The 274,926-nt window shown below is 39.8% G+C and overlaps 11 protein-coding genes across 18 annotated transcripts; 3 read left to right on the top strand and 8 right to left on the bottom strand.

Moving 5' to 3' along the window:
- Positions 1–2,278: 2,278 nt before the first annotated feature.
- On the bottom strand, positions 2,279–28,213 carry dcaf11 (ddb1 and cul4 associated factor 11). Of its 2 annotated transcripts, none has more exons than XM_057824921.1 (15): positions 28,072–28,213; positions 25,765–25,963; positions 25,391–25,518; positions 25,196–25,314; positions 20,389–20,453; positions 20,108–20,208; positions 18,641–18,787; positions 14,431–14,485; positions 12,942–13,010; positions 12,743–12,800; positions 8,809–8,994; positions 8,325–8,478; positions 5,512–5,664; positions 2,932–3,038; positions 2,279–2,858 (listed from the first exon to the last, which is right to left on the bottom strand). In XM_057824921.1, the coding sequence occupies exons 2-15, from the start codon at positions 25,947–25,949 to the stop codon at positions 2,787–2,789; spliced, it is 1,599 nt and encodes a 532-aa protein (XP_057680904.1). In that variant the 5' UTR covers positions 25,950–25,963; positions 28,072–28,213; the 3' UTR covers positions 2,279–2,786. The 2 variants fall into 2 exon arrangements, with proteins under 2 accessions (XP_057680904.1, XP_057680903.1); XM_057824920.1 differs by having other exon boundaries at positions 27,992–28,196.
- A 1,189-nt stretch (positions 28,214–29,402) lies between these two features.
- Positions 29,403–39,305, bottom strand: thtpa (thiamine triphosphatase). Its single transcript, XM_057823836.1, has 4 exons — positions 39,155–39,305; positions 35,310–35,379; positions 33,335–33,850; positions 29,403–29,792 (listed from the first exon to the last, which is right to left on the bottom strand). The coding sequence occupies exons 2-4, from the start codon at positions 35,377–35,379 to the stop codon at positions 29,692–29,694; spliced, it is 687 nt and encodes a 228-aa protein (XP_057679819.1). The 5' UTR covers positions 39,155–39,305; the 3' UTR covers positions 29,403–29,691.
- A 4,533-nt stretch (positions 39,306–43,838) lies between these two features.
- Positions 43,839–72,012, top strand: zfhx2 (zinc finger homeobox 2). The gene is made up of 5 exons (XM_057824245.1): positions 43,839–43,976; positions 51,356–51,514; positions 54,141–54,198; positions 60,385–64,292; positions 67,800–72,012. The coding sequence occupies exons 1-5, from the start codon at positions 43,971–43,973 to the stop codon at positions 68,172–68,174; spliced, it is 4,506 nt and encodes a 1,501-aa protein (XP_057680228.1). The 5' UTR covers positions 43,839–43,970; the 3' UTR covers positions 68,175–72,012.
- Positions 72,013–79,976: 7,964 nt separating this feature from the next.
- LOC130908624 (cystatin-B-like) lies at positions 79,977–82,363 on the bottom strand. Its single transcript, XM_057824246.1, has 3 exons — positions 82,159–82,363; positions 81,993–82,094; positions 79,977–80,236 (listed from the first exon to the last, which is right to left on the bottom strand). Exons 1-3 carry the CDS (start codon positions 82,237–82,239, stop codon positions 80,108–80,110), a joined length of 312 nt encoding a protein of 103 aa, XP_057680229.1. The 5' UTR covers positions 82,240–82,363; the 3' UTR covers positions 79,977–80,107.
- A 2,374-nt stretch (positions 82,364–84,737) lies between these two features.
- Positions 84,738–88,419, bottom strand: LOC130908787 (cystatin-A1-like). Its single transcript, XM_057824586.1, has 3 exons — positions 88,312–88,419; positions 88,138–88,239; positions 84,738–86,312 (listed from the first exon to the last, which is right to left on the bottom strand). The coding sequence occupies exons 1-3, from the start codon at positions 88,378–88,380 to the stop codon at positions 86,184–86,186; spliced, it is 300 nt and encodes a 99-aa protein (XP_057680569.1). The 5' UTR covers positions 88,381–88,419; the 3' UTR covers positions 84,738–86,183.
- A 2,728-nt stretch (positions 88,420–91,147) lies between these two features.
- mix23 (mitochondrial matrix import factor 23) lies at positions 91,148–99,161 on the bottom strand. 3 transcript variants are annotated; one of them, XM_057824916.1, is made up of 6 exons: positions 99,137–99,161; positions 96,119–96,244; positions 92,112–92,258; positions 91,982–92,041; positions 91,696–91,737; positions 91,148–91,568 (listed from the first exon to the last, which is right to left on the bottom strand). In XM_057824916.1, exons 2-6 carry the CDS (start codon positions 96,227–96,229, stop codon positions 91,536–91,538), a joined length of 393 nt encoding a protein of 130 aa, XP_057680899.1. In that variant the 5' UTR covers positions 96,230–96,244; positions 99,137–99,161; the 3' UTR covers positions 91,148–91,535. The 3 variants fall into 3 exon arrangements, with proteins under 3 accessions (XP_057680899.1, XP_057680897.1, XP_057680898.1); XM_057824914.1 differs by lacking the exon at positions 99,137–99,161 and adding an exon at positions 97,555–97,649; XM_057824915.1 differs by lacking the exon at positions 99,137–99,161 and adding an exon at positions 97,555–97,649 and having other exon boundaries at positions 91,148–91,737.
- Positions 97,852–108,502, top strand: fam162a (family with sequence similarity 162 member A). The gene is made up of 5 exons (XM_057824913.1): positions 97,852–98,007; positions 99,905–100,000; positions 100,908–101,022; positions 103,534–103,642; positions 106,709–108,502. The coding sequence occupies exons 1-5, from the start codon at positions 97,965–97,967 to the stop codon at positions 106,823–106,825; spliced, it is 480 nt and encodes a 159-aa protein (XP_057680896.1). The 5' UTR covers positions 97,852–97,964; the 3' UTR covers positions 106,826–108,502.
- Positions 107,223–123,458, bottom strand: kpna1 (karyopherin alpha 1 (importin alpha 5)). Of its 2 annotated transcripts, none has more exons than XM_057824909.1 (14): positions 123,247–123,340; positions 122,493–122,629; positions 120,543–120,659; positions 119,769–119,868; positions 117,506–117,600; positions 117,293–117,424; positions 117,129–117,217; positions 116,951–117,050; positions 114,461–114,624; positions 114,306–114,384; positions 114,113–114,238; positions 113,922–114,049; positions 111,533–111,708; positions 107,223–110,033 (listed from the first exon to the last, which is right to left on the bottom strand). In XM_057824909.1, exons 2-14 carry the CDS (start codon positions 122,619–122,621, stop codon positions 109,846–109,848), a joined length of 1,623 nt encoding a protein of 540 aa, XP_057680892.1. In that variant the 5' UTR covers positions 122,622–122,629; positions 123,247–123,340; the 3' UTR covers positions 107,223–109,845. The 2 variants fall into 2 exon arrangements, with proteins under 2 accessions (XP_057680892.1, XP_057680891.1); XM_057824908.1 differs by lacking the exon at positions 123,247–123,340 and adding an exon at positions 123,357–123,458 and having other exon boundaries at positions 107,227–110,033.
- A 1,371-nt stretch (positions 123,459–124,829) lies between these two features.
- Positions 124,830–139,108, top strand: si:ch211-161h7.5 (uncharacterized). The gene is made up of 8 exons (XM_057824910.1): positions 124,830–124,966; positions 125,482–125,596; positions 125,668–125,812; positions 125,894–126,007; positions 132,494–132,638; positions 132,715–132,863; positions 132,935–133,074; positions 136,517–139,108. The coding sequence occupies exons 2-8, from the start codon at positions 125,497–125,499 to the stop codon at positions 136,666–136,668; spliced, it is 945 nt and encodes a 314-aa protein (XP_057680893.1). The 5' UTR covers positions 124,830–124,966; positions 125,482–125,496; the 3' UTR covers positions 136,669–139,108.
- Positions 139,109–140,682: 1,574 nt separating this feature from the next.
- LOC130908946 (apolipoprotein D-like) lies at positions 140,683–144,015 on the bottom strand. The gene is made up of 5 exons (XM_057824912.1): positions 143,886–144,015; positions 143,289–143,537; positions 143,107–143,228; positions 141,545–141,630; positions 140,683–141,257 (listed from the first exon to the last, which is right to left on the bottom strand). Exons 2-5 carry the CDS (start codon positions 143,400–143,402, stop codon positions 141,025–141,027), a joined length of 555 nt encoding a protein of 184 aa, XP_057680895.1. The 5' UTR covers positions 143,403–143,537; positions 143,886–144,015; the 3' UTR covers positions 140,683–141,024.
- Positions 144,016–145,341: 1,326 nt separating this feature from the next.
- Positions 145,342–267,411, bottom strand: LOC130908943 (rho GTPase-activating protein 21-like). 4 transcript variants are annotated; one of them, XM_057824907.1, is made up of 25 exons: positions 267,037–267,411; positions 266,195–266,391; positions 183,524–183,715; positions 183,003–183,024; positions 174,972–175,064; positions 174,828–174,906; positions 174,680–174,734; positions 174,379–174,402; positions 171,164–172,940; positions 168,643–168,789; positions 165,171–165,273; positions 165,056–165,092; positions 164,862–164,981; positions 161,795–162,094; positions 161,653–161,717; positions 161,270–161,537; positions 161,052–161,210; positions 160,895–160,973; positions 160,762–160,835; positions 160,598–160,687; positions 157,039–157,164; positions 156,920–156,961; positions 154,947–155,052; positions 151,823–151,854; positions 145,342–147,356 (listed from the first exon to the last, which is right to left on the bottom strand). In XM_057824907.1, the coding sequence occupies exons 2-25, from the start codon at positions 266,252–266,254 to the stop codon at positions 146,136–146,138; spliced, it is 5,271 nt and encodes a 1,756-aa protein (XP_057680890.1). In that variant the 5' UTR covers positions 266,255–266,391; positions 267,037–267,411; the 3' UTR covers positions 145,342–146,135. The 4 variants fall into 4 exon arrangements, with proteins under 4 accessions (XP_057680890.1, XP_057680889.1, XP_057680887.1 ...); XM_057824906.1 differs by lacking the exons at positions 266,195–266,391; positions 267,037–267,411 and adding an exon at positions 248,229–253,101; XM_057824904.1 differs by lacking the exons at positions 266,195–266,391; positions 267,037–267,411 and adding an exon at positions 187,309–188,130.
- Between the last annotated feature and the right edge of the window lie 7,515 nt (positions 267,412–274,926).

Raw genomic sequence — 274,926 nt, 5'->3', positions numbered from 1 at the left:
ATATATATTTTGGGGGTGTCTTAAATATATTCAGATTCTGCATTGGAAAGAGTTACATACAGTGTTGGCCAAAAGTATTGACACCCCTGGAGTTCTGTCAGATAATGCTCAATTTCTCCCAGAAAATGATTGCAATTACAAATGCTTTAGTAGTAATATCTTCATTTGTTTTGCTTGCAATGAAAAAACAAAAGAGAATGAAATTTTTCAAAAATCCTTATCATTTTACACAAAACTCAAAAAATGGGCCGGACAAAAGTATTGGCACCCTCAGCCTCATACTTGGTAGACCAACCTAACTGCAAACAACCACTTCCAGTATCCACTAATGAGATTCTTACAATGCTCTGCTGGAATTTTAAACCATTCTTCTTTGGCCAACTGCTCCGGGTCTCTTAGATTTGAAGGGTGGGGTGCCATTTTCAGATCTCTCTACAGGTGTTCTATGGGATTCAGGTCTGGAGTCATTGCTGGCCATTTTAGAAGTCTCCAGTGCTGTCTCTCAACCATTTTCTAGTGCTTTTTGAAGTGGGTTTTGGGTCATTGTCCTGCTGGAAGACCTCTTGAGGGAGACCCAGCTTTCTCACACTGGGCCCTACATTATGCTGCAAAATTTGTTGGTAGTCTTCAGACTTCATAATGCCATGCACACCGTCAAGCACTCCAGTTCCAGAGGTAACAAAGCAACCCCAAAACATCAGGGAACCCCCGCCATGTTTGACTGTGGGGACCGTGTTCTTTTCTTTGAAGGCCTTGTTTTTTCTCACTGTAAACTCTATGTTGATGCCTTTTCCCAAAAAGCTCTACTTTAGTCCCATCTGACCAGAGAACATTCTTCCAAAACGTTTTTGGCTTTCTCAGGTAAAATTCTGGCAAACTCCAGCCTGGTTTTTTTATGTCTCTGGTTGAGGAGTGGGTTCTTCCTGGGTATCCTACCATAAGAATCCCTTTTCATTCAGACGCCAACGGAGAGTATGGGTGACACTGTTGTACCCTCGGATTGCGGGACAACGTGAACTTGTCTGGATGTTAGTCAAGGTTCTTTACCAGTCATCCGCACAATCTTTCGTTAAAATCTCTCAATTTTTCTTTTCCGTCCACATCTAGGGAGGTTAGCCACAGTGCCGTGGGCTTTACACTTTTTGATGACACTGCACGGTAGCCACGGGAACATTCAGTTCTTTGGAGATGGACTCGTAGCCTTGAGATTGTCCATGCTTCCTCACAATTTTGCTGCTCAAGTCTTCAGACAATTGTTTGGGCTTCTTTTTTTTTTTTGTCCATGCTCATTGTGGTACACACTAGGACACAGGACAGAGGTTGAGTCAACTTTAATCCATTTTAACTGGCTGCAAGTGTGATTTAGTTACTGCCACCACTTGGTATGTGCCACAGGTAAGCAACAGGTGCTGTTAATTACACAAATTAGAGATGCAACGCATGATTTTTCAATGAGTGCCAATACTTAGGTCCAGCCCATTCTTGGAGTTTTGTCTAAAATAATGATAATGATATATTTTTTCCCGTTATCGTCACGTCATGAAAAAAGTGTTCACTGACGAATGACTTTCGTTATCGTCATCGTTGATGAAAACAACACCAGTAGTAGGTAAACATTTTAGCTACGTGTTGTAACTAGGGCTGTCAAACGATTAAAATTTTTAATCGAGTTAATCACAGCTTGAAAATTAATCGTAATTAATGGAGATTAATCGCAATTCAGACCATCTATAAAAATGCCGTATTTTTCTGTAAATTATTGTTGGAATGGAAAGATAAGACACAAGACTGATATTATTGATTATTTACGTTCTGTTAAAGCGATCCATGGATAGAAAGACTTGTAGTTCTTAAAAGATAAATGTTAGTACAAGTTATAGAATTTTTATATTAAAACCTCTCAATGTTTTTGCTTTAATAAAATTTGTAAAATTTTCAAACAAAAAATAAACTAGTAGCTCGCCATTGGTCAGCACCACCAATTCTCATGGTGCTGAAAACCATAAAATCAGTCGCACCCAAGCGCCAGCAGAGGGCGACAAAACTCCAAAAACACAAGTAACAAGTGCACATGACACTGTACTATCATTTTAATCTGTTTGAGCGGGGCATGTGCGTTAATTGCGTCAAATATTTTAACGTGATCAGAAAAAATTAATTACTGTCCATTTACGCGATAATTTTGACAGCCCTACTTTTAACATTTTAATTGATCAACCAAAGGTCTGTTTTGAAGAATTTACTTAAAACCAATATGCGCTCCAAGAACGTAACAATATAAAGCAAACAAACGCAAAGGCTTTAATGATAGCAACAATTGTCAAACTTGCGTGAAATCTTTGATACAAGTGCCAGGAAATTGCAAGATCAGTTCAAATCACACACACTTTACACACATATGAATTATGTTTAACAAAGTATTTTTTTCCTTTTAAAAATATGTCATGTTTCTATTGATGCTAAGACTCGATGCGTGATAGGATTCACTTTTTGAAAGCCCCTAAGAAAGAAATGAAGTGACATTAAGATTAAACTTCTGCATCAATATAATACTGTACATTTTATACAGAATTTCTGGTCACTTTTCCCCCCACCATTTTCAATTTCATTATTCAGTGCTTGATTCTGCACTGGTGTCATAGGGCAAAGGAAGGAATAACTGAGGCAAGTGTACAGTCCAGGTGTCCGTGTTTTGATAGCACCACTCCAAAATTGTAATCCCCTCAGCTCGCGCGCGCAATTTCAAAGCTTCTCCTACAGTGGCGATTTGTGGTCTTCTGGAGCTGTCATTCTCTTTCCCGTTCCTCCTCCAGAGGATGAGTTTGTCTGTGTTCCCACATTTGAACAGCGCAGTCCCACTGCGAGAAGGAGACACAACCAAACATTTGTTGTAAAGGCAAGGTACCACTTTACGGTGAAAATGGCACTCACAGAGCTACTGATGACGACGTCTTCGTACGGGTGCCAACTGACGTCCCTCACGCAGGCACCGTGACCCAACAGTTTCGAAACCACGGCGCCCGTCAGCACGTCATAGACTGCAAGGAAAAGCCCATTAAATAACCCAGCAGATTGACTATAGTCCAATTAGAAAAGAGCTTGGAATCAAATTTTGCTGCTTCAAGGATTCCTTTAATTAAGAGTGACATTGTAATGGCTTGTTTTGAAAGTGTCATGTTTAGTGTTATTAATTTGGGCTGATACACTGCCCTCTAGTGGTAGCAGTGAACATTCCAAAACTCGTCTACAATGGCTGAATCCTCTTGCTCTCTGTTAAGGCCAACATCAGATTGAAAGTTTTTGTTTGAGCTAGGGCTGTCAAAATTATTGCCTTAACGGGTGGTAATTAATTTTTAAAAAATTAATCACGTTAAAATATTTGACGCAATTAACGCACATGTCCCGCTCAAACAGATTAAAATGACAACACAGTGCAATGCCAACTTGTTACTTGTGTTTTTTTGGGGGAGTTTTGACGCCCTCTGCTGGCGCATTGTGTAATTATTGACATCAACAATGGCTGGCTACTAGTTTATTTTTTAAATTGAAATTTTTACAAATTTTATTAAAACGAAAACATTAAGAGGGGTTTTAATATAAACATTTCTATACCTTGTACTAACATTTATCTTTTAAGAACTACAAGTTTTTCTATCCATGGATCACTTTAACAGAATGTTAATAATGTTAATGCCATCTTGTTGATTTATTGTTATAGTAAACAAATACAGTATTTATGTACCGTATGTTGAATGTATATATCCATTTTGGGTCTTATCTTTCCATTCCAACAATAATTTACAGAAAAATATGGCATATTTTAGAGATGGTTTGAATTGCGATTAATTACGATGAATTAATTTTTAAGCTGTAATTAACTCGATTAAAAATTTCAATCGTTTGACAGTCCTAGTTTGACCTAATATGTTTGATTATGCATTTGTAATATAGTTTACAGACATGTTTAGATGTTTTTTGTGGGAATATGTGTTTGATTGAGGTGTAAAGAGAACTTTTTTTTTTAGCATTGAAGCTCCAGACCCCCTCAAGATATAAAATAGGTGACATTCAACTAGTTGTCAGGACATATCATCACAAATGGTATGAAAATATTTTATAAAGGTTGAAAAGTTACCCAGATTTGCTTTAACTAGAGTGACGCGGTAACGTTTTTGTTTTGAAAGTATTGCATTTAGTTTTATAGCTGTGGGTGGACACACTGACCTCTACTGGCAACAGGGAATATGCCATAACTCATCTAACATGGCTGAATCCAGCTGTTCACTGTTAAGACCAACAAAAGGTATGCTTTTGTTTGAGCTAATGTTTGTTTATGCATTTATTATTTAGTTTAGAAGTATATTTAGCAGTTTTTTGTGAGAATATGTGTTTGAACGATTTGTTAAGAGCACTGTAAAAAAAAAAAAAAAATGTTAGCCTTTTATAGCATTTAAGCTAGCGGACTTTTGCCATGCAAGTTTGCCAGTTGTTCTTTTGTTGTACTTGGATCCTCATTTATACTGAATTTTTATACTTTTTGAGGCTAAGCTGAGTTTTTTTAATTTAGTTTTAAATGCATTTATTTCTCTTGTGAAATGAAAGTTCAATTCTGCATCGTTTGAAGAAGGGCTGCAGCTATCGATTATTTTAGTAGCCGATTAATCGATGAACCACTTAGTTTGAATAATCGATAAAGCGGATAAGGATCAATAGAAAATTGAAATACATGAGCTGAGTCTCAAATGGTAAAAAAAGAAATAAATGAGGATCCAAGTACAACAAAAGAACAATTGGCATAGCAAAGCACATTGCATAAGCTAAAGTTCGCTAGCTTAAATGCTATAAAATGCTATATATATTTTTTACAATGCTCTTAACAAATGGTTCAAACACATATTCCCACAGTAAACAGCTAACTATACCTTTAAACTAAATTACAAATGCATGAAATAAACATTAGCTCTCACAAAAACTTAGCTTATGTTGGTCTTAACAGGGAGCAGCTGGATTTGTGCATGTGAAATGAGTTATGTCATATTCACTGTCGCCGCTAGAGGGCAGTGTATCCACCAAAATCAATCAAACTAAATGCAAACACTTTAAAAAAAAAACCATTACAACACCACTTTAATTAAACGAATACTCGAAGCAGCAAAATTTAATTCAAATCTTTTTTACTAATCGAATTACTTAAGTCAATTGATTCATCGTTGCAGCAATAGTTTGAAGAAACACTTAAGAACGTTAGGTTATATTTGCATTTGAGGAAAGTGTCATTTTAGCAAGCCAGATGAAATATTATTGCAAGCATAAACACTTGTTTCATTTACACGTCCTAAAATTCAATGCATTAAATGTTGGTAATCTGATGACTCAATGATTCGAATTGATAGATTAATCGATTACCTAAATAATCGAGTGCTGCAGCCCTACATATGTGTACTGTAGAGAATATCATTTTTAGTGCTCTGCAAATGATCAGCCACATTTTAAAAAGGAGGCCCCACTCACTGACAATCTTGCCCGTGGAGCACCCGGAGTAAATGAATCTCTGTCCCGTGCTGAACTCTGGTGAGAAACGGCAGCGGATGAGCGTGTGCAGAACGCCGTGGCCGCGGTACGTCATCACCGAGGTGTCGCCGGCCAGCTTGTGTCGCCTCAGTGCTGGGTAGGAGGAAAACAACAATTTAAGGAGGACTCGCAGACTACGATCGCTTTCGCACCCGGGTCGGTTTAAAGTTTTAAAATACCCAATGAGCGTATGTATATGCTCGTCTTAAAGACTGCAAATGTCTGTGACCAAATGCTAGCGGGCTAATGTGGAAAACAACAGAGTAAGATTGAATCGTCAACATCCAGTAGTGGATTAAGTACTCACTTTTTTTACTTAAGTAAAAGTGAAGATACAGGTGCAAAAAATGTACTTAAGTACAAGAACATGTAGTTCCCGGGTTATGAACGAGTTACGTTCCTATGCTAGCCATGTAAACTGAATTTCCTCGTTAGTCAGAATTAACCCATTATGTACCCCAAAATAACTTTCCAAAAAGTATTGTATTTTGTTTAATAATGGAGGATACACTGCCCTCTGGTGGCAGTTTTGGATCAGGCTGGACAGTCGCCTTGTATGACTGAGGAGCAGACTCAGACGTCTGACTGGATAAAGGATAGCTGCGCTCTGGTTTGGCCCACAACAGGCTGTAAGTTGTTTCGGCTAAAATATGATTGCGTATGCATTTGTAATATTACATAGGGTGACCAAACGTCCTCTTTTGCCCGGACGAGTCCTACTTTCACGTAGTATCCTCGTGGTCCGGGCGGGTTTTATAAATTCATAAAAATGTCCGATTTTTATGATTTTTCACGGGACCAATTTGAAGAGAATCCCTCCGGCCGCTGGGTGGCAGCACCTGCCTGCGATGACGTGGCTCCTAGTAGTAGGGAGGGAAGAAGTAGTTCTTCTTGTTTTTGTTGGCAGTTTACCCCTATCATGAGGCATTACCGCCATCTACTGGGTTGATGATTTGGCCACAACTCCTGCCCAGTTGTTAAGTTTTTTAAGATAAATACGTAATGGCAACTGTTGACTTCTGTCAGAGCTTTGACTGTAAAATCCCGTTTGGTGTCGCATCGTTGCGCTGTCGATGATTGTAAACTTTTATCGCAAAGTTTGATTTTTGCCTTAGCTAGCTATCAGTAAGCTAAACCACGCTAGGCATTATGGGAAACGTAGTTTTGAACTGCTACGTTTGGAAACATGCTGGTTGAATAGTTTGTCAGTTTATTTCGGTTATTGTTTGTGTGCAATCTAGAACATTGAATAAGAATATTAATTGAATGGGAATAACTATTCGTCAAAGACAATTGTTGTGATAGTAATTCATAAAAAATGTTTAGTTGGCACATAGCCTAGTGTGTGTATGTGTATTGACTGGACTACATTTCCATGGGTCTGCATTCTCTCTCTCTCTCTCTCTCTCTATATATATATATATATATATATATATTTTTTTTTTTTCAAACTGCATTTTTCCACCCAGAGTGAGGGGGCACACTTTAAATATATTAAAGTGATATAGGCATCTTTGAGTGAACTTCGAGTAAAATTCACGTATCTTGAGGCCGGGCTGAGCGTCCTCTTTTTTGGAAATCAAAATATGGTCACCCTATATTACATCAACAGTTTGTGGAGTTACGTGTGAGCGATTTGCTATGAGAATTGTAATTACGTTAGCATTTGTAGCATTTAAGCTAGTGGACTTTTGTTTGGCAAATCAGGCTAATTTAATCGACTAATTTTACATATTGATCAGACTCGATGGACGCTTGAACACCAATTGCTTTGTGTCAAGTGTTTTATTGTTAAAATGCATGTTTTGAACAGAAGTGTATATATGTGTTACAGCTTTACAAATTGTCAAAAGTGCGGGAAATAAAACGTTTCAAAAAGCACCATTGCCTTGTTTGCTGTCAAGCTGAATCACTTCACGTTTAAGAAGGACAGAACGTGTCATATTACCGTATTGGCCAAATATAAGACGGTGTTTTTTGCATTGAAATAAGACTGAAAAAGTGGGGGACGTCTTATATTCGTGGTCTAGACGTTATACCCATTCAGGACGCTAGATGGCGCCAGATATCATTGAAGCGATGTTCTGTCATGACAGATCTCAGCTACTCTCAAGTTTGCATTTTTTATTGCAATGTTTTTCCTTATTCAGATTTGTTTCAAGACTAGTTACAGTTAGACTTCACTTTGATGGTTAATGCAGTTATTGCAATTTTGTTGTTTTATCACAATAGATTGGTTTATTTACATTTCAAAAACCAGAAGCCATTCATTTACGAATGTGATTGCACTTTAGTTTACATATTTAAATGTTCAGATATTAACATTTAAATGAGGCAAAATAACATGATTTTTCTGTCAAATATATTGGTATAATCATGTTTCAGATGTACTGTAATTATTTTCTGTATAAAAATTAATTTGGTCTTCAAAAAGTCTTTTCAAATTTGAGTCTTGAAAAAGAGGGGGTCGTCTTATAATCAGGGGTGTCTTATATTCGGGCCAATACGGTAATAAAGTAAAGTAAAAAAATAAGATACTGTGAAGTAAAACAATATACTGTTTATGGGACTAAAAAAAAAAAAAAAACACTGGAGACAAAATGGCGGACGAGACTCTGGCGTCGTAAAGTCGAAATTGCATAAGTCAAGTACGTCGTAACCCAGGGACTATCTGTACTTTTACTTCGTGACATTCCACGACTGTCTACATTTACTTTGCTCTGCATCGACACCTTCCCGGTGGGACCGCGTACCTCTTTGGGGAACCCGCTGCCAGCGGTAATCCCAATTCTGCTGGGTGACGGCCTGACGTGAAGCCTCTAACCCTTCTTTAGGAGAGAACTTCCTCACGTCCCAGAGCTTGATGGACTGGTCCTTCGAGTTGCTGATCAAATAACGCGCGTCGCCCTGCCGTGGTATGAGAAGGGCACGAGTAATTCATCATCGTCTGCAAAGCAAGTCCGACGCTCATTCGCCATCTCCCAGTCAAAATCTAGCCCCGTCAATGGCAACCAATACATTAACAAGGAATTGACGTGAAAATAAAAATCTAAAGGGAGTGGTAAAGCATCTTTGACAAAGTGACTGTGTAAAAAAAATAAAAAAATAAAAAAATTTGACTTTAAAATCAACTGTAGTATGCTACACTGTACAGTCATTTGCCAAACTCTCCTGCACGGACAGATTGCCAAAACATCCATCTCGCCTACGCAGGCATCGCTCCACCCCCGTACGTACCTTGCTGTGGATGAAGGTGATACCGTCCCGGTGGCCCGCCAGCTGTCCGACAGGCTGCGGCCGATCCTCCCGCAGCGTTCTCCTGTCCCACACTTTGCACAGCGCGTCGTCGCTGCCGGAGAAGAGCAGCTGGGAAGAGTTGTCGGCGAACGCCACGGCATTCACGTCGTCCTCATGAGCATCAATCTGCCACAGGGGAGAGAGAGAAAACACCATTTCTAAAACCTTGGTCTCCTACCAAAATGGTATGAATTGGAATGCTATAAAATGCAGTGCTAGCCAAAAGTATTGGCACCCCTGCAATTCTGTTAGATAATGCGCAATTTCTCCCAGACAATGATTGCAATTACATATGCTTTGGTTGTAATATCGTCATTTATTCTGCCTGCAATGGGAAAAAAAAAAAAACATTATCTTTTTACACAGAACTCCAAAAGTCGGACAAAAGTATTGGCGCCCTGTGAAAAATCATGTGATGCTTCTCTAATTTGTGAAATTAACAGCCCGTTATTCACCTGTGGCACATAACAGTTGTGGCAATAACTAAATCAAACTTGCAGCCAGTTAAAATAGATTAAAGTTGACTCCACCTCTGTCCTGTGTCCTTGTGTGTACCAAATTGAGCATGGAGAAAAGAAAGAAGACCGAAGAAGTGTCTGAGGACTTGAGAAGCAAAATTGTGAGGAAGTATGGGCAATCTCAAGGCTATAAGTCCATCTCCAAAGACCTGAATGTTCCTGTGTCTACTGTGCGCAGTGTCATCAATAAGTGTAAAGCCCATGGCACTGTGGCTAACCTCCCGATATGTGGATGGAAAAGAAAATTGACGAAAGATTTCAACGAAAGATTGTGCGGATGGTGGATAAAGAACCTCGACTAATATCCAAACAAGTTCAAGCTGTCCCGCAGTCCGAGGGTACAACGGTGTCAACCCGTATTATCCGTCGGCGTCTGAAAAAAAAGGGACTCTATGGTAGGATACCCAGGAAGACCTCTGGACTCTGGAATAGTATCTTTTCTCGTATTTACTGACCGACTGTTTGTATTACTCCAACACACCCAATATAAAATAGACAGCAATGATATCGTATTTAAAAAAAAAACAAAAAAAAACGAGCAGAATATATTTGACTTAGGGCATAAGAGATACGTGACGCCTTCTTATCACGGAATCCCAACGCGTGCGTCATGCAAATGACTGAGCAAGATTGACGCTGACGAGGTAAGACATCTTCAAGCCCACATCTGCATCAACAAGTCCCGCAATTAGTTCTTCCTGACAGTCCAGAACAGATGTTGGGACATCTTGTTTTGACAAGGAGGAACCCGCGACCGAGAAGTGAACTCTCAGCAATCACGTTGCGCTGAGGTGGCAAAATCCACAACCCTCGTTGCCCTGACAACAGTAACTCCTGAATCCTCCTGTCCAATCCACAAGCAGACAATAATCCTAAGCAACGTCCAAACACAGTCTTCTTCTCCCCGCAGCCCGCCCCACGAGAGCCTTCAAAAAGACTGAATGTTCAACCAATCGTTGTGATTTTTCTTAGGAACCTTTTGTTGACTTGTGATATGGTGACCCTGCCTCCTCGCCTGAGTCTGTTTCTCTTTTACCTTACCGTTTCATCACTGTCGACCTGAATAAATTGTCAACTTGTGTTTCAAAGCCTTCTTCCAGCTTCCAAAATGGAGTCAGTCCAAAGGGTTAAGACTAAGGCAGTAGTTCTTAACCTGGGTTCGATCAAACCCCAGGGGTTCGGTGAGTAAGTCAAAGGGGTTCGGCGAAGGTAAAGATTGCAGAGCCCTATTTTTGTAAGCTTATTAAATCTAGGTTAAGTTGCTCGTTAGACCACGTTTTGGATTGGTTTGCTCCCAATTTGGAGGCTTAACCCATTTCTTTTAACTGCTAGTCCTCGATCTGATGGGAGGAGGAACTGGTTTTCTCAGTGGAAGGTTGACCCGCACTTGGTATGAGGGAGTACAAAAGACCAATGGGCAGCCTTGTCTCAAATTTTGACCTGTTTATGAAACATGCCGCAAAAAATTACAAGAATTTTGAATAGAAATTTGCTATAATTTGCTATTTAAGTTATGAACTTAGATTAGCTTAGATAAATTGGTTTTGAATCTGAAAAAAATTGCTTTATTATCTAATTCCGAAGGGTTTGGCGAATCCACATGTGAGACTTGAATGTTGAGGGTCGGTACCTTTAGAATGGTTAAGAACCACTGGACTAAGGTGAACGCGTTTGGCCTTTTGGCCAGCTTGTTGGGATCTCGCCGCGGGTCTAGCAGTTCGGCTGGCATGGTTCCGGCAATCTGATTAAAAGGTCAGATTCCTTCATGAACCAGAGACATAAAAAAGCCAGGCTGGAGTTTGCCAAAACTTACCTGAGAAAGCCAAAAACGTTTTGGAAGAATGTTCTCTGGTCAGATGAGACAAAAGTAGAGCTTTTTGGGAAAAGGCATCAACATAGAGTTTACAGGGAAAAAATGAGGCCTTCAAAGAAATGAACACTGTCCCCACATTCAAACATGGCGGAGGTTCCCTGATGTTTTGGGGTTGTTTTGCTGACTCTGGCATTGGACTGCTTGACCGTGTGCATGCCATTATGAAGTCTGAAGATGACCAACAAATTTTGCAGCATAAAGTACGGCCCAGTGTGAGAAAGCTGGGTCTCCCTCAAAGGTCGTGGGTCTTCTAGCAGGACAATGACCCAAAACACACTTCAAAAAGCACTAGAAAATGGTTTAAGAGAAAGCACTGGAGAGTGGCCAGCAATGAGTCCAGACTTGAATCTAATGGAACACCTGTGAACAGATCTGAAAATGGCACCCTTCAAATCTCAGAAATCTGGAGCAGTTGGCCAAAGAAGATTCCAGCAGAGCATTAAAAGAATCTCATTGATGGATACCGGAAGTGGTTGTTCGCAGTTATTTTGTCTAAATGTTGTGCTGCCAAGTATCAGGCTGAGGGTGCCAATACTTTTGTCCGGCCCATTTTTGGAGTTTTATGTAAAGTAGGGCTGTCAAACGACTAAAATTTTCAATCGAGTTAATTACAGCTTAAAAATTAATTAATCGTAATTAATCGCGATTCAAACCATCTATAAAATATGCCATATTTTTCTGTAAATTATTGTTGGAATGGAAAGATAAGACACAAGATGGATATATACATTCAACATACAGTACATAAGTACTGCATTTGTTTATTATAACAATAATTCAACAAGATGGCATTAACATTATTACCATTCTTTCTGTGAAAGGGATCCACGGATAGAAAGACTTGTAGTTCTTAAAAGATAAATGTTAGTACAAGTTATGAAATTTTATATTAAAACCCCTCTTAATGTTTTCGTTTTAATAACATTTGTAAAATTTTCAATCAAAAATAAACTAGTAGCTCGCCATTGTTGATATCAATAATTATATGGTACTAACCCATAAAATCAGTTGGACCCAAGCGCCAGCAGAGGGCGCCAAACACCAAAAAACAAGTAACAAGCGGACATTACATTGTACTGTCATTTTAATCTGTTTGAGCGAGGTATGTGCGTTAATTGCGTCAAAGATTTTAACGTGATTAATTTAAAAAATTAATTACCGCGAATACCGAGAATTTTGACAGCCCTAAAATGATAATGATTTTTATATTTTTTCCATTCTCTTTTGTGTTTTTTCATTGCAAGCAAAATAAATGAAAATATTACTACCAAAGCATTTGTAATTACAATAATTTTCTGGGAGAAATTGAGCATTATCTGACAGAATTGAAGGGGTGCCAAAACTTTTGGCCTGTGTCTTGACATTTTGAGACACCAACATTTGGCAGTTATTAATTCATCTTCGGTGTATTAAGTCCCCCATTGTATTTCCGTTTATGCGAACCCAATAGAAAACTGGGCGGGAGCAACCTACTAACACTCACCTTAAGTGTTCTTTTATTCTGCTCCAGGTCAAAGACATAAAGACAGCCATCATTTGCTCTGAACGGAGAGGAGGAGAAGAATAGACTGAACAAGTGTCGTGCTCAAATTGCAGGAATTCTATTTCGGAGAGCTTATCCGTGGAATAAACAGACATTATAGGATTTTATTTGAACTTTTGGAAATGCAAACGGCACTCACCCTCCCAAGATCTCTTTGCCATCTGTCGACGCAGCCAATGAGAACACGCAGAACCTCCTCTCATCCGGACTACGAAACAAGCACAGGTTTATTAACGCACGGCAACTGGATCAAAACCTAACTGGATGTGGCACATTTTTTGGATTCTATTTTGAAACGATACTTTAAACGACGAAAGTATCAATTAGTTTTAATAATAAAGTCATTGGATAACAAATATTTAATGCGTTGCATAATACATTTTGGTATTTGTAAGAGAACTAAACAAGTGTTTATGCTTGCAATAATATTTATTTTGGCTTGCTAAGATGACACTTTCAAAAGAGCATAAAATACAAAATAAAATTAATGCGTGTTCTTCAAATTACACAGAACTGCACTTTCATTTCACAAGAGCAATAAACGCATTTCAAAAATAACCTCAAAAACAAATAAGGATCTAAGAACAAAACAACAATTGGCTAACTTGCGTAGCAAGTCTGCTAGCTTAAATGATGTAAAATGCTAACGTTTTTTTTCACAGTGCTCTTAATAAATCGTTCAAAAACATGTTCCCCCCCCCAAAAAAATTGCTAAATATACTTCTAAACTAAATAACGAAAGCATAAACAAACATGTTAGCTCAAACATAAACATACCTTATGTTTGTCTTAACAGGGAACTGTTTGATTCAGCCATGTTAGGCGAGTTATGGCATATTCCCTATTGCCACTAGAGGGCAGTGTACCCAACCATATCTATAAAACTACCGTATTGGCCCGAATATAAGACGGCCCTGATTATAAGACAAACCCCTCTTTTTCAAGACTCAAGATCGAATAAAAGACGTTTTGAACACCAAATTAATTTTGATACAGAAAATAATTACAGTACATCAGAAACAAACGATTATAACAACATATTTGAGAGAAAAAGCATGTAATTTTGCCTCATTCAAATCTTAATATCTGAACATTTAAATATGTAAACTAAAGTGCAATCACATTCGTAAATGAATGGCTTCTGCGTTTTTTTCAAATGTAAATAAACCAATCTATTGTGATAAAACAACAAAATTGCAATAAGTGCATTAACCATCAATGTGAGGTCTAACTGTAACTAGTCTTGAAACAAATCTGAATAAGGAAAAACATTGCAATAAAATAATGCAAACTGGTTAAGCTTCAGAGTAGCTGAGATCTGTCATGACAGAACATCGGTTCAATAATATCTGGCGCCATCTAGCATCGTGAATGGGTATAATGTCTAGACCCCGAATATAAGACGACTCCCACTTTTTCCAGTTTTATTTCAATGCAAAAAACACCGTCATATAATCGGGCCAATACGGTAAATGCAACACTTTGAAAACAAACCATTACAATGTCACTCTAATGAAACGATTCCTCAAAACAGCATAATTTTAAGCTTTTTTCCAATCGAATTATTAATCAATTAATCTTTGCAGCTCTACCTACTTTGACAAGTTGCTAGGAAGGGAAACACTTACTTGAGGTCCAATGCAGTGTGGTTTTCACCGTCCCCGTCGATACTGCACAGGTGAACTGCGGGGGAGACGCACACAGATCAATGACATTTATCACGCAAATAACTAAATGTTATATTTAAGGCTTGACAAAAAAAGACGCACAGGCTCTTTGACCGTCACAAACGTTTCTTTGAATGTTGGCCAGTGGTATTCATTGATTAGCTCTTAGCGTCATATAAATAAATTGTCATACGAGCGCAGACCTCGACAAGCTACTGAGAATTGTAAGGGTTAGGCATAGACTTCATGATATTGACGGGTCAGATTCGACCTTCAGTGCGCCGCCACACCTTCAAATAAGGAGCCATCCCACAATCTGCTTCAATTATTTGCAGCGACACATGCAGCGATCCAACGCCGGACTTAGGTTGAAAAAGTACGAAAGCTGTACCGCATACAAACAGGAAGGATTGTCTCAGGAGTGATTTGTTCAAGGTAATTATTATATTTTTCCTACCATGCATGCAGTTTTAAACGTTGTGAAAAAAATCAATGGGAGAAATTAGCCGCCACAGCATTATACTTCGCAATATTTGCGTAAAATAAACGCTAACTGCACGTAAGCCTGTCGCGATAACAAATTTTAGTAGGCGATATATTGTTTCATAAATCTCGATATTGTTGCCTGTGTTTTTAACCTATTCAACCACGAATATAGTGACAATTAGGGGTGTAACGGTACACAAAAATCTCGGTTCGGTACGTACCTCGGTTTTGAGGTCACGGTTCGGTTCATTTTCGGTACAGTAAAAAAACTAAATGCAAAATATAAATGTGCTAGTTGTTTATTACACACTTTTGTGCTTTCAACAATAGGAACATTAGCCTATACAAAGCTAGAATTCTGCTCAAAAAGTAGCGGGTATTTAAAGAAAATACAAATACAAAATACAGTATTTTAAATTTTTCTTCTTTCTGAAAGAAAGAAGAAAAAAGAAGTCCTTTGCTAAAGAGAAAAGCAATCCCAATGACAAAGATTTTAACATGTATTCTACAAATGAAATGCCTCCATGAATCATTTTTTTTCTTATGAACGGTTTTCAAAAGCTTTATTGGTGGATTTTCTCAAGTTAAAGCGCCACGCAGAAATTAATACATTTAATTGTGTAAGCAGGATCTGTGTATTATTCTTATTATTTAATTACAGGTGGTTTAGCTCATTTCAATTTATTTTATTTAAATGGGCTATTATTTATTTGATTATGTGTTTATATTTTACAAATGTGATGTAGTATTCATTTATATTGTATATTTTATGTTGTATAACTTTAGTTCCTATGTGAATATTAGTTCCTACTTGTTTTGTTGTGGTAGGAGGGTTTTGTATTGAACACGGGGCCGTGTTGGTTATTATTATAGCAGAGAAGACGGCAATAAATCAACAAAGACAAGTCAATTGTGCCCCGATCTACCACTCAAGAGATCTGATGGACTCAAAAAGTGGGTTACGATTGCATATTAGTTTGAAAATCGACCGGATCCACCGTATTTTTACATGAGTGACTTCTGGTCTGCCCGATCCTAGCTAGTAGTATTGACGCAGGAAGGCCGCGTCTTGTGTCAAATAATAAACTCTGCCATTCTTTTCGCATGTGTTGCGTTGAGCCGCTTTCTGGGACGCATCTAACACGCGGCCGTACTGCGACTGGTGTGCATTGGCTGATGGACTTTAACGCCCACGTTTCACTGCGTTCTCGCGCCGGCCACGTTGTCGCGTCGTTGACGTTTCTGGGCTATATACTGTCCTACCGTGTTGGTCCTCATTATAGTAGAGAAGACAGAGTAAATATAATCTACACAAAGAAACTGTAACCCGATTGACTCACAGTCTCGAGAAGTCAGGGTTACATTACGTCAGAAACTCGTTCGGTACGCCTCCGTTCCGAACCGAGCACCCCGTACTGAAACGGTTCAATACAAATACATGTACCGTTACACCCTTAGTGATAACTGTTCCTAATAAATTACCTATTGAAATAAAATAAATTGTTATTCTTAAATACAACACAAACTATATTAAAATTTATAAATATTATAAAACACAATGCATAATAAGTCGTTTTAAAGCTACTTAGGCGCAGAATATGAAACAGGTGAGAAACCCACTGTCATTTTTTTGTCTGCCAATTAGAGCCCATTAAAAGTGTTCATTTGATCCAAAACGACTCATCTTGTGCGCATGCAACAAAATTGACGCCAAATTATTATCATTTACTACATCATAATATCATTGCCAATCAAATTTTTCATCATTTTAAATTTATTCTTAGTGTACAATCTGAAGTATATGCGATTGCCTCCAGAAATCTGAACACGACATGCTTTTATTTTGAAATGTTCACCGGAAGTATGTTTGCTAAGCCACTAACTGTACGCTTTACACTCAGTAAAAAGAAACAAAACCAAAATGCACTTCTCTTTCATCATGCATGTTGTATCCGTAATAGATTTTTTTTTCCTTTAGTTCGCATCGCTAGCAAATTCTTTAATCCAGCGAGTTTTCATGTTTGATGTGTCACCTTTTAACCGCAATTTTGCGTTGTGGAGAAGACTGTCAATTTTTTATAGAAGACTAAAGTGGTTAGTACATTGTCTTTTTTCCATTAGCCTCAAGTTAACAATGCTAACCTTTTAAAGTGTCTAATACAGATGTGTTTCCTTATTATTATTTTGGCGATGATACCACAATAATAATTGTAACCTTAACTTATAAAGACTGGCGAACGGAGGTCGGAGGAGGAGCGTCGAGATTCTAGACATTCTACTGCGGTATTGTCAAGTCAGTTCACGGACGCCCCCACCATGCTCATATTTTTATTTTATAACTTTGAAAAGCAGATTAGTTCTGTTGTAAGAGCAAGTTTTTTCCAGCTCCGTCTCTTAGCCAAAGTGAAGCCTTTTCTTAGTCGCCACGACCTTGAAAAAGCAATTCACGCTTTTATAAGTTCAAGGCTGGACTACTGCAATGCACTTTATGTTGGCCTACCCAAGTCCTCGATTTCTCGGCTGCAACTTGTTCAAAATGCTGCTGCTCGATTTTTAACAGGTACACCTAGACGTGAGCATATTACCCCCGTGCTATCATCACTCCACTGGCTTCCAGTCCATTTTAGAATTGATTTCAAACTTTTACTGTTTGTTTTTAATTCTATTTATGGCCAGGCTCCATCATATCTATCGGAAATTTTAACTTTTCGTAACTCTGGCAGAACTCTTCGCTCGACCGGCCAGCTTTTTTTAGATGTTCCGAGGTCAAAACTTGAACAGTGGGGAGACCGATCCTTTGCGGTTGCTGCCCCCAGGCTGTGGAACAGACTTCCCTCCGAAATCCGCACCACCACGGATGTAGGTCTTTTTAAGTCTCGGCTATAACCGCACCTTTTTAGACTCGCCTTTTACAAAGATTAGGATAGCCTGGTTTTATTAGCTTAAGGACTTTTTTTTTAATGTTTTTCGATTTTATCGGTTTTATTGTTTTACTTGCTGGACTTTTATTGTGATGCGCTCTTTGTTTTACTTTATTTTTTAAATGTCATTGTATAATATTTTCCTGCCTTTTATTTATCTTGAGCCATGTTTTGTTGTAAAGCACTTTGAGGGCCTTTCGGGTTTTTGTAAAGGGCTATATAAATAAATTTGATTGATTGATTGATTGATATTTTTGTATCATTTCAATGGTAAGCCTCATCTATTTCCTTTTTTTGCCACATGCACTAACATTCTTGGAACCCTTGTTGATTTCTCTCATAAGTAAATCCGGTTTGCGTCTGTCTTGCGGGAAAACAAAGTAACTGCGGAGCTGTCATTAAGCGTCGTATTTCGATTATGTCGTCAGATGTAGAAACAAACGGCGAGTCAAATTTTGCGTTGGATGTCAAAAAGATCGTGTGTAGAAGCGATCGTATGTCGAAGTACCACTGTACTCTGAGTCAAGAGAACATTATGAATAGATCGATAGCTAGATAGATAGAGTTTAGGGGTGTCAATTTAGCACATTCATTGTGATATTTAATGAATAATGGCTTTGAATTAGCTGCACGTCATACAATCTATTTTTTTCAATGGGTCAATGATGCTTGTCTCAATCATTCCCTGAAATCAACAATTGTGTTTTGTATGAAGTGATCGGCTCCTACTTCAGCTTGGAGGGCAATGTGGTCGGGTGCCTTACTGTAGTCCGACCAGCTGGAGTAAAGCACGTGCTGGGCATCCGGCGTGAAGCAGACGTCCAGGACGCTCCAGCCGACATCTCGAGCCTTCACCGTTTGCCTAAGTTGAAAGCGTCCTCTGCTTGTGTCATACAAGCGGATGTTCTGATCTGAGGTAGGAAATCATTTTAAAAAGGAATTAACTAAGACAGTTTGCTCACAAGCAATGGCTCACTTATGAATGTAAATGACGGCAAGGCCTGAATCACCTTTTTGGTTCTAGTGAAAGACCAGTTAAGGTAATATATGGCGGAAAACACAGAGAAGACTGAAAAAGCAAGTTTCTGCTCTTGCACCCCTTTTGAAAACAAACTGCTGTATTTTAAGCCAAAAGAACTGTTGTGTTTGATAGAACAATATGTCTATATGCTGCCATAGCAGATTTATGGCGCACTAAGCCACCGAACTATTTTTAATTTGTCTGTTTTACCCTGAAAACTCCCGTTTACAGACGTCGCGCAGCCGCTTTTGTTTCAACCTAGCCATAAAAAGAAGGTAAGTAATTATATTTATTATTCGAAATGTCCGTCATTTTTAGCATAGAATCATTAATTGATGTCTTATATTCAGTTTAAAAAAAGAAACTAAATTTCAAAACAAGAAACTAAAGAAAGCATATTTAAAACTTTTAAACGAATTACGTCACAATGAAAAATTAGGCGTCTGTAAAAAAGTCACGGATATCTACCTCATAACTATCGCTAAACTGTCTTTTTTTTTGTTACTGTTACCCGATATGTTAGATAAGTAATCGATCCAAACAAAAAAATTTGAAAAATAAAGTTTAAAAGGGTAACTATATGAAAAAGAAAATCTCAACCACTCCTTGTTGTCTGCGATTTCTGCATCGCGACCCTTGTTATATGACCATGTTTCACCCATAAAATAAAATAAAAAATCCGGCTGTGGCCATTCACAGCTGTGTCTTGACACTCGGTGTTACATGCTACATGGAGTTTTTGGATCGAAACCAAATAAGTACGCGATAATATCTCATTAAAATCGTGGCGTCTTTAATTCGGCTCTTGTGTGCTCTCGCCTCCAATTAGGGTTTTGCCGTTTAAATTTTGTTTTTTTTTTAAATGCATTCCTGTTCAAAATTTTTGTTGCCCCAGAAAATTGAGATTTTAAGCTTTCCAATGATGTATCACACATGCATATAGGACAATTTTGAAATTTGGCCAAATTGGGGGTCTTAGAGCAGAACTTCAAGTCACCTGAGTGTTTTCCACCATATACCAAGATTTCTTTCGTCCATATCTTTACCTGATTCAGGTCAACTAGGATCAATAAAATCGTAATAAACCCCGAAATAGTGGACACATTCTACTGTATGGTAAAATGGGAGGTACACAATAGAATGTATTGACGATCTGATTATCTCATGAGGGAAAAAAAACGATAATTCAGTTTTGTTTTGGATCATTTACCCTGGCAGGCAGAGAGAAACATGTTGCCATCCTCGCTGTAGACGCCACAGAAGGCTTTGTGATGGTATGTAGCCTTTTGGGAGACATAGTTAGGCAGGAAGCTAGGGTAAAAAAAAAAAAAAAAAAAGACCAGCAAAGTCAGTCTAAAAAATTATAACATTTGAAAATGACAAATGATATTTATAAGGAGTTTTGATTTGCAAAGCATCCCCACTCAAATGAATAAAATGCTCCCAATTTCAAGTTTCAAATGTCCACCTTCTGTTTTGATGAACACTTACTGCGAGCGGATGCGACTGCATTCTCCATGGGAAAAACTGGAGCTTCTACACCTTCCTTGCTCCCTCTAAACAAGATGGGGGGAAAAAACATGATTACCAACTCAAGGCAACCCAAACATCTTTTTTGAAAACAGTTCTCTATGGTTGAGCTGAGATTTTCTCCATTTCAAAAAGTCGATCGTCAGCCTGTAAAAGTTGTTTTGATTCTGTGTTTCCAACGGACGTCGCGCCCTCCATCAATCAGCCAGTTACCAAGTCAGTTCTCTGTCTTCGTCCAAGTTGCCAGAGCTCTGTATGCTTCGAAGCGTGCAGAAATAAGACAATGATATGCATATACTCTGTGCACTTGTATTACAAGTACATTTACTTCCACTTGCACTACAGCACATGTACTTGTGTACACTAGTACTACGAGCACGTGTAATAGCGTATGCCAAAGTATGTGTACTTGTACTACAAGTATACCGATCAGCACAGCAAAGCTACCGACCCAATTTCTCCAGTTAGTACTCACATGACAAGTACATGTACTAGCACTAAAGGTACACATACTCGAGTTTACTTTAGTATGTGTACTTGCGGTACTTGTTCTACAAGTACGTTTACTTGCGTTTCCTGAAGTATGTGTACTTGCGTATACTCAAGTATACTACAAGTATACCGATCAGCAAAGCAAAGCTACCCACTCAATCTCTCCAGTAAGTACTAGTATGACAAGTAAAATGTACTAGCACTACAAGTACGGGTCCTTGTGTTTACCTAAGTATGTGTACTTGCGTGTCCTTATACTACAAGTACATTTACTAGCACTACAAGTCTGTGTACTTGCATTTACTAAAGTACATGTACTTACGAATACTTAAGTATGAGTACTTGCATGTACTTGTACCTCAAATATACCAATCAGCACAGCAACGCTACCCACGCAATTTCTCCACTAAGTACTTGTACGACAAGTACATGTACTAGCAATACAAGTACGTGTACTTGCGTTTCCTTAAGTATGTGCACTTGCCTGTACTTTACACAAGTACATTTACTAGCGCTACAACAATGTGTTCTTGCGTATACTTAAGTATGTGTACTTGCATGTACTTAAGTATGTGTACTTGGGTGGACTTGTACTACAAGTATACCGATCAGCACAGAAAAGCTACTCACGCAATTTTTCCAGTTAGTACTCGTATGACAAGTAAGTGTACTACCACTACAAGTACGTGTCCTTGCATTTACTAAAGTATGTGTACTTAACTGTAATTGTACTACAAGTACGTGTACTTGCGTATACTTAAGTATGTGTACTTGACTGTACTTGTACTACAAGTATGTTTACTAGCACTACAAGTACGTGTACTTGCGTTTACTTAAGTATGTGTACTTGTCTGTACTTTACTACAAGTACATTTACGAGTGCTACAAGAGGGGGTTCTTGCATATACGTACTTAAGTACGTGTACTTGCGTATACTGAACTCATTTGCTCCCAGAAACGTATAAATACGTTCTATTTATAAATTCTTCATTGTCCCAAAAACTTATTTATACGTCTTTTGCGTGTTTTTTTTTTTTTTTTTTTTAAAATAAGAAGCATATTTACCTTCCGCTCTATCTGAGAAACAAAGAACAAAGCTCCAAACCCATTTTAAAGCAATAAAACTGGCCACTGGAGGGCAGTAGCGCATTTTGTAAGACCAGGCAACCCGATTCAACAGCAATGAACGGCCGGGCAGCACGGTCGGAGCGCCGCCTGGCATCATGCCGCCAGCGCTCCAACCGAACAAGACAACCGAGAGGACGCCTGGGAGGCCAGGCGCTGGACGACCGGGTAAAACGAGTGGGACCCCCCAGTGCAGCGGTTTGCTGAGCAGACCCCGCAGAAACGCAATAATAATCCATCTTTGTGAGACAGACAACGATGACGGAAAAGTTTACACGGCTGACGTGGCGACAACGCTGTCATCTCGGCGACAAACCGTCATCTCTCGGTAGTCATGAGAGAATAAATAGTTACTTTGCTATCAAAAGCTCTATTTGTCTGTTTGTTCATGGTATTTTGTAAAAGGAAAACATTATTCAGATGTGTGGGATGTAACTAATGCAAAAAATAGCTTTGTTAAAGTCAAAGTTATGTTTGAAATGTATGCGTTTACAAAAAGCTCATTTTCTCCGTTTTTTCATCAGAAATTGGAAAATTGCTCAAACTCAGAAATTTTTTAATGGTGATTTCTAAAGAATGGAAAAGGATATGAACTTACTTTTTTCTGCTGAAAGAAGAGAGTCTAATCTTTCTTTTGGTGGGTTCCGTGTTTATATAGCAATAGAACAGAATTTTCTGTGGGCCTTGCAAAATCAGTCGAAATCCAGAAAAACGGCTGGGAGCGAAGGGCCTTGGTCTGGTGAAAATGGCTGGGAGTGCATGAGTTAAGTACGTGTACTTGCATATACTTACAGTTGTGGTCAAAAGTTTACATACACTTGTGAAGAACATAATGCCATGGCTCTCTTGAGTTTCCAGTTATTTCTACAACTCTGATTTTTCTCCGATAGAGTGATTGGAACAGATACTTCTTTGTCACAAAAAACATTCATGAAGTTTGGTTCTTTTATGACTTTATTATAGGTTAACAGAAAAAGCGATCAAATCTGCTGGGTCAAAAATATACATACAGTGATACCTCAGCTCAACTTTTCGCCTCAAGAACATTAAATTCGCGAGCATATAGTCTCTGCTGACGAACTAGTTTTCGGCGGACGAACCAAACCACGCGGTCGAACAGCGCCACGAGAAGCTGACGCACGCTCACGGCGTCCCAGTTCGTCCCCTCCCTTTCGTTGAGTGCGGACGTGGTTTGTGTTTGATAGACATTTTGGACCATATTGAGTGTACTTTTGCTATTATGGGACCGAAAAAGACCCCACCACAGGCTAGTGTTAAGCCTAAGAAGACATTAAAGAAAATAAGGAATATTTTTGTGGAGTTTTAAGGCTTATTTAGTAGAAAATTATGTTTTATGGGGACCTGGGAACGGATTATTCTCATTTTAATGGTTTCTTATGGGAAATAAATGTTCGGAAGATGAACTTTTCGCCTTACACACACTTTCTGGGAACTAATTATGTTCGTGAGCTGGGGTATCACTGTACATGGATCTGAAAAAGCGAATCATTGACTTGAACAAGTCAGGAAAGTCACTTGGCGCCATTTCAAAGCAGCTGCAGGTCCCAAGAGCAACAGTGCAAACAATTGTTTGTAAGTATAAAGTGCATGGCACTGTTTTGTCACTGCCACGATCGGGAAGAAAATGCAAGCTATCACCCGCTGCTGAGAGAAAATTGGTCAGGAGGGTGAAGATTCAACCGAGAATCAACAAAAAGCAGATCTGCCAAGATTTAGAAGCTGTTGGGACACAGGTGTCAGTGTCCACAGTCAAGCGTGTTTTGCATCTCCATGGACTGAGAGGCTGCCGTGCAAGAAGGAAGCCCTTGCTCCAAAAGCGGCACCTTAAGGCTCGACTGAAGTTTGCTGCTGATCACATGGACAAAGATAAGACCTTCTGGAGGAAAGTTCTGTGGTCAGACGAAACAAAAATCCAGCTGTTTGGCCACAATGCTCAGCAATATGTTTGGAGGAGAAAAGGTGAGGCCTTTAACCCCAAGTACACCATGCCTACCGTCAAGCACGGTGGTGGTAGTATTATGCTGTGGGGCTGTTTTGCTTCCAATGGAACTGGTGCTTTACAGAGAGTAAATGGGATAATGAAGAAGGAGGATTACCTTCAAATTCTTCAAGATAACCTAACGTCATCAGCCCGAAGATTGGGTCTTGGGCGCAGTTGGGTGTTCCAACAGGACAATGAACCCAAACACACATCAAAAGTGGTAATGGAATGGCTAAATCGGGCTAGAATTAAGGTTTTCGAAAGGCTTTCCCAAAGTCCTGACTTAAACTTGTGGACAATGCTGAAGAAACAAGTCCATGTCAGAAAGCCATCAAATTTAACTGAACTGCACCAATTCTGTCAAGAGGAGTGGTCAAATATTCAACCAGAAGCTTGCCAGAAGCTTGTGGATGGCTACCAAAAGCGCCTAATTGAAGTGAAAATGGCCAAGGGACATGTTACCAAATATTAGCGCTGCTGTATGTATATTTTTGACCCAGCAGATTTGATCACTTTTTTCTGTTCACCCATAATAAAGTCATAAAAGAACCAAACTTCATGAATGTTTTTTGTGACAAAGAAGTATCTGTTCCAATCACTCTATCAGAGAAAAATCAGAGTTGTAGAAATACCTGGAAACTCAAGAGAGCCATGACATTATGTTCTTCAAAAGTGTATGTAAAATTTTGACCACAACTGTAAGTACGTGTACTTGCGTATACTTGGGTATGTGTAGTTGCATGTACTTAAGTATGTGTACTTGCGTGGTCTTGTAATAAAACTATACTGATCAGCACGGAATAGCTACCCACGCAATTTCTCCATTTAGTACTCGTATAACAAGTACATATACTAGCACCACAAGTACTAGACTGCAATTGTACTACAAGTATGTGTATTTGCGTGCACTTGTACTGCAAGTATACTGATGAGCACAGCAAAACTACCAACTCATTTTCTACAGATATGCTATTTTCTAGTTTCTGACTGAAATGCAACATTGGTATGATCAATTGGCTTGATTCTCTATTACTTATCTGGCAGCCCAAAGGGGAAGTAGTGCGCTTTAGTACTTTGCTGTGGAATTTTTGTCCACCAATCTTCCTTTAAAGCTAATATTTATGCTCTGATAGGAGCTTGTTGACTCACCTCTCTAAGCATGTGTGTAAAACTTGTTTTGCCTTTCAGGTCAGACGAAGCGGTGGCCAGCAGGATCTGAGTTCGGATCTCGCTGCGCTCTACTTCATGCGTGTCGGGCTGCGTGTCCACTATCAAATTAGCATATTACACAGATTTACTAACAGTCACTCAGAACATTTGAGTCACTGCTTGAGGTGAGGTTACCAGGCGGATTGTAGATTTTGCCCAGCCGACCTTCCCACGCGCCATCGCTGTCCTCGTCGGAGTCCGAGTAAGACTGGACCAGCTGCAGCCCTGTCGCTCCGCTGCCATGGACCAGTCTGACCTGGCCCCTGCAGAGAAATAATGTTTTCGCGCATGAGACGAGAAGAGCCATCGTCTAATCGGCAGCCCTATTTTTTTATCTTATTTTTTTTAAGATTCCTGCCATGAAACAGGTCTCTGGATCTTTCCCACATAGAGATGAGCAATATATTCGAACAATCGATCTAGCATGCCAGGTTACGTATATCTTAACTATTCATTTATTTAATTGGCCAATTTTTCACACAAAGTTTGCTCGTGTTGACAAAACTCACCTCCTCAGTAGGTAAGCCAGCACTTCAGCTAAGTCGACGTCCTCCTCCGATGCTGACACCGTGTCGCCTTGCTGCCTGCTGCTGCCACTACTCTGGTTTTCTTCTTCTAAGTCGCCTTGATCAACTGGGTTGTCACTGGAAGAGCCCCTTCCATCAGACATCCCAGAACTGGACTGGGAGCCCATACAATGAAGAGCGCCTGGCCAAAAGAATTTCCTTATTACAAACAAAATCAAATCTGATCTGAATTTGATGATTTTTATGTCATCTTTCTGGCCTAATATGTAATAGGTTTTAGTACAGTATAATAATAACAGTTCATGTAGATGACATTGTGCTGCGAAAAAAATATACCATTAATTAAAAAAATATACAAATCTGACATTGTAAGCAGTTACTCACAGTGTTAGTCATCATTTGGGTATTCTTTTCGACAAATACTTTTTTTTTTTTACTTTTACTTGAGTACATTTTTAAATGACTACTTTTACTTGAGTAATATTTCAAAGTAACGGTACTCTTATTCGTGTCAAATTTTTATCTCCTCTGCAAATAAGTTTGGTACACTTCTTTTGGTTGTGACTCTCAAACAATTGAATTATTCTACAGTATAAGAATTGCACAACAAATGATACAGCATAAAATAGCTAGCCAGATTAGGAAATGGGGAAAAAAATGAACTATTACATTGCTATGAAAATAAAATATGTGTCCTTGATATAGATCAACATTGACAATGTAAATCATTCCTTGTTTTAATTTGTATACAAACTGAACAATTTAATTTAATGGGATCCTTTTTAGCATTTTTTAAATTAAACTGAAATAACCGGACCAGATTAGAGTACACAATCTGAAGTGACACAAAGCAAACAATTTGGCTTACTTTTTAAAGAAGCTAAACCCAAATGAAGTAGCTTCGGTGTAATCAGTTATAACTTTTTATGGTTTCTTAGTTGCCCATTTCTTTCGTTCATTTATTGCAGAATTACGTACACATTATTTCTCTACATTTTCCATTCAGATGCATTAATTTCTAAATTCTGATGAAAAATACTTATACTTGGTAAAGACTAATGTGACTTTGTATAATTATCTCAAAAACTAAAAAAAACAAAAAAACAAAACATATTTATGGCGGAAAACACTCAGGTGACTTGAAGTTCCGCTCCGAGACCCCCAATTTAGCCAACTTTCAAAATTGTCCGATATGCATGTGTGATGCATCATTGAAATGTTAAAATTTCAATTTTCTGGGGGGAGAAAAATTTTAAACAGGAGGGCATTTAAAAAAAAAAAATTTAAACAGCAAAACCCTAACTGGAGGCGAGAGCACACGAGAGCAGAATTAAAGTAAAACGGACAAATTAAAAATAGTTCGGGGGCTTAATGCGCCATGAATCTGCTATGGCAGCATATAGACCAGGGTTGACTAAATCCGGACCTCGGTGCCACTTTTCCTGTCGTGTTTTCCACGTCTCTCTCCCTTAACACACCTGAATGAAATGATTATGTCATCAACAACCTCTCCAGAAGCCTGATAATGATCCCGATTATTTTGATTCAGGTGTGTTGGAGGAGGGAGACATGGAAAACACGACAGGGAAAGTGGCACTGAGGTCCGGATTTAGTGAACCCTGACATAGACACATTGTTCTATCCAACAAAACAGTTCGTTTGGCTTAAAAGTTTATTTTAAAGAGGGGTGCAAAAGCAGAAACTGCTCTTTCCAGTCTTGTCTGTGTTTTCCGCCATAGATCAACTGTGTTTACAATCTAAATCGGATCATTTAAAAACAATGCAGTCAAAAATACTGCGATGGACTAAACGAAGTACACAATTTAAAGGGGATGATTTCTAATTCATCTTGATATATGGGATACTTTTCTCCCCGTCTATTGACATTTTTGTATGTACAAAATGAATAGAAGGAAGCAGGCATACAAGGTCATTCTTCAGTTAGTCCTACTGCGTAAAACGATGCCTTTTACAGGAAATGTCATCTTAATTCAGCTCTAAATCAAAATGAAAACATCGTCAAAGCGCAAACAACTTGGTGAACAAATTTAGTAACTCGTCATGTCGTGTCAGGGTGACTAGTTGACGACCAGACTGTTCGCGCAGTCTTCATTTAACATTTTTTTAACAACACGAAAGCAGGAAACAACATTTGTACTGTGCTTATCGCGAGCTGAGTTAGCCTCAATGCTAACGACGTCCACATTACCGTTTAGTTGTCAAACGGTCCGCTTGACAGCGCTAGCCCACTTGTGGTACTTCGTTAAGTACAAAGACAAAACTCCTTACGGTTGGTAATTAGAATCCCGAGGTTGGTTGGCACTGGCAGCGCGGAGCTTTATCTGTCGGCCGCTGGGTAATTCGCCATGTTGTTTACAAAATGTGTCTCTGCACTTTCGACGTCACTTGCAACGCTGCCTGTGAGGCTCCCCTCAAAACGCTATGCAGCATTAATAAAATAAGACCAATTGCTTTCGATTGGACTGTTACTGAATTTATATAATATAATATTATCTTCTTTTCCTTTCGGCTTTTGCCTTCATATAATATATACAGTAATATAATAGTGATTCCTCGTTTTTCGCGTTTAATGGAACCGCCCACCACCGCGAAAAACGAAAATCCGCGAAATAGAGACGGAGCTTATTTACATCATTTTTTTTTTTTTTATGTGTTTACTACGATATACCAGCATTTAAATGAGATACATATATACGGAGCCCTTACATAGAAGAAGAAAAAAAACAGACAAGGGAAAAAAAAGTTAAACGTTAAGAAAAAAAAAAAAAAGATTTCTGTCAAAGCAAAAAAAAAAATAAAAAAAATACGGAGGTAAAAAAAAAAATCGAGGTCAAAGCTAAAAAAATGTATTCACATCGAAGCAAAAAAAAAAATTACATTGAAAAAAGTATGTAAAAATTTTTTACATTGATAAATCTTTTTTGCTTCAATGTAAAAAAAATTTTTTGCTTCTGTGTCTTTTTTTTTTTTTTTTTTTTTGCTTCAACAGAAAAAAATCTTCCGTGTCCCTTTCAGTGCACTTTTGGTGAAATTTGTAGAGCTACTCTTGGCATTGCTGGCAAAAAAAAAAAAAAAATGTAGAAATGTAACAACTCTTGTATAGCCCAAAGTAGCTGAGTAAGAGTAGCGTTTTTTCTTCACAAATCTACTTAAGTAAAAGTAAAAAGTATGGCTTAGTAAAATTACTCTTAAAAGTACATTTTTATCAAAAAGTTACTCAAGTAACTGTAACGGAGTACATGTAATGCATCACCTCTGAACATAGCATAGCATAACATCATAACATGAAAATCAATTTTCAACACTGCTTATCGTTGTCAGGGTCGCGGGGTGCCGGAGCCTGTCCCGGCTAACTGGGCAAAAGGCAGACTACTACATGATATGGTATGATATATGATACGGTACGATACAATATAATATGGGCGGCAGGGTGAAAGAGTGGTTAGCACGTCCGCCTCAGAGTTCTAAGCGGTTCTATGGGTTCAATCCTGGACTCTGGCCTTCTTGTGTAGATTTTGCATGTTCTCCCCGTGCCTGCGTGGGTTTTCTCTGGGCACTCAGGTTTTCCTACACATTCCAAAACCCTTTGCTGAGAAAAAATATTTTATTTATTTGCTTACCCAGTGAATTCACAAAGTATTTGGGTTTATTTTTCTTAATCAACACTTCACAAAAACAAAGTTATTCTACAGTACAGTTCGATGTGCACGATATCATTTTATTTGTGGATGGAAATGCAGTCAGTATTAGGTTGTTGTTTTTTTTACAGTGTTTGCGACAATACCAAAAACGTGAGAAAATCATCTACTGGCCTTATTCGCGTAAATGATACATTCCCTAAATAAATAACAGCACGGCTAAAGAGATTTGTCATCTTTGCAAGTTGTCTTACAAAATGTTTTGACTCAATAGCCTGGCATAGTGTGCTGGGTAGTTTCTTTGAAGGTAAACAGACATTTTCCCATCAACTCCCTGGTCTCCGGTCACACCTGTAAAGAAGAAGGGAATTAAATAGACTGTTATAAAAAACGTCACACAATTCAAATGCATATGAGCTAAAAAATGATCAATTTGTTGGAAAGTTGGCATTCCAATTGCCTATACCAGAGATGCCCAAACATCGGCTTTCTGAAAAATGGGAGGATGCAAAGGTCAATTTAAAATTCCTCTACTTTAATTCGATAAACACGACGACAATATATGGTATATCATCAGAACATGTACACTGGTATGAAAAAGTATCTGAAAATGTTGGAATTTCTAACATTTCTGCGTGACATCACCATCGAATGTAATCAGATTTTTGTCAAAATCACACAGATGAAAAAACAGTGTTCGTTTTAACTAAAACCACCCTAACATTTATAGGCTTTCGAATTTTAACGAGGTTAGTAGGCAAACAATGACAGAAGGGGAGAAAAAATAAGTCAACTATCACATTTAATATTTTCATATGGCTGAATCCAGCTGCTCCCTGTTGAGACCAACATAAGCTAAGTTTTTGTTGAGCGAATGTTTCTTTTGGTCCATTTGTAATTTAGTTTATAGGTATATTATGGGTAAGAGCATGGAAATGCTAAGAGCAACAAAAAAAAAGCATTTTATAGCATTTAAGCTAGCGGATTTTTGCTACATAAGTTGGCCAATTGTTCTTTTGTTGTACTTAGATCCTCATTTATTCATTTTTTATACCGTTTCAGACTCATCTTAGGTATTTTAATTTGTTATGTTCCTAATCCGATTACCCGATTATTCAAACTAACTAGTTAATAGACTAATCGATTACTAAAATAATTGATAGCTGCCTTCCTAATATTAACAATTCTTTCGTAGGTCAATCAGCCCCCCTTTTGATTTAAAACGGCTAAAAATGGAGTCAATCGTTTCTGCTACGCTTGAGCTGTAAATTTTTTTTGTTTGTGCTGCTATCGTTTTTGAGCTGTTGCAAAATAGACCCAGAATTGTGCCATTAAGCTACGTCTGTGCTGTAAACAATTTCATTTGTGCTGCTTTCGTTTTTGAGATATTGACATACTCATTTCGAGTGATGACGTCAATCGCAGCGCCTCCGTCGCCGCTGACGGAGCAGACCAACTCTCTCAATGACAGAAGGGTGTCCAACAAGGAGCACAAACAAATGGCACAACCTTCAGGTCCATTTTGCAATAAATGAGGGGCTTGAGATATTAATTTTGCGCGATGACGTGACTTGCGACCCACGGGTTGACCTCAGATTGACCTACAAAAGAATTGTTATTATCTCAAAAACAATACCAGCACAAATGATTTTTTTTTCAGCACAAACAAATGACATTTTCCAATAAATTTGCTTTAAAACTTTATGGAGGTGTATAGAGGTCGGACAACCGGCCAGCCGATATTAGATTTTCAAAGGCCGACTTCCTTTTATAACACTGGCCACCAGATGGTGCAAAGTCACAATTAGCAAAGATCATCGCCCGAACAGTGAACATGCAGTGCTTGTCAAAAGTATTGGCAACACTGCAATTCTGTCAAATAATGCTCAGTTTCTCCCAGAAAATGATTGCAATTACATATGCTTTGGTAGCAATACCTTCATTTATCTTGCTTGCAATGAAAAAAACACAAAAAAGAATGGAATTTTTTTTTTTTAAATCATCATCATTTTACACAAAATTCCAAAAATGGGCCAGACAAAAGTATTGGCACCCTTGGAAAAATCATGTGATGCCTCTCTAATTTGTGTAATTAACAGCACCTGTTACTTACCTGTAGAACATAACAGGTGGTGGCAATAACTAAATCACATTTGCAGCCAGTTAAAATGGATTAAGGTTGACTCAACCTCTGTCCTATGTCCTTGTGTGTTTCACATTGAGCATAGAGAAAAGAAAGAAGACCAAAGAACTGTCTGAGGACTTGAGCAGCAAAACTGTAAGGAAGCATGGGCAATCTCAAGGCTCCAAATCCATCTCCAAAGACCTGAATGTTCCTGTGTCTGCGCAGTGTAATCAATAAGTGTAATGCGATGTAATGTACAGTGTAATGGCATTGTGGCTAACCTCCCTAGATGTGGACGGAAAAGAATAATTGACAAGAGATTTCAACAATATATTTTGCGGCTGGTGGATAAAGAACCTTGACTAACATCCAAACAAGTTCACGCTGTCCCTTAGTCCGAGGGTACGACAGTGTCAACCCGTACTATCTGTCGGCGTCTGAATGAAAAGGGACTCTATGGTAGGATACCCAGGAAGACCCCACTTCTGACCCAGAGACATAAAAAAGCCAGGGTGGAGTTTGCCAAAACTTACCTGAGAAAGCCAAAAACGTTTTGGAAGAATGCTCTCTGGTCAGATGTGACAAAAGTAGAGATTTTTGGGAAAAGGCATCAACATAGAGTTTACAGGAAAAAAATGAGGCCTTCAAAGAAAAGAACAAGGTCCTGACAGTCAAACATGACGGAGGTTCTCTCATGTTTTAGGGTTGCTTTGCTGCCTCTGGCACTGGACTGCTTGAACGTGTGCATGACATTATGAAGTCTGAAGACTACCAACACATTTTGCAGCATAATGTAAGGCCCAGTGTGAGAAAGCTGGGTCTCCCTCAAAGGTCATGGGTGTTCCAGTAGGACAATGACCCAAAATACACTTCAAAAAGCGCCATAAATGGAGACTTCTGAAGTGGCCAGCAATGAGTCCAGACCTGAATCTATAGAGCACCCATGGAGAGATCTGAAAATGGCAATTTGGATAAGGCACCCTTCAAATCTCAGAGACCTGGAGCAGTTGGCTAAAGAAGAATGGTCTAAAATTCCAGCAAAGCATTGTAGGAATCTCATTGATGGATACCGGAAGCGGTTGTTCGCAGTTATTTTGTCTAAAAAATTGTGCTACCAATTATCCTTTAATGCCAGCAATATGAAGCAATTATCAGAGAATCCCAAAATTTGAAAAATAAGGTCCTAATGAAACCTTTTTTTTTCAAATTTGTAAAAAGAAAAGTAGAAATGAATATGTGTAATAAGCGCTCAGTATCTATAACCCTTGCTAAATCCTGTTTGTTTTTCTCATGGAACCTGCAGATGCATGTGCTGACTTGCATCCATCTTTTTTTTTTTTTTTTCCCAAAAAGAAATGTCAAAATTCTGAATTAGTCTCAAAATCTTGAAATCTTAGGTGCATCAAATGTGATACATTTGGCAATATGGGTTAAGCTGAGGATGCCAATACTTTTGTCCGGTCCATTTTTGGAGTTTTGTGTAAAATGATAATCATTTAATTATTTCTCATTCTTTTTTGTGTTTTTTCATTGCAAGCGAAATAAATGAAAATATGACTACCAAAGCATTTGTAATTGCAATCATTTTCTGGGAGAAATTGAGCATTATCCGACAGAATATTTTTGCCCAGCAGTGTAAGTTATCCAATTATTGGCACTCATTAATTTTGACACCAAAAAAATCCTTAAAATATCCCCAAATCAACAGGAATTGACCTGTTTTCAACAGGAAGCATTTTCAAGTATTATATATTAGCTTTGAGCTTACCAAGCTTCTTTGCGGTTCTTTCAATTTTGTCCAGAGCCGCCTGCATGTCTCCTCCCTCTGGTAGGAGGACCTCGATTTCTCCCACACTGTAGCCAAAATCCGCTTCGTCTAGATCTACGTGCACACCCTCGCCTTCGAAAGTGAAAGTTCGCCTCACTGTGGTAAATTCAGCAAAGCATACCAGATTCATAGCACTCGCCCAAAACTCATTTTGGTGGTCAATTAATGTCTGGCAGCTCTCAGTCATTAAGATTTCTTCATTTTTGAAAATGTCCTTAAGAACTTCCTTTAGCTTCAGATGAATATCGGCCACGTTAGTGATTTCTTTATAGCGAGTGCAAAGTGTGTCTGCTCTGGATGGTTCTCCGGGAGTCGCGCTTGCCCCTTTGACCGGTGCGAGTGGACACTTGAGCTCCCAGCATCCTTTGCGTTGACGCAGCCAGAAGTCTCTCAAAGTCAGGTCAAATTGTGGGGTGTCAAAGTACCGGTCCTGGAATTGGCACTGACCGGCACAAACTAAACAGAAGAGGGAATACAGTAGGAGGCAGACTGATTAAAACACAATTTTAATATATAATTTTAGGATAAACACCTCATTTAACTGCCGTGCGTACATTTTTAGGACACGGCCACAGTGCTTACGATGTCTGATTTTTTTTTTAATTGTTTTTTTTTTTCCCCAGCACAACTTCAGCTATATGAACTAGGCCTGTCTAATTTATCGCGTTAACGGGCAGTAATTGATTTTTTAAAATTAATTGCGTTAAAATATTTGACGCATGCACGGAATGACCCATTCATGCGTTGCCTCAAACAGTTTACAATGATGCTGTTTCAGCACACTGAGAGCGAAAAGGCAGAGAAATGCGAGTAACACGCTTAATTGAACTCAACGCAGAACATATTGTATATATTTGCAGCCACTCCTGACAGTCATGGTTGCCCTACTTCCCATCACATATTAGGGAGGAGACGACCTTTTTCTTAACACCCTGGATTGAACACAACGCAGAGAAGGTAACCCCTAAACCCTTTATTTTATGGGGTTGCACTTTGCACTTTACCAACTTAGCTGTATGAGCTGGATGGATGCTCCAAACAAAGTTTCGTTGTGATGTTTTGTAACAATGACAATAAATATTCTGAATCTGAATATACCATTTGCAGCCACCACTGACAGTCATGGTTGCCCAACTTCCCGTCATGCATTTGGGCGTAGCAGGAGACATTCTTTTTTTAACACGCCTAATTGAACACAACGCAGCACATACTGTATACCATTTGCAGCCACCACTGACAGTCATGGTTGCCCAACTTCCCATCATGCATTGGGGCATAACAGTTAAGTCCCTACAGTATCATTTAGTGAAAGCACAACAAAAAAAATATTCCTATCTCTCATAAAAATATAAAATTACTATAACTTGTACTCAAATTTATCTTTTAAGAACTACAAGTCTCTCTATCCGTGGATTCCTTTAACAGAAAGAATGTTAATACTGTTAATACCATCTTGTGGATTTATTGTTATAATAAAAATACAGTACTTATGTCCAGTATGTTGACTGTTTATGTCCGTCTTGTGTCTTATTTTTCCATTCCAACAATAATTTACAGAAAAATATGGCATATTTTAGAGACAGTTTGAATTGCGATTAATTACGATTAATTAATTTTTAAGCTGTGATTAACTCGATTAAAAAATTTAATCGTTTAACAGCCCTAATATGAACTGTTATTATTCCACTGTACTATAACCTATGACATGACCATATTAGTCATAGGTAATAAAAACATCAAATTCCGACTAGCAAAATCTACAGAAATTAAACATCACCTGTCCAAAAGGCCTTGAGTACCCTCTAGTGGAGAAAACATATTTTGTACCATGAAATTAAGACTCAATTGCAAGTACATTAACAGTAAAATAGTGCGTTTGTCCCCTGTAATTCAGGAAAACAACAAGGAAACATACCTCCAATTTCCTCCAGGACTTTGAGACTTTTGGCATCACACACAAACTTCCTCTCCACTTCTATACTCATCTGCAATTAAATGCATTCACATTCTCAATGTAGCATGAAAAGAAATGCATGCAATTTCATGTCAACGGCACGCTAAAGGAAAAAGTCATTGTTGACATTACTGTATGAATTGTTTTCCTTGTGAAATGCATCAGTTTCACATATACTGTACACCACGGTCACTAAAGTTTAAGGAGTCAGGACCCTAATCCCAGGCATTAAAATGGGTCAGGGGTTAAAAAGGTGAGAAGGGTGTGGAAGAAATATGTTCCAATACACTGTACAACTAGGGCTGTCCCAAACGATTCATTTTCTCCCAATTAGTCAGCCGACTATTTTTACGATTAGTCGACTAATCCACGGTAATTTTCGCACTATAAGCCGCACTTGACTATAAGCAGCCACCCACCAAATTTGACACCAAAACTACATTTGTTCATTGATAAGCCGCACTGGACTATAAGCCGCAGCGGTTCTCACTGTATTATGAGATATTTATACCCAAAGATATTAACCGGTAACACTTTATTTGACAGCGGCTTCATATGACTGTCATAAGACAAAATGAACCACCATGAAGCTTTGAACCAATTGGCTGCCAATCTTCATTGCTTCAAGAAGCTTTATTTCGCCATCACTGCTCCCTTCGGTGAGGCAGTCAACTTCTTCTGCCACCTGCTGTCAACACTGTTGTTGTCCAACATGCCTCCTAGCATTCATTGCAGCGCTATAGATATAAATGACAATCAAAATTCATATTTTGTGCTAATTTTTTCTTCAGTTGCTGTTCCAGTTGTTTCATTAATTGCTAGTTATGGTGTTTGGTAACGCTTTGACAGTGGCGCCTTAAGACTGTCATTAGACATTCATAGTTATGAAATGACACAGTCATGAGCATTAATGAATGCTTATAACAAATGTCATTTTGTGTTATCCGGCAAATTATCTCACTATTGAATGGATTTAAAAGATCCGAGGTGGACATAAATGGAGTAAGTGACATAATTTGCCAGTTTACACTTAATGACATCCGTCATAAGCATTCAGTAATGCCAATGATAGTGTCATGTCATATTTATGACGGTCTTATGACACCACAGTGAAAAATATTCTTACCTATTAACCCAAATAAATCAACAAATAAGCCGCACTGGACTATAAGGTGCAGGATGCAAAATGAGGGGAAAAAGTAGTGGCTTATAGTCCGAAAATTACGGTAATAAATTATTTCCCTTTTTTTTTTTTTACTAATTTAGCAATTAAATTTTTGATGACACTTATTAATTCAAAAAAACATTTTGGGACACTTAAAATCTTTATTAAAGTACAAATAAACACGTAAATAACAACAATAAATCACAAATAAACAATGAAGTCAATGCTTCACTTGACTTCACTTGAAGTCAGTGCTACACTCTAAATTGTCCGTAGGTATGAGTGTGTGCGTGATTGGTTGTATGTCTCCTTGTGCCCTGCGATTGGCTGGCAACCAGTTCAGGGTGTCCCCTGCCTACTGCCCATAGGTGGCTGGGATAGGCTCCAGCACCTCCGCGACCCTCGTGAGGAAAAAGCGGCATGGAAAATGAATGAATGAATGAAGTCAATGCTGATAGCATTAACTAGTGCAAAAGAAACATTCAGAACACTGACTTCGCCTTTCCAACATGATTCAAAACAATTCTTAAAAAAAATATCTAGCATTAACACTATAGTATACTACGATACATAATAGTTGTATAATCACTGCCAATCAGATTTTTCATAAAAGGTGTCATTTTAAAGGTATTCTTAGTGTAGAATCTGAATTCTGAAGAATGGGGATTAACTCCAGAAATAGTTATTTATATGACGTGCTTTTATTTTGAAATGTTCATCGGAACTACGTTCGCTAAACCGCTAACCGTAAGCTTTACACTTTGCATTTGGTGTCAGTAATCAACCAGCAATTTTTCATGTTTGAAGTGTCACCTTTTAACCGCAAGTTTGCGTTTTGGAGAAGACTCCCAATGTTTTATAGCAGCCTAAAGTAGGTTGTCTTTATTCCCCATTAGCTTCGATGCAGCAATGCTACCGTTTACAGTGTTTAATATAGATGTGTTTTCTTATTTTGTATGTCTGAACTTTGGATCTACGGCGTGTTGATGACCAATAAACATCTGTGAAAGGAATTGGAGCCTCATATGCCATCAACACGCACGGGTACACGCACGCACAAATGTATGCACGCGACGATAAAACGCAGCCGTGAAAATTACCGCCCTCATTTTTATTCACCGTGCGATAGACTCAGACTGTTGCATATCGCGACAGGCTGAGCAACTTCAATAAAAATATGTCGTTAGTTAGTTAGTTAGACTACGATCTGCCAGCTTGTAATTGTGTCTTGTCGTGTTCCAAAATTACAACTGGGTAACGGCGCTTTAGGTGTTCATTCATAGCCGGCGTGCAGCCAAGCTTTGCATCGAAGAGACAGGACACAAAAGTGTACCCTCCTTTGTTTCATTGAAATAAGTCAATGTTTTGGCCAATCTGGTGCGCTTTTTTGGCTTTGTGCTGCTTTACCCGCTTGCATATGCATACCAAGCGTCCGACATTTAAAAAATCTCCCGACCCACCCTGAAAAATGTTCTCCTCGGATCTACACAATTCGCTCAGGTCACCATTTTTTACAAAAGGTGAGAGATTTTCATGCCTGTAATCCTAACCTTTAGCAATCTTGATTAGTACTCAACATGACTTGGCTGAAACCAAACTAATGAATTAAAAGTTTGTTGAAATAAAAATCAAATTTATAGTAATATGGAACCCTTCCGTCTTAGCTTTGTGGTCTTGTGAAGATATATAAATAACCTCCCCTTTAATTATCATGCAGGATTTCTGTTAAATGTCCGTAAGGTACAATATCAGCTATTTAAATAACATTGAACGGGAATTAATAACAGCAAAGTCTGTAATTAAAATACTTGAATGTAGTTGCATGTGTAAGAAGAGCAGAGGAATTCTGAATAAAAAAAAAAAAAAACTGATTTCTGATTTTAGAGTTTGGATTATACGAATATCAGAGTTCTCAATAGAAGGAATTCTCAAAATTTATCCCGGAATCACCTTTGGTGGATTTTAAATGTTCTCTTCATCAAACCAATATGAGGTTTCGATCATCCGGAATGACCAATATTTACGGACTTAATCCCTGATCCTGGTTACGTGCTATACCCCTCAGGTGTGAATACTCAGTGACAAAGTATTGACACAGTATCAATACAGTCTTGCAATGTGTCGAAAACATAAGGTAATGCCGAAACGAAGTGGGGCTGCAGATCTTAACTTAAACTACAAACCTTGGCATAAAAATTCAATTTTCCTTGTAAAACTCTTGCTTGAAACCCCAATTTGTAACCACAATCCTGTCTTGACACCTTAATTTAAACTCAAACCTTTGCATAATTTGCCAAAAACTTCAAACGATTTCCTTTTGGCAAGCTAAGAGGTCAAACTGTGCTTACTGAACGTAAATGTGATAAAGCACACGTCTATAAAATGTGATTTTAAAAAATTACTGTTCACAATTTAGCCAATATGCCGTCTGTAACAATTCACATTTTTTGTTCAATTCAAAATTCATCGACTTTAGTAATAAAGGTTCTAATTCTCCTCGTGTTATATTCGTTTAGAGCCGTATTGCTGCTGCACCTGTCAGCTGCACTACATACGCGAGTTACAGATAGCTCAACAAAACACCACTTTTATCAAAGTTTTATAATAAAAGTGTTATTACATTACCAATACTCCCACTCACCTTTTAAAGTCGTCAAGTCCTTCTTTGCATATGGAAGCAAATCGACATCAAAACACTTGAGTGACGCTCGATTTCCGGAAATCCCGCCCCCTACACGTTAGCAAGTCAATTTTTGGACAGGCGCAATTAAGGACACCTATTAGGCTCTTTGAGGACTATCATTATAGAAATCATATAAATAAGCCTAGATGTACAAAGCCGGAGTAAGTAAATAGCGACCGTTTTGCGTCGGGAAACATATTTTAAAGCGGAACTAAAGTGAGTTATTTTCTCTATTAAAACAACTTTAACCCGCTGAATTATTTACGGATATACGAAGAGCGTATTTTTAAAACAAACCATGTTAAACTGATTAATATTCAGGCTGGATGTTGAAAAAAAAAAAAAGATGCCATTCTACATCTCTGACGCCCAAGTAATAAACAGGAAAATTGAGTAATTTGGAGCTATTTCAATGGACAGACACGCATCACTGACTGTAAATGTTATATCTATGCTGTCTTCACAGAGTTTTATAAATGTGTACACAACGTTATTTTGCAGTCGTAAAAAAAAACGTGCAAACTGACGATAAATCTAATTTAAAAAAAACTTATAGTTCTTTACCAACGTATTGTTGGCGCTCGGCCATTTTGAAAGTAAGGGTCGTCCCAGCCTGGAAAGTAATAAAAATACCAGTTCCCCTACAGAAAATACTGTACAGACACCACATGAAGGCAGCGTTGATGGCCCCGACTCAAAATGGCCGACAATTGACGACTCTCGTACCCGTTGGCTCACAGCACGTTTCAAATATCTGGTTTTATAAATGTATGATATGTATTTATTATGTCACACACAAACTACACTACACTACCCTACACTACCCTACACTACACTACACTACACTACACTACACTACACTACACATGCATGTATGTATGTATGTATGTATGACTAGTATACATACACACATATATGTATCTGTATGTATTAGTGCTGCAACGATTATTCGATTAACTCGAGTAATTTGATTAGAAAAAAAATCTTCAAATCAAATTTTACTGCTTCAAGGATTCGTTTAATTACAGTAGAGTGGCGTTGTAATGGTGTGTTCTGGAAGCATATGCCTTTACAGTAGTTTTATTGATTTGGGAGGATACACTGCCCTCTAGTGGCAACAGTGAATATGACACAACTCATTTAACATAGCTGAATCCAGCTGCTCCCTGTTAGGACCAACTTAACTTCAGTTTTTGTTTGCGCTAGTATGTTTTTATGCATTCGTAATTTAGTTGATAGGTATATTTAGCAGTTTTTTTGGGGAATATGTGTTTGAACAATCTGTTAAGAGGATTGTAAAAAAAAAAAAAAAAAAAAAAAGTTTGCATCGTATTGCATTTAAGCTAGCGGACTTTGCTATGCAAGTTAGCCAATTGTTCTTTTGTTGTACTTCATTAATTTTTTTATACTGTTTGAGGCTAAGCTCAGGTATTTTCATTTATTTTTAAATGAAAGCGGAATTTTGCATAGCTTGAAGAAATACTTGGGAATTTTATTTTGTATTTTCATTTAATGCTTGTTTTTTCACATCTTCTAAAATTTTGTATGCAACGCATTAAATGTTCCTAATCCGATTAGTCAATTATTGGAACTGCAGCCCTAATATGTATGCATGTATAGTATAGTATAGTATAGTATAGTATAGTATAGTATAGTGTTGTATAGGAATATGTATGTTTGTATGTATAGTATAGTATGGTATAGTATAGTATAGTATAGTATAGTATAGTATAGTATAGTATCGTCTCTTGTAGTATAGTGTTGTGTAGTATAGTAATATATATATATGCATGTATGTATAGTGTTGTGTAGTATAGTAATATATATGCATGTATGTATATTATATTATATTATATTATAGTATAGTATAGTATAGGTTAGTATAGTATCGTATCATCTCGTATAGACCCTACTCACGTGACGTCACAGCCACGCCCCCGCGCCATGTTGTCCGGATACTAGTCATGTTAATGCATTAGCGCTTCGTAAATTCCTCCTATTATGGCGTGTTTTTCTGCTCGTTAACATTAATAATCAAAATGGTGAAGTCGTGTGTGGCGGTCGGTTGCAAAAACAGAAGATAGACGGAGAGACTTTAATTTTTACCGTATTCCGAGAGACCCAAAGAGGAGACCGAGATTGACTGCTGCAATTCGACGAGAAAACTGGGCTCCAAACGACTACCACAGATTATGTAGTAGTCATTTTATATCTGGTAAGATGCATTTAATATATATTTAGAGGGTTTTGGGCTGACAACCACAATTAAGATCATTGCTAGGCTAATTGCCGACAACATACACTCAGACGTTGTGAATGAACTACCTGAAAATATATAATTATAAGGGGATAATCAGACAGTTGTCATACAATTAATTTACAATTTCACTATTGAGGTCAAAAGCCAAAAAATAAATTCAACTAGGGACAATCTGGAGTAGTGCTATCGCACTTCATATTTATTACGTATTATATATGTATATAGTGAGAGTGCTATCGCTAAACCATTTAAACATTAAAAGCCCTAGCTCCATTGACAAATGATATGAAATACATTAGACTTGACAGTGGATGTTAGCAAGAACAAAAGATTTTGAATTGAAAATTTCGTAACCACCTTCCGAACACAAGATTCCTGCCGAATTTTCGTGTACGAGGACATGTTTCACCCAACCAGCAACGTAGCATTTATAAGCCTCCAAGCTCTTAAAGTTTTTCAAACTTTCGTGAGAATAGGCTGATTTTGTGTGGACGAGATAGTTGTAAATATCAGGATATCAGATGTCAGGCGAAGCCAGCTTGTCGAAAAACATCGATTTAGGCATCAAATACGGATCTGGCGAATGGATAAACTGAAGCTTTTCCACGTAACGCCTTATATGCAACGGATCCAATGAGTTTACAGCGTCAGATAACACCGGGGCTTCCATGAATTGCTCTATAACTTGCTCGACTAATTGAAAACAATGAGAATAGGTCTGAAAAAGAGGTACAATATGGCGGCCGGAAACAGCGACACGCCCATTTTGTGACGTAGGTGAGTAGGGTCTATCGTATAGTGTTGTATAGTATAGTACTGTAATATATATACATGTATGTTTAGTATAGTATAGTATAGTATCGTATAGTGTTGTGTAGTACAGTAATATAAATGCATGTATAGTATAGTATAGTGTAGTATAGTATAGTATAGTATCGCATAGTACAGTATAGTATCGCATAGTACAGTATAGTATAGGTTAGGTTAATATAGTATAGTATAGGTTAGTATAGTATCGTATCATCTCGTAGTGTTGTGTAGTATAGTAATATACACTGTGCGCATGTATAGTATAGTATTGGTTAGTATAGTATCGTATCGTATATTGCTATGTAGTGTAGTAATATACAGTATATATGCATGTATGTATAGTATAGTAAAGTACAGTATAGTGTCGCATCGTATAGTACAGTATGGTATAGTATAGTATCGTATCATCTAGTATAGTATAGTGTTTTGTAGTATAGTAATGTATACTGTATGCATGTATAGTATAGTATAGTATTGTATAGTATCGTCTCTTGTAGTATAGTGTTGTGTAGTATAGCAATATATATATATGCATGTATGTATCATGTATATATAGTATATTATAGTATAGTATAGTATAGTGTAGTATAGTACAGTATAGTCTAGTATACTGTAGGTTAGTATAGTATAGTACAGTATAGTATAGTATGTATAGGATAGTATAGTATAGTATGGTATAGGATAGTGTAGTATAGGTTAGTATAGTATCGTATCATCTCGTATAGTATAATGTTGTATAGTATAGTAATATATATACATGTATGTTTAGTATAGTATAGTATAGTATCGTATAGTGTTGTGTAGTATAGTAATATAAATGCATGTATAGTATAGTATAGTATAGTATAGTATAGTATAGTATAGTATAGTATAGTATAGTATAGTATAGCATAGTATAGTATAGTATCGCATAGTACAGTATAGTATAGGTTAGGTTAATATAGTATAGTATAGGTTAGTATAGTATCGTATCATCTGGTATAGTATAGTGTTGTGTAGTATAGTAATATACACTGTGCACATGTATAGTATAGTATTGGTTAGTATAGTATCGTATATTGTTGTGTAGTGTAGTAATATACAGTATATATGCATGTATGTATAGTATAGTAATGTATACTGTATGCATGTATAGTATAGTATAGTATAGTATAGTATAGTATAGTATAGTATAGTATAGTATAGTATAGTATAGTATCGTAGTTAGTTTGTGTAATGTATCATTGATAGTAACTCGCTATACAACCATTTAAAATGGCAGAATGGAAGCACATTTTAACTTCATCTTTATATTAAAATAATATATGGGTGGCTAATTCTTAATTTTCAAATCAAAAGACTGGTGTAATTTATAGACAAATTAAATGAGCCCCCCCGCCATAGCGCTAATTCAAATATTTGGCTTTTTGATACATCTGTCATGTATCTGTCGGTTTACATAAGGGATTTGATGGTTGTGTGTCCCTTCTGAATGTCAGCAATCAGCCTTGGGGGGAGCTGTGGTGTGTTTACCAGGGGAAGGGGGGGAGAGAGTCAGAGAGAGAGGGCGAATGGAGGGAGGGGAGAGTGACACCAAAAGAGAAAAGCAGAGAGAGAGAGAGAGGGGCAGGCAGCAAAACTTTTCACTTGTGAGGAGCCCACGAAGGAAGTGTTGTGTGTGTTTATGTGTGTGTCCGTGCGTGTGTCCGTGCTGGAGCGGCGACCATGCAGGTAAAAACAAGAAGCATTAGCTAATTGCTCTGAACTTAATTAAAACGCACATCGGATCGGGGGGTAGCTGGGGGGGGGGCTGCGACCGATCGAGCCGACGGATTGCGACGTGACTTATCCTTAGAAAGCCAACATTAAATTCCAAACTTTTTTTTGTCCTGTGTTTCGCCTGCTCTCGTTAAGAACGTCCCCCCCACCCCCGATCGTCGAGGGCGGCGATCGAGACTCTCGGACTAACCCAGCTTCAAGTCGTCGCTTTCTCATTTGACGCCCTCCCCAATCGTTTAATTCTTCTTACCAATTACGCTTTTAAAAATGTCACCGTAGGACGAGCATGTGTTGCACCGCGAGGGCTTAAAAGGTACGATTCCGAAGGAGGGGGGCATCAAAAGGAGCTCGGAGAGGAGGAGGAAAAGGGGGAGGCGAGTGTTTTCGAAACACATCTGTAAGCTGAGAACGTTTGTTAATTAAATGGCTCTAGTCGGGCTAGGCCTCAATTTGCGCTGTTAAGCAAGCAAGCAGGCAAGCAAGCGGGAGGCGGGCGGACCACTAGTAGATGCCCGGCGGGTAAGGAGACAAATCGAGGGCCGTGTTTTTGATAAGAAGCCAAGCCAAAGGGAGTGCGGGGTAATGTTTTAGGGGGGGGAGTGAAGTGGCTGCGGTCGAGGGCCACCTGGATCATGCGGAGTTTGAAAGGGGAGGGGTGAATTGAGAGAGCGAGAAAGACTCGCCCCGTTCGGAGCTTAATTATCTCTGCTTGCTAACAGCCTGGCTAGGCTAGCAAAGTGATACGACTCGAACTCCCCCGATTTTTGTTTACCAAGAAGCTCGGACTCGACTACAGCCACGTTGCGGTGCGTTTCTATTACAATTTGACTGTATGTATCGTGTCCACTGCTTAATTACGCTCGGGAAAGTAACATCAGTTATGCGACGTTCACAAGGTTGGGTGGGTTTGGGCAGCTGCTCAACTTAGCTCGCTAGCTAATTGATTCACGACTCCGGCTAATTAGACTGCTGACTAATTAGCCGACTATTGTCGACATAACACCAATTAAGATGTGCCTTAGCTATTTAATGACTACGCACGCTATGTGTAGCTTTTAAATATGTGGCTATTTGACGTCAGGAGTGTTATCTGGTCATATACCCCTGCTAGCTTGCTAATTGGCATGACGAGGAAGTGAGGAATTGTAGCTGTGTCGATAGTTCGTTCGCTGCATGAGGCAACTTTGCTTGGCTTTTTATTTTAGTACAGCATTGATTATTGAACGTACCATTGTCAACTGTTGTATTTAGGCTTCGAAGAGGCTACATGGAAGATGTTTGGTCACGACATGATGGTTTTAAAATGAATGAACATTCTTCACAGCACTAGACATGTCTGGCAGTAAAGTTTGGAGTATTGCATTGTTTTGAATTTTTCAAACCTCACTGATGGGGAAATGCGTTCTAACATCAAGCAAAAATGTAACGAGAAGTATACGGAGTTAATTAATGCATGGTGTTGAAAGAGCATTCTTTGATGGGTCTGTCACTGTTATGTTGCTGACATAGATGAATCCATAATGCGTTATTTCTGTTTTAAATATGTGAAATTGGATTATACCACACGCTTAGTAATCTTTAACTGTAATTGTGACTGTTGAGGTAATGGACTTGTATTTTGTAATGGCATCCTGTCATTGGGGAAAGAATATTGCTAAAGTTGGGTGCTTTCTTTGAACTGATTTGGGAAGGTTTGCATTATGGATGTCACAATGCTGATATTTTTCAATAATTAAAAATAATGTAACCAGTCAAGGACAAATCTTTTTTTTGTATTCAACCAAGCTCTGCTGGTACCTCCTCAAGAAATGCTCCGTTTACAAATATTGCTCTGTTACTATCATGAGTTTCTAAAGAGCAGTAGTCTCACACAGCGGACATAATTTGTCAAGTGGTTTGATTTATAGCAGTCGAAAAGTACAGTGGCCGTGAGGTGTCAGGCGAAATGCAAAGTCCAAACACTTTGCAAAAAGAAAAAAACACAAACCAATGGAATGGAATCAGATCCGATCTTTTAACCAAATCCGATACCCCAAAAATAGCCGTATCAGGCGCTGATACCAATGCTGAGTATTTGACCGGGACATCACTAGTTTTCATGCTCAAAGATGGGTGCAAAGTTGGTTGCTCAGACACAACGATGTGGAATCTGATCACCCAAGCCCACTCGTAATTGCTACGCAAAATGCTGAAAATTGTTGCAAATGTAATGTCTGAATTTCCATGTCATCCTCTTCAACAATTTCCTGAAGTCCTGTTTTTTAGGTTGAGCAAGTCCTGGACAGAGCAGCTTTTGAACACAAACTGCAACTGATAGTTAGAATGTGAAAACCTTTGCCCAAATTTATACTACATACTGTTTATACCCGCGGGAAGTTAAAAAGGAAGCACAGAGTGAGGGAGAACCAAAGCAATAAAAGAGGAGGCGAATATTAGCTGTGTCTCAATTTACCCAATTTCGATCGTCTAAAAATGATTGGACATCTGAGTTAATACTTAAAAATGGCATGACATGGCTTCCTGGATCCACACACCAATCTTCATCATTCACACAGATAAACCCCGTTAGGCTGGATTAAACTGTATAATATGAATACTAATTGCATACTTTTGCACCCGAGTCAGTCACCTCATTTTGAGAATCTGCCAATACAGTCCGATCCAATACCGAAATTTTTTTTTTTTTTTTTTGCTTTGATGCTCATGCTGCAAAGAACAACCTCTCACTTACAGTGCTGGCCAAAAGTACTGACACTGCTGCAATTCTGTCAGGTAATGCCCAATTTCTCCCAGAAAATGATTGCAATTACAAATGCTTTGATAGTAATATCTTCATTTATTTTGCTTGCAATGAAAAAACACAAAAGAGAATGGGGGGAAATTTTTTTTATCATTATTATTTTACACAAAACTTCAAAAATAGGCTGGACAAAAGTATTGGCATCCTTTCAAAAATCCTCTGATGCTTCTCTAATTTGCGTAATTAACAATTACCTGTGGCACATAACAGGTGGTGGCAATCACTAAATAATACTTGCAGCCAGTTAAAATGGATTAAAGTTGACTCAACCTTAAGGGTGTAACGGTCCATGTAATAGTATTGAACCGTTTCGGTACGTGGTAGTCTGTTCGGAACGGACGCGTACCGAACGAGTTTCTGACGTAATATAACCCTTACTTTTCGAGGCTGTGAGTCGATCGGGTTACAGTTTCTTTGTGTAGATTATATTTACTCAATTTTCTCTATTATAATGAGGACCGACACGGTAGGACAGTATAACCCAGAAACGTCAACGGCGCGATAACGTGGCCGCCGCGAGAACGCAGAGAAACGCGGGCGTTAGTCATTTAGCCAATGCACACCAGTCGCAGTGCGGCCGCGTGTTAGATGCGTCCCAGAAGCGGCTCAACGCGACGCATGCGAAAAGAACAGCAGAGTTAATTATTTGACGCGAGACGCGGCCCTCCTGCGTCAGTACTACGAGCTAGGATTGGGCCGGAAGTCAGTCGTGTAATAATACGGTGGATCCGGTCGATTTTCAAACTAATATGCAATCGTAACCTACTTTTTGAGTCCATCAGATCTCTTGAGTGGTAGATCGGGACACAGTTGACTTGTCTTTGTTTATTTACTGGTGTCTTCTCTGCTATAATAAGAACCAACACGGCCCCGTGTTCAATACAAAACCCACCTACCACAACAGAACAAGTAGGAACTAGTATTCACATAGGAACTAAAGTTATACAACATAAAATATACAATATAAATGAATACTGCATCACATTTGTAAAATATAAATGCATAATAAAATAAATAATAGCCCATTTAAATAAAATGAAATGAGCTAAAACAACTGTAGTCATATAATAAGAATAATACACAGATCCTGCTTACACAATTAAATTTATTAATTTCTGTGTGGCGGTTTAACTTGAGAAAATCCACCAATAAAGCTTTTGAAAACGTTCATAAGAAAAAAAGTTTCATTGAGGCATTTCATTTGCAAAATACATGTTAAAATCTTTGTCATCGGGATTGCTTTTCTCTTTAGCACAGGACTACTTTTCTTTCTTTCAGAAAGAAAGCTGACCAATACGCGGGGTCTAAGTCAAATTGTTATTGGATTATCTTTAAATACCCGCTATTTTTTGAGCAGAATTCTAGCTTTGTATAGGCTAATGTTCCTATTGTTGAAAGCACAAAAGTTTTTACTAAACAACTAGCACATTTATATTTTGCATTTTGGTTTTTTTACTGTCCCAAAAATGAACCGAACCGTGACCTCAAAACCGAGGTACGTACCGAACCGAGATTTTTGTGTACCGTTACACCCCAACTCAACCTCTGTCCTGTGTCCTTGTGTGTACCGCATTGAGCATGGAGAAAAGACCAAAGAACTGTCTGAGGACTGGAGAAGCAAAATTGTTAGGAAGCACAGGCAATCTCAAGGCTACAAGTCCATCTCCAAAAACCTGATTTTTCCTGTGTCTACCCAAATGAAAAGGGACTCTATGGTTGGATACCCAGGAAAACCCCACTTCTGACCCAGAGACATAAAAAAGCCAGGCTGGAGTTTGCCAAAACTTTCCTGAGAAAGCCAAAAACGTTTTTGAAGAATGTTCTCTGGTCAGATGAGACAAAAGTAGAGCTTTTTGGGAAAAGGCATCAATATAGAAGTCACAAAAAAAAAAAAAAACGAGGCCTTGAAAGAAAAGAACACAGTCCCTCCAGTCAAACATGGCGGAGGTTCCCTGATTTTTTGGGTTTGCTTTGCTTCCTCCTGCACTGGATTGCTTGACTGTGCGCATGGTCTTATGAAGTCTGAAGACTACCAACAAATTTTGCAGCATAATGTAGGGCCCAGTGTGAGAAAGCTAGGTTTCCCTCAGAGGTCATGGGTCTTCCAGCTAGACAATGGCCCAAAACACACTTGAAAAAGCACTAGAAAATGCTTTGAGAGAAAGCACTGGAGACTTCTAAAGTGGCCAGCAATGAGTCCAGACCTGAATCTCCTAGGACACCTGTGGCGAGATCTGAAAATGGCCCCCTTCAAATGTAAGAGACCTGGAGCAGTGGGCCAAAGAAGAATAGTCTAAAATTCCAGCAGAGTGTTGTAAGAAACTCATTGATGGATAGTGGTTGTTCATTTATTTTATCTAAAAATTGTGCTATCAAGTATTAGGCTAAGGGTACCAATATTCTTGTCCGGCCCATTTACCCAGACTGCGGGACAGCTTGAACTTGTTTGGATGTTCGTCAAGGTTCTTTGTCCACCATCCGCACAATATTTTGTTGAAATCTCTCGTCAATTTTTCTTTTTCGTCCACATGTAGGGAGGTTAGCCACAGTCTAATGGGCTTTACACTTTTTGATGACACTGCGCACGGTAGACACGGGAACATTCAGGTCTTTGGAGATGGACTTGTAGCCTTGAGATTGCCCATGCTTCCTCCCAATTTTGCTTCTCAAGTGCTTAGACAGTTCTTCGGTCTTCTTTTTCCTCCATGCTCAATGTGGTACACACAAGGACGGAGGTTGAGTCAACTTTAATCCATTTTAACTGGCTGCAAGTGTTATTTCATTATGTGCCACAGGTAAGTAACGGGCTGTTAATTACATAAATTAGAGAAGCATCACATGATTTTTCAAAGGGTGCCAATACTTTTGTCTGGCCCATTTTTGGAGTTTTGTGTAAAATGCAGGGCTGTCAAAATTATCGCGTTAACGGACGGTAATTAATTTTTTTGATTAATCACGTTAAAATATTTGACGCAATTAACGCACATGCCCCGCTCAAACAGATTAAAATGACAGCACAGTGTCATGTCCACTTGTTACTTGTTTTTTGATGTTTTGTCGCCCTCTGCTGGCGCTTGGGTGTGACTGATTTTATGGGTTTCAGCACCATGAGCATTGTGTAATTATTGACATCAACAATGGCGAGGTACTAGTTTATTTTTTGATTGAAGATTTTACAAATTTTATCAAAACGAAAACATTAAGAGGGGTTTTAATATAAAATTTCTGTAACTTGTTCTAACATTTCTTTTAAGAACTACGTCTTTCTATCCATGGATCGCTTTAACAGAATGTTAATGCCATCTTGTTGATTTATTGTTATAATAAATACAGTACTTATGTACCGTATGTTGAATGTATATATCCATCTTGTGTCTTATCTTTCCATTCCAACAATAGTTTACAGAAAAATATGGCATATTTTATAGATGGTTTGAATTGTGTTTAATTACGATTAATTCATTTTTAAGCTGTGATTAACTCGATTAAAAATTTTAATCGTTTGACAGCCCTAGTAAAATGATAATACTGTAATTTTATCTCCCCCCCCCCCCAATTCTCTTTTGTGTTTTTCATTTCAAGTAAAATAAATGAAGATATTACTGCCAAAGCATTTGTAATTGCAATCATTTTCTGAGAGAAATTGAGCATTATCTGACAGAATTACAGGGGTGCCAATACTTTTGGCCAGCAGTGTAAGTGATAATTGTTGTTTGACCAGTCCAGCGTGTAACCATATTAATTTTCGCTTCCGAAACTGCATGAGAAACGTCAGAAAGCAGACACATCTCGCTAACTTAGTCTGACCCTTTAAAATTTCTATGAAAAACCTACCTAGTCAATTATGGAGCAATGAAAAGAGCTCGTCTCACAAGTTATAATTCTTCTTGTGCTGTGCCTGTGTCGAGATGTTCTTACAACGCTGTGCAAACTGTCCAGTTATTACCTTGAAGTGCCACGAAATGATATCACTGTCACCTGAGCGCCCTTATGCATCGTTTCCTGTCATTGTAACATGATTGATCGTCTAGGACAGCTTGCATTGTTCTGTTTGCACTTTAATCATCCCTATTTATCTTGTTTCATTTTACATTGGAACACCTTATTTGGAATTTACCATTTAGATGACGAATGTATCCCTCTAATGAATGGTGTACTTTTTGTGTGAATCATTTCAAACACTGCGAGTGCATGACTAAGCAGGAATGTTGTCTAGATTATGCTGTTGGTTTTTTCACAGGCGGTGATCATATGAAATGATACGAAATCAAATCAAATTCCAAAAGTTGGTAACTTTGTGTTACATATTAAATGGACAAGAGCGGTTAGCGCGTGAAAACAGACGCTTGCATTTCAAGGTTTCTCTCTAACTAAATGCCATTTAGCTTTTTAGTGTTAATGAAGCGCTTTAATCAAATTAGGTAACTGCTCATTTTTAAATATGATTATATTCATGCAAATTAGCAGTTGAGAACTTGGCTCTGCTTGAAAAACTTGACTACTTCCTAACTACTTGTCTTTTTTTCGTCAGGAGGAGTCTGGGGAGAAGGCAAGCGTTTACAGCAATGGCATCGCACCATGGCTGTGCCCTTTGTGCCAAAAAGGGCAAGAAGACCAAGCCTCCCTGTCTCAACACCTCACTGAACAACACAGCGTGCTTCCAACGTGTGTTGACAAACTGTTAGACATTGTAAGTGTGACCCGGAAATAACAAGCGAACCCGGTTGACGTTCCTCAAACATATAAAAATAAATACTTGAGCTAGTTCAGGGGTCGGCAACCTTTAAAAACTTTGAGCCATTTTGTCCCCTTTTGCACAGAAAATACAAGTTTTCGACTGTATGTATGTATATGGTGGAAAACACAGACAAGGCTGAAAAAACAGTGTCTGTTCTTGTACCCCTCTTTAAAATAAACTACTGTATTTTAAGCCAAAACAACTGTTGTGTTTGATAGAACAATATGTCTATATGCTGCATTAGCAGATTCATGGTGCATCAAGCCCCCGAACTATTTAATTTCTCCATTTTACCCTGGAGACCCCAGTTTACAGGCGCCGCTCAACTGCTTTTGTTTCAACCCAGCTATAAAAAGAAGGTAAGTATTTTTGTTATTCAAAATGTGTCATTTTTAGCTTAGAATCATTCATTGATGTCTAATATTCTGTTAAAAACAAAAAAAAAAATTCACTCGCATATTCTAAACTTTTAAACAGATTACGTCATAATGGAAAAAAATGGTGTCTGTAAATAAGTCACGGATATCTACCTCATAACTATCACTTGATTGTATATTTTTTGTCGCATTTCCCAAATATGTTTTAGATGATGATCGATCCAAACAAAGAAAAATTTGAAAAAAAAAGTTTAAAAGGGTAAATATATGATAAAAACGATCTTAAACGCTCCTTGATGTCTGCGATTTCTGCATCTTGACCCTTGTTGTACTACCATGTTTCACCCATAAAATCCCCCCAAAATCCGGCTGTGGCCATTCACATCTGTGTCTTGACACTAAGTGATACATGCTATACGGAGTTTTTGGATCGAAACAATGTAAGTACGTGATAATATCTCGTTAAAATCGTGCCGTCTTTAACTATGCTCTCGCGTCCAGTTAGGGTTTTGCTGTTTAAAAAAAAAAAAAAAAAATGCCCTCCTGTTCAAAAATTTTCTTTGAGATTTTAAGCTTCCCAATGATGTATCACACATGCATATAGGACAATTTTGAAATTTGGCCAAATTTATATATGGCGGAAAATTTTCCTATACGTATGTGTGATACATCAGTGTAAAGCTTAAAATCTCAATTTTCTGGGGGAAGAAAATTTTTGAACAGGAGGGCATTAAAAAAAAAAAAAAAAAGCCCTAACTTGAGGTGAGAGCATGAGAGAGCATAATTAAAGACACCCTGATTTTAACAAGAAATTATGGCGTACTTGCCTTATTTCGATCCAAAAACTCTGTGTAGCATGTCTCATCTTTTTGGGGATTTTTTGGGTGAGACACGGTAATATAATAACGTCGCAATACAGAAATCGCAGACATCAAGGCGTGATCGAGATTTTCATTTTCATATATTTACCCTTTTAAACGTTTTTTTTTCCTTTCAATTTTTCCTTTGTTTGGATCAATTATCATTTAAAATATTTGGGGGGGAAATGCGACAGTAACGAAAAAATACCATTATGCGATAGCTATGAGGTAGATATCCGTGACTTTTTTACAGATGCTAATTTTTTTCATTGTGACGTGATTTGTTTAAACGTTTATGCGAGTGAATAATTTTTTAAAGTTAGTTATTAGTCACCAATTAATGATTCCAAGCTAAAAATGACAGACATTTCGATTAATAAATACGATTACTTACCTTTTTTTTATGGCCAGGTTGAAACAAAAGTGGTTTCGCGACGTCTGTAAACGGGGGTTTCCAGGGTAAAATTGATTAAAAATAGTTTGGCGGCTTAATGCGCCATGAATCTGATATGGCAGCATATACTGTAGACATATTGTTCTATCAAACACAAGTTCTTTTGGCTTAAAATACAACAGTTTATTTTAAAGAGTGCAAGAGCTGAAGCTGCCTTTTCAGCCTTGCCTTTGTTTTCCGCCATATACCTACACACTTACACACACGGAATTTAATTTCCATTTAGCTAGCAGAATGAATGCTAACAAAATGGTGAGCCGTACCTTACTCAGAGGAAGTTAAACTTCTTTGTCAAATCAGTAAACGCCAGAGTAAATATGAATCAAATATTAATTTGAGGGTTCGGCATCAGAGGGTTCAAAGAGCTGCATGTGGCTTCGGAGCCGCAAGTTGCTGACCCCTGAGCTACTTCTATTGATGCACATGGGTAGTACATTACAGAAAGCTATGAAGGTTTTTTTGTTTACTCCCCTTAGCTCATGTCTTGAAGCATATCTCAGAATAATGTCATTCATTGGTTGTACTGTATTATTGACATCTGTTTTAGCGGTTGCTGTAGCTGTTGGCTAGCAGTTGCTAAAATCTTTGCGGATTGTCGAAGGACTCTTAATTATTGCTCCAAAACAGATTTGTTTGTTTCTTTTACCTGATATGGTGTCATTATTTGTAACTGTTTTGTGTTCGTTGACACTGGTAGATAAATGGAGTTGGCTATATGTGTGCCTTAAGGCTAATTTCAAAAATTAAAGGCATACCATAACTGCTGTGTGTAATCAAAGCACGCAGCAGTGGGTCACGCCAAAGTGTTGTGGATTTGAAAATTCATCTGAGGCAGCCGTTGCTTTAGCATTATTTGCTGATTCTTTTTTCATTTTCCTTTTAAACAGTCTGTTCTGAAAGAGGGGGTGAGGAAAGAAGAGAAAGGAGGTGCGCTAATATCGAAAGGTATTTGTCAAAACTCTTTTATTAAATTTAAAAAAAAAAAAAATTTACTAACCCATGGACTTCATAACACATTGACATGACACGGGGCGCAGGGCCGATCCGTAGGGGGCCTACTCTCAAAAACTTCAAATATTTTCAAAACCAAAGCTGCTACCGACCTAAAACCAAAACAGGCACCTACCTTAGTCATATGAGTCTCCATGAGCACCGGCATCAAAAAATTCAGTCATTCCCTTATATAATCCTGATTATTTTTTTGTATAACAAAACTTAAAATGGCTATAAAAGTTAAAATAATAACTTATTTTTTCTTTTATTTACTGCATGTTTTCAACAGCTAATGAATCAATTTTCACATCAGAAACTTAATACCTGAGGAAAACATGCAGAATCATAAATAATATATAGATTATTAATAAATTCTATATACAATCACAATTTATTCAAACCTGTCAAGTTGTACGGTTTCGGTGTAATTTGTACAAGTTAGCACTGATTTTTCAAATGTGTGCGCCATACGTTCAAAATCTGTACGTTTTTTGTGCATTACGTTTTTTCTCCGGATGTTGTCACCGTTTCGGCAACAAGACAATGTGCGTTACTACTTTGGTTGAATGACGCGAGAAAGGTCAGAGACACATAGAGAGAAGACTTTTGTGACGCTGTAGCAAACGCGATGGTAGGCTAGGCGGCTCCAATATTTCCTGACTGTAGCCGACAGCCTACAATCTACGCCTAGATATCAAATGCTTATAGAACTACATGCGAAATGACAGACGGCGGCGTTAATAAACGGCTGCCATTTTGAAGCAGTAGACTTCTCCAGAAAGGCTCTGTTGTAGTGAACATTCCTAGCGAACTTAAGTAACTTTTTATCTAAAATACTCCTAAATCGGCAAAATTTTGACTTGAATCTATCTTAAAATTGATAAAACCGTTTCAAAACTTTCACGTCGAAAGTAGACAGAAGGGAACTAATGCAAAAACGGTAGCAATTTTAACAACTTTAACAGTTGATTCACAACATTAAACGATTTCCAAACATAGCAAAGGTTACCTTTTTTTTTTTTTTTTTTAATGAAAAAAAAAACATGAAAGGTAACACCAGTTACTTTGCCAAGTAACTAATTACTCTTACCTTCAGGTAACTGAGTTACTAACTCAATTACTTTTTGGGAGAAGTAATTTGTAAATAATTACTTTTTAAAAGTAAGATTAACAACACTGGTCATAGAGTCTGCAGAATGAAAATGACGAAAGCGGCGATTTCATTCTGCCAATTTGATGCCGAACACAATTTGCCTGCAACTCTTGCTGATCACACCTCACAATTAAAAAAAGAAATCTTCCCTGACTCAAAGATTGCATCGGTAAGTTAATTTTATCAAGTGACCTTTTTAATTTATAATTGGACACACTAACGAACTACCTTCAAGTCAAACTGAATTGCGAGCTGAAGTGCAGCCATTAAGACATGATAGAAATTGCCAAAAGTGCTACATACAATTATAACAAAAGTCACTGTTAAATTTTAGTAATCATGATGTAGCTGAAGATATTGATTGTTCTTTGATTGCACCAGGTTATGTTAAAATATTACCAATAAATTAATATTATTTAAATTTTTTGTTTTTCATATTGCACGCTATATGGAATGTTGTAAGATTAGTCACCAATTTGTAAGGGCATACGTCACTATTTGTAAGATCGCCAACGGCTCGGGTTGACAGGTATGCTTATTATAGAATAGAATACCCTTTTATTGTCATTATACAGTTGTACAATGAAAATGTGGTGCATCTCCCTTTACAGTGCAGGATAAGATAAGTTAGAATCTCAAAAGTGACTTGCAAGTATAAAGTATGAAACCTAAATAAACATAAATATAAAATGCGTATTTCAGGCATTACAAATAATTAATGTTGTATTACCAGGATATGAGCCTCATCTTTCAACAATCACATAGCCTTCTTCTATGTAGTGCTGCAACGATTAATCGATTAACTCGAGTATTCGATTAGGAAAAAAATATTCGAATTAAATTTTGCTGCTTCAAGTATTCGTTTAATTAAAGTTGCGTTGTAATGGTTTATTTTGAAAGTGTTTGCATTTAGTTTTATTGATTAGGGTGGATACAGTGCCATCTGGTCTGGTCTTTTCATATGGCTGAATCCAACTGTTAAGATCCTTGTTAAGACCAACATAAGCTAAATTTTTGTTTGAGCTAATGTTTTTTAATGCATTCGTAGTTTAGTTTATAGGTATATTCAGCGTTTTTTTTTTTTTTTTTTTTTTTTTGTGGGAAAATGTGTCTGAACCATTTAAGAGCATTGTAAAAAAAAAAAAAAAGAAAAAAACTTTATTATTATTATTAACTTTATTAAAATTTTATAGCACTTAAGCTAGTAGACTTTTTCTTTGTAAGTTAGCCAATTGTTCTTTTGTTGTACATAGATCCTCATTTTTTAATTAATTTATACCGTTTAATTTATACCGTTTGAGGCTCAGCTCAGGTATTTTAATTTTTCATGTTCCGTATCCGATTACTCGATTAATCAACTACTAAAATATTCGATAGCTGCAGCCCTACTTCTATGCCTTGCGTTTTCTGGTCAGCTTCCTCGACTTGTACAAATCCCTGCTCCTCGACTTCTTTCTGCCCTCCTCAACTCTGCTCCGTTTCCTGCCGGTCGGCCACTCCGAGGCCTAGTTCTTCCTCGCTTTTGAAGTCACAACTTTGGAGAAGTTCGCACCAAAACAGTTGAAGAGGGACCGCCAGGAACTCCAGCAGGTGCTCTTGTGCTTCCTGCACATCAGGGAGTCCCACAGCAACATTCCGAAGGATGCCATGGGGAAAGCTGGCCGCTTGAGGACCGTCCGGCCAGTCTCCAGCTCGCCCTTGTCCTCTTGAACATCTCCAGGCCATGTCCCTGTGTTCCTGCTTGCCTGTGGTCTTCTCGATCGAAGAGCGCCAGCACCTTCTGGATCAACTTGTAGCCAGCCTCTCAGTCTCCTAAAAAAACATTGGATATCTGCAATCAGCTAAAAAATTTTTTTAAAATATCTGTATTGGCATTGGCATTTGAAAAACCCATGGCGGTCGACCTCTAGTTTTTACAATTTCATTGGTGGAAAAAAAGTAAGCTATGGTTTTAAATATTGTACATTTATTTTAATTTTTAAGGACATCAACACAACAAAAGCATCCCAAGGTACAAAGATATTGGCAAAAGAAACACAAATGCATACGTTTCCCAATACGCAAACATACCTGAAGCGGAAATAAACACGCCGCAGCTAGGAGTCGAGTGTGCCAAGTAAAAGCTTAGCTAAAGGCCTGCCAAGGCCACTGACTCTGTTCAGTTCAACTGGGGCTCAAACTGAGCGGCACTTCCGCCAGACCCTCTCGAGGGGAGCGGCAGGTGCTCCCAACACAGTGCAAGCACCCGTAACCGTGCCCGTGAAGTCTACGCTTGACTGGGCAGCGCTAAAGCGTCATATATATTACATTTTAAATGAATAAATCTTCATTTCAAAGCATTGGAGTCCCACACAGATGTAACCTTTCTCCCACATTAGCAGAGTTGGGATCTGGTCACCCTACTTTTGTCCTCTGTGGCAGGTGGAGCTAATGTGAGCTGTTGACTGTATTACATTGCTTTTCAAGATGGGAGATGATGCCTAGATTCATTGAGTGAAATGAAAATTGTAAGGCTTTGCTGCCCTCTGCTGGCGATTTTGGCTCATACAGTGGTATGAAAAAGTATCTGAACTTTTTGGAATTTCTCACATTTCTGCATAAAATCACCATCAAATGTGATCTGGTCTTTGTCAAAATCACACTGATGAAAAAAGTTTTAACTAAAACCACCCAAACGTTTATAGGTTTTCATATTTTAATGAGGATAGCATGAAAACAGTGACAGAAGGGGGAAAAATAAGTAAGTGAACCCTATGCCTAAGGAACCAATTTTTACCAAACAATTTAAGTCAGGTGTGTGCCCAATCACTGATGAGTGGTTTAAAGCTGCCCTGCTCATTATAAAACACATACTGGGTAAGAATTGTCTTAATGAGAAGCATTGTCTGATGTGCACCATGGCTTGTTCGAAAGAGCTGCGATCAAGGATTGTTGATTTGTATAAAGCCGGGAAAGGATACAAAACCATCTCTAAAAGTCTGGATGTTCATCAATCGACAGTCAGAGAAGTTGTCTACAAATGGAGTGGCCGTCCACCAAAAATGCCGTCAAGAGTTCAGCGCAGAATACTTAAGAGAGTTAAAAAAGAACCCTATAGTGTCTGCTACAGACTTACAGAAATCACTCGCACAGTCCAATATCTCTGTTTACACATCAACAAAACTATGGCCAATAATGGTGTTCATGGGAGGACTTCATGGAGGAAGCCGCTGCCGTCTAAAAAAACAAAACAAAACAAAAAAAAACATTGTTGCTCGTCAAAAACTCACTTGGAAACTCCATATAAGTTTTTGAAAAATATTTTGTGGACTAACGAAACCAAAGTTGAATTGTTTGGGAGTAACACACATCGTCATGTGTGGAGGAAAAATGGAACAACTCACCAACATCAACACCTCATCCTCACCGTGAAGCATGGTGGAGGGAACATCATGATTTGGGGCTGTTTTGCTGCCTCAGGCCCTGGACAACTCAATCATTAATGGAAGAAGGAATTCCAAAGTATGTCAGGATGTTTTGCAGGAAAAAAACCTGAAGCTGTCTGTCAGACAATTGAAGCTAAAAAGAGGATGGGTGTTGCAACAAGACAATGATCCAAAACTTAAAAGTAAATCAACTTCAGAATGGTTTCAGAAGAACAAAATACATGTTCTGGAGTGGCCAAGTCAAAGTCCAGACTTGAACCCCAATGAGATGCTGTGGCATGACCTAAAGACAGCGATTCATGGCAGACATCCCAGGAATCTGACTGAACAACAGCGGTTTTGTAGAGAAAATAGGCCAAGATTAGTCCTGATTGATGTGCCAGACTGATCTGCAGCTACTGGAAGCGTCAGGTTGAAATTATTGCTGGAAAAGGGGAGGCCACAAAGTATTAAATCTGATGGTTCACTTATTTATTCCCCCCCCCCCCCTCCTTTAATTATTTGCATGCTATCCTCACTAAAATCTGAAAACGCATAAATGTTTAGGTGGTTTTAGTTAAAGCAGACATTTTTTTCATGGGTGTAATTTTGACAAAGATCCGATCACATTTGATGGTGATTTTAAGAGCTAAGTACAACAAAATAAAAATTGGCTGACTTGCATAGCAAAAGGTCCGCTAGCTTAAATGCTATAAAATGCTAACGTTTTTATCACAATGCTCTTAACATGTCTTTCAAACACATATTCTCACAAGAAACTGCTAAATAGACTTCTAAATATCAAATTCATAAACCTATTGGCTCAAATAAAAACATACCTTCTGTTGGTCTTAACAGGGAGCAGCTGGATTCAGCCACATTAGAGGAATTGTCATATTCACTGTTGCCACTAGAAGGCAGTGTATCCACCCAAATCAATAAAACTAAATGCAACACTTTCAAAACAAAAAAGTACGTCACTAATTAAACGAATCCTCCAAGCAGCACAATTTGATTCGAAGCTTAGGGTTTCCCCTAGGATTTTTTTGAAGCTGTGGTGGTGGGCTGCATCGGAGTCGAAAAACCTCACTATGTCCTGCCACGGCAAAAAAAAAAAAAAAATCATGCGTCACAGCTCCCCAGTCCAATCGTCTCTTAAGGGGGCTGCGCTTAGTTACGGACATTACAATTCACAATGAATAGGTTGCCGCTGAACCCTTCACACGCTGCTGCCGCTAGTTTTAAACGGCCTTAAAAAAAAAAAAAAAAAAAAAATCTTATTTGCAAGGCGTGGCGGCTTTTATTTTGGTGTGGCGGTGTGCCACAATCTTCTTTTGGTAGGGGAAACCCTGAAGCTTTTTTTCTCATGGTAGCTCTAGTAATTACTTTCCTGGAATGGAATGTTTGGGTTTTAATCAACGTAAAAATTCTTCAGAATGTTTGTGTCATTAAGTGTAGATATTTTTGCTCCATTTTTGTCTCTGTCAAATTACCTACAGTTTTCAGTTTCAATCACATTTTCCTAATCTGAACAGCAATATACTAAATGTGAAATGTATTTAATTGTATCTGTTTTAACAGCCGCAGTTTGTTCACGAGTGGAGCTGCCTGAAGAAATCGTCCCAGAACTCCAGCAGCCTTCTTCGGACACTCCTCACCAGCCTCGTGACGGGGAAATGGAGGAAGAAAGAACGTTGGACCGAGAGGGTGGCGAAGACGAACCGGAGCGAGGAGACGAGGCAGTCGAAATCACCGCAGATAAGCAAATTGCCGTCGAAGACGAAGACGCGGCAGACGGCAAAGAAAAGTCTGCTGATAAAAACGGCGTGCCTGCTCAATTCAAATGCAATGCCTGCCAGGAGACATTTCCCAGCAAAACTGCCCTTAATGTTCATTACTACTCCGCTTCCCACATTCAAAGAATGACCACGATACAAGGTAGGGAAATTGATCCTCCAGCTCCTTCTGCCCCTGTTCTTACTCGGCCATATTTAACAAACAAACCCTACCAGTGTGCTACGTGCAGAGTGTCCTACAATCATTCCATCACCCTCGAGAGCCATATGAAATCTGTCTTGCACCAGACGCGCAGTAGAAGTGCCGTTAATAACGCAGGCACCAATGCCAATACTCCTAACACCACGTTGAGCACTTCTGCCAGTGGAACCGGCGAATTGGCGACAGCCACCAGCAGGGCGACTCCCGGAACCGTGACGGTGACTACAGCGAGCGATGCGGAGCACATCCAAACTTCGCAAGTGGCCCCCTCCCTCGTCGCCCGCCCCATGGCCTCGGCTCAGGCGGTCTCGGCCTTTCTCACCCTCCTCACATCCAGCCCTAATCCTCTCTCGCACACCCTCCTCCCCTCCGTGTTTGCACCTAGCCACCCGACTGGCACCGATGCAGCTCAGATTGTGCCTCAGCCTCAAATGGTCATGCCCTTGATCTTGAACGGGCTCCAAGCCCCGCAAACCCAGCATTCTAAAGAGAACCAGCAAGGACAACTCCTTACCCAGTGTGTGCCATTTATAGGTCTCAACACAGCACAGCAAGCCCTCCTGACCCAAAGACTTAGCTTGTTACAGAATCAGTGGCCGGCTGTCGCGCTTCCAACGAGTACACCGACAGCTGTGGAGAGCGTGAAGCAGGAGATTATTGAAAAGCAGCCCGTTGATAGGGAAAGCAAAGAGCCTGAAGAGCGTTGTCCTGAGACAGAAAGCAAAGCGGAAGATGAGAGCAATGAAGAAATTTGGAAGGCGTCAAGAGATGGTAGAACCTTGGGCCAGCAGATAGATGTGAAAAAGGGTGAATCAGTAAGTCCAAATTTCTCCCCGGATGCCGTGGAGAAAAGCCTCCATAATAACCTCTCGCACAGCCCTGTGAATTTGAATCTCTCGCTTACCCCCGATTCCACTCCGCAAAAATCTCAAACGGCAACTAGTCCTTTCGGAAGCGGCGGTACCCCCAAATCAAATGCCTTAACCAAACAATATCGGCTAAGTCGCAATACCTCGGAGTCTGTTTATCCTGAATTTCCGGTGTTGTCAGAGTTTCAGTCCGAGGTTCTTTGGGCGTTCCTCGAGTCGCGTAGCGCGGCCGATGCCGCCAGTCCTCCCCACGAGGACTGCGAGGCGCTGGGAAGAGAGGTAGGGCTCTCGGAGGAGGAGGTACGCAAGTGGCTTTGCCAAGCCAGACATGCCAAACAGAGACAGAGGGCCACAGAGCTCGCGCAGCCCGATAGCTCGGCGGGATCCGCGAGCGCTACACGGAGCAACGAGATTGACTTTGACGACGAAGAAAGCTCCTTGATTATAGCGGAAGAAGAGGAGGAGGATGCCGACGCGTCGGATAGTCAGGCTATCGATTTATCTCGCACAAGAGGGCAGCGTAGAAAGAGAGACGGTCAGGGAGATTCATGTCTGACATCCGACTCTGAAAACGAGGTGTACACCTCCGTGATTGTGACAGATGAGGAAAGTCAGAACGGTGCTGTTCAGGAGACCTCGGCGAGCCCTGCCAAAGATGAAGCGCAACAGGCGGTCCAATGTGAAAAAGGTTCCATCGGAGGAAAGGTTTTGCGCTCCACGACTGTGTTCCTCTCTGACGCGGAAGATGAATATGAGGATGAAGATGCTGGAGAGGCTCATTTAAAGTCTGGGAAGAAAAAAAGGAAGGGAGAATTTGAACATGAGCTAGAGGTGAAAAGGGAAAGACTGGATCCTGATGTTGACCTCGAATTGGAAGCTCAAGGAGATCCCCCAAGCTCGCTGCCCTACTCCTCTCAAGACCAGAATTCAAGCGGTTCTCTTCACTCCCTCCCTCTGTCCGTCGCACCCTTCTCGGCGCAATTTCTTAGCCCTTACGTTGTCTCGCTAACACCGTCTTTAGTTGGGGGTAAAGTCCCGGTCTTTTCAAACCCGCCTTCAGTCACGCGTTTCTCCAGTTCTCTACTGTCTCCCATGAGCCAAACCTCTCAATACCTGTCCAACGGTGACGACTGCGAGACTGCGCTCGATCTAAGCATGGGTAAAAACAATTCATCCTCATCCGCGGCCGAGAAAATATCAGCACAGAAAGGTCAGCTGTTGGACGGGCTCGGCCTGAGGCCCACGTCTCAGAATCTGGTCGTTGTTCAGGTCAAGCCTGAATGTCTTGCGACCATGCCTTCTTTGTATAGTCACGGACATCAAGTCAACAGCAATAACCAGACAAATACTAATATCTACATCAGGCCGGATGAGAAAATGAATGCCACGCAGCGTGACAACGATAAGGAGAGGGATACTGAGCAAGACCAGCAGAGGAAGGTGAAGGGGAAAAGGTATCGCGACATGCGACGTTCCAGGACCATCATTCAAGCTGAGCAGCTCGACATTCTGTACGGATGCTACTTCAAAGATCCCAACCCTGGGAAACACGAGTTTGAACAAATCTCCGAGTGGGTTCACCTTCCCAAAAAGGTGGTTCAGATATGGTTCCAGAATATGCGGGCGAGGGAACGCAAAGGTGAAGTCCGATTTATCAGTGATGGCACCCTGGCGGCGGTGGGAAAACCCCTCATCAAGTTTACCTGGCCGCTGTCCAAACCCATTTTTTCAAACAAGCCCGTTGTAAACAATACAAACAATACCAGCTGCATTACCACCGCCCCGATCGTGCGCACCCTCATCAAGACTGAAAACAAACCCATCGTGGTGAAAAAAAACACTCCTGTTCCAATCAAGCCCAAGGAAGTGGTATCTGCTGCCTCCGTGGTGAGCGGCAGTGCCTCTGTGATGCCAAAGACCAAGCTTGAAACCACCAGCAACGTAACCATGGTCAAAGTCGCATCTAGCGCCGTATCCAACCTCTCAACACCTCCTAAGGATCCCGTCCCCATTGCTCCCCGAGTGAATCAGCAGACAAAAGTAGAGGAGGAAAGCGAGGAAGAGAAAACCGATGAAGAGGTGGACGATGATAATGAGACGGCGCCTCAGCTAACCAACCGCATGGTGCCCAAGTTGCCCACAACGCCCATCAATAACAGGCCTCCTTCCACGACCGTGTTGCCCCAGAAACCAAACGGCCTCAACTACTGGACCCCAAAAGGCCCGATCAGGATCAACACTCTGTCCCGGGAGCAACTTGCTCTTCCTTCTCACACGGCTCCTCGAACCATAGCCCCGCCTCCGACCCCCAGCATCGCACCGGTCAGCCCGAATACCCCCAACTCTGTGAAGGCTGCCCGCTCGTCAACCCCCCTCCTGGGTAAAGCCAGTCCCACAGAGAACAACTTTTTGGGCCACTCTTCCAGCCGTAGGCCACGTACACACTTGTCCTGCCTGCAGCTCTCCATTTTGCAGTCCTGCTACGAGACGTGCGCCCACCCAAACGCCATGGAGTGCGAGGCTATCGGCACAGAGCTTAACCTGCCCCTCAAGGTGGTGCAAATCTGGTTCCAAAACACCAGAGCTAAGGAGAAGCGCTGGAAGCTACAGCAAGAGAAATTGGTAAGTTCACTGACATATTTTCGAAACTAAGGGCACTTTCACATGAGACCAGTGGTTCTCAACTTGGGTTGGATCAAACCCTAGGGGTTCGGTGAAGGTTAAGAAACGCAGAGCCATAGACTTCATAATGTATTGACAGGTCAGATGGGTCATGCACTGCGTCGCATTCAAGTAGGGGTGCGCCCATATCAATAGGAGCTATTCACAAACACGCACGCAGTGATCTAACGCCGGATTTCTGTTGGGAAAAAGTACGGAAGCTGTACCGCATACAAACAGGAAGGATTTTCTCAGGAGTCATTTGTTCGAAGATTCAAGGACATTATTATATTTTTTGTACCATGCACGCATTTTGAAAATGTGAAAAAAAATCAATGGGAGAAATTAGCCGCTACTGCTTTAGCATCATAGTTCCCAATGTTTACGTACAATAAATGCTAATGGCACGTTTTTTTTTTTTTTTTTTTTTTTTTTTTTTTTTTTAACCAAGAATCGAGACACTTTTACGTCCATATCTATAAAGAATTCGGGGATTTAAGCATTTATTCACAAAAATTTTCACCCAAAAAGCTCTGTTTACATCAGGCAGCCGCTAGCTACATTCACTAACAGACTAACATTGTACTTCGACATATTTAGTAAAATAAATGCTAACTGCACTTTTTTTTTTTTTTTTTTTTTTGCTTTTAACCAAGAATCGAGACTGTTTTACGTCCATATCTATAAAGAATTCAAGGATTTAAGCATTTATTCACAAGAATTTCAACAAAAAAAGCTCTTTGTCTGGGATACCACTCGGTCAGCTTTGATGGCCTCGCCATTAATGCAGGCCCCATATTTATTGGCCCCGTGTCCCGTCAATACATTATGAAGTCTATGGCAGAGCCCTATTTTGTACGCTCACTAAATCTAGGCAAAGTGACCTTTTAGACCAGGTTTTGGACTGGTTTGCCCTCAATTTACAAGCTTTTTTACATTTTTTTCCACTGCTACTCCACTCCACTACTCTAATGGGAGGAGGGATCGGTTTGCTCAGTGGAAGGTTGACTGGCACCTGGTATGAGGAAGTATAACAGACAGCGTGAACTGTGTAGATAATTAGGGGGAAAAAATCGTCATTTCACGCAATGAAAATAGTAGGGGTGTGCCATCTTAGGCACCCCATGATTCAATTAGATCACGATTCAGGGCGCTACGATTCGATTATTGAACAATGATCACAGTATTGACGGTGATCACGATTATCGATGCATCATTTATTACTAATTTATAAAGTAGCCAAACAAATTTATGTCCTGTCTACTGTTCTGTCTACTTTTGACATGTCAACGTTTTAAAACTGTTTCATCATTTAAAGATTCAATTAAAGATTTTGCCGATTTAGAAGTATTTTAGATAAAAAGTTAATTAGGTTCGCTACAACAGAGCCTTCTAGAGAAGTCTACTGCTTTAAGATGGCTGCTGTTTACTAACGGCGGCCGAGTTTGTCATTTTGCATCTAGTTCTCGAATATATGTTCTAACACCACCGTCTTCTGTCATTTTGCATCTAGTTCCACATATATGTGATATCTACTGCAGCCGTACAGTGGAGCAAATAAATATTTAGTCAACCACTAATTGTGCAAGTTCTCCCACTTGAAAATATTAGAGAGGCCTGTAATTGTCAACATGGGTAAATCTCAACCATGAGAGACAGAATGTGGAAAAAAAAAACGTAAATCACATTGTTTGATTTTTAAAGAATTTATTTGCAATTCATGGTGGAAAATAAGTATTTGGTCAATACCAAAAGTTCATCTCAATATTTTGTTATGTACCCTTTGTTAGCAATAACGGAGGCCAAACGTTTTATTTAACTCTTCACAATCTTTTCACACACTGTTGCTGGTATTTTGGCCCATTCCTCCATGCAGATCTCCTCTAGAGCAGTGATGTTTTGGGGCTGTTGTTGGGCAACACGGACTTTCAACTCCCTCAGTAGATTTTTTATGGGGTTGAGATCTGGAGACTGGCTAGGCCACTCCAGGACCTTGAAATGCTTCTTACGAAGCCTCTCCTTTGTTGCCCTGGCTGTGTGTTTGGGATCATTGTCATGCTGAAAGACCCAGCCACGTCTCATCTTCAATGCCCTTGCCGATGGAAGGAGATTTTCACTCAAAATCTCTCGATACATGGCACCATTCGTTCTTTCCTTTACACAGATCAGTCGTCCTGGTCCCTTTGCAGAAAAACAGCCCCAAAGCATGATGTTTTCACCCCCATGCTTCACAGTGGGTATGGTGTGCTTCGGATGCAATTGAGTATTCTTTCTCCTCCAAACACGAGAACCTGTGTTTCTACCAAAAAGTTCTATTTTGGTTTCATCTGACCATAACACATTCTCCCAGTCCTCTCCTGGATCATCCAAATGCTTTCTAGCGAACCGCAGACGGGCCTGGACGTGCACTGGCTTCAGCAGGGGGACACGTCTGGCAGTGCAGGATTTGAGTCCCTGGCGGCGCATTGTGTTACTGATAGTAGCCTTTGTTACTGTGGTCCCAGCTCTCTGTAGGCCATTCACTAGGTCCGCCCGTGTGGTTCTGGGATTTTTGCTCACTGTTCTTGTTATCATTTTAACGCCACGGGTGAGATCTTGCACGGAGCCCCAGATCGAGGGAGATTATCAGTGGTCTTGTATGTCTTCCGTTTTCTAATAATTGCTCCCACAGTTGATTTCTTTACACCAAGCGTTTTACCTATTGCAGATTCAGTCTTCCCAGCCTGGTGCAGCTCTACAATTTTTGTCTCTGGTGTCCTTCGACAGCTCGTTGGTCTTGGCCATAGTGGAGTTTGGAGTATGACTGACTGAGGTTGTGGACAGGTGTCTTTTATTCCGATAATGAGTTAAAACAGGTGCCACTAATACGGGTATCGAGTGGAGCCTCGTTAGACCTCGTTAGAAGAAGTTAAACCTCTTTGACACCCAGAAATCTAGTTTGTAGGTGACCAAATACTTATTTCCCACTCTTATTTGGAAGTAAATTCTTTAAAAATCAAACAATGTGATTTTCTGTTTTTTTCCCCCCACATCTGTCTCTCATACTTGAGGTATACCCACTTGACAATTACAGGCCTCTCTAATCTTTTCAAGTAGGAGAACTTGCACAATAAGTGGTTTACTAAATAATTATTTGCCCCACTGTATGTGGCCGTATGTTTGTAGCAACTAGCAACTGGGCGTTGTTTGTAGCGGCTGTCGGCCGCAGTCAGGTATGATGAACATTTACTCTTGGTCCGTTCCTCATTGCGCCCCGAAGACCGTGCCGAATGTGTTTTAGTTCCGCTTTACCTGGTATAATTCAATAATTGGAATTTGGATGTTTGTGAATCGTTCTCGAATCTTCCACGCCGAATCGGGAATAATCTAAGAATCAAAAAATTTGGCACGCCTCTATCGCCCACTAAAATTTGTTCGACCTACTAACATCAGCTGTTGACTTTTTTTCTATCTCCACCATATTGTCAGACTCCTCAAACGGGCGGGAAGCTGTTCATGAGTACGGGAAGCTACCTGCAGTACAACGCTCTCAAAGCCAACCGGCCCATCTTGCCCAAACCTGTCCAGTTCACCGTCAGCGAGTCTCCCGCTTCCCCGGCGGCCGGCCAGTCGACACCCGGCGAGACCGTGACGGGCCGTTGCGAGGTCTGCAAGGTCTCTTTCGAATCGCGGGCGGCCGCCAGGGCCCACGTCTTCTCGTCGCTCCACCTGGCCAAGCTGCGCACCACTAACTTTGGCCAGCCCACCGCGCTGGTCAACAAGAACGGAACCGGTAACGGCGCTTCGGGGGTCCCCAAACTGGTCATCGAGTTGCCTGCGTCGACGGCCTCCGGCAACAGTTAAAAGAACGCGTTCGGATCAGGATTGGTCTGCATACATACTATTTGGACCCGTTTGGGATCCTCCGGTTTTAGTATACACCTTTTGAGCACTATTCCTAAATTGTTTGGCTTTGGCGCACAATATCCCATTTTCAACTTTTCCCAGGACGTGCTCATCAGCCGAATGAACGACTTTAATCATCTCGCCTGTCGGTTTTAACGTCCTTCCTAAAAACTAAAGGGACTGAACTTCCTGAGCTTCAACTGAAGAGACTGAAACAAAGGTATTTCACCGCCACGTCGGTATTTAGGATAATGTGAAATACTTACCATAACTACAACCACTTTGCTCCTGTGGAATATTTTGGGCGAGGCATCACTTCCGTCGCTTGTGACGGAACAGTATATCGTTTGGGATACAATAGAGGTACTTTTGAGAGAATAGGGCTTTTTTAAAACCTCGCCCAACCTTTGCCCCCCCCATTCCCATGTTTATAGTTTTCATGACAATCCAGACAAAAAAAAAAAAAAAAGTTTGCGTGGAGTCTTGGCATACCGCACTTTGACAAATAATACATGGTTTGAAATGTTTTTAAGCATTCTAATGCGAGTGTCTTTTATGGAAAGATGCATTCATGCATGTGGGATGCCTTAATATAAATTGTGTTTTTTTTCATTATTATTTTTTTTCGCTTGTCTCTTGAAACACGCTTTCGGTGTAAGCATATATTGAGCGGGAAGCAAAACTTTTTGGGATATGGAAAAGTCAAATCTATTTGAATGTCGTTATTTTGATGAATCCTGCCTGTGAAATCATCGCCAGCTTTTTCCTCGGTCAGGGACGATAAAATGGTCAACTTATTTTTTGTGTGTGGGGGGTGGGAAATGAATTAAAAACCACCCAAATGTATGAAAACCCTTCTCACGAAAAATTGGGGACGTTAGGGTGCTATTTTAGGAGCAAACTGAATTACATTTTAAGCAATGATTTTGGCTTTGTATGTCCACCAGCTCTGTTTTGGTACTTTTTTTTTTTTTTTTAGCACAAATTACCGATTCTTAACAAGGAGCTGAAAGGCGTAGTGTTAAAAAAGAGGAATCAAATAGTACAGTTGGATTATAAATTGGTCATGTTCTTAATCATACTATTAACGTTTTATGACCAAGATGAAGTTCTGCAGCAGGGCCGAGAACCAAAAGTTATTTGCCATGTGGCTTTTTTTTTTTTTGCCATGTGGCAATATGGATTTTGCCATGTGCCATTTTTTTTTTTTTTGTATATGGCAAAATGGATTTTGGTTTGTCGCATTTATTTTTGGGTATGTGGCATTTTTTGGGGTATATGGAAGTTTTGCAGGCCATGCACATCCATGCCACGGACGGCTATGCACGTCCAAATTTTTTATTCATTTTAAATGGCAGCAAAACGCGTGGCTGTGATTTTTGACCATACACTTTACATTACAGTGCATTGACATTCAAGGGACACCCATGTAATGTAAAGTGTACGGTGAAAAATCACAGCCACACGTTTTTCTGCCATTTAATATGAATGGAAAATTTGGACATGCATAGCCATCGATAGCCTAGCCGGACTTGGGTGTCAGTTGAATGTTAATGCACTGTAATGGTAAGTGGATGGCCACAAATCGCAGCCATACATATTTTTCTGCCATTTAAAATAAATGGAAAATTTTGACGTGCATAGCGGTCAACAACATGGATGTGCGTGGCCTGCAAAACTGCCATATACCCCAAAAAATACCCCCCTCAAAAATGCCACAAACCAAAGTCCATTTTGCCACATAGCAAAAAAATGCCACATGGCAAAAAAATGCCACATGGCAAAATCCATTTTTTCCACATGGCAAAAAAAAAAAACATGGCAAAATCACTTTTACCACATGGTAAAATCCATTTTGCTAAATGGCAAAAAATGCCACATGTCAAAATCCATTTTGCCACATGGCAAAAAAAAATACCACATAGCAAAATCTATTTTTTCTTGCCATGTGGCAAAATTGATTTTGTCCTATGGCAAAATCTTTTGCGCACGTGGCAAAAAAAAAAAAAAATGCCACATAGCAAAATCCATTTTGCTACATGTCAAAATCCATTTTGCCACATGTGAAGAAAAAATGCCACATGTCAAAATCCATTTTGCCACATGGCAAAAATGCCATTTGTCAAAATCCATTTTGCCACATGGCAAAAATGCCATTTGTCAAAATGCATTTTGCCACATGGCAAAAATGCCATGTCAAAATCCATTTTGCTAGATGGCAAGAAAAAATGACATGTCAAAATCCATTTTGCCACATGGCAAGAAAAAATGACAAATGTCAAAATCCATTTTGCCACATGGCAAAAAAAAAAAACATCATGGCAAAATCAATTTTACCACATGGTAAAATCCATTTTGCCACATGGCAAGAAAAAATGCCACATGGCAAAATCCATTTTGCCACATGGCAAAAAATGCCATTTGTCAAAATCCATTTTGCCACATGGCAAAAAATGCCATTTGTCAAAATCCATTTTGCCACATGGCAAGAAATGCCACATGGCAAAAAAAATGCCACATGGAAAAATCCATTTTGCCACATGGCAAACACCACTTTTGCTTCTCGCTGTCTTTCCAGTTTTGAGGCTTGAACAGGAAATTGTTGGAGGAGGAGTCCTTTAAAATTTCATGAATTGAATTCTATTCAATTCACCTTTAAACTCTTCCTGAAATTTCACCTGAAACTTTTTACCCTAACCTTTTTTGTAAACGGCGTGCGTCTAAAGAAAAACGGAAGCATAAATGTTTTTTTAAAATCATTATTCTAGAATGTTTCGGCTAACCTAGCAAGACGGTTGTGCTAATTCATCTCCATTTCTTGTTCGCTTACTAATCCCCGGTAATGACATTCTGTGAAATTGGATCCGATACGTGCGAACCAAACGAGCGGCTAATATCCCGAAGGCCGCCGACTTCTCCATTCTAGCGATGTATTGTTTTGACTGAGAGCTAATAAGACGGTGCTGCGTTGAAGGACACGCGACTCACTAAGAGCTTTTTTTTTTTCCCCTTCCATTTGAATTTGTATATTGTTACTATTGATAGTTTTAACTCAAATGCAAAACTAAACAGATCTTTTTTGTAAAGGATATATATAAAAAGTGATATTCCAAAGTAATTTTTTTTTTTTTTTTTTTTTTGCTTTGTCATTTTTAAAAAGGAAAACAACCAAAAAAGCAATCAAGAGGTGTTCACAAATGCAAAACTGTAAAGGACATCCCAACAGCTTGACTCTTGCACTAGTCCACTATATTTGCACAAAAAAATGAACACAGCCATGGATGCAACACGACATGTGACTCGGTGCATTGTGTGAAGCGGGGAAAAAAAAAAAAAGTGGCGGTGTTCTTTCATGAGAAAAAAAAAATGGAAGCGTTTCTCTGTTGGGAGTCATCTTGTTTCTACTTCAAGGATGCAAGTGCTCTGATGTCAAGACTGGGATGAAACGGACAAATATGGTGTTGCACTGTCCAAATGAAATAGGTTTTTACAGAGATCTGGTTTTTATCTTACATTTCATTGTCACTTTGATTGTCACTATTGTTATAATTGTGCTACTACTTATTCAATTTACCATTACTACTCATGCTGTTTTGATGAATTTGTTTTCATGCCACCTCTCTGCTCAGATTGAGTGAATATTGAACAATAATGGTGGCAAGTGTTATGTATTGTTAGACCTTTTGATTAGTTTTTTTCCCCCCCTTTCCCTCCTCACTGTACCTTGCCTTTTTGTTTGGTCTCCACTATGCTTTCTTTAATATACAGACAAATAAAATCAGTTGAACAAGGCAAAATGTGCTTCCGTTTGGATGATAACGCCATGATTATCACCAGTGTTGTCTGTAACGCGTTACTGTAATCTGATTACTCTTTTCAGTAACGAGTAATGCGTTCATTTTTCTACACCATTAATCTGATTTAAATTAGTTTCCTTAGTGTCACTGCGTTACCATTTTTTTAATTGCCTCATAACGTATGTAGAATGAAGAATATTGTAGTCATGTACGAAGAGCATTTTGAATAGAAAATGCTAAAATAAAAGGTTCCAGGTACGTGTTTCCATCTCAACTTCTTAGCTATTTCCTGTTTTGGTCTCGCGTCACGTGTTGTGGGACTGAGGCGGGTGGACATTCGCGCCGAGTGTTGAGACGTTGCGAGGGAATGTTGATCTGTGGATATCCATGAATGAAGGTGAGTATTTATCCTTCATTCTGGAGGGTATCGGCAAAAGGTTGGACCCCCTACATGCGTGGCCGTTTCGTAGCTTTGCCGTAGCAACGACGGGCAGTCATCACTCCAAGTTGGCAAGCTTTGTTTACATGATATACGTGTTGCACATTTATGCCGTGAGGTGATGTGTTCGTTTAGCATCTGTGGGATGTGTTGTAAGTCCGATTGAGTGTAAAGTGCTTAGTTGCCGCCACGTTTTGTGGCCAAATTGACAGCTTGTGTGTTGAGAGGAGTACTTCCAGGTTGTTAATGTGCACGCGCATCCGCGCCCGCCACCACCTTTGTGTTTATTGCACTGTACAATCCACTTGTGTGTTTTTTATTGTGCCGTCAGTTTGCATTGTTTTACATTGGCACTGATATGCTGTACCATAACCCGAAATTCAGAAGTTTTGACATTAGGCTTAATCTTAGAGTTAGCGGGGTTTAATTGGTCGGTGGAGTTGATTTCAACAAATTCCAAGCACTTTGTCAGATGTTTGTTAGTGTCAGGCCTCCGGAGTGGCTAAGCTAGCGCGAAATTCTGATATTGCCCTTTAAATTCAATCATCGGAAAGTCAGTTACATGTGATGACATTTTTCTGTTGTCATTCTTATGTTGAGGCGGCATTGGGAGAAAAATGGGTAAAAAGTAACTGATGGATTACTTTTAAAGTAACTTAGTTACTTTGATAATGAAGTAATCAGTAAAGTAACTAGATTACTTTTTTGAGGCGTAATCAATAATTACATTTTCAAGTAATCTGGGACAACACTGATTATCACTGTCATGAAGTACACCGGTACCTCTACTTTAGGAGTGGGAACTTCTTGGTACCTCACGATACGATACGATTTGCGATACAAAGCTCACGATAACGATAGTCTGACGATATGGCGATACAACGATTATCGATACATTGGTCAGGAAATCATTCTAGGATATTCAGCAAACAACTAATAAACAGAAAAACAAGCTTCTGCTGTGTATTGGAATGAGTTTGTCACTTGTAGACGTCCAATCCATTTGAACTGGGAGGGTGGCAGCGAATGAACGAATGTTCATTCGCTGCCATCCCTCCCAGTTCAAATGGATTGAACGTCTATGGCCAGTAGTGGCAGCCAATTCCAGGCAATGATGTCATTTTGGGTAATTTAAGGTCGTTTTCCTGTTGCTTTTCAGTTATTTCCTGTTGATTTTGGGGTATTTTATGGGTCATTTCCCTGTTTATTTTGAGTTACAGAACAGGAAGTGACCTGGGAATCACCCAAATGAATAGGCAGTGACTCAAACTCAACAGAAAATGACCTGTATATGTCCTAAAATAAACAGCAAGTGACCTGTAAATGCCCTGAAAATCAGACAGAATGACTGAATGCTCTGGTTTCGAATGTACGAACGTTCCCAGTCTAAATGGATTGGGCGTCGAGCACTGTCAATGTTAACTGAGGCACTGTTATGATGGAAGATTTTGGTAGCAACTTGTTCGTTCATTTTATATTTTGGACATTGACACCTTTTTAAAATATCATCTCGATTCTTGGCAGGAGCATATCGATAACCTTTTGGGATACAAAGTATCACCATTTCGATATTTTGTCACACCCCTACTCACAAATGTCTCGACATTCATGTTAAGAGATGACTCAATGGGAAAATATTGCCTCTTGTTATTCAAGAAATTTTAAGATACGAAAGACCAAAATGGCTGGTACTCGCAGCTCCGAGAGTTTACTGAACGTCACGTACTTGCGGTATAGCTGCTCTGCCATTGGGTATTACTAGCATTCCTGGCATTTAATTGGCTAAGAGGGGCCTCTGCAGTATGTGTATGAGTGTAACCCAGCGTCCTCTTCATTCGCCCCTCGACAGCTTTACATGAGTGTATTTTATTTTTTATAGTTATTGTGCTGTAATGTAATTGTAACATGTATTTGTTACATGTTTTATTGCATTTTCACGTATTGTAACGTATGACATTTTGAGCGTGTCTTGGAACGGGTTAGGGGATTTACATGAAAAAAAAAAAAAAAACACGTCTCTACTTACATAATTTTCAGGTTACGAAACTACTTCCAGAATTTCGTAAATAGAGGTGCTGCTGCATTGTACAGGCAGTGTAGGTTCTGTGTTTGTTTTTTTTTTTTGTTTTTTTGTAAAAGACAAGTGGCGCAACTATTAGTGGTGTGTTTAATCATTCCATGTTGTTTTTGCCCCTAAGAATTAAGTGATCCTCTATTTTCTGTCCTACTTGCTCTGACAAGGTAGCCGTTAAGATAGTAGGTAAGTTTGTTGCTGTTTTTGGTGAGGAAACTAAAATGGCTATTCCTCTAGTACAGTCCCCAACCTTTTGTGCACCACGGACCAGTGTGATTTGGGTCTTTTTTTCACGGACCGGTGTAAAATTTTGCACCCTTACAAAATTTTGCTCCCAAAGCTTTTGTGGCGGTGAAAAAAGCCCTCTTTTATATTCAGGTGGACTCTCAATGTTATACAACGGTGCTAAAAAACTATTTACATCATAAACATACATGTGCAACACGAAAATGGCGTAAATGAATGCTTAACGACACAGCGAAGTCGTTAAGCGAGAGAGCTGCATGCAGTTGTGTGCAGCTAACATGGCAAATGTACCGTTAAGTTAATATTCCTTTTAGGGCTGTCAAACGATAAAAATTTTTAATCGAGTTAATTACAGCTTAAAAATTAATCGTAATTAATCGCAATTCAAACAATCTATAAAATACGCCATATTTTTCTGTAAATTATTGTTGGAATGAAAAGATAAGACATATATACATTCAACATACGGTACATAAGTACTGTGTTTATTATAACATTAAATCAACAAGATGGCATTAACATTATTAACATTCTCTTAAAATGATCCATGGATAGAAAGACTTGTAGTTCTTAAAAGATAAATGTTAGTACAAGTTATAGAAATTTTACATTAAAACCCCTCTTAATGTTTTCGTTTTATTAAAATTTGTAAAATTTTCAATCAAAAAATAAACTAGTAGCTCGCCATTGTTGATGTCAATTACACCATGCTCACTCATGATACTAACCCATAAAATCAGTTGGACCCAGGCGCCAGCAGAGGGCGCCAAACACCAAAAAACAAGTAACAAGCAGACATTACACTGTACTGTACATATTAATCTGTTTGAGTGGGGCATGTGCGTTAATTGCGTCAAATATTTTAACGTGATTAATTAAATTAATTACCGCCCGTTAACGCGATAATTTTGACAGCCCTAATTCCTTTCTTTAAAGTTTGTAGTGTGTACTTTGGAATCGCTGCATTCGCGTTCATTTTTAATGCTACGCGCATGCCAAATTTGTCAGAACACCGGCAATGTGCGGCAGAAAAATACAGCAAATATGAAATAACATTTGTTTTAGCCCCGTCGTGTTAAGTGCAGGGAAAATACAACTCACCCGCTGAATCACTGGCTGAATCTCCCGAGATGGGAGAGTGAGAGAAGCCCGCTTCACAAAGATGCAATGTTGGCAATTGTAGCACAGTTTTCAGTGTTCTCCTAGCGATGTCAGGATATTCCGAAATGACTTAAATCCAGAACTTCGGTAAAATTGTTGTCTCAAATGTACGTTTAGGGTCGCTATGATTTGCAATCTCTAAGCTGATATTCCTGTTGCACAGAAATGCTCGAATCACTCGGTTTATTCACATATGGGTCACGAATCCACTCCTTTGCAGTTCGTGGGTCTTTAGTGATTGGGAAGTAGCATAGATAGTTTTTCCAATGTTGTAGGCTCATCTTCTGGCTCGTCAGGTTCCCTTTTCCCCATAAAAAATTTTGTCCAAAGACGTCAGTTTTTCAGCCATTCTAGTGTGGGGCTAATTATTTCTGGGAACAAATGCAACGGTCGAGGACCTACGTCATACGTTATTATCTAGGCCAAGCGCACATAGATATACAAAACAAGATGTACTGCCAACAGTCCAATCAATGCATTTCTATGACGACTTCCTATCCTTTAGTTGTATATCTACAGTATACGGGGATATTGGTGTGTTAAGCGGCACAGGCCAAAGTCAATCGGCCAGAATGCAGTCGTTAATCAATTATTATTTCTGCACGGCCCGGTACCAAATGCGCCACAGACCGGTACCAGTCCGCAGCCCGGTCGTTGGGGACCCCTGGGTTAGGGGATTTACATGGAAAAAAAAAAAAAAAAAAAACGCATCTCTACTTAATTTTCAGGTTACGAAAATACTTCCAGAATTTTGTAAGTAGAGGTACCATTGTATCATACAAGCAATGTAAGTTGTTTCTTTCTTTTTTTTTTTTTTTTTTTTGTAAAAGACAAGTGGTGCAACAATTAGTTGTGCGCTTAATCATTCCATGTTGTTTTTGCCCCATATGAATTGAGTATCCTCTATTTTCTGTCCTACTTGCTCTGAAAAGGTAACCGTTAAGATGGTAAGTTTGTTGCTGTTTTTGGTGAGGAAACTAAAATGGCTTTTCCTCTGTTATTCGTGGACGGATCACAATGAAATTTGACAGTCATCACGCCTTTTATTCTCAACTGGTTGATAACGGATTGATGTAGTAACCCAATTATCCACAAGATGGGAGCATTGTGCCGCACTTTGTTTGAAATTGACCAACAGGAAAATACAAACGGAATCACCGATCCCCCCCGAACAAGATTTGTCTCCTGTGCTGGGAATTTTTCATAATTATATACATGGACTGTTTCATAGACTGTACTCATTTGGTAGACTACATTAAAGTTTTCAGCCGCCTTAAGGTGCCCCGCTGGACAAAATGGTCAAGTAGTTTACTAGCTCAAATTGAGACAGTGAACCAAAAGTGGTATTTGCCATTTGGCATTTTTTGCCATGTGGCATTTTTTATTGGTATGACGGCTATGCACGTCCAAATTTTCCATTCTTTTTAAACGGCAGAAAAACGTGTGGCTGTGATATTTGACTATACGCTTACCATTAAAGCGCGTTGACACTCATCTGGCACCCAATAAGCTATGCCATTGACAGCTGTGCATGTCCAAATTTTCCATTCATGTTAAATGGCAGAAAAACCTGTGGTTGTGATTTTTGACCATACACTTTACAGCGCATCCATTTTGCCACATACCAAAACAATTTTGCCACATGGCAAAAAAAATGCCATATGGCAAAATCAATTTTGATACAGCAAAAAAAAAAGCCACTTGGCAAAATCCATTTTGCCACATGGCAAATACCACTTTTCATTATTAGCCCTGCTGCAAATTGACACAGTATAGTGATCCCTCGTTTTTCGCGGTTAATGGGGGAACCCCCCCGCCCCCCGTGAAAATCTGCAAAGTAGAGGTGGTGCTTATTTACACTGAACACACCCAAATAATGTAATGTATTTGTTTGATTTAACAGCATTGGAAAGATGCACATAAGACATGTTTTTTCCCTCCAAAGTATATTAATCATAAAAAAAGCCTTATATGTGTATTTTAATATTTTTAAGCACTGAAAATGTAATTATGATATAAAGGAGATAAATAAATAGACCATATAGACCCTACTCACCAACATCACAAAATGACGTGTCGCTGTATCCGGCCGCCATATTGTCCGTCATTGTTTAGCCCTATTCTCAATGGTTTCAATTAGTCGTGTAATTTATAGAGCAATTCATGGAAGCCCCGGTGTTATCTGACGCTGTAAACTCATTGGATGCGTTGCATAAAAGGCGTTATGTGGAAAAGCTTCAGTTTATCCATTCGCCAGATCCATATTTGATGCCTAAATCGATGTTTTTCGACCCGCTGTCTTCGCCGTCTCTGCCTGACATCTGCTACCCTGATATCTACAACTATCTTGTCCACAGAAACTCAGCCTATTCTCAAGAAACGTTGAAAAACTTTAAGAGCAGCACTCTAAGCAACATTACCCCGTGTGACCCTTTACTTCCAATTTTCTAAAATGGCAACAATCAATTAAAAAAAAAAAAGTTGACTGCGACGCGTCAAGGATAGGTGCATATTGGACTATTTCTTCAATAAAATACACAACTGTGTCTGCCTCATTTGCAAAGAGACAGTCGCAGAAGATACGCAACGAGAAATTAAAGCAACTTGAAGCTAATTTAATTTCACAGCAGCAGAATTTCGCAAGAGCCCGAGGGTCGAAAGAACGCTTCAAAGGCGAGATTGTTGAAATTATGAATTAAAAAAAAAAAAATAAAGCAAATGTGACACACAGAAGGGCTTGGTAAAAATTCTTTAAATGTATTGTTCTACGTAAATCAGCCCAGGTAGCCCCCCACATTTTTACCACACCAAATCTGGCCCCCTTTGCAAAAAGTTTGGACACCCCTGTTTAACTGATGATCCGTAGATGAGGCCAGCTTCTTTCACTTGTTACCAGCTAAATATTATTCAAAAAATAAAGATGGTGGAAGAAATAAGAATCTTGAATTTGAAACGGTATATTGTCGGCCATTAGCCTAGCAATGATCTTAATTGCGGTTGTCAGCCCAAAACCCTCTAAATATGTATTAAATGCATCTTACCAGATATAAAATGACTACTACATAATCTGTGGTAATCGTTTGGAGCCCAGTTTTCTCGTCGAATTGCAGCAGTCCATCTCGCGCTCCTCTCCGGGTCTCTCGGAATACGGTAGAACTTCAAGTCTCTCCGTCTATCTTCTCTGTTATTCCAACCGACCGCCACACACGCCTTCACCATTTTGATTATTAATGTTAACGAGCAGAAAAACACGCCATAATAGGAGGAATTTACGTAGCGGTAATGCATCAACACGACGAGTTGACGGACAATATGGCGCGGGGGCGTGGTTGTGACGTCATGTCAGTAGGGTCTATATCTTGACATTTTTAAATAAAATACTGTTTTTGTTTTCAACTGAAAAAAAAAAATCCGCAATGAACTGAGGGTGCGAAATTTGAAGCACAATATAGCAAGGGATCACTGTAATCACCTGAAACTTACTTGCGGTATTTGTCCCAATCACATGGCGTCTTTAAAGCGTTGTAAAAAAAATAATTACTTGACAGTGCTGCCGTCAACAGTATTTGAAAGCACGAATTTCAAGCTCTCCCTGTTTTTATTGGCCACTGATCGACCACAGAATAGTTTTGCGGGTTAGGAAATGTTTTTTTTCCTCCACAAGATTCATGCTCTTTGGACGGGTGACGTTTCTCTTTCTAGTCACAATTCAATGATTTCTGTGTATTTTTTGGCCTAATATGATCATGTCATACAGTATAATTCTTTTAGATGACATACTGAGGAAAAAGACAAAGTCAATTCAGTGTGACCCATGTGTATCTTCCACAGGGTTTTTTGTTTTGTAGCTAACATGGCTTAACTCTTTGGTTGACAAACAGCAATACATGTCCAATCCATTTTTAAAGTGAGAATATATAGCAATATGAAATTCCCCCTTTCATGAACAAGAGCAACAATTACTCAGCGACCTGAGCTTGAATAGCGTGTTTTTTTTTTTTTTTTTTTTTAAATCACAAACTAGAATATCATTTTTTATAAATGAATTTTATTACAGCAACCCATGCTAAAATGGTCAGGATCAACAGTACATTTCTCATGATCATGACATGACATTTTTTAATGCACTTGTTGTATAGATGGACAAGCTGAGGCTTCTCTCAATGTTTGTCCTTCAAAAGTGCTCAATTTGGTCGCTGTGTGTCATGCGCTCCTTGATGGCGACCAGCTCCGGTTCTTTATTATGACACGGAAGACTTTTAAAGACGCGAAGGTGGACGTGCTCGTCTCCTCCCACGTGCACCTGCAATACAAGTATGGTAACACCAACTGTTAGCCAACTAGAGGTGGAACAAATTAACCATCTGAGTTTTTATCACAAATCGAAATTGATGTCAATGAAAATCAATTAGGCTACTTGTACTAATAGTACCGCAACAAGTACCATAAGTGGATTTTAAGGGGGGGGGGGGGGGGACAAGCCCCCCTGGAGGCCAAAAAGTGACGTTGCATGTAATTGAGTTTCCTTGTACAATATTGTCTATGAAAGTTGCAAAGCAATAACAAAAATGATTGAAATGAACCAAAAAAAAAAAAAAAAAAAATTATAATGGGTCAAAATTTGAGCCACATTCCTGATTTGTGTTATTGTAATTTTACTCCTTGCCGCTAGGGGCTGTCAAACGTTTCTTTCCACAGACCTGGAGTCAGCCCCGGTACACTTAAAGTGACAACTAATCATGACCCAGGGGTTGCTAGTTGGGAGGGCAGAACAGTTTTTGACTGTAGCTTAGTGCATTGTGCTCGAAAGGAATGTACTCATTTTGTTTGTTTCGTTGTGAATACAATAGAGTTTTTTGGCTTGTTATTTTCATTTGGATAAAGAGCATTTGAGTTTAGTTACAACACGCCACCAAGATAAACTACTGGATAAGAGAAATGGACTCGTTGTGTTTGCATCGCTTCAACTGCACTGGGCGCACATCATCTTAAAATTATTTTTCGAACTGATCATGTGACTGGCACCTCAGACGGTCATTTGCTTTGCTTAGCCAAAACCACCCAAGGACCGAAGACGCAAGACGATTATACGTCATTTTTTCAAACTTAAGCTTTCAAAAGCGACAACAACTACTTAGCAAGAAAATGCAAATCAGTGCAGTGGAATGACTCCACCCAGGGGGTACAATTTTTGACAAGGGTAACTACATTGGCAAGCGACCAGTGGGCGTACCATATGCAATGGATGACGACAGTAGCTGTCCTTAGCATAGTATAAATAATCTTGTAAGCTAGCCAGCCAGCTAACCCAAAAACAAATATTCCAAACATAAGGTGTACTGTTCTTCAATTTATTGAGCTCTCAAATCGTGGTAAGTGTAATACACAAAATGAATACATTTAAAATGTTGTACAATTAGATTTTCATCAACATGTTGTGCGCCCCCCCCCCCCCCCAAAAAAAAAAAAAACTCAAAATCCTTCTATGACAAGTACGCGTGCTTGCACGTACTTGGTTTTCTTGTACACCAACTAAAGTTACCCACGCAATTTCTCAAGGAATGGCAGTTTTTAGTTTCTTATTGAAATGCAACGTGGGCAGGTCGATTTTCCATTGCTAAGCACTTGTCTGGCTGCACAAGTACACAAACGGGATGTTGTGAGCGTCAATATTTTCATCCTGGTTGTAGTACCAACTTTGGCCACCAATCTTACATATCGCTCCTCAAACACTAACATCTGGTGTCATGAAAAACAATCTTTTTAAATACCGAATACAATACGCTCATGCACAAACATGGTGAGTCAACCAAAGTCTTCCCAAACAGAGCTATTCAAGTCATCTGGTGAAAATTCTTCTAGTTAAAACTTTGCAATATTTTTTCAAATATCGTTCAGCCCTAATTTACAGTTTATGTTATGTAGGTATTATAGGTACTGATTCCTCAGTCAATCCAGCATCCATTTCCGTCTTAGCCAAAACATATCAAAGTACTTCTCCTTAAGTGAACTGTCATGAGACAAAAAGCAACAGAATGACAGATATGCTTCCACCGCACCTTTATGAAGAAGTTGGTACCAGCCACGACCTGTTTTTTGAACCTCTTGGCGATGAAGACGTCGTATTTCTTGCCAGATTTTTCCTCTGCTTGACTTTTCACCTGAAAGTCAACCCAGTTGTAACAAAAAGAAACATGATTTCGATGAGTGCATCTCATTACTCACGCCGTCGCAGATCATCTGGATTTCTTCGCTGGCATTTTGAGCGTCTCCAAGCCCTCCACACATCATCTTCTTGTCGTCCATTTTGTCGCTAATCAAGTAGAATTATACTCTAAACAGGAATGAATCGTTTCTCGACTCGCATACGTTTCAACTACACTCGCTTACTACCGCTTTTATCATGTGACTATGACTGCTCTCTGGGCCGTACCATTCCCGTCTGGAAGCGGAGGGGCGTGTCGTTCATCAAATCGAGACGGGGAAGTGTGACGCAATTCATTCCACAGATTGAAGTACTATTGGATTAAATCAGATTAAAGAGCAAATTGTCATGTTTTGTGGATACTTGAATGATTTAAATTTCCCATTGAACCCCAATGCTATAAGGACCAAGAAAATTTGAAAAAAAAATTGCAGGTTGTGTTTAACATGACCCCGACCTTTTGTAAATCATTCCACAGCAAGGGCGTAGGTTTGGTCTTAATATTGGTCAGGACGATATAACAGGATTACGGAGCCCCCCGGGTGCCAGGACAGAAAAAATTAAAAATCATAGCTAATCTGTACCCACAGTTTACTAACCTGTGGGTACAGATTAGTAAACTGTGGGTACAGTTTAGTAATCTGTGGGCACAGTGTAGTAAACTGTGGGTACAGTTTAGTAAACTGTGAGTACAGATTGCTAAACTGTGGGTAGAGTTTAGTAAACTGTGGGTACAGATTGCTAAACTGGGTAGAGTTTAGTAATCTGTGGGTACAGTTTATTAAACTGTGGGTACAGTTTAGTAAACTGTGGGTACAGATAGCTAAACTGTGGGTAGAGTTTAGTAATCTGTGGGTACAGTTTATTAAACTGTGGGTACAGTTTAGTAAACTGTGGGTACAGATTGCTAAACTGTGGGTACAGATTGCTAAACTGTGGGTACAGATCTGTGGGTACAGATTAGTAATTTGTGGGTACAGATTAGCTATGATTTAAAAAAAAAAAAAAAAAGTCTACCCTGGCACCCGGGGGACTCCGTACAGTATAACCTGCGTGTAGACTTTTTGCTGGGGACGGGACGTTAATGAGACCAAACAGATTGGGTGAACGGGGGTCAGGGCTACATTACCTAGTTTATTGACAGGCTAAATGATTCATGCAAAATAAATCTGTATTGATTTATACTAACTTCCACACTGCAAATTTATAACGTCTTAATCTGATAATTTTTCTTAACTCTAGTGGAATAATTTTCCCCATCTTTTTTTGAGTGTTAAAGTCTAGTTAACAGATTAATGCGTCAGATTATTTCACTTTAAGTAAATATTACTATATGTTCTTAATGAGCCCATACATCTAAAAGTTGGTCATTTACACCTAAATCTAGAAACGCTTGCTTTCAAATAATGTTTTGAACTAGGGTTGTTCCGATCATGTTTTTTGCTCCCGATCCCGATCGTTTTAGTTTGCATATCTGCCGATCCCGATATTTCCCGATCCGATTGCTTTTTTTTTTTTTGTGCTCCCGATTCAATTCCAATCATTCCCGATAATTTTTCCCGATCATATACATTTTGGCAATGCATTAAGAAAAAAATGAATAAAACTCGGATGAATATATACATTCAACATACTGTACATAAGTACTGTATTTGTTTATAATGACAATAAATCCTCAAGATGGCATTTACATTATTAACATTCTTTCTTTGAGATTATCCATTGATAGAAAGACTTGTAATTCTTAAAGGATAAATGTGACTTTGTATATTGTGACTAAATATTGCTATCTAGTGTATTTGTTGAGCTTTCAGTAAATGATACTGTAGCCATTTTAACTGTTCATGCCAAATGCATGATGGGAAGTGCAACCATGACTGTGCGTACTGGTACCAATTCATATATCTTCTCTGCGTCGGGAAATAACAGAGGGTGTTAAGAAAAAGATCAATTACTACCTTTCTTCCCTACATTGCTTCTCACGATATTTCTAAATATTGGGAGAGGGATTGAAAGGTTTTAACCAATTAAAAAAAGGCTCCAAAGGCTGCCAAAATTCACTCTACGCATTTTACGCTGCCTTTTAGCTCTATATATAGGGAAAACAGTGCCATTACAGATTGAACGTGACAATGCGTGAATGGGTCGTGCAGGGCATGCGTTAATTGTGTTAAATATTTTAACGTGAGAATTTTTTTAAAAATGAATTACCGCCCTTAATGGGATAAATTTGATAACCCTACCTTAAGCCTAAATTAAAGACTCTGGATGAGTGTAACATATTATGTCTGTAACGTAAATACAATTAGAAAACGATTTAATCATAAAATATACATATATTTAAAAAAGGCATGTCTGACATTTTTTTGCCGATTCCGATACTTTGAAAATGACGTGATCGGACCCGATCGATTGGGACATCTCTCTTTTGAACAATATCTTTCTTGAATTAAGAGCATTTATGACCAAGAAGTTTATTTTTTTTAATTAAATATACAAACCTTTTGCCTAAAATAAGTCTGTTATGATTATTTTCAGCTAACTATTTGTCTTATTTCAAGAAATCTGAGTAAAATTTGCTTAAAGCACTGGCAGATAATTTCACTTTTTTTGGTAGTAGATTTACACTAAAAACAAGGGAATTTAGGGTTTTTTTTTCTTCCAATTTTAAGGAGGTGGGTTTTTGCAGTGCATATGCATTGGTTCAGGTGATACACCGTTCAATTTAAACCTTTGTTTTCAAAAACTACTAAAGACACATTTTGAAAACATCTAGAATAAATGTCTGGATTTTATTAGCAAATTTAAATTGGAATATTTCAACACAAATTATATACACAAGAAATACAAAATTATGAATCATCTCTTAACTATCCAGGAATGCAAAAAAAAAAAAAAAAAACATTTGCCATAGGACCACTCAAAATGGTCTGTCTAAATAACTTAAATATGAAAAAAAAAACTTCTTAGTCAGGGAATTAATAATGGTATATTCTATCCTTACAACATATGGGAAGACAATCTAAATTACCTTCTAACTGAAGTCATATAATGCAAATATGGTTGCTTAAAAGTTGGTGGGGACAATTTCAGCATCCTGAAAAGTTGCTAGTGTTATGTCCCTACCGTCCCTATACAAACCTACGCCCTTGTTCCACATATTTAAATACTGTTGAATTAAGACAGATTATATCATGTACATGTATAACATAGCTAGGGTGTAGGTTTGGTCTCAACATTGGTAGGGACAATATTACCGTAACGCAAACAATGATCCAAATAAGGGACGGCTCGCTTGACTTCGTTGTTCCTTGTGGATGCTGGCCTGACAGCAGTAGTTTTGTAGGTTAGCAAGTTTAATGTTAAGCTAACTCTGATGCAGGTCAGACTTTCAGTAGCAAAATTAGTGGTGTTTCCCCTACTTCCACAACATTGACGTCTTTTTACATGATTTACAGTGGCTGCTGCTGGCCGGAAAAAAAAACAAAAAACAAACTAATATCCCTCCTCTCCAAAGTGGGCAGAGGAGACGGCATGTTGTCGACATGAATCTGTTGGGCCTGTGTGAGTATGCTTGTCTTTGTGATGGGCTGGGGGGCTTTGAGTCATCAACAAACCAAATGTTCGCAGCCAACCAAACGTTCATTTGCGGGGGGGGCGGGATGGATCGGCACATTCAGCAAGTGAAAAGGGATAAATGTAAGTCCGAACATAATGAAAATAATTCACTTAATAATAGGAGGGTCTATTATATTACAACATATGGAGAGACCATCCAAATTATCAATGTAACTGAACTCTTTATTTAATGTAAATAAGGTTGCTTAAAAGTTGGCGGGGACAATTTGAGAATCCTGAAAAGTTATAGTGTTATGTGCCTACCGTCCCTATGCAAACCTACGCCCTTGCATATATTTAACGCTTATGTAACATGCAGTACACATCATTAGATGATCAGTTTTTATTAGTGCAGCTCATGTTAAAATGGTCATTTTTGTAAAACTGTTGTTGATGGACGGGTGAGGTTTCTCTAAGCTAGTGTCGTTCAGAAGGGCAAGATTTCGTCGTCTTTTTTCATGTGCTCCTTGATGCTGACAAACTCCGGCCCTTGCCCTTGACGTGGCAGAGTTTGTAGGACGCAAATGTGGACGTAGTCGTCTCCTCCCACGTGCACCTGTAACCGACGCCAGTGGTAAGGAAAGCTTTACACAAACTAGTTTAATATTATGACGTCAACAAAGACCAAAAGTGAAGACAACCAGGCAAGACAAGTCCTGAGCTAAAAGTGGATTTGTGTGTGTGTGTGCAGATTTGTTTTTGATTTGTGTCGTTGCCTCTCACTACTTCAAATGATATCTCAGGATTTGGAAATCTGTTCATAGAGTCCATGCAAGCGAGTTTGTTATTCAACAGGACAACAAACTACCGGTACAATAAACGTATCACTCATGGCTCGCCAGAAGCATTAAAAAAAAAAAAAAAAAAAAAAGTTGAAATGAAACATCTTGATAGTGGGGAAAGAGAGTCAAACCATGAATGCATCTATATTTTGTAGATCTATATGTGACCCTTATTAATAATGGTGATAATAGTAGTAAAATCTACATTTATCCTGTATTCAAGTGTTTTCATTGACTGCTGTGTTTAATTGAGTAGCTAAATTAATAATAATGAAAATAACTACACCTCTTTGGTGGCTTGTTGGCTGTTATTGATAGTACAAGACGTCCAATCCATTTAAATCAGGGTCGGCAACCTTTAACACTCAAAAAGCCATTTCGACCCAGTTTCCACATTAAAGACAACACTGGGAGCGCACCGCGCACATGTTTTGCCATTTGAAATGAAGATATTATATTGTTGTACTTATGAGATTTAACAAATTATTTTAGCTTACTTTTAGTAAGCGGATCGAGTCAGGCTCACTTGTTATACACTTACTGTATATTCACAGAACACTCACACAGATCATGAATTCACCAACTATGTAAAGTCACGGTGTCACTCAGAAGGTACATAGTGACTTGTTTTGCTTACTTTAGGGAAGCTCAGTCCCTTTCTTAAATCTCCTAAGTACCATGATATGTTTTAATTAGGGCTGTCAAACGATTAAAAATTTTAATCGAGTTAATCACAGCTTAAAAATTAATTAATCGTAACTAATCGCAATTCAAACCATCTATAAAGTATGCCATATTTTTCTGTAAATTATTGTTGGAATGGAAAGATAAGACACAAGACGGATATATACATTCAACATACGGTACATAAGTACTGTATTTGTTCATTATAACAATAAATCAACAAGATGGCATTAACATTATTAACATTCTCTTAAAGCAATCCCTGGATAGAAAGACTTGTAGTTCTTAAAAGATAAATGTTAGTACAAGTTATAGAAATGTTATATTAAAACACCTCTTAATGTTTTTGTTTTAATAAAATTTGTAAAATTTTCAATCAAAAAATAAACGAGTAACCCGCCACTGTTGATGTCAATAATTACACAATGCTCATGGGAGCTTAAACACATAAAATCAGTCGCACCCAAGCGCCAGCAGAGGGCGACAAAACTCCCAAAAACACAAGTAACAAGTGGACATTGTGACACTGCTGTCATTTTAATCTGTTTGAGCGGGGCATGTGCGTTAATTGCGTCACATATTTTAACCTGATTAATTAAAAAAATTAATTACCGCCCGTTAACGCGATAATTCTGACAGCCCTAGTTTTAATGAAATATTTTTGTTTTATTTTTTTCAAAACTGAGCCAAATCAGAGGGATCAAAGAGCCAACATGCGGCTCCGTAGCCGCGGGTTGCTGACCCCTGATTTCAACGAATTAACTTTTTTATTTATCGTAATATTTCAGATTTTGATACAAAATTGAGATTTAAATGAAGAATTTAGTTCTGGATGAAACATTTAAGCACCCTAACCCAAAAATACAATAAGGCAGACAAGTAATATAATTAATGAGTGAGGGATCCTGCGCTCACCTTAATGAAGTAGTTGGTCCCAGCAACTACCTGTACTTTGTAAAGCTTGGCAACAAAGACGCCGTATTTCTTGCAGGTTCTTTGCTCGGCCTTGGATTTCATCTGAAAGTCATTTTTTGGGGTTTTACAGCAACGTTGACCTAAACCAAGTAGAAACGTAAGTACGGTACTCACAGTGTCGCAGATTTTCTGAATGTCGACTGTGACATGTTGAGCATCTCCGAGTCCTCCGGGCTGCATCATCTTGGCGCTTATCGAGTCGATGGATAAGATAACCGAGCCAGAGAATTAAATGAGCGCTTTTATAATGCGACATTGACTGCGGAGCTGTATTAGTCTCTTGTGGGGGCGTGTCGTTAATTAAACCTAAGTATTTCCACATTCCGACCCCAATGGTTTTGTAATGAAACATTCTTTTGGTTGGTCAGTCGTTGACTTATCTTTTCCATGAGTAAGTCTTATTTTGAAATAACGCCACTCTTACTTGAGTCAAATCTTTGGCTACGCTACCCACCTCAATATAACCCCTCCACCCCCTGTCATCATGATATAAGATTTTTACAAAACACCTATTTTCACATTATTAAATAATGTGTAATATGTTTAATTTACACCCACATGACCTACCAGTAAACCCCCACTCACACACCTACACACACACACCCTTGCTGTCACCAACTCATCTATCAGTCATTCTCTTACTCAAATACCAGCAACACCCTCTCAACTATGTTCATTTCACCTTATGTATTATACAAAAGGCAAATACTGGCATGCACACATGCTCTACAATCAAAACAACCTTTCACCTCAATAGTAGCTATAGATAGTGGACCCTCAAGATACAAGCAAACTCATAACATGAATGTGCTCATATCATGAATCGATTTTCTCCATGAGAAATAATTGGATTCCAGTTCATGTGTGCAATATTTGCATCGACATCCTTTAAAAATAATACAAGGCATCATTTTTAAGGCTAAATGATCTGTAAAATAAATGGCAAGTATGAAAACAATGTTGTATGGAAGCACTTACCATGAAGTCTGACTTTTACTTTTGTAATATTGTTTTCAAATAACACTTTTACTTGAGTAAAATTAGTAGCTACTTTACCCCCCCTCTGTTTTGGGGCGAGTGGAACACCGATATTTGTCATTTAGGGAGGAATTGCAAAGAGGAGGGTCAGTACTATGTCGGAGGGTGAGGCTGTCCATGTATCCTGACTCCCACATAGGGTGTGCCTAAAGTTGCTAAACACTTCTTTTTTTTCTTGACAGTTGAGGCCTTCTTTACGGTTTAGGCTTTGCAGGTTTTGTAACTGGCTGATGACGGATTTGTAGTGCAAGTATGCGTGCGCGTAGTAGTTGTTGTTATATCTCGTCTTGACTATATGAAAGGCTTGGAGTGCCGTGTTCAACATTTTTATTTATAGTATTTGGCGAACTTCAAGCTAACGGTCCGGCTATAGCGCTGAGCTGTTTTTGGTAGCAGCGGCCATCTGAATCCCAAACAATTGCAACATAGATCCAACAACAGTGCCGCAACATAGAATAAGATTGTCACAGTAGTAGTGCAAGTACGCGTAGTAGTACTAGCACAAGTACGTGTAGTAGTACTAGTGCAAGTACGCTTAAAACTAGTGCAAGTACGCGTACGTGCAGTACTAGTGCAAGTATGGGTAGTACTAGTGCAAGAACGGGTACGCGTGGTACTACTGCAAGTACGCGTAGTACTAGTGCAAGTACGGGTACGCGTAGTAATAGTGAAACTACACTTATGACTAGTGCAAGTATGGGTACGCGTAGTACTATTGTGCGTACGCGTAGGACTGTTGCGCGTAGTACTAGTGCGCGTGTAGTACTAATGTGAGTACGTGTGCGTATTACTAGTACGCATACGCATAGTAATAGTGAAAGTACGCGTAGTACTAGTGCAAGTACGGATACGTGTAGTACTAGTGCGCGCAGTACTAGCGCGCGTACGCGCAGTACTAGCGCGCGTACGCGTAGTACTAGTGCGCGTGCGCCTAGTGCGCGTGCGCCTAGTGCGCGTGCGCGTAGTACTAGTGCGCCTAGTACTGTGCGCCTAGTGCGCGTAGTACTAGTGCGCGTAGTACTAGTGCGCCTAGTGCGCGTAGTACTAGTGTGCGTAGTACTAGTGCGCCTAGTACTAGTGCGCGTGCGCCTAGTGCGCGTGCGCCTAGTGCGCCTAGTACTAGTGCGCCGCGTGCGCCTAGTACTAGTGCGCCGCGTGCGCCTAGTACTAGTGCGCCGCGTGCGCCTAGTGCGCCTAGTACTAGTGCGCCTAGTACTAGTGCGCCTAGTACTAGTGCGCCTAGTACTAGTGCGCCGCGTGCGCCTAGTACTAGTGCGCCGCGTGCGCCTAGTACTAGTGCGCCGCGTGCGCCTAGTACTAGTGCGCCGCGTGCGCCTAGTACTAGTGCGCCTAGTACTAGTGCGCCGCGTGCGCCTAGTACTAGTGCGCCTAGTACTAGTGTGAGTACGTACGCGTATTACTAGTACACATATGCGTAGTAATAGTGAAAGTACGGATACATGTAGTCCTAGTCCGCGTAGTACTAGTGCGGGTAGTACTAGTGCGCGTACGCGTAGTACTAGTGCGGGTAGTACGCGCTGTACTAGTGAGAGTACGCGCTGTACTAGTACGTGTAGTACTAGTGTGAGTACGTACGCGTATTACTAGTACGCATACGCGTAGTAATAGTGAAAATGCGCGTAGTACTAGTGAAAGTATGGATACATGTAGTACTAGTGCGCGTTCGCATAGTACTAGTGCGAGTACGCGCAGTACTAGTGCGAGTACGCATACACGAGGTACCAGTGCGAGTATGCGCAGTAGTAGTAGTAGGGCACTTCTTTAATGTCGATCGAAATGTTAGGGCATTTAATCATTAATATGACCATCTTACATTTTGCTTAATGTTTATTCCTTTACATTACTGCGTGTAGCTGTTCAAGAGGTGCTTATGATTAATTAGTGACATGGCTTTGTGGTGCAGGATAGTTTCCCAACCTTTATTGAGTCACGGTTTCCAGTTTACATTAGAAAAATATCACCACCAGATGGACTTATTCTGTATGAATTGCAACGATCTTCTTCCATTGTTCTGTCTGTCACCGTTTTCAACTAACAGAGCTAGAAAAACAAAAATATATTGATGACAGATTGAAGAAAAACCTCGAGACAACTGCAGTACACTTGTGTTCCATGGCATCCTCGTTGGAAAAAAAGCATGCCAGACCTTTTGTCAGCAGACTGCCCTCTGGTGGTACTTTGAATGAAATACATCATGCATACTAGGATTTGCCTTCAAAACATTTCAATATACTGTATTGTTTTTTGATTTTTTTTTTTGTTCAGTGTTTGTTATCAACTCATGGCACACGCTTGGATGGAAGGATGACAGTCTAAAACACACAATAACAGGAATGAGTGAACTGAAGGGGAAACCAGGAGACTTTATAGCAGTCCCAAAGATGGTCACAGTTTTTGGATCGGCCTCAGTCATTTGGATGGAAAAAGGGATCACTTCACCTTGGGAGGCGTGTAGTGAATTCTGCACCGTTCATTAAAAACCTGGAACAAAGTGAGGCAAAAAAGTGTTTGGTCAGCCACTAATTGTGCAAATTCTCCTACTTAAAAATACTCTTATCATAGATATACCTTAAGTATGAGAAATGAAAAAACTGAAAATGGTATTGTTTGATCTTTAAAGAATTTATTTTCCTCAGTCAGTTGGTCAATTATCAGAGTCTGTTTTTCACATGGTCATGGTGTCCAATTTGCTGTTAACGCAAGATTGGTTGATATCATTTGATACCTTTAGACTCCTATCGTTGACAACTTCCTCCACGTTCAGCTCGGACTGCATGAGTTTTAGCTGGAGAAAACAAGAACGAATGTATTAACCGGGCCGTGAGAGGAAAGACTTTAAGGGGGGAAAAACCTACTTTGGTCTGCTCTTTCCGGAGCTGCTTGATAAGAGCCACGTCGGCGCCATCCTTGGCTCTCGCCTCCCGCAGTTGCCCCACCACTTCGGACGTGTGCGTGATGCACGACTTGATAGCTTTGTCCCGGCTGAGATGTGCCTCCATCATCTGCATTCGCAAGGAATTCAAATATGAGCCTCCTGTGAACCAGAACCACTCTTTCCCTGCCCGTAAATTAGCAAATCGATGGGGTAAAGATCCACAACATAACAAGTGTAAATTAAAATATAAAGTAATTGAAGCAATAATGGTGAGTTACAGTGCTAAGACAAAGATAAAACTTCATGTAGACTAGCTTACCATTTCAATATGACCCAGACTTATCGTAAAGCTCATATTAAACAAACCTGCAGAACGGCCTTTTTTCACCTGTGCAACATAGCCAAAATTAGAAATATTTTATCTAAAAACGATGCAGAAAAATTCATTCACGCGTTCGTTACACCTAGATTGGATTACTGTAACTCCCTACTTGCAGCTTGTCCCAAAAGTTCTCTAAAAGGTCTTCAGCTAGTCCAAAACGCAGCAGCAAGACTTAACAGGAACTAACAGAAGAGAGCACATCACCCCCTGTGCTCCAGGCCCTTCACTGGCTTCCAGTCGAGTTTAGAATTAATTTTAAAATCCTTCGTCTTACATTTAAGACCATTAATGGGTTGGGGCCATCTTATCTCACCGATGCTCTGGTTCCATACCACCCCAACAGAACACTACGCTCCCAGAATGCAGGTCTACTGGTAGTTCCCAGGGTTTCTAAAAGTACTGTCGGAGCTAGAGCCTTTAGCCACCAAGCCCCTCTTTTATGGAATCAGCTTCCAGCTAATATTAAAAAAGCCGAGACACTCTGCACATTTAAGATTAGATTAAAAACATTCCTATTTGACAAAACTTATGTTCAGGCTAGTTGAAGTCGGATTAGACTCACAGTTCAGTCTAAGCTGCACTAGAAGCTATCATGCTGGGGGAAGTACAGCCACTGAGTTCTATCTCCTTTTTCTCACTCTACCTACCACTTGTCTTACTTTATTTCTACTTTCCAATTTTAATATCTAGGTAACTAGTCTCTTCATCAGTAGTCACCCAGAGTTTTTGGAGTTTTTCCTTGCCGACATGGAGGGTCCAAGGATGGGGGATGCACAGGACTTGAACTTTATTTATTCATCTTTGTTTACTTCATTTGCTGTTTCTGACTGTGTATTATGTTGCCTCTGCAAAGCCCTTTGAGACAACCTTGTTGTGATTTAGGGCTATACAAATAAAATTGAATTGAATATTGTAAAGACCTAAAAACGGTGACCTGAAAACATTCTACTGACCGGGTGATTGTAAATGGTTTGGGCCCAATACACAAGATAAGTAGACAGGGAAAGAAGGGAGGGAAGACAAAAGCCTGACAGGAAAAGAAACAAAATGTAAAGCAAAGTCAAACTACGAATCAATTATAAAGTAAAATATTCATTTCCAATGCAGCCAGTGAGAAGGAACCCTGACGTACAGTATATTGTGTGAGTCCGTTGCAGACATGCAAACCCAAAAGGTAAGCAATTTGGTATTTGATACACTGCCAATGGGTTTTCCCATTGGCAGTGTATCAAATACTTGTTCTCCCCACTGTACATATATCACAAAAGTGAGTACACCCCTCGCATTTCTGCGGATATTTAAGTATATCTTTTCATGGGACAACACTGACAAAATGACACTTTAACACAATGAAAAGTAGTCTGTGTGCAGCTTATATACCGTATTGGCCCGTATTTAAGACGGCCCTGATTATAAGACGACCCCCTCTTTTTCAAAACTCAAGTTTGAAAAAAAGACTTTTTGAACAACAAATGAATTTTTATACAGAAAATAATTACAGTACACCTGAAAAAAAAATGGTTATAACAATATATTTGAGAGAGAAAAAGCATGTTATTTTGCCTCATTCAAATCTTAATATCTGAACATTTAAATATGTAAAGTGCCTTCACATTCATAAATGAATGGCTTCTAGTTTTTAAAATGTAAATAAACCAATCAACTGTGATAAAACAACAAAATTGCAATAACTGCATTAACCCTCAAAGTGAAGTCTAACGCTTATCTTGAAACAAATCTGAATAAGGAAAAACATTGCAATAAAATAATGCAAACTGGTTAAACTTGAGAGTAGCTGAGATCTGTCATGACAGAACATCACTTCAATGATATCTGGCGTCATCTAGCGTCGAGAATGGGTATAATGTTGGGACCGCGAATATATGACGACCCCCACTTTTTCAGTCTTATTTCAATGCAAAAAACACCGTCTTATATTCGGGCCAATACGGTAATAGAGTTCATTTATTTTCCCCTCAAAATAACTCAAAATATAACCATTAATATCTAAACCCCTGGCAACAAAAGTGAGTACACCCAATTGATAAAACGTACCTCCGGACCCTAAATGTCCAAATTTAATACTGTTTGTCATTTTCCCTCCAAAATGTCATGTGACTCGCTACAGGAGTGCTGTCAGCATTGCTGCAGAGATTGAAGAGGTGGGGGGTCAGCCTGTTAGTGCTCAGACCATACGCCGCACTCTACATCAAATTGGGGTGCATGGCTGTCACCCAAGGAGGAAGCCTCTTCTGAAGACGTGATGGGGGAAAATATTAGGTGACCCGAAGTGAATTAGCACATTATGCCTTAAGTGAAGCACATTATGCATTTGTGATGTATGATTGCCTCTGTGACAACTTCTCCTTGTTTACTTCTACGCCCGTTTTTCACACTACTTTGGCACTTGGGTTCCACAGTTAGGAGGGAGTCTCACGAGATAACTTCTTTTGCACGCTACTTTGGCGTCTGTGAACCTCAACTGGGAGGGAATCTCATACCATAACGGGGAGGGAATCTCACGAGATAACTTGTTTCTCACACTACTTTTCGCCTGGGTTGTACAACAAACCACCACTGGGAGGGAATCCCTGGGCAACTGGTGCGTTTTCCTGGGAGCAGGGGCTGGCCATCCGTGCTCCCACGTCAGCGCGCCTAGAAGAGTCGGGAAATTTCCTAACCTCCCCAGAGTCCGCCAACGGATGACGTACGTATCGCTTGGTTTTATTCCTTTTCTGACTCTGATCGGGGCGTCTGGCTCTCCGCCCTTTGTCACGGTAAGAGTTCTTTTTATTCTTAGAGGAATATTTGTGCTTAGACGGTAGCGCAGGGATATTAGAAGTGACAATCTAGATCTAGCGTTATCGTTACCACTAGTTATGCTTGTTTTGATGTCTGTATTGCTTGCTTTTTTGTGGGATTGTACTCAATAAGCATTTTGAACTCTGCAATAATCATAAATAAACATTGTCTATTTTGCAAAAGTGTGCCTGTTACTGACTCACCGCGAACCCGTAAATTTCGTAAAACAAGACGGTACACAAGACAGCCCGCCCGTAGGACATGGTTCCAGTAATCCATGTGCTTTTTTGACATGCCTTCAGCAAACTGTTTGCGGGCTTTCTTGTGTACCGTCTTCAGAAAAGGCTTCCTCCTGGGGTGACAGCCATGCACACCAATTTGATATAGAGTGTGGCATATGGTCTGAGCAGGCTGACACCCCACCTCTTCAATCCCCGCAGCGATGCTGACAGCACTCCTGTAACGAATCACATGACATTTTGGAGGGAAAATGACAAGCAGTACTCAATTTGGACATTTAGGGATGTGCATTTTTCCATAGAGGTGTACTCACTGTTGTTGCCAGGGGTTTAGATATTAATGGCTATATTTTGAGAGGAAAATAAATGAACTGTATTATATAAGCTGCACACTGACTACTTTTCATTGTGTCAAAGTGTCATTTTGTCACTGTTGTCCCGTGAAAAGATATACAGCACTTAAATATCTGCAGAAAAGAGAGGGGTGTACTCACTTTTGTGATACACTGTATTAATTGCAGGGCCATTAAACTGAAGGTTCACTGTACATCCTTTGGCACTTACCGATTCATACAGTTGCTTGCAAGTTTGCGTAGCGTCTACTTTATCCGAAAAGGAGACTGTGGGCACAGTGGTGTTCAGGGCGTGGACGATCCGATCATCCATGGTGCGCATTAGCTTTAGCACCTCCTGAAAGACACACAAAGAGTCATCAAAACAACATATTTAAAAAAAAAAAAAAAAAAAAAAAAAAAAAAAAAAAAAAAAAAAAAAAAAAAACCTACAGACACAAAACAGAACTAAAAACTCTAGTACTACAGTGGCCCCTGAGTCAAATAGTACATACCGTAATTTTTAGACTATAATCCGCTACTTTTTTTTTTTTTTTTTTAAATCCTGCGGCTTATAGTCCAGTGCAAAAATTGATTTATTTGGGTAAATAGCTAACACATTATTTGACAGCGGCGTCATAAGACACTATCATGGGCATTACTGAACGCTTATGACAGATGTGATTAAGGGTCATCCAGCAAATTATGTCACTAACTAAATTTATGCCCAGCTTGGATCTTTTATATCTATTAAAAAGTGAGATCATTTGCCAAATAACACTAAATTACATCTGTTATAGGCATTTATTAATGCTCATGACAGTGTCATGTCATAATTATGATTGTCTAATGTAGTGCTGCAACGATCAATCGATTAACTCGAGTATTCGTTTGATGACCAAATGAAGCTTCTTGTAGCATTGAAGTGGCATCATACGACTGCCATAGGACCAAATGAACCACCACGAAGCTTTGAACCAATTGGCTGCAAAGCTTCATGGTGGTTCATTTGGTCTCATGACAGTCATATGATGCCACTGTCAAATAAAGTGTTCTCAGTTAGAATAGAATAATATGGGTTAATATCTTTTGGTGTAAATATCATAGAGTGAGGGCTACTGCAGCTTATAGTCCAACGCGGCTTATCTATGAACAAATGCCGTGTTCGTGCACTTCGTGCCAAATTTGGTGGGTGGCGCCTTATAGTCAGGTGCGCAATTACGGTATACTCCAGTATGAAATGTAACTATCACTCCCAAACCGATGCATTCAAAGCATTTTGTACAAAAGACTAAGAAAGTTAAAAAAGTTTGGGATTGAACTCAAGACAAAGCGTAAAAAGGCCAAAGTCATACCGAAAACCAAAGGTTTTGAATCAAGATGTTGACGAGATACTGCTACACTGCAGTCATCTCAAAATATGCCACAGTAATATTATGACAAAATACTAGAATTGCAAGGATCCGTCTGTTAAAACTCGTCTCAAGTACGTCAATTAGATTGAAATTCAACTCAAACTGTAACTAGAAAGTGTCGGTGACATGCGTGTAAGAGGGGAAAAGACAAACAATGAAGAAAACCTTCAACTATTTCGACCTGCTGTATCCTTTAAATGCGTCTAGAGCGATAAAACCTACGAGAGCAAAAGAATAAAATTGTCCGAACTACCTGAAACATCGAAAAGTCCTCACAGTTCAATGTTCCACCGGGCGCCGCCATTGTGGACCGCGCGGTCCTCTCGCATAAGGGTGTTCAACGCCGAGCCAGTTTTTTTTGTTGTTGTTGTTGTCTTTCTCGCCATTATCATCCAACTTTGAATCAATAGAATAAAATATTTGGACTAAACTATATTTTATATGTAGTATGGTTATGGAAACAAGCGAGCCTTATCAACAAATTTGATCGAAACGCTGGCTTTTTTTCCATCAGGCGAAGAACACGGACAAAAGGTGTCAAAATAGGGTCCTCTGCGGCGCTAGGCTAAAGGCTACTAGTTTGACTTTCAGTAGCGGCGGACTCGGACGGCAGCTCTGTTTACATGCAAGTCTCAACAGCAACAGAGGCGCAAAAATAACAAAATGAATTTCATCAGAAGCCGACTTTCGTTTGGAAACATTTTGGGTTCGTATGAATTTTAATACGTTCTTCGCTATGGTTGGCTAGTGAGTGATTACTTGTTGTTTTCGGTAACTACTCAACTTAACAGAGGTGGACTAATGTAACTAACACACCTTGTACAGTATTTGAGTATTTGCTTTACGCCAACTAAAAATCACTAAGTTCTATTTGTTGACAACTTTGTAAAGAAAGTGACACACGCCCTCGGCTGGGAATTCATTTGTCAGTATTTTATCCTGTAAATGTTTACAATTTTTGTGTAGCTATGTGTTCTTTTATAAATCCATGTGGCGGAAAACACTCAGGTGACTTGAAGTTCCGCTCTGAGCCCCCCAATTTGGCCAAATTTCAAAATTGTCCTATATGCATGTGTGATACATCATTGGAAAGCGTAAAATCTCAATTTTCTGGGGGAAGAAATTTTTTGAACATGAGGGCATTTTAAGAAAAAAAATAAACAGCAAAACCCTAACTCAGTGCTTCTCAATTATTTTTATGTTATGCCCCCCACAGGAAGACGTAAATGTTCCGCGCCCCCCCAACTCTGCCGCTACTATAAATATACTGTATTATCATTTGTATATAAAATTATTATTATTACTATTTTTTAATATTATTATTGTAAGTACACATCTGCATAGCATTGCTCTTTTTAATATTAAAAGAAAAAAGTAATATAGATCAACTTACAATAAAGCGTAAAAAAAACAACAACAAAAAAACAGCAAATCAATGGTGTAAAATAACACTCGACACATTTTTTGACCGTTTGATACTGAAAATTAAAATTTGATAAAAATCAATAAATAATAATGAATTCAAATTGATTAGCAACATTAACTAGGGCTGTCAATGAATGAATGAATGAACCGTGAATTACCGCGACGCTGACCGCTGATATGCACATCCACACCCCTTACCCGACTGACAGTGGATAAACCCTTTCGGACAAGATCGTAGATGACGTACAATTTAAACACGCTTAACCTAGCGAACGCAACAACAACTATGATCGGGGATTGCCACGAGTTAACTTTCGGCTAACGTCGCTTGCTTATACGGTTCATTCCACAACAGTTGACAGCTCTGCTTTGACAAAGTCATCAGTCATCTATCCAAAAATCACACTTACTTTTTGGCAAATCCTTGATCATAAGCAGACCGGTTAAGGAAGCAGGCATCTTCAAAGTGTTTGCAGCAGAGAACATTACTCGATGATGGCGGGAAATTCATTCGCTTCGTGCGAACGAAAGATGTCCATTTACGTGCCCTGCCATCCTTTGGCCACTCATACAACTTTTCGTTTGAGTGAGAAACAAAACATCGCCACACACTGCCGTGGCATCAGTGCAACAAACAATACTGTTCTATGGCGGACTTCCCTCGCACTTCCCGGTGTGACGTAATTTCCGAAGATTGTCGAAGAAAAGCATTTTCGTTGTCAAGGGTGTTGCTATGGGTTAAACAAAGAATCTGGAAGGGTTGCGTTAAAAAAAAAAAAAAATGCTTATAATTGTTTAGCCATTGATATTATTCAAAAACGTGGTTGGCCAACCTTAGTTCACATTACCGCTTTAAGCCCGACTCCATCACGTTCGCTTGTAGCGCTAGCCTACTGGGCTTTTGTTTGTTTGGCTTCCTGAAAACCACGTGACTCTATACGTAAGCACACTGACTGCTTTCTTAAAGGGGAATGAACATAGCTGAACAACAGAATCAAAGCGGGATGAAAAGACTTTATTTTCTTGTTTTATTAAATTACGGAATTTACCGACATGGTCAAAATGACGTCGGTCATTGTGAAGAATTTCGGAAACGGTAAATTTTCGGTTTACCGCCCTGCTCTACTACGAGGATACTCATGAATTAATTTAATGAATTAATTTAAATTTCTGCACAGGTTCAAGGTACTTCTTACAAGAGCGGAGCCTAAGGGGGATGTGCAACAAACTACAGGAGGTCAAAGCAGAGCCTCCAGCGGCTCCTCCAGCACAAAGTAACACACCACACCAACAACGATACGCGTGTTGTTTAACGATACATCAGTTTGGAATGAAACATGAATTGATTCAGCAACCATCCAATGAAAATGGATAAAAATTAGGGCTGTCAAACGATTAAAATTTTTAATCGAGTTAATCACAGCTTAAAAATTAATTAATCGTAATTAATCGCAATTCAAACCATCTATAAAATATGCCATTCTTTCTGTAAATTATTGTTGGAATGGAAAGATAAGACACAAGACGGATATATACATTCAACATACTGCACATAAGTACTGTATTTGTTTATTATAATAATAAATCCACAAGATGGCATTAACATTAACATTCTGTTAAAGCGATCCATGGATAGAAAGACTTGTAGTTCTTAAACGATAAATGTTAGTACAAGTTATAGAAATTTTATATTCAAACCCCTATTAATGTTTTCGTTTTAATAAAATTTGTAAAATTTTCAAACAAAAAAATAAACTATTAGCTCGCCATTGTTGATGTCAATAATTACACAATGCTCATGGTGCATATACCCATAAATTCAGTCGCACCAAAGCGCCAGCAGAGGGAGACAAAAAACACAAGTAACAAGTGGACATGTCTTTGTGCTGTCATTTTAATCTGTTTGAGCGGGGCATGTGTGTTAATTGCGTCAAATATCTTAACGTGATTAATTGAAAAAATTAATTACCGCCCGTTAACGCGATCATTTTGACGGCCCTAATAAAAATGCAAAACATTGATCCACTACATCATGTTTTAGCTATGCGCTTCAGTTCAAAAGAATGTTTTTTTTTCTCTTTTTTTTTTCATTCAATTGCGTCAAATGTTTCAGCAACAAAAACTGTATCGTATTATCATGAAATTGGTGATGTACACCGCCGGCATTGTTTTTTTTTGCAGCCTCCCCCAATCTGGGCTTCAAAATCCCAGGCTACAGACCCTCGAATTTCGACAGAAAAATGCTGCTGTGGACGGGACGCTACAAGACTGCCGAGCAGATCCCTGAGCTGGTATCGTAAGTGGGCTCATTCAATTTGTCTGTATTTCGTCCACGGGTAGTAGCATCAAAGGTTAGCTCTTTTAACTGGAGAGCACAGATGCGTTTGATTGGATGCTCTGACGTATGTCAAAGTAGTGGTGTGGTTTATTTTTTTTAATTGGCACAAGGGGAGACCAGCCATTTTTTAAGGAATAGTGAAGGACATTGTACCTTTTCTCGTAGGAACTATCTAAGTGTTTTCATTATTCTAACACACTTAATACAATCAATCAGGGAATAGTATCGTTTCTTGTATTTACTGTTTGTATTACTCTAACACACCCAATATTAAATAAATAGCACTTATACCTAGGCATGTGCCGGTATGAGATTTTGACGTTATGATAACCGTCAGCAAAAATACCGCGGTTTCAAGGTATCACGATATTGCAATTATAGCTGTAAAATGTGTTATTTTGAGATTTAAAAAAAAAAAAAAAAACTTTTTTCCATTGAACGGAATTATTTTATTTTTCTGAATATATTCGCAAATTAGACCATCAACATGACTATAATGTTAAAATAAGTAAATAAAATAACAAAAAATAAATAACAAATATTTTAAATAAAATTAATATAACTAGAACTTAAACCTGCAGTCGCAGCTCAAGTAGCTCAACATTATTTAGAAGAACAAGAACAAAAATGAATATTTTCTATAAAAAAGTCAACACTTCTGAATGAAATTAAAAAATATATATATAATATTAGGGCTGACAAAATTATCGCGGTATTTATTTATATTATTATTATTATTTATAATTATCGGGCGGTAATTAATTTTTTAAAATGAATCACATTAAAATATTTGACGCAATTAACACACATGCCCCGCTCAAACAGATTAAAATGACAGCACAGTGCATCGCCAACTTGTTACTTGTGTTTTTTTTGGGTTTTGTCGCCCTCTGCTGACGCTTGGGTGCGACTGATTTTATGGGCTTAAGCACCCATGAGCATTGTGTAATTATTGACATCAACAATGGCGGGCTACTAGTTTATTTTTTGATTGAAAATTTACAAATTTTATTAAAACGAAAACATTAAGAGGGGTTTTAATATAACATTTCTATAACTTGTACTAACATTTATCTTTTAAGAACTACAAGTCTTTCTATCCAGGGATTGCTTTAAGAGAATGTTAATAATGTTAATGCCATCTTCTTGATTTGTTGTTATAATAAACAAATACAGTACTTGTGTACAGTATGTTGAATGTATATATCCGTCTTGTGTCTTATCTTTTCATTCCAACAATAGTTTACAGAAAAATATGGCATATTTTACCGATGGTTTGAATTGCAATTAATTACGATTGATTAATTTTTAAGCTGTGTTTAACTCGATTAAAAATTTTAATCGTTTGACAGCCCTAGTTTTTTTCATTGTTTTTTTTTTAATTGGCACAAGGGGAGACATTTTTTAGGAATAATGAATGTACATTGTACCTTTTCTTGTAGGCACTATCTAAGTGTTTTCATTATTCTAACACACCTAATACAATCAATCAATCGTTTCTTGTATTTACTGTTTGTATTACTCTAACATATCCAATATTAAATAAATAGCACTTATACCATAGTTTAAGGATAACCAGCAGAATATAGGGCATAAAAGCAACGCCTTCTTATCACGGAAGCCCAACGTATGCGTCATGAGCAAGATTGACGCCGACAAGCCCACGTCTGCACCACCAACTCTCGCAATCAATTCTCCCGGACAGGCCAGAACAAATAGCGGGACGCCCTGTCCAATTCTCGAGGAACACCGGAGAAATCCCGATATCCAATGGATAACACGACTGATAGGACTCCAAGAGCTCCTTTGACGCTGAGGTGGCAAAATCCACAACCCTCGTTGCCCTGACAACAGTAACTCCCGAATCCTCCTGTCCAATCCACAAACAGACAATAATCCCAAACACACCCTTCTTCCTGCCCACGGCCCGCCCCGCGAGAGCCTTCAAAAGATTGAATGTTTAACTAAGCGTTGTCATTTTTTCTCGGGAACCTTTTGTTGACATGCGATATGGTGACCTTGGAACGAGTTTGCCTCCTCGCCTGAGTCTGCGTCTTTTTCAGCTTTCTGTTTGATCGCTGTCAACCCGAATACATTTATTTATTTAAAAATTTAAATTTATAATCAACCTGTTCTCGGTGAGCCTTCGTTAAACCTTTCAAAATGGGAGTCAGAACAAAGGGCTAAGACTAAGGTGAACGTGCGGAATTTGGCCTTCTGGCCGGATTTTCAGGATCTCGCCGGCCCGGGTCGTTGAAGCGATTCCGGCGGTCTGGCTAGAAGGTCGGATTTCTTCTATAACGAGGAACTCGTCTTATTTTCAACGCTACGGACTGATACAGTCAAGACGAGGGGTTAAAGTCCTCCGTCGCAATGATGGAAATCTGTCAGCGTGGGGAGGCTAGAGGTCACTCACGAGAATACTTCTCAAATGACTTGCATTCTGTGTGTCTGTACTCTGTACCACAGGTTTGAAACGCTCGACGCCGCCAGAAACAAAATGCGTGTAAAAGTGTGTTACATCATGATGGCAGCCACAATAGGCGGCTGCTTGTTGATGGTCATCCTAGGCAAACGGGTGAGTGTTTCATAACAAAATGGTTGTTTTTGTTACAAATTGGGTGTTGTCTCCAAATATGAAGTCCTTACAACTTGTGAAAGTTTAATTTTTTTTCCCCCATTCCCATGTGCTTAACCCTTTCATGGACAGTGGACCTCAATTGAAAAGTTATCATTAGCTTAAGGCATGGGTCGACAACCCAAAATATTGAAAGAGCCATATTGGACCAAAAAAAAAACCCCAAACAAATATGTCTGTAGCCACAAAAAAATTAAAAGCCTTATATAAGATTTAAAATGAAGGAAACACATGCTGTATGTTTCTATTAGGGCTGTCAAAAGTATCGCGTTAACGGGCGGTAATTAGGTTTTTAAATTAATCACGTTAAAATATTTGACGCAATTAACGCACATGTCCCGCTCAAACAGATTAAAATGACAGTGTCATGTCCATTTGTTACTTGTGTTTTTTCGCCCTCTGCTGGCGCTTGGGTGCGACTGATTTTATGGGGTTAAGCACCATTCATGAGCATTGTGTAATTATTGACATCAACAATGGCGATCTACTAGTTTATTTTTTGTTTGAAAGTTTTACAAATTTTTAGGGCTGTCAAAATTATCGCGTTAACGGGCGGTAATTAATTTTTTAAATTAATCACGTTAAAATATTTGACGCAATTATCATGCCCTGCTCAGACAGATTTAAATGACAGTACAGTGAAATGCCCACTTGTTAATTGTGTTTTATGGCGTTTTGCCGCCTTCTGCTGGCGCTTGAGTGCGACTGCTATTATAGGCTTCAGCACCCATGAGCATTGTGTAAGTAATTATTGACATCAACAATGGCGAGCTACTAGTTTATTTTTTGTTTGAAAGTTTTACAAATTTTATTAAAACGAAAACATTAAGAGGGGTTTTAATATAAAAATTTCTATAACTTGTACTAACATTTATCTTTTAAGAACTACATATCTTTCTATCCGTGGATCGCTTTAACAGAATGTTAATGCCATCTTGTTGATTTATTGTTATAATAAACAAGTACAGTGTGTTGAATGAATATATCCGTCTTATCTTTCCATTCCAACAATAATTTACAAATATTTTATAGATGGTTTGAATTGCGATTAATTACGATTAATTAATTTTTAAGCTGTGATTAACTCGATTAAAAATTTTAATCGTTTGGCAGCCCTAGTATCTATATTAGCCTACTATAACTACCTTACTAGCCTACTATACAGTAAGCCTACTATGATAATGGCTTTAAACGTTCAATTTATTATACTATACAGCACGTCGGCCACACTAGTGTACCTCTTGTCCAGATATTTTATTACACAGAGGAGAGGGACGTCTAATTTCTTAAACTCTACTCTCTAACGGTCTGTCCGTGTAAAAATCGGAGCCAATGGAAGTGATGTCATAGAGTGCGCCATTGCTGTTTTTTTGTGTGGCATTTAAGCATTTTAAACAATGGAGGCGAATGGTACAGATGTGGCTTTCCTGCCCCTCTTGTTATAACTTTATAATTTTAAGCTTGAATAAAAGACATTGAACAACGCTCACAAATTGAGAGACAGCGTGAACCAAAAGTGTTATTTGCCATGTGAAATGGATTTTGCCCTGTGGTTGTTTTTTTTTTTTTTGCAATGTAGCAAAATGGATTTTGCTATTAGGAAAAATGGATTTTGTCGCGTGACCAAAAAAAATATGCCACAAACCAAAATCCATTTTGCCACATACCAAAAAAATGCTACATGGCATTTTCCATGTGACACAATGGATTTTGCCATGTGGCATTTTTCCGTGTGACAAAATGGATTTTGGTTTGTGGCATATGTTTTATTTATTTTTTTGCCATGTGGAAGAATGGATTTTGCCATGTGGCATTTTTTGCCATGAGGAAAAATGGATTTTGTCATGTTGCATTTTTCCATGTGACAAAATGGATTTTGGTTTGTGGCATATTTTTGGGGGGGCCATGTGGAAAAATGGATTTTTCCATGTGACAAAATGTTTTTTGGTTTGTGGCATGTTTTTTTTTTTTTTTTCACCATGTGGAAAAATTGATTTTGTCATGTGGCATTTTTTTTGCCACATGGCCCAAAAAAATGCCACAAACCAAAATCCATTTTGCCACGTACCAAAAAAAATAAAATAAATGCAACATAGCAAAATCCATGTGACAAAACGGGTTTTCCCATGTGGCATTTTTTTGCCATGAGGAAAAATGGATTTTGTCATGTTGCATTTTTTTGCAATTAGGAAAAACTGATTTTGTCATGTGGCTTTTTTTTTTTTTTGCCACATGGCCAAAAAAAAATGCCACAAACCAAAATCCACTTTGCCACATGGCAAATACCACTTTTGGTTCTCTCTAAGAGAATGCATTGACATTCAACATCACCCAAGTAAGGCTATGCTATGCCATTGAAGGCTATGCACGTCCAAATTTTCCATTCATTTAAACCACAATCCCTTTTGCCACATACAAAAAAAATGCCACATGGCAAAAAAAAAGAATACCAAATGGCAAAATCCATTTTGACACATGGCAAAAAAAATACCAGTTCTCGATATCGGCTCTGCTGAATTATAAGCTTCCGGTTAAGAGGTGACTTGCGTGGATGATGACGTCACACATGAGGCTGCTCATTTTTCTGCAAGTGTCCCTTGCAGGAGTGTGGCATTTATAAACACACCTTAAATGTAATGCGAACACGTATAAAGTATTGTCCGAATTACAAGGCAAAAAAAAATTCTTTCAAGTGAAGACATAGCCTAAGTTGGCTATAATAAGCCTTCATGATTAAATGTTTATTTTCACTGCACTGCATCCTGTGGAGAATGACACACCACGTGACTACTGTTGTATGATGCTGCCTCAAGTTTAACTTCATTACAATAAGTTCTAGGGAGCCACTAGGGCGGCGCTAAAGAGCCCTGGGTTGCGGACCCCGGTTTAACGAGCCTAAGTTATTGATTATGTATGGTGGTGGTTAGTAAACACTGATTGAAAGGAGCCAGCGCTCATCATTCATTCTACGACTGTACCTTCAGCAAATCCTTTCGTCCATTGCAGGCCGCTGGCAGAAATGAGTCTCTGACGGGTCAGAATATGGAGCGGAAGGCCAGATGGAGGGAGGAGCTACAGAGAGAGCAGGCGGCCGCCGTCTCCTTGCCCGATAAGGCGCAGTGACGTCCCTGTCTGAGAGTCCCTAGAGATTACGGCGGAAGGAAGCACTGGATTGAAATGGAATGTTTTTGGTTGGAAACGTAATGCGGCTCTTTTAAACCCAAATAGTGGCCACGAATGCCATGTGCTTAACTGCAGATGAAAAGATGTGGTTTTTTTTGTGGTATGCATAAAAAAACTATATACTGTATGTATTCGTCACGTGTAATGTGGCATTTGAACACAAACAGGCAAAACAAATTGAGGAAGTGAATTGGAGTTCTTCCCTAACAGCAACCGGTCACCAAATTTTGTCTAGCTGGCAACACGATTTCAGCATTTAAGTGGAATTCACCAAAATGGATTGTCATATTTTCCTCATGGGGTTGGTGGAGGTCATTGTCTAAAATTCGTCTAAAAACGCTAATGGTACAAATGTCACGTAAAATTGCCTTTTGCTTTGTATACAAGTGCCAAAAAACTAGTTTCAAAAACTGAATCTATGTTGTACGAGTCCACCGCACACAGCAACCGATATTTCAGGCCTTAGTTTCAAGTTCGATTATAGCAGATAAATGTTAAAGCGGCACTTTTGCACTTCAATGATTCACGATATAGCCCTAATATATTCGGGAAATACTTCGAACATGCTTCTCAATGGTTCAGCTGACATTTTCCCCATTATAAAAGACTATTGTCAGCAGTAAAAGGGTTTTTGATTCTGTCTTTACAACGAATGTCCCGCCTTCCATCAATTACGAGATATGTTCTTCATCCAGCTCGCCACACCTCTGTAAACGAAGATTAGGACCTTTATGCTTTTCAATGACACGGCACAGTTTTCAACCATGTTAATGTCTGTACATAGTAAAAACATGGCAAATACAGGTCTGGTCAAAGTTTGTCATGATTTGAGTAGATTGTAATGACTGGTGCTACAATTGATAGGTCACTGGATTCCTTTTTATACAAAAGTCAGGAGAGGGTCGCACAAACTCAATACAATAGTGTTTATCCATCGTTGTTCTTTAAAGCCCGTTTCCTATTAAAATACTTTTCCCACGACACGCTTCTGGAAACACCTGCATGCAATACACCATGTTGGAGGTCCAGACATGACTGGTTGTTACGGTGCTAATAGAGACATTTGACCGTATGACCAAGCTGCAGCCAACCTACAAAAATCGCTGCACTTTTCAAAAGGAGCAATTACTAAGTTCCAACACTTTCAGCTTGAGGACTTTTCGTGGTCTACAAGTACATTTATACTACAAGAACGTGTATTTAATTGTACTCAACTATGGTTATTTGCACTACAACTATGTGTGCTTGCGGGTACATTAGTTTCATCTTGGTTGCAGTACCATTTTTGCCCACCAATCTGACATATTGCTCCTCTAACCTTTAGCGATGACAAAAATGATGAGATTGCCGTTATTATGGTAAGAGAGGAAATGACCCACAATTGGGTCTTAGACCAGTGAGCCTTTAATCAGCAGGGCCGAGAACGAAAAGTGGTATTTGCATGCAACTTGGCATTTTTGCCATGTGACTTATTTTGCCATGTGGTAAAATTGATTTTGACATGTGGCAAAATTGATTCTACCATGTAGCATATTTTTGCCATGTGGCCAAATTTTGTCATGTGGCAAAATGTATTTTGCCACGTGGCATTATTTTTGCCATGTGGCTTTTTTTTTTTATTACTATGTGGCAAAATTTTGCCATGTGGCATATTTTTGTCAGGTGGCAAAATGTATTTTGACATGTGGCAAAATGGATTTTGGTGTGCAGCATTTTGGGGGGGGGGGGGGGGGAGGGGGGGTGAATGCCATGCCATTGACGGCTATGCACGTTCAAATTTTCTACACAGCAAAAAAAATGCCACATGGCAAAATTCATTCTGTCACATGTCAAAAAAAAAAAGCCACATGGCAAAATTTGCCACAGGGCAAAAAAAATGCCTCATAGCAAAATCCATTTTGCCACATGGCAAAAAAAAGAAGTGTCACATGGCAAAATCCATTTCGCCAAATACAAAAGAAAAAAAAAATGGCACATGGCAAAATCCATTTCGCCAAATACCCCCCAAAAAATGCCACATGGCAAAATCAAACATGGCAAAAAAAAATCCTCATAGCAAAATCCATTTTGCCACATGGCAAAAAACATTTCACCTAATGCAATGCAAAAAAAAAAAAAAGCCACATAGCAAAATCCATTTTGCCACATGGGAAAAAAAGTGCCATATGGCAAAATCCATTTCGCCAAATACCCCCCAAAAAATGCCACATGGCAAAAAACACTTTTAGTTCTCGCTGTCTCTCCCTTTAATAGGTGCCAGCTCTTGAGCTCCAACATGGCGGACAAACAAATACGGCCATCAAAATATATAAAGTAAGCAAACGTCTATAGAGGTAAACATTCTTTTCATTTTTCAAGTTTCTGAAAAGATCTAGATTTCAGGAGATTTATGGCACCACACCGAGCGGATTCAGACCTGCCAAAAGAGCATTTTTGACTGAAATATTTGGCGTGATCATTAAAAAAAAAGAAAACACTGTGTTTCAACTCCAAATTCTCAGTCTGATTTTAGTCCACGACATGCCAGCGTCTCTCTTTGCCGGGTGGCGAGGAAGTCACGGGGACGCACCGGTTGAATGTTCAAATGTGTTTACACGAACAGGCGTCGGTCCTCAAAAGATAAAGTGCTGTGAAAACGAAATGATTGTGAAGGAGGGAAAATCCACTGGACAGTTTCCAGACTTCTGATTGAGGGAAGACTGCATTGAGAATATTTCCATTCGAGACCGTCCGAAAGAGGGTGATGTGGAAGCTCAGCGACACAGTCAAATTCCTAGTTTGTCCACGAATTGGCTGAGAACCCGTCTGAAGTGCCTTTTCTCAGTGAAGTACAGGTCAAAGTATGGTCTCTTTGTCAGTCCAGTGTCGAAGTGAGTTGACACATTCGTTCGTTTGCTCAAGTAGCAAGTTAACGTCTCTGGGAGGATGAAAAGGTGAGCTTCACAAAGGCCGGAGAAGGATTATAGCTGGAAGCCTTCCATCGGCGCCTCGCACTGCTGGAAGAGGAACTGCTGCTGCTGCAGGTCCACGGCGGGCACCAGCGACGTGTCTTCGTCTTCCGTGTTGAAGTAGCGCTCGATCAGGTCGTACGCTTTCTGGTAGATGTCCTGGTTCTCGTGGCCCTGCAGGAACTCCAGCTTGTCCAGACCTGACGCACGACAAACATATTCCAGGCATGAAAATGGGTCAGGGGTAAAAAAGGTGAGAAGAGTGTGGAAGAAATATGTGCCGGTACACTGCAACTAGGGCTGTCCCAAATGACTAATTTTCTCCCAAATAGTCGACTAATCTAAAAAAAAAAAAAAAATTTTTTTTTTTTTTCTAATTTCGCCGTTAAATTTTTGATAATATTTATTAATTCACAAAAAGATTTTGGAACACTTAAGTTCTTTATTAAAGTACAAATAAACGCGTAATTAACAACAATAAATCACAAATAAACAATGAGGTCAAATGCTCATAGCATTAACTAGTGCAAAAGAATGGAATGTAAACAGATTCAGAACACTGACTTCGCCTTTCCAACATGAGTCAAAAAAATTCTTAAAAAAATATCTATCATGAGTATTATGGTATACTACCATATATAATAGTATTATAATCATTGCCAATCAGATGTTTCATAAAGGGTGTCATTTTAAAGCTATTCTTAGTGTAAAATCTGATTGAAGTAAGTGGGATTAACTCCAGAAATCATTATTTATACGATGAACATGATATGCTTTTATTCTGAAATGTTCACCGGAAGTTCGTTCGCTAAACGTAAACTTTACACTCAGCAAAAAAAAAAAAAAAAAAAAAAAAAAAAATTGTTTGTGCATGTGGTGTCAGTAATCATTCCCCCCCCCCATTTTTTTAACCAGCGATTTTTCATGTTTGAGGTGTCACCTTTTAACTGCAAGTTTGCGTTTTGGAGAAGACTGCCAATGTTTTATAGCAGGCTAAAGTAGGTTGTCTTTTTTTCCCCCCATTAGCCTCAATGTAGAAATGCCAACGTTTACGCTGTTTAATATAGATGTGTTTCCTTATTTTGTATGTCTGAACTTTAATTCGACGGCGTGTTGATGACCAATAAACATCTGTTCAAGGAACTGGAGTCTCATGTGCCATCAGCACGCAGACACAAATGTATGCACGCGCGCACGCACGCCAATAAGATGCAGCCGTGAAAATGACCGCCCTCATTTTTATTTTCCGTGCGATAAATTGACTCATTGCAAATCACGACAGGCTTAGCAACTTCAATAAAACATGTTGTTAAATGTCTCCTGTCGTCATCCAAAATTACAACTGGGTAACGTCGCTTTTGGTGTTTATTCACGGCCAGAAGAGACAGGACACAACGGCGTACCCTCCTTTGTTTCGTTGAAATAAGTCAATTTCGCCACTCTGGTGAGCTTTTTTGGCTTTGTACTGCTTTACCCGCTTCCATACCAAGCGTCTGACATAAAAAAAAAATCTCCTGACCCCACCCCGCCACATTAAAAATGTTCTCCTCGGATCTACACAATTCACGTAGGTCACCCTTTTTGACTTCAAAACGGCGAATTTCGCCGAAAGACATTTTCATGCCTGATATTCTTGAGATCTTGGCAAGATGAGGTATTTCAACCACGTTCCCGGATGAGCTTCAACCTTTGTACTTACCATAGGCCTCCTCGATGAGTGCGCAATAGGGGTTGATGTTGCCCCCCCGCTTGGCCTCCAACTCGCCTAGCCGCAGAATGTTCTCGATGCCGTTGAGGGCCACTTGCACGATTTTAGAATCCATCAGAGTCAGCAAATCACACAGGGGTTTTATGCAGCCCAGGTCCACCAGGTGCCTGCAGTAGTATCAGACGAGCAAATAATGTGTGTGAATAATAGCCTCCAAAAACAGAGATAATTGCAGTTATCAAGTCGACGACGGCTGATGCTGCACAATATGTACTCTTTGAGATTTAGTTTCCCACAACCAATGACAAAACCCGCCACTGAAGAAGAAATTGCTATAAAACTACCTGCAAAACCGTCCATAGATTAAAAAATACCGTCATTTCCGGACTACAAGCCGCTACTTTCTTTCCCTCATTTTGGGTCCTGCGGCGTGTGCAATGATGCGGCCAATTTGTGCATTTTTCTGATGGCCGCCAGGGACGCTTGAGCATGGAGTGTGGGAGTGAGACACGTGAAATATACATGTCAAGGAAGACGCTAGTTTGCACTATTATCGGTGGTTTAACTTTGTGCGCTGTGCAAGAATAGAGGTGGCGGACCCGCATCATGGAAAATGCTAGAAGAAATAAAATTAGCCATCCGAGTTGTATGGGAAGCTTGGATGACTAGCGGCTAGAGATCGTTAGCCAAGACTCGCTGCATGCGAAGAGCAGCTTTTGCACAGGTATGACGGGGGGAGCCTGATAGCGTGAAGCGGTGACAAAGAAGTCCGCCATCACCATCGGGTTTCAAGGGGCCAGTCTGCTGCATGACGAAGAGGACGGCACGGGCTCGGGAGTGAATTTGCCTCATTATGGGAGACGCTGAAGGCGACCACGAAGGAGATACTGAGTAGGTGCGCGGTGAAGTGTATCTGAGAGTCTTCATATCAGACACCGATGGTGAAGACTTCCATGGTTTTGAGTGCAAAGGAGGAAGATGAATATTGCTAACAAAGACTTTTATGTTTTTAACTTATTCACTCCCAGCCATTTTCACCGGCGCACCCCCCTTCGCTCCCGGCCGTTTGACTGGATTTTGACTGATTTTGCAAGGCCCACAGAAAATTCTGTTCTATTGCTATATTAACATGGAACCCACCAAAAGAAAGATTAGCCACTCTTCTTTTAGCAGGAAAAAAGTTAGTTCATATCTTTTTCCATTCTTTAGAAATCAGCATTAGAAAATAGCTTAGTTTGAGCAATTTTCCAATTTCTGATGAAAAAAAAAACAGAGAAATTGAGCTTTTTGTAAACACATTAGTGCTCCAACGGATAATCAATTAACTCGAGTATTCGATTAGAAAAAATATTCAAATTAAATTTTTTTTGCTTAGAGTATTCGTTTAATTAAAGTGGCGTATTGGTTTATTATGAAAGTGTTTGCATTTAGTTTTATTGATTAGGGTGGATATACTGCCCTCTGGTCTGGCTCTTTACACATGGCCGAGTCAAACTGCTACCTGTTAAGACCAACGTAAGCCAAGTTTTTGTTTGAGATAATGTTTTTTAACGCATTCATAATTTAGTATTTAGGTATTTTTCAGCCGTTTTTTGTGGGAATATGTGTCTAAACCATTTGTTAAGAGCATTGTAAAAAAAGCTTTAGCATTTTATAGCATTTAAGCTAGCTGACTGTTTCTATGTAAGTTAGCCAATTGTTCTTTTGTTGTCCATAGATCCTTCATTTTTTAAAGGAATTTATACAGTTTGAGGCTCAGCTCAGGTATTTTAATTTTTCATGTTCCTAATCCGATTACTCGATTATTTGAACTAAGTAGTCCATCGATTAATCGACTACTAAACTATTTGATAGCTGCAGCCCTAAAACACATTTGAAACACAACTTTGACTTTAACACAGCTATTTTTTTGCTTTAGTTACATCCCAAACATCTGAATGTTTTCCTTTTTGCAAAATAACATAAACAACAAGACAAATAGAGCTTAAGATGGCAAAGTAACAATTTATTTACACATAACTAACTGAGAGATGACACTGTTGTGGCCGCGACAGCCGTGGTAAACTTTTCCCTCATCGCCGCCCGTCTCATAAAGATGGATTTTTTTTAAGTCTTTCCAGCATGGACTCAACGGCATCATATGTACAAAACGGTTTTTCCTTTAAAAATGTACTGGGTGAGGCTTGCAATCGGGGGCGCCCTGTAGTCCAGAAATTACGGTTCATAGCCAGAGTCACAAATGTGTCACTCAAGTCGCAACTTGCCTGACGAATGCTCTACTACAGTCACAAATGTGTACTTTTTGTGTGAGCTGTTTATAAACCCTGAAACAAGGCAATTGGGAAAAAACAACAACATGCAATAAACTAACGTGTCCGACCTGATCTGCTCTGCAGAACCCCCCGAGGTGGCGTTGGTTATTGCCCATGCCGCCTCCTTTCTTGTGCGGAACTCTGCCACTTGCAGGATGTTGATGAGAGGCGGCAGCAGGTTCGCATCAATCACCATCTAAAATAGGACAGAATTTATTAGATGGACTCTTTCAGCGGTATTCAGCAGTACGTCGTGCACCTGTATTTGCGCTCTGTTCCCTGCGGTGATGTTAGAAATGGTCCAGCAAGCTTCTTTCTTGATGGACTCTTTGGGGCTGTTCAATAAGTGGAGCAGGGACTGCAGTGCCGAACAGTTTAGGATGACCTAGAACACGAGCGCCACAACAACAGTCAAACCATTGCGCATTTGTCTGCGTGAACGTCACCATTACCTGCGTCTGAAAATCATCACCGGTGACAATGTTACCGACAGCCCGAAGAGCCGGAGATACCACCTTGTAATCAGTGTGCCTGCAACATACAGTGCTAGAGTCTTAATAGACCTCTGGGGTTACACACATTCACATTCAGTCCTAAATAGGCTTACACCAGTAACTCCACCAGCCTGCGACAAACCCCCGAATCGATGACAGCCTGGATTTTGTCGTTGGGGCCGTCCGAGAGGTAGGAGAGAGCCCAGCACGCGTCGGCCATGATGTCCGTGTCGTTGACGAACAGCAGCCAAGAAAGCACGCTGAGACACGGGGAAACCTGCGACGCCATCGTTGTGTCACTTACACTTCATCAAGAGACACTTTATTATCGTTTGTCAGTCAGTATATATTCCTGGAATTTTTGGACCGTGTACAGGTAGTCCCCAGGTTACGACATATTAGACTAGTATCTTATTTTTTAACTTTATTAATATGACGTGTTATGTCCTCACTAAATGTGAAGTTATTCAGCTTTATAGGCAGCAAACACAGCAAATGTGCTTTTGACCTTCACTTTTGACAATTTGTAAAGCTGTAATGCACATATGCACACTTACAGAGGTATGAAAAAGTATCGGAATCTTCTGGAATTTCTCACATTTCTGCATAAAATGACAATCAAATCTGATCTGATCTTTGTCAAAATCACACAGTGTCTGCTTTAATTAAAACCATCCAAACATTCATAGGTTTTCATATTTTCATGAGGATAGCATGCAAACAATGACAGAAAGGGGGGGAATAAGTAAGTGAACTCTCTGCCTAAGGAGATTTAAAGAGCAATTGAAACCAAGTTTTACCAAACATTTTAAGTCAGGTGAGTGCCCGATCGCTGATGAGTGGTTTAAAGCTGCCCTGCCCACTATAAAACACACACCAGGTAATGATGAGAAGAATTGTCTGCTGTGCATCATGGCTCGGTCAAAAGAGCATTCTAAACACCTGCGATTGTTGATTTGTATAAAGATGGGAAAGGATACAAAACCATCTCTAAAAGTCTGGATGTTCATCAGTCAACAGTTAGAGAAGTTGTCTACAAATGGAAAGAGTTTGGCACGGTTGCTTCTCTCCCAAGGAGTGCCCATCCACCAAAGATGATGCCAAGAGTTCAGTGCAGAATACTCAGAGAGGTAAAAAAGAACCCTAGAGTGTCTGCTAAAGACTTACAGAAATCACTAAAACAGTCCAATATCTCTGTGTACACATCAACTACAGGGCCAAGAATGGTGTTCATGGGAGGACTCCACGGAGGAAGCCACCTCTGTCTTAAAAAAAAAAAAAAAAAAATTGTTGCAAAGGCACTTGGACACTCCGCACAGAGGTTTTGGCAAAATATTTTGTGGACTGATGAAACCAAAGTTGAATTGTTTGGGAGTAACACACAACGTCAAACAGCTCAACAACATCAACACCTCATCCCCACGGTGGAGCGTGGTGATGGGAGCATCGTGATTTGGGGCTGTTTCGCTGCCTCAGGGCCTAGACAGTTTTGTTGGAAAACCTGAGGCCGTCTGTTGGACAGTTGAAGCCAAAAAGAGGATGGGTGCTGCAATAAGACCATGATCCAAAATACAGAAGTAAATCAACTTCAGAAAGACTTCAGAAGAACAAACTACATGTTCTGGAGTGGCCAAGTCAAAGTTCAGACAGGAATCCCATTGAGATGCTGTGGCATGAGCGATTCATGCCAGACATCCGAGGAATCTGACTCAACTACAGCAGTTTTGTAGTGAAGAATGGGCCAAGATTAGTCCTGATCGATGTTGTTGGTGAGCTACAGGAAGTGTCGAAGTTATTGCTGTCGAGACGGGGTGTGTGTGTGGGGGGGGGCACCAAATATTAAATGTGATGGTTCACTTATTTTTCTACCTTCTGTCATTCTTTGCATACTATCCTCATTAAAATATGAAAACCTATAAATGTTAGGGTGGTTTTAGTTAAATCAGGCACAGTTTTTCCATCTGTTTGATTTTGACAAAGATCAGATCACATTTGATGGCGATTTTATGCAGAAATGTGAGAAATTCCAAAAGGTTCAGATACTTTTTCATACCACTGTACGTTCAAAACAACACCTATTTTAACACTGAAACACTCAACAGAAAACAATTGGTGTTCAAGCATCCATCTATTCTGATCAATATGTAACTTTAGCAGATTAAATAAGCCCAATTTTTCTAACAAAAATCAGATAGTTTAAATGCTAAGAATGCTAACATATTTACAATTGTAATAGCAAATCGCTCACATGCAACTCCACAAACTTTAGCTGTAACCTTAATTGCAAATGCATACACAAACATATATTAGCTGAAACAACTTACAGCCTTATCTGGGCCAAACCAGACCACAGTTTTCCTTTATCCATGTCTGATGTCTGAGTCTGGTTCTGAGTCATACAAGATGACAGCCCAACCAGACCCAATGCAGTCACCAGGAGGCAGTGTATCCTCCATCATTAAACAGAATATTTTTGGGATATTTTGACGTAGTTATTTTGAATTTTTAAAGGGTGAATTCTGACTTAGGGAGAAACTCGGGTTACATTGCCAGCGTAGGAACGGAACTCGTTCGTAACCCGGGGCTACCTGTATTTGTTTTACCTTTGCAAAGTCAGGAGGAGGATTCTTCCCTCTGCACAGGTTCGAGAGCGCCCACACCGCGTTCCTCATCATTGTTAGACGAGTCTGTTTGGCCAGTAACCTTTGAAAAGGATTTCAAATGGCGTTCAAACTAACATACGTTCTGCCCGCAAGAGCAAATCAGACATTTTGGACTCACTGCAGCAACGGAGGCAGAATGTTGCAGTCGACGACAAAGTCTCTGCATTCCGTGCTGTCTCCCGCTATATTGCCCAGAGCCCAAACAGCCTGACAAATGCAAGGAAAGGTCGCATCAAAATTCAATCCATAAATGACAGAAAATAATGTCAGAATTTCTCTGACCTGCTCTTGTACGTCTTCAAAATCGGAGCCGAGCATCTCTATAAAAATGGGTACGGCGCCGGCTTGGATGACAACCCTGGTCTGGTGTGAGGTGCCCGACGCGATGTTGGTCAGTACCCATGCGGCCTCGAACTACAATTAGACGGATGAGAAATACGTTTTTGACAGCTAAAGATGGAAAATGAGCTCGGCGTTCAACGGATTATACTGTACTTGCAACGTGCAGTTTTCTCGCCTCTTCAGAAACTCTACAAAGCGCTCCACAACGCCCGGAGTGGCGATGACTTCGTCAATGGGCGGGTTGGGCTCTGTAGATGACAGGGCGGCAGCTTGCTCATTCATTGCCACGTGGAAAACTTCATCAAATTTCCCATGTATTCATTCATTAAGTTATTTTTTTAATGCATTTTCAACATGAAATACCGAATATAAACACAGTGTTTTTTAAATTGAAATAACACTGAAAAAGAGGGGGTCGTCCAGGGTCCCCCCAGGATTGATAAATCTAAATTCAAGACTTTTAAGACCTTTTTTAATGCCATTTCAACTGAAAATTAATACTTTTCTCGCACCCATTATTTAGATAAAATTGAATCATATTAAAAAAATAAAGCACTGAACATTAAATTTAACCTCAATTACTAAGTGTGTTTGACAAAAGAATGCACGTTAACTGAAGATACAATTAAAACACATTTAAATATAAGGTCTTTCAGATTTTTTTCCCCCAGGATAAAATGGATTTTACACTATTTTTGTAAAGCAACTTCAGAAATTACATTTGCAATACAACAGGTTTCCCTTTTAAGAGGACCTAGTCAAGGTGGTAGGTTGGTGATTGTCAAGTTGGTCACCAACTTCCCAAACTTCCAACTTCCAAGCAAAGTGCTTGGGAAAATCTTGCAATTGGCAGTGAAAGTTTAAAAAAACAGCCACTAAATGGCAGTAGTTTACCATTAATTACCACAAAATAAAAAAGCTACACATGACCATTTCCCTTGGTAATTGTTTTTTTCTAATCACATTACAAGAAGTATACAAAACACATGTTAATCCTTTGTTAGCTATTGAAGACATGTCTTTTAATCAGGTAGAGAAAATACATACTCTTATTCAATGAAGAAAAACCTTTAAATATACCAGGAGGTGTTTTACTATCACCAACATTATAATTTGCCTATCACCGTGCCATGTTATTCAGATCAACGTTAACCTGCACTCGTTCCAAAAATAGTGTCAACCGTGTTGTGTATCTGAGGGTGATGGTGGATCTGCGACTCCGGTTTATCCATGCTAAGGCTAGTGCACCTGCCAATACCCCATTGAACATGGCTAACTCTTGAGTTAAAACTACGAATTTCACATTAATTCGAAAGGCAAACCGTGCAGAAATACATTATTGCATCTAACACGTTTTAACTGGAGAAATTGGCAACTTACTTTGAAATGTTAAGCAGGTCTACTGCCTTTGCATGACCCATAAACTGTGACCTAAAGTATCTGGATGCGACTTGGTCGCTGATCCAATACCTCACATGCTGTTCCAACTGTTTGGACTTGGTTGTCTTGTTGAGGCTTTCGTCGAACATAACAACTAAGGCATCTGAGCAGTTCCTTACGTCAGCACACAGTACTGTGCGATTGCCTGCTGTTGTAATGTTGATGCTAATGATGCTAACAGCGCACACGCACGAGGTGCATTATGATTTGTAGTGCAGTGCATCGTAAAAATTCTACGCGTCATCTTCGTTATGGATTAAAAAAAAACAAAAAACTTTGTCACGGATATAATTTAGGTTGCACTGAGATGTTCTTCAAAATTAAAACCACGGTGAAAAAATTCCAGACTTACGACAGCTAATTTAATACTTTTAATACCTTTAATAATGGAAAACTAAATTCAATGCTTTTTTAATACTTTTAATAACCCGCGGGTACCCTGTCGTCTTATGTTCGCGGTCTAGACATTATACCCATTCACAACGCTAGATGGCGCCAGATATCATTGAAACGATGTTCTGTCATGACAGAGCTCAGCTACTCTCAAGTTTAACCAGTTTGTATTTTTTTATTGCAATGTTTTTCCTTATTCAGATTTGTTTCAAGACTACAGTTACAGTTAGACTTCCCTTTGATGGTTAATGCAGTTATTGCAATTTTGTTGCTTTATCACAATAGATTGGTTTACATATCAAAAAACAGAAGCCATTCATTTACAAATGTGATTGCACTTTAAATGTTCAGATATTAAAATTTGAATGAAGCAAAATAACATGCTTTTTCTCTCAAATATGTTCTTCTAATCATTTGTTTCAGATGTACTTCAATTATTTTCTGTATAAAAATTAAATTGGCGTTCAAAAAGTCTTTTTTTCAAACTTGAGTCTTGAAAAAGAGGGGGTCGTCTTATATTCGGGCCAATACGGTAGGTGATCTCGCCTATATTTGACACGCAAGCGACAATAGAATCCTTTACCTTTAGAAAGAAGTTTACGAAATCGCTGGGTGCCAATGAGTTGCTGCTCAGGACTAACGGAGAAGATCATCTGAGTCATATCCTCAGAGATATTGCCACCCTGCAAATAGAATGGATTGTGTTAATCATTTGTGAAAAAATAACTCATTTGGCACCAGACACATGTGTTTTTACATCTTTTAAATTTGTTCACGGGTCAGTTGGCGCGGTCAAAAATTAGTTCAATAAGGCAAAATTGCCAGCAGAGGGCAGCAGAGCACATATACATTGCAGCCCGAAGATCGCCGTCAGGCTGCAAATGACGTGAAAGGTGTTATGAAATAGTGAGCATTTCAAAAAATTGAAAATGATTGCACCTATTTGATGTAAGTTTATATGTAGAAAATGAATTTGGCTGTTTTTTTTCCCTACCATTTGACAGGCATTCCACTTGAAACAATGCATCAGGGAACGGCCACGTTTTTCAGGACTTCAAGTCGTGCCAACACAACCAAAACTGACAATCACTTCTATCTTATAGTGCTGCGCTAGCTTAGCAGAATGACAGAAGTCATGCGGCAACAAGATAATAGTGTGCCTCTGCTAGCATGCTAGCAGACTGCAGATCATTCTGAGTGTGACATCTTCTGTCTAAAGAATGTTTTAGTAGCAGCTTATAGTCCAAAACCCATGGCACATTTATAGGAGTCGATGGTTTAAATGAAAAAAAAAAACCCAACAACAACAATGACATAAAAAAATGTTCTTGGGATTGAATGAATGAATATCCCTTACTGTGAGCGGGTCCACATTGTTCACCTGGGACTCCAGGTAGCCGCTATCAGCCATTCCGTCATCGTCCACCGAACCACCATCGTCTTCCACCGTGGCAACATTTCTCCTTTTGAACAGCTGGAATATAAAAGTCAGTGTAAAGCAGGGATGGCCAAACTTTTTGACCTAAAATCCAGGCTGGCTTTCACCCGATCTTCTCCCTGGTTATCACGATTTCAGGACAGGGTGCTTTCAGTGCTTTCTACTGGTAGCCAGGCCACGAGCAGCTAACGCTACCAATGAACGTGATGGAGTCAGATAGAGGCTCTAACCTTGTCAAAACGGCTGAACTTATTGAGTGGATTGGGCACCGACTGCATCTAGCAATCAGTATGTTGCATTATTTTGTATCTGTGTGTGTGTGTGTGTGTGTGTGAGATTTCTCAGATAGCTTTTATGATGGTAAAGCATTCAGCATAAAGTATAATCCAACAGTGAAGCCTATAATATGACCGTTTAATGGCCACAGCTATTTTTCTGTATGTGCTTGCTTTATTCTGTGTCATTACTTCAGTCATAAAATCGTAAAGGTTTCATTGGCATAAGAGCAGTATAGCTTTAATGGGTGTGTCAGTGTGGGGGTGCTTTTGGAAAAAAAAAAAAACCTGAAACCTTGAAGTAAACACTTTTCGTCAAAAGTTTTCTTTTATCCCAGACTGGGATAAAAACTGGGATAAACGAAAAGTTTTGACGAATCGATAAGTGTAGGAAAAATGAACTCAATACAACTAGTAAACACGTTTGTTGAGTAATTATGTCACAGCAGCCATATACAATAAATTAACTGTTTGAAGTGTACTGTTCAAGCTGTGTGTGGAAGTGCTGTAACAATGGCATGTTTGCACAGTCGTCGTATTGTTTTTTTTTAAATAATGTTGTACATTGTTCAAGTCATACAAGCTGTTATAAATGTTCATACTTGAATTCTTATTGTTTACAATTTTTTTTATATACTTAATGTTTAGGATGCATGTACAACTGTTAAGCTGGTAAATAAATCAACGAGAAACGGTTAATATGTATATGTATGCAAACACCCAGCTACTTATAAACACTAATTTGAATTGCTGTTATTGGAGATGAAATTGATTTAATTTAATTTTTATTTTAGTTTCATTCCGAAAGTATTGTCGTCATGAGCAGCTGAATAATGTCAGCAAACCACACGGACGTCTGACATCGTCTAGCTAGGGCCTAGCTCAGACATCTTGGCAAGGACAGAACAAAGACATATAACACATGTATTTTGGATAGTTATTTTGAGATTTAAGGGGTATTTAGTAGTACTTAAAGGGTTCATTCAGACATACGTGGAAATTCGGGTTACGTCTCCAGCGTAGGAAGCACTTTGTAGCAAAATTTTTTTTGTATAATGAATGGCCTTTCACAATTAAAATCACTCAATTGGAGCATTACTAAACACACAACACTAATTAAATTTGCAGTCTTGTCCTCCGGTTGCCTTTCTTTAATTGTCATCTTTTGTCACGCTTCAGTGGAACAAGTTTGTTAGGTTCCAGCTTCTACAGACATAGTCACATGACTACTCGAGCACATTGTAAACACGGAGTGCTGTTTGCCAATTTCATCTCGCCGGTTGTTCCTTGTAAGTTATACTCTTTTCTTGTTTCATATACATGAGCATTGCGTCGCACACTGTGGTGCGTATATTTCGTTTACATTTATAGTCAAACGTAGTTTCGGTGTTAGGAGTTGGAACTCCATTATCCAGTGTGCAATGGGATGATCAGCACACTTTTTTTTTTTGCACAATAAGTGACGATAGGTAAGAATTACGCCGATTTTCATTTCGGCAATGTCAAACTGCGCAGAACTAGTCAGCAGACTACCAGTAATTGTGATCGAATCGTTGGGTCTTCCTGGTGTAAAAAGTGGAAGTTTTCTCTTCACCTGTTCATCCTTCTTTTGCTTACGAAGCTGCAGGCCCTCCTCTTCCCGCCGTCTTCTCATTTCATCAGTGTTGAGCGACTTGTTCTTGTAGCTCTTGAGTCGGACATTGTTGTCTTTACTCTGACTCATTGTGGCACCTGAGAACACATAAGTGTAATCAATTAACATAGACACGGCTTTTGACAGATATCAATCACCTGTCAACAGAATTGACAATGGCGTGATCAAGAGTAAAAACCCAGTCCATTTTGACTGGGAGGGTTGGCAGCAATCGTCCGACCTGAATTGAACTGAACTCCAAAATACATTGTTTCTGGGGGCGCAAATTTCAGCCCGGAGTTTTGCTGCTTAGTTCAACACATCTGATATCTCATTAGTTTTTACTCGTCAGATAGTAATCCGGTTTTAAACCATTGATTTCTACTCCAAGGCGCTCCACTGACATATAAAGGGATTAAATGTACTGTAGGAATGCTTGGCCAAGCCTGTCAATTGAATAAACGTGAAGCCATTACTGTACTGTATTTTGCCAGCTAGCATTAAACTGCGCTGGTCACTGCGGTGCGGCTCGACATGTAACAGCGTCACATGATTACTCGACTACGAAGCGAGCCGGTTAGGTACGAGGTTTCCAGAACCTCCAAGACCATTTTAAATCGCCTCAAGAAGACCGAGTGTCGAAAAAAACAAGCGGCTAACTCAGACTACCGATGTTAGCTCAAGCTAGGTTGCCAATGCAACGTTTCGTGCTCACTCGACAGCTGAACGCTCAACCTCTGGTAACGTTGACAACTCCCTACACTTGGGAAGAAGACACGAACGCCGTTGAAAGCAAAATGAAATGGAAATGTACATAAAACCGACCTGTCAAATTGGGCTCTGTTAATCCCTTTATTCGTTAGGCCTTCTCGAGCCGAGCCGTCGCCGGTAATGAACTGCGCATGCGTCAATCCCTCCTCCTTGACAGTCTCTCTCTCTCTCTCTCTCTCTCTCTCTCTCTCTCTCTCTCTCTCTCTCTCTCTCTCTCTCTCTCTCTCTCTCTCTCTCTCTCTCTCTCTCTCTCTCCACCAAGAGTGGAGAGTAATAGGGGGCAACAATTTCAAAATAAGTGAAATAAACTTTTTTTTCACCTCTTCAGGAGCTGTGCTGGTTGGTTGGTATACTCGTAGTACAAGTGTACACACAAGAGTATACATGCTTGTATTATAAGTACACATACTTGTATTACAAGTAGGGTTAGGGTTAGCAGAAGTACACGCACATGAAGCACAAGTACACGCAAGTACACGTACTTGTAGTACAAGCACACTCAAGTACATGTACTTGCAGTACAAGCACTTGGAAGTAAACGTACTTATAGAACAAGCACACTCAAGTACATGTGCTTGCAGTCCAAGCACACTTAAGTACAAGTACTAGTTGTACAAGTACACTAAAGTACACGTACTTGCAGCACAAGTACTTGCAAGTACATGTACTTGGAAGTACACATACTTGTAGTACAACTACTTGCAAGTACACGTACTAGTTGTACAAGTACACTAAGGTACACGTACTTGCAGCACGAGTACTTGCAAGTACACGTACTTGCAAGTACACATACTTGTAGTACAACTACTTGGAAATACACATAAGTACACATTCTTGTAGTACAACTACTTGCAAGTACACATACTAGTTGTACAAGTACACTAAAGTAAGCATGAGTACTTGCAAGTACACGTACTTGGAAGGACACATACATGTAGTACAACTACTTGCAAGTAAACATACTTATAATACAAGCACACTCAAGTACATGCACTTGCAGTACAAGCACACTCAAGTACATGCACTTGCAGTACAAGCACTTGCAAGTACACATACTTGTAGTACAAGCACTTGGAAGTAAACATACTTATAGTACAAACACACTCAAATAGTAGTCAAAAATCATGTTTCTTTAATGTCTAATGAAACATTTCATGAATTATTGAAGTGCAAATATTACATATTGATACTTTAAACTGTTGTTTAGATGTACCATAGCAGAAGTTTAGGGTGAAACACAATGCCACTGGAGATGCAATTATTACACTTTCTTTAACTTCTATATATTTTTTTTCAGTTCTCAATATCACTGTGCTTGTCTGCTATATGATATCATTTACTGGAATTGCTGATCCATACACCCGCCGATTTGTAAAAAGGAAAATCTTGGAAAAATGAACAAGAGGTGCCACCGTATATAATGACGGCAGATAAATAGGGAGGTGTGCTGTGTTTGTCAACTCTTTTTATGAGTGCGTTGCTGGAATGTGTACGAGATAACACATGCACATGCACATGACTACTTTGAGGTGCACGTGACTCTTGCCGCGGTCGTAAATGTGGTCGTTGCATAACAAATAAAAATCCATAAAAATGGACCTGTTATTGACGCCGCCACTTTGTCATCATCCCTGCACCCGACCTCAAGGTGTGGACAGCGAAAGGTATGCTTTGTTTGAACGGATACATTTTGTGTCTCATTTTTAAAAATAATTTTCAATATGAGCTTAGTGCGGCGTTTTTGTCTTGCGCAATTTCTTCACCACTTGAAACCAAGAGCGGCCATTCCATACCAATGGCTGCGTCTTATTTGTTTATATAAGAGATGACATTTAGTTGCTAATGTGACATATTTAAATGACTATCTTTGCTAATTTCTCCCATTGATTTTTTTCACAATGTTTCAAAATGCATGCATGGTACGAAAAATATAATAATTACCTTGAATCCTCGAAAAAATCACTCCTGAGACAATCCTTCCTGTTTGTGTGCGGTACAGCTTTCGTATTTTTTCAACAGTAATCCGGCATTAGATCGCTGCGTGCGTGAATAGCTCCTCTTGATGTGGCCGGACCCCTACTTGAATTTGATGCATAGTGCATGACCGATCTGACCCGTCAATACATTATGAAGTCCATGAATCGATTATAAAAACTATACTATTTGAATTCATTTTCAGAAGAAGTCACCCAAGATGGCGAAACACAATGCCGGACGCCTTGTTGCCATATTGCTGTCTGTTGTGCTTTATGGCATCAGTTTGGTGTTCAATGGTCTTGCTGCTTTGGGAATAGGTAAGCAAAGGTGCTACTCTACTGTTTGTGGGCGACATTTGCGTGGAATGAACGCTTTACAATCCATACAGGCCCCTTCAGTACCTCTACAGGTAACGTGTCCGACGTATTTGTGACGGAGATTACCCCATCGGGATGGACCTTCAGCATCTGGAGCGTCATTTACGTGTGGTTGACACTCATGATGATCTACATTCTGGCTAACATTTGCAGAAGGTATCCAGCTTTTAGTTATCTTTTTTATTTGTTTATAGTACATCATGAAGCTGATTCTTTGTCATTTTATCTTCCTTTCAGAAATGTTTATGGCTACGTCTACTGTAGTCCAGCAGTTTTGCCCTATGGATTCTTCATTTGTTGGTGTCTCAATATGTGCTTCAATATTGGCTGGTTGCTAGTCTGGGACAAAACGTAAGATATATAAAATATACTGTACAATTCAAGTAAGTTGTTGAAACCACAATTAGTAATATTACGCAATACAAATTGTTCGTCGTTATGTAGCAGTTATGCAAGTTGCAGTGCTCATCTATTGTTAGAGCTTCACATTTTGATCTTGCTTAGAAGCTACACCTCCCTTAGTTACGGTTGCCAAGTGTTGCGTTTCCGACGGCACAATCCATTGCAGGCAGACTTATGCCGGAGTGTTTGAAGTGATTTTATTTGGAGTAATGCCCTCCAGAATGACGCAAAATGCTTTACGACATGTAGCGAAACAGTGTTGTTTTTGGCAGCCCTTTTAATTTTCGTCTTAGTCTTTTGGACAATAATACCCAGTGGCGGACTTGGCAATTTTGGGGCCTGAAGCGAACATATCCAGGGGCCCTCTTCATGGGTCAGGGGTTAAAAAGGTGAGAAGGGCGTGGAGGAAATATGTTCCGGTACACTAGGACTGTCCGAAACGACAAATTTTCTCCTGATTAGTCAGCCGACTAGTTTTAGGATTAGTCGACTAATAATTTTCTTTTTTTTTTTTTTTTTTACTAATTTAGCAATTAAATTTTTGTTGACGCTTATTAATTCACACAACCATTTTGGAACACTTAAATTCTTTATTAAAGTACAAATAATCATGTAAATAACAATAATTAATCACAAATAAACAATGAGGTTAAATGCTGATAGCATTTACTCGTGCAAAAGAATGGAAAGTAAACAGATTCAGAACGCTGACTTTGCCTTTCCAACATTATTCAAAACAATTTTTAAAAATAAATTCTAGCATCATTATTATAGTATACTACTATATACAGTATATAATGGTAAAGATGTCCCGATCGAACGGGATGCCGATCGATCAGGTCCGATCACATCATTTTCAAAGTATCGGAATCGGGAAAAATTATCGGACATGCCTTTTTTTAATATATATATTTTTTAGTTAAATCGTTTTCTAATTGTATTTAACGTTACAGACAAAATGTCTTACACTCATCCAGAGTCTTTCGTTTTGGCCTAAAGTAGGGCTATCAAATTTATCGCGTTAACGGCAGTAATTATTTTTTTTTTTTATTAATCACGTTAAAATATTTAACGCAATTAACGCATGCGCTGCACGACCCACTCACGCATTGTCGCGTTCAATATGTAATGGCGCCGATTTACCTCTATATAGAGCTTAAAGGCAGCATAAAATGAGTAGAGTGAATTTTGGCAGTCTTTGGAGCAATTTTTTAATTGATTAAAGCCTTAAATTCCCTCTCTCAACAATTAGAAATGTCGTGGGAAAGCAATGTGGGGAAGAAAAGTAGTAGTTGATCTTTTTCTTTACACCCTATGTTATTTCCCAACGCAGAGAAGATATATCAATTGGTGCCACAACGCACAGTCATGGATGCACTTCCCATCATGCATTTGGGCAGAACAGTTAAATGGCTACATTATCATTTACTGAAAGCTCAACAAATACACTAGATGGCAATATTTAGTCACAATATACAAAGTCACATTTATCCTTTAAGAATTACAAGTCTTCCTATCCGTGGATCCCTCTCACAGAAAGAATGTTAATAATGTAAATGCCCTCTTGAGGATTTATTGTCATAATAAATAAATACAGTACTTATGTACTGTATGTTGAATGTATATATATTCGTCCGAGTTTTATTCGTTTTTTTCTTAATGCATTGCCAAAATGTATATGATCGGGAAAAATTATCGGGACTGATTGGAATTGAATCGGGAGCAAAAAAAAAGCAATCGGATCGGGAAATATCGGGATCGGCAGATACTCAAACTAAAACGATCGGGATCAGATCGGGAGCAAAAAAACATGATCGGAACAACCCTATATAATAGTAGTATAATAATTATAATAATAAGTCATTGCCAATCATATTTGTCATAAAGAGTGTCATTTGAAACCTATTCTTGGTGTAGAATCTGTATTCTGTAGTATTTACTCAACATATTATGATATTAATTCGGAGGTATGTGGGATTAACTCCAGAAATCGTTATTTATATGACGAACATGACGTGCTTTTATTTTGAAATGTTCACCGGAGGTACGTTCGCTAAACCGCTAACCAAAAGCCTAATACACTCCGTGAAAAAAAATTCTTCGTCATTGCTTGTGGTGTCACTAATAGGTTAAATTTTTTTTCCGTTAGCAAATGCTGTTAACCAGCTGTTGAGTGTTTTTGTATGATTGATTGGAACTGTACCGCATTGTTTCGCCACAGGGTGTGCTGTCGTGTATTTTATATTCGGTGTGAAGAAGAAGAAGAAAGTTAAAAGAGGCATTAGCGGCCTGTTCTCAACTTCTCCTTCACTGCACTTGGGCTCTCATGGAGAGCACGTTCGCTCATGTGTTCGAAATAAACGATAGCCGACTTGCAAAGTAGCAAGTGAGCTGTAAAAATAGGGAGCTTAGTGGCGTGAAAAACGCGGGAGAGCTAAGTGAAGCTAACGAACAGTTAAGCGGAGCTAAGCGATGTTAAACGGAGCTAAGCGATGCTAAACGGCGCTAAATGAAGCTAAGCGAATGATACTCAGTCCGTCGTCGTGGAACAGTCCATTGTAGTGCATGTGTGTGGGGGAGAGATAATATAAATGCAGCATTCTAATGGCTTTCTTTTTTGTTTTGTTATTTGTTTGTTTGGTATGCTGACATAATTATACATGACGAATAGTCGGGGGTGCTGCTGACTCCGGTGGCCCAAGCCCTTGCTCGTTGGGGCAACGGCAGCTGGTTGGGGGCCCCCTACAAGTTGGGGGCCTAAGGCGATCGCCTACTTTGCCTGAATAGTAGATCCGCCTATGATAATACCTATAAGTCTTAGTCGTAATTTGGTCAGATCAAAATGTGTTTGTCTTCATCTGTTTTTTGTTGATTAAAAATCGTGACTAACTTCTTGTAGTTTTAGTCGACGTTTACGAAATGTGTTTTTGTCTGTAAAAAAATTTCACTCTGAAAATAAATGTTCCAACCATTTTGTCAGACGAGCCCATATTGTAGCAAGAAAACACTACATTACAGAGTAGACGAACTGTATGTAAAAAAAAAAAAGTTGTCTAAGAGGATGCTTGCCATTAGCATGATCCTCGTGGTAACCCAAGGGCGTAGGTTTGCATAGGGACGGTGGGGACATAACACTACCAACTTTTTAGAATGCTGAAATTATCCCCACCAACTTTTAAGCAACCTTATTTGCATTATGACTTCAGTTACATAGGTCATTTAGATTGTCTTCCTATATGTTGTGAGGATAGAATTGATCCGACCATTATTAAGTGAATTACAGTATTTTCATTATGTTCAGACTTACATTGACCCCTTTTCACTTGCTGAATGTGCCAGTCCATTTTTTTCCCCTCACACGCACGTTTGATTGGTTCATGACTTGAACCACCCCCAGACACGCATTCACAGCCCGACAGAAATACAACATGCCGCCTCCCCCGCCCGTTCGAAGACGAGGGATATTAGAATGTAGAATATAGAAGTAATGTAAAAAGACGTCAATATTGTGGAGGTGGGGAACACACCACTAATTTTGCATCTGCTACAGTGCTTAAAGTCAATTTTACTCAGATTTCTTGACATATGAAAAACAGCTAGCTGAAAATAAGACTAACAGACTTATTTTAAGCAAAAAGTTTGTATATTTAATCTTAAAAGAAAAACTTGTTTGTCAGAAATGTTCTTAATCCATGGATATTGTTCAAAACATTATTTGAAAGCATTTTTTTCTTGATTTAGGTGAAAAATGACCAACGTTTGGATGTATGGGCTTAATAAAGACAAATACCGTAGTAATATTTACTTAAAGTAAGTGGAACAATCTGACGCATTAATCCCTTAACTAGCCTTTAACACTGAAAACAAGATGGGAGAAAATTATTTGACTAAATTTAACAAAAAATATCAGATTAAGACGTTATAAATTTGCAGTGTGAAAGTTAGTAGAGGTCAATACAGATTTATTTTGCATTAATCATTTAGCCTATTAATTAATTCGGTTCATATTGGTGAGAAGTGTAGCCCTGACCCCCGCTCACCAAATATATTTGGTCTTATTATTGTCCCGTCCCCAGCAAAAAGTATACATGCAGGTTATGCTGTTATATCGTCCCTAACAATATTGAGACCAAACCTAACGCGACTGCTATGCTAACACTGTGTGTGATGATCACTCAGCACAGACCTTTAAAAGCTAAAGCAACATTTTCAACAACAATTTTCTCCGGCCAAGATAAAAAAAAAACAAATCTTACCGTGTGTCCAAGCCTGCATGGAGACTGGGAACAGGGCGCAGCACGTCACATGAGTGACATGACCAAACACTGCTACAATGCATGCTAACTACATACACTGTAAGAAAACATCACACATTGTGAGCACATGACGGAAACTATTGCACATTTTCGTCTCACTGACACTCGCCTCGTTATGTTTTAGTCACCCAAAACACGTTTTTGGCTCGTTATCGTCTTGTCATGGAAAAAAAGCATTGTTTTTTGTTATCGTCATCATTGACGAAAACAACACTGCAGCAGAGGGTTACAATGGTATAAAAAAGTATCTGAACCTTCCGGAATTTCTCACATTTCTGCATAAAACCACCATCAAATGTGATCTGATCTTTGTCAAAATCACATACTGTAAATGAAAATACAGTGTCTGCTTTAACTAAAACCACCAAAAACTTTATAGGTTTTCATATTTTAATGAGGATAGTATACAAACAATGACAGAAGGGGGAAATATAAGTAATTGAACCCTCTGCCTAAGAAGACTTAAAGAGCAATTGAAATGTTTGGTAAAAATTTTAAGTCAGGTGTGGACCCAATCACTGATGAGTGGTTTAAAGCTGCCCTGCCCACTATAAAACACACACCTGGTAAGATATGTCTTGATGAGAAGCATTGTCCGATGTGCATCATGGCTCGGTCAGCTGTCTGAAGACCTGCGATCAAGGATTGTTGATTTGTATAAAGCTGGGAAAGGATACAAAACCATCTCTAAAAGTCTGGATGTTCATCAATGGACAGGCAGAGAAGTTGTCTACAAATGGAGAGAGTTTGGTACTGTTGCTTTGCTCCCAAAGAGTGACAGTCCACTAAAGATGACACCAGGAGTTCAGCGTAGGATACTCAGAGAGGTAAAAAAAAAAAAAGAACCCTAGAGTGTCTGCTAAAGACTTACAGAAATCACTACCACACCAAGAATGGTGTTCATGGGAGGACTCCAGGGAGAAAGCCACGACTGTCTAAAAAAACATTGTTGCTCGTTTAATGTTCGCAAAAAGGCACTAGGACACTCCACAGAAGTTTTGGCAAAATATTTTGTGGACTGATGAAACCCAAGTTGAATTGTTTGGGACTAACACACAACGTCATGTGTGGAGGAAAAATGGAACAGCTCGCCAGTAACTACACCTCATCCCCACTTAACCATGGTGGAGGGAGCATCGTGATTTGGGGCTGTTTTGCTGCCTCACGGCCTGGACAACTTGCAGTCATAAATGGAAGAATGAATTCAAACGTTTTGTGGAAAACCTGTGGTCGTCTGTCAGACAGTTGAAGCTAAAAAGAGGATGGATGCTGCAATAAGACAATGATCCAAAACACAGAAGTAAATCAACTTCAGAATGGTTTCAGAAGAACAAAATACACATTCTGGAGTGGCCAAGTCAAAGTCCAGACTTGAACCCCATTGAGATGCTGTGGCATGACCTAAAGACAGCGATTCATGCCAGACATCTGACTGAACTAGTTTCGTAGAGAAGAATGGGCCAAGATTAGTCCTGATCGATGCGCCAGACTGATCTCCAGCTACATAAAGTGTGTGGTTGGTTATTGCTGCCAAAGATGGGGCCACAAAATATTAAATGTGATGCTTCACTTACTTTTTTTTCCCTCTTCTGTCATTGTTTGCATACTTTCCTCATTCAAATATGAAAAAATATAATTGTTTGGGTGGTTTTAGTTAAAGCAGACAATTTTTTTTCATCTGTGTGATTTTGACAAAGATCAGATCACATTTGATGGTGAGTTTATGTAGAAATGTGAGAAATTTCAAAAGGTTCAGATGCTTTTTCATACCATTGTATACTGAAAATTGTAGCTTGCAGTTGCAAGCTATTGAGGCAAATGCCCACAAGTTCGATCATTTTATTTTATGGTGTACTTGTACTTTTAGTCCATTTTTTGGATGACTTTCACTTGTATTGACTCACATTATTTTGAAGTAACGCACCGCCACATCGAGTACAAATTTTGCCTACTCTACTCACCTTCTGCTTAAGAGTCAAAAGTTATACCAGTACCTCCAAAGATATTTGAACCCTATTGATAAGACAGGTTCAACTCATATGCGACTCAAGGCAGATGAGCAAATAAACATTTGTTTTGCTTCAATGTGTGTGTTGTTTTTCTCTACATATTCCCAAAGGTGGATGATTTCTGCGCTCGTTTTCCTAATTCTGGTTGCCAGCACAAACTATGGTATGGTATTTTTCATCTGCCATGGTCTTCACGTTTACGGCGCCTGGCTCAATAAATACCACAAGGTGGACCTATGGCTCATTCGCATTGTGGTTAGTAGAGCTTACATTACTTCCATTCTAGAAATGAACGAGTGACAACACAAGCAAATTTTGGTGACGACTGCAGGTTCAGAACGGTGTGATGATCTACACAACATGGACAACCATTGCCACGCTCATCAACTTGACCATTGTGCTGACTTACGAAGCCAACCTTTCCGCAACAGATGCGGCCACCGTGTCCTATTGTATGTTAGCAGTCGTGCTTCTTCTTTGGTAAGCCTGATATATATAAGGTTGTTTAGAGGATTCTCCCCGTTCTTAAAAAATACACTTCTTTCTGAAAGGTTTTTCCTGCAAAACGTAGTACTGGACAAGCACGTGCGCTACATCCTCATTGACTACCCGGTTGTGATCTGGGCGCTGTCAGGAAACTTTGATAAAAACTACAATGCTGAATCGCCCAGCCGTAGCGGCATCTTCATTGGTAAGACAATGCACGTACAGGTAGTCCCCGGGTTTTGAACGAGTTCCGTACCTGCACGATGTAACCCGAATTTCAGCGTGAATCGGAATGACACTTTTAAGTGCCCCTAAAGACCTCCTAAATCTCATAATAACTGTTCAAAAAAAAATGAACAACTCCTAGAAAAAAAGTATGGAATCACCAGTCTCGGACGAGTGCTAACAAACTCAGATAAAAAGCTTGGAAAAAAATAATGAATTAGTTCAAAAGTGCAACTCTTTACCATTAATAAACACTAAAAGAAATGAATAAAAAACATTGTGGTGGTCAGTAAATGTTACTTTTATAGAGCAAGTGCAGGGAAATCAATATAGAATTTTTTTTTTCCTGAAGAACAAAAATATGGAATCACTCCATTTTGAGTAGAAAATACTGACACACCCAGTCAATTTCCTTTCATTAATTGGGCACCTTCCTCAGATTAGATCTGCTTGTTAGTCAGCAGTTAAAAACAGTGCTGTTATCACGCCTTGGAGGGCTGCTGGACCATATGGATTCACAAGAATCATGGCTCCAACAAGAGAGATGTCTCTTGAGACCAAGGAGAGGATGATCAACTTCTTGAAGAAGGTAACGCTACACGTATGGTTGCCAAAGATGTAGGCTGTTCACAGTCAGCTATATCAAAAATCTGGACCAAGTACAAACAGCGTGACAAGGTTGTTAAAGTTAAGCGTACTAGTAGACAGAGGAAGACATTCAAACCACATGACAAACAATTCAAGGCCATATGTCTTGAAAACAGAAGATGTACAACAAGACAAATGAAGAAGAAATAGGAGGAAGCTGGAGTCAGGGTATGTGACAGAACTGTGTAAAATCGCCTAAAGGAAATGGGATTTTCATACAGGAAAGCTAAAAGGAAACCATTATTGACACTTAAACAGAAAAGAACAAGATTGCAATGGGCTAAGAAGAGGCTATCATGGACTGTGAATGACTGAATGAAGGTTATTTTCAATGGTGAGTCAAGAATCTGCATTGGACAAGGTGATGATGCGGGAACTTTGGTTTGGTGCCGTTCCAGTGAGATTTACAAAGATGACCGCCCGAAAAAAAAAACATCCAAATTCCCTCAGTCCTTGATGATATGGGGCTGCAAGTCAGGCAAAGGAACTGGGGAGATGGTTTTGGTTAAATCTTCAATAAATGCACAAGTTTACATTGAAATTTTAGACAGCTTTCTTATCCCTTCAACTGAAAATATGTTTGTCATTTTCCAAGATGATAATGCATCATGCCACATAGCTAAAACTGTTAAAGCATTCCTTGGAGAAAGACTCATCCAGTCAATGTCATGGCCTGCAAATAGCCCAGATTTCAATCCTATTGAATACCTGTGGTGGAAATTGAAAAAAAAAAGGTCCACAGCAAGGCTCCGACCTGCAAGGATGATCTGGCATCTGCAATCAAAGACAGTTGGCACCAAATTGATAAAGACCGATGTCAAAGACTGGTAGATGGCTACAAAAAGTGCCTCACTGTGGGTAACACGAGCTCAGTGGTTCTTAACCTGGGTTCGATCAAACCCCAGGGGTTCAATGAATAAGTCTAAGGCAGGGGTGTCCAAACTTTTTGCAAAGGGGGCCAGATCTGGTGTGGTAAAAATGTGGGGGGACGACCTTGGCTGACGTCCTTTACGTAGAACAATATATTTAAGCAAATTTTAGCAAGCCATTCAGTGTGTCACTTTAGCTTTATTATAGGGCTGCAGCTATCGAATATTTTAGTAGTCGATTAATCGGTGGACTGGTTTGTTCGAATAATCGAGTAATCGGATAAGGAACATGAAAAAACACCTGAGCTGAGCCTCAAACGATATCATTTTTTAAAAATGAGGATCTGTGTACAACAACGGAACAATTGACTAACTTGGATAGAAAAAGTCTGCTAGCTTAAATGCTATTAAATGTTAAAGTTTTTTTTTTTTTTTACAAGTGGTGCAGACACATATTCCCATAAAAAATTGCTAAATATACCTACAAACTAAATTAAGAATGCATTAAAAAAACATTCGCTCAAACAAAAACTTAGCTTAGGTTGGTCTTAAAAAGGAGCAGTTGGATTCAGACAGGTGAAAAGAGGCAGACCAGGGGGCATTGTATCCACCCTCATCAGTAAAATTAAATTCAAACACTTTTAAAATCAACCATTACAATGTCACTTCAATTAAACGTATACTCGAAGCAACAAAATTTAGTTAATTTTTTTCCTAATCGAATACCGAGTTAATCGATTAGTCGTTGCAGCTTCAATTTCTCGCTACGTATCTACCCTGTAATCTTGTCGTACATGTCAGCGTGTCTTGTTCGGTAATATCGCCTCATATTGAACTCTTTAAAAACAGCGACTGTCTCTTTGCAAATGAGGCAGACACAGTCGTTGCGTATTTTAGTGACGAAATAGTCCAGTTTCCACCTATCCTTGAAGCTCCAGCCGTTGCAGTCAACTTTTTTTGTTGTTGTTGATTGTCGCCATTTTAGAAAATCGGGAGTAAAGGGTCACATGTGGTAATGTTGCTTAGAGTGCTGCTCCCTTTTAGTGGGTAAATGAGGAGCAGTATTTAGTGTGTAAGCTACTTCATATGCTTGTAGCAGTACTGCTGACCAATTTATTAAGTCTGCGTGCGGGCCAGACGTTATTGATTTTATGACAGAGGCTGGGGGCCACATTTGGCCCCCGGGCCGGACTTTGGACATGTCTGGTCTAAGGGGTTCGGTAAAGGTAAAGAAACGCAGAGCCCTATTTTCGTACGCTGATTACATCCAGGCAAAGTGGCTTTTTAAACCAGGTTTTAGACTGGTTAGCTACCAATTTACAGGCTTAATCCATTTCTTTTAACTGCTGGTTCTCGCTGTGATGGGAGGAGGAACTGGTTTGCTCAGTGGAAGGTTGACTCGTACTTGCTATGAGGGAATACAACAGACCAAGAGGCAGTGTGGTCTCAAATTTTGATCCGTTTCCGAAGGATGCTGTCAAAATGAGAAGAATTTTGAATGAGAATTGACTAAATTATTAGCTTGCTAGCTTAGATATATCGGTTTTTGAATTTGGAAAATTATCTAATGACGAAGGGTTCGGTGAATCTACATCTAAAACTTGTGGGGTTCGGTACCTTTAGCAAGGTTAAGAACCATTGCACTAGCTATTGGGTGGTAGGGTGTCCTAACTTTTTCCTCAGTTAGAATATGCACTTTTGTTGATAAATTTCATTTAATAAGTAAAAAAATGTCAATTTTTGTTGTTGACCTGCAATTAAATCACTCTACTTTCCAGGAACAACAAAAACAAGATCAGACATTGATATGTGAACATTCCTTAATAAAAAACTGAATATTTAATGGGGTGTCCTAATGTTTTCACATGACTGTAGATGAACAATTCTTTTTTTCCCTGTACTTAGTGGTTCTGCTCGCTGCGTCGTCGTTGCTGTACGTCGTCCGCCTTGTCCTGGTCTTTTGGCGCCACTACAAGCAGCCGCTATACAGAGGGATCAGCCCGGACACTATGGAGCCATTGGAGATGGCCAAGAAGCAGAAAATGGTACTCAGATGAAGACTGATGTCTCATGTTTGTATCACTTCATTTATCCTCTTGGTGTGTTTTGCTTTTATATATACACACTAATAGTCTCATATGTACTTTGACATGCAGTAAAGTGTTAATAATTTATACAAGGTGCCATATTACTATCTCAACTTTATCTGTGAGTGTCCCTGAATGATCTCTGAACCTAAAAACAACACACAAAACGGACCTCACCCGCAGCTACAGTTGATCACGTGTGTCAAATGAGTTTTTTTTGTGCTTGTATATTTATTAGGAAGTAAAGTATGTCCAAATGATGCACTTACTGCTGTGACCATAGAAAGTCATTTCTAATCGCTCATGGTCATCAAATGTTTAAAATATGATTCTACGACAAACTAAATTGTTAAATGAATTGAGAGGATTATATAGCTAATTTACTCTCAAATATTAGGAGAGACAGCGAGAACCAAAAGTGGTATTTGGTATGTGGCAAAATTGATTTTGCCATGTGGAATTTTTTTTGCCATGTGACGAAACTGATTTTGCCATGGGGCATCTTTTTTTTGGTATGTGGCAAAATGGATTTCGGTATGTGGCTTTGGGGTCTTTTTTTTTGGGTGTACGGCATTTTTGCATGCCATTCACGGCTGTGCACGTCCAAATTTTCCATTCATTTTAAATGGCAGAAAACGTGTGGCTGTGATTTTGACTGTACACTCACCATTACAGCGGATTGACATTCAACTGGCAACTAAGTAAGGCTATACCATTGACAGCTATGAAAGTCCAAATTTTCCATTCATATTAAATGGCAGTAAAAAATTGGGCTAGTGATTTTTAGACCATACGCTTACCATTATAGCGAACTGACATTCAACTGGACCGCACAGCCAATGGCATAGCCTGACTTGAAGTTGAATGTCAATGCGCTGTGATGTAAAGTAATGTATATGGTCAAAAATCACAGCCGCACATGTTTTTCTTCCATTTAAAAAGCAATGGAAAAGTTGGACGTGCATGGCCGTCAATGGCATAGATGTGCATGGCCAGCAAAAATGCCATATACCCAAAGAAAATGCCACATACAAAAAAAAAAAATGCCACAAAGCAAAATCTATTTGCCACACGGCAAACCCCATTTTGCCACATACAATTTTTTTTTTTTTTAAATGCCACATGTCAAAATCCATCTTGCCACATGGCAAAAATAAAAGCCACATGGCAAAAATTGATTTTCCCACGTGGCAACAAATGCCACATGGCAAAGAACAATTTTCCCACATGGCAAAAAAATGCCACATGGCAAAAATCCATTTTGTCACATGGCAAAAAAATTACCTGTGACGTAAAGTGTATGGTCAAAAATCACAGCCGCACATGTTTTTCTGCCATTCAAAAAGAATGGGAAAATTTGGATGTGCATAGCCGTCAATGGCATGGACGTGAATGGCCTGCAAAAATGCATATACCCAAAGAAAATACCACATACCAAAAAAAAAATGCCACATGACAAAAAAATGCCACTTGGCAAAATCACTTTTGCCACATGGCAAAAAAATGACACATTGCAAAATCCATTTTCCCACATGGCAAAAAAAATGCCACATGGCAAAAATCAACTTTGCCACATGGGAAAAAATGCCACATGGCAAAATCAATTTTGCCACATCGGAAAAAGGCTAAATCAATTTTGCCACATGGCAAAAATTGATTTTCCCACATGGCAAAAATCCATTTTGCCACATGGCATACACAGCCGCACATGTTTTTTCTGCCATTTAAAATGAATGGAAAATTTGGACATGCATGGCCGTCAATGGCATGGATGCGCATGGCCTGCAAAAATGCATTTAGCCAAAGATAATGCCACATACCAAAAAAAAAAAAAAAAAAAAAAAAAAGCCACATGGCAAAAAAATGCCACATGGCAAAATCAATTTTGCCACATGGCAAAAAATGGCACATTGCATAATCCATTTTCCAACATAGCAAAAAAAATGCCACATGGCAAAAATCCATTTTCCCAAATGGCATAAAAAATGCCACATGGCAAAATCCATTTTCCCACATGGGAAAAAAATGCCACATGTTAAAATTCATTTTGCCACATGGCAAAAAATGCCACATTGCAGAATCCATTTTCCCACATGGCAAAAAAATGCCACATGGCAACATCAGTTTTGCCACATACCAAATACCGCCTATCGTTCTCGGCCCTGCTGAATATTAGACAGCACATCATTTAGGAAGAAGTCAATTTTCAAGCGATAGCTAATTTCCTTGAGTGGGGGGCTCATCTCAATGTTCCCTTTTATCAAGCCTTTGGTACGTACAGTTGCAAGAACAACGAGTATGTGAATCATTTAGATTTCTGCATGAATTCCATTCGATTCTTGAGCTAATAAAAGCAACTGTCTTTTGCAGCAAAATGTGTTTTCCATGATCACAAAATGCAAACATGAACACGAAGAAAGAAAAATAAATTGTGAAAAGGGATTTCCTAACTGCTTGAGTCTCTGTCTTAAAGCATTCATCTGAACCAGGGGTCTGCAACGTGTGCGCATGCGGTTCAGTTTGAAAAAAAAAAATATATATAAATACAGTACTTGTACTTGATTGAAATATATTGTGATTAGGACTGTCAAACGATTAAAATTTTTAATCGAGTTAATCACAGCTTAAAAATTAATTAATAGTAACTAATCGCAATTCAAACCATCTATAAAATATGCCATATTTTCCTGTAAATTATTGTTGGAATGGAAAGATAAAACACAAGATGGATATATACATTCAACATACGGTACATAGGTACTGTATTTATTATAACAATAAATCAGCAAGATGACATTAACATTAACATTCTGTTAAAGGGATCCATGGATAGAAAGACTTGTAGTTCTTAAAAGATAAATGTGAGTACAAGTTATAGATATTTTATTTTAAAACCCCTTTTAATGTTTTCGTTTTCATAAAATCTGTAAAATTTTCAATCAAAAAATAAACTAGTAGCTCGCCATTTTTTATGTCAATAATTACGCAATTCTCATGGTGCTTAAACCCATAAAATCAGTCGCACCAAAGCGCCAGCAGAGGGAGACAAAAAACACAAGTAACAAGTGGCCATGACACTGTTGTCATTTTAATGCTCGAACGGGGCATGTGCGTTAATTGCGTCAAAATTTTTAACGTGATTAATTGAAAAAATTAATTACCGCCCGTTAACTCGATAATTTTGACAGCCCTAATTGCGATGCTTACAAGATTTAACAACAGGATTCAGCATCCCTCTAGTAAGAAGACTAAGTCAGGCAAACTGTTTTGATATCTATCGGTCATGAATTCACCTACTACACTGATAGCCAAAAGTATTGGCATCCCAGCAAATCTGTCAGATAATGCTCAATTTCTCCCGGAAAATGATTGCAATTACAAATGCTTTGGTAGTGATATCTTCATCGATTTTGCTTGCAATGAAAAAACACAAAAGAGAATGGAAAAAAAAAAAACATCATCATTTTACACAAAATTCAAAAAATGGGCCTGACAAAAGTATTGGCACTCTAAAAAAATCATGTGATGATTATCTAATTTGTGTAATTAACAGCACCTGTTGTGGCACATAACAGGTGGTGCCAATAACTAAATCACACTAGTAGCCAGTTAAAATGGATTAAAGTTGAGTCAACCTCAGTCCTGTGTCCTTGTGTGTACCACATTGAGCACGGAGAAAAGAAAGAAGACCAAATAACTGTCTGAAGACTTGACAAGGAAATGGAGGAAGCATGGGCAATCTCAAGGCTACAAGTCCATCTCCAAAGACCTGAATGTTCCTGTGTCTACCTTACACTGTGTCATCAATAAGTGTAAAGCCCACGGCACTGTGGCTAACCTCCCTAGATGGGGACGGAAAAGAAAAATTGACGAGAGATTTCAACGAAAGATTGTGCGGATGGTGGATAAAGAACCTCGACTAACATCCAAACAACTTCAAGCTGTCCCGCAGTCCACAATATACAATACAATACACAATATGAGTCTCACAAATATTTATTGTAATCATAAGTGCTGTCCAACACAAAACATAGCATAAATACTAATGATGACATCATATAATCAATTAGGATTCCAATATTAGTCCATTTATTCCCCTTTTGTTAAACTGACATGAAATAGAACCAAATCACAAAAGAGGCTAACTGTATATTCATAAAAGCAAATTTGATATCATGATAAAAATCCTGTAACATCTCCCTCTCTACAAGTTCAAGTTGACCTTCAATGACCGTAATATATTAAATATGTGGACGGCTTGCCGATATTCAGTAGACGAAATCTGGTTTTGTCCGATGGACGGGCACGAGTTAACGGAGTACCGCATCAGTCGTCCTTGCATCCCGTCTGGTCGGTAAAGGTCATGGGAGAAAGGTCGATGCCTTCCCCCAGAAGCAATTCTTCCGCGTAGCGAAACGTTTCGGGCGGCAGGAAGCGCGCGCGGCTCAAGACCCACGCGAACTCTATGTGGAAGATGCGCAGGACGTCTGTGCACGAGTAGACCACGGCCACTTCTTCGTAGTCCGTACTCAGGACCAAGTACGGGCTGTACGGTGTGACTGAGGTTAAAAAACAAAAAAAACTAGCGTTAGGTTTTAGCTAGGATGATTTTTTTTTTGCCTCTATACAAAGTTTGATTATCAAGAAACCATTGTTGTGTGTACGAGTCACGAGAATGTTAGCGTGGACTTAACCGGGACACGGGCGACGCTAGCAAACAAGCCTCTATTGTGACAGAAAAGTTCCGCTTGCGTCTTTTGTCATCACTCACGAGGTATAACTTTATTGAATTTAGTGACGACTACAATGCAAACTATTTACAAAAAAAAAAAAAAAAAAGACTCACAGTAGGAGAAGCTAACTCCAATTCGGGATGGTTCTCTCGGGTCAGGGATCACCGCTGTCCCCTCTGCTGATCTCGTCTTTTCTTTACTGTCCAAACACAGACAGAATGTTGAATGAACTCATTGGCTGCCATTGACAGCAATAGACGTACAATCCATTCGGTGAATTATCCGATTCAATTAACTGGTTCTGTGGTAGAAAAATGTCTGACAAAAAACAACAACAACAACAACACACACACACACACACACAAATTTGGCCCAAAAATACCCCCCCCTCAAAAAAATCCAACATTTTTTACCCTTTCCCCCTAACAAAAAGCAAAACATTTAATAATAATAATTTAAAAAAATCAACATTTTGGATCAAAAAGCTAACCTAACCTAAACCCTAACCCTTTTTTTTGTTTTTAACAAAAATCCAACATTTTTTAACCGAAAAAAAAAAAATCTTTTTTGATCCCCCCTAACAAAAATCAACACATTCAAAAAAAACAAAACAAAACAAAAACATTTTTGACCAAAAAGCCAGCATTTGAAAAAAAAATCCAACATTTTGGACAATTTTTTTTATCCACTCCTACTTAACAAACCCCAAAAACATGTTTTTGACCAAAAAGCCAGCATTTTTTTACCCGAAAAAAACCCAAAAACTTTTGATTCCCCACTAACAAAAATCAACACATTTAAAAAACACAACAACAAAAAACCCATTTTTGACAAAAAGGCCAACATTTAAAAAACAATCCAACATTTTTGACAAAAAATATTTTTTGATCCACCTTCTAAAAAAAATCAGCACATTCGACAAACAAAAAACAAAACATTTTTGACCAAAAAGCCATGTCTTTGTTTTTAACAAAAATCCAACATTTTTTACAATAAATTTTGACCCTTCTCACGCATTTAATGAACAAATAAAAAAACAACAACATTTGGACCAAAAAGCCAACATTTTACAAAAAAAAAAAAAAAAAAAAAAAAAAAAAAAAAAAAAAAAAAAAAAAAAAAACACTTTTGATTCCCCACTAACAAAAATCAACATATTTAAAAAACACAACAAAAAAAACCAAAAACATTTTTGACCAAAAGGCTAGCATTTAAAAATACAATCCAACATTTTTGACAAAAAATATTTTTTGATCCCCCCTTACAAAATCAACACATTTAACAAAAAAAAAAAAAAAAAAAAAATTTAAATCATTTTTGTCCCCCCTAACAAAAAAATCACATTTAACAAGCCCCCACAAAATATTTTTGACCAAAAAGCCAGCATTTTTAAAAACACAAAATCCAACATTTTTGAGAAAAATATACATTTTTGATTTCTTCCCCCTAACAAAACATCAACACAAAAAAACATTTCGACCATAGAGCCATCATTTTAACAAAAATTCAACATTTTTGACCCAAAAAAAAAGTTCACCCCTCTCCCCCAAACAAACAAACAAAAAAAAAATCAACACATTTAACAACAACAACGAATTTTTTTTTCCAGCAAACAGGGCTACCTATCCAAATGGATCAGACGTCTAGAACCAAAAAATAGAAAATCAAGACTCACTAAAACTGCTTGTTCAAAACCCGAATGGTTCCGTCTCGTCGGAGAGAGTAGTTAGCCTCGATGCACTTTCCTCTCGCGAATCGTGTAGGAAGCTTGGCAATTTCGTACCAACGACCCAAATACTACAGAATAAAAAAAGTCAGGTTAGCATCGGTTTTTATGCAGTGACGTACATTCCTTACCTTTTCAAGGCTGAAGTTTGGCTGCACCTTAGGTGTGGGACAGGGCCCCCAGCGGGACGTTTGCGCCCACGTTAGCGACATTAACGACGCCATGAAGACGGACAATACCAACATATTTCTTGCCAACGAGAACAAGAAGTTTCACGCAGAAATGCTGCCAAACAAGAAGTCACCAACTGCGTTTCAGGTTAAATAATTGTGGTTCCACGTAGACTCCTCCTCTCTTTTTCCTCGATATTATCAGCAGTCCTTGAAATAAGAGATTGTCGCAGAGATTTTATTTCACAAATAACAACACATGTACCACTGACAACTTGTTGTGCCGGTTTGACAAGTTGTGTAACATAAGAACACGTTCCTTTACATAACTTAGTAATAAAATAATGTGACTTAAAAATGTGTACACTGATAAAACATTTTCAATTAGCATTTGAAAAACAGTTAGCCGACTATACTAAAAATGAGTTATTCACTTAAAAAATACTGTATTTAACACATAAAGGAACAAAAGCTCACGTTTGAACACAAAGTTTTTCAAAATAACAATAATTACCACTAAAATTATTTAGCTATCATGCATCAAGTGGGACTCCTTACCTCTTCCACGTAAACCTTAATCCTATGGTGGTCTCGCTCCTCTCCGACTAAATGTGTAGAAATGTAAAGGGGGCGTGTCCTCGAACTGACGTCACAGTAGAGTCGACGCCCACTGGATGCGAGCACGTGTTGGCAACCAAGTTGTTTTTTGTTTCATGCGCAGTGAGAGACAGCAAGAACCAAAAGTGGTATTTGCCATGTGGCAAAATGGATTTTGCCATGTGGCATTTTTTTGCCATGTGAGAAAATGGATTTTGCCATGTGGCATTTTTTTGCCACGTGGGAAAATGGATTTTGCCATGTGGCTTTTTTTTTTTTGCCATGTGGCAAAATGGATATTGCCATGTGGCATTTTTTTGGCCATGTGGCAAAATGGATTTTGGCATGTGACATTTTTTTTAACATGTGGCATTTTTTGCCATGTGGCAAAATGGATTTTGCCATGTGGCAAAATTGATTTTGCCATGTTGCATTTTTTTGGCCATGTGGCAAAATGGACTTTGCCATGTGGCATTCTTTTTTGCCATGTGAGAAAATGGATTTTGCCATGTGACATTTTTTTTAACATGTGGCATTCTTTGCCATGTGGCAAAATGGATTTTGCAATGTGGCATTTTTTTTTTTGGTATATGGCATTTTTTGCTGGACTTGCACGTCCATGCCATTGACGGCTATGCACGTCCAAATTTTCCATTAATTTTAAATGGCAGAAAAACATGTGGCTGTGATTTTTGAACATACACTTTACATTACAGCGCATTGACGTTCAACCGGCACCCAAGTAAGGCTAAGCCATTGACAGCTATGAATGGAAAATTTGAACGTGCATAGCCGTCAATGGCATGGACGTGCATGGCCTGCAAAAATGTCATAAATGCCAAATACAAAAAAAAAAAAAAAAAAAAGCCACAAACCAAAATCCATTTTTCCACATGTCAAAATCCATTTTGCCACATGGCAAAAAAATATCACATGGCGCAATCAATTTTGCCACATGGCAAAAAAATTCCACATGGCAAAATCCATTTTGCCACATGGCAAAAAAAAATGCCACATGGGAAAATCCATTTCGCCACATGGCAAAAAAAATATCCCATGGCACAATCAATTTTGCTACATGGCAAAAAAAAATAACATGGCAAAATCCATTTTGCCCCATGGCAAAAAAAATGCCACATGGCAAATTTTCGTTCTCGGCCCTGCTGTATGCATTCTTGACAATGGCAGCCCATTAGTTTGAGTGTAATTCCGGTTTTAGCCGGTGGATGTCAGTAAGTCAAAAACTTGAATCCAGATGGAAAATATCTTTCATAAGATTGGAAAGGAGTTTTATCTTTTAATTAGTGCTTCTGGCAGTGAATGATCATGCTTCAGAGCCAATGACGGCGCTAGACGTCCAATCCATTTGGACTGGGAGGACTGACAGCGATGGAATGACAAGAGACCACTCATGAAGTAATGATAAAGATGATTTATTTCCAGTGTTCTTCGAGGAGAGGACAAAGTTGCACTCGCATGTGTGCGTGAGAAACATGGAGAGAAACGTGTCGGAATGAGTTGGAGCTTTCCTCATCTTAAAATTCATACAAACAGTAAGAAAAGGGGCAAAAAGAGGCACTTTTTCTTTTTAGATGACAAACACATACATTGACATCAAATAGGGCAATACTTGGACAGATTGGGATTTTTTTGTTTTGTTTTGTTTCAAGGATCTTACACCAAGTATTACATACTTTTTTGTAAGGCTTCCATTACATTTCATTTTATTTGATAAAATTGTAATATATTTGTTAAGATACTCTCTGGCTGTTGTCTCTGTGAAGAGTAACCAAACAGTGGGCAAAAGTACCGGGACGGAAAAACAGATGGCTTTTTTGCACAATATTGTGCGATTATTCCTTCATGGACCTAAATGACCCAACAATGAACTCATTGCCTGGACGTCTATTGCCGTCAGTGGCAGACATTGAGTTAATGTGTACGTCCATTCTTAAATTCTTACTTTTCAAAGAACGCCGTACACTGTAAGAACACACAACGTGTCTGTTAACGTAGGAAAGTCGTACATTCTTCATAGATTTTTTATCTTATTTTTTTTAAACGGGCGTGCAAGAGGAGCTTGAGTTTGAGTCCGCACACGTTATGTACATATAAACTTTGTAATATATAAAAAAAAAAAACAACTACTGTGCAGCTGAGAGAGCACATTCGTACGATATCAACACATTCATCCTGGTTAAGGGGGCGGGGTCAGAGGTACTGGTAGAAGCGCGAGCGCACCACCTGCGCCCCCGACAGTTTGTGCGGGTGCGCGTCGTCCCCCGGCGCCGATTTGCTTTTGCCGTTAGCGGCTGGCGCGTCCTTGACGTCGGAGTCCTCGGGGACGGCTTTGGGAGGCGCGGCGGAGGGGCCGCCCCCTCGGAGGCCGAGCCAGTCGCGGATGTCCGAGTCCTGCGAGGCGCGGCGGGGTCGGAGGCGGCCCGACGGCAACGGCTCGGCCGTCCGGTCGGCGCCGCCCTGCTCCCGCCAGTCGTGGATGGCGGCCAACTCGGCGAAATCGCGCTGTCCGCCCACGGTGTGGCGCCGTCGCACGTTGTTCCTGCGCCGGCCCTCGGCCGAGCGGCTCTTCGGGGGGAAGGCGTCGTCGGAGGAGGAGCGGAGCCGGAACTTGAGGCGCTCGGTGATTTTCAGGTGCCAGGCGGCGGGCTCGGAGCGCTCCGATTCGCTGCGGGACGACGAGCTGAGGCTGCTGGTGGACCGCCCCTTTTTCATCACTTCCAGAACCCGGGCTAAGCGCGCCGTCGCCTCGGCCCGACACTCTCCGCTCGCCGCCGAGGACTCGCTGTCCGTCTTGTTTCGTGGCGACCGGCGACGAGAGAGCGCGTCGCGCTCCGTCGTCTTCTGGGCGGGGAAAAGACGCCGGCCTTCCGTCTCGGCCGCGCCGCCGAACACGGGGAAGTCGCCCTCGCTGTCGGTCTCGGCGGGCCGGCCTTCGCTGACCAGTTCGCTGCGCTCGTCGTCCGCCTCCTCGCCGCCCTGCGGCTCGGGGCCGAGCGCCAGGGACTCGCCGGCCGTCGGGAAGGTGACGGACGAGGCGGTGGAATAGTCCGAGGCGACGGAGCTCACGTCCGCCTCGCCCGCTCTCGGTTTGGCCGACGCGCCGGGCTCCGACGACGGCTCGGCTTTCCCCCCGACGTCGTCCGGGGAGCGGCGTCTCGCGTCCCGCTCGGTTCCGGGTTTTGACTCGCCGCCGTTATCCCCCCGTTCGCCGTTTCCTCGGGCGTCCCCCTGAGCGTCGTCGCCCTTCCGCCCGGGGATTTCCTTCTTGGAGAAAAGGCCGTCTAGGTCGTCGTCAGAGCTGCTGGGCTGCGCTTTCTCTTTGGACTTCTTTCTTTTGCGGCCGGCAGCGGCAAAAATGGAGGAAACCAGGAGCTCTCGGCCGCAGGGGTCCTTGCCCGAACCCCAGGAACCCTGCCATCACAGAGACATTCGTCAGGACAAAGGCACACGCTTGCAATCTTGCATCCTTTGCCCTCAATTGGACGCTTTGCACTAGTCTTGCACCGATACCATTTTTTGGCTCCCGATATCGATACCCAGCTGTGTGGTAGCGGCCGATACCGTACCAATACCAAGTTCATTGGTTTTTGTTTTAAAATATACTGTACGAATCAAATCCTGCTGCTTCGAGGATTCGTTTAATTTAGGGCTGTCAAACGAATACAATTTTTAATCGAGTTAATCACAGCTTAAAAAACCATCTCTAAAATATGCCATATTTTTCTGTAAATAACTGTTGGAATGGAACGATAAGACACAAGACGGACATAAACATTCAACATACTGTACATAAGTACTGTATTTGTTTATTATAACAATAAATCCACAAGATGGCATTATTAACATTTATGTGTATTTTACAAAGCCATTTGATTGGGAATGCCAGTTGTCTTTGCATTGAGGGCGTTTCTTTTTGTGAACATTATCTTATTTTTAAGAGATAGGAATATCATTTTTGTGCTTTTACTAAATGATACTGTAGCGACTTAACTGTTCCGCACAAATGCATGATGGGAAGTTGGGCAAACATGACTGTCAGCGGTGGCTGCAAATGGTATACCGTATGTTCTGCGTTGTGTTCAATTAGGCGTGTTAAGAAAAAGATTGTCTTTTGCTCCGCCCAAATGCATGATGGGAAGCTGGGCAACCACTCGCATTTCTCTGCCTTTTTGCTCTCAATGTGCTAAAACTGTGTCATTGTAAACTGTTTGAGTCAACGCATGAACGGGTCATTCCGTTTATGCGTTAATTGCGTCAAATATTTTAACAGGATTAATTACAAAAAATTAATTACCGCCCGTTAACGCGATAAATTTGACAGCACTAGTTTAATTCAAGTGACGTAATGGTTTTTTGAAAGTGTTTGTATTTAGTTTTATTGATTTGCGTGGATACATTGCTCTCTAGTGGCAACAGTGAATATGACATAACTAGTGCTGCAACGACTAATCGAAAAACTGGAGTAATCGATTTGAAAAAAAGATTTGAATTAAATTTTGCGGCTTTGGGTATTCGTTTATTTAAAGTGTCGTTGTAATGGTTTACTTAGAAGTGTTTGCATTAGGTTGTATTGATTTGGGTGGATACACTGCCATCTTGTCTGCCTCATTTCACATGGGGGAATCCAGCATCTCCCTGTTAAGACCAACATTTTGTTTGAGCTAATGTTTTCTTTTAATGCATTCGTAATTTAGTTTATAGGTATATTTAGCTGATTTTTGTAGGAATGTGTGTCTGAACCATTGGTAAAGAGCATCATATAAAAAAATATTTGCATTTTGTAGCATTTAAGCTAGCTGACTTTTGCTATGTAAGTAGCCAATTGTTCTTTTATTGTACATACATCATTATTTACTTTTTTATACTGTTTGAAGCTGAGCTCAAGTATTTTAATTTTTCATGTTCCTTATCCGATTACTCGATTATTTGAACTAACTAGTTCATCGATTAATCGACTACTAAAATAATCGATAGCTGCAGGCCTAGACATAACTCATTCAACATGGCTGAATTCAGCTGCTCCCTATTAAGACCAACATAAGGTAAGTTTTTGTTTGAGCAAAAGTTTTTTTTATACATTCACAATTTAGTTTTTAGGTATATTTAGCCATTTTTTGTTGGGCTATGTGTCATTTTATAGCATTTAGGCTAGCAGGTTTTTGCTATGCAAGTTTGGCAATTGTTCTTTTGTTGTACTTTGATCCTCATTCATTTATTTTTTCATACCATTTGAGGCTAAGCTCAGGTATTTTAATTTTTTTATGTTCCTAATCCGATTACTTGATTATTTCAACAAGTTCATCAATTAATCGACTACTAAAATAATCGATATTTGCAGCGCTAATTTGTACTCAGTACAGATACAGCACATATCTGTATCTACTTTTTAACATGGCTGGGTCCAGCTGCTCCCTGTTAAGACCAACATAAGGTTGTAAGCTTTTGTTTGAGCTAATGATTTATATGCATTTTAAATTTAGTTTAGAGGTACACTCAGCAGTTTTTTGTGGGAATAAGTGTTTGAATGATTTGTTTAGAGCATTTAATAAAAAAAAAAGCGTGAGCATTTTATAGCATTTAAGCTAGCGGACTTTTGCTATACATTTTAGCCAATTGTTCTTTTGTACTTTGATCCTTATTTCTTAATTTTTTTAATACCGTTTGAGGCTAAACTCAGGTATTTTAATTCATTTTCAAATGCATTTATTGCTCTTGTGAAATGAAAATGCAATTTTGCATCGTTTAAAAAAACATGCATGAATTTTATTTTGTATTCACATTGAATGCTCTTATGAAAGTGCAATCCTAGCAAGACTGCTTCGCTCATTGGCTGCCATTAGGCGTGGAATCTGTCTGTCACCCTCCCAGTTCAAACTGATTGGACGTCTACAAGTGATAAACTCAATGGTGGGAGGGTGCAACACATTTTATTTTTTTTTTACCTCACTGGCTGCCATTGACAGCGCTTGATGCTAGAAAATTGGATTGGTATCGGTGCAACACTACTTTGCGCCTTTGACATTTCTACAGTCCTCCCTTTGCACCCTTCCCTTTTGGTACCCCCCCTTCCCTACCTTCTCCTTGGAAGCATCACAAAAACAAAGAGAGAACCATTAACATTATTAAGTCACATGTCGCCCCTAAATCGGCAACCGATGACATCACAGGGACGAAGCGAGGCCCTGCAGGTAGCGAAAAGCCATGCAGATGCAAAGTATCTATTTTCACCCCCCAAAAAACCCTGGCTGAACGTAGAGTTTAGCTAGCTTATGACGGCTGTTTTACTGTTTGACAAATGCTAACAGTTGGCCATAGATTTATAATGTATTGACGCCTCAGATCGGTCATGCACTGCGCCTCGCATTCAAGTAGGGGGCCGCCCACATCAAGAGGAGCTATTCACAAACGCACGCACACAGTGATCTAACACCAGATTTCTATTAAAAAAGTACCAACACATACAAACATGAAGGATTGTCTCAGGAGTGATTTGTTCGAGGATTCAAGCTAATTATTATATATTTCGTACCATGCATGTATTTTGAAACGTGAAAAAAATCAATGGGAGAAATTAGCTGCTACTGCATTGGCATCATACTTCGTAATATTTACGTAAAATAAATGCTAACTGCATGTTTTTTTTTTTTTTTTTTTGCTTTTAACCAAGGATGAAGCTGTTTTATGTCCAAATCTTTAAAGAATTTGGGGGTTTGAGCATTTATTCACAAGAATTTTCACCGGAAAGCCTCTGTTTCCATCAGGTGGCCACTAGCTACATTTACTAACAGACTAGCATTGTACTTCGACGTATTTACGTAAAACAAATGCTAACTGCACGTTTTTTTTGCTTTTAACCAACAATCGAGACTGTTTTATGTCCATATCTATAAAGACTTCGGGGATTTGAGCATTTATTCACAAGAATTTTCACCGGAAAAGCTCTGTGTACATCAGGCGGCCGCTAGCTACATTCATTAGCAGACTAGCAATGTACTTCGACATATTTAGGTAAAATAAACACTAACTGCATGTTTTGTTTTGCTTTTAACCAAGAGTCAAGACTATTTTACATCCATATCTATAAAAAAATCGTGTACTTAAGCATTTATTCACAAGAATTTTCACCGGAAAAGCTCTGTTTACATCAGGCGGCCGCTAGCTACATTCAGTAACAGACTAGCATTGTACTTCGACATATTTATGTAAAATAAATGCTAACTGCACTTTTTTTTGGTGCTTTTAACCAAGAATCGAGACTGTTTTACATCCATATCTAGAAAGACTCCGGGGATTTGAGCATTTATTCACAAGAATTTTCACCGGAAAAGCTTTGTGTACATCAGGCGGCCGCTAGCAACATTCATTAGCAGACTAGGAATGCACTTCAACATATTTAGGTAAAACAAACGCTAACTGCATGTTTTGCTTTGCTTTTAACCAAGAGTCAAGACTATTTTACATCCATATCTATAAAAAAATTGTGTATTTAAGCATTTATTCACAAGAATTTTCACCGGAAAAGCTCTGTTTACATCAGGCGGCCGCTAGCTACATTCAGTAACAGACTAGCATTGTACTTCGACATATTTATGTAAAATAAATGCTAAGTGCACTTTTTTTTTTTTTGCTTCTAACCAAGAGTCGAGACTGTTTTACGTCCACATCTATAACGAATTTGGGGATTTAAGCATTTATTCACAAGAATTTTCAATGAAAAAAGCTCTTTGTCTGTGATTCCACTCGGTCAGCTTTGACGGCCTCGCCAACAATGCAGGCCCCCTATTTATCGGCCCCACGCCCCGTCAATACATTATGAAGTCTATGGGTTGGGAGAGGAAATGACATACTAACGCTAAGGGCGATGAGTCTCAACTCACCTTTGACCTGGCTGAGTCGCTGGTGGGAGAATCTGCGGGGAAAAAGAAGAACATCACATCAGGTGCGACGCAAAGACAAAAACTGCGGTGAAGAAGGAGAAGAAGCTTGTGGATGGAGCGATGAAAGCACAAAATGTGGTGAGCACACACAGGCCATGCTGTCACAAACGGCGCCCCCTGCTGGGTCAAAGCGTGAAAAGTGAGAACGCGTGTGCGCCGTGCAGGATGGACACCAACCAACTTTCATCACTTGTTTGCTCAACCAAAAATAAGGGCAAAAGTAAGTCCAAATCCCTCTCCTGTTTGTGATGACGCTCACACAAGACAATGGTCACCAGAAGTGCTGTGCGATATGGAAATAAATCTATCACGAAATAAACCATATTCAATCATAGATATCATCACTATTGACGTCTCAATTCGTCATTCTTTGCACGACGCCTTATCAGAGGGGGCCGAGCTTCATTTAGTAATAGCCGAAGATGGCACGCGCCCATGTCGGATTTCAGCTTGGATTTACTTACGATTGGATTTAACTACAAAAGTTGTACCGCATACAAACAGTAAGGATTGTCTTAGGAGTGATTTGTTCGAGGATTCAAGGTAAATATTGTATTTTTCGTACCATGCATGGATGAGTGAAGCATTTATTCGCAGGAATTTTCTTCTTTGTTCACACAAGGAGGTAGCTAATTTTCGTAACTGACTAGCCTCATAGTTTACTTTTAACCAAGAATCGACAATCATTCATTAACAGACAACGCATTGTACTTCGACATATTTACGTAAAATAAACGCTAACTGCACTTTTTTTGTTGTTGTTGTTTTTTTTAACCAAGAATCGAGACTGTTTTACATCCATATCGATAAAGAATTCGGGGATTTAAGCATTTATTAACAAGAATTTTTGCCACAAAAGCTCTGTTTACGCCAGGCGGCCACTAGCCTCATTCGCTAACATAGTAGCATTGTACTTTGTCAATATAAGTAAAATTAATGCTAACTGTACGGTTTCTTTGCTTTTAAACAAGAATCGAGACTGTTTTACCTCCACATCTATGAAGAATTCGGGGATTTAAGCATTTATTCACAAGAAATTTCGCCAGAAAATCTCCTGTTACGCCAGGCGGCCGCTAGCCTCATTCGCTAACAGTATATAGTGTAAAATGATAATAAAGGGCTATTTTATTCTATAATAAGCCGTGATTGTATATAAAATTTATTAATAATCTCTTTACATATTATTTATAATTGATTCTGCATGTTTTCCTCAAGCATTAAGTTTCTGATGTTAAATTGAGTGATTTATTGGCTGTTGAAAACTTGCAGTAAATAAAAAATAAGTTGCTCTTTTGCTCAAAATCATATCGGTATGTTGAATATTGCTATTGATCCTGAAAATATAGATGATTATCTCTGCATTTGGTGATTTTTGTGCATCTAGTGTAAAATCTGAGACTTTTATAGCCATTTTAAATTGTGTTATACTTATATAAAAAAATCTGGATTTTATTTGGGAACGACTTTGAATTTTTTGATGCTGCTGTTCATGGAGACTCATATATAGCTAAGATAGGTGCCTGTTTTGGTTTTAGGTTAGGAGCAGCTTTGGTTTTGAAAATATTTGAATTAAAAAAAAAAAAAAAAGGCCCCCTACGAATCAGCCCAGTTTCCCGTGTCATGTCAATAGGTTATGAGGTCTAAGATTCAATCATGAATATATCCATTTTTTGTCAGAAATGACAATTTTTGTGGTTAATAATGTTAGATTGAAAAAGCTTGGCTTCCCACGCCTTTTCGAGCTACGTATGTATGTATGTATTTGTGATTAATTTTTTGTTGTAATCAACACTACTGGTATTGTTGTTATGTTTTACCTATTCTTGCTGTTTTGTTATTACTACTCGAATTTAAAATCAATCAATCAATCAAAGATTTTTGTGGTGAAAAAAAAACAAACAAACAAAAAATGTTTAAATGTTGGATTTTGTTGAATCTTTGCCCAAAATATAAATTTTTGGGGGTATTTTTGGTTGTCTGTGTAAATTATGTAATGCTATTTTCCATTGTCTTGCATGCATTACTCATGTACTGTTGGGAGTGGAGATTGGGACATCTTGAGGCCGATGAGCGGTACTACTACGGCATATGGAATACCATCAAATTGGAGCCATCTGCCGGCCAAAATGCGCATTACGGGAACAGGTCTTTTTATGGCGATGATGACGACAGATGTAAAACTTTGGCGACATATATGTTCATATCGTACAGCACTTGTCACGAGTGATGTGATGTCAGAGGGGGTCACAGAGGGGCTCGCTCTACGACTAGAGAGGACGCCACACGAGACGGGAAGTGTCAGGGATGAGGAAAGTTCAGGGAGGAGCCTGGAACGTCTCCCGGCGTCCACCTAACGTTGAAATTTGCGGCCAACGTGCCCCTCTGCGCCCCGCGGTGCGGATGACGTCTCGACGGGCGGGTGCACGTACCGTGCCGCCTCCCCCGGGGGCCAGCTACGAAACAGTGAGGAAAGACAGCGGAGAGCTCTTTTCAGACACTCGCGTCGGCCAGATGCTGACAGAAAAGCCGCCACAGGGGGGCGCTGTACTGTACCGTGTAGCTGCTCGCTCTGTTTTTTGTTTTGTTTTGTTTTTTGTTTTGGCGTTACCCTTTTCTTAAAAGAACTGCGGGTTCCGGCAGACTAGGCAGCTACACCGTGGGCAACAATCCTCCTTCTTCCTACAGTTCCAGCTGTCCATCACGGACATTATAGAGTCCATCAGTGACATCACGGCGTGATAGACTCCGCCCACTTGGCCTGTGTCAAGATCAGTATGTGTGAATGCCGTGGAAAAGCCTTTAGGACACCCGACAGAGCCTCGCTAGTAGAGACAGAGGGATCGAGAGGTGGCCTGACTTGACTGAGAACACTGCAAACAACATTAGTCACGCAAAAAAAAAACAAAAAAACGCAAGCCGGCACGCCAAACGGGTCAAAAAGCCGCAATTTATCGCGTGGCGATAAATCGAAAGCCCCGCGAGCCAGCGCCTTTCACGTTAAACGCGGTGCGGAATTCGCCGTAAGCCAAACGCCAGGATCGCACGACGACGACAGCGGCGTTACCTGATACTTCGCCCTGCGACGTGCCCGTGCGACCGATGTTGGTGAGCAGGTGGTCGATGTTGGGAACCGGCTGCGACTCCACGGCGCTTTCCTCGTGGGAAACCGTCTGTCGAACAAAAAGTCAAAAGACAAAAATTTTAAACATCTATACTCAAAATATACTGGACAACATCAGTGTTGTTTTTGGCAAGCCATTCAATTTTTTTCTTTTTTACGAAAATACTTTTTAGTCTTAGTTGTATTTCAGTCATTTCAAAATGTTTTCGCCTTCGTCTAGTTCAGTGGTTCTTAACTGGGTTCCATCGTGGCTTTTGGACTGGTTTGCTCCCACTTTACAGACTTAATCCATTTCTTTTAACAGTCTTCAATCTGATAGGAGGAGGAACTGGTTTGCCCAGTGGAAGGTTCACTCACACTTGGTATGAGGGAATAGAACAGACCAATGGGCAGCGTGTTCTCAAATTTTGACCTATTTATAAAACATGCTGTCAAAATGAGTAGATTTTTTAATGGAAATTTGCCAAATTATTAGCTTGCTAGCTTATATTTATTTGGGGGGGGAAAAAAAAAAAAAAAAAAAAAGCTTTATTTTCTAATTCTGAAGGGTTCTGTAACTCCACATTTGAAACTAGGGGGTTCAGTACCTTTAGCAAGGTTAAGAACCACTGGTTTAGTTTTAGTTGACAGTTATTCAAAAGATTCAGTTTTATTCTTTTTACTCCAAAAATAAAGGTTTCCAACAATGTCCAATGAACATAGACGAGCACATATTGTAACGTCTACAAGGACAACTTTGCGATGATAATACACACTCAGCAGGAAAAGCAGGACATTATTTTCAATTTAACCTACCTAGCCACGAACTGCGTGTAAAAAAAGTTTTCTGAGCGTTTACTTACTGACCAGAAAAGCCAGGTGGCTCTTCTTTAGACTGGCCAGTGTTTTAAGAGGACACTCGCCATTCTGAAGCTAATGCTAACGTGATGGCTAATGCGACGCTGAGGTGTGTAGTAACGCGTTACATGTACTCTGCTACATTTACTTGAGTAAGTTTTTGAGAAAAATGTACTTCTAAGAGTAGTTTTAATAAGCTATACTTTTTACTTTTACTTGAGTAGATTTGTGAAAACGCTACTCTTACTCCTCTACTTTGGGCTACACAAGAGTCGTTACCTTTTTCCTCTTTATTCTACATATTAGATTTATTATTTTTTGCCAGTGGAGCCAAGTAGCTGTAGTGTAACAGCTGTAGTAGTAGCAAGTAGCTCTACCGATTTCACCAATGAGACGTCGCAAAAACAATCACATGACTCCATTATACCAATCGGACGCAAGTTTGCCGTTTTAGCTTCACGCCAGCTAAGCTGTCTGATTATATTGCCTGTTCAAGCTTTAACGCACCGCAATAAACGAAGTATCAGATATAGAGCGCTGCCTTCAACATGGCTCGAAATATCAGATTTTAACCTCTCTCCCAGTTTTTATTTGACACCGATTGACCACGGAAAACATGAGATATGATGCTTTTAATTACATAATAGTAATTATGAAGGAACTCTTCACTATTCAAACTAGGAACTATTTTCTCCACCAGAGGGCACTCAAGCTCTTTGGATGAATAAAGCCTCAATTACGTAATTTTTTTCTCATTGGAATTCAATGATTTTTTGGGTATTTCTTTGGCTTAATGTGGTTATGTAATGTGTTATTTGTACAGTAGCATTATAACAACAGTTCATATCGATAACTTTGTGCCCAGAAAAAAAAAAAATGCAATTGATTTATAAAAAAAAAAAAAAAAAGACTCGAGTGACAAAATATGCGATTAGGACATCCCTACTTTTGACTTAACGGTAACATGATCATTCACTCACAGCCCTTCCAGTCCAAACGGATTGTACGTCTATAACCATCAATGGCAGCCAATGCGTTAAATAGGAAAATGCAAAAAATTCTGTTTTCATTTGACTCACCACAGGATCTCCGTTGCCTTCATCGGTGAAGAACCAGTCGTACTGTACGATGAAATTAAAGGACAAATGTGTTTCCAATGTACAAAAAAAAAACATTTCATGAGGACGAAGGTACTGACATTCTGAATGAGGGTCTCCACGATCTTGTACTGGTCGGGCATGTGCGTCACCATGTGGGTCATGTTGTCCTCAGTGGTGCGCACCAAGGTGGGACCAAATACGATGGCCAGGTTCCTCGGTTCCATCTGGGAAAAAATCATTGTGTAAATTAAATCGGCGTTGTCAAAATAAAATAATTAATTGAAAATATACTGTATGGTTCACTCCAGGGCTGCAGCTATCGATTATTTAGGTAACTGGTTAATATATCAAGTAGTTAGTTCGAATATTCAAGTTACCGGTTACCGTTAGTAACATTTAATGCGTTGCAGAATACAGAGGTATGAAAAAGTATCAGAACCTTTTGAAATGTCTCACATTTCTGCATAAAATCACCATCTAATGTGATCTGATCTTTGTCTAAATCACACAGATGAAAAAACAGGGTGCACTTTAACTAGAACCACCCAAAATTTATGGGTTTTCATATTTTAATGAGGATAGAATGCAAACAATGACAGAAAGGGGAAAATAAGTAAGTGAACCATCAGATTTAATATTTTGCCAAAACTTCTGGGGAGTGTCCAAGTGCCTTTTGGCGAACATTAAACAAGCAACAATGTTTTTTTTAGACAGCAGTGGCTTCCTCCGCGGAGTCCTCCCATCAACACTATTCTTGGCCATAGTTTTACATATAGTTGATGTGAGCACTGAGATGTTGGACTGTGCCAGTGATTCTGTAAGTATTTAGCAGACACTCTAGGGTTCTTTTCGACCTCTCTGCGTATTCTGCGCTGAACTGTTGGCATCATCTTTGGTGGACAGACACTACTTGGGAGAGAAGCAACAGACTCCATTTGTTGACAATTTCTCTGACTGTTAATTGATGAACATCCAGACTTTTAGTGATGGTTTTGTATCCTTTCCCAGCTTTGTACAAATCAACAATCGGAGGTCTTCAGAGAGCTCTTTTGACCAAGCTATGATGCACATCAGACAATGCTTCTCATCAATACATTTCTTCCCAGGTGTGTGTTTTATGGTGGGCAGGGCAGCTTTAAACCACTCATCAATGATTGGGCACACACCTGACTTAAATTTTTTGGTAAAAAGTAGTTTCAATTGCTCTTTAAATCTCCTTAGGCAGAAGGTTCATTTGTTTATTTTTCCCTTTTCTGTCATTCATTGCATTCTATCCTCATTCAAATATGAAAACTTATAAATATGTGGGTGGTTTTAGTTAAAGCAGACACTGTATTTTCATCTGTGTGATTTTGACAAAGATCAGATCACATTTGATGGTGATTTTATGCAGAAATGTGAGAAATTCCTAAAGGTTCAGATACTTTTTCATACCACTGCAAATTTTAGAAGATGTAAAACGAAGGCTTGCTAAGATTGCACTTTCAAAACAGAATTAATTGCAAATACAAAATCAAATTCCTGAGTGTTTTTTCAAACTATGTAGATTGCACTTTCATTTCACAAGAGCAATAAATGCATTTAAAAATAAATTAGAATACCTGAGCTTAGCCTCAAACGCTTAAAAAAAAGTAAAAGTAATGAATGAGAATTGAAGTAAAACAAAAGAAAAAAAATGGCTAACTTGCATAGCAAAGGAACACTAGCATAAATGCTATAAAATGCTAATAAAAAAAAATGCTCTTAACAAATCGTTCAAACACATATTCCCACAAAAAAAACTGCTTAACCCTTTAACACCGAACGTGTCGGCAGCGACGCGTTTACGCATATCGTCTTTGAAGCTTCGTCACACTGTAATTACGTCACCCACGTGCCGCTGGTTGGTCTCATTTGAAAGGGCGGTAGTTGATGTCCACACCAATTTTTATTTGAAGTCAATCGACCAAGAAAAACGGGAGATAATGTCATTTGAGTTTTATTGCACTCATAAATATGCATTCAAACGCTGCATGGACCATGTATCTATCTCCATATTTCCATCATTTCTTGTCCTTTTTCAAAACAAAAAGCAGCACAAAAGACTACATATCCCAAGAGCCGTTGTGATGTCAAGAAGGACGAACCGAATGTGATCATTTTTAATACATTTCAGAACGAGGCGCCAACTAATGAAAGGGAGGCATGCGACGCAAGCAACGGCCGGTTGGTTTGAGCGAGCGACTTTGAAAGATGCAGAATGATTATAAAACTACATTTAGCACAAGCTAATGCATTATTTCATTAACTCAAGGAAGATGATGAGCCGTATTTGTTGTTGTTTTCGTTGCATGAGTCGGCGTCTCGGCGAATAGAAGTGACAGCAGCGCGCAAACGGCGAAAGAGTAGGCTGAGTGACATTGTGTGTGACGCACCTCCGTGACCTGTTCAAGAATGGAGCTTTATTGAGTGCGCAAAAAAAACAACAACTATTGAGTGGCATGCCTGAAAATTTTGAATTGAACTGAACTACTTGTCAATATTTTTTAAAATACTTTTTTTCAATGTTACATATATTTTTTCTTTACTATAATCTTTTCAATTTTTATGTAGATGAGTGTTCGAGAAGCTTGATTGCATGTACGTATATACTTTTGATAAGGTGATGGGTACAACACCTAACTTCACAAAGAGATACCCTCCAAACCCTTTTTGTGTTAGATGATATACTGTATATATATATATTTTTTTCTCACTATTTTGCACTGTATATAACCTGTTTTGACCATAGTATGTGTAAAGGCCAAAAACGCCTATGACCATACCTGCTGTTTGTGTTGAATTGTCAAACATAAAACTATTCAATCTTATTTTTTTCTATTGAATGTTTATCCTAACAAGATGAATAAATATGATCAAGCTTCAAAACGGTTGGTCGAGCATGTTTGGTTGTCAGTGGGACGTCAACATTACAAATTTTGAAAAAAGTTTTTGGGATTTTTTTTTTTGTCTTTTTGGGTCCAAAATGTGGATTATAATTGGTCAGTGAAGAAAACAACAGTTTGGACATGATGTTCAAGGTGTCCTAAAAAAAGGGACCCAACTTGGCCATTGTAAACAATGTTTTCTTTGAAATATAGAGGCAACATCAAATGCATGCAAATTCGGCCAAAATAGGCTTAGGTGTTAAAGGGTTAATATCCCTCTAAACTAAATTACAAATGCATAAAAAATGATTAGCTCCCCCCAAAAATTAAATTACAACCTTGTTGGTCTTAACAGGGTGCAGCTGGATCCAGCCATTTTAGATGAGTATTCATCATATTAAATTATATTCACTATTGCTACTACAGGGCAGTGTACCCACCCAAATGAATAAAACTAAATGCAAACACTTTCAAAATAACCCATTACAACGAATCCTCAAAGTAGCAAAATTTGATTTCAAAGCTTTATTCTAATCGAATTACTCAAGTTAATCGATTACTCGTTGCAGCACTAGTTAACTCTTTAAGCTGGTATTGACAAAAACAAAGTGACAAAGACGATGGAAAATGTCCAGTTCCGGACTAAAAATAAAGAATTCTGATGTGGACCAGTTAACTAAAAAGTTTTTTATTTCGTTCATTTCCGTGAACGATAACCATATCAAGATATTGTTAGATTCCGAAAGCTTGCCTTGTTCTTCTCCGAGTTGCCCGCGACGGTCTTCAGGTGAGCCGAGAGGAACTTGAGTGTTTCGTAATGATGATCGGGCAGCTCGCGAAGCTGCAATCCGACAAAACGGCCGGTGAAAACGACGCCTCGGACCACGCGGGGGTCCAGTTTAGCCGACGACCCACCAGCCTCTTGAGCACTTTCAGCCTTTCCACGGGGTCTTCTATTCTGTTGGCCTCGATGAAGTCTGCGTAGCGATCTGCGGTGCACCAAAAATGAGCAAATTTGTCGAAAATAGGTCGAAAAACAAATCCGCACCGTTGGTGAAGAGCGGCTCGGGGAGCTTTCGGAAGAAGGATTTCAGCAAACTGCTGATCACGTTGAGATCCCGCCATTTCTGTCAGAGAAAGAATGCCAAATTAAAAGCTAAAAATGAGAAATTATTAGGTAAGAGGCCGGGACAAAGATGACGCACATCGTCCTGGACGTCGATGTCGCTCATGCCCTTGTTGTTGAGCTCTTCCTGCATGTTGGAGATGGCGGCGTTGTTTCCCGGCACTCGGTAGATGCCCGTGTACTCCAAGCCGCGCTCCTCCACCAGCTGGCAGCACACCTCCACGATCAACGGCACAAACTACGAGAGACGCGTCCGGTTAACCGGGGAAAAAAGTTGACCAAGAAGATTTCTGAAACCTTGTTGCCGATGGCGGGAGGACAGTCGTCCAGCCGCACTCCGAAGGTGACCCCGGCAGCGGCTTTCCTCTCGAAGGGTTTCCTCATCAGGTTGGGGATGCCTTTTCTCCACGTGCCCTTGTCCTTAGGCGGGCTGGTGTCTTCCGCCGGCTTGGGCGAGTTCGGGCTGGGAGTTTTGGAGTCTCCTTTGCCCCCTAACAGCGTTTGGCGAATGCTGAGCGACTGGCGAGACGAACGCGGCGAGGGCTCCGTCTTGCTGCCCGTCGGGCTGTGAAAGAAGAGACAAAACGTCCTCTGCAGGACCTGAGTCGGACCCATCTCAGGACCGTGTGAGGAGCGCTCGACCTGGCTTTCCTACTTCTTCCCTCCCTCCCTCCTCTTACCTCATCAAGGTGTTGTACTCCCTGATCTTCCGGCTGATGAGGTCATGGCTGGTAAAGGCCGCGTTCTAAAAAACAGAACAAAGGCTGAGCTAACTTCCCCGCCCGGGGGAAACCTCGATTCATTGACGGCGCTCCCGCCCACCTCCTCGTCCAGGCGCGCGCTTTCCTGGATGACGCGGATCCAGGCCAGCATGTCCTCGCGGTCCTCGGCCTGGAAGAGGAACTCGGAGTCGGAGGTGGTGAGGCGCAGCACGTTCTTGCGCTTGGTGTCGCTGTAAGAGATGTCTACCAGGCAGGCCCGCACGCTGATGGGCAGCGGCTCGTCCGACGTCTGGCAGTTGGCGTGCGCCTGCCCGTCCTTCCTGTCCTTGTACAGGCACAGGTAGTGACCTCGCAGGACGGCGTAAATTTGCTTCCACGCGCGCATGCCTCCGCCCACTCGCTGCAGGAGAAGAGATGTCAGGGTGAGTGCTCCTACCTGATGCTGCACCTATACTGACAAGGGCAGAGGTTAATTTGTGCCGGAACAGGATCCGGCACCTCCTGATTTTGGCCTCCCTGTGATCCGAGACTTATTTGGGCAAATCCGGCACCTCTCGTGTATAGAAAATAATAATAATATACAAACGTTATATAAAAATGTATAAAATAAAAATATGCATAAGTTCATTTACAGGACAAATCCCAATAATTGATTAATAATCGAATCGTAGCCTCTGAATCGTAATCGAATCGTTAGGTGCCCCAAAATTCCCAACTCTATTAGCCACTGAAAGTAATGTAAAAACACATAAATGTTGTGGAAGTGGGGAACACACCACTAAATTCTAAATTTTGGATAACAGTAAACTGTGTGAATTTTCTAACCTACAAAAACTTTCAAAATGTTTCATTTTCATTTTATTTATGTGGTCTTGAAGCAGCCCAAAGGAGCTTTCATTTCTTTTTTTGTTCAGTTTGGCTATGCTTGTGGACAAAAGCAGTAGTGTTTTACCTGAAGGAAGGCTCCATTTTTAATTTAAATTTTTTTGTTAGTCCCTGAATTTTAATTGTTTATTCAGACAGACAATGTTAAGTGGTCTTTAGAAAATATTTATTTTTTGCATTCCTGGATAGTTCTGAGATTATGAACAAGTTTGTATTTATTGTGTATGGTAATGTAATGTAAGTTATGTTCAAATATTGCAATTTGAATTTGCTAATAAGATCCAGACATACAGTATATTCTGGAACTTTTCAAAAATGTTTCTTTAGTGTTAATGAATCGAACGGTGTATCACATGAACAGTGGTATGAAAAAGTATCTGAACCTTTTGGAAGTTCTCACATTTCTGCATAAAATCACCATCAAATGTGATCTGATCTTTGTCAAAATCACACAGATGAAAAAACAGTGTCTGCTTTAACTAAAACCACCCAAACATTTATAGGTTTTCATATTTTAATGAGGATAGCATGCAAACAATGACATAGGGTGGAAAAATAAGTAAGTGAACCCTCTGCCTAAGGAGCAGTTGAACCCAATTTTCACCCCCAAATTTTTAAGTCAGGTGTGTGCCCAATCACTAATGAGTGGTTTAAAGCTGCCCTGCCCACTGTAAAACACACACCTGGTAAGAAATGCCTTGATGTGAAGCATTGTTCAAAAGAGCTGTCTGACGACTTGCGATCAAGGATTGTTGATTTGTATGAAGCTGGGAAAGGATACAAAACCATCTCTAAAAGTCTGCATGTTCATCAATTGACAGTCAGAGAGGTTGTCTACGAATGGAGAGAGTTTGGCACTGTTGCTTCTCTCCCAAGGAGTGGGTGTCCACCAAAGATGACGCCAAGATTCTCTCTTTTGACTGAGGGAATCAATATTGAGGGTTCGGCCCTCCCGTTATATGTGTCGGGGAAGGATGTATTCTATGTAACTAAACAGAAACAGGTTGCAGGAAAATAGTTATTTCTTTTGATGATACTTGAGAAATCGGGGTGGGATTTAATAAGTTTTCTTCGTCCCACTCCCTTTCAGGCATTTTGTTTTGTTTTGTATCTTTCTTTTGTCTCTGTTGTTTCTTGAACGCAAAGATCTGCATTTGTGAAGATGAATGTAACTGCCTGAAATGAAATGAAATTTAAAAAAAAAAAAAAATAAAAAAAAATAAAGAGTTCAGCGCAAAATACTCAGAAAGGTAAAAAAGAACCCTAGAGTGTCTGCTAAAGACTTACAGAAATCACTGGCATAGTCCAATACCTCTCTGCACACATCAACTACGTATATGTAACTATGGCCAAGAATGGTGTTCATGAGAGGACTCCACAGAGGAAGCCACTGCTGTTCAAAAAAAAACCACTGTTGCTTGTTTAATGTTCGTCAAAAGACACTTGGACCCTCCACAGAAGTTTTGGCAAAATATTTTTTGGACTGATGAAACCAAAGTTGAGTTATTTGGGAGTAACACACAACGTCATGTGTGGAGGTAAAATGCAACAGCTCACCATCATCAACACTTCATCCCTACCGTGAAGCATGGTGGAGGGAGCATCATGATTTGGGGCTGTTTTGGTACCTCAGGGCCTGAACAACTTGCAATCATTAACGGAAGAATGAATTCAAAAGTTTTGCAGGAAAACCTGAGGCCGTCCGTCAGACAGTCGAAGCTAAAAAGTGAATGGATGCTGCAACAAGACAATGATCCAAAACACAGAAGTCATTCAACTTCAGAATGGTTTCAGAAGAACAAAATACACATTCTGGAGTGGTCAAGTCAAAGTCCAGACTTGAACCCCATTGAGATGCTGTGGCATGACCTAAAGACACCAGAAATCTGACTGAATTTGTAGAGAAGAATGGGCCAAGATTAGTCCTGATCGATGTGCCAGACTGATCTGCAGCTCCAGGGGTGGGGGCGGGGGGCACAAAATATTAAATGTGATGGTTGACTTACTTATTTTTCCTCCTTCTGTCATTGTTTCCATACCATCCTCATTAAAATATGAAAAACTACAAATGTTTGGGTGGTTTTCATTAAAGTAGACACTGTTTTTTCATCTGTGTGAGTTTAACAAAGATCAGATCACATTTGATGGTGATTTTATGCACAAATGTGAGACATTCAGAAGGTTCAGATACTTTTTCATACCACTGTAGATACCACACAGCCATGTATCGGGAACCCAAAAAACAAAATCGATGCAACTCTAGTTCTACTTTCACGACGCACCTTTCCCTTATCAGTATTAAGCTGTTTAAAATGTAGAAGACCCTCCCGAGCGGCGTCGCAAAAGATGTCGGAGGACGAGTCCCTCCTGGATCCGGAATCTTCCGATGACCTATCTGTCACCTGTGGACAAAAATCACTCTTTATAAGTCAGCGTGTGTTCATTTGATCCATTTTTTTTAGGGTTTTGGCCTCACCTTTCTGAGGCCTTTCAGCCCACCTATCAAGGATCTCCTAGATGAACAGAAAATGCAAAAAAACAGTCGGAAATATTTCTTTGTTTTGGCTGTTTCGGTCAGTGGCGACGCTCACCCTCCGCCGTCGTCCCGGTAGTTATCCAAACCTTCGTCGTACGACATTGAGCGCTCCGTTTTACCCCCGGAATCCGACTCGATGATGGTGAGCCGGAGGGAATCTGTTCAAATGGTCACATCGTTTCAGTGACTCCAACAGTCGAAATGAATTTATGAATGAACCCTTTCAGGGACAGTGGAGGTCTATTCAAAAGTTAGCTTAACTCATTGTACTGTATGCTTTAAAAGAATTGGTACATACTGTACCTTGATAAGTAAAAACCCCTCTGTGCTTATGTGTTTTCTAGATGCTTCCAAGGCTTTTGACCACGTGAACCATGGGAAGTTGTTGAAGAAATTAAGCCATGCGGGTTTTTCCAATGACATAAGAATTCTTTCATACTGGCATACACACCAAACTATACCGGTGAAGTGGGATGATTGAGTATCTACCCCCTTCCAAGACACTAATCGGGTTAGACAGGGTAGCATCCAATCTCCAATTTTATTCAATTTTTATATGGATGATGTGTCAATACTGTTTAGTAGGTGTAAAACTTGCTGAATGGTTGGTGGTGAACCATCTAATGTACACTGCTGGCCAAAAGTATTGGCACCTCTGCAATTCTGTCAGATAATGCTTGATTTCTCCCAGAAAAAGATTGCAATTACAAATGCTTTGGTAGTAATATCTTCATTTATTTTGCTGGCAATGAAAAAAAAGAAAAATCATGTGATGCTACTCTAATTTGTGTAATTCACGGCACCTGTTGCTTACTGGCAATAACTAAATCACACGTACAGCCAGTTAAAATGGATTGAAGTTGACTCAACCTCTGTCTGTGTCCTTGTGTGTACTACATTGAGCATGGAGAAAAGAAAGAAGAAAAAACAGTCTAAGGACTTGAGAAGCCAAATTGTGAGGAAGCCTGGGCTATTTCAAGGCTACAAGTCCATCTTCAAAGACCTGAATGTTCCTGTGTCTACAGTGCACAGTGTCATCCATAAGTGTAAAGCCCACGGCACTGTGGCTAACCTTCCCTAGATGAGGACGGAAAAGAAAAATTGACGAGAGATTTCAACCAAAGATTGTGCGGATGGTGGATAAAGAACCTTGACTAACATCCAAACAAGTTCAAGCTGTCCCACAGTCCGAAGGTACGACTGTGTCAACCCATAATATCCGTCGGCATCTGAATGAAAAGGGACTCTATGGTAGGATACCCAGGAAGACCCCACTTCTGACCCACAGACATAAAAAGCCGGGCTAGAGTTTACCAAAACTTACCCGAGAAAGCCAAAAACGTTTTAGAAATATGTTCTCTGGTCAGATGAGACAAAATTAGAGCTTTTTGAGAAAAGGCATCAACACAGAGTTTGCAGGAAAAACAACGAAGCCTTCAAAGAAACGAACACGGTCCCCACAGTCTAACATGGCGGAGGTTCCCTGTTGTTTTGGGGTTGCTTTGCTGCTTGTGGTACTGGACTGCTTGACTGAGTGCATGGCATTATGAAGTCTGAAGACTACCAACAAAAATTTTGCAGCATAATGTAGGACCCAGTGTGAGAAAGCTGGGTCTTCATTAGAGGTCATGGGTCTTTTAGCAAGACAATGACCCAAAACATACTTCAAAAAGCACTAGAAAATGGTTTGAGAGAAAGCACTGGAGACTTCTAAAGTGGCCAGACCTGAATCCCATAGAACACCTGTGGAAATGGCACCCTTCAAATCTCAGAGACCTGAAGCAGTTGGCCAAAAAAGAATGGTCTAAAATTCCAGCAGGGCATTGTAAGAAACTCATTGATGGATACCCGAAGCGGTTGTTCGCAGTTGTTTTGTACAAAGGTTGTGCTACCAAGTGTTAGGCTGAGGGTGCCCATACTTTTGTCCGGCCCATTTTTGGAGTTCTGTGTAAAATGATAATGGTTGAATATTTTTCCCATTTTCTTTTGTGTTTTCTCATTGCAAGCAAAATAAATGAAGATTTTTTTACCTAAACATTTGTAATTGCAATCATTTTCTGGGAGAAATTGACATTGTTGTACCCTTGGACTGCGGAACAGCTCGAACTTGTTTGGATGTTAGTCAAGGTTCTTTATCCACCATCCGCACAATCTTTGGTTGAAATTAGGGTTGATCATGTTTTTTTACTCCCAATCCGATCCCGATCGTTTTAGTTTGAGTATCTGCCGATCCCGATATTTCCCGATCCGATTGCTTTTTTTTGCTCCCGATTCAATTCCAATCATTCCCGATAACTTTTCCCGATCATATACATTTTGGCAATGCATGAAGAAAAAAATGAATAAAACTCGGACGAATATATACATTCAACATACAGTACTTAAGGACTGTATTTGTTTATTATGACAATAAATCCTCAAGATGGCATTTACATTATTAAGATTCTTTCTGTGAGAGGGATCCACGGATAGAGATACTTGTGAGTTTGTATATTGTGACTAAATATTGCCATCTAGTGTATTTGTTGAGCTTTCAGTAAATGATACTGTAGCCATGCCCAAATGCATGATGGGAAGTGGAACCATGACTGTGCGTAGTGCTACCAATTGATATATCTTCTCTGCGTTGGGAAATAACATAAGGTGTTAAGAAAAAGATCAATTGCTACCTTGCTTCCCCACATTGCTTCCCATGTTTCTAATCATAGGGAGAGGGATTGCAAGGCTTTAGCCAATTAAAAAAAGGCTCCTAAGGCTGCCAAAATTCACTCTACTCATTTTACGCTACCTTTTAGCTCTCTATATAGGTAAAACGGCGCCATTACAGATTGAGTGCGACAATGCGTGAGTGGGTCGTGCAGCGCATGCATTCAATGCACTAAATATTTTAACGTGATAAATAAAAAAAAAAAATTAATGGGATAAATTTGATAACCCTACCTTAAGCCTAAACTAAAGACTCTGGATGAGTGTAACATATTATGTCTGTAACGTTAAATACAATTAGAAAACGATTTAATTAAAAAAAATATATATACAGTATATTAAAAAAGGCATGTCCGATATTTTTTTGCCAATTCCAATACTTTGAAAATGACGTGATCGGAACCGATCGATTGGGACGCCGATCGATCGGGACATCTCTATTATATAGTCTTCTTTTTTTCTCCATGCTCAATGTGGTACACACAAGGACACAGGTTGAGTCAACTTTAATCCATTTTAACTGGCTGCAAGTGTGATTTAGTTATTGCCACCACCTGTTATGTGCCACAGCAGGTGCTGTTAACTACACAACTTAGAGAAGCATCACATGATTTTTCAAAGGGTGCCAATACTTTTGTCCGGCCCATTTTTGGAGTTTTGTGTAAAATGATAAAGATTTTTTTTTTTTTCATCGTCTTTTGTGTTTTTTCATTGCAAGCAAAATAAATGAAGATATTACTACCAAAGCATTCGTAATTGCAATCATTTTCTGGGAGAAATTGAGCTGCTATAAACATTTGTGGGGATGAAAGGGTTAATACCATGGTCGTGCGACATGTGTCGGCGCATAAGTGGCGACGTGGCCGTCGGGCTGGGTGGTACGGTGGCGATGACGGGCGTCGCGGAGATGACGGCCGAGGCCGGAATGTTGATGGCGTCCATATCCGCGCTGGGGCTGGAGGGTTCATCTGAGGGCACGGGTACATTTCAATCTCGAGCAGTTGTCATATATTAAAACTTCTTGACAAGTGTGAGTATGCTCACTCAGTCAATTTATCTGAGTCATGAGGGGAAACACCTTGAACCGCATGGATCGGTGGTTCACGGACCACCAGAGGAGGCCAGCTTGAGTTCAAGTACGTGGTGTAGTTTCAGATTTATGAGTATCTCATAGGCTGCGATTGACAGTGATTTATGTCTGGCACATTTGAGCTGGGAGGGAATGATAATATATATTTTTTTAATGTTGACGTTAAGGCCAAAAAAGATGAGTGGTTTACAGATTTTTGGTCAAAATGTTGTTTTTTTTCTTGTTTGTTACCACAACCCCTAGCAAAAAGTATGGAATCACCAGTCTCGGACGAGCCCTCACTCAGACATTTTATCATGTAGAACAAACTTGGATAAAAAGCTTGAAAAAAATAATGAATTAGTTCAAAAGTGCAACTCTTTAGCATTCAGAAACACAAAAAGAAATGAACAAAAAACATTGTGGTGGTCATTAAATGTTACTTTTATAGAGCAAGTGCAGGGAAATATATATGGAATCACTCCATTCAAAAAAATATGGAATCATGAGAAACAAACAAAGAAATAACAATCAAAACCCATCTCTAGTATTTAGTAGCACCACCTCTGGTTTTTATGACAGCTTGCAGTCTCTGAGGCATGGACTTGATGAGTATTCTTCATCAATTTGGTGCCAACTCTCTTTGGTTGCAGTTGCCAGATCCTCCTTGCAGGTCGGAGACTTGCTGTGGACCATTTTTTTCAATTTCCACCACAGGTTTTCAGATCTGGGCTATTTGCAGGCCATGGCATTGACTGGATGAGTCTTTATCCAAGGAATGCTTTAATAGTTTTAGCTCTGTGTCATCTTGGAAAATGACAAACATATTTTCAATTGAAGGGATAAGAAAGCCATCTAAAATTTCAATGTAAACTTCTGCATTTATTGAAGATTTAACCTCAGTACCTTTGCCTGACATGCAGCCCCATATCATCAAGGACTGAAGGAATTTTGATGTTCTCTTCAGGCAGTTATCTTTGTAAATCTCACTGGAACAGCACCAAACAAAAGTTCCAGCATCATCATCTTGTCCAAAGCAGATTCTTGACTCTTGACACCATGTCCAATGCAGATTCTTGACTCTTGACAAGGTGATGATGCTGGAACTTTTGTTTGCTGCTGTTCCAGTGAGAGTTACAAAGATGACTGCCTGAAGAAAACATAAAAATTCCCTCAGTCCTTGATGATATGGGGCTGCATGTCAGGCAAAAGCACTGGGGTTCACTTTTCAATAAATGCACAAGTTTACATTAAAATTTTAGACAGCTTTCTTATCCCTTCATTTGAAATTGTTTGTCATTTTCCAAGTTGACAATGCATCATGCTACAGAGCTAAAACTGTTAAAGCATTCCTTGGAGAAAGACTCATCCAGTCAATGTCATGGCCTGCAAATAGCCCAGATCTGAAAACCTTTGGTGGAAATAGAAAAAAATGGTCCACAGCAAGTCTCCGACCTGCAACGAGGATCTGGCAACTGCAATCAAAGAGAGTTGGCACCAAATTGATGAAGAATACTCATCAGGTCCATGCCTCAGAGACTGCAAGCAGTCATAAAAACCAGAGGTGGTGCTACTGAATACTAGAGATGTGTTTTGATTGTTATTTCGTTGTTTGTTTCTCATGATTCCATATATTTTTCCTCAGAATGGAGTATTTCTATATTTATTTCCCTGCTCTTGCTCTGTAGAAGTAACATTTACTGACCACCACAATGTTTTTTGTTCATTTCTTTTAGTGTTTCTGAATGCTAGAGAGCTGCCCTTTTGAACTAATTCATTATTTTTTCAAGCTTTTTATCTGAGTTTGTTCTACATGATACAATGTCTGAGTGAGGGCTCGTCTGAGACTGGTGATTCCATACTTTTTGCCTGTTTTAAACTACAGCAGAAGTTTGAAGAGAGCCACACGATTGGATGTCTATCATCGTCAATGGCAGTCAATGAGTGAAGATGATATTTAAACTACGGGTGATAAATCATCAAGTCGAAAGTGCTTCAGATAACACCGGATACAAGGCAGAGTAAGGTAGAGTAAGATTATTGGTACACACAGTATTTACTCTGATCCACTGCAAAAAACGGGAGCAGGAAATTGCATCACCGCCGCCCTCATTTAGGCCGTTATGTCACAAAGCCGTGAGGGTGAGGCGCCTTCTTAGGTTTCTTTCCTCGAACACAGAGGGAAACACGAGACCGCAAACCTTGCGTAATATCGCCAAATCTAACCTCGAATTGAAGTCGCTACCAAGTGAAAAATCAGTGGAGGATCTTACCTATGAAGGGGATGGAGTCCAAGGAGTCATCCAGATGTTCAGAAGCGCTCTTCTGCCGAGTGCCTCCCAACCGCCGGAGGTGCATCTCCCTGCAGCTGTCGGTCCAATACGCCACCGCGTCGGCAGAACCCGCCTTCACCAACGGCTGCGACTTGCCTTGGTTGTCGCAAACGGAGAAGATGCAGGACGGGGGACGGGCGCGAGCGGTTCCTGAGGTTTTGTCTTTTCTCAGGACCACCACCGTGGCGTCCGGTCCTTCCACGCCCCCCGCCGGACCACCGTTACTTCGTACCGAGGACTTTGGCTTTTGGCTAACGGCTCTGTTGGCGTCAACGGCGCCGCTTTGTATTAAACTCTTACAAGAGGGACCTGAACAAGAGGAAGACCTGGCCGCCAAACCGGCTTCGGACCGGCTCTCCATTTTTAGACTGTCGGCTCGAGTCCTGAGCTCTAAGTGCGGAGGCGACGGGTACCCCACGTGGTTTCCGGTGACGTGGGTTCTTTGGTCTGCGGTTTTAGCGGCGGCCGTGAGGTCTGAGGCCGAACTCTTAACGGGTAGCCGCGAGGGCCTGATGATGTTGACGTCCGCCCTTAATGGGGGTTTGCTACACGTCCGATCGGCTAAAGAAGAGTTCCCTAATCCTTGTCGTTCGGCGTCCTGTCTGAGATGAGGTAAAGCTCTTTGACCGGATCCCTGCCTGCTCGCTCTGGCTTCCTCGCCTTGGCAAAGCAAAAGCCGGTCCTCCAAACCCGTGCGGTCGGCGGTGCCGAGCGCCGGTTGCTGGCCCAAGTGGTCGGAAGAGCGCGCTCGAGTTTTAGCCGCCGCGTCCGGACCGGAGAAGGGCAGCGCATCTTGGGAAGCGCTGCGAGGCCAGTGCCTGCCCCGCTCCGACCCGCCGAGCCTCTCTTGAGAGGCGCTTCGTAACGGACTGGCGTGCGTCCCGCCGTTGACCCCTCGATCTGTGGATATGCTTCTCCATCTGACCTGAGAGGCCGTCAGCCCTCTCTGGCTATTGCACGGCGAGGACGTGCGCTGCTGGGCGTAGGCGGAACTAGAGTTGGTGGCGGCGCGCAAACTGTCCAAGCGTTCCTGGATGGTGCGGCAGCCGTACGTGTGGAGCCTCTTGGCGTCGATGTAGTCCTTGTAGGTGGTGTAGTTCCTCCAGTCGATGTTCTGGTGAGGCGATGTCCAAGAGGGGGCGGTCGGAGAGGGAGTGTGGCGCTCCGTTTTGGGGGAAAACACATCCGGGGTGAGAGACGCTCGTACCGGGGAGTTATCAGGGTGGTTCGGGCTCGGTCGAGTACCCGGGGAGGGGCAGTGCACGGGCGTCTCGACAGGATGGGAAGGGTGCGCCGACTGCGCGCCTCCTGGAAGCGAAGAAACAAGAGGTTTGGCTAGTGGAGAACCCGCTTCTGCGGAAGGACAGTATCGGTTCTCTTCAGTCCTGTGGCTGGGGCCCGCCCGAGCCACCCCTCGCTCAGGGGTCGAATCCGCTGTCCTCGAGTTGTCGTTGCAGACGTAAAGCGCCGTCTGTGGCGCCGGGGGCGAAGGGGGAACAGGGATTTCCACACGGTAAACTTTCTCCGTCGCCCCGCCTCGTCTTCCGGAACCCTGAGCTGCCTCTCGGGGGGCGTTGCCGACGGCCGGGACCACCGTCGCCTTGCCCGCAGCCTTGATTTCTATCCGAGGGTAGCATATAGGCGGGGGTTCGGGGATGTTCTGGGCATTACCGCTGTATGCCGCATTTCCTTTGAGGTATGCGTCCTGAGAATACGCCTGCAAGACAGGAGTAGATGCAAAGGTTACAACTCAACACCTGAGACAAACACCAAAGAGGAAAGAAGGATGTTACACACCTTGGATGGAGAATATGCCCAGAGGCAAAATGATAATATGAATGGAGGACGTTTCTTTTTACCGCTAGCTACGTCTGTCAACATAACTGTCCACGCAACTGAGTACTTACACTCTTCCCTCTAGGACTATCCAGTTATAACAGGCAGCTACATGAGGCTGCTCTTGAAGAAAAATAAAAGGGAAAGCTTGGCGGGCTTGAACTTTAATCAATGACTCTTACTGAGAGCTCTCAAGTTACCCTGGGAGGTCTACACTAGCTGCTTTCCCTTTGGACTTCAATGTCATTAAAGGTTCGTGGGAAGGAAATCCATCAACTGTAATCAACAGGTCTTTTTAGCGCCTACATTTGGTCCGACACAGGCCTTGCATAGCAGCATTTAAAGTGATCCTCTACCTTAAATACATGTACTGTAGGCTCTAATAAACCACAATTGTTCTCTTGTATGTTAAAATGAAGATCAGTGAGTTACAGTAATCGAGCCAGGAAGTGACTAGACGACAGACAAGAGTAGAAGCAGTACGGCAGGTGAGAGAAGGGAGGAGGCGAGAAATATTGCGAATTTGGAAGTTGGCCGATCTGGTGATGTCGTGGATCACATCCAGACTCGGTACATTGCGACTTTTGCTATGCAAGTTAGCCAGTTGTTTGTAAATAAATAATAAAATTGTAATTAGCCAATTGTTGTAAACATTTGCATTATGTAGCATATGAGCTAGCTGACTTTTGCTATGCAAGTTAGCCAATTGTTGTAAACATTAGCATTATACAGCATTTAAGCTAGCTGACTTTTGCTATGCAAGTTTCAATGCAACAATTTCCAAGACACTAGTGGAAATAACTAAAAGCGACCATAAAATGGTGACTGAAAACCATAATTACAGACTTCCTGTATATTTTCCAGTCATGTTTTTTGAAACTTTTTTGCGGGTCTACTCACAATAGATGACTCTACCAAATATAATGTCCCGAAATGATGTCTTCAGGTCCTGATTTTTTTTTTTTTTTTACATTTAAGAGACAACAGGAAATAACTAAAAACGACCATAAAATGGTGACTTCAAACCAAAATTGCAGACTCCCTGTATATTTTTTTTTGAGACGTTATTGACATGGTGAAAAACTCTGTCAAAATCATGTTCCTAAATAAAACTGGCTTTGGGGGCTGATTTTTTTTTACGTTTCTGAGACACTGCTGGCAAAAAATGACTAAAATGACAACTAAAAAAACTGAATAGCAGATTTCCTGTCTATACAGGGGTCTTTAGAAGTTTTTGTGACGACTGACATGTGGACAAGCTTTCATGTTTTTACAAAGAAAAGTGGTAAGTTAGTTAGTAGTACAGTTTATAGTCTTACCAGAGCAGTGATGTCCCTGGAAAACTGCAGTCGGCAGGCGAAAGAGGACAAAAAGGGAGTGAAAACAAGTTGACAGGTAAGCACAAAGAAATGAAAAAAAGTCAGCGATGTTGTGAGATGACCTAAAAATAAACCACGTTGTGGCGAGATTAAAAGGCAGCTTCAGAAGAGTTAAGATGAAGGGGAAAAACTGCCAAATTGGACGGTGCATTTCATTTAAAATGGGACACGTTGGCTAGTTTTAATACTCAAGAGCGACTTATGGTCCCAAAATACGATAAATAAGAAGAAATCTCATTACCAGCTGGAGAATGTCCTCATCCTTGGGCATCACGCAGAGTTCAAGCGAGGCGTTGCTGCACCGCCACAACAGAAAAAATAAATAAATAAATAAATAAATACATAAGAGGAAACTCCGCAGGATGTCAACAGTACCACGAAGCGCTCACCTGTTCTGGATCAAAGCAATAACTTGCGAGTACGTCTTGCCGATAATGCTCTCGCCGTTCACCTTCACGATGCGATCGCCTGCGCGTACCGATTAAAGACTGTCAGATGAATCGGGGGTTGGGGGTGGGGGGGTCAAGCAATACCTGTGCAGAGTCCAGCTCCGTGCGCGGGCCCGCCGTCCTTTACTTGCTTGACAAAAATGGTGTCCATGGGCTCCAGGCGACTTCGCTGCCTCCCTAACAGACGCCAACAACTTTCATTTTGATACATAAAGGTGCAGTACATTCAATTTGAATCATTATTATGGGGATGCTTAGCAAAGTGAAGCTCCTAATATAAAATACAGGTAGTCCCAGGGTTACGACGCACCTGACTTGCTCGATTTTGACTTTTTTGTCTCCAGTTGTTGTATTTATTATTATTCATAGACTTCATTACCTATTGACGTGACACTTCGTCATTCTTTGCGTCGCGCCTTATCAGAGGGGGCCGAGCTTCAATTCGTATAGTCAGGCGAAGACGACACACGCTCATGTCTAAGCTGGATTCAAGCTTGGATTTTTGAAGAACTAAGAAAGCTGTTCCGCATACGAACAGAAAGGATTGTCTCAGGAGTGATTTGTTTGAGGATTCAAGGTAAATATGATATTTTTCGTAACATGCATGCATTTTGAAACGTTGAGAAAAAAAAAATCAATGGGAGAATTGGAACCGCTACGGCATTGGCGTCATTCTTCGACGTATATACGTAAAATAGATACATAACTGCCAGTTTTTTTTGCTCTTTTAACAAAGAATTGTGACAGTTTTACGTCCATATCCACAAAGAATTCAGTTATTGAAGCATTTATTCGCAGGAATTTTCTTCTTTGTTTACACATGGAGGCGACTAATTTTCGTAACTGACTAACCTCATAGTTGGCGATTTTTACTCGAAATAAATGCAACCTGCACATTTTATTTTTGCTTTTAACCAAGAATCGAGACTGTTTTACGTCCACATCTATGAATAATTCAGGGATTTAAGCATTTATTCACAAGAATTTTCGCTGAAAAAGCGCTGTTTACATCAGGCGGCTGCTAGCTACATTCACTAACAGTATATAGTGTATAGTGATAATAAAGGGCTATTTTTGTTAATAAGCTGTGATTCTATATAAAATGTATTAATTTATTTACAGATTATTTAAAATTGATTCTGCATGCTTTCCTCAAGTATTAAGATTCTAATGTTAAATCGAGTGATTTATTAGCTGTTGAAAACTTGCAGTAAATTAAAAAAAAAAAATTAAACTGCTATTTTGGTCAAAAACGTATGTATTAAATATTGCGATTGATCCTGAAAATATAGGTGATTATTTCTGCATTTGGTGATTTTTGTGCATCTGCTGTAAAATCTGAGACTTTTATAGCCATTTCAAGTTGTGTTATACTTGTATAAAAAATAATTAATCAGGATTTTATAAGGGAACAACTTTGAATTTTTGGATGCCGCTGCTCATGGGAACCCATATATAGCTAAGGTAGGTGCCTGTTTTGGTTTTAGGTCGGTAGCAGCTTTGGTTTTGAAAATATTTGAAGTTTTTGAAAATAGGCCCCCTAGGAATCGGCCCTGTTTCCATGTCATGTCAATAGGTTATGAAGTCTATGTATTTTTTTTTTTTTAAGTCGCGTAACAGTGTCTTGTCCGCCACCTCTCAGCATTGCTGCCGCGTACAGTATATTATTTGTCTTTTTTAAAAAATTTATTACCGTACATCTAAATGGTTGATCTCTAATTGCTATGCTTATCTGGTATTTCATTATACTATATGTGCAGTCCGCTTTCCTTTCTTGCACTCGGACTTGACGTCACACCAGCGCTGCTTTGATGATGATGATGAAACTTTTTTATTTCGAGCAGGCACACACAAAAGAAACAAAAAACATACAATATAATTCAACAAAAATATTGGCACTTTCTGTTACTTTTGAGCATTGCTTTCCCGTCGGGAAGCGGGGTGAACGCCAGTTAACATTACAACAGGGCAGAGAAACGGAAAACGGCGCAGGGTCGGCGATGCCCCCCGCAAGCTCGCTATTATCCCGCTAGCTTATTGAGCAGCGTTCCTTTTCACCACTGGACCGGTGCGCCTAATAGCTTGTTGAATTGCCCAAGATTTGGACCTTATTTCCCTCAGTATTATTGTGCAGCTACTGAGGTATGTTTTGTAAGCGAATATGTCTCTATTGATTTACTTTATAGATTATTGTGCGCCCTGTCATGATTGTATTTTCTAAATGTGTGTTCGTAATTTGACGCTGACAAATAAATACATGTCCGGAAAAACTAAGGTGTGATCGATGTTAAGGGAGGGAACAAATATCTATCTATAAATATACTAATATATACATCTATATATTAATGTCTGAATTTTGGGGGGCTTGGAACGGACTAGGGCATTTGCATGGAAAACGCGTCTCTACTTACGGAATTTTCAAGTTACAAAACTACTTCCAGGACCAATTAATTTCGTAAATAGAGGCACCACTGTAATCAAAATGTCAATTTGTAAATTTTGGACAAGTTGTGTCCAGCAGAGGGCAGCAAATCACAGGCAACTTCTCTCCTCTGCCTGGATTTCACATATCATTTTTGTATTTTTCCACATTCCGTCTCTTGGCCTTTAATGGTTGAATTTGATAGATTAATCTGTGAAATAATTTTACAACAAATCTTATTTTGCAATTCATTTCTAAAGATGGTCGATGGTACTTAAACACGATAAGCTGCAGTAAATGCGTCCATGATAGATTCATCTGGTTAATGATTTTGCGATGAATATAATTTTATGATGAATCTATGAATTTCAAAGCTTTAAGTAGCACTGAATCATGATCTGGACAATGAATGAGTCAATGATAGATTCATCTAGCAAATATTTTTGCCTTTAATGTATGAATTAGATCGATTCATCTGCCAAAGTATTGTTCCCAGTCCAAGTGGATTGGTCGCCAATCGCCGTCAATGGCTGCGGATGAGTTTACCTTAAAATGTAAACAATTAGGCTTTTCTAGGATCCCGCTGTCGTAGCACTAAAAGTTGTATTTATACAGTCCGAAAAATGGAAAAAGCCAAGTTGACAGCGCTACAACACGTACAAAAACACGCGTCGCACGCCCACTAAATGTTTTTCCACCGAGGACAGGAAAGTCCGGAATGCCAAATAGCAAACGCCGTCGTCTGGAAAACAAGATTTGCGCGCAATGTTTGTTTTGTTCCAGTTGGAGCGGGAGACGACACCCTCGCCAGTCAACATGTCCCTTTTTTTATGCGTTTAAACCAGCAAACCCCTGACCTCTGATGACCTTTTTGCGGCTGTTCGCTTTTTGTCGTTGTTCTTTGTTCACAAGCGATCACATGACCAGTATGTCATTTCTTCATCATTCTTGTACTGTTTTCAAATATGAATTTTTGTTAAAAAAAAAAAAATCTTATATTTTAATCATAGGATATTTGTATTTTTATTAAGAGTGGCACTCGATTAAAACATAAAAAATAATAATTAGAGGCTTTAATATGAATGAATCTTAACGAATCACATTGACAGTGGGGCAAATAAGTATTTAGTCAACCACTAATTGTGCAAGTCCTTCCACTTGAAACTATTAGAAAGGCCTGTAATTGTCAACATGGGTAAACCTCAACCATGAGAGAATGTGGAGAAAAAAAAAACAGAAAATCACATTGTTTGATTTTTTAACAATTTATTTGCAAATCACGGTGGAAAATAAATATTTGGTCTATACCAAAAGTTCATCTCAATACTTTCTTATGTATCCTTTGTTGGCAATAACGAAGGCCAAACGTTTTCTGTAACTCTTCACAAGCTTTTCACACACTGTTGCTGGTATTTTGGTCCTTTCTTCCATGCAGATCTCCTCTAGAGCAGTGATGTTTTGGGGCTGTCGTTGGGCAACACAGTTTTCAACTCCCTCCGCAGATTTCCTATAGGGTTGAGACCTGGAGACTGGCTAGGCCACTCCAGGACCTTGAAATGCTTCTTACGAAGCCACTCCTTTGTTGCCCTGGCTGTGTGTTTGGGATCATTGTCATGCTGAAAGATCCATCCACGTCTCATCTTTAATGCCCTTGCTGATGCAAGGAGATTTTCACTCAAAATCTCTTGATACATGGCCCCATTCATTCTTTCCTTTACACAGATCAGTCGTCCTGGTCCTTTTGCAGAAAAACAGCCCCAAAGTGTGATGTTTCCACCCCCATGCTTCACAGTGGGTATGGTGCAATTCAGTGTTCTTTTTCCTCCAAACAAGAGAACCTGTGTTTCTACCAAAAAGTTCTAATTTGGTTTCATCTGACCATAACACATTCTCCCAGTCCTCTTCTGGATCATCCAAATGCTCTCTAGCAAAACCGCAGACGGGCGTGGACGTGTACTTTCTTCAGCAGGGGGACACGTCTGGCAGTGCAGCATTTGAGTCCATGGCGGCTCATTGTGTTACTGTGGTCTCAGATCTCTGTAGGTCATTCACTAGGTCCCCCTGTGTGGTTCTGGGATTTTTGCTCCCCATTCTTGTTATCATTTTGACGCCACGGGGTGAGGAGGGAGTTGAAAGTCCGTGTCGCCCAATGACAGCCCCAAAACATCACTGCTCTAGAGGAGATCTGCATGGAGGAACGGGCCAAAATACCAGCAGCAGTGTGTGAAAAGCTTGTGAAGAGTTACAGAAAACGTTTGGCCTCCGTTATTTCCAACAAAGGGTACATAACAAAGTATTGAGATGAACTTTTGGTATAGACCGAATATTTATTTTCCACCATGATTTGCAAATAAATTCTTTAAAAAAATCAAACAATGTGATTTGCTGTTTTTTTCTCCCACATTCTGTCTCTCATGGTTGAGGTTTATCCATGTTGACAATTACAGGCCTCTCTAATATTTTCAAGTGGGAGAACTTGCACAATTAGTGGTTGACTAAATACTAATTTGCACCACTGTACATTGCAAATTTTCTAACGTCTTAATCAGATTATTTTTCTTAAATCTGGCCAAATCATTTTCTCCATCTTGTTTTGAATGTTAAAGACTGGTAAACAGATTATTGCTGAATGTGCCTATCCATTTCCTCCCCCTTAAACACACATTTGATTGGCTAATGACTGACCCCCCCCCCCCCAAAACAAGCCTACACAGACAACATCTCGACAACATGCCACCTCCTCCGACCCTGTCGAAGAGGACGGATATTAGAAGGTTTTTTTTGGCCAGCAGCAGCCACTTTAAGTCATGTAAAAATGTTATGGTGGTGGGGAACACACCACTAATTTTGCTAAGGAAAGTCAGACCGGCATCAGAGTTATGATAACATTAAACCGTGAACTTGCTAACTGGCAAAACTCGAGTAGGAAGCTGCTTAGAGAGAAGTTTCCTCCTGTTTGTGTTTTAAACTGTTAACGTTCAATTAACTGTGAGAAATGTAGTCAACCGAGGTTTAGCCTTTCTCCCCAATTTTCATTTTTTACTTTATTCATGCAGTCTTAAAGTAGCTCAAATGAGCTTTCATTTTTTTTCTTGGGTTTGGCTGTGCTTGTGGACAAAAGCAGTAGTCATAGACTTCATAATCGTATTGATGTGTCAGATTGGTCATGCACTGCGCCTTGCATTCAAATAGGGGGCCGCCCACATCAAAGGAGCTATTTACAAACACGCGCGCAGCGATCTAACGCCGGATTTCTGTTGAAAAAATACGAAAGCTGTACCGCATACACACGGGAAGGATTGTGTGATTTGTTCGAGGATTCAAGATAATTATTATATTTTTTGTACCATGTGTGCATTTTGAAACGTTGTGAAAAAAATCAATGGGAGAATTACCCGCTAATGCATTGGCATTAGAGTTAGCAATATTTATGTAAAATAAATGCTAACTGCACGTTTTTTTCTTTTGCTTTTAACCAAGAATCAAGACTGCTTTACGTCCATATCTATGAAGAATTTGGGGATTTCAGCATTAATTCACAAGAATTTTCACGAAAAAAAGCTCTTATTTACATCCGGCGGCTGCTAGCATCATTCGCTAACAGTCTAGCATTGTACTTTGACATATTTACGTAAAATAAACGCTAACTGCACTTTTAACCAAGAATCGAGACTGTTTTACGTCCATATACATACTCCACATCAAAAAAAAAAAAAAAAAAAATCAATGGGAGAATTAGCCGCTAATGCATTGGCATTATAGTTCGCAATAGTTACGTAAAATAAATGCTAACTCCACATTTTTTCCCCCGCTTTTAACCAAGATTCGAGTCTGTTTTACGAGCATATCTATGAAGAATTCGGGGATTTAAGCATTTATTCACAAGAATTTTCACCGAAAAAGCTCTACTAGCATCGTACTTCGACACATTTGCGTAAAATAAACGCTAACTGCACTTTTGACCAAGAATCGAGACTGTTTTACATCCATATACATAAAAAATTTGGGGATTCAAGCATTTATTCACAAGAATTTTCAACGAAAAAAGCTCTTTGTCGGTGATTCCACTCTGTCAGCTTTGACAGCCTCGCCAACAATGCAGGCCCCCTATATATCGGCCCTGCGCCCCGTCAATACATTATTAAGTCTATGATTATACTCATGTTCCAACTTGCTGATGTTTTGAAAAAATAAAAATCCTTTTCAATTGATTTTTTAAAAAACTAGATATCACAAAGTAACACATTTTAGAGCTGTAATTGCAATACCTGTCATGCCACGTCACTTCCTGTTTTATTTTGAAAGCTTCACCCTCTTCATAGTCGCGTACTTGCCCTTCCTCTTGTCATCTAATCACCTATTGTTTCCACCTGTTCCTCATTACCTTGTGTGTGTATTTAATGCCCTAGTTCCCCTTGTCTTGTGCAGAAGTGTCTTTCATGTAAGGTCAGTCACGTCAGCCTCTCGCCATAGCATCATAGTTATTCGGTACATTATCCTCCATTGGAGTGCTTTGCGTTTGTAACTTTTTATCCTAGCCAGCTTGAATTTTTCCTCCTTGTGGAGCGCTTTATGTTTTTGCATTACCTCCCGTTTGGAGCGCTTTGTGTTTGAAACCTTATTTTCTTTCTAGTCACCCTGACTCATTCCTCCGTTGGAGCGCTTTTTGTTTGTGCTTTTTTTCATCCCCGCATGTCAGCGGAAGAACCTGTGTTTTCAAAATAAATTTTTGCCTGAACCTCCGCAGCTGAGTCCGCCTCGTCATCTCGGCCTGACAATACCGTGGTACCGTAATATTTTGGCTTTATGTTATCATACTGTCAGAATTTCATATTGGCACATGCCAGTACAAATATTACAATTTGCTAATTAACTAGGTTCATATTTGTGACAAATGTAGCCCTGACCCATGTTCAATGATCTGTTTGGCCTTTATTAATGCTCTTATTACAGACCGAGGAACAGTTTTTTTGCTAAAGCCATCTCCACCCTGAACAACCATATGTACCACCACATCACCCAATGTCCAATATTCATTTACATGCAATATACTATGTGCAATACTTACTATGTGCAATATTCAATGCCTCACTGTCAACTGCTACTTCACTTCTTTTCACACATATTCTATGTGCAATACTAAATTACGTGCAATATTAATGTGCAATTTTCAATGCGTTCACTGTCAACTGCTGCTACTTCAATTATTTGTACTGCCTGAACATAGGACTACCTCATACACATTTTTATATTTATTTAGATTTTATACTTTTATTCTTGCAAGTCACCTTTGAGATTTTTACTTGTCCTGCACTGTAAAGGGAAATGCTCCAAAATTCCATTGTACAGCTGTATAATGACAGTAAAGGGATATTCTATTCTATTCTTATTAATGTTCCGTCCCCAGCAAAAAGTGTACATGCAGGTTATGCTGTTATATGGTCACTACCAATGTTGAGACCAAATCTTCTTCGGCACCCCCTGCGACCATAGTGAGGATCAGCAGCCCAAAAGATGATGACTTGAGTTAATATTTCTATTGAATTTCCCTTTTGTAATATTTGTGATTTTATCCTCTTTTTTTAACTGTATAGCAAATATCCTTGAACCAAAATTTTCATAGGTCCTACTTTTTTGTCTGTTATTTTATTTATTTATTTATTTTTGCATTTGTTTCCTCAGATTGCACTTACCTCGACTGCCGTTCTCTTCATCCTACAGAAGAGAACAGAAAGGAGTCATATCAGTCATCAGTTTTTTTACCTCCTAAAAATCATGACACAACGAGCAGGTCATACGTCCAGTCGTCTGGAATGAATGTGGAAATCATGTGGAACCTTCATTGGCTGCCACCCTTCCACTTCAAATAGTTTGGACGTCCACTAGTGATATAACTACTGAAAAGTCCACACATCCATCTTCCAATGACAGATTTGAGTAAATCTACCTGGCAACTGTTGCTAAAAAAGCTGTGTTCCTGTTAAAGCTCTGCCCTATTTTTCAAGTAAACGCCTTAACCCGCTCTACGGGAATCGGCGCACATCATCGGAGCTTAGATTAGTGGGAGGGAAAAAAGGCAGATTGGCGGATGCCGTCCAGAGGACGACTGGCACTCGGCCCGCCTGGGATCAAGTCGAAACCTCGTTAGAGCTTTTCGGGGACCTCGTTTTTAGCGGGGATGCTTTGCAAAGTACCGAGAGACTACTTTGAGTACCTTGAGAGAGTTGTGCACGGCGGACTCGGGCGGGTAGACGATGAAGTGTCGCAGGGTGAATCCGAAGCCTTGGGACGTCCGGCGGAGGCACAGCGTCTTTGGGCCGGGCCAAGAAAAGGCCTCCTCCTCCGGAACGGGGGAGGTCGCGGCGGCCGACGTGTCGCTCTGCGAGGGCCCATCCTTCGCCTTGCCCTGAAAAGCACAAAAATCATCTTAAAAAAAAAAAAAAAAAAAAAATGGACAAATCTACGCCCGCTTTTAATATTTACGTGCTCATCGTCAGTTGAGGAGCAAAAATTAGTAAATGTTGAAAAAAACAAACTTGAACTAGGCCTGCAAACAGGACTGAACAGGCCCTCGCAGTGTGGTGCAACTCGGACAGCACGCAGGTCAGGGTAGGAGCAGATCGTCCAATACAATACAATCACATACACCTAGGAGAAAAAAACCCTATTGAAGAGGGTCCTACATAAAGAGATGCTACTGAGCTGTGCACCCATGCCCTTATTCAAAACCAAAATTAATCTTCTAATTGGACCGAGGGTGCCAAATTTCGTGGCTCTATGAGCTGCCTAAGTCCCTAAAGAAATCAATTTCCTTTTAATGACTAACAAAGGGCCGTCACGGCAACAGACGGAGACGTCGTATTACAAACGGTCTTGTAACTACTAGTTACTACTAGATATGTATAAGTAAAATTAGTCACTTTCTGTTTCCACAAGTTAGCGTTGTAGGGATGATGCAAATGACCCTTTAGGATACGATTCTCAACAAGAATGGGACGTTTGGCGCAGATATCGTGTTTATCTGCCAAGTTATGACTGTTCAAATTTTGTGGTGAGACAAAATGGCGACTGTCTTTTTCACTTCCCTGTTTCGACCAAACCTCAATATTTTTCATCAGGCACCTGAACACTTGTCTGAAGGCTCCCCTGATGCAGATTTATGGTGAATTGATTGATTTTGGTCGCGTAAAAAAGGCGTTTCCAGGCCTAAAGGGTAATATTTCAATGCAGTCGTGGTCAGGCTGGGATACCTCACATACACCCCAGATATGAAAAAGACTGAACCTCGTATCAGGAAGTTATTTGTCATTTTCCGAATTTCGTGTTTTGCACCAAAAAAGGCCGCATCCCCCCAAGCCAGGCCCGTGAATGGAAACTCACAATTTGGATAATTTAAGATCTCATATGTCTCATGAACTGTCTCACCAATTTTGAGGTGGATCCAATTAACTCCCTAGGTGCCAAGATCTCAAACGCGCACGCTGTATATCGACTAAAATTGCAAAAAAATACAAATAAAAAAATACATTCAATCCAAAATACCCGATTTCCTGTTGGGTTTGAAATATGGGTGCAAGAGAATTTTTGAAGCAGTTTTGAACAAGGTATCGACTCCCCAAATTTCATCGCTTTACATTGAAGAAAAAAAAAAACCTAATAGGGGAGGCCTTTTAGAAAAATTCCAAGGGGGCGCAACTGAGCCATTTTGTGACGTTTATTTGCAAGGTTGCAAAACTATCAAAATATACGCCAAGCCTCATGTACTAGTACGTGCAAATTTTGGTGAGTTTTCAAGCATGTTCAGGCCTCCAAATTGGCCATTTCCATTTGCCATGAAATAATAATCCAAAAGGGCTCTCGCACACTTGGTGCTCTGGCCGTAATTAAGAGATGTTGGACGTCACTCGCCATCGGTGGCGACCAATGAGTTAACGGTTGCGGCCCTAATCCCTTGACATCTTCCAAACATCCGTCATGATGCTGGGCGAGGAATGTCCGGCATGCCGGGATGAGACCAAAGGCAGGCAGGCAGGCAGGCAGGCAGGCATAATTGTTTGTTAAGCGCGCTTGGACGGGGAGAAAACAATATCTGTGAAAATAATAAGCCTTGCCTGTTTGTTTTTGGCTTGGCACGCGCACACATGTGGCTCTGGTTAGAGAGCGCGTCGGTCGGGGGCTCTCCGCAGTCTTCGCCTGACCGGAGACTCGACTTATCTGACGAAAGCATTCCTACGGCAGCTACTCGGGCGGGAGAGCGACAACGCCTCAAGTATGCGCCTGCGTCGCATCAGAGTTAACTGTCCTCCCTTGACTTGACGGTCATTACCCAGTGACGGTGAATTGTTTTGAGCCGGGATTGGACATTGAGAGTTAATCAGTTTATTCTTCCTGTGGCAAAGATACATCCTCCCGCCAATGAGTTGATTGCTAGTAGAGGTCTAATACATTTGAACAACCCCGCCACTTATTAAACTTTTTTTTTTACTAAATTCTTTTATTTAGCCAAAAAGCCAACTTTTTTTTTTTTTAAACAAACCGCCAACATTATATATCATAAAGAATTTAACAAAAAAAAACAACATTTTTAAGGGAAAAAAAAATCTCATTTTTTTTAAAACCAAAAAACCCATCTAACACCAAAAACATGTTTTTTATACAAAAAAGCAACATTTTTGACAAATAAATAAACTGAAAAAAAGTTTGGGTTTTTTTTGCCAAAAAGGCAACAGGAAACAGAAAAAAAAAATCTAACATTTTGGACCAGGAACATGTTTTTATTACCAAAAAATGCAACATTTGTGACTCTCTCCCCAAAACCCTAATTTTGTTAACAAAAAAAAAAAAAAAAACCTTGCCCAAAAAAAAAAAACATCTAACATTTTGGACCAAAAACATGTTTTATTACCAGGAAGCGCACCATTTTTGACCCCCCTCCCCCCCCCCAAAAAAAAATTCAAAATTTTTGCCTAAAAATCAAACATTTTTACGCAGAATTTTTTTTTTTTTTTTTTTGAAACCAAATGATCATCTAACATTTTGGACCAAAAAAGATGTGGTTTCAGTACGAAAAACAAACATTTTTGACCAAGAAACTGAAGGAAAAAAAAAAAAAAAACCCATGAAAACAGCTCAAAATTTATGCCCAAAAATCAAACATTTTCACAAAAACAACAACAACAAAAAAAATCCTTTTCTCCGGTTTTGTTTTTTTAAAACAAAAAAAAAAAAACAAAAAAAAAAAACCTATCATTTTCGACCAAAAACTCCACATTTTTGACAAAAATTTTGCATATTTGACTTCCCAAAAACCCTAACTTGATTTAAAAAAAAAAAATCAAAAATTTGCCCCAAAATCCAACATTTTTACGGGAATTAAAAAAAAACATTTTTTATAAACCAAATTTCCAAATCTTTTGGACCAAAAATATATGTTTTTATTACATAAAAAGCAACATTTTTGACAAAATAAACAAAGCAAAATAAATAAATAAATAAAAGATGAAAAGAAAAAAAAAACACATGAAAAGTTTTTGCCAAAAAGAATTTTTTTGACCAAAAATCCAACACTGCGAGTGACTTTTATTATATACATTTAGTTATTAATATGCTCAAAAAAGACTATTTTTAGGTCAACACTATTTTGACTATCCAAATACTTGTCAATTAATAATAATCAATGAGTTGTCATGTGAGAATAAATGTTTGAGGCATTGTTTGGAATGTCCCTCTTGGTCCACTTCCACGCTTAAAGTATGTTTTTCTTAGCCTGAGTCAGCGTCTGACGTCATGCCCGCACTTCTCGCGACTCCCTCGCACTTTCCCTTTCCGAAGCTCCGCTTGCGCCGCAGACGTTTAACATTTATCCCGGGAAAATCCGCCAGCTCCGGCAATGACCCTCGAGGTTCCGTTCCGGGGTTTCTGCCGTCATCTCGGCTCGAGATGATGCAGGGAAAAATTCCCTCACGTTTTATCGTTCCCGCCCGAGCCGCCGCATCTTACCCGCGATCGCGCGCAGTTCTTCTTGGAAGCTTCCCGCAGGCGAGCCCAGGAGACGGCGCGGCTGGAGCTCTTCAGCTCCAGTTCCAGCTCGCCCCAGTAGGCTCGGGCTAAGAGCCGGAACCAGAGGCAGTACGGCTCCGAAGGGCAGCAGTCGGCCCCGGCCAGACGCGCCCAGGGGCAAGCGCCGGAGCTCTCGTCCGCGGGGAGCCCGTTCCTCAGGGCCGGCATGGCGTCGCCGCGAGGCTCGGGTCCCGACGCGTCGCGAAATCAGTCCATCGTTCCTCGGGACGTCCCGCGAACGCGAGTGTGTCGCGGAGAGTGGAAACGGAGAGTGAGCGAGAGGCGCACACGCCCACTGGCCACACGCAATTCGGAGGTATGCGCGCACAAACACTCGGCACGCCAGGCTGCCTCTTTCCTTTTCCTGAGTTCTACAACACTCACTCGCCTCCTGATGTGACAGGCAGACGCTGAAACTTGTATTAGTATTTAATACCTTCCATCATGAGTTTAACACGAGTGGACATCCAATCCATGCGGCGCATTCGTTCTCTCGCTGCCAGCCCTCACAGTTCAAATGGATTGGACGTCTAGTACCGCCAAGTGGCAGGGAATGTGTTAATAAACCAAATTTCTTGACTTTTCAGCCTGATTTATACCTGATGCATTCGCACGGTCCGCATGGGGGGAAAATGACGTGATCTTAGCGAACGCGCCTTTCCACCCAGCGCATGAACTCGTCAGAGTTCCGCACTACTAAGAGACTACTTTGTTTATTTTTAGACCGAAACTGGATATTTTTTGTCTGCGTCGTCGTCACCTCATGGTTATCGATAGCAGCTAAAGAGTTAACGTGATCGAGTAGCGATCTGATATCGTAGCAATTTATTAAGGAGGGGGGAAAAAATCATATCTAAATGTAAAATGAATGAATCTTCAGGCATTATCACACTTGCGTGATGCTTATCCTATGTTAGCTTCCCGTAACAACTAGCATAACATTTTGCTATCAGTGGTGTTAACTTCAACATCTGTTTCTGTGTTTGCTGGAATCTATCAACGTAGCATGTCGGCACAAATTGGGCGCCATCTGCTGGCCAAAATGTGCAATGTAGGAAAAGGTCTATTTATGGCGATAATGACGATAGACAGGTAAAATTTTGATAGAACGTTTGACATTATTTTGGTGATCTATATCCTGATATCGTACAGCGTTCCACACCTCTCCCAGTTGAAAATGTGAGTATACACATTAATGGTAAAGAATAATCAAATTACTCATCAATAGAACTGAACTTATCTCGAGAGACGGCGTAACGATTTTGTAGGAAAATGAAACGGACATTTTTCGTAACTTTGAAATTCAGGATGAGCTTAAAGTGCGTATGACACCAAAAGGCATGTTTATTTCATATTTCACGTGGTGTTTTATGCTCTTGAATGAAATGGACCGCTTGGATGTGTGTGGAAGCGATTGTTTTATAGATTCAATTTTTGAATCCCACGCCATGAAATTGAGTGACTTCCGGCTCCAATCTCGGGTTGAGGATGAATGCGAATGTGACGTCACCCGGGTCAGCATCTCACAATACAGCATTGCTTTATAGCAAGCAAAAGGACTGCGGATTCAGCTGATTTTGCGGATTAATTCGTTTATTTTTCGCATCACGCCAGCCAAATGTGCTGCAGGGTTTTGTAGCTGCAACAGGGAGAGGCATATGAGCCTTTTTGGGTTTCAAAAAGTCCCCGTTCACCCCGAGATCGGCCAAAACAAGTGTGCTGGGATTATGGCACACGTTTTGATGCTCCTTGTCCACCGAGAATGCCACTCGGCCGACGACCGACAGCTTGTCGACCCCCCCCCAACGATACTCGGCTTATTGCCCTCTTTGTGTGTCTGGTGTTCTGTCAAATTTTCCAACACATCAGAAATTGCAACCTCGTGTTAAAAAGTAAAAGGAATATTTACTTATGTTTGATTATGTATGGACATGTAAAAAAGTTCTCCTCAGACACATCCTATTATAGATATATTATACTATTATTATTATATATATATTATATATAGATACTCCTATATTCGTGTTGACCACGTGGCAGCTACGCGCTCCTCCGACATCGGCCGGTTTGTCCGGCGGTCATTCTCCAGCTGCCTCCCCGGCAATCGAGCTCTCCTGCCCGCAACAGGGGAACGAGCTGTAACTTGCTCGCCGCTGGGCGGGTTGCCGGTTGGCGAAGACAATCGACAACCCCGCCGCCGTGTGACATGATCTGGAGTAGTTTTGTGTGATTTTTTTGCTTCGAAAAGCAAAAATAAGACTGAGATGTCACTCGGTTCGGGTTAGCGTGTCGGCTAGCTTTCATACCTTCTGGTTTGTTTTCGCTCTCCAAAGCTGGGGCAGGGAAATGACAAAAGCCGGACTAACTCTGGTGGCATAAAATATCGTTCGGGAAAGTGCAAGAAGTCGACAGTTTTGACCATTATGGAGTAATTTTGTCATGTCGTACTGAATAAATGCATTCTTAAGATTTCATATTCCATATTATTTGTCATGACCATACCATTTATTTAGCAACTGGGGAAAAATACTTGGATAAAAAGAATATCCTGTAAAAATATTGGAGTAGAGAGATTGAATCAATGACATTTTGCGGCTCTCTTCGTCGCATTTTCCTCATTCTGAATAATTCCACCTCAGTGGGCTGAATTCTAAATCAGATGAAACCATGACCCTGCGAATGTCATCCTCCTGTTGGGGACGCTAGAGCGCTATATTGGCAGGCGGGGCGAAATGGCAGATTAAAAGACACATTTCTCGTCATCAGCGCTTTGTCAAATTGTATGTAGTCGAATTGTTTCAAAATATGATTGTAATTCACATAATAATGCTATTTAACACTTTTTTTGTCCTGTCATACGCACTTTTAACCCTTTATTCCTCTTGGCCCTGAGCTCCTAAAACTCGATCCCTTCCCTAACCCGGTGTGACGCATCATCACACGTTGCCCTCGGTGGTTCGCTGTAATTAACAGGGAACCAGCTGTCGATCCCACCGCAGCCGGCGCAAGTCCATCAACAATCAGAGCGGTTCACGCAGCGTGAAGGTAAACAACTGTGTATTTTGATCGCGGGGAATATTTCAGGACAGCGGCGTGACCGTGAACAACGACAACAACAACAAGACCGACCCCAGTCGCGGAACGTGTGGCGAGCGGCGTCCCGTTACCGCATCGGGCTTAATATAGCGCCAGTTATTCCTTATGGAAAAGAAGGCAGAAATAGAAAAGGCCCAACCGACACTTTAGTGGGATTTCACCCTCGGAATGCGGCTCCATTTAGAAGGGAATTTGGAAAAACAACACACACCATTTTTCTACGGCAATCTCACAATTTCAACGTCAAGCAAACATGTTATCTTGTAAGTCGAGTGGAATTTTCGTTCAAACCCAAAACACATGATCGGCGACACGGTCCTGCGGCAGCAAACCCCCACGAGTCGGAAATATTACAGCCGCGGTTGTCAAGGCGACAAACTCCATCACAACAACATCAGTCGGAACCGCTTGACTCGCGTGTGACTTGCTAGCGGCTTACGGATGTTGAGTCAACATCTTGGAGTGAGGATCAACACTGGAAGGTGTAAAAAAGAAGTTGGTAATGTGTTTGACGCCACCGTTTACATGTCAAGATTAATTCAATCACGTATCATAAATAAAGCAATTACAACCAGGTTTCAATGCAAGGGCATAGGTTTGCATAGGGACGGTAAGGACAAAACACTAGCAACTTTTCAGGATGCTTAAATCGTCCCCACCAACTTTTGAGCAACCTTATTTGCAGTGTATAATGAGTTCAGTTAAATAGGTCATTTAGAATGTCTTTCTATATGTTTTAAATATGTCACTTGCTGAATGTGTTGGTTCATTTTTTTCCTCCTAAACGCACATTTAATTGGCTGATGACTCGACCCCCCCCCCTTTCCACACACACCCCCACAGACATTAGCTATTAGGGATATTAGTTTTTCTTCCCAGCCAGCAGCAGCCACTGTAAGAAATGTAAAAAGACGTCAATGTTGTGGAAGTGGGGAACACACCACTAATTTTGTTACAGAAAGTCCGACCTGCATCAGAGTTAGCATAACATTATTCTTTATATTCACTATAACTATTTTCAATACGTTCAAATTGACAGTTACCCCTTTTCACTTGCTGAATGTGTTGGTTCATTTTTTCCTCCTAAACGCACATTTGATTGGCTAATGACTTGACCCCCCCCTTTCCACACACACCCCCACAGACATTAGCTATTAGGGATATTAGTTTTTCTTCCCAGCCAGCAGCAGCCACTGTAAGAAATGTAAAAAGACGTCAATGTTGTGGAAGTGGGGAACACACCACTAATTTTGCTACTGAAAGTCCGACCTGCATCAGAGTTAGCATAACAATATTCTTTATATTCACTATAACTATTTTCATTACGTTCAAACTGACACTTACCCCTTTTCAATTGCTCAATGTGTTGGTCCATTTCCCCCCCCTCCTAAACGCACATTTGATTGGCTGATGACTGCCCATCCCCCCCAATACACAAATCTAGACACAGACACACCCATTAGATATTAGAAGTTTTTTTTTAGGGCTGTCAAAATTATCGCGTTAACGGGTGGTAATTAATTTTATTAATTAATCACGTTAAAATATTTGACATAATTAACGCATATGCCCTGCTCAAACAGATTAAAATGACAGCACAGTGCAATGCCCACTTGTTACTTGTGTTTTTTGGAGTTTTGTTGCCCTCTGCTGGCGCTTGGGTGCGACTGATTTTATGGGTGAGCATTGTGTAATTATTGACATCAACAATGGCGAGCTACTAGTTTATTTTTTGATTGAAAATTTTTACAAATTTTATTAAAACGAAAACATTAAGAGGGGTTTTAATACAAAATTTTTATAACTTGTACTAACATTTATCTTTTAAGAACTACAAGTCTTTCTATCCATGGATCGCTTTAACAGAATGTTAATAATGTTAATCTTGTTGATTTATTGTTATAATAAACAAATACATATGGTGTTATATGGTGTTATACTTGTATAGCCAGTACTTATGTACCATGAGTTGAATGTACTGGACTGTCTCAGGAAATTAGAATACACAATATTCTAATTTTTTGAGACAGTCCTGTGTATATATACAGGACTGTCTCAGGAAATTAGAATACACAATATTCTAATTTCCTGACTGTCTCAGGAAATTAGAATATTGTGTATTCTAATTTCCTGAGACAGTCCTGTATATATACACAGGACTGTCTCAAAAAATTAGAATATTGTGTATTCTAATTTTCTGAGACAGTCCAGTATATATCAATCTTGTGTCTTATCTTTTCATTCCAACAATAATTTACGGAAAAATATGGCATATTTTAGAGATGGATTGAATTGCGATTAATTACGATTAATTAATTTTTAAGCTGCAATTAACTCGATTAAAAATTTGAATCGTTTGACAGCCCTAGTTTTTTTTTCAGCCAGCAGCAGTCACTGTAAGAAATGTAAAAAGACATCAATGTTGTGGAAGTGGGGAACACACCAATAATTTTGCTACTGAAAGTCCGACCTGCATCACAGTTAGCATAACATTATTCATTATATTCCTTATAATTTCAGAATGTTCACACTTACACTTACCCCTTTTCACTTGAATGTGTCGGTCCATTTCCCCCCTCAAAAGCATGTTTCATTGGCTGATCACTCGAACAACCCCTGACACACGTACACTCACACAGCCCCAAAAGAAATACATGTAAAAAAATGCCGCCTCCTCAACCCCCTTCGAAGAGGAGGGAAATTAGAAGGTTTTTTTCGGCCAGCAGCAGCCACTGTATGTAATATAAAAAGACACCAATGTTTTGGAGGTGGGGAACACACCACTAATTTTCTACTGAAAGTCTGACCTGCATCAGAGTTAGCCTAACATTAAACTGTGTGAACTTTCCAAACTGCAAAACTCTAGTAGATAATTTATTGTGTATGTTAATATTATTTATTCAAAAAATCCAATTTAAATGTGCTCATAATATCCAGACATTTTTCCTGGAAGTTTTCAAAATGTTCCTTTAGTAATTTTTGAAAACAAATGTTTGAATTGAACGATGTAGGCTGAGCCATTACACATAAAAGTTAGTATAAGTCAATACAGATTTATTTTGCATTGATCACTAAGATTGTCCTGTCCCAAGCAAAAAGTGTACATGTAGGTTATGCCATATTGTCCCTACCAATGTTGAGACCAAACCTACGCCCTTGTTTCAGTGGTGTCGCCACCAAAGAGCAAACAACAGCAACTTTTTGGGAGGTCCCGGTCGAGCCCCACTCATTGTTGACTCACGCGGCACGGTTCCCGCTTGCGGTCGGACCCGAAACGTTGCCGTTTGGGTATTGGAATCCCTGCCTGATTTTTCTGTGGCTTGATGCAAAATGACCAACGCGGCCAAAGACAACATCCACATTGCAGCTGTGTCAAAACTTCTTTTGTCCAACTGTTCTGTGTAAAAGGTATCAACGTGCCCATAAAACATTTTCCCACGTTTGTTTGGGAGATTTTGCTCTGGCTTCTAACCAAGAGCCTTTTAAATGTTGAGCTTGGCATTCAATGGCCCTCAAAAACAGACTATATGCTTTCCTAATTGGCATAACTGATTTGTTCAAGTGTATAAAAAGTAGCTACTACAGGTATTCCCCAGGTTATGAACGAATTCCGTTCCTACGCGGGAGACCAGAGGTTGCGCTAGACTTTTTCGTTGTCTGTCATTTTGACTGACAGTGTCATAAAAATCCGGTCATAATCTATTTTTACCCGTCGCTTACATTTTAAAAATGCTAATAATGACATATTCAATAGTAATTAGTTTTCATTCATTTTTAATTAATATTCTGTCCGAACAAGCTTAACAAGAGGCAAACAGACAGCAGAGTGCACCAATCAGCAACGGGCAGACGTGCCGTTAGCAAAGCGACGAGGGCAGGACGAGGGACTTGCGCGTGGAAGTAAACATACGAGGAGAACGGAGTTTATTCAACATGGCTAGCGCGAGACAGACTGTTGTCAATGACTCGTGTCGATGTGTTTTAGCTCATTTAAAACGGAATTTACCGCGGATTGGAACATATTCTCGGCTCTCCCGTTCGCCATCCGTGTTGTATTAGTGACGACTTTCGGCGCGCAAGAGTGACGTTGCTCGTGAAGAACACGTCACGCAAATAAACAAATCTGATTTGTCGATTGATTTTGTACCTACTCGAGAGGCTGTGTCCCAGACTTTTCTCTCAGTGTTTGAAAAATACAGGGAGAACAGTCTGGCCGTGCCAGGCAAACACTCAGTTGCTTTGACATTTTTCCGAGTACGGCCAACGACGTCATGCATCAAGAGAGACAATAGCTAATTAATATGCTCACTCGCCACCCTGTGGTCTGGGGTGTGAATTGCAACCTGTCAAAATGACAGATGGACTTCAGTTTTTTCCGTCACCGTTTTAAAAAAACGGTCAAAGACGGAAAATATTCGGTTAACGCGACCCCTGCGGGAGCCGTAACCCAAATTTCTGCGTATGTCTGAATTAACCCTTCAAGTACCCCTAAATCTCAAAATAACTATCCAAATACATGTACTATACGTCATTGGACTGTCCTTGCCAATATGTCAGAGCTAAGTCCTCGCTAGACAGCTAAGCCTCCTACAGTGGTATGAAAAAGTATCTGAACCTTTTTGGGAATTTCTCACATTTCTGCATAAAATCACCATCAAATGTGATCTGATTGTTGTCAAAATCACACAGATGAAAAAAAACTGCTTCAACTAAAACCCCCTTCAACTAAAACCACCCAAACATTTATAGGTTTTCATATTTTAATGAGGATGGTAAGCAAACAATGACGGAATAAATAATTAAACTTTGGTTTAATCAGTCCACAAAATATTTTGCCAAAACTTCTGTGGAGTGTCCTTGTGCGCCTTTTTTGGATTTTGTGCCGAAATGTGAGAAATTCCAAGAGGTTTAGATACTTTTTCAGACCACTGTAGTTACCGCAATGGTTCTTAACATGGGTTTGATCGAACCCCAGGGGCTCGGCAAAGGTTAAGAAATGCAGAGCTCTCTTTCGTTAACTGGCTTAATCAAAGCAAAATGGCGTTTTAGACCAGGTTTTGGACTGGTTTGCCCTCGCTACATTATCAGCACCTCGCAACAAAAAACCTCCCTCCCAATTTAACCCCAACAGCCTATTCTCCTCATTTCCTGGTGTGGTTCCAAAGACAACTCTCAATGAGCAATTCTTTGTCTGGCGAGTGACTGACTCACGCATCTGCAGCTGAATGAAAAAAGAAAAGGGAGGAAGAAGAAAAGCGAAAGTCTTGCATGTGGGGGGATCAGGCCCGATTCAGGGTCAGCTTTTCAAGACTCCTGGCGGGCGAAAGATCTAATCTGGACACGCTGCATCTGGCCTCCGCGAGGTACGGCTTACTGTAACAAAAGGGCCGGCTAATGAGGGCCACTGGACAGACCGCTCGCGCTATGTGGTCACTGCTCAACCATAAAAGCCCCTCTTCATACAGCGCACAAGGAGAGGAAAGTAGGGACTAATCCACTGACAACAGGGAGGTAGTGCTAGCTTACTTTGGTGTTTTTTTTTTTTTTTTACTGAACTCCAGATGATGCTACTAAGATGGTGCTGTCAGACTTGTGATCTGTCACTACCCAATTGCGACGCATTGCTAGTGCACATGCGTGAACCGAGGTCACTTCCTCTCAAGCCTTGATGGCATATAACGATAGAAATATAAAGAGCTGGAAATCTTTGGGCACCTAACGATTCGATTACGATTCAGAGGCTCCGATTCGATTATAAAATGATTATTGATGCACCCTCCCTCCCTCCTTTTTTTTTTTTTTTTTTTTTTTTTTTTTTAAATAAATGTTTTGTACATTAGTTCCAAAATTGTTCAAAAATACTCTCAGGCTAAACCAAACTACTAGTCCAGTATCAAGTTAACATTTAGCAGTAAAAAAATATACAAAAATAACAGTAAATAAAAAACTCCAGTCCCCATTCTGTATCAGCAGCTTTAAACTACATTCAATTAATTTAATGTTGTGAATCAACCGTTAAAGTTGTGAAAATTGCTCCCGTTATTCCATCATTTCCCTTTTGTCTACTTTCGACATGTGAAAGTTTTAAAACTATTTTAAAGATAGATTCAAGTCAATATTTTACCAATTTAGGAGTATTTTAGATAAAAAGTTAATTAGGTTTGCTTAGAAGGTTCGCTACAACAGCCTTGCAGGCAAGTGTACTGCTTTAAGATGGCGGCCGTTTACTAACGCCTGCATCTAGCTTTTTGTAGATGTGCTGCTAACGCTACCGAATAAATAATGCATCAAGTCTTACATAAATGATATCTACCGTAACATTATGTGGCTGTACTTTGTAGCAGCTTTTCGGCAGCAGTCAGGTATGTTGTTGTGTTTTTTTTTGTGTTTTCCACGGCCGAATCGCGAATAATCTAAGAATCGGAAATTTTGCACACCTCTAGAAATATATGTGTACAAATACAAGGGGATCTGAGTGTCCTATTGGTATGAACAGTTTTAATGAATCACATGGGAGTACTCCCATTGTGATTATTCATTGTGTTTCGTTTATTAGGAGAAAGCAGCTAGCAGGAAGGGGTAGTGGAGGGACAGAAAGGAAAATAGAAGAGAGACAGAAGAGAAGAAGAACAACAAATACATTCAACTAGGGCTTTCCCAAACGACTAATTTTCTCCCGATTTGTCAGCCGACTATTTTTACGATTAGTCGACTAATCTTATAATTTAAAAAAAATAATCTATTTATTTATTTATTTATTTTTTACAATTTTAGCAATGAAATTTTTTTTGACGCTTATCAATTCACAAAAACATTTTGTAACACTTAAATTCTTTATTAAAGTACAAATAAACAGATAAATAACAATAATAAATCACAATAAACAATGAGTTCAAATGCTGATAGAATTAACTTGTGCAAAAGAATGGAATGTAAACAGATTCAGAACACTGACTTCACCTTTCCAACATTATTCAAAATAATTCTTAAAAAAATACCTAGCATCAATATTATAGTATAATGTAGTACTATATATATAATAGTATTATAATAATTATTCATTATTCATCAGAATTTTCATAAAAGGTGTCATTTTAAAGGTATTCTTAGTGTAGAATCTGAAGTATGTGGGATTAACTCTAGAAATCGTTATTTATATTATATGACGAACATGACATGCTTTTATTTTGAAATGTTCGCCGGAAGTACGTTTGCTAAACCGCTAATCTAAGCTTTACATTCCGCAAAAAAAAAGCACTATGTCATTGCATGTGGTGTCAGTAATAGATTTTTTTCCTTTTGCAAATGCTGTTAAGCAGCGATTTTTCATGTTTGAAGTGTCACCTTTTAACTGCAAGTTTTGGAGAAGGCTGCCTGTTTTATAGAGAACACCGGCTAAAGTAGGTCATCTTTTTTCCCCATTCACCTCAATGTAGCAATGCTAACGTATATAGTGTTTAATATAGATGTGTTTTCTTATTTTGTAAGTCTGAACTTTAATTCTACAGCGTGTTGATGAGAGAAAAGAACTTGGAGTCTCATATGCCATCAGCACGCACGCACAAATGTGTGAATGCACGCGCGCGCGCAGCGATAAACCACAGCCGTGAAAATGACCGCCCTCATTTTTATTTACCATGCGATAAATGGACTCATTGCATAACGCGACAGGCTTAACAACTTCAATAAAACATGTCATTTGTTAGTTAGATGGACTTACAATCTCCTGTCGTTATCATTCACAGCTGACGTGCAGTCAAGCTTGGCATTGAAGAGACAGGAAACAACAGTGTACCCTCCTTTGTTTCTTTAAAAATAAGTTCAATGTTTTGGACTCTGGTGCGCTTTTTTTGGCTTTGTGCCGCTTTTCCCGCTTGCATACCAAGCGTCCGACATTCTGAACTTTCCACGCATGTATTTTTTTTAACCCTTCATTAACCGTCGACGGGATGTTGTGCTCGTCGACGGATTTACGTCATCGATGACGTCGACTATGTCGACTAGTCGGGACAGCTCTACATTCAACACCTACATTAACTATGAAAATAGTAGCGCTATCATTAGCTAATTTCGTTCCTGGTGGACACCATGTGGGGGCCCTGATGACCATGGAGAAAGAGGAGGGGAGAAAGAGTCAGAAAAAGATTTGGTGATTAGGTGGGGTGGAGCGAATCACTTTGAAGTGTGGATATGTTGACATCCTATTCTATGCTGCCTGATCGCTCATCCTGGTTTTGCTACTTGAGTGTGTCTAATTGCACTCAGTCATGTGTGAATCCCGTCAAACGTGTGATAGTCCTGCAGACAAGTGGAAATGCTGCGTGGGGGCCGCCCCAGGACCATGGCCCCTTCCCAGCCAATTGGGGGGTTGGGGGCCGTGGTGACCCAGGGTGGTCCCCTAGACCAGCCGCGCTCCCATTAACCGGCCTTCAGGGAAAAGATGAGGGGACACGCCACCGGCCCCCACGGCCCACCAACGACTGCCCCACCCTCCAACCGACATGGCACACCGTGGGTCACCCATGGCCCGCTAGGCCCGGGGCAAGACAGGATCCCCACCTAGAGTGGGCAACAACTGCCGACCCACCGGCACTCGGCCCTTTCAGACTTACAGTATATCCTGGCAAATTCCAGTGTAAGGTGACGCGGGATTTGATCGTGTCATGGCTTTCAGACATGGTGAGACATCCCGGGGAATAATGCGGGTTGGACACTTTCACAGACATGTCCCATGTTGCTGAATCAGCGCTCTGTGTGCGGCTGGCGGGATTTTATGATTTACATTATGTCGTGTTTGGTCGGAATTGGCAAAAAAATAAAACACATTTCCAAAGATGGACGATGGACACACTTCCTCGGCTTTACGATAATTTCGTTATATTTTCAGTCTAATTTTGCGATTTCAAGTTTGCCACGTTGATACTTGCAATGTTTGTTTACCGCTTTTCGTCTTAGTGCAAAAGAGGAGGAAATGACGATCGGCCCGCCATGACATTTATGTCATCAGCCTTTGTGCTGTGACCCGGGAATTTGACACCTGCTTTCACACATGCCTCGTCCCGGGAAAGTCCCGGACATAACACCGAAACAAGACCCGTTAATTATCCGTGGAATCTCCGTGTCAGTCGACCCGGGAAATTGCTTTCACACATAAGGGCTACCTGTTTAAATACCGCGATTTAAACGGTGTTCAGGTAAGAGACTCAGACAGACCCGAGGAGGTCCACTGAGAGAGGAGAAAGCGAGGCACGAATCCAAGAATTTTGTTCGGGAATATCTTTAAACAATGTACAAAACTACAAACATATCAACTTAGTCAATTAATGAGGCTTTTCGTTCAGAGGACGAGGCACTCGCACCATGAGGACGACTGCGCCGCCACTCGCCAGCTGTGTTTTCATTCTGACAATCTTCCCAGTCAAACATGAGTCACCATCCAACAACTCATAGCTATCGCGCTCGCTCGTTCCCCGCGCCTCCCATTTAAGAGACCGTGCGCCACGTCCATTCCGCTGGCAAGAACAATATTGTGCTATGGAGACCAGATGACATACCCTCCAATATCCTAGCGGGGAAAAAAAATAAAGGGGATTTCCTTCCCTGCGGTTGCTGCGAGTTTGGCTTTGGCTCGGACGCTCACCCCAAAAAGAGACCAGAGTAGTAGGGGAGGGAACCTCTGAGTCCCTCCCGATACGACACCATTTGCAATACGAGGCTCACGATAATCTAATAATAAACACGTACCGTTGCGCAAAACGAGACACAAGCCGCCAAGTTTATCCGATGCAACGAAAGCCAGCAAAAACATTTTTGAAAAGCCGAGCAACCAGTAGGAATTTGATGGCCTGTGGTGGGACTCCAAAAAATAAACAAATAACAGCAAGATTCACCCTCCATTAGTCTGTAACCGCCGCCCACGTCTGGAAATTTCGGCAATCAGAAGTTTGCAGACAAACACTCGATTCAAGACGCGGAGGCGCTATATGCTAACAGTCCATCCTGAATGTAAACTTTAGAAACCTGAAAGACTCCTTTGAGCCGATGCGGGCTTTAGAAAGAACCTATATAGAGCTGGCGGTCCTGTAAGGTGAACCTGCGGGAGGGTCCGGCAGAAGGGAACCGACAACACCAACGTGACAAAGCCGCTGTCATAGACTTCATAACCCATTGACATGATCAGGAAACGGAGCCGATTCGTAGAGGGCCTATTTTCAAAACCTTAAAAAATTTACAAAACCAAAGCTTCTACCAACTTAAAACAAAAACCTTAGCCATATATGAGTCTCCATGAGCAGCGGCATCAAAAAATTCAATCAAAATGTCGTTCCCTTAAAAAATCCCGATTACCGTATTGGCCCGAATATAAGACGGTGTTTTTTAAAATTGAAATAAGACTGAAAAAGTGGAGGTCTAGACATTATACCCATTCACGACGCTAGATGGCGCCAGATATCATTGAAGCGATGTTCTGTCATGACAGATCTCAGCTACTCTCAAGTTGAACCAGTTTGCATTATTTTTAGAGGTGTGCAAAATTTCCGATTCTTAGATTATTCGCGATTCGGCCGTGGAAGATTCGAGAACGATTCACAAAATTATTGAAATATGCCAAGTAAAGCGGAAGTACAACACACTCAGCGCGCCGTGCGGTCTTCGGGACGGACCGGAGCGAGAGTAGCTAAACATCATGCTTCTCATTACCCGGCCCCTCGGGTAATGCCAATGCTCAACTCACGGCTCTAGCTCAACTCATGCCACGAGATAAAAAAACACAACAACATACCTGACTGCTGCCGAAAAGCTGCTACAAGCCACATAATGTTACGGTAGATATCATTTATGTAAGACTTGATGCATTATTTATTCGGTAGCGTTAGCAGCACATCTACAAAAAGCTAGATGAAGGCGTTAGTAAACGGCCGCCATCTTAAAGCAGTACACTTCCCTGCAAGGCTGTTGTAGCGAACCTTCTAAGCAAACCTAATTAACTTTTTATCTAAAATACTCCTAAATTGGTAAAATATTGACTTGAATCTATCTTTAAAATAGTTTTAAAACTTTCACATGTCGAAAGTAGACAAAAGGGAAATTATGGAATAACGGGAGCGATTTTAACAACTTGAACGGTTGATTCACAACATTAAATTAATTGAATGTAGTTTAAAGCTGCTGATACAGAATGGGGACTGGAGTTTTTTTATTTAGTGTTATTTTTGTATATTTGTTTACTGCTATATGCTAACTTGATACTGAAATAGTAGTTTGGTTTAGCCTGAGAGTATTTTTGAACAATTTTGGAACTAATGTACAAAACTTAGGAAAAAAAAGGGGAGGGGGGTGCATCAATAATCGTTTTATAATCGAATCGGAGCCTCTGAATCGTAATCATAATCGAATCTTTAGGTGCCCAAAGACTCCCAACTCTAATTATTTTATTGCAATGTTTTTCCTTATTCAGATTTGTTTCAAGACTACAGTTAGAGTTAGACTTCACTTTGATGGTTAATGCAGTTATTAAAATTTTGTTGTTTTATCACAATAGATTGGTTTATTTACATTTGAAAAAAAAAAAAAACAGAAGCCATTCATTGACGAATGTGATTGCACTTTAGTTTACATATTTAAATGTTCAGATATTAAGATTTGAATGAGGCAAAATAACATGCTTTTTCTCTCAAATATATTGTTATAATCATTTGTTTTGGATGTACTGTAATTATTTTCTGTATAAAAATTAATTTGGTGTTCAAAAAGTCTTTTTTCAAACTTGAGTCTTAAAAACGAGGGGGTCGTCTTATAATCAGGGCCGTCTTATATTCAGGGCAATACGGTAATTAATTTTTTATATAAGTATAACACAACTTCAAATGGCTATAAAAGTCTCAGATTTTACACTAGATGCACAAAAATCACCAAATGCAGAGATAATCGTCAATAATTTCATAATCAATAGTAATATTTAATATATCATATTTTGACCAAACTAGCAACTTAATTTAAAATTTGTTTTAGTTTTCACCAGCTAATAAATCAGTCAATTTAACATCATAAACTTAATACTTGAGGAAAACATGCAGAATCAATTATAAATAATATGTAAATACATTATATATACAATGACAACTTATTATAGAATAGAATAGCCCTTTATTACCATTATACACTATATACTGTTAGTGAACGAGGCTAGCGGCCTCCTGACGTAAAAGGAGCTTTTTTGGCAAAAATTGAGAATAAATGCTTAAATCCCCAATTTCTTCATAGATATGGACGTAAAACAGTCTCCATTCTTGGTTAAAAGCAAAGAACCTGTGCAGTTAGCGTTTATTTTACATATATTGACGAAGTATAATGCTACTATGTTAGCGAATGAGGCTAGCGGCTGCCTGGCGTAAAAGGAGCTTTTCTGGCAAAAATTCTTGTGAATAAATGCTTAAATCTTTTCTTTAAATGCTTAAATTCTTCACAGATATGGACGTAAAACAGTCTCGATTCTTGGTTAAAAGCAAAGAAACCGTGCAGTTAGCGTTTATTTTACGTATATTGAGGAAGTACAATGCTACTATGCTAGCGAATGAGGCTAGCGGCCGCCTGGCATAAAAGGAGCCTTTTTGGTGAAAAATCTTGTGGATAAATGCTTAAATCCCCGAATTCTTCATAGATATGGGCATAAAACAATCTAGATTCTTGGTTAAAAGCAACGAAACGGGGCAGTTAGCGTTTATTTTGCGTAAATTGACGAAGTACAATGCTACTATGTTAGTGAAAGAGGCTAGCGGCCGCCTGGCGAAAATTCTTGTGAATAAATGTTTAGATCGCCGAATTCTTCATAGATATGGACTTAAAACAGTCTCAATTCTTGGTTAAAAGCAAAGAAACCGTGAAGTTAGCGTTTATTTTACGTATATTGACGAATTACAATGCCACTATGTTAATGAATGATGCTCGTGGCCGCCTGGCGTTAAAGAGCTTTTTTCCTTGAAAATTCTTGTGAATAAATGCTTAAATCCATGAATTCTTCATAGATATGGATGTAAAACAGTCTTGATTCTTGGGTACAAGTAAACTAAGAGGCTAGTCACCTACGAAAATTGGCCGCCTCCATGTGTAAACAAAGAAGAAAATTCCTGCGAATAAATGATTCAATCACCCACGCATGGTATGAAAAATATCATATTTACCTTGAATCCTCGAACAAATCACTCCTGAGACAATCCTTACTGTTTGTATGCGGTACAGCTTTCGTAGTCAAATCCAATTGTAAGTAAATCCAAGCTTAAATCTGACATGAGAATGTGCCGTCTTCGGCTATTACTAAATGAAGCTCGCCCCCCTGTGATAAGGTGTCGTGCAAAGAATGACCAAGTGACACGTCAATAGTGATGATGTCTATGGCCGCTGTGATGTGGTTCATCAGCAAATCGATTTTGGTTGAGGATTTACCGGCGCTTATGTAACCAGCTCCATAAAACAAAGTCAACTCGGGTGAACAGGTGAAATGTGGTGGCTAATGGTGCGGTCATGTCAATATGAGAGTTACATCATCTGTTTAAGACCCTTCAAAATAATACCAGGAGCTGACAGCTTATCGGAGCGTACAATTTCCATTCTGCAAAGCTTAGGAGATTTGCTCTCGTGACGTTTCCCCGACCGAGGTCGACAACGGAAGTGAATCCAAAGCAGCGATGACGTCTGTCTTTGGGCTCGGCTCTGTGAAATATTCACGGCGCGCATTTGAAATTCAGACAGGGGGCAGGAAAGATGATCAGCAGCTCTAAAAATATACTTTTGCAACGTGACGGAACTGGAAATATTCATCCCGGTATGAGGGCACAGGCCACTGCCGCCATCATATCCCTCCCGTGTGCAGCTGCCTTCTTTATCGTGATTTCTTTTTTATATTTAAAGTATTAACTCATTGGCTGCCACTGACGGCACTAGACGTCCAATCCATTTTGGTTGGGAGGACCGAAAGAGTTAATGTGCATATGACACCAGAAAGCATGGACAGTCCCTGGCTAAAGTCTTGTCGCTTATCCATTTTGTAGAAACAATTGCTAATAACCTGACTTTTAATGATTCAATTGGTTTCAGAAATGGCTCATATGAAAGCTGCCCAAATGTTGTTGAATGTACAAAAATATATTTGTTTCACTGAAAAAAGATTGATCATTGAATGAAGACATAAAGGTCAAATTTTGGAAAGACAAAACTTTTGTCGCCTACAGAAAGTAGTGTGAAAATTAAACCAAAAAAATGTCCTTCAAATACAAAAATATGTTACATAACATAAGCCAGACATGTCCAAAGTCCGGCCCGGGGGCCAAATGCGGCCCATGGTCAAATTTCATCCGGCCCCCAGCCTCTGTCATAAAATCAATAACGTCTGGCCCGCACACAGACCTAATAAATTGGTCAGCAGTACTGCTACCAGCATATGAAGTAGCTTACACACTAAATGCTGCTCCTCATTTACCCACGAAAAGGCAGCAGCACTCTCAGCAACATTCCCCCGTATGACCCTTTACTCCCAATTTTCTAAAATGGCGACAATCAACAAAAAAAGAAAGTTGACTGCGACGGCGGGCGCTTCAAGGATAGGTAGAAATTGGACTATTTCTTCACTAAAATACACAACAACTGTCTACAGTGGCGGTTTTTGAAGAGTTAAATGTGAGGCGATATTACACGCTGACATGTACGACAAGATTACAGGGAAGATGCGTAGCGATTAGCGAGAAACTGAAGCAAGTTGAAGCCAGTTTAATTTCACAGCAGCAGTATTTCGCAAGAGCCCGAGAGTCGAAAGAGAATGCCACAAAAGCTAGATAAACTGCCAAACGATTCAGTGGAATTGAGATTCCGTGGAACTGAGATTGTTGAAATGTATTAATTAAAAAAAAAAAAAAATCATACGTGACACAGAATGGCTTGCTAAAATTTGCTTAAATATATTGTTCTACATAAAGGACGTCAGCCAAGGTCGGCCCCCCACATTTTTACCACACCAAATTTAGCCCTCTTTGCAAAAAGTTTGGACACCCCTGACAAAAGCGAATTAATTAGTGGTGCTGTGAGATCCAAACTGAATATTTTGTATGACTTCCATGGGCTTCGGCAAGGATTCATACAATTTATTGATGAAGTCATCAGGAACATCAAAGAAAGCAGTCTTGCATGCCTCCCAGAGTTCATCAACATTCTTGGGTTTCGTCTTCCATGCTTTCTCTTTCATCCTGTTCATGTCTGGTGACTGGGCTGGCCAGTCCTGGAGGATCTTGATCTTATTTGCCTTGAGGAACTTTGAGGTAGAGATTGAAGTATGCGATGCAGCTGCAGAATTTGTCCCTTTTTATGGTTAGGAATGTAAGAGGCAGCTAAGATTTGTTGATATTTTAGACTATCTCTCAGGGTGCTGACAATTAAAAAACGGTGTGGCATTTGCCAAGGCTGTCAAAAGGATGGACGCTGGAAAAGTGCCAAAAGGTGCATTTTTCAAGATGAATCTTCCATTGAATTACACCACAGTCGCCGCAAATATTGCAGGAGACCTACTCGCATGGATCCGAGATTCACTCAGAAAACAGTGAAGTTTGGTGGTGGCAAAATCATGGTCTGGGGTTACATCCAGTATGGGGGTGTTGCGAGAGATCTGCAGGGTGGAAGGCAACATAAATAGTCTGAAATATCAACAAATCTTAGCTGCCTCTTACATTCCTAATCATAAAAAGGGACAAATTCTGCAGCTGCATCGCATACTTCAATCTCTACCTCAAAGCTCCTCAAGGCAAAGAAGATCAAGATCCTCAAGGACTGGCCATCCCAGTCACCAGACATGAACAGGATGAAAGAGGAAGCATGGAAGACGAAACCCAATAATGCTGATGACCTCTGGGAGGCATGCAAGACTGCTTTCTTTGATGTTCCTGATGACTTCATCAATAAATTGTATGAATCCTTGCCGATGGAAGTCATACTAAATATTCAATTTGGATCTCACGGCACCACTACTTAATTCGCTTTTGTTACGTAACATATTTTTGTATTTGAAGTACATTTTTTGTTCAATTTTCACAGCACTTTCTGTAGGCCACAAAACTTTTGTCTTGCCAAAATTTGACCTTTACGTCTTCATTAAATGACAAATCTTTTTTTCAGTGGAACAAATATATTTTTGTACATTAAACATCATTTAGGAGGGTCTTAGCTTTCATATGAGCCATTTCTGAAACCAACGGAATCATTAAAAGTCAGGCTACTAGCAATTTTTTCTACAAAACGGATAAGCGACAAGACCTTTGTCAGGGACTGTAGTTGAATCGTCTCAAAATATGATTTTAATAATAATTTCCAATAACAATGTTAAGATTTTTTTTCTCATGTCACAGGCACTTCCTTTTAAATGGAAAAATAAACAATTGCCGCGTTTACATAGAGCCAAATATTCCCATTACAATCGGGAATAGTGCTGCAACGATGAATCGATTAACTCAAGTAATTCGTTTAGAAAAAAGATTCAAATCAAATTTTGCTGCTTCGAGTATTCATTTAATTAAAGTGGTGTTGTAATGGTTTGTTTTGAAAGTATTTGCATTTAGTTTTATTTAATTGAGTGGATACACTGCCCTCTAGTGGCAACAGTGGATATGACATTACCCATTTCACATGGCTGAATTCAGCTGCTCCATGTTAAGTTTTTATTTGAGCTAATGTTTTCTTTTATACGCATTCGTAATTTTATTTGTAGGTATATTTAGCCGTTTTTGTGGGAATATGTCTTGAACCATTTGTTAAGAGCATAAAAAAAAAAAAAAAAAAAAAATCAACAAAAAAAACCACCATTTTGTAGAATTTACGCTAGCGGACATTTGCTATGTAAGTTAGCCTATTGTTCTTTTGTTATACTTTGATCCTCATTTATTTATTTTTTTATACCGTTTGAGGCTCAGCTCAGGTAATTTTTTATGTTGCTTATCTGATTACTCGATTATTCGAACTCTCTAGTTTATCGATTAATCGACGACTAAAATAATAGCTGCAGCCCTAATCTGAAAATAAAATACAAAAATGAAAATGGAACATTTTTTAACCCCCAAAAATCAACTTTTTAAACAAAGAAATCCATCTTTTTTTTTTTTTTTATAAACCAAAAATCCTACTTTACTGTACACCCCTCCTCCCAGATCTAACATTATTGAAAATAAAATTCCCCCCGAAACTCTCGCATCCAATCCATCCAAGGGTGTGGTCTAATACCCTTGTTCTGCACTTGGCATGACACACGTGCCCAGTGACTCAGTGGCATAAACGTTGCGAATCATTTTAACGCCAGAAAACCCGACATTGGCGACCGTACGATGAGAACGAGTCAGGATAAAGCCGGTCGTAAATAAAAAAAAGGCACAGCCCCCATAAAGACTCCAAAATGTTTCCAGGGAGCAAAAGTTTTGATGCCAAAAAGAGACGACATTCCATATTTTCCTCGAACTGATGTGAAGAGGCGGGAAATAATTTTGTTTTGATGGATTGTGTTGTTGAGCAGGAGTTCTTGAACATCTTTTGACTACAGCTGGACGCAGTTGTTACAAATCACAGTGCGTGGGGAGCGCAGACAGCTGCGAACAGGCCACTTATCGTCGGATCCCGATGATGTCACGTTTCTGTTACGAAACGTCAGGATTTCATCTAAGCGTTGTGGCGTCAGGGTTGGGTTTGGGGGATGTGTCAACATAACCATGGTGTCAACTTTCAGTGCTATTGAGTAGATAGATATAGTCAGGGCTTAATTTGTTAATCATAAGGTGCCGGAACGCAAAGCGCAGGGATGACGAGAAGGGCTTAAGGTCCTGGAACATACGCAGAAAATGGCACTAAAAACAAGACGCAAATGCCAACTTGCCATGCTGTGGGACTGACAAGCCTCAATTTCAGATAATATCCATGGTATAAATGGTAATGTAATGTAATAAATGTAATGTTAATGAATTTATGCATATTATTATTTTATTTGATACATTTTTTAAAAACGTTTTTATATTATTAATATTATTTTCTATGCACGAGAGGTGCCGCAGGTGCCCAAATAAGTTCCGTCAGGATCTGGCACAAATTCACCCCTGGATATACAGTAGTAGATTCACCAATAAATAAATCTGTCCCAAGTCCTCGTTTAACTGCAAAACTATTTGACAGACTGAGCTCCATAGATTAATCGCAAGATTCATTCATCTGATTAATCTAGTGCCGCAACGATTAATTGATTAAAAGCTTCGAATCAAATTTTGCTGCTTCCAGGATTTGTTTGTGGTTTGTTTTGAAAGTGTTTGCATTTATTTTTATTGATTTGGGTGGATACACTGCTCTCTCGTGGCGACAGTGAATACTACATAACTGATTCAACATGGCTGAATCCAGCTGCTCCCTGTTAAGACCAACATTAGTAAGTTTGTTTTTTTATGCATTTGTAATTTAGTTTATAGGTATATTTAGCAGTTTTTTGTGAGAACATATGTTTGAACGATTTGTTAAGATGAATTTCTAACGATTGAATTTATCTACGAAAGCTGTACCGCATACAAACAGGAAGGATTGCCTTAAGAGTGATTTGTTCGAGGATTCAAGGTAAATATTATTTTACGTACCATGCATGCGTGATTGAAGCATTTATTCGCAGGAATTTTCTTCTTTGTTTACCTGACTAGCCTCATAGTTGGCAATATACGTAAAATAAACGCTAACTGCACGGTTTCTTTGCTTTTACCCAAGAATCGAGACTGTTTTACGTCCATATCGATGAAGAATTCGGGGATTTAAGCATTTATTTACAAGAATTTTCGCCAGAAAAGTTCCTTTTACACCAGGCGGCCGCGAGTCTCATTCGCTAACATAGTAGCATGGTACTTCGTCAATATACGTAAAATAAACTCTAACTGTACGGTTTCTTTGCTTTTAACTAAGAATCGAGACTGTTTTACGTCCATGTCTATGAAGAATTTGGGGATTTAAGCATTTATTCACAAGAATTTTCGCCAGAAAAGCTCCGTTTATGCCAGGCGGCCGCTAGCCTCATTCGCTAACAGTATATAGTGTATAATGATAATAAATGGATATTCTATTCTATAATAAGTTGTGATTGTATATAGAATTTATTAATTGTTTATTTACATATTATTTGATTGATGCTGCATGTTTTCCTCAAGTATTAAGTTCCTGATGTTAAATTGAGTGATTTATTAGCTGTTGAAAACTTGCGGTAAAAAAAAAAAAAGGTGCTATTTTGGCCAAAAACGTACATGATATGTTAAATATTGCTATTGATCCTGAAAATATAGGTGATTATCTCTGCATTTGGTGATTTTTGTGCATCTAGTGTAAAATCAGACACTTTTACAGACATTTTAATTTGTGTTATACCTATTTGAATTAGGGCTGTAAAAATTATTGCGTTAACGGGCGGTAATTAATTTTTTTAATTAATCACGTTAAAATATTTGACGCAATGAACGCACATGCCCCGCTCAAACAGATTAAAACGACAGCTAAGTGCAATGCCAACTTGCTACTTGTGTTTTTTGGAGTTTTGTCACCCTCTGCTGGCGCTTGGGTGCGACTGATTTTATGGGCTTAATCACCCATGAGTATTGTGTAATTATTGACATCAACAATGGCGGGCAACTAGTTTATTTTTTGATTGAAATTTTTACTAATTTTATTAAAACGAAAACTTTAAGAGGGGTTTTAATATAAAATTTCTATGACTTGTACTAACATTTATCTTTGAAGAACTACAAGTCTTTCTATCCATGGATCGCTTTAACAGAATGTTAGTAATGTTAATGCCATTTTGTTGATTTATTGTTATAATAAACAAATACAGTACTTATGTACCGTATGTTGAATGTATATATACATCTTGTGTCTTACCTTTCCATTCCAACAATAATTTACAGAAAAATATGGCATATTTTATAGATGGTTTGAAGTGCGATTAATTACGATTAATTCATTTTCAAGCTGAAATCAACTGGATTAAAAATTTTAATCGTTTGACAGGATTTTTTTAAACATTAGCATTATATAGCATATAAGCTAGCGGACCTTTGCTATGCAAGTTAGCTAATTGTTTGTAAACATTAGCATTATAAAGCATTTAGGCTAGCGGACTTTTTCTATGCAAGTTAGCCAATTATTTGTAAAAATCAGCATTATATAGCATTTACGCTAGCGGACTTTTGCTATGCAAGTTATCCAATTGTTTGTAAACATTAGCATTATATATCATTTAAGCTAGCGACTTTTGCTATGCAAGTTAGCCAATTGTTTGTAAATTAATAATAAAATTGTAATTGTTTGTATGTTAGCCAATTGTTGTAAACATGAGCATTATGTAGCATATATGCTAGCGGCCTTTTGCTATGCAAGTTTTCCAATTGTTTTAAAACACTAGCCTTATACAGCATTTAGGCTAGCGGACTTTTGCTATATATCCGTCTGGTGTCTTATCTTTCAATTCCAACAATAATTTACAGAAAAATATGGCATATTCTATAGATGGTTTGAATTGCGATTAATTATGATTAATTAATTTTTAAGCTGTAAATAACTCGATTAAAAATTTTAATCGTTTGACAGCCCTAATTTGAATTTGAAGTTGTTGAAAATAGGCCCCCTACGAATCGGCCCCGTTTCCCGCGTCATGTCAATAGGTTATGAAGTCTATAACCTCTCATTAACCGTCGACGGGATGTTGTGCTCGTCGACGCATTTACGTCATCAATGACGTCGACTAGTTGGGACAGCTCTAATAGAAACATTATACAAATGCTCCCCAGTGTCATCTGGGGATAGAAATATGTTGATAGTTTAAAAAAATAACAAACGGCCATTCCCAGAGCGCGTAAAGCCAACGGTCCGGACGGTTTCACCTTTCAGCAGACATGAGATTTATTCAGGGAGGGGCAGGTGTGACCAAACAGTGATGTCCTGTATTAACCCAGGCCAAAAGAATGCGCTCTTTCAGCTGAGCGCTAACGTCACATCGCAGAGAGTTACTTTTAGCACCTATGTCGACCACGTGACGGAAGACATCTTCCATCATTTTGGTAGGAATGCGTCCTCATCAAAGCATTCATTGAGAGTGATGCGTCTTAAAGGCTGACTTGAGGCGCGCTTCACAAGAACAAGAGTCTTTGGCGGAGCTCACTGCTTCGCATGTGTCTCTCTCGCAGAAGAACGCGGTTACGCAACCGGGAACCCGCGGCAGATGAGCTGAAGACAAGACATCTTTGCTAGCAGCTCAGCGGTTCTCTGGAATGTGAATTTCTCCAAGAGATGTTGAGGACCCCGTAGGGTTTAACTTGACGCTTGACGGGTTAGGAAATTGCCTGGACTGACACTTTCCTGGTACTTTACGTCAAACAATTCTAATATTTACAGTTCTAAGAGCCTCTTTTGTTTATGGGACACACAAGACATGATTGTGTCATTTTAATTTCGATGGGGGATCTCTTAAGCTATTTAACTGAGTCACTGCCAGTGTTTCAGGCTTGAGAATACTGAAGGAATCTGACTTTTTAGCTAGACTGCCGGAATCGCGCCAGCCGAACCGCCGGACCCACGCTGGCGCAGCTCTGACGACCCGGGCCGGTGGGACCGCGACATCCCAGCCAAAAGGCCAAACTCCTCACTTTCACCTTAGTCTCAACTAGGAGTGGGAATCTGTTTGTACCTCACGATATGATACGATTTGCGATACAAAGCTCTCGATAACGATGATCTGACGATATAGCGATACAACGATTTTCGATACATTGGTCGGGAAATCATTCTAGGATATTCTAATAAAACTAATAAACAAAAAAACATGCTTCTGCTGTGAATTGGAATGAGTTTATCACGAGTAGACGTACAATCCATTTGAACTGGGAGGGTAGCAGCGAATGAACGAATGTTCATTCGCTGCCATCCCTCCCACTTCAAACGGATTGAACGTCTATGGCTTTCAGTGGCAGCCAATGCCAGGCAATGAGTAATTCTGGGCCATTTAAGGCTGTTGATTTTCAGTTACTTCCTGTTGATTTTGGGGTATTTTATGGGTCACTTGCAGTTTATTTTGCATTACAGAACAGGAAGTGACCTGGGAATCAGCCAAATAGGCAGTGACTCAAACTCAATAGGAAATGGCCTGTAAATGCCCCAAAATGAAAAGCAAGTGACCTGTAAATGCCCCGAAAATCGGACCGAATGACTGTGAATGCTCTGGTTTTGAATGAACGAACGTCCCAGTCTAAATGGATTGGGCGTCGAGCACTGTCAATGGCAGCCTTTTATTATTTTTTTAAATTGACACCTTTTTAAAACGATATCTCGATTCTTGACAGGAGCATATCGATAACCTTTTGGGATACAAAGTATCACGATATATCACCATTTCGATATTTTGTCACACTCCTAGTCTTAACCTTTTGTACTGACTCCATTTTGAAAGGTTTAAAGAAAGCCCACCGAAAACAAGTTGACAATTTATTCAGGTCGACAGCTATCAAACAGCAAGGCGAAACAGAAACAGACTCAGGCGGGGAGGCAAGGTCACCCAATCACACGTCAACAAAAGGTTCCCGAGAAAAATTACCATGATTAGTTAAAGATTCACTCTTTTGAAGGCTCTCGCGGGGCGGGCTGTTGGCAGATGAAGGGTGTGTGTGGGCGCTGTTTAGGATTATTGTCTGTTTGTGGATTGGACAGGAGGATTTGGGAGTCACTGTTGTATTGGCAACGAGGGTTGTGGATTTTGTTACCTCTGCGTCAAAGGGGCTCTTATTGGGAGTCTTTTCAGTGGTGTTTTCAGTTGGATATCATGCGTTCTCCGGTATTCCTTGTGTTAGGACAGAGCGTCCCGTCATTTGTTCTGGACTGTCCGGGAGAACTGATTGCGAGAGTTAGTGTGTCAATCTTGCTCATGATGCACACGTTGGGCTTCCGTGATAAGAAGGCGTCGTATAGCTTTTATGCCCTATATTCTGCTTGTTTTGTCACCCTATCACACGTCAGCAAAAAGGTTCCCGAGAAAAATGACACGATTAGTTAAACATTCAGTCTTTCCAAGGCTCTCGCAGGGCGGGCTGTAGGCAGAAGGATGTGTTTGGGCGTTGTTTAGGATTATTGTCTGTTTGTGGATTGGACAGGAGGATCGGGAGTTACTGTTGTCCGGGCAACGAGGGTTGTGGATTTTGACACCTCAGCGTCAAAGGGGCTCTTGGAGTCTTATCAGTCGTGTTATCAGTTGGATATCGGGCGTTCTCCGGTGTTCCTTGCGTTGGGACAGAGCGTCCCGCCATTTGTTCTGGACTGTCCAGACTGATTGCGGGAGTTGGTGCATCAATCTTGCTCGGTCAGTTGAATGGGGGAAAAGGTACTATCTCTTTCAATACAGAGATTCACCACAAAACTATTTGACAGATTAATCCATCAAATTCATTGAGTAATCGTAAAATTTTGGAGCGAACTCATTCGCATCACTGATTGAACGAATGTTCATTCACTGCCAGCCCTCCCAGTTCAAATGGATTGAGTGTCTAAAAGACTTTAGAACAGCAGAGATAAAATTTTTCCCATGCTAAGTTATTATTTCCTCCTATTTTTCAAACAGTAATACGATTCATGCTCCCTCATCGAACATTCACTGAACTTTTCACTTTGTTGGGAGTTGTAATGGATCCAAAAACAAACACTGGTGTCTTTTGACTTTATCATCCTCTAATTTAATCAAACAAGAAAAATTCCGACAACCACAGTCTAATTCAACTATTCATCTGTATTAAGCGAGCCGCAAAACATGAAACTTGGTTATGCAAGGTTTTTGACATTTGCCATCAAAAATCTACAAAGTGAAGAAAATTTTCTTGGTGAGAAACAGTTTTGTTTGTGACCAAACAATGTGGAATTGCTGCGATCGGACGTTAGCTGGTGCCTACAGTGCTGGCCAAAAGTATTGGTACCCTTGCAATTCTGTCTCATAATGCTCAATTTCTCCCAGAAAATGACTGCAAATTTTAAATGCCTTGGTAGTAATATCTTCATTTATTTTGCTTCCAATGAAAAAACACAAAAGAGAAAGGGAAAACAAATTAAATCATTTACTGCTGCTCGAGTATTCGATTAGAAAGATTCAAATTAATTTTGGCTGCTTCGAGTATTCGTTTAATTATAGTGGTGTTGTAATGGTTTGTTTTGAAAGTGTTTGCATTTAGTTTTATTGATTTGGGTGGACACATGGCCCTCTAGTCGACCTCATTTCACAAGGCTGAATCCATCTGCTCCCTGTTATAACCAACATAAGCTAAGTTTTTGTTTGAGCTAATGTTTTTTAATGCATTCGTAATTTAGTTTATTGGTATAGTTAGCCATTTTTTGTGGGAATATATGTCAGAACCATTCATTAAAAGCATTGTAAAAAAATTACATTTTATAGCATTTAAGCTAGCGGACTTTTGGTACATATGTAAGTTAGCCAACTGTTCTTTTGTTGTACATAGATCTTTAAAAAAAAAAAAATTTTTTTTTAAAAATACCGATTGATGCTCAGCTCACGTATTTTAATTTTTTTATGGTCCTTATCGGATTATTCGATTATTTGAACTAAATAGTTAATCAGTTAACCGACTACTAAGATAATCGATAGCTGCAGCTCTAAAATCATGATCATTTTACACAAAGCTTGGCACCCTTTGAAAAATCATGTGATGCTCTCTAATTTGTGTAATTAACAGCACCCGTTACTTACCTGTGGCACATAACAGGTGGTGGCAATCACTAAATCACACTTGCAGCCAGTTAAAATGGATTAAAGTTGACTCAACCTCTGTCCTGTGTTCTTGTGTGTACAACATTGAGCATGAAGAAAAGAAAGAAGACCAAAGAACTGTCTGAGGACTTGAGAAGCAAAATTGTGGGGAAGCATGGGCAATCTCAAAGCTACAAGTCCATCTCCAAAGACCTGAATGTTCCTGTGTCTACCGTGCGCAGTGTCATCAATAAGTGTAAATCCCACGGCACTGTGGCTAACCTCCCTAGATGTGGCACAAAAGAAAAATTGACGAGAGATGTCAAAGAAAGATTGTGCAGGTAGTGGATAAAGAACCCCGACTAACATTCGAACAAGTTCAAACTGTCCCGCAGTCCGAGGGTACAACAGTGTCAACCCGTACTATCTATTGGCATCTGAATGAAAAGGGACTCTATTGTAGGATACCCAGGAAGACCCCACATCTGACCCAGAGACATAAAAAAGGCAGGCTGGAGTTGGCCAAATCTTACCTGAGAAAGCCAAAAACGTTTTGGAAGAATGTTCTCTGGTTAGATGAGACAAAAGTAGAGCTTTTTGGGAAAAGGCATCAACATGGTTTACAGGAAAAAAAACAAGTCCTTCAAAGAAAAGAACACGGTCCCCACAGTCAGACATGGCAGAGGTTCCCTGATGTTTTGGGGTTGCTTTGCTTGCTCTGGCACTGGACTGCTTGACCGTGTACATGGCATTATGAAGTCTGAAGACTACCAACAAATTTTGCAGCGTGATATAGGGCCCAGTGTGAGAAAGCTGGAAATCCTTCAGAGGTCATGGGTCTTCCAGCAGGACAATGACCCAAAACACTTCAAAAAGTACTAGAAAATGGTTTGAAAGAAAGCACTGGAGACTGAGTCCAGACCTGAATCCCATAGAAGACCTGTGGAGAAATCTGACAATGGCAGTTTGAAGAAGGTACCATTCAAATCTCAGAGACCTGGAGCAGTTGGCCGAAGAAGAATGGTCTAAAATTCCAGCAGAGCATCGCAAGAAACTCATTGATGGATACTGGAAGCGGTTGTTCGCAGTTATTTCGTCTAAACGTTGTGCTACCAAGTATTTGACTGAGGGTGCCAATACTTTTGTCCGGACCATTTTTGGAGTTTTGTGGAAAATGAACATGATGTATTTAATTTTTTTAATTCTCTTTTGTGTTTTTTTCATTGCAAGCAAAATAACTGAAGATATTACTACGAAAGCGTTTATAATTACAATCATTTTCTGGGAGAAATTGAGCATTATCTGACAGAATTGCAGGGGTGCCAATACTTTTGGCCAGCACTGTATCTGTCAGCTAAACAGAAGCCGGGAGCGTCCAGATTGAGCGACAGATGGCTTCACGATGCCATTGACTGCAGTTTCTTCATCCGGGAGGGGGAGGGGCCTGACGTCAGAGGTTGTCAGAACTAACGAGAGCAACCATTACGTGTTAAATCTGCTGCTAATCTTTTAGCGGGAGAGTGAGTAGATGCTTTCTACTGGCTTTAATAAACACGCTGTGACCACACAAACGCTAAGGCAATTGAATTAGGTTTCAAGGTTAAAGGTGACGTGTGAGTAGACCCAGACAAGACACTTGGATTTAATAGAGACCAAAGGCCAAGCAGGTGGAAGTCCTCCATTCATCTTCACTCGGACACCTGCGGTGAATTAGACCTGTTCTGACAATCATAGCTAGCCACGCTCTGGAAGCCAGTCGAGAACATTTTTCTTTTGGAGCTATAAACGTCCCTCCCAATTGAATATCGGATTACATCATTGTAAAACGGCTTCTTGCCCTTAAACTGTCAGACGATTTAGCCGTTTAAAGCAGTGGGGAGAATAAAGCCGTAATCAAAAGTATGCAGTCGGTCTCCCCGGGAGGCCGTTAACCTGGCAGGTTCTTACGTAAGCAGCGCGGGGTAAAGGGTCATGATTAAATGGCTCCGAGAGGTGTAATGACACACTGACAAATTGGGATGAACGGGACTCATTAGTTCAGCAAAGTTCAATTAGTCGAAGGACAAAGCGAGAAAGTAGACAAGGGGTGGGCTTGATGGGTCCAGAGAAACAACCCAAGGGTGGAGGTACTACTAACCAATCTAATCCTGTTAGCGGAGAGTAGCTCGGTGGCTAAACTGAGCAAACTCCACTCAGTCAATCCCATTGACTGGATTGTTCCACTATGTCGTCCGGGGAAGCGGGGTGGGATCAAGATTCACTCTTGAAGCGGGGCACAGTCAACCAATAATGACAATCGGAAAAATTCTAGTTTCTGTCCATCTCATCAAAGTTGTCAGTTGTCTTTAAAAATAATTCACATTATGAAGGCGGCACAGTGGGACAGTAATTTGTTCAAAACACGTATCGGATCGAGACTCGGCATCAGTAGATTCTGAAAATCAGGTGACTTGGCCTCGAACAAAAATATGCGATTGGGACATCCCTATTTAGAAATGATGGATTAATTGCAAAAAATAAAGCTTTGGGATTCATCATTCAATCGCCAGAATGATTTAACAGATGAATCCATCAAACGCCATATTTCACAATTGTTGAGTTAATTATCGAGGGTTGATTGAATATTTGCTTGATTGATTGAATATTTGCTTGTGCTCATACATACCTAATACATACATAATACATATTGCCACATTTTTTCTTATTGATATAACCAGTAAATGATTATTGCTTGCTATACTAGGTTGTAGTATAATGTTAAGTGTTACAAAGAGTAAAGAGGGTCGGGATGACAACTGCCTTGCTTCATGGCCGCATCATTGCATAACTAGACCTTCTGGGACATCTTCAGCACCTGGCGTCAAGACTTTTGTCTAGACCTTCAAGGACAATTTTCCATTCGAGGACATCTTCCATGGCCGCAGCGTTGCATAACTGAAGTGTCTGGGTCATTCTGACCACTTTACCTGTGCCCTTGCGTACACACGTGTATTTAGTTAGTTCCACCACATGCTCACTCAGAGCCAACCAAAATCACATGGGTGTCTCCAGGTTGTTTTCCCCCTCCCTTCAGGGTGGCACCCTTCTGTGTTAGGACAAACACCTCATAAAAAGAGCAAGGAGGGTTTTTTCCTTAGATCAATTTTGGTGACTGTACAGCGTCATCTAGCATTCCTCTGTCTAGTCCCTCTTTGCTCTCCTTGGCCAATAAAACTGAGTGTGTTCTCTCTTTATTTTTGGGTAATTTTACAAATGTCTACCTAAGGGTCTATTTTTGAACTTGACAACAACCAAAAAATTTCAATTTTTGACCATTAATTCACCATAAAATTTTTTAAAAATCATATTCTCTTTCCCCCTAAAAATGGAACATTTTGGACCATACATTTTAATCAGTAGAAGAATCATAACGCAACTCCACCTTCAGGTGTTTGGAGCCACATGGTCATGGCCGAGCTTCAAGGAACAGCTCCGGCTCGTGATCAGTCTTGCGCAACTATGCCCGGCGTTTCCTGTCGCGCAGATGCGCCTCAACCTTCGGCCGGCGCTGGAATATTAAGCCTGAAGAAGGAGCCGAGGTAACGCGAGCCGGCCGTGAGGAAAAAGGAGATTAGTTTTACCGTTGCCAGGTAACGTTCGCAAACAATGTGAAAGCAAGAAGGAGTACGGAGACAATTAGAGTACAAGGCCGCGTAATAACCAGGTGACAAACAGCAGCTCTCGCGCCGAATAATGAAATTACTGTGGCGTTTTGGCCTCTGCGCCAAGAGATTCTTGCGGACTGATTGCGTTTGCACATTAAGAGTCATGATCAGATAGGCTGTGTTTTGACTATTGCTTAGGGCCCTGCAAAAACGTTTAATTGCGATTAATCTTGAGATTTTAATAGCAATGTATCCCATTCAGTCAATTAGCGCTTATATTTTAAATGTACCTACATATTAATTAAATATTCATTTACATGACCTCATTGGCTATCATTTGCAACCAATAGACGTCCAATCCAATTGAGCTGGGACTGAATAATCACCCGGAAAAAATAGCTTTGACGTCCATCGCAATGAATGGCAGCCAATAAATATTCATCTTATATTAACTAGGGCTGCAGCTATCGATTATTTTAGTAGTCGATTAATCGATGAACTAGTTTGTTTGAATAATCGAGTAATCGCATTAGGAACATGAAAAATTTAAATAACTGAGCTGAGCCTCTGGCTAACTTACATAGCAAAAGTCCGCTAGCTTAAATGCTAACTTTTTTTTTTTTTTTTTACAATGCTCTAAACAAATGGTTCAAACACATTGGCTTAAACAAAAACTTGGCTTATGTTAGTCTTAACAGGGAGCAGTTGTATCCAGCCATGTGAAATGAGTTATATCACATTCACTGTTGCCACTAGAAGGCAGTGTATCCACCCAAATCAATAAAACTAAAACTAAAACAAACACTTTCAAAACAAAGCATTACAACACCACTTTAATTAAACAAATACTCAAAGCAGCAAAATTTTATTCCAATCTTTTTTCTACTCGAATTACTCGAGTTAATCAATTAATCGTTGCAGCAATAATAACTCAATGAAACTGAGTTAATGCACACTAAAACAATGGACTGTGTCATGTAATGTACTGGCGTATTAATGAAATATTGGTCTATATAAATTAGGGCTGCAGTTATCGAATATTTAAGTAATCCATTAATCTATTAATTAGTTCGAATAATGGAGTTATCGGATTAGGAACATTGAATGCCTCATAGAATAAATCTTAAGAGATGTAAAACAAGGACTTGCTAAGATTGCAATTTCAAAAGAGCATTAAATGTCAATACTAAATAAAATTCCTGAGTGTTTTACAAACTATGCAGGATTGCACTTTCATTTCACAAGAGCAATAAATTAAAAAGTCTAGCCTCAAAGGGTATAAAAAAAAAAAAAATAAATAAAAAACAATTGGATAACTTGCATAGCAAAATTCCGCTAGCTTAAACCATAGACTTCATAATGATTGATGGTCAGATTCCACTTTCACTGCGCAAGTTGTGGGCTGCCCTACCTCAGTTATTCGTAGTCGGTCGCAGAGTCAACACATGCAGTGATCCAACGCCTGATTTAGGATTGAAAAGTACGAAAGCATACAAACAGGAAGGATTATCTCAAGAGTGATTTTTTCGAGGATTCAAGGTAATTCTATTTTTCATACCATGCATGCATTTTGAAACGTGAAAAAAAATCAATGGGAGAAATCAACCGCTACGGACTAGCATCATACTTCGACATATTTACGTAAAGTAAATGCAAACTGCCCTTTTTTTTTTTACTTTTAACCAAGAATCGAGACTCTTTTACATCCATATCTATAAAGAATTCAGGGATTTAAGCATTTATTCACAAGAATCTTCACCGGAAATGCTCTGTTTACATCAGGCGGCCGCTAGCTACATTTACTAACAGACTAGCGTTGTACTTCAACATATTTATGTAAAATAAACGCTACCTGCCCCTTTTTTTTTTTTTTGCTTTTAACCAAGAATCGAGACTGTTTTACGTCCATATCTATAAAGAATTCAGGGATTCAAGCATTTATTCACAAGAATTTTCAGCGGAAAACGCTCTTTGTTTACATATGGCAGCTGCTAATTCCCTAAAAGACTAGCCTCATAGTTTGAAATATTTACGTAAAATAAATGCTACCTGCACAATTTTTTTTTTTGCTTTTAACCAAAAATCTAGACTGTTTCACGTACATATATGTAAAGAATTCAGGGATTTAAGCATTTATTCCCAAGAATTTTCAATGCAAAAAGCTCTTTGTTGTACTAAGAGGCCGCCACAATGACTTAACTAGCAGCACATTCGACATAGTTACGTAAAATAAATACAAACTACCTGTTTTTTTGTTTTGCTTTTTGTTTTGCTTTCAACCAAGAATCGAGAATGTTTTACATCCATATCTATAAAGAATTCAGGGACTTAAGCATTTATTCACAAGAATTTTCAACTGAAAAAGCTCTTTGTTTACATATGGCAGCTGCTAATTTCCTAACAGACTAGCCTCATAGTTCGCAATATTTACGTAAAATAAGTGCTCTCTGCATGTTTTTTTTGTTTTTAACAAAAAAATCGAGACCGTTTTACATCCATGTCTAGAAAGAATTCAGGGATTAAAGCATTTATTCATAAGAATTTTCAACGCAAAAAACTCTGTTGTACTAAGGGGGCTGCCACAGTGACTTAACTAGCAGCACATTTGACTTACAGTGGTACCTCTACATACGAAGTTAATTCGTTCCAGGACCTTGTTTTTGTTAGTCGAAATGGTTGTATGCCGAGCAGGATTTTCCAATAAGAATACATCATAACATAGCATAGCATAGCATAGCATAGCATAGCATAGCATAACATAACATAATTTGCTGGATGACACTTAATGACATATGACATAAGCATTCAGTAATGCCTATGACAGTGTCATGTCATAATTATGACCGTCTTATGACGCCGCTGTCAAATGAAGTGTTACCTATTAACCCAAATAAATCAACAAACAAGCCGCACTGGACTACATGCCGTAGGATTCAAAATGAAGGAAAAAAGTAGCATCTGATAGACCGAAAATTACGGTATATTAACTCACAATGAAACAATGAGTTCTTGCAGTCAAAATATTTAACAGTGTGAATTAAGTCGTGTGAGTTAACTCAACCCAGCCTTCCTATTTTTTATTTACGGTCCACATGTCCGAGCTCAAGAAAACAGATGAGCTCAGCTTTTGCAAAATTGCAACGTTGGCCTTAATTTATTTATTTTTTCATCACGTCCTGTTATGCGGTTGCCCAAAAAGAACACAGCGCTCTTTTGAAAACATCAGCGCCCATGGAAAATGTCAGCTCGTTAAAAAAAAAAAAAAAAAAAAAAAAAAAAAAAAACGCTGGACCGGTGCGAGGTTCTGAAATAAACGCGCGCTAGGCCAGTCGTCCAAGGAAAGGTGACGCAATCAGGGAGGGGGCACGTTGACGATCGGGAGCCCCCTCCCCGAAGCCGAGGCCCATCTGGAGAGCCTCGTGACCCGGCTGATTGAAAGCAGTCGGGGCTCTCGCTGAGATACGGACGCTGGAATGTCGGGACTGCGGAAAGGCCCGGAATAGTCTGCGTTGTGCTCACATGTAGCATTTAGCTCCCTGCTCGCTCATCAATCACTTAAGAATGAGAGTCTTGATAGCAGTAGATGAAAGTCTGCCAGCTATTGGAACAACTAATCCACTTTCAAATGAATTGACAACTTCTTTCAATTTACATAGTATTGAATATTTTTGGGGAGTATCAAGATCAAGTTGAAAATCGTCGTACGGTGACAACAGTACTACGTTTTTCAGGCGCCCAAGTTGGCTGAAACCAGAAAGCGTTTGGGGAAAATATATTAAATCATGATTATTTTGGATCTTTTCAGGATATTTGGCCGACGGCTCGACAGCGACCACACCCGGAACCAGATGGAAAGAATAAGAAGTCCTCATCTTTTCCTTCTCTCCTGTACGACATAAGGATCTCCTTCTGGTGGTCGCCCTCCTCCTTTTGTTCGGAGGTCCGAGGGGAGTGTCCGCTGCATTCTATCTCACCGCAATCAACGCTCTCCGGCTCTTCTCTTGGCACACAATAATGCCAGACTTTCTTTTTTAGAAAACACAACTGCGGCCAGGAAGAAACAGATGGATGTCATTTGGGTTATAATAGCAGAATATGGCCAGAGTACAGTAACTTAACGCCACGCTCTTTCTATCCCAATTCTTGATGATTGTTACGCAACCTCACCGCCAGGTATTTGTCTAAAGTCACATATTTGTGCCGTTTCCCGCAAGCTGAAGTTGCCAGAACTGTGACAAAATAACTACTAATCTGTAAACCATTTATTAGCGAGAAAATTTTTCGGCATGGTTTTGTTATTTATAGCAGGGCGCGGTCAGTATTATTGTTGCCACGTTATTAAAATATTTAAACTCGATTTCAAGACTCAAATAAGGACTTAATAGCATTTTCAATAGTACATTTGTAGTGTCTCTCCATTGTTGGTCCTCAAATCGCCCCAAAATTAACAGGAAGTGACCCGGAAACTATAGGTCGGCTGATACATCAGGTAGTCCCCAGGTTACGGAACCCGAATTTCCACCTAAATCGAAATTAACCCTTTAAGTAACCAAAAATAACTACCTCAAAATATCCCCAAAATATTCTGTTTAATGATGGAGGACACACTGCCCTCTGGTGGCAGTGTCAGGTCTGGCAGGTCTGGCAGTTTGTATGACTGAGGAGCAGACTCATCTGACAATGATAAAGGACAGCTGCGCTCTGGTTTGGCCCACATAAGGCTGTAAGTTGTTTCAGCTAATATATGTTTGTGTATGCAATTGTAATTAAGTTTCGAGCTACACTTTGTGGAGTTACATGTAAGCAATTTGCTATGAGGATATGATAAATGTGTGTGTTTTTTTAAATTGCCTGTGTAATCTCCATCCTTTAAAAAAATATACTGTATATATTGGCCTCAAATATCAGCTTACAAAATCAGCTTTGGATATCGTCAGTCGGCTGAATTAAAAAAAATAAAAATCTGTATTGGCATTAAAAATTTCCATATCAGTCGACCTCTACCAGAAACGTCCAAAAATGATCCAAAATTTTCAGGAGGTGATCCGGAAGTGCCTTAAAATTAACAAGGGAATGACCGAAAACGAACTCTTTGCCTGCCACTGTCAACGATAGACATCCAATAGCGTACCGCCATCGTAACGCGGAAGTGGGAAATTATAGACACACCCTCGCATACAATCCATGTTATTTCTGCTTATTTTCTGCTGGTAATCTCTCAAAAAAGAACATGCCGATCAAACACTGCTGCTATGGAACTTGTAGAAACGACTCTAGACATTACGACATCTGAAGGATGTTTTCTTCATACGTTTCCCGAAGTCAAAAACTCCGAGGAAAAAACTTGAAGAATGGATCAACTTGCGCGGACGTCCAAAAGATCAGTTTAACGCCTGAAAGGCGAAGCCATTCACATTTCATATGCAGTAAACATTTTGTTGGGGGCCATGGTCCAACAGAGGACGAAGAAGTAAGCGATTTTGATATTTTGACTTATTTTTTAGTGTGGCGTTTTGCCGTGCGGCTTCTGTCTGACAATGAATGACCTGAAATTTTTTTAAATAGTATCTAACTGCCACTGTTGCCTTTTCTGTTGTAAGAAACACCTTTAGTAAGGGGGAAGTGTAAATAAATTATAGAATTAAAGATTTGTTATTAATGAAAAAAATGAAAAGTGCTCGTTGGCCGTCAATGAGTAGCATTTACACAAAAATAGCAATGTAAATTGCTCCCAAGAACGGTCAGCGACGCAAGACAACCAGAGGATATAAAATATAAGAAAGACTGCGCATATGGTGGTAAAGGATAGCTTCTTGAAACAGGAGAATGTCATTGTCAGTGGCGTAAAGCAATGCACACAAGAAAAAGGTGTCGATAAAAACTCTGGATCAGGTCGGGTCTTTTTCAGCCCTCGACACTCAAGCCATCTCTTTAACTGAACATTGGATGTTCTACCACAATTGAATTTGGCACCAGGGACATCATTTTCGGACAGAATTGGTAGGTTTAGCTCAGTAAACATCTCGTTCGTACACTATTTCCATTCATTTACTATTAGGGACAAACGGGAGGTTGACCCGCCCGCCTAGCAACAATTGCTAACATCATGAATATTAATGAGCAAAAGTGACATGTTTTTTACAGTACGCCAAATAAGGCGTAAATAAACCCAAAGCGAACTCTTTGCCTGCCTTTGTCAACGATAGACATCCAATTCATTTTAACTGAGAGGACTGGCCCCGAATGCTCATCTTTCAGCACCATCGATGGCAGCTAACGAGTTAACAAGGAGAAAGCAAAAATATCCTCATTACTATAACTGAGTATCAATACTGTTGCGATCAAATATCATATCCATCCAACATGGGAACAAAGGAAACGGGCACGCCACAACTTTCCTAGCAAGTTTAGATTGACTGGGGTTAAAGGGATTTGGTTGCGGTAGCGAAATAGGCTAGCGGTTAGCACGTCTGACCCACAGTTTAGAGGTTTGGCGGCGGAATCTCTGCTACAACCTTTCTGTGCGGAGTGGAATACTACGCCTACAACCTGCATTCAAGAAACATGTTAGTTTTTAGGCTAAGTTAGTACAAAACAACCTTAAAAATGGTGTTGCCGGTTGTTGGGTCTAAAAGAGATAGTCAAAGTCTTCCTGACAGTCGTAAAGCCGCACAGCTTGAAATGAAAACCGCACCACTTAACTCTTAACCGCGCCGTCCTTTTCTTTTTCTTGGGCGCAGTCGTCTGCCCTCTCCCAGTCAGCTCATTATTCAATCAGCCAGTAAAACACTAGCTCGACGTTAACCGCACGGAGGGCGGACGGCCGTAAAGATTCTCTGTGTCGGCAGCCGTTAGAATCATCGGCCTGGTTCCCATTTGGAGGAAGAAGGCGCTCGGCGGAACCTCCTGCTTCAAATAGATTGACGCCATCGATAAACCCTAACCCTAAACCAGTTATTAGTGCCATTAGACGTTAGAGATGGGACGATGCACTTAAACTCACGATATTTGTTGCATTTTATACTAGGGCTGTCAAACGATTAAAATTTTTAATCGAGTTAATTTCAGCTTAAAAATTAATGAATCGTAATTAATCGCAATTCAAACCATCTCCAAAATATGCCATATTTTTCTGTAAATTATTGTTGGAATGGAAAGCTAAGACACAAGACTGATATATACATTCAACATACGTTACATAAGTAGTGTATTTGTTTATTATAACAATAAATCAACAAGATCGATCGGGTCTGATCACGTCATTTTCAAAGTATCGGGATCGGCAAAAAAATATCGGACATGCCTTTTTTTAATATATATATATTTTTTAATTAAATCGTTATCTAATTGTATTTAACGTTACAGACAAAATGTCTTACACTCATCCAGAGTCTTTAGTTTTGGCTTAAAGTAGGGCTATCTAAATTATCACGTTAACGGCAGTAATTAATTTTTTAAAAAATTAATCACGTTAATATATTTAACGCAATTAACGTATGCGCTGCACGACCCATTCACGCATTGTCGCGTTCAATCTATAATGGCACCGTTTTACCTATATATAGAGCTAAAAGGCAGCATAAAATGAGTAGAGTGAATTTTGGCAGCCTTTGGAGCTTTTTTTTAATTGGCTAAAGCCTTACTATCCCTCTCTTAACAATTAGAAATATCGTGGGAAGCAATGTGGGGAAGAAAGGTAGCTGATCTTTTTCTTAACACCATATGTTATTTCCCAACGCAGAGAAGATATATCAATTGGTGCCACTACGCACAGTCATGGTTGCATTTCCCATCATGCATTTGGGCAGAACAGTTAAATGGCTACAGTATCATTTACTGAAAGCTCAACAAATACACTACATGGCAATATTTAGTCACAATATACAAAGTCACATTTATCCTTTAAGAATTACAAGTCTTTCTATCCGTGGATCCCTCCCACAGAAAGAATGTTAGTAATGTAAATGCCATCTTGAGGATTTATTGTCATAATAAACAAATACAGTAGTTATGTATGTTGTATGTTGAATGTATATATTCGTCCGAGTTTTATTCATTTTTTTTCTTAATGCATTGCCAAAATGTATATGGTCGGGAAAAATTATCGGGAATGATTGGAATTGAATCGGGAGCAAAAAAATAAGCAATCAGATTGGGAAATATCGGGATCGGCAGATACTCGAACTAAAACGATCGGATCGGGAGATAAAAAACATGAACGGAACAACCTTAATTAAAACCCCTCTTAATGTTTTCGTTTTATTAAAATATGTGAAATGTTCAATCAAAAAATAAACTAGTAGCTCGCCATTGTTGATGTCAATAATTACACCATGCTCACTCATTGTGCTGAAACCCATAAAATCATTTGGACCCAAGCGCCAGCAGAGGGCGCCAAACACCAAAAAACAAGTAACAAGCAGACATTACACTGCTGTCATTTTAATCGGTTTGAGCGGGGCATGTGCGTTAATTGCGTTAACGTGATTAATTAAAAGAAATTAATTAACGCCCGTTAACGCGATAATTTTGACAGCCCTATTTTACACATATTATATATATTTACACACACAAGCACATTCAGATTTTCTTAAATAGCCATAAGAAGTCTTCAAGACCACTTGTTAGAGATCCAATTGGCTACGAAGCTTCATTGCTTCAAGAAGCTTCATTTGGCACTTACATGAAGTTGGCCCCCCATCAGACGCCAATTTATATAAAAATGATGTCAATCGTTTGTGCTGTAAAAAGTTTTGTTTGTGCAGCTATTGTTTTTGAGATATTGGTTTCGAGTGATGACGTCATGCAGCCACCATTTATTGCAAAATGGACCTGAAATGGTGTCATTCGCTTTTGCTACGTTTGCGCTGTAAAAAAAAAAATGTTTCTGCAGCTCTTTTGATATTGAGATACTAATTTCAAGTGATGATGTCAATCGCAGCCCCTTTGTCGCAGCTAACGAAGCGTACCAACTCTCTCAATAGCAGAGGGGTGTCCCAACAACTAGAACAAAAGTAGCACAAACGAATAGGACAACTTTGCAGTAAATGGGGGGCTGCGAGTCACCTCATCACCACACGAAATTAATATCTCAAGCCCCCAATTTGCATTTACTGCAAAATGGACCCAAAGGGGAGCCGTTTGTTTGTGCTACACTTGCGGTAGCTGTTGGGACACCCCTCTGTTATTGAGAAAGTTGGTACGCTCCGTCAGCTGCGGGAGTATTATAAGGCAAAGCTTCGAGTGACATCATCACTCGAAATTAATATTTTAATTAGGGCTGCAGCCATCTGTTATTTTAGTAGTCCATTAATCGATGTCACGGCCCTCCCCTGCCTAGTATGGGTGGTTCCTTATCAGGAAGAGCCAGGATGAACTAGTTAATTTGAATAATTGAGTAATCGGATATGGAACATAAAAATGAAAATGCCTGAGCTGAGCCTCAAACGGTATATAAAATAAAATAAAAAAACTAAAGAAATGAGGATCTAAGTGCAACAAAAGAACAATTGGCTAACTTACATAAAAAAATGTCTGCTAGCTAAAATGCTATAAAATACTAACTGTTGTTTACAATGCTCTTAACAAATGGTTCAAACACATATTCCCACAAAAAACGGCTAAATATACCTATAAACTAAATTACGAATGCATTACAAAAACATCTTAAACAAAAACATACCTTATGTTGGTCTTAACAGGGAGCAGCGGGATTCAGCCATGTGAAATGAGTCATGTCATATTCACTGTTGCCACTAGAGGGCAGTGTATCCACCCAAATCAATAAAACTAAATGCAAATACTATTCAACAATATTCAAGATGCTAATTCCAGCTATCCAGAGTGAAACCCCTTCTTCACACCGAGGCAGCGAATCCACAGGAGTGTGTAGGGGGCTGTATGCTAGATTGCTTGTTTGAGTGGTCTATTGTTTGACAAAACCAAGTAGTCAGTTTGGTATAAGGGTCATTTGACACCTTTCTGGTCTTTCTTGATAGGCAAAAAGAACCCGGGTCTTCCAGTGTTAAAGAATTGTAAATATCTTAAAATGATAGCAGCACAAACGAAACTTTCAACAGTACCAACAAGCACAAACGTAGCACAAATGATTGACATTTTTTTTAATATATAATTTTGCGTCTAATGGGGGGCCAACTTCAGAAGGTTCATTTGACCTCTGTTGCCACCTGCTGTCAAAACGGTTGAAATTACACTTGATTTCAATTCGAGATTTACTTTAGAGGGCCAAATCTGGCCTTCCGAACCTCGAGTTTGACACCTTCTAGCTAGTCCAAGCTCCTCCCCCAGCCCGCCTGCATTGCACCAAAGGGACGCTGCGGCGTTTTCACCACCCTTCTTTCTTGCCGCTAAACCGCACCGGGAGCTACGGTCTGTTGTTACCAAGGTGACGTGCACCGAGGACAAAAGCGGTATCGGCGGCATTTTTTTGTTTTGTTGATAAGCAAAGCTGTGCCTGTTTACCCCCCGAACCCGTCCCTGCACGCATATGTCAGGGGGATTAAGCGCGGAGAACGCTGAATCGGGGGGAGGGGACTACGGTGACAGTACGAGGTGAATCAGCATTCTGCTCACGAGCCGAGTGAAGACGACGTTTCGACATCATTGACTTGCCAGCCCTCCCGGTTCAAATGGATCAGACGTCTACTAGTGATACACTCCTTTAAGATTGAACCTCGACTCGCGATTTGCAAATAAAATACCAGGATTGCTTAGCAAAAACAAGGCCACTGGTGCTTTTAAGTCAAAAAGTGAAAAGACAAATATCCATCAGAAACCCACAAATGTCCTTCAGTCTACTCTCGAGTGCGTTGGAAGTTTTTATGACACTAGTTTCTCTTCCTCCTGTGGTATTCGCAGCCACTGGTTGGCTTTCATATGCTAATAGCGAGGCCGATTGTGCCGGCCGACAGCCTGGAATGCTTCTCCACAAAGGCGAAATGAGACAGAAGCGGAGAGAAAAGGCCCGGACGGATGAGACGGCGCAAATATAGCCGAGGCCGTGGTGTTTTGAGAGTTCAAGATGAGAAATAATCCGGATTTGCCTCAAGAGTAACATCACTTTCTGTAATTCGCAAAGTGACGAGGGGCCCGGCAGGGGGGCGTCCCGCTGAGCGGGGCGTGGCGCTCGTCCAATGTTGGGGTGACCGAAGCACCGCTCGGGAAGTAGTCCCTTCAAATCACTTAGAGTTCAGAGGTTGGCGGACAAAGAAAGCTTGAGCAGGTGCGCCAATTAGAGTCCCCCGGGGGCCGCCCCTTTATGGATGCTCTTCATAATTGGTCTCTTCACCTATGAATTATTAATCCCGGGGAGTCTTTTGAGGTTTTTGACAAAAGTGAGGTCATGTCAGCGGAACCTATGCCAGTTTATGGCCCCCCCGGGTCGTGTTTCGACTCGTCAAGCCAAAGTGACGGCTAAGGGAGGTGTCTCGAGTACTACTTAAAGACATAAACTAGGTGTTCCCACAAGGATCTGGCATATTAGTCCATGAGGTTTAGGGATGAAAGGGCTACAAACAGGCATGAAAATGGGTTAGGGGTTAAAAAGGTGAGAAGGATGTGGAGGAAATATGACTATTTTTACGATTAGTCCACTAATCAATTTTTTTGTTTTTACTACCGTATTGGCCCGAATATAAGACGGTGTTTTTTGCATTGAAATAAGACTGAAAAAAAGGGGGTCGTCTTATATCCGCAGTCTAGACGTTATACCCATTCACGACGCTAGATGGCGCCAGATATCATTGAAGCGATGTTCTGTCATGACAAATCTCAGCTACTCTCAAGTTTAACCAGTTTGCATTATTTTATTGCAGTGTTTTTCCTTATTCAGATTTGTTTCAAGACCACAGTTACAGTTAGACTTCACTGTGATGGTTAATGCAGTTATTGCAATTTTGTTGTTTTATCACAATAGATTGGTTTATTTACATGTCAAAAACCAGAAGCCATTCATTTACGAAAGTGATTGCACTTTAGTTTATATATTTAAATGTTCAGATATTAAGATTTGAATGAGGTAAAATAACATGCTTTTTCTCTCAAATATATTGTTATAATCATTTGTTTCGGATGTACTGTAGTTATTTTCTGTATAAAAATTAATTTGGTGTTCAAAAAGTCTTTTTTTCAAACGTGAGTTTTGAAAAAGAGGGGGTCGTCTTATAAACAGGGCCGTCTTATATTCGGGCCAATACGGTAATTTAGGAATGAAATTTTTGATGAAGCTTATTAATTCACAAAAACATTTTGTTAACTCACAAATAAACAATGAGGTCAAATGCTGATAGCATTAACTGGTGCAAAAGAATGGAATGTAAACCGATTCAGAACACTGACTTCGCCTTTTCAACATGATTCAAAACAAATCATAAAATAGATCAAATAAAATAAGCAAGCATTATTATTATAATATACTACTATATATCAAGGCTGCAGCTACTGATTATTTCAGTAGTTCGATTAATCGAGTAAACGGATAAGGAACATCAAAAATTAAAATACCTAAGCTGAGCCTCAAACTGTATAAAAAAATAAATGAGGATCGAAGTCCAACAAAAGAACACTTACATAGCAAAAGTCCGCTAGCTTAAAAGCTATAAAATGCAACCTTTTTTTTTTTTTTTTTTTTTTAACAATGCTTTTAAATGGTTTAAACACATATTCCCACAAACGCGGCTAAATATACCTATAAATTATATTACAAATGCATTAAAAAAACATTAGCTCAAACAAAACTTATGCTTTTGTTGTTCTTAACAGGGAGCAGCTGGATTCAGCCATGTGAAATGAGTTATATCAGATTTACTGTTGCCACTAGAGGGCAGTGTATCAACCCAAATCAATAAAACTAAATGCAAACACATTCAAAACAAACCATTAAAACGCCACTTTAAACGATTACTCGAAGAAGAAAAATTGAACGCAAATCTTTTTTTCAAATCAAATTACTTGAGTTAACCGATTAATCACTGCAGCACTACTAAATATAACAGTATTATAATAATTATTCATTGCCATTCATATTGTTCATAAAGAGTGTCATTTTAAAGCTATTCTTAGTGTAGAATCTGAATTCTGTAGTATTATATTTACATATTACAGTAATGGGATTAACTCCGGAAATCGTTCTTTATATAACGAACATGATGTGCTTTTATTTTGAAATGTTCACCAGAAGTACGTTCGCTAACCGCTAACCCTAAGCTTTACACTCCGCTTTTCGTCATTGGTTGTGGTGTCACTAACAGATTTTTTCCCCCCATTTTTTTCGTTTGCAAATGCTGTTAACCAGCGATTTTTCATGTTTGAAGTGTCACCTTTTTAACCACAAGTTTGCGGTTTGGAGAAGACCGCCAATGTTTTATAGCAGGCTAAAGTAGGTTGTCTTTTTTCCCTATTCGCCTCAATGTAGCAATGCTAACATTTACAGTGTTTAATATTGATGTGTTTCCTTGTTTTGTATGTCTGAATTTGAATTCTATGGCGTGTTGATGACCAATAAACATCTGTGAAAGGAACTGTTGTCTCATGTGCCATTAGCGCGTGCTCAGCGATAAAACGCAGCCGTGAAAATGACCGCCCTCATTTCTATTTACCGTGCGATAAATGGACTCATTGCATATCGCGACAGGCTTAACAACTTCAATAAAACATGTCGTTACTTAGTTAGTTAGTTAGTTGTTACTGTCTTTGTTTTGTTCATTATAATAATGTTCATGTCATCATGAAAATTCAAGTTCGGTCAAAGGCAAATCTAAGCTGAATCAACCGCTAGTATTTATAACCTACAGGTGTTCAAAAACTCAGGCGAATATACATTGAAAAATTATATTTATCGTATCGGTATCGGCCTTGAGGAGCAGGAAGTTATCGATATCAGTATCGGTTTCAAAAAATGGATATCTTGCACTCCTATTAGTTAGTTAGTTAGTTAGACTTATGATCTGCCAGCTTGTAATTGTCTCCTGTCATCTTCCAAAATTACAACTGGGTTACGGCGTTTAGGTGTTCATTCACAGCCGACGTGTAGCCAAGCTTGGAATTAGAGCTGAAAGGAGTACTCGAGCAACTCGAGTAACTCGAGTTTAAAAACTGATCCGAGTAATTTTATTCACCTCGAGTAATCGTTTATTTTGACAGCTCTAAGCATCACGTTTTGCTCGGACTACTTTTAATGCGGGACAATGCGCTGTTACGTGCGGAGAGGAAGAAGGAAAAAAAAAAAAAACTTACTGCAGCCGACAGCCGCCACAAACGACGCCGACGTTGCTAAATACTAGCCTGCACGATGCTACGTTGGTACAGGTAGCGTCTGATGCGTCTCATAGAGATCACATGTATGTTGAACTAGATGCGAAATGACAGACTCGGCCGCGTCTGGGCAGCCTTAGTAAACAGCCGCCATCTTAAAGCAGTAGAGCGCTAAGCGCTAATAAATAAGATTAACGTTACTGTCGCGACTAGCTCACGTAACGTTAGCCCTGCGGAGGGCTAGGTTTCAATTAATTATGACCACTGTCGATGCGTGGCTAACGTGTCTTACATACAGGCTTTAACATAACATAGCATTGTGGAGTGATGAGGGTGTAAAATAAAAACTTAATCATGCTAACTATCAATTTTAGCTCAGTAGTCATTGCTGGATAAAACACCAAGTAGCACTGGTCCCTAATGTGCTCCAATACAGCCTGTATCATACATTTATTTTGAACACTGCAAAAACTCAAAATCCTATCAGGACTTACATTTTAGACTAACTTAAAACTTAACTAGAACTTAAAAATGGCTTGACACAAAGAGAAATTCAATTGAAACACGTGGGAAAAAATCCTAACTTTTAAGTGATGTGTGTTATCAAGTGTAACGGCATTTTTAGGTAATATATATATATCTATATATATATATATTTTTTTTTAATAAGATCTAAAAGTTTTTTGAGTGAAAGCAGTGAATTAGTCTTTTTTTTAAAATTCTAGTTACATCTGAGATGCAATTGTTGGCTGTTTTCAACAATATACATCGAAAATAAAGACATTGATTGACTGAAAATGGTTCAAAATTAGATGAAATGTCTTGTTTTCTCATGTGTATTTATAATTGCGCTTCACCTAAAAATATATTTGTTTTATCCGATTACTCGATTAATCGATAGAATTTTCAGTCGATTACTTGATTACTAAAATATTCGATAGCTGCAGCCCTGCTTGGAATGAAGAGAAAGGACACAACAGTGTACCCTCCTTTGTTTTGCTGAAATAAGTCAAATGTTTTGGCCACTCTGGTGCGCTTTTTTGGCTTTGTGCCGCTTTACCCGCTTAGTCACCAAGCGTCCGACATTTAAAAAAATCTCGCGACCCTCCCCCCTCCTCAGATCTAAACAATTCACCAAGGTCACCCTTTTATACTTCAAAACGGCGAATTTCACCGAAAGGTGAGGCATTTTTTAATGCCTGAATATATATATATTTTTTCCCTTGTAAAATTTCCAAGGTACCGGATGGGTACGCGCTATCGGCAGATCCTCGAAATCAGCTGACTCGATGTAAAAATATGTGTTTGGGACAACCCTAGTGTGGCTCCCGTAAAATCTTTGGCAAATGTTTTAACCCAGACATGTCCAAGGTGCGGCCCGGGGGCCAAATGCGGCCCGTGGTCAAATTTCATCCGGCCCCCAGCCTCTGTCATAAGATCAATAACGTCTGGCCCGCACACAGACTTAATAAATTGGTCAGCAGTGCTGCTACCAGCATATGACTTTGCTTACACACTAAATGCTGCTCCTCATTTACCCACTGAAAGGCAGCAGCACTCTAAGCAACATTACCCCGTGTGATCCTTGACTTCCAATTTTCTAAAATGGCGACAATCAACAACGAAAAAAGTCGACTGTGAGGGCTGACGCTTCAAGGATAGGTGGAAATTGGACTATTTCTTCAATAAAATACCCAACAACTGTGTCTGCCTCATTTGCAAAGAAACAGTCGCTGTTTTTAAAGAATTCAATGTGAGGCGATACTACCAAACAAGACACGCTGACATGTACGACAAGATTACGGGGAAGATACGCAGCGAGAAATTGAAGCAACTTTTGAAGCTAGTTTAATTTCACAGCAGCCGTATTTCGCAAGAGTCCGAGAGTTGAAAGAGAAAGCCAGTTGCGAGATTGTTGAAATTATTAATCAAAAAAAAAATAAAGCAAATGTGACAAACAGAATGGCTTGCTAAAATTTGCTTAAATATATAAAGGACGTCAGCCAAGGTCGGCCCCCCACATTTTTACCACACCAAATCTGGCCCCCTTTGCAAAAAGTTTGGACACCCCTGTTTTAACCTATTAAAGGAGAGCCATTGTTATCACAGACGAGAACGTAAGCAACACCGGCTCATAAATATCTTCCATAGAAACCCAGCCGTCTTATTTCTACAGGCGACACCGCCTCCCGCCAGGTGTCGGCCGCTAAATATTTCACGAGGTCCCCTCACTAAACCAGTCTTCGGCACCTTAGACGGCAGTTGTCCAGCCGCAAAACAAGGGGCCTATTAGTTCCTTGCAAACAATTTCTCTGTAATTGAATTAGGGCAGGCCGGAGAGCGGCACGGCTGGCCAGTCTTTCTTTGGGTAAAAAAAAAAAAAAACTCCACAATGAGCCGGCTGTATGAGCGTCCGGTCAAAAGACCGAAACGGAGCAGATGAGATGACTTGTGAGCCTTGACAGACAGATGATACATGCACCACAGCACAAAGAGCACTGTATGCGACAGCCGCATTCATTGCTTACTGTATGCATCCGAAATGGAAAGACTTCGACCTTTGTGCAGTAATACATCAAATGGGGTTCGCAAATTCACCCTTTTAGTGATTTTTATGAAACGCCCACTCTTTCCACTCGTACCGCACAAATGCTATTTTTAGACCGTGATGTCGTCATCGTAACCCGGAAATGGGTCAACATTAAGAGTGGGAACCTCTTGGTACCTCACGATACGATTTGCGATACAAAGCTCACGATAACGATCTGATGATATGGCGATTAGAAGTGCGAAATTTCCGATTCTTAGATTATTCGCGATTCGGCCGTGGAAGATTCGAGAACGATTCACAAACATCCAAATTCCGATTATTGAAATATGTCAAGTAAAGCGGAAGTAACGCCAGTAACGCCGCGCGGTCTTCGGGACGCAATGAGGAACGGAGCGAGAGTAGCTAAACATCATGCTTGTCATTACCCGGCCCCTCGGGTAATGACAATGCTCAACTCACGGCTCTAGCTCAACAACATATTTGACAGCTGCCGACAGCTGCTACAAAGTACGTCCACATAATGGTACGGTAGATATCATATTTATATCGGACTAGACTTGGTGGCGTTAGCAGCACATGTACAGAAAGCTAGGGGGAGGGGTATCGATAAGCATTTGCTTTTTCCCGTTTTCCTTTGTTTGTCATCGTCTTTTTTTTGGTGTGTGTGTGTGTGGGGGGGGGATTATTCCTTCGTCTGTGTCAATGTTTCCTTTCTGGCGAAAATATCCCACAACCTGAAACTGTAAATCAATGACAATGACAACTAGGCCTGCAAGCAGGACTGAACGGGCCCTCGCAATCTAGCGCAACTCGGACGTCACGCAACTCGGACTGTGTGCAGGTCAGGGTGGTGGCAGATCCTCCTCTGTAATCATCTCATTAGAACCTAACATGCACGAAAGTCGCCTATTTACATTACCACACCCAAGAGATAAAAAACCCTATTGGAGAGAGTACTACAAAAAAGGAGCAACTACTGAGCTGTGCAGCCAAGCCCTTATTCAAAACCAAATTAATCTTCTAACTGGGCCTATTCGACCAAGTGTGCCAAATAGTGTGGCTCTATAAGCTGCCTGAGTCTCTGAAAAAAAATATTTCCTTTAAATGGCGAACAAAGGGTCGTCACGGCAACAGACAGAGACACGTGGACATGGGCCGTAAATAAGTATTTTAATAGGTCTTGAAACTACAATGACCAACCTGAAAAGAACTGGACATGTATTGGAAAAACGAGTGACTTTCTATTGCCACTAGTTGGCGCTGTAGGGTTGATGCAAATGACCCCTACAACGCCCTTCAGGGTATGACTCTCAACAAGCACGGGAAGTTTGGCGCAGATATGTTGTATATCTGCCGAGTTATGACTGTTCAAAGTTTTTGGAGAGAAAAATTGTTGACAGTCATTTTCACTTTCCTGTTTGGACCCCTCCGCTTCAACGAAACTTCAATATTTTTCATCAGGCACCTGAAGACAGGTCTTAAGGCTTCCCTTTTGCAGGTTTGAGGTAGATTGATTTTTTCCCTTTAGAGGAGGAGTGTGTCCCGTAAAAAAGGGCATTTCCTGTTTCCACTAGGAGGCGCCAGGCACAAATGGTAAATTTTCAATCCAGTCCTGCTCAGGCTAGTATACCTCACACACATGCCAGATTTAAAATAGATTGAACGTTGTATGAGGGAGTTATCAGTCATTTTCCGAATTCGGTGTTTTGGCGAAAAAATGGCCGACTTTGGCACCCCGCCCAGGTCAGGCCCGTGAATGAAAACACACCATTTTGATAAATTAAGATTTCATATGCCTCATGAACAGGCTCGCCAATTTTGAGAATGATCAAACTAATTCCCTAGGTGCCAAGGTGTAAAATGTGCACACTGTAAATCGATAAAAATTTCACATTCAATCAAAAATACCCGATTTCCTGTTGGGTTTGGAATATGCATGCAAGAGACTTTTTGGAGCAGTTTTGTACAAGGTATTGACTCTCCGAATTTCATCCCTCTACGTTGAAAAAACCTAAATGGAGAGGCCTTTTTGAAAATTTCAAGGGGGCGCCAGTGAGCCATTTTGTTACATTTTTTTGTAACATTGCAAGATTATCGAACGTTATCCAAAGCCGCATGTATGTGCAAATTTTGGTGAGTTTTTATGCATATTCAAGCCTCCAAATGTAAACTCTTACTGTGAACCCATGAAAATTTCACATTCGATCCAAAATACCCGATTTCCTGTTGGATTTGGAATATGGGTGCAAGAGACTTTTTGGAGCAGTTTTGCATAAGGTATCTACTCCCCAAATTTCCTTGCTCTATGTTGAAAAAACCCAATAGGAAAGGCCTTTTTTAAAACTTCTTTCTGTCGCCACTAGTTGGCACTGTAGAGTTGATGCAAATGACCCCTACAAGAACCTTCAGGGTATGACTCTCAACAAACACGGAAAGTTTGGCGCAGATATGTTGCATATCTGCCGAGTTATGACTGTTCAAAGTTTTTGGCGAGACAAATTGTTGACGGTCATTTTCACTTCCAGTTTGGACCTCTCCGCTTCAACGAAACCTCAATATTTTTCATCAGGGACCTGAACACATGTCTTGAGGCTCCCCTGAAACAGGTTTGAGGTCAATAGATTTTTTTCCCTTGGAGGAGGAGCCTGTCTCGTAAAGAAGGCCATTTCCTGTTTCCACTAGGGGGCGCCAGGCCTAATGGGTAATATTTCAATGCAGTCGTGTTCAGGCTGGGATATCTCATATACATGCTAGAAATGAAAAAGATTGAACGTTGTATCACGGAGTTTTTAATCATTTTCTGAATTTGGTATTTTGCCCAAAAATGGCCGACTTTGGGACCACGCCCAGGTCAGACCCTTGAGTGAAAACTCACCATTTTGAAAACTTAAGATCTCATATGTCTCCTGAATAGTCTGACCAATTTTGAAGACGATCCAACTATTTTCTTCAGCGACAAGGTCTCAAATGTAAATCGATAAAATTTCACATTTGATCCAAAATTTCCGGCTTCCTGTTGGGTTTGGAATATTGGTGCAAGAGACTTTTTGGAGCAGTTTTACACAATGTATCGACTCACCAAATTTCATCATTCTACGTTGAAAAAACCTAATAGGACAGGCCTTTTTGAAAATTTCAAGGGGGCGCCACTGAGCGATTTTGTTAAATTTTTTTGTAGATTATCAAAATTTACGCAAAGTTGCATGTATGTGCAAATTTTGGTGAGTTTTCGTGCATGTTCAGGCCTCCAAACGTAAACTCCAACTGTGAACCGAAAAAATTTCACATTTGATCCAAAATATCCGATTTCCTGTCAGATTTGGAATATGGGTGCAAGAGGCTTTTTTGAACAGTTAGGCATAAGGTATCTACTCCCCAAATTTCATCGCTCTACATTGAAAACCTGAGAGGAAAGGCCTTTTTGAAAATTTTAAGGGTCAAGGGGGCGCCACTGAGCCATTTTTTGAAATTTTTTCAAAACGACGCTAGATTATCAAATTTTACGCGAATCTGCACGTATGTGCAAATTTTGGTGACTTTTCGTGCATGTTCAGGCCTCCAAATTGGCCATTTTCATTTGCCATGAAGAAAGAAGAATAATAATAATAATAATAACTAGGCCTGCAAGCAGGACTGAACGGGCCCTCGCAATCTAGCGCAACTCGGACGTCACGCAACTCGGACTGTGTGCAGGTCAGGCTGGTGGCAGATCCTCCTCTCTAATTATCTCATTAGAACCTAACATGCTCGAAAGTCGCCTATTTACATTCCCACACCCAAGAGATAAAAACCCCTATTGGAGAGAGTACTACAAAAAAGGAGCCACTACTGAGCTGTGCAGCCAAGCCCTTATTCAAAACCCAAAATTAATCTTCTAACTCGGCCAATTCGACCAAGTGTGCCAAATACTGTGGCTCTATAAGCTGCCTGAGTCTCTGAAAAAAAATATTTCCTTTAAATGGCGAACAAAGGGTCGTCACGGCAACAGACAGAGACACGTGGACATGGGCCGTAAATAAGTATTTTAATAGGTCTTGAAACTACAATGACCAACCTGAAAAGAACTGAACATGTATTGGAAAAACGAGTGACTTTCTATTGCCACTAGTTGGCGCTGTAGGTTTGATGCAAATGACCCCTACAAGGCCCTTCAGGGTATGACTCTCAACAAGCACGGGAAGTTTGGCGCAGATATCTTGTATATCTGCCGAGTTATGACTGTTCAAAATTTTTGGAGAGAAAAATTATTGACAGTCATTTTCACTTTCCTGTTTGGACCCCTCCGCTTCAACGAAACTTCAATATTTTTCATCAGGCACCTGAAGACAGGTCTTAAGGCTTCCCTTATGCAGGTTTGAGGTCGATTAATTTTTTCCCTTGGAGGAGGAGTGTGTCACCGTAAAAAAGGGCATTTCCTGTTCCCACTAGGCGGCGCCAGGCACAAATGGTAAATTTTCAATCCAGTCGTGCTCAGGCTGGTATACCTCACACACATGGCAGATTTAAAATAGATTGAACGTTGTATGAGGGAGTTATCAGTCATTTTCCGAATTCGGTGTTTTGGCGAAAAAATGGCCGACTTTGGCACCCCGCCCAGGTCAGGCCCGTGAATGAAAACACACCATTTTGATAACTTAAGATTTCATATGCCTCATGAACAGTCTCGCCAATTTTGAGAATGATCAAACTAATTCCCTAGGTGCCAAGGTGTAAAATGTGCACACTGTAAATCGATAAAAAATTCACATTCAATCCAAAATACCCGATTTCCTGTTGGGTTTGGAATACGCATGCAAGAGACTTTTTGGAGCAGTTTTGTACAAGGTATTGACTCTCCGAATTTCATCCATCTACGTTGAAAAAACCTAAATGGAGAGGCCTTTTTGAAAATTTCAAGGGGGCGCCACTGAGCCATTTTGTTACATTTTTTCGTAACGTTGCAAGATTATTGAACGTTATGCAAAGCCGCATGTATGTCGAAATTTTTGTGAGTTTTCGTGCATGTTCAAGCCTCCAAATGTAAACTCCTACTGTTAACCGATAAAATTTTCACATTTGATCCAAAATACCCGATTTCCTGTTGGATTTGGAAAATGGGTGCAAGAGACTTTTTGGAGCAGTTTTGCACAAGGTATCAACTCCCCAAATTTCCTCACTCTATGTTGGAAAAACCCAATAGGAAAGGCCTTTTTTAAAACTTCTTTCTGTCGCCACTAGTTGGCACTGTAGAGTTGATGCAAATGACCCCTACACGAACCTTCAGGGTATGACTCTCAACAAACACGGGAAGTTTGGCGCAGATATGTTGTATATCTGCCGAGTTATGACTGTTCAAAGTTTTTGGCGAGACAAATTGTTGACGGTCATTTTCACTTCCAGTTTGGACCTCTCCGCTTCTACAAAACCTCAATATTTTTCATTAGGCACCTGAACACATGTCTTGAGGCTCCCCTGAAACAGGTTTGAGGTCAATAGATTTTTTTCCCTTGGAGGAGGAGCCTGTCTCGTAAAGAAGGCCATTTCCTGTTCCCACTAGGGGGCGCCAAGCCTAATGGGTAAAATTTAAATGCAGTCGTGTTCAGGCTGGGATATCTCATATACTTGCTAGAAATGAAAAAGATTGAACGTTGTATCACGGAGTTTTTAATCATTTTCTGAATTTGGTGTTTTGCCCAAAAATGGCCAACTTTGGGACTACGCCCAGGCCAGACCCTTGGATGAAAACTCACCATTTTGAAAACTTAAGATCTCATATGTCTCCTGTATAGTCTGACCAATTTTGAAGACGATCCAACTATTTTCTTCAGCGACAAGGTCTCAAATGTAAATCGATAAAATTTCGCATTTGATCCAAAATTTCCGACTTCCTGTTGGATTTGGAATATAGGTGCAAGAGACTTTTTGGAGCAGTTTTACGCAATGTATCGACTCACCAAATTTCATCATTCTACGTTGAAAAAACCTAATAGGAAAGGCCTTTTTGAAAATTTCAAGGGGGCGCCACTGAGCGATTTTGTTAAATTTTTTTGTAGATTATCAAAATTTACGCAAAGTTGCATGTATGTGCAAATTTTGGTGAGTTTTCGTGCATGTTCAGGCCTCCAAACGTAAACTCCAACTGTGAACCGAAAAAATTTCACATTTGATCCAAAATATCCGATTTCCTGTCGGATTTGGAATATGGGTGCAAGAGGCTTTTTTGAACAGTTAGGCATAAGGTATCTACTCCCCAAATTTCATCGCTCTACGTTGAAAACCTGAGAGGAGAGGCCTTTTTGAAAATTTTAAGGGTCAAGGGGGCGCCACTGAGCCATTTTTAAAAATTTTTTCAAAACGACGCAAGATTATCAAATTTTACGCGAATCTGCACGTATGTGCAAATTTTGGTGACTTTTCGTGCATGTTCAGGCCTCCAAATTGGCCATTTTCATTTGCCATGAAGAAAGAAGAATAATAATAATAATAATAACTAGGCCTGCAAGCAGGACTGAACGGGCCCTCGCAATCTAGCGCAACTCGGACGTCACGCAAGTCGGACTGTGTGCAGGTCAGGGTGGTGGCAGATCCTCCTCTCTAATCATTTCATTAGAACCTAACATGCACGAAAGTCGCCTATTTACATTACCACACCCAAGAGATAAAAAACCCTATTGGAGAGAGTACTACAAAAAAGGAGCAACTACTGAGCTGTGCAGCCAAGCCCTTATTCAAAACCAAATTAATCTTCTAACTGGGCCAATTCGACCAAGTGTGCCAAATATTGTGGCTCTATAAGCTGCCTGAGTCTCTGAAAAAAAATATTTCCTTTAAATGGCGAACAAAGGGTCGTCACGGCAACAGATAGAGACACGTGGACATGTGCCGTAAATAAGTATTTTAATAGGTCTTGAAACTACAATGACCAACCTGAAAAGAACTGGACATGTATTGGAAAAACGAGTGACTTTCTATTGCCACTAGTTGGCGCTGTAGGGTTGATGCAAATGACCCCTACAAGGCCCTTCAGGGTATGACTCTCAACAAGCACGGGAAGTTTGGCGCAGATATGTTGTATATCTGCCGAGTTATGACTGTTCAAAGTTTTTGGAGAGAAAAATTGTTGACAGTCATTTTCACTTTCCTGTTTGGACCCCTCCGCTTCAACGAAACTTCAATATTTTTCATCAGGCACCTGAAGACAGGTCTTAAGGCTTCCCTTATGCAGGTTTGAGGTAGATTGATTTTTTCCCTTTAGAGGAGGAGTGTGTCCCGTAAAAAAGGGCATTTCCTGTTCCCACTAGGAGGCGCCAGGCACAAATGGTAAATTTTCAATCCAGTCCTGCTCAGGCTGGTATACCTCACACACATGCCAGATTTAAAATAGATTGAACGTTGTATGAGGGAGTTATCAGTCATTTTCCGAATTCGGTGTTTTGGCGAAAAAATGGCCGACTTTGGCACCCCGCCCAGGTCAGGCCCGTGAATGAAAACACACCATTTTGATAACTTAAGATTTCATATGCCTCATGAACAGTCTCGCCAATTTTGAGAATGATCAAACTAATTCCCTAGGTGCCAAGGTGTAAAATGTGCACACTGTAAATCGATAAAAATTTCACATTCAATCCAAAATACCCGATTTCCTGTTGGGTTTGGAATATGCATGCAAGAGACTTTTTGGAGCAATTTTGTACAAGGTATCGACTCTCCGAATTTCATCCCTCTACGTTGAAAAAACCTAAATGGAGAGGCCTTTTTGAAAATTTCAAGGGGGCGCCACTGAGCCATTTTGTTACATGTTTTCGTAACGTTGCAAGATTATCGAACGTTATGCAAAGCCGCATGTATGTGCAAATTTTGGTGAGTTTTTATGCATATTCAAGCCTCCAAATGTTAACTCTTACTGTGAACCCATGAAAATTTCACATTCGATCCAAAATACCCGATTTCCTGTTGGATTTGGAATATGGGTGCAAGAGACTTTTTGGAGCAGTTTTGCATAAGGTATCTACTCCCCAAATTTCCTTGCTCTATGTTGAAAAAACCCAATAGGAAAGGCCTTTTTTAAAACTTCTTTCTGTCGCCACTAGTTGGCACTGTAGAGTTGATGCAAATGACCCCTACAAGAACCTTCAGGGTATGACTCTCAACAAACACGGAAAGTTTGGCGCAGATATGTTGCATATCTGCCGAGTTATGACTGTTCAAAGTTTTTGGCGAGACAAATTGTAGACGGTCATTTTCACTTCCAGTTTGGACCTCTCCGCTTCAACGAAAACTCAATATTTTTCATCAGGCACCTGAACACATGTCTTGAGGCTCCCCTGAAACAGGTTTTAGGTCAATAGATTTTTTGCCCTTGGAGGAGGAGCCTGTCTCGTAAAGAAGGCCATTTCCTGTTTCCACTAGGGGCGCCAGGCCTAACGGGTAATATTTCAATGCAGTCGTGTTCAGGCTGGGATATCTCATAAACATGCTAGAAATGAAAAAGATTGAACGTTGGACCACGGAGTTTTTAATCATTTTCTGAATTTGGTATTTTGCCTAAAAATGGCCGACTTTGGGACCACGCCCAGGCCAGACCCTTGAATGAAAACACACCATTTTGAAAACTTAAGATCTCATAGGTCTCCTGAATAGTCTGACCAATTTTGAAGACGATCCAACTTTATCCTTCAGCGACAAGGTCTCAAATGTAAATCGATAAAATTTCGCATTTGACCCAAAATTTCCGGCTTCCTGTTGGGTTTGGAATATGGGTGCAAGAGACTTTTTGGAGCAGTTTTGTACAATGTATCGACTCACTAAATTTCATTGTTCTACGTTGAAAAAACCTAATAGGAGAGGCCTTTTTGAAAATTTCAAGGGGGCGCCACTGAGCCATTTTGTTAATTTTTTTTATAGATTATCAAAATTTACGCAAAGTTGAATGTATGTGCAAATTTTGGTGAGTTTTCATGCATTTTCAAGCCTCCAAACGTAAACTCAAACTGTGAACCGATAAAAATTTCACATTCGATCCAAAATACCCGATTTCCTGTTGGATTTGGAATATGGGTGCAAGAGGCTTTTTTGAACAGTTAGGTATAAGGTATCTACTCCCCAAATTTCATCGCTCTACGTTGAAAACCTGAGAGGAGAGGCCTTTTTGAAAATTTTAAGGGTCAAGGGGGCGCCACTGAGCCATTTTTTGAAATTTTTTCAAAACGACGCAAGATTATCAAATTTTACGCGAATTTGCACGTATGTGCAAATTTTGGTGACTTTTCGTGCATGTTCAGGCCTCCAAATTGGCCATTTTCATTTGCCATGAAAAAAGAAGAATAATAATAATAATCCTTTGCATTACAATAGGGCCTTCGCACGCCTAGTGCTCGGGCCCTAATAATCCTTTGCATTACAATAGGGCCTTCGCACGCTTAGTGCTCGGGCCCTAATAATAATCCTTTGCATTACAATAGGGCCTTCGCACGCCTAGTGCTCGGGCCCTAATAAATTCATTCATTCAAGCTAGATGCGGACGTTAGTAAACGGCCGCCATCTTAAAGCAGTAGACTCTCTGCAAGGCTGTTGTAGCGAACCTAATTAACTTTTTATCTAAAATACTCCTAAATCGGTAAAATATTGACTTGAATCTATCTCTAAAATAGTTTTAAAACTTTCATCATTCTAGGATATTCTACAAAGAACTAATACACAGAAAAACAAGCTTCTGCTGTGAATCGGAGTGAGTTTATCACTAGTAGACATCCAATCCGTTTGAAGTGGGAGGGATGGCAGCGAATGAACAAATGTTCATTCGCTGCCATCCCTCACACTTCAAACGGATTGAACGTCTATGGACGTCAGTGGAAGCCAATGCCAGGCAAAGAGGTCATTTTGGGCCATTTAAGGTCATTTACCTGTTGATTTTCAGTAACTTCCTGTTGATTTTGGGGTAGCTTATGAGTCTTTTCCTGTTTGTTTTGTTTGTTTTTGTTTTGTTGTTTTGTTTTGACTCAAACTCAACAGAAAATGACCTTTAAATGGCCTAAAATGAACAGCAAGTGACCTGTTAATGTCCTGAAAATCGGACCGAATGACTGTGAATGCTCTGAATGAACGAAAGTTCCCAGTCTAAAAGGATTGGGCGACGAGCACAGTCACTGGCAGCCTTAGAGTTAACTGAGACACTATTATGGTGGAAGATTTTGGTAGCAACTTTTTTTTTTTTTTTTTTTTTTTTTTTTAAACATTGACACCTTTAAAAAACGATATCTCGATTCTTGACAGGATCATATCGATAACTTTTTGGGATACAAAGTATCACGATATATCACCATTTCGATATTTTGTCACACCCCTAGTCAACATAGACACGCCCTAGCATACAACTCATGTTAGTATTACTTGTTTTCTGATGGTAATCTTTTAAAAAAGAACATGCCGAGTAAACACTGCTGCTGTGGTACTTGTAGAAATGACTCTAGATATTACGACATATGAAGGATGTTTTCTTCATACGTTTCTCGGAGCCAAAAAAGAAGAAAAAAATGAACAATGGATCAACTTGTGCATACGTACAAAAGGCCAGTTTAACGCCAGCAACGTGAAGCCATTCACCTTCGTATGCAGTAAACATTTTGCTGGGGGCCATGGTCCTACTGAGGACGAAGAGGTAAGCCATTTTGAAATTTTGACTTATTTTTTAGCGTGGCGTTTTGCCATGCTGCTTCTGTCTGACAATGAATGATCTGAAAAAATTTTAAATGGTATCTGACTGCCACTGTTGTTACCTTTTCTGTTGTAAAAAAAAAAAAAAAAGTTTAGTAAGAAAAGTGTAAATAAATTGTAGAATTAAGATTATCAGGTCGGCTCTTTTTCAGCCCTCGACATTCACGCCATCTTTTGAATAGTACATTTGTATGTTCTTCCACATCTTTACCAGTGAATTTGGCACCAGTTTTCATATCTTGGCTAGATATGCCATGCTGCTTTAGCCTTTAAAGGTCTGTGCTGAGTGATCATCACACACTAAATGTAACTGTTAGCAATAGCGTTAGCATGGTGCATGTCAAAACTCTTGGAAAACTTTTTAAATATAGTTCTTGACATCCGGGAAAGTTTAATTAATTGAAAAGACTGTACTGTTTTCCTGCGAAATGTGCATTATCACCAAGTTGGCGTTGTCCTTGTAGATGCTACAATTATGCACTCGTCTGTCAATGTTCATTCCAAATTGCTGGAAACCTTTTACTGATTTACTTATTCATGGACTAAAACTTTAGAATTTTAAAGACGAAAACATTTTCAGTAATTGTCGACTAAAACTAGACAAACACGTTTTGAAATGACTAAAATACTGTGTATCACAAAAGTGAGTACACCCCTCGCATTTCTGCAGATATTTAAGTATAATCTTTTCATGGAAGGATCCTTAGAGAGTTCTTTGCCATGTGGTGCCATGTTGGAACTTTCAGTGACCAGTATGACAGAGTGTGAGATCTGCACTACAAATTTGAACACACCTGCTGCCTATGCACACTTGGACCTAGCAACACTAATGAGTCACATGACATTTTGGAGGGAAAATGACAAGCAGTACTCAATTTGGACATTTAGGGATGTAGTTTCTAAGGGGTGTACTCACTTTTGTTGCCAGGGGTTTAGATATTAATGGCTATATTTTGAGTTATTTTGAGGGGAAAATAAATGAAGTCTATTATATAAGCTACACACGGACTACTTTTCATTGTGTCAAAGTGTCATTTTCTCAGTGTTGTCCTTAAATATCTGCAGAAATGCGAGGGGTGTACTTACTTTTGTGAAGTATTTTATTCCAAAATACTAAAACTAAAACGGAAATTTTAAGGGATGCCAAACAACACTGCTGGAGACAAAATGGCGTAACCTGTAGTTGGAAACCTTTATTCATTTTTGGAGTAAAATTTTGTTATTTTACAAACGAAAACATTTTGGGTAAACGTTGACTAAAACTAGACGGAATTGGTCTTGAGTTTTCGTCAACAAAAAACAGACGAAGACACATTTTGAGATGACTAAGACTAATAAGTATTATGGTCCAAAAGACAAAGACGAAAACTAAAATGCCAAAAACAACATCGGCTCACACGTCAAGAAGAGAATACAGCACCTATGAATAGCATGCTAGCTTTCTGGGTGTGACATCATCTTCTGTTGTTTTTTCAGTGGGCGGGGTCAAAGCATTTCAGAAAAGAAGACTAATTACTGTCCAAACTATGTTCATTTTCTACCAACAATCCCACTTCAAATTACGACTGATAAACTCATTTTAAAAGCTTCATGACTGGACGTCTAGTAGTTAACCAGGCACATTTTGTCAACTCAAATTGAGTCCCGTACCCCGGAGACAGCGCCAGGCACGCAAACGCAATGAGCAAGGGGACACTGAGAGGTCAGCATGCCAGGCACGCCACAGTTTCCACTTCCACTCAATGAATGCCGGCTATTTATACCTCGTATATCGGGGGGATGCCATTCTCGGAAGCCCCTTGAAAGAGCGGCTTGTGCGACGCACCTGATTGCTCCAGGCGCAGTACAGATCGCAGACCAGACTCCAGTTGTTGTTAAGCATGCAATCCAGAACTTTTAGGTGCGACATCTTTGTCTTCAGCTTTGACAACCGCCGCTCCCCCAGGCCACGCTGACAGACGGGGGTGTCGTAGACATACCCGTGCCCATCTGTGAGCCCGACGCGTCAATTAACGTATGTTAATTATCCGGAGGGGTAGTTCGAAGCAACTTCCCAGAAGAGAAAGTATCTCTGGGCATGAAGGAGAAAGGTCGCCATGGTTACATTCGCGGGAAACCCAGAGTTTGCTTGGCTGCAGCTTCCCGCGCTCGTCTCTGCAGCTGTGTCGCATCGGCTCGCTCTCCAACAAATGCGGCCGCAATGCAGGACTTCACCTGAGGGGGACTTTAACCTCCTCTCTCCCGGAAGCTGCGCAGTACCGCGAAACCTGCGCCTGTTCGGCATTCAGGAATTTGAATCATTTCATTTTGTTCATGGAAGCTCCTGAGATTGTTGTCGCAAAAAAACTGCTGTTTTTGGTAGCACTTTAATTTCCGTTGAAATACTTATTAGTCATATTTTAGTCATTTCAAAATGTGTTGGTCTTTGTCGAGTTTTAGTCGAAGAATACTCAAATGTTTTCGTCTGTCGGTTTTAGTCCAAATGAAAAAAATTACAACAATTTCAAATAGGGCTGCAGCTATCGATTATTTTAGTAGTTGATTAATCTATGAACTAGTTATTCGAATAATCGAGTAATCGGATAAGGAACATGAAAAATTTAAATACCCGAGCTGAGTATCAAACGTTATAAAAAAATAAAATAAGAATTTATGTACAACAAAAGAACAATTGGATAATTTACACAGCAAAAGTCTGCTAGCTTAAATGCTATAAAACGCTAACTTTTTTTTTTCCCTCTATCAAATGGTGCGGACACATATTCCCACAGAAAATGGCTAAATATACCTGTAAACTAAATTACGAATGCATCCTTCATACGAATGCCAAGTTCTTGAAGCTTTTCAGCTCACGGTCGTCTTGTCATCGTCGTGAAAAAATTGTTGGCCGACGAAAAATCATAATATAATAATATAATATCACTGACGATAACAACAATGGCTGAAAGTGAGGACAGTGTTGTGAAAACGTCAAAAAAGAAGAGTCTCTGGAGTAGGCATGTGCCGGTTACCGGTTTCAAGGTTTACCGTGGTATGAAAACGTCACGGTTTCAAAACCACTAAAATTTTCGGTCATACCGTAGTACGGTATTCGCTATTTTACAAGTCTCAAAAATGCAGCCAGAAGTATCTTGGAGCAGCAGCGCTCACCCCTCCGTCTCTGGTTGTTTATGTGTGTGTGTCAGTGACGCTATTCTGCTAAACACCAAAAAAGAAACACTCCAAACAAAAGGCGTACTTTTCTTGAATTTATGGAGGTCTCAAATCATGGTAACTGAAATATACAGTTTTAAAACGTTGTACAATAGTATTTTACACGCGTGAGTAGCTTCATTAGCACAAACACAACAGAATGTGAGGAAGTCATCCATGAAAAAGTTCGCCAAAAACAAAACACACATTTTCCTTTCAAATTCAAAATACAAATTAACTAAAAACTTACAAAGACGAATGTTAGCCTAGTCTTAGCTGGGAGAGCAACTTCCTCGAGGTTATAAATCTCACGGCCACTGAGAAACTAGCTTGAATGAAGGAAAAGGGATAACATCAAAGATCGCTAATTGCGACAGATGATCTTGCCCTAAGCACAAATGTACGCTCGCTGGACAAAGAGAGGTCTCACTCCCAGTGTTTTTAGATGACACCTTTATACAACAAGATTCACATTTTAACTAACTTATTCATTTTTAACTTATTAACTTATGAATTCAGCGTCTTTTTAACACAAGGGCATGACATGTAGAATAGAGTTGACACAGTGGCTGAAAATGGCGAAACTTCACTTGAGCTTTTGCCCCTCAAAAAACAAACAAACAAACAAAAAAGTACAGTCAATATTTTTCAATTTTATTACAAGTGTTTTTACTTTTTTATAGCAATTAATTTAGTTCTTGCTCCAATCTTGAGCAACCTGAGCTGTGGCTGTGGGTAGTCTATAAGTTCTATTTATTTTAATTTTATTTGAAATATTTTTTTTGTTTATTTTAACATAATATTCATGCTCCAATTTGCAAATATTTTCTGGGGGGAAAAAAAAAATCCCGGAAAAATTATTTATTTTATTTTATTTTTTAACCCATACCTCTCAAAATAACACATTTTGGAGCTATAATTGCAATACCGTGATACCGTAAAACCGCGGTATTTTTGCTCACGGTTATCGTACCGTCAAAATCTCATACCGGCACATGCCTACTCTGGAGGCAGCCCTCACCACTGCGAGGTCAGTTCTACAATGTAAGTGACTTCCCCTCAGTGGGACGTCGGAAGAAGATCCCGGAAGCCCGTTTCCAGAATGACTGGGACGCAGTAAACAGTTGCCCGAGCTTGTTTATGTTCCCGTTTGAGCCGCCGCGACTCCCAGATGGTTGCGATTTGCAGAGTCGTCCGGAAGTGCTCGTGTCAAGTACTGCCACCAATTAGCAGTCAGGATCTAGCCTGAGGCTAGCTTTTAGATGTTACAGTTTTAATAGCGTTTCGTGAGTTTTGGACCCTTTCATGCACGAATTATGATTTTTTTTTTTCTTAAACCATGACAGGGCATTCTGGTCATTTGTTGGCTGCCAGATGTCCCAAAACACGTTTTCTCTAACTTCAAAAAGAAAATGTCCGGATAAATATTGTACATCAATATTCAGCCTAAATATAAGATCGCCCACTCCTAATATGAATCGAGATTAAGCTTTCCAGTATGGAATTACTCTCACAATTATCCTATTTATAAATAAAGTAACCACATAAAAAAAAATTAAAAAAAGAAAGAATTCACAGAATCAACTACTGTTGCACCGATACCGTTTTCTGTCCCCGATACTGATACCTGGCTGTGCAATATCGGCTGATACTGATACTATACCGATCCCACTTTGTTTGAAATTTTATATATATAGATATATATTGAAAGGAATAATATCTTTTCTCGTATTTACCGATCGGCTGTATTATTTGTATTACTCTAACACACTTAATATAATTGATTAGGGAATAGTATCTTTTCTCGTATTTGCTATTTGACTGTTTGTATTACTCTAACACACCCAATATAAAATAAATAGCACTTATATCATAGTTCAAGGAAAACAAGCAGAGTATAAGGCACAAGAGATACATGACGCCTTCTTATAATGGAAGCTTAACGTGTAAATCATGCAACTGACTGAGCAAGATTGACGCTGACGAGGCAAGACATCTACAAGCCCACGTCTGCACCACCAACTCCCGCAATCAGTTCTCCTGGGCAGTCCAGAACAAATGGCATCGACGTCCTGTCCCAACACAAGAAACACCGGAGAATGCCCGATATCCAACTGATAACACGACTCATAAGACTCCAAGAGCCCGTTTGACGCTGAGGTGGCAAAATCCACAACCCTCGTTGCCCTGACAACAGTATCTCCCGAATCCTCCTGTCCAATCCACAAACAGACAATAAATCTGAACACCCCCCAAGCACACCCTTCTTCTGCCCGCAGCCCACGCCGTGAAAGCCTTCAAAAAGACTGAATGTTTAACTAATAATTGCCCATCTTTCTTTGGAACCTTTTGTCGCCTTGGAACGAGTCTGTCTCCTCGCCTGAGTTTGTTTCACCTTGCTGTTTGATCGCTGTCAACCTGAATAAATTAGGGCTGCAGCTATCGAATTTTTTAATAGTCGATTAATTGATGAACTAGTTAGTTAGAATAATCGAGGAATCGGATAAGGAACATGAAAAATTAAAATACCTGAGCTGACCCTCAAACAGTTTAAAAAATATATAAATGAGGATCTATGTACAACAAAGGAACAATTGGCTAACTTGTATAGCAAAAATCCGCTAGCATATATGCTATGAAATGCTGACTTTTTTGACAATACTCTTAAAAAATGGTACAGACACATATTCCCACAAAAAATGACTAAATATAGCTATAAACTAATTTACGAATGCATTAAAAATCAGGAGCTCAAACAAAAACTTACGTTGGTCTTAACAGGGAGCAGTTGGATTCAGCCATGCGAAATGAGGCAGACCAGAGGGCAGTGTGTCCGCCTTAATCAATCTAACGAAATGCAAAAACTTTCAAAATAAACCATTACAACGCCATTTTAATTAAACGAATATTCGAAGCAACAAAATTTAATCTGAATATTTTTTTCTAATCGCTTACGTTAATCGATTAATCGTTGCAGCACTAGAATAAATTGTCAACTTGTGCTTCAAAGCCTTTTTCCAGCTTTCAAAACGGAGTCATTCGAGGGGATTTAAGACGAAGGTGGACGCGCGGAGTTTGGCCTTTTGGCTGGATTGTCGGGTCTCGCCGGCCCGGGTCGTTAGATTTGCGCCAGCGCGGGTCCGGCGGTTCGGCTGGCGTGGTTCCGGCAATCTGGCTAGAAGGGCAGATTCCTTCACTGTCTATTGTCCTCAATAGCAGCTAATGAATTAATATAGATTATTATATCATGAACATGGCAGTACATTTTAAAGTTTGCTAGTTACTACGTTTGTACAGAATTTGATTAATTGCAATTAATCTCATGCCTTTAAAATTGCCCAGCTATGATGTTATTTTTTCAAATGATAGCAGCCAGCCCCACCCACTTTACACGATTTAGACATTTATTGCGGTCAATGGCACTTAAACATAATAATTCATCCCAGTTCTCAGCTGACGTTAGCAAGCGCCACAACATCCTCTTCAAGTTTACGCCTACGCACAGCAACTTTTCAAGCTTGACTGAACGCCCCGGTGGGGATAAAGCGCCCCTCCCCGTCCCATCCCGCCTCATTACTGAGGAAGGTGCGTCGTCTCTAAGCGAGCCCCTCCCCCCCTTTCGAATCGTATGCGCAGCGGCTGCCGCCCGAGCCGTGAAAACACAGCTGCCCCCTGTCACGCAGAGAAAAACACCCCCACGTGCACCACGCACGTCTGTTTTGGACGCGTCACCTCGGTTGACCCTGATCCGTGCGTTATTATTTACGTACCGCGTCAGCACGGATTGTCGTTTTATGGCTCCGCCCACTGTAGCTGACAATAAGTGATATTTTGCCCCTTTCATTTTTGATTTGATGACGTTGTTATAGGACTGGGGTCTAAAACTCGCAGCTCAGGGGCTAATTGCTGCATTATCGCGAGCGCCGATGGTCTGGCCCAGCACTAAATCTCGCTTGGGTGAAGACAAGATGAGCGATAAGGTTAAGAGGCCGCACTTAAAAGAGCAGTCACGGGCAGCCCGAAGCGCCCGCAGCCCTTTAAACAAAACCGCTTCAGGTCAAACGTCAATCAGCTACCCATAAGCGACCGATCGAGGGCTTTCTTTGTATCCCCCACGATGGAATTTAAGTCCGAAGCGCCCATCTGATCCGACAGCCTGTTTTGAGATAATGACCCATGTTGACTAAACAGTTTCAGGAGCAATCGGAAGAGTTTTATCTTGAGGATGACACCGGAAACCGCAATTTCCGTTTGCCGGCGTAAACAAGACCACCACAAATGAAGAACTGATCCTGTACGCTTTTTTTTTAATCCTTAATATTCCATCTTCGCTTTTAATTCCTCACCACACATATGGGGAGAGATTTGTCTAAAAAATATTCCCACAAATACATCCGCGATTCACATATATGTTTTGTAAATCCACAAATATATCCAAGATTTTCACATATATTTTAGAGATCCACAAATGTACTAGAGCTGTCCTGACTAGTCGACGTCATTGATGACGTAAATCCGTCGACAAGCACAACATCCCGTCGACGGTTAATGAAGGGTTAAAAAAATATATGCTTGGAAAGTTCAGAATGTCGGACGCTCTGTATGCAAGCGGGGAAAGCTGCACAAAGCCAAAAAAGCGCACCAGACTGTCCAAAACATTGACTTATTTCAAAGAAACAAAAGAGGGTATCCTCTTGTGTCCTGTCTCTTCAATGCCAAGCTTGGCTGCACGTCGGCCGTGAATAAACACCTAAAGCGCTGTCACCCAGTTTGTAAGTCCATCTAACTAACTAACTAACGACATGTTTTATTGAAGTTGCTAAGCCTGTCATGATATGCATTGAGTCCATTTATGGCACGGCAAATAAAAATGAGGGCGGTCATTTTGACGGCTGCCTTTTATCGCTGCGCACGTGCGTGCATGCGTGCATACATTGGTGCGTGCGTGCTGATGGCATATGAGACTCCAGTTCCTTTCTCTTATCAACACGCTGTAGAATTAAGGTTCAGACATACAAAATAAGAAAACATCTAAACACTGTAACGTTAGCACTGCTACACTGAGGTGAATGGGGGAAAAAAGACAACCTACTTTAGTCTGCTATAAAACATTGGCAGTCGTGTCGTGAAAGCAAACTTGCGGTGACACTTCAAGCATGAAAAATCGCTGGTTAACAGCATTTGCAAACAAAAAAAATGACCGAAAAAAAAAAAAAAAGATTACTGACACTTCATGCAATGACAAAAAGTGCTTTTTTTACGGAGTGTAAAGCTGAAGTTAGAGGTTTAGCGAACGTACTTCCGGTGAACATTTCAAAATAAAAGCATGTCGTGTTCGTCACATAAATAACGATTTCTGGAGTTAATCCCACATACTTCAGAATTCAGATTCTACACTAAGAATACCTTTAAAATGACACCCTTTATGAAAAATCTGATTGGCAATGAATAATTATTATAATTATTATAATACTATTATACATAGTACTATACTATAATATTTAATGCTAGGTGTTTTTTTAAGAATTGTTTTGAATCATGTTGGAAAGGCGAAGTCAGTGTTCTGAATCTGTTTACTTTCCATTCTTTTGCACTTGTAAATGCTGTCAGCATTTAACCTCATTTTTACTTGTGATTAATTATTGTTAATTACATGATTATTTGTACTTTAATAAAGAATTTAAGTGTTCCAAAATAGTTTTGTGAATTAATAAGCGTCAGCAAAAATTTCATTGCTAAATTAGTGAAAAAATATATATATATATTTTTTTTAAATAGATTTGTCGACTAATCGTAAAAATAGTTGGCTGACTAATCGGGAGAAAATTAGTCGTTTGGGACAGCCCTAAAATATACCCAAGATCTTCACGTGTTTTTGAAATCCACAAATATATAATACATTCGTGATTTACACGTTTTTCAGATCCACAAATACGTCCGCATTTTACGATGTGTTTTTCAAATCCACAAATACTTCCGCAAATTTCACGTGTTTTTTAATGATGTGCGTGCAATTATCATGACTTGACATTTTTAAGTATTCGATTGTCAAGAATCATGAATCCACATTGGACAAGGTGTCAAGAGTCAAAAATCTGCATTGGACAAGGTGATGATGCTGGAACTTTGGTTTGGTGCTGTTCCAGTGAGATTTACAAAGATGACTGTCTGAAGAAAACATCACTGGGGAGATGGCTGTGGGTAAATCTTCAATAAATGCACAAGTCTACACTGAAATTTTAGACAGCTTTCTTATCCCTTCAATCGAAAATATGTTTGTCATTTTCCAAGATGACAATGCATCATGCCACAGAGCTAAAATTGTTAAAGCATTCCTTGGAGAAAGACTCACCCAGTCAATGTCATGGCCTGCAAATAGCCCAGATCTCAACCCTATTGATAACCTGTGGTGGAAATTGAAAAAAATGGTCCACAGCAAGGCTCCGACCTGCAAGGATGATCTAGCAACTGCAATCAAAGAGAGTTGGCACCAAATTGATGAAGAATACTCATCAAGTCCATGCCTCTGGAGCTGCAAACTGTCATAAAAGGCAGAGGTGGTGCTACCAAATACTAGAGATGTTTTCATTGTTATTTCTTTGTTTGTTTCGCATGATTCCATATTTTTTCCCTCAGAATGGAGTGATTCTATAGTTATTTCCCTGCACTTGCACTATAAAAGTAACATTTACTGACCACCGCAATGTTTTTTTATTCATTTCTTTTAGAGTTTCTAAATGCTAAACAGTTGCACTTTTAAACTAATTCATTATTTTTTTCAAGTTTTATAATCAGAGTTTGTTCGACATGATAAAATGTCTGAGTGAGTGCTCGTCCGAGACTGGTGATTCCATACTTTTTGCTAGGGGTTGTATATATGGATCTCGAAAATATATGTGAAAATCTTGAACATATTTATGGATCTACAAAACGTGTGAATCGCGGATGTATTTGTGAGAATATTTTGAAGACAAGTCTCTCCCCATACGCTCCCACGTCTGCACCAATCCGCACGTGCTCAGTGAAAAACGCAACAGCCCAACCCCCAAGAAACACTCAATATAATCCAATCAAATGTGAATTATGGATCTGGCGTGGCTCTCCGCGCAGGCACGCCACTCGACACACGCTAGCTTCAGCCGGATCTCGCATGTGTGGAATCGTCCTCACTCTAATCCAGTCTTACTTAGCATTTAGCTCATGATTACAGACATTTTTTTTTTCAGTGATTTACACGCGACAGTACGATGCTTTTCTTCTTCTTCTTGAAATTACAGGACCCTAAAACATATGTAGCGGGCGAGGTCGGTTACATAAAGCAGTTGACAACAAACCCGCACGTGGTGAAAAGTCACGCTAGCAACTAGGAATGTCCCGATCGCGTGTTTTTGCACGCGAGTCCGAGTCACCAGAGGTTGAGGATCTGCCGATATTGATTCCTGAGCCGATAGTACGGAAATGCACATTCAATGTCAAAAATGTTGGCTTTTTGGTTGAAAATGTTGGGGGTTTTTCACAGAAAATGTTGTATTTTTGGTGATACAAGCATTGCATTTTGGGTTATTTTTCAGTTAAAAAATGTTTTTTGTTACAAATGTTGGATCGCTACCAACACTACCAGTCAAAATAGGTTAAACAAACAAAACATAAATTTAAAAAAGATTAAACATCTGTTGCTGGCAATGTGTGTTTTTCACATAAATGGTCATCTTTTACTCGCTACCTCAGAGCAAACTCTGTGAATACTGAGCTGGCAGTGAATTAGTTCAGAATTTTTTACATTAGGCTTAATCTTCGAGTTAGTGGGGGTTTAATTCGTTAGTTATTTGTTAGTTTCAGGGCTCCAGAGTGGCTAAGGTAGCGCGAGTCAAAGGTGCCTGTTTAGCATACCAATAAAAACAGATGCAGCACGCAATCAATAGTTTGGCTATGTTTTCAGGACAAAGTTCTTAAAACTCAAAATTAGAGCTGAAACAAATACTCGAGCAACTCGAGTAACTCGAGTTTAAAAACTGATCCGAGTAATTTTATTCACCTCTAGTAATCGTTTATTTTGACAGCTCTAAGCATCACGTTTTGCTCGGACTACTTAATGCGGGACAACGCGCTGATGTCACGTACATAGAAGAAGAAGCAAAAAAACTTACTGCAGCCGACACCCGCTACAAAAGACGCCGACGTTGCTAAAAACTAGCCCGCATGATGCTACGTTGGTAGCAAGTAGCGTCTGATGCGTCTCATAACATGTATGTTGAACAAGATGCGAAATGACAGAGTCAGCAGCGTTAGTAAACAGCCGCCATCTTAAAGCAGTAGAGCGCTACGCCCTAATAAAGAGCGCTAAACGCTAATAAATAAGATTAACGTTACTGTCACTAGCTCACGTAACGTTAGCCCTGCGGAGGGTTAGGTTTCTATTTATTATGACCACTGTCGATGCGTGGCTAACGTGTCTTACACACAGGCTTTAACATAACATAGCGTTGTGGAGTGATGAGAGTGTAAAATAAATACTTAATAATGCTAACTATCAATTTTAGCTCAGTAGTCATTGCTGGATAAAACACCAAGTAGCACTGGTCCCTAATGTGCTCTAATGCAGCCTGTATCATACATTTATTTTGAGCACTGCAAAAACTCAAAATCCTATCAGGACTTACAGTTTAGATTAACTTAAAACTTAATTAACTAGAACATAAAAATAGCTTGACACAAATAGAAATTCAATTGAAATACGTGGGGAAAAATCCTAACTTTTAAGTGATGTGTGTTATCAAGCGTAATGGCATTTTTAGGTAAGGAATTAGATAACATATATATATAATTTTGATAAGATCTAAAAGTTTTTTGAGTGAAAGCAGTGAATTAGTATTTTTTATTATAGTTACATCTGAGATGCAATTGTTGGCTGTTTTCAACAATGTACATCGAAAATAAAGACATTGATTGACTGAAAATGGTTCAATATTAGATGAAATGTCTTGTTTTCTATTGCATATTCATAATTGCTCTTCACCTAAAAATATATATGTTTTATCCGATTACTCGATTAATTGATAGAATTTTCAGTCGATTACTCGATTACTAAAATATTAGATCGCTGCAGCCCTACTCAAAATCGCATGTCAATAACTGTAGCATGAATAGCAACATTTGGTTGAACGCTAATTTTTTAAATCATTTTCCCTGATTTTTTACTAATTAAACCCCCGCTAACTCGAATATTAAGCCTAATGTCAAAAATTCTAAACTTTCCCTTTAAATAATGACTTGTGGTCTAGCATTGCACACTTGAGAGCTAAATTGTTCTGCTTTCGGACCGTGTTGCCAAAATATGTAAGTCTCAGGCTGCTTTCACATGAGAGCAACACGACCAGGGTCCGGTTGGAGAGCTACCTCGCAGCAACACTTGCAAATGAGTTGTTGAAAGGTTCAGCATTCACACTGTGCCAACCGAACTTTCCGAGTAGCATCACGTGGACGAAAGGCACACTCATTGATTGGACAAACAAAAGAGGAAATACCTCCCTCCTGGGAGCGGAGGGAGTGTGGAGAGTAACAGCGTGGTGCTGTGACACTGCAAATAATGTAGCATAGCATAGCAGGTCGCCGCTTGGCCAGCAGTGGTGGCGCTCCCTCCTAACTGAATGCCGAGCGAACTGGAGTATTTGAAAATGCATAAGGGAAAATTCAACCACAAACGAAGAACTGCGTGGTACACCAAGTCACACAACGCGCAATCACTCTCACTTTTGTGACTTTTTGGACTGTCAGATTGTCGCCACTTCCAGGAGCGCGAGACTCACGAAACGACCGTCGCGAGAGGTGACGCCTGTCTACGTTAATTTCACTCTCACATGGTACGTTCAGCAACAGCATGCAAAACACAACCGCCACAGTAATACCAGATTCTGTGTATCAAATGCAACTGCTTAGCACAGCACAACAACATTTAGCAACGTTATAATATCGATAATGTCGAGACCTACGATTTTTGAGAGGATCAAAGTTTATTTGTTTGGTCCGAACTAGAGTTCGGATGCGCGTTCAAATTGACAAAACGAAGCAGACTATCTGAGAAAAAGAACTCCGGTCCGTTTAAAAAGGACCAAACAGCGCTAGTGTGAAAGCGCCTTTATTGTTTTTTTGGTGTGGTCTTGACTCCCAAACGTCCTGATTGGCTCTCGGTCTTAAGCACAAAATCCAAAAGTGACTTGAAACCAAAATGTCAAGTTGCTAACTGAAATCGAGATAAAGATGCAAAAATATGCCCGGCTACACCTTCCGGCTTCACTCAGTCTAAATATAGCACGGTGAAAAAAAAAAAAATCCGACATGAACAAAAAGGACGAGCGAATGAGGTTATCGGGCTGGCGGAGCTAAATTTAGAGGCAAACATCAGAGCAGAAACGCCAGCGTGAGCGGGGAAGGCGACGGAAGACGAGAGGTGAGCTCCGCTCGGTGTGATGCCCTCAGGTTGCCCGGCAACCCTTTTATGTGCACTACACTTGACTTTGAGGGCAAAGCGGGACATTAGAGGATCTGCTTTTACAAATTTCTGTTGAGATCTCAACCCTTTCAGGGAGAGTAATCACTGGACTCACTTAGTAAAAGAGGATATTGATATGCAAACATCAAATAATAGCAATAGACGTTCGTCAATTGAAACCAAAAGGTTAAGATGCTCTTGTCAAGTTATCTTTTAACTAGAACTACCATCCAGAGAAGGGTCATCTGACCCTAATCAGCATATCTTTTGTGAGCATTGAGGTCCTCATTAGTCATTCCCATTCACACTCAAAAAAACACAGGGTTGGATTGCTCCAATTAAAATCTTGAGTGTTTGAGGGGCAGAGGTGCCTTGGCTTTGTCGGACAGTGGACCACTCAGGCCGGTAATCGGGCGGACAACCTTTTTACATCTTCTAAAAGCTGCAGTTTGCCTACTGTACAAGGGACGGTGTAATAAAAAAAAACATTGACTTCACTACTATTGACATGACACTTCATCATTCTTTGCGCGACCCCTTACGATAGGAGGCCAAGCTTGAATCTTCATTTAGCAATAGTCAGTCGAAGGCGGCACACAGTCATGTCAAAGCCGGGTTTAAGCTTGGATTTTGGAAGAACTACAAAAGCTTTACAGCATACAAACAGGAAGGATTGTCTCAGGGGTGATTTGTTCGAGGATTCAAGGTAAATATTTTATTTTACATACCAGCCATGCATTTTGAAAGGTTATGAAAAAAATCAATGGGAACCTCTACGGCATCTGTGTCATTCTTCGACAAAAATACGTTAAAAAGATGCGTAACTGCCCGGTTTTTAGTTTAGTTTTTAGCACATGTAATTTTGTGTTATCCGGTAAATTATCTCACTTTTTATTGGATGTAAAAGATCCAAGCAGGACATAAATGGAGTTAGTGATATAATTTGCCGGATGACACTTAATAAAATCTGTCATATGCATTCATTAATGCCCATGATACTGTCATCTCATAATTATGGCAGTCTTATGACGCCACTTTCAAATAAAATGTTAGCTATTGACGAGAGCTGGGAATCTTTGGGCACCTAACGATTCGATTACGATTCAGAGGCTCCGATTCGATTATAACACGATTATTGATGCACCCCCCTCCTTTTTTTTTAAAAAATGTTTTGTACACTAGTTCCAAAATTGTTCAAAAATCCTCTCAGGCTAAACCAAACTACTATTTAAGTTTCAAGTTAACATATAACAGTAAACAAATATACAAAAATAACAGTAAAAAAAAAAAAAAAACCCAGTCCCCATTCTGTATCAGCAGCTTTCAACTATATTCAATTTAATGTTGTGAATCAACTGTTCCAGTTGTTAAAATTGTTCCCGTTATTCCATAATTTTACCTTCTGTCTACTTTTGTCAAAGTTTTAAAACTATTTCATCATTTAAAGATAGATTCAAGACAAAATTTTCCCGATTTAGGAGTATTTTAGATAAAAAGTTAATTAGCTTTGCTACAACAGAGCCTTCTAGAGAGGTCTACTGCTTTAAGATGGCGGCTGTTTACTTACGCCGGAAAGTCTGTCATTTCGCATCTCTGTTCAATAATACATGTTCTAACACCGACGTCGTCTGTCATTTTGCATCTAGTTCTACATATATGTGATGTCTACTGTAGCCGTATGTTTGTAGCAACTAGCAACTGGGCGTTGTTTGTAGCGGCTGTCAGCCGCAGTCAGGTATGATTGTTCTTTTATTTAGCGGCATGAGTTGAACATGATATTTACTCTCGGTCCATTCCTCATTGCGTCCCAAAGACAACACTGACTGTGTTTTAGTTCCGCTTTACCTGGTATAATTCAATAATCGGAATTTGGATATTTGTGAATCGTTCTCGAATCTTCCACGGCCGAATCGCGAATAATCTAAGAATCGGAAATTTCGCACTCCTCTAATAAAGACACAAATAAATCAACAAATAAGCCGCACTGGACTATAAACTGTAGGATTCAAAATGAGGGAAAAAAGTAGCGGCTTATAGTCCGAAAATTACGGTAGTCAGTTTGGCATCGGGGCCATTTGACACCTTTCTGTTTTTTCTTTATAGCCATAAAAAACCCAGGACTTCCAGTGTTAAAACTCTTGGTCAACGCTACAAAACTGTGGCACTAACACTGCAGCAAAATCCCAAAATAAAACCTTCATCTTAGTATCGTCACTTGCCGGTTTTGCCGTAGGCGTGGCCAATCTGCCATTTTATTTTCAGGCCATATCGCCCAGCCCTCTTAAGAGGATTACAGAGCGCGGGCGCGCACGCACACTGGATGTCGTTTTCTGATGATAATCCAAAACACGGCAGCGCCGCTGGCCCGTAAGGACACACGCGGAGGCCGAGCCGAGCCACGGCGAGATGATGATGATTGCTGTGATGTTAGCGCTCCGGTCAGAAGCGAGAGAGTCTTCCTATAAAAAGGCAGATTAGCCGCGGGAGCATAGACGTCTCTTTGTGCTGCGCTTTTTTTGCTCTTAAACAGTTGTCATGGAGGGGAATGGACGAACCCGCTCAACCCGGACGCATCACACGCTGCTCGCCGTGCTCGCATTCCGCCTTAAGTGAGAATGTCGGCATTGTGAGCGTGATTGGGCGCACATGGATGACACTTAACTCAATGGCTGCCATTGACGGTTTTAAAAATAGACTGTTTTTACATTGAGCATACAGTAATTGGCATATTCCACTTAAAACACGTCAACAACCTTGCTACTATTTCAGCATCTTTTCATAAATTAACTCACTGGCTGTCATTAACGGCGATAAACGTCCAATCCACTTAAACTGGGAGGGGCTGACAGTGAATAAACATTCTGTCAGCCACACCCAATTCAAACGGATTGGACGTTCATCACCGTCAACGGCAGCCGAATAGTCTTGTAGTTGTGTATTCTTTATCCTCTGCAAAGAGATGAGTCATATTTTATAGGCTACAAAAGTAAATATTATTTTTCCTTGTTTTATAAATTCTTTCAATTTTTTTGAAAACAATATTTTAAAATAACCCCCCCCCCCCAAAAAAAAACAGTTTTTAATATATATTTTCTTGATACGAAATGCAATTATATTGTATATTGTTTTACTTGATTTTAGCGACGCCGGTGGACAAAAGCGGTAGTGTTTTGCCTTAATGTGCCTGTGACACCATAATACAAATCTTAAATAGCATTATTATTGGAAGGAAAATCATATTTTGAGACTATTCGACTATATACAAAAATTTGGCAAAGTGCAGATGATGAGAAATAAGTCTTTTAATCTGCCGTTGAGCCCCGCCTGTCATTATCGCGCTCTGGCGCCTCCATCTTGGTGAGGACGTCGGCGGAGTAGTGATTTAAGAATTCAGCCCAATGGAGGAGAAAGCGTTTTTCAGCGATTATGGTTCAAGGGGGGATATTTCAAGGGATATTGTCGATCCAGAGGAAGAAGTTGAAAAAGTATCTGAACCTTTTGCAATTTCTCACATTTCTGCATGAAATCACCATCAAATGTGATCCTATCTTTGTCAAAATCACACAGATGAAAAAACTGCTTAAACTAAAACCACCCAAACATTTAAAATTTTTCATATTTTAATGAGGATAGTATGCAAACAATGACAGAAGTGGGGAAAAATACGTAAGTAAACTATCACATTTAATATTTTGTGCCCCCTCCACCCCTTTGGCAGCAATAACTTCAACCAGACACTTCCTGTAGCTGCAGATCAGTCTGGCACATCGATCAGGACTAATCTCGGCCCATTCATCTCTACAAAACTGCTGTAGTTCAGTCAGATTCCTGGGATGTCTGGCACGAATCGCTGTCTTTAGGTCACACCACAGCATCTCAATGGGGTTCAAGTCTGGACTTTGACTTGGCCACTCCAGAATGTGTATTTTGTTCTTCTGAAACCATTCTGAAGTTCATTTACTTCTGTGTTTTGGATCATTGTCTTGTTGCATCCTCTTTTTGGCTTCAACTGTGTTACAGACAGCCTCAGGTTTTCCTGGAAAACTTTTGAATTCATTCTTCCATTAATGATTGCAAGTTGTCCAGGCCCTGAGACAGCAAAACAGCCTCAAATCATGATGCTCCCTCCACCACGCTTCCTGGTGGGAATGAGTTGTTGATGTTGGTAAGCTGTTCCATTCTTTTTCCACACATGACGTTGTGTGTTACTCCCGAAGAATTCAACTTTGGCTTCGTCAGCCCACAAAATATTTTGCCAAAACTTCTGTGGAGTGCCCAAGTGCTTTTTGCGAACATTAAACGAGCAACAATGTTTTTTTTCGACAGCAGCCTCCCATGAACACCATTCTTGGCCATAGTTTTACATATAGCTGATGTGTGCAAAGAGATATTGGACTGTGCTAGTGACTTCCGTAAGTCTTTAGCAGACATTCTAGGGTTCTTTTTTACCTCTCTGGGTATTCTGCGCTGAACTCTTGGCGTCATCTTTGATGGACGGCCAATCGTTGGGAGAGAAGCAACAGTACCAAACTTTCTCCATTTTTAGACAACTTTTCTGACTGTTCATTGATGAAAATCCAGGCTTTTAGAGATGGTTTTGTATCCTTTCCCAGCTTTATACAAATCAACAATCCTTGATCGTAGGTCTTCATACAGCTGTTTTGACCGAGCCATGATGCACATCAGAAAATGCTTCTCATCAAGAGAATTCTTACCAGGTGTGTGTTTTATAGTGGGCAGGGCAGCTTTAAACCACTCATTAGTGATTGGGCACACACCTGATTTGAATTATTTGGAAAAAATTGGTTTCAATTGCTTTTGTCCTTAGGCAGAGGGTTCACTTAATTACCCCCCCCCCTTCTGTCATTGTTTACATGCTAGATAAAAACCAGTAAATGTTTGGGTGGTTTTAGTTAAAGCAGACACTGTTTTGTCATCTGTGTGATTTTGACAAAGAGCAGATCACATTTGATGGTGATTTTATGCAGAAATGTGAGAAATTCCAAAAGGTTCAGATACTTTTTCATATCACTGTTTGTTTGAGTCATATTTGGAGGAGGAGGAAGATTCAGAACGACAACAAACACAAGGCTGATGACTAGCGCATACTGTAAAATGTCATCATTGTTTTCTCTCTCTGCTGCAATATTTTTACAGGATATTCTTTGGCTCTTTACCCGTTTGCTAAATAAATTTCACGGTCATGACAAATAACAGTCTTGTGCTAAATGGAATATGAAATATTAAAAATGCATTTATTCAGTAAGACAGGGCTAAATTACTGCATAATTATAATTAATTGCATAATAAAAGATATAAAGGAAGCGTAAGAGCTAGGCTACATGCTGATCAGAACCGAGCGGCTCTTCCAAGTCTTGTTTTCGCCTTTTGAAAAAAATCGAAAAATCACACAAAACTACCCCGACTCATGTCACACACGGCGGCAAGGGAGATAGCCTTCACCGATCGGCCAGCCCCCGGCGGCGAGCAAGTTTCGGCTCGTCGTTCCCCTGCAGAAGTGCTCGTCGCTGGGGACGCATGCTACTCATTTCTGTCTTTATAATGAATAGGGAAAGGGGGACGTGACGTATGCCGTCAAGCAGTCAGCATATTTGTAGTTTATTTTTTGTGTGGCAGGGTTCCTGCCACCTTCCTCACAGTTCATTACTGCTGGTGAAAGCTATACAGACCCTCTCAAGATATAAAAGAGGTGTCATTCAACTAGATTTCAGTTGACATATCATCACAAATGTTATGAAAATATTTTATAACGGTTGAAAAGTTACCTAGTGTTGCTTTAAATTAAAAAAGGGGAAAAACAGCCATTATTATTTTCATTTATTGTATTTTTTATCATTAAAAAAAAAAGCATTAAATACTCTCTGGACTTGTGTAGACCTCGATGAAAGCAGATGATAATCTTCGTAATGAATCAAAATGATACATTTGTCCACATGCGGTTCCAACGCACATTTCCAGCTAAAACATAAAGTCCAAAATAATATACGTGTAGTTGATTTACATATGAGCTGATGAATGGACTCATTGCAAAATCATGAGTTGAGAAGCAGGAATTTAACAACTTGTGGCACATTCCAGAAAAGTCTTACCTGGCACTGTACATGTCGGAGTGGATGCTCCTCGCTCCCATGCGCCGCCATCATTTTCATGTCAAAATACGAAGGTGGGACAAATCCTTGGGGGGCCGCATGGAGCTCAGAAGATGGTAAAAGAAAAAAAAAAAAGAAAAAGAAAAAAATCCTAATCCACCCCGTCCTCCTTCTTCATGTCCAGTTAAGGTGGGAATCTAAACAGGAATGGGTGACATTCAAAGACTCCATGTAGAAAGACGATGATCAACTCCATTGTGATGTACAGCAGACACAAGCACAGAAGTATTAACTTCGCAATATATTCATTATAGTTTTCAGTGTGTTGCATCATACTGACAGCCGTTTTGTTTGGGTCGCAGTGACCTCACTTGGAGAATGAAAACCAGCAAAATATTAGGAACAGCTGCCAGTGGAATGCAGGAAAAAGTCAAATCACACGTTTTGTGATTCAACTCTCATCTAGGGATGGGGGGTGCTTCAAAATACAAATAATGTCAAGCATTCAAAGTGCATTCGTGCGGTAGAATATTTGGCACTAGCTTAAGAGACGTGTGATGTCACCTGTCAATGAATTCCGAGTAAGCACACTCCGCTCAATGAGTGACATTTACGTCACGTTTAACCTTGCACAGCGTTGCTTTGTAGTGATGCTGATATTTCTGTCATTAGTCAAAGGAGGAGGCTGACATTTCTCCATATTTTGTGCACGTCAACGTATCACTCTCTCGTCACTTTGAAGAGCTCGAGGGACACTAATTGAAAAACACGTTTTCGCACCTAAAATATAACAGATGAAGTCGCTCATTTTACTAAAACAGCCGAGGACACGGACAGCCTACCTGTTACTAATGCAGAAAACAACAAATAGGCGACGAAAAGAGTCGCTGGTCCATGTTAGGTCGGCTCCGGAGGGGACAGCGGGATGCTGCGAGACGCTCAGCCCGCCAGCGGAGCTCCTCCGGCGGCCTCGTCCCGCTGGAGCCGCGGGCTGCCTGCTCGGTTGGAGAAAAAGCGGCGGGAAGAGAAGCAGCGAGAGACGCCCCTCGGCGGGCACTCATTCCTGACACGACGTGAATGTAAACTCCGGCGTTCATTCATTTCCTCCGCGACCAACCATTAAATATTTAAAAAAGACGGAAAAATAGGAGAGAAACGTATATTCCTGTGAGGTCCCAGTTGGCGGCGCGACCAGGCATCTATGCTGTGATGGACGACGAGGATGGTTTGCTGAAGCCCTGCCTCTTGGCCCGCCCTTCACTTGGTGCCAGCCAATCGGGCGGCAGGATTAAATTTGGAATTTTTACGGGCGACCAATCGGTGTGAGTGTTACGTAAGAGTGGCTATAAAGAGCAGAAGGTACCACAACAACATTGACCCATGGCAACTTCCACTTCTACCGACAATTTTTGTCATTTAGTTAAAACCAATACGACAGGTTAGCATTTTGATGGGCTAAATTAAATAATAATTCGAAATAACATCTAGTTTACAAATACAAGTCCTTTAAAAGTTATAAAATGTTAAGTTATTCACTGCCAATGACAGTGATAGACATCAAATCCGTCTGAACTGGAAGGCTGGCATTGAGTGATCATGTTTCACAGCCATGACGGCGCTAGACGTCCAATCCAATTTGACTTTGTTATACTTGCTGTTGTTGTTTTAGAACAGTGGTTCTTAACCTGAGTTCGATCGAACCCTAGGGGTTCGGTGAGTAAGTTTTAGGGGTTCAGCGAAGGTAAATAAACGCAGAGCCCCATTTCGTACGCTGATTAAATCTAGGCAAAGCGGCTTTTTAAACCAAGTTTTGGACTGGCTTGCTCCCAATTTAAAGGCGTAATCCATTTCTTTTAACTACTAGTCCTCTATCTGATTGGAGGAGGAACTGGTTTGCTCAGTAGAAGGTTGACTCGCACTTGGTATGAAGGAATGAAACAGACCAATGGGTAACGTGGTCTCAAATTTTGACCTGTTTATAAAATATGCTGTCAAATGAGTAGAATTTTGAATGGGAATTAAATTATTAGCTTGCTAGCTTAGAAATATTGGTTTCACATTAAAAAAAAAAAAGCTTAATCTGTAATTCTGAAGGGTTCTGTGAACCCACATGTGAAACTTGTGGGGTTCGGTACCTTTAGCATGGTTAAGAACCACTGTTTTAGAAGCTTTACATATGAAAATGTCAGTAAAATTAAGTAAAAACAGCATAAAAATGGCAGAAAACACATTTTTTCTATATGCTTTTATAGTTAATACTAGGGCTGTCAAACGATTAAAATATTTAATCGAGTTAATTACATCTTAAAAATTAATTAATCGTAATTAATCGCAATTCAAACCATCTATAAAATATGCCATATTTTTAAGTAAATTATTGTTGGAATGGAAAGATAAGACACAAGACGGATATATACATTCAACATATTGTACGTAAGTAACAAGATGGCATTAACATTATTAACATTCTCTTAAAGCGATCCATGGATAGAAAGACTTAAATAGTTAGATAGTTCTTAAATGATAAATGTTAGTACAAGTTATAGAAATTTTATATTAAAACCCCTCTTAATGTTTTAGATTTATCAAAATTTGGAAAATTTTCAATCATAAAATAAACTAGTAGCTCACCATTGTTGATGTCAATAATTACATAATGCTCACTCATTGTGCTGAAATCCATCGAATCATTTGGGTCCAAGTGCCAGCAGAGGGCGCCAAACACCAAAAAACAAGTAACAAGCGGACATTACACTGCTGTCATTTTAATCTGTTTGAGCGGGGCATGTGCGTTAATTGCGTCAAATATTTTAACGTGATTAATTAAAAAAAATAATTACCTCCCGTTAACGCGATAATTTTGACAGCCCTAGTTAATTTTTTTATTTCTTTATATCTTTGTATTTCTTTATTTTTATTTTATTTCTTTTTTATTTTGAAGAAAAAAATGACAATACTTTGTTACATATTACACAAACATCTGAAAGCTGTGGCTCTAGAGCCACATGTGGTTCTTGTCATCCTTCTGTGGCTTTAAATTTGTTTATCTTGTATATTCTGGAGGCGGGTCCTTTGATGATATAAAGATTAAGTATATAAAAACTGGTAATTTTATCATGTTGAAGCAAAGGGGAGGAGCTTCCTTTTAGCCAGCTTTAGTGCCGTCAAATCAAAAAATTGTGCGCCGCTGCCATGTTGTGTCAATTGTTACGTTTTTTTTTATTATTAACAACGATTTGAATGCAAAATCTGAAGTAAATTGTGTTGAACATGTTAGTGTTAAACAGGGATGTGTAGCCTTTCCCCCCAGTCAAATAAACATGGTGTTTGAGTCCTTTCACCCTATTAAAAACGTGCACAACCCTCTATCTTGTCACTCAAGTGCCGTGACTTGTTTGCCTAGCTATTAGCAAGCACGCGGTCAAAGTTGGTAACTTTATTACGACGACATGTAGGGCACGGCGGCCGGCCACATGGGAAATTTACAAAAAGGGCTGATGGTGTGGTGTTGGGGTGTGGTATGGGGTTTTAGGGGGGGGTGCACCCAGCTGATGCAGAGCAAGACAAAGGCGGACAGTGTTGTTTGCGGGCTCCTCGGCTAGCACAATAGACGGCGGGACAATGGACCCTCCTTTGACCCGCACCACTGCCGGGATCCCCCCGGTTTCAGTTATTGTCTAAAAAAAAGACCCAGTTTTTAGACAATGGACAACTTGAAGCCATGTGAAGCAAAACCAAACACGGCAAGGGTGCATGAAGTAACTTTCAGAAGGTTTTAGTTTGGGCTTCATCAAGTAAAATACGTGCCTTGGCGAGGAAAGACGAGGGAGGGTCACGGCCCTCTTAAAGTTGTTGTGTTGCAAAAGTGCTTCTGGACGACTGGAAGCGCCCCAACAGCAAAGGGTCCGGGATCTATCCAGTCCATCGCTGGAACGCAGTCAACGCCGGAGGGGATGTACTTTCTATTTGTGTAACACCACGCGTCGGCCAAACTGTATTTAGAGTGAAGAATGGCGCACGTGGCTGCCGGCTCACTCTGGCACTTGAAAATGACATGTTGTCGTAATACTGATAAAAGTATGCTTATACACGATGTTTTATTTGTCTCGAAATTGAATCAATGTGTTTTAGTTGAAGGAGAGCAGGCGAAAGGGTTGTTAAGAGCACATAAATCTCCAAAATAGCATGTTGCAAGCCAAGATGAAGTGTGGCTTCTTGACTTTTTTATCTGTCCATCTGTTAAGATAGATATGTCCACCAAGTTTGGTGTTGATTGGTAAACTGGTGTCAGGGGCTGATTTTTTGTTTCCTGTCAAGAATACAGGAATTTAGCCCAAAAAGCTGCTTTAACACAAAATGGCTGACTTTCTGTTAAAATTCAAGCATAGTTTCAAGAGACTTTTTTGTTCGCCCTGTTAAGACAGACTTGTCCACCAACTTTGGTTTTCATTGGTGAAACTGGTGACAGGGGCTGTTTTTTTTTCCTACTCAGAACCCTGGAATTTACCTCAAATGTCTGCTTCATACCAAAATGGCTGACTTTCTGTTCAATTTCAAGCATAGTTTCAAGAGACTTTTTTGTCCATCCTGTTTGGATAGACTTGTCCACCAATTTCGGTGTTGATTAGTGAAACTGGTGTCAGGGGCTGATTTTTTAAATAGTCAAGAGCACTGGAATTCACATCAAATGTCTGTTTCAAACCAAAATGGCTGACCATCAGTTTGATTTTCAGCATAGTTTCAGAGACTTTTTTGTCCGTCCTGTTAAGAAAGACTTGTCCACCAATTTTGGTTTTGATGGGTGAAACTGGTGTCAGGGGCTGATTTTGTGTTTTCAGACAAAATCACTGGTGTTAATCTCAAGTGTCTGCTTCAAAGCAAAATGGCTGACCTTCTGTTCAATTTTCAGCATAGTTTGAGAGACTTTTTTCTCCATCGTGTTTGGATAGACTTGTCCACCAATTTTGGTGTTGATTGGTAAAACTGGTGCCAGGGGCTGATTTTTTGTTCCCTGTCAAGAACACTGGAATTTAGCCAAAAAGGCTGCTTAAACACAAAATGGCCAACTTTCTGTTCAAATTCAAGCATAGTTTCATAGATTTTTTTGTTCATCCTGCTTAGATAGACTAGTCCACCAATTTTGATTTTGATTTGTGAAACTGGTGCCAGGGGCTGATTTTTTGTTTCTTGTCATGAACACTGGAATTTAGCCAAAAAGGCTGCTTTAACACAAAATGGATGATTTTCTGTTCAAATTTATGCATAGTTTCAAGAGACTTTTTGTCCGTCCTGTTAAGATAGATTTTTCCACCAATTTTTGTTTTGATTGGTGAAACATGTGTCAGAGGCTGAATTTTTTGTAGTCATAAGCCTGGAATTCACATCAAATTTCTGCTCCTAACCAAAATGGCTGACTTTCTGTTCAAATTCAAGCATAGTTCCAAGAGACTTTTTTTGTTCATCCTGTTTATATAGACATGTCCATTGATTCTGGTGTTGACTGGTGAAACTGTTGCCAGGGGCTGATTTTTTTCCTGGTCAGAACCCTGGAATTAACCTCAAATGTCTGCTTCAAACCAAAATGGCTGACCTTCTGTTCAATTTGAAGCATAGTTTCATGAGACTTTTTTTCCGTCCTGTTAAGATAGACATGTCTACCAATTTTGGTGTTGACTGGTACATTTTTTTCCTCTTAAAAGCACTGGAATTGGCCCGAAATGTCAGCTTCAGTGAATGGTAGCTTTCAGAGCTAAAACGTGCGTCAGGAAATCAAATCCTCTCGCAAACAGTGGGCCTCGGATGACAAACTCTTCATTCAAATGTACAATTCCCGTTTTGTTCCCTTTGTGCGACGGGGGCAGGAGTTTACCTGCGGCCTACTTCCTTTTCTCTAGCTTACAAAGCCTTCGCCGGTGTTTGTGAAAGCCGCGCCGCTTTCCGCGGCGGCTCGCTTTCACCGTGCTCGGCCGAGACAATGGCTTCAGCGGGTTCCCATAGCTTGGCTTGTGGAGACGCACTAGATTTTGAGAGAGTGTTTTAACTCATTGGCTGCCATTGATTTTCCTAGACGTCCAATCCTTTTGAAGTGGGAGGGTTCGCAGCGAATGAACGAATGTTCATTCGCTGCCACCCTCCCAGTTCAAAAGGATTGAACATCTACAACTGACAAACTCACTTAAATTCACAGCAAAACAATGATCGGACGTCATATAAATTGGACGTCTATCACTGTCAATGGCCGCCAAAGAGTTATTTCCCGCTTTCTAGCATTACCGCCGCCATCTTCTGATGTTTTGCGATAACAACGCACGGATTTTTCCCTGTTTTCTTATCTTTTCACAGTCAAAGCTGGAATGTAAAGATCTTTAAAAAACGCGTCCCAAATCTCAGTTATTTTCCGTGGGCCGTGTCGGCTACGCTAACTCCAAGTCGCCGTGACGACCGCAACAAAACATTAGACGTTTGAAATGTGTTTGCGCAGTTTTCACGTCCACTTAGGCTTGTTTTCTAAGGGGTCGCGACCTCCTTGAAGGGGGAGAGACGAAAACAAAAGGATGCAAAATGGAAGATTTGGTTTGCTAAGAGAGGTCGTGACCCACCAGTGTGATCAAATAGGCAACTGCGTGTCCTAAAATTAAATAGAATGTAAAAAAAAAACAAAAAAACTTTGAATGTATAGAGTGATATGATAAAGTATCTGAACCTTTTGGAATTTCTCACACTTCTGCATAAAATCACCATTTAATGTGAGCTGATCTTTGACAAAATCACACAGATGAAAAAACAGCATCTGCTTTAACTAAAACCACTCAAACATTTGTAGGTTTTCATATTTTAATTATGATAGTATGCAAACAATGACAGAAGGGGGGAAAATAAGTAAGTGAACCATCACATTTAAATATTTTGTGCCCCCCCCTTTGGCAGCAATCACTTCAACCATACGCTTCCTGTAGCTGCAGATCAGTCTGGCACATCGATCAGGGCTAATCTTGGCCCATTCCTCTCTACAAAACTGCTGTTGTTCAGTCAGATTCCTGGGATGAATCGCTGTATTTAGGTCATGCCACAGCATCTCAATGGGGTTCAAGTCTGGAACTTGACTTGGCCACTCCAGAGCATGTATTTTGTTCTTCTGAAACCATTCTGAAGTTGACTGACTTCTGTGTTTTGGAACATTTTCTTGTTAGAGCATCCATCCTCTTTTTAGCTTCAACCAGCCGGCAGACAGTCTCAGGCTTTTCCTGCAAAACATCCTGATAAACTTTTGAATTCACTCTTCCATTAATGACTGCAAGTTGTCCAGGACCTGAGGCAGCAAAACAGCCCCAAACCATTGATGCTCCCTCCACCATGCTTCAGGGTGGGGATAAGGTGTTGATGTTGGTGAGATGTTCCAATTTTCCTCCACACATTGTGTGTTACTCCCAGACAATTCAACTTCGGTTTCATCAGTCCACAAAATATTTTGCCAAAACTTCTGTGGAGTGTCCAACAGGCACGTGCAAATGGCGGAGGAGAGGGGGGTGTTTGAGCACCTGCCCCTTTGCCCCTACATGCCCAAAGTGCCCCTTTTGACTGGGATGGGAAAGAGGCAAAGACTAACTGAGTCACAGCCAGAAAGTGTTGATGACAATGTTGATTTCTATTCACTGTTCCCCTCTCCCAGTTAAAGTCTGTCATAGTCACAACCAATTATACTGTAAAGCTGGTTAAACTGGAAGTTATGTTGTTGTAAGATGTATTAATTTTTTTGTTCATGTGCCCCTTTTGATCTATGAGCACCTGCCCCTCCATTGGTCTCTGCACAACTCTGGTGTCCAAGTGCCTTTTTGCGAACATTAAACGAGAAACAATGTTTTTTTAGACAGCTGTGACTTCCTCCGTGGAATCCTCCCATGAACACCAGTCTTGGCCGTAGTTTTACATATAGCTGATGTGTGCACAGAGATATTGGACTATGCCAGTGATTTTCCGTAAGTCTTTAGCAGACACTCTAGGGTTCTTTTTTACCTCTCTGAGTATTCTGCGCTGAGCGTCATCTTTGGTGGATGGCCACTCCTTGGGAGAGAAGCAACAGTGCCAAACTCTCTCCATTTGTAGAGAACTTCTCTGACTGTCGATTGATGAACATCCAGACTTTTAGAGATGATTTTGTATTATATTCCAGCTTTATACAAATCAATAAACCTTGATCGCAGGTCTTCAGACAGCTCTTTTGACCGAGCCATGATGCGCATCAGACAATGTGTCTCATTTCTTACCAGGTGTGTGAGCAGGTGAGCAGGGCAGCTTTAAACCACTCATCAGTGATTGCTCAATCAATCAATTGCTCTTTAAGTGTCCTTAGCCAGAAGGTTCACCTACTTATTTTTCCCCCTTCTGTCATTGTTGGCATACTGCTCTCATTAAAATATGAAAACCTATAAATGTTTGGGTGGTTTTAGTTAAAGAAGTCACTGTTTTTTCATCTGAGTGATTTTGACAAAGATCAGATCACATTTGATGGTGATTTTATGCAGAAATGTGAGAAATTCCAAAAGGTTCAGATACTTTTTCATACCGCTGTATTTGGCTACTCCTTGTGTTGCGTAAACATAGACCAAATGGGGGCACTATATATAAAAATTATTTCAATATTTTTTTTTCAGTTACAAATACATCTTATTTTTTTCAAATAAAAAAAGTATATTAATATTAATATATAATAATAATAATAATAATATAAAATG

Source organism: Corythoichthys intestinalis, chromosome 20 (genome assembly GCF_030265065.1).
Source record: "Corythoichthys intestinalis isolate RoL2023-P3 chromosome 20, ASM3026506v1, whole genome shotgun sequence".
Lineage (NCBI taxonomy): Eukaryota > Metazoa > Chordata > Actinopteri > Syngnathiformes > Syngnathidae > Corythoichthys > Corythoichthys intestinalis.
The sequence above is the reverse complement of the archived record's forward strand: the minus strand, read 5'-3'. Positions and strand labels throughout refer to the sequence as shown.

Coding starts and splice junctions, on each gene's coding strand:
- dcaf11 (XM_057824921.1), bottom strand. CDS start 25,949: ATGGGCTCCCAGTCCAGTTCTGGGATGTCTGATGGAAGGGGCTCTTCC. Junction 25,519..25,764: donor CTGGCTTACCTACTGAGGAG/GTGAGTTTTGTC, acceptor ATTTCTCTGCAG/GGGCCAGGTCAGACTGGTCC. Junction 8,479..8,808: donor TCACCTTCATCCACAGCAAG/GTACGTACGGGG, acceptor ATACCACGGCAG/GGCGACGCGCGTTATTTGAT.
- thtpa (XM_057823836.1), bottom strand. CDS start 35,379: ATGAGTATAGAAGTGGAGAGGAAGTTTGTGTGTGATGCCAAAAGTCTC. Junction 33,851..35,309: donor AGTCCTGGAGGAAATTGGAG/GTATGTTTCCTT, acceptor TCTTCTGTTTAG/TTTGTGCCGGTCAGTGCCAA. Junction 29,793..33,334: donor AAGAACCGCAAAGAAGCTTG/GTAAGCTCAAAG, acceptor TCTTCTTTACAG/GTGTGACCGGAGACCAGGGA.
- zfhx2 (XM_057824245.1), top strand. Junction 51,515..54,140: donor TTGACAAACTGTTAGACATT/GTAAGTGTGACC, acceptor CCTTTTAAACAG/TCTGTTCTGAAAGAGGGGGT. Junction 64,293..67,799: donor AGCTACAGCAAGAGAAATTG/GTAAGTTCACTG, acceptor CCATATTGTCAG/ACTCCTCAAACGGGCGGGAA.
- LOC130908624 (XM_057824246.1), bottom strand. CDS start 82,239: ATGGACGACAAGAAGATGATGTGTGGAGGGCTTGGAGACGCTCAAAAT. Junction 82,095..82,158: donor TCCAGATGATCTGCGACGGC/GTGAGTAATGAG, acceptor GTTGACTTTCAG/GTGAAAAGTCAAGCAGAGGA. Junction 80,237..81,992: donor GTACCAACTTCTTCATAAAG/GTGCGGTGGAAG, acceptor CTTGTATTGCAG/GTGCACGTGGGAGGAGACGA.
- LOC130908787 (XM_057824586.1), bottom strand. CDS start 88,380: ATGATGCAGCCCGGAGGACTCGGAGATGCTCAACATGTCACAGTCGAC. Junction 88,240..88,311: donor TTCAGAAAATCTGCGACACT/GTGAGTACCGTA, acceptor AATGACTTTCAG/ATGAAATCCAAGGCCGAGCA. Junction 86,313..88,137: donor GGACCAACTACTTCATTAAG/GTGAGCGCAGGA, acceptor CGTCGGTTACAG/GTGCACGTGGGAGGAGACGA.
- mix23 (XM_057824914.1), bottom strand. CDS start 97,605: ATGGCGGCGCCCGGTGGAACATTGAACTGTGAGGACTTTTCGATGTTT. Junction 96,245..97,554: donor AGGACTTTTCGATGTTTCAG/GTAGTTCGGACA, acceptor TGTGTCTTTCAG/GAGGTGCTAAAGCTAATGCG. Junction 92,042..92,111: donor TCCGGAAAGAGCAGACCAAA/GTAGGTTTTTCC, acceptor TGTTTTCTCCAG/CTAAAACTCATGCAGTCCGA.
- fam162a (XM_057824913.1), top strand. CDS start 97,965: ATGAATTTCATCAGAAGCCGACTTTCGTTTGGAAACATTTTGG. Junction 101,023..103,533: donor CAGATCCCTGAGCTGGTATC/GTAAGTGGGCTC, acceptor TCTGTACCACAG/GTTTGAAACGCTCGACGCCG. Junction 103,643..106,708: donor TGGTCATCCTAGGCAAACGG/GTGAGTGTTTCA, acceptor CGTCCATTGCAG/GCCGCTGGCAGAAATGAGTC.
- kpna1 (XM_057824908.1), bottom strand. CDS start 122,621: ATGAGTCAGAGTAAAGACAACAATGTCCGACTCAAGAGCTACAAGAAC. Junction 117,051..117,128: donor ATTCTGCCTCCGTTGCTGCA/GTGAGTCCAAAA, acceptor TCCTTTTCAAAG/GTTACTGGCCAAACAGACTC. Junction 111,709..113,921: donor GGTTCTGCAGAGCAGATCAG/GTCGGACACGTT, acceptor ATACTACTGCAG/GCACCTGGTGGACCTGGGCT.
- si:ch211-161h7.5 (XM_057824910.1), top strand. CDS start 125,497: ATGGCGAAACACAATGCCGGACGCCTTGTTGCCATATTGCTGTCTGTT. Junction 126,008..132,493: donor TTGCTAGTCTGGGACAAAAC/GTAAGATATATA, acceptor ATATTCCCAAAG/GTGGATGATTTCTGCGCTCG. Junction 133,075..136,516: donor CCGTAGCGGCATCTTCATTG/GTAAGACAATGC, acceptor CCCTGTACTTAG/TGGTTCTGCTCGCTGCGTCG.
- LOC130908946 (XM_057824912.1), bottom strand. CDS start 143,402: ATGTTGGTATTGTCCGTCTTCATGGCGTCGTTAATGTCGCTAACGTGG. Junction 141,631..143,106: donor GTTTTGAACAAGCAGTTTTA/GTGAGTCTTGAT, acceptor GTGTTTGGACAG/TAAAGAAAAGACGAGATCAG. Junction 141,258..141,544: donor TGGAGTTAGCTTCTCCTACT/GTGAGTCTTTTT, acceptor TTTTAACCTCAG/TCACACCGTACAGCCCGTAC.
- LOC130908943 (XM_057824904.1), bottom strand. CDS start 187,536: ATGCCGGCCCTGAGGAACGGGCTCCCCGCGGACGAGAGCTCCGGCGCT. Junction 161,718..161,794: donor GCGCGCGCCTGGACGAGGAG/GTGGGCGGGAGC, acceptor TCTGTTTTTTAG/AACGCGGCCTTTACCAGCCA. Junction 160,974..161,051: donor ACATCGACGTCCAGGACGAT/GTGCGTCATCTT, acceptor TTTCTCTGACAG/AAATGGCGGGATCTCAACGT.